Below are 288358 nucleotides of genomic sequence, written 5' to 3'. Positions count from 1 at the left end.
TATGGTATTCCGATGAACATTTTCATCGCCTAACACCGCTTGAAAGCGCAGCCGCTAGCGGGCCCGCTTATGGCCGACGCCATTGATTGAACACTCAAGTGGAAAAAAAAAAATCCCAGCTCGGAATGGAGGACTCGGAGTGGCGGCTATTGACAAATAAGAGGTGACGAGGGATGGAAACAATGCGAGGCGTCGATTGCTTTTGTGCAAAGAAGCCGTTTGATAGCGCGTGGTTAAAAAGGAAGCATCAGGCATGTGTCAATCCAAGACGAGGAGCGAATGACATCGATTCACATTTGGAATGGATGGAACTTAGATGGATACAAAATGATGTCGCTTAGTGGAGAGGCAGCGGGTCCGAGAGGGCTTCCCTCACTGTCCGCTGGATGCGAGATACTGCCGCTTGGAGAAAAACAAGGAAGCTCACTTCAATTTAAGAGGCATGAATAAACAATAGGATTTGCATGCGCTGCGGTGGAAATTTCCCTTGGCGACGATGCCTCACGCACCGATACCGACACTTGCTTGATGTGCTTTAGTGCACCCACATATACCAGCTGCCCTGGAAATCCCATTTGTGGTGCCCCCCCCGATGCCTTGGAAGAAGCGCAAGCATACGGCACATGTAGTGCAGATATCAAACTTTCAGAATCATTCAAGAGATGCTTACAGACAATTAATCCCTGTGTCCCGACCGTGTATGTATGTTGTAGTGCAGGGGTCAGCAACCCACTGCTCCAGAGCCTCTTTGTTGTGGCTCCCTTTGCAATGCTTGAATATTTTTGTTTAAAATGCACGTCTTTGGTGATTGGATGAGCACGAGGATGAGCAGACACATACATTTACCGTATATTCTGGACTATAAGTCGCTCTGGAGTATAAGTCGTACAAAGCCAAAAATGCATAATTAGGTAGAAAAAAAACATACGTAAGTCGCACTGGAGTATAAGTCGCACAAGGCCAAAAAAGCATAAGTAGGTAAAAAAAAAAAACCATACATAAGTCGCACTGGAGTATAAGTCGTACAAGGCCAAAAATGCATAATTAGGTAGAAAAAAAACATACATAAGTCGCACAGGAGTCATAAAAACCATCCATTGAGGTAGAAAAAAACATATGTAAGTCGCACTGGAGTATAAGTCGCACAAGGCCAAAAATGCATAATTAGGTAGAAAAAAAAACATACATAAGTCACACTGGAGTATAAGTCGCACAAGGCCAAAAATGCATGATTAGGTAGAAAAACACATACGTAAGTCGCACTGGAGTATAAGTCCCACAAGGCCAAAAATGCATAATTAGGTCGAAAAACACATACGTAAGTCACAGTGGAGTATAAGTCGTACAAAGCCAAAAATGCATAATTAGGTAGAAAAAAAAACATACGTAAGTCGCACTGGAGTATAAGTCGCACAAGGCCAAAAATGCATAATAAGGTAGAAAAAAACATACATAAGTCGCACTGGAGTATAAGTCACACAATGCCAAAAAAGCATGATTAGGTAGAAAAACACATACGTAAGTCGCACTGGAGTATAAGTCCCACAAGGCCAAAAATGCATAATTAGGTCGAAAAACATACGTAAGTCACAGTGGAGTATAAGTCGTACAAAGCCAAAAATGCATAATTAGGTAGAAAAAAAAACATACGTAAGTCGCACTGGAGTATAAGTCGCACAAGGCCAAAAATGCATAAGTAGGTAAAAAAAAAACCATACATAAGTCGCACTGGAGTATAAGTCGTACAAGGCCAAAAATGCATAATTAGGTAGAAAAAAAACATACATAAGTCGCACTGGAGTCATAAAAACCATCCATTGAGGTAGAAAAAAAACATATGTAAGTCGCACTGGAGTATAAGTCACACAAGGCCAAAAATGCATAATTAGGTAGAAAAAAAACATACATAAGTCACACTGGAGTATAAGTCGCACAAGGCCAAAAATGCAAAATTAGGTAGAAAAAAACATATGTAAGTCGCACTGGAGTATAAGTCGCACAAGGCCAAAAATGCATAATAAGGTAGAAAAAAACATACATAAGTTGCACAAGGCCAAAAATGCATAATAAGGTAGAAAAACACATACGTAAGTCACACTGGAGTATAAGTCACACAAGGCCAAAAATGCATAATTAGGCAGAAAAAAACATATGTCAGTCGCACTGGAGTATAAGTCGCACAAGGCCAAAAATGCATAATAAGGTAGAAAAAAAACATACATAAGTCGCACTGGAGTATAAGTCACACAATGCCAAAAAAGCATGATTAGGTAGAAAAACACATACGTAAGTCGCACTGGAGTATAAGTCCCACAAGGCCAAAAATGCATAATTAGGTCGAAAAACACATACGTAAGTCACAGTGGAGTATAAGTCGCACAAGGCCAAAAATGCATAATTAGGTAGGAATAAAAACATACGTAAGTAGCACTGGAGTATAAGTCACACAAGGCCAAAAATGCATAATTAGGTAGGAAAAAAACATACATAAGTCGCATTTGACCAAAAATGCATGATTAGGTAGAAAAACACATACGTAAGTTGCACTGGAGAGTAAGTCACACAAGGCCAAAAATGCATACTTAGGTAGAAAAAAACATACATAAGTTGCACAAGGCCAAAAATGCATCATAAGGTAGAAAAACACATACGTAATTCACACTGGAGTATAAGTCACACAAGGCCAAAAATGCATAATTAGGCAGAAAAAAACAAACATACATAAGTCGCACTGGAGTCATAAAAACCATCCATTGAAATAGCTGGAATCCTGCCTAATTAAAAAAAAACGGATAATTCCATCTGGTGCCAGTAGCCACCCCTGTGTAGTCAATATTCCCAAGTCCATCAGGCAGTGTCATATTCCGACATCCCAGGTTGTGGTACTCCCTCCCACCATCCATGTTTCCAGAGACTCCTATTAATTAAGGCACATTTCCAAACAATATTACCAGTCAATGAAAGACAACTGGGCTTATTGCCTCGTGGGAATTTATATATTCAATGTCAGGGCTGCTGTCCATCACCAATGTAATTGCACCCAATGCAAGTGGACTGTAACTGCAGAGCAGCACAAGTGAGACAAAATGACGGTTCTGAAAAATCTTAATCCTGCAAAACGTTGGTGGAGGTAAGAAAGACACAAGGAGATCTATCCGACGCCCACTCGCCTTAAGAGCCAGCAGAGATGGTGTCTGTTCCCACGGTAACACCACTCGCCATGCAGAAACACGACAAGTTTGGACTTCTTCATCAGACCCTCTGGCTCAACGTGCATCACCTTTTTTTTTTTTTAGCGATAGCTAAATCAAACTCTTTGTGACAAAACTGCTGCACGTATAGACACATATATACTGTACATGTATATATACACAGTATTTTTGTCAACGGAGGCAAGGAAAAACTCCCTCTAAGCAAGAAACCTCAAGCATATGTGGCTAAGTCGTAATTGACAAGCATCATGTTTTTATCCGTGACCCAGAAAAAGGAGATGCGGCTACAGTAAACATGCGCCGCATCCAAATGTGGCGACGGAGATGAGGAGTGTGTGTGTGTGTGTGTGGGGGGGGGGGGGGGGGGTGTTAGAGATACTGCGGCTAAAAATAAGCATCTTGCAAAAGATGTAAATGATGGCACAGTGCGATTTAGGGCGCTTTACCTTCTAAATTGCACCACAAACGCTGAGATGACATTTAAAACACAGTTGCTTTGCCGCCCGCCATGGCGGGGCTTCTCTACTGGAGTGCCCCGGTTGAGTTGAAAACTAAAGAACAGCACAAAGCTCCTGTTATATAGACAATCTTTGATAAGTATTTTTACTATTGGGTAGCATTTTGCAGCAGCGTTGCATCCAAATGCAGCTCATCTTGGGGAAGGTTACTTTGTTACTTACTTATTGTTACGGCTCTGTGCAATGAAGTATTCTGTGCACACACAGTACTTCTGCTAATACACAAACTACTGCACTAACACTCTCTCCCTACAAACATACAAACATGGTTCTCTGTCACAAACCCATTCACACACTATATCGAGTGAAAAAAGGTTCTCCTCTCATTCCGTGTGGAAGTGGTTTTCGTGGTATTGAACAGATATTGAAAAACAAGTGATACTGTATGTCGTGTTGTGGTCACAAGGAAACAGTAATGTTATGAGACATCTTGTTCGATTACCTTCCACACTGCATGGAGACTGGCTAGAATAGAATAGAACAGAATGGAATAGAATAGAATATTTTACTGTTGGTTCTTTGTCACAAACACATTCACGCACTACATCAAGTGAAAAAAGCGTCTCAACTCATTCCGTGTGGAAGTGGTTTTCGTGGTATTGAACAGATATTGAAAGACAAGTGATACTGTATGTCGTGTTGTCGTGGTCACAAGGCAACAGTAATGTTATGAGACGTCACGTTCGATTACCTTCCACACTGCATGGAGACTGGCTAGCATAGCATAGCATAGCATAGCATAGCATAGCATAGCATAGCATAGAATTTTTTACTGTTGGTTCTTTGTCACAAACACATTGACACACTACATCGAGTGAAAAAAGGTTCTCTCATTCCGTGTGGAAGTGGTTTTTGTGGTATTGAACAGATATTGAAAGACAAGTGATACTGTATGTCGTGTTGTGATCACAAGGCAACAGTAATGTTATGAGACATCACGTTCGATTATCTTCTACCATAGCATAGCATAGCATAGCATAGCATAGCATAGCATAGCATAGCATAGCAGAGCATAGCAGAGCATAGTTTACTGTTGGTTCTTTGTCACAAACACATTCACACACTACATCGAGTGAAAAAAGGTTCTCCTCTCATTCCGTGTGGAAGTGGTTTTTGTGGTGTAAGTCCTTGCACAAGAGAGTGCATTCTTCCCCACTCCGTTTGAAACCACAAACGAGACACCATTTCTAAATTCATTTTAGAAAAATGCCAAGAATTGCCATTATCCCAAAAGCACTTGAGGTCAAGTCCTCACTCAAAAAAACAAAACAAGCAAGAAAATGAGTTTAATGAGGTGGGGATAACTCCAGTTGTTTCTGTTTGCTTCTCACTTTGTTTCCTCCTCTTGGAATCCATTGTTAACAAGAATGCAACTCAGATTCATTACCGCCGCCGTCGCCGCCGCCTCGCATAAGAATTCCTTCGTGCTCATTACTGAACTTCTCTGCAGCTCAAGATACCAGAGATGCAATTTAGAAATGATAAAAAGCATGCCAAACGAGGTCGAGGGGGGGGGGGGATCCATAAGAACAATGACCAAGAGGAAGGAATAAGCATCTAAACATACATTAGGACTGAAGATAAAGTAGAGAGGACCTTCAAAGGAGGGCAGTGGGTCCTGCTAAAGAGGATTTATTCATGTATTTGTTTATGACATACATATACACTAAATCCATAATAGCGCTGCTAGCATGAGGTGCCACCATTAATAGCTAAGCCCCTTTGTATTCCACTTAGTATTACTCTTTACAATACACATCTCAGACCCGGCCTCACATTCGTGCACCAATGTCACCCCCCCCTCCCCCAAGCAAAGTGTGTCCCAGTTGCAAACTCCCTTCACAAAAATGTGAATATCGCAGCAACAACAACAATTAAGCTCAATAATAAAAAAAAGTATATCCAAAATGATTTTTTTATGACGGCACTGCAGGCCATGTGTTGAAGCAATCTCTGCTTGCTCGTTAATTGTGTTACAAGCCATAATTACGAAGACAATAGAGAGCTAAATATAGTGCAGAATGAGCTGCGCTATAATAATAATAATAATAATAATAACAAAAAGGAGCTGTCTTTCCTTCAATAACAACTAGCTAGAAAGTTGTTTTGGGGGGGCTATACTATGTACTAGCAGCTGACATCATAAATCAACCAAGGAATTCTAGCTGGGGCGGACAACTGGGGCCTAAGGAGAGACGAGGTTTAGTTTGGAGCTATGGGATTACATTCTTGGGTGGTAGAGAAAATGGATGGAAGGATGGATGGGTGGATGGTGGATGGATGGCTGGATGGATGGCTGGATGGATAGATGGCTGGATGGATGGATGGATGGCTGGGATAGATGGATGGATGGATGGATGGATGGATGGGTGGGGGATGGATGGATGGGTTTTCGATGGGTGGGTGGATGGATAATAGATGGGTGGATGGATAATAGATGGGTGGATGGATAATGGATGGTGGGATTGATGGATGGGTGGATGGATGGGTGGATAGATGGCTGGATGATGGGTGGATAGATGGCTGGATGGATGGATGAATGAGATAGATGGATGGGTGGGTGGATGGATGGATGGATGGATGGGTGGGTGGGTGGGTGGGTGGGTGGGTGGATGGATGGATGGATGGATGGAGGGATTGATGGATGGGTGGATGGATGGCTGGAGGGATTGATGGATGGGTGGATGGATGGCTGGATAGATGGATGGATGGGATAGGTGGATGGGTGGATGGATAGATGGGTGGGTGGATGGATGGGTGGGTGGGTGGAGGGATTGATGGATGGGGGATTGATGGATGGGTGGATGGATGGCTGGATAGATGGCTGGATGGATGGGTGGCTGGGATAGATGGATGGGTGGATGGATGGATAGATGGATGGATGGGTGGATAGATGGATGGATGGATGGATGGCTGGGTGGATGGATGGGTCGATGGATGGGAATAGATGGATGATGCATGGGTGGATGGATGGATGGGTGGAGGGATTGCTGGATGGGGGGATTGATGATGGGTGGATGGATGGATGGCTGGACGGATGGATGGATGGACGGATGGCTGGATGGATGGATGGGTCGATGGATGGGGATAGATGGATGGATGGATGGATGGATGGGTGGGTGGATGGGGATGGATGGATGGATGGATGGATGGATGAATTGTTAAACATTGAAGCTCTGAGTGACGTTAATTCGGACCAAGCAGTTTTCTGCCTAGACGGGCTGCAGTGTACTTTAGCGCTAAAGAAATCTAATTCTTTCAAGAAAAACAGATTTTTCTCTTAGTGTTTTCTGACAGCCGTGTTTGGAAAGAGAAACCACGCCGATGCTGGAGCTCCAAGACTTCCAAATGGTGCCCTGCATCCATTTATCTTCCGCAAATATGCCGGCCAATCGCGATAGGGTGTGAATGAAATGCACAAAAGATGGAAATGGAGCGCTCTGAGAAAAAAATCAGGTCGGCTTGTGGCGGCAGGTGAGCGGAACATCCTGTCGACGAGTCAAAGGCTCAGCGAGAGAGAAGCACGACTTCAGAGGTGATACACTCCAACGCATCTCCAGCTGCTAATTCTCCTTTCATCTCCCGGTTTCTTCTCCTCCCATCATGACTCCATCTCAACTGTGATTATCTGCGTCCTTTTCAATTCCACTCTCACGCCTCAGCGACCGGCAGCACACTCTCCGCCGCTGTTCTTTCTCCATCTTCCGGAGTGGCCGTCCTCATTGATCAACTGCTCCTTGCCTCTCCTCGGCACAAAGACAACACCACAAATGGCTTTGGAAGCACTTTAAAGCAGAATAAGGAATAACCGACTGGATAAACTGTACTGTAGCTTAGCAAGTCTAAGTACTGTGGCCTGGTACCAGTACCAGAACGGGGGCAGGGGCCACAGACGCCATCCAGTTCGGTGTGACAGGCATTAGACTCCACACTAAGGTTCCCTGAGGAACACTTTTACCGTGACACCGCTCCAGTAGGACAGGGGTGTTATTGTTATTAGTATCTAATAATGTTCATTCATTCATTCATTTTCTACCGCTTATCCTCACGAGGGTTACAGAGGGGGCTGGAGCCTATCCCAGCTGTCTTCAGGCGAGAGGCGGGGTACACCCTAGACTGGTGGCCAGCCAGCCAATCACAGGGCACATATAGACAAACAACCATTCACACTCACATTCATACCTATGGACAATTTGGAGTTTCTAATTAACCTAGCATGTTTTTGGAATGTGGGAGGAAACCGGAGTACCCGGAGAAAACCCACGCATGCACGGGGAGAACATGCAAACTCCACACAGATATGACCGAGGGTGGAATTGAACTCGGATCTCATAACTGTGAGGTCTGCGTGCTGTCTAATTATGTTAAAAAACGTGGATGGATGGATGGATAGATAGATGGATGGGTGGGTGGATGGATGGAGGGACGGTTGGATGGATGGATAGATGGATGGATGGTTGGATGGATGGATGGTTGGATGGACGGTTGGACGGATGGATGGACGGACGGTTGGACGGACGGTTGGATGGGTGGATAGATGGATGGATGGATGGATGGACGGTTGGATGGATGGATAGATGGATGGATGGATGGTTGGCTGCATGCATGGATGGATGGATGGACGGACGGTTGGATGGATGGATGGATGGACGGTTGGACGGGACGGTTGGATGGGTGGATAGATGGATGGGTGGATGGATGGTTGGCTGCATGCATGGATGGATGGATGGATGGATGGTTGGATGGATGGTTGGACGGATGGATGGATGGATGGATGGACGGTTGGATGGACAGACGGTTGGATGGGTGGATGGATGCATGGATGGACGGTTGGATGGATGGACGGATGGATGGATGGTTGGATGGATGGATGGATGGATGGATAGATGGATGGGTGGATAGATGGTTGGCTGCATGCATGGATGAATGGATGGATGAATGGTTGGATGGACGGTTGGACGGTTGGATGGATGGATTGACGGTTGGATGGACAGACAGTTGGATGGGTGGATGCATGGATGGATGGATGGATGGATGGATGGATAGATGGATGGGTGGATAGATGGTTGGCTGCATGCATGGATGAATGGATGGATGAATGGTTGGATGGACGGTTGGACGGTTGGATGGATGGATTGACGGTTGGATGGACAGACAGTTGGATGGGTGGATGCATGGATGGATGGATGGCTGGATGGATGGACGGCTGGATGGACGGTTGGATGGATGGATGGATGGAAGGACGGTTGGATGGAAGGACGGATGGATGGATGGATGGATGGAAGGATGGTTGGATGGATGGATGGACGTTTCCCATCGTGTTTTCTGAGTCTCTGGAACCAATTAACCGTGATAAACGAGACACGACGGTAAAGTACAGCACTATTTTAGATACGATTTTGGATCAACATTTCCAATAAAAGTGACTGGAAAATCCTGTGTGTGCTGCAATACTTTGGTTGTTCCGTCTTTGGATTCCCGTGAAATAACTAGCCAAAACTTTCCACAGTGGCTTTAAAGGTATTGTTGCCATTCCCAGCCAATCCAGTGTGGAAGCGTGGGGGCTGAACATTCCCAAAACATGACAGTAGAAAAATGGAGAACATAGAGACGCACTCATACTTCTTCAAGGCGCTTTGTGGCCTCAGAAAGGTTGGGACTACGTTTTGAATAAAGTTGACCCCCGCTACTGTCTGGAAGGGAATATGTCCAATTCTGAAGCACTTCACCCCCTTTTTCTTAACATTTCTGTGCGTAAAAAAAAAAAAACACGGGTGTGACTTCTACCGCCCCGCCATGAATATACAGTCGTCTCGCCCCGCTGCCTTCCCGCTCCTACCCTAAGCGTGTCTTCTTGGCGTGGGCCAGATTAGGGAGGGAATGAATAAAGCTTCTTGACTGCGAGCGGCCGGCCACCTACCTATAAATCACCTGCTAACTCCCCCACCATCGCCGCCGCCCCCTCCCGTGCCTCTGAACCGACCAGCACCAGAATTCCTCGCCCTTCTTTTTGATTGCCTCCTCCATACGCTTCGCCTTTGTTCCTCGCGGCTCGGCATCAATCTCCCCGCCTTATCTTTGCCTCGCTCCGCTCACTGTATATGTTTCTATCATTCTGCCTTTGTGGACGTCTCGCATCGCTTTCAGCTCGTCTTTATCCGCCCGCTATCTCCATCTCTCCGCCGCCCTGGATTCTAACTCACCTTCCTCCCATTTCTGCCTCCTTTCGCCGAGTGCTAGAATGACTTTTAATTCTGAGATGGCGGCGGAGGGTGCGGCCGGGTTCACAATTTAACGCAGACAACAGACACAAAAGCGCGTTCGCCATCCTCCATTGGCGAAACAGTTATGGCGTGTACACGCGTTGCCTATTACAATTGGAAAACATTTGATGAGTCCGCAGGCGTTTAAAGACTAAATACCTCGTTTCTAAACGGCTGTATTTGATGAGATTAGATTAAACGCTAATGATCCCTGTGGGGGGACATCGGGTCCTTATCGCGCTACAGAATAGATACGCTAGGAAGAAAAGAGCTCAGCAAACAGGGGGCATGAAATATGCAGTCGCAAAATGCGAGTCGGTGACACCATTGTTTGTGTAAAAGCCTGGAAAAAGGCACACACACAAAAAAAAGAGAATACATTGAAAAGATAGCGCTGCACCTCCAGCTTAACTAAAAGGGATTCTATCAAAAATACCCCCCCAACTTAACAGTTCATACGCTAACACAAACAGACAAACATTTTCCCAACCTGATTTCTATTCCAAGACATTGTCACAAACGATACGCTTGTGATCAGAGTTTTCACACCAGTTGCATTGTTGCACCTTAAAGAGTTTCGAACTAGCGCTTCAAAATGCAAAAAGAAGAAATGGAGTGAGAAAAAAACATTTTCGAGTAGGGCCGAGCGAGGTATCGACATTTTTTAAACATCCATATTTTTTTAAGCACCGTATCAAAAACCGGCACATCGTTCATATCAAAAAAGACTGCGAAAAAGACGGTATAAAGGTTGCTGTACAAAGACGGCATGATGACGCATGTCATCATGGGCAACGCGGCGGCAGAGAGACTAGCATGATGATTGTATTGAAGATTGAATATCATATTTCACTTTTTATTCATTTTATGTCAGTGGCTATTTTTTAATGACTTGGATGCAGAGGTGATGGCTAGCTCAAGATGGCTAGCTGCAGCTTGTTACTGCTTTAGTCGAACCTTCTTGTTGGTTTTTGTCCCATACCAACCACCGACCCCTCCAGCAAGTGTGCAGCTATGGAGATCCCCGTGGAGTGGAGACACGGAAGGGAAGAGGCTACATAGCGCGAATGAACAGCAAAAAAGACGGTATAAAGGTTGCTGTATAAAGACGGCATGATGACGTCTGTCATCATGGGCAACGCGGTGGCAGAGAGACTAGCGTGATGATTGTATTGAAGATTGAATATTATGTTTCACTTTTTCTTTATTTCTTTAGAAAAGAGAATGTACCATTTTATGTCAGTGGCTATTTTTTATTGACTTTGATGCAGAGGTGATGGCTAGCTCAAGATGGCTAGCTGTAGCTAGTTACTGCTTTAGTCGAACCTTCTTGTTGGTTTTTGTCCCATACCGACCACCGACCCCTCCAGCAAGTGTGCAGCTATGGAGAGGCTGCATAGAGGCTACATAGCGCGAGTGAACAGCGAAAAAGACAGTATAAAGGTTGCTGTATAAAGATGGCATCAACCGTCTGTCATCATGGGGAACGCGGCGGCAGAGAGACTAGCGTGATGATTGTATAGAAGATTGAATATCATATTTCACTTTTTTTTTCTTTAGAAAAGAGAATGTACCATTTTATGTCAGTGGCTATTTTTTAATAACTTTGATGCAGAGGTGATGGCTAGCTCAAGATGGCTAGCTGCAGCTAGTTACTGCTTTAGTCGAACTTTCTTGTTGGTTTTTGTGCCATACTGACCACCGACCCCTCCATCAAGTGTGCAGCAATGGAGATCGCCATGGAGACACGAAGGGAGAGAGGCTACATAGTGAAAAACAACTGCGAAAAAGACGGTATAAAGGTTGCTGTATAAAGACGGCATGATGACGTCTGTCCCCGTCCGGCAAGTGTACAGCTATAGAGAGGCTGCATAGAGGCTGCATAGCGCGAGTGAACAGCGAAAAAGACAGTATAAAGGTTGCTGGTATAAAGATGGCATCAACCAAAAGCGAAAAAAAATCAACCTAACTATATAGGGATATAAGTTTGGTCCATATTGCCCAGCACAGGAGAAAATTTTTCATATTTATTTTTCACATTTTATAAGCAAAGTTGATGAATCATATCAGGGGCCCCTCTTAAGGCCCCCGAACCCAACTAAACGTTTACAAATGATGCTCCACACAGTCATTTGCACTTTTCTTTTCCACCCATGTCCGGACTTAGCGGTGCGCTGGCCGAAAAAAGGAAAGTGACAGAGTAGAGGACGGAGAGGAGGAAGGTCGGAGATGGATTGATGAGGTGGTCTTGGAGGGAGATAAAAATGGAAAAGGCAGGCAGGCAGGCAGGCAGGCCGGCGGCCGGGAGGAAGAAAGACCCATCATCCATGTGGCCCACAGAGTGACAGCAAAGCCTACGTGTTATATCACTAGACGAGTGTGTTTGTGGACGGGAATCAATTGTTTGCGCGAGCGGGCGGGCGGGCGGACGGACTGCATCCTCCATCTGCGCGTGGCGGTGGATGCGGCTAATTGCAATATGTCAGAGATAATGAATGGTCAGGTAACGACACACATCGAGGAGACTCCTGACAGGGAACGGACACTGGCGTTTGTGTCTGCGGGCGGGGGGATGGGGGGGGAATGATGTGTAGTTATTAGAGTGTGTCACCCGCTTCCAGATGAGGTCTCATTCACCTTCCTGCTCACTGACCTCAATTATACCCGTCGCCCTCTGCTGGCTGGAATAATGAAGGCCAAGGTCATGGACATCCATTTCTAATTCTGACTCTATTTCAGACTAAATCTGCTAAGTCCACTTGATCCTTCTTCTCCAGGGGGAACTGTGGACCGCTACAATCAGGTTTGCTCTGAAAGTGAGCAGATTGCTAATGGTGCCATGGCAACCCTACCTGCTGAGAGGAAAAAAAAATGTAAGGGAACCAAAAAGCAGATGTCCGAAGAGGCACGGCTTGCCAAGAGGATGCTTTCCCAAACATCCATGGGGTCAGCCACCAAATTGGACTTTGGGTAGCGTCCACCCCAAACGAGTTGTCATCATACAAGGATAACAGGGACTAATTATGGCTAACCACCACCATACAATAGCCACGTATACATGGACCCAAATATTCCAATTGAATTCGGTTTATTTGCTCGAACGGAAAGAATGTAACCTTTGTATACACCTCATTCCGAATGAATATATAATCGGATTCACGGGGGTGGAATATTCCTTTCCAAAATCCGATTGAGGTATCTTGTACCCGCTCCATCGGAATGTTGTCAGACTGCGTTCTTCTTCTGTTGTTTATTGGCGGTTGGGCAAGCAGCTTTCGTGCGCATTAGCGCCATCTGTGGAACAGAATCCAAACCACTGGTCTCAAACACACGACACTAGTTTGAGGCCCCTGCCTTGATAGTTTGATATGGATGCTGTATGGTATCATGTACCCAGAAAAAAAATGATTACTTTTGATTAATGTTCATGTTAAAGGTTAAATAACTGTTAATAGTTATCCTCCCTATCAGTGTGGAAGTGGTAAGTTTTTGGCTATTCAAGTTTAAAGGAAATAACTTGAAGGCTACCGTTTAGGTCGCTAGCTCTCTAGTTGGCGAGTTAGCATGTGTCTCAAGACCCTGCAGTTGCGCAATATGTTGTAAATAAAAAAAAGTATAAATGTGACTATAGTCGTTTTTGTCATGTCTACAGGGCTCTAATAATGCTTTGTTCATTTTAATCTGAAAAAAAATAATTTGTCTACCACCATTTGTCCCACCAACTATATGTGGTTTCTTAAGTTTTTATTATTTGCCATATTATTATTCTTATAATATTTATTTATTACTGATTGATTTTCTTTATTCTTGATTTGTTTATTTATTTTTCATCTTATTTTGTGCAGAAAAATAAAAAATTAAGATATTTGAGAACAGTGGAATGTTTTATCAGAGCTTTTATTATAGCGACGCATGTAGACACGCGATTGGAATATTCCTTTCCATGTATACCATTGCTTTCGGAAAGGTCATTCGGAAAGATTCCATTCGGAAAGAGAAAAACTCCTCATGTAAACGTGGCTAATGTCAGCAGAAAATCAACTGGAGATCAACTACTTGAGAACCAATGAGTTATTCCTTTCACGGAGGTCTGCTGATCCCACCTAAATGAAACCCAGCTAAGCTGCCCCCCCCCCCAATCAGGTTAGCGTGGACTTAATAAGCGGCTTTATATATGTCTGCCAATCACGCCGCCTTGAGACCCTTTATCCTAGCCACCAGCTTCTTCTCATACCTGAGGTTGACTACATCAGAAGTTAATGGTTGGCCGTGTGGGGGCCAGGCCTCATGGGGGGGGGGGCGCCGCCGCATTAGGCGCCGGCGAGTTCATTAAGCGGCATGAGAGGGGAAGGACCAAGTGCAGTGGCAGATAACGCTGCAAGATCAATGTCGATGAAGGTTCCGCGCCGCCGCATCGGAGGCTATTGTGAGCGTTTACATGGAAAGACGAGCAGGAAAGGGCATGGAAAGACATGGAAGCTAGGAAGTCCTAGAAATGTACACTTCAAGGGGGGGGGGGCACAATCTCTCGGAGCAATGTCCTCCTCGCCAAAAGTTATCCTCCCGTTGCGTGTGGAAGTGGTACATTTTTAGCATATAAACTGGTTACCTCGCCCTCACAGCTAGGAGACCAGGGTTCAATTCCACCCTTGGCCATCTCTGTGTGGAGCAGCATACCAGTAGAAGAAACACAGAACATCAAAATCAACTTCCACTTTTTAACAAAATAAAAGCTTAACAATAAAAAATTGTTCGAATCGTATTCGACACACACGTGTTTCAAGTGCCTCTGAAGCGTATTGTGTTTTTGTTGATACTTTTAAACGTAAATTCAGCAGCATACCAGTAGAAGAAACACCAAACATCAAAATCAACTTCCCCTTTTTAACAAAATAAAAGCTTAACAATTAAAAATTGTTCGAATTGTATTCGACACACACGTGTTTCAAGTGCCTCTGATGCACGTTGCGTTTTTGTTGATGCTTTTACACGTAAATTCATCAGCATATACCGAACATCAAAATCAACTTCCACTTTTTAACAAAGTAAAAGCTTAATTAAAAAATTTTGAATCGTATTCGACACACATGTGGTTCAAGTGCCTCTGATGTGTAAAAAAGTAAAAGATCAACAATTACTATAATATTTTCTATTTGTTTGTCTGTTTGACCCCGCCCAGTTGCCAACTAGCAGCGTTTCACCCGCAAGATTGATGATTTTGTTGGTTAGCGAGTACCCCTCCCCCCGGGCTCGGATGTGCTCAAGGCATCAGAGTAGCATCGCCGTACCGCTTTTCAAAACGTGCACTCAGCTGTCTTTTGTGGGAGAAATTGCACAGAGGAGGGGGGGGGACAAAAAAAGACACTGCGACGGTGTTTCAAACATCAGAGAGGAAAACAGATTAAAATATGCATGAGTCAGGCGTAGCCACACACTAATTACTTTGTAGTCTCCAAAGGGAAAATGATGTTTTCAATGAGACCAAATTGCAGTTGAAAGCAGACATAACAGAGAAATGACTGCAACAACCGCAATTATCTCCAAAGCAAGGAACTACGCCGACTTCGCCGGGTCATCTTTAATCTTTGTCTGAGCACCGCTGGCGGGTAATGTTTCAAGATGTCGGTCGGGGTTTGCTGGTTAATTTTGTTAAATTGGCCGTATTAAAATTGCCAAAAAACTGGACTGGACTCTTTTAAACATTTAGCCGAAATAAGGCAAGCAGTATCAAATATTCAACATCTTGCAGAGGGATCGCAGCTTTTCCAAAAAAAAAAAACCTTCCAAAGCTCATCTGTGCTTGTTCCTGCTACAGTTGGCGTGTCCTGGATCATATTTTTGCCATGATGACACACACACACACACACACACACACACGCACGCATGCACAGATGGCGACTGTACCAGCCACATGCTGCAACACAAAACGTGAATTACATGGATTTGTTATGGCTGCCGTGTTTAAATCTTAGCGGCGGTAATAACCGTTCATCTTCTTGCGTTGTATGGCAAACGCATGTTGCCTCCTTCATCGGCTCAACTTCTTTATTGGAGGCATCAATCTTCATGATAAACGCCATCTCATTAACGGAGGATGAGCCCGTGCAATAAACTAGCCCTAAATTCAATACCAGCGCCATCGCAGTTGACTTGGTTCTCGACGCATCGTAATAGTTGTGTTACTGTTACTGTCCATATTTGTGCTTGGCTTCGACTCGTCCTGTTCCATCACACGGGAACAGCCGATTAGCGTCTCTCAGCTTTGACACCCAACTCGTCAGGACCAGCGTGCTCACACATGTTAGCTGCGTGTTAATGACCACACTTCGCTAAACCCAACACGCTCATGTGGCAAGCGAGCTGAATCGCCCACTCCTTTGTCACTTCTTCAGATGCTACACGGATACATTAAAAAAAAACAAAAAAAAAACCTACAAGGACTTCAGAGTCGCAAGACCTGAAAAATGGGGGGCTAAAGTCACAGCGAGTCAAGAAAGCAAATTCAACCTACTTAAAATAAGATTCCGGTTTTCCAGGCATGATAATGCATCAAATCCCTTGCGTGTTGGAGAAGTTCGATGTTCTGCCATTAAAAAAAAAAAAAAATCAGAAAACAATCCAAATTTTTCACAATGGCATCTGGCATTGTTTGTACAGTTTATTTGATATTTTCTATGTTTAATTAATATAACAGGATATGACAGGAGCAGTCGATTACTATGGGTCGTTTCCTGTAATCCAGATTTTAAGCCTGGTTTGGCCAAACATGAGCCTGAAGAAAAGGAACAAAACTTTGGGATCACTTGCAAATTTCTTACTTTTCCAAAGAAAAACAAAATTTCCGTGAATGTCACAGAAATGTTTTCCATTTCATAAACAATTATTAATAAATAAATAACTACTCCCTTCAGAGAGCAGCACAAAACTGGGTCTAACAAGGACATAAAAACGATGCAAAATCTATTGATAAATCATGCTGTTTTGTGGTATGTTATTAAGTCATTCAATTCCAGCCTATTGATCAGATGATTTTCAAAGAAGGATGTACATTTTTGCATAGAGGCCGACTATCAACAACTGTCAGTCCTCGGCATCGATCTCCTGGTATGTTTGCTAATCCAAGTTCATCATTTTATAAGGCTAATACATTAGTAGAAAACACATCTAAAAGAACTCTTACCATGCTGTTAACTACTCCCTTCAGAGAACAGCAAAAACAAGGTCAAGGTCTAACAAGGACACAAAAACGATGCATAATCTATTAATAAATCATGCTGTTTTGTGGTATGTTGTTAAGTCATTCAATTCCAGCCTCCCGTCCAGTATTGGCACATAGAATATTGTGTTTTAGAGCTACACTACCGCTCAAAAGTTTGGGATCACTTGCAAATTTCTTGGTTTACCAAAGAAAAACTAATTTTCATGGATTTAACAAACAATTTTCTTCCATTTCACAAACATTTTTATCCATTTCACAAACAATGAAAATGAATCAAATGATTTTCGAAGAAGGATCTACATTTTTGCATAGAGGCCTACTATCAACAACTGTCAGTCCTCGGCATCAATCTCCTGGTATGGCTGCTAATCCAATTTAATCATTTGATAAGGCTAATAGATTAGTAGAAAATCCATCTAAAAATCTAAACTAAAACAAAACTAACATCTCTTACCATGCTGTTAACTACTCCCTTCAGAGAGCAGCACAAACAAGGTCAAGGTCTAACAAGGACACAAAAACGATGCAACATTATTAATGAATCTCCCCTCCAGTATTGGCCATTTTAGATGGCTCTTTTAAGGCACAGAGAATATTGTGTTTTAGGGCTACACTACCGCTCAAAAATTTGGGATCACTTGCAAATGTCTTTGTTTTCCAAAGAAAAACAAATTTTCATGCATTTCACAAACATTTTCATCCATTTCACAAACAATGAAAATGAATGAGATGATTTTCAAAGAAGGATGTACATTTTTGCATAGAAGCCGACTATCAACAACTGTCAGTCCTCAGCATCGATCTCCTGGTATGGCTGCTAATCCAAGTTCATCATTTTATAAGGCTAATACATTAGTAGAAAACACATCTAACAATGTAAACTAAAACTAAAATTTCTTACCATGCTGTTAACTACTCCCTTCAGAGAGCAGCAAAAACTGGGTCTAACAAGGACATAAAAACGATGCACAACTGTGCAAGAAGACAAATATCTGAGAGTGTGTAGCTTAAGACAGAGACGCCTCACAGGTCGTCACCTGGCAGCTGCACTAAATAGTAGCCACCAGTGTCAGTATCAAGGATGCTGGACTTCATGGCAGGATTGCCAAGAAAAAGCCCTATCTCAGACTGGCCAAAAACATTCCCAAGTGATCCCAAACTTTTGAGTAGTAGGGTATGTTGTGGGAAAAGCAAATGGGTGGTTTTCAGGTGGACGAAAGGCCAGGCCATTTTTGATGCGGGTATGGTCTTTCCTGTCTTCCTTCTCCCCCTCTCAGAGTTAGAGAGCCGAGCCCCACCGGAATGACCTTCCAGTGAGAGCTGATCCATCTTAATGAGGGAAGAGAACAGGCGATCTTTTATCCTAAAACTGCGCGTTCCAGGCAGGTGGAGATAACCGCAGGAGTATCTGGACCATTCAAAGTGGTTTATTAAATTCCTCCGAGCTCCGAGTTAAAGTTTGTCCCGTCTTGGCAGGGAAAACGGTGGGATGAGCGTGATCAAGCTGTGCGGAGAGTGATGCCCTACAGTCTTGGCAGGACTCGCCGCATGCAGCATCAGCACAACGCAGCGTTAAGTCTCGCTGAAGGGGAAGTGGGAACCAGCGAGAATCTTATTGGGAAGCAGCAATAACGGGCATTAGGAAATGAAAGTAGGGAACAAGTCGGGAGACAAGAGACTGAAACTCTAGGGAAGTTGGCGACAAAGAAAAAGGAACGGCGTTCCAATTTTGAGATGACATCCCGTTCTTTTGCAGCAAATCTACTGCTGTAATTCCGATAATCACAAACAAATTGTGCAGAACAAAACGAACTTTGGGCTGCACGGCGGTCGAGTGGTTAGCGCGCAGACCTCACAGCTAGGAGACCCGAGTTCCAGCACACAGAGGATTTTCCAGTCACTTTTATTGGAAATATTGATCCAAAATCGAAGAATGACAACGGAATGGAACTCCCGCGAATAGTACTGTATCGTCGTGTCTCGTTTATCACGGTTAATTGGTTCCAGGCCCAACGACTATTAGTGAATTTTCATGAAGTAGGATTCAATAGGAATGAATTCAATATTTGAATATTTATAAATAAGTACAAGTACAGCTTGACAGTAATACCTTGTTTATCACAGTTAATTGGTACCAGAGGTCCACTGCATTGGAACTCCCAAACATGGAGAGACGATGGGGAACATCCATCCATCCATCCACCCATCCATCCATCATCCACCCGTCCGTCCATCATCCATCCATCCGACCATCCATCCATCCATCCACCCATCCATCCATCCAAGCGTCCATCTATGCATGAACCCATCCATCCACCCATCCGTCCATCCGTCCGTCCATCCATCCTTCTATCCATCCACCCATCCATCCATCATCCATCATCCATCCGTCCATCCATCCATCCAACCGTCCATCTATCCATCCATCCATCCGTCCACCCATCCAACCGTCCATCCATGCATGCACCCATCCATCCACCCATCCGTCCGTCCATCCATCCATCCAACCGTCCCATCCATCCACCCACCCGTCCATCCATCCGTCCATCCATCTGTCCACCCATCCGTACATCCATTTAACCATCCATCTATGCATGCACCCATCCATCCACCCATCCGTCCGTCCGTCCATCCATCCATCCATCCATCCGTCCATCCATCCATCCATCCATCCGTCCACCCACCTGTCCATCCATCCATCCATCCACCCACCCACCCGTCCATCCATCCATCCGTCCACACATCCATCCGTCCACCCATCTGTCCATCCATTCAACTGTCCATCCATGCATGCATCCATCATCCATCCACCCATCCACCCATCCGTCCGTCCGTCCATTCATCCATCCATCCGTCCGTCCGCCCATGTTTTTTAACATTATTAGGCAACGCGCAGACCTTACAGTTATGAGACCCGAGTTCAATCCCACCCTCTCTGTGGCCATCTCTGTGTGGAGTTTGCATGTTCTCCCCATGCATGCGTGGGTTTTCTCCGGGTACTCCGGTTTCCTCCCACATTCCAAAAACATGCTAGGTTAATTGGCCACTCCAAATTGTCCATAGGTATGAATGTGAGTGTGAATGGTTGTTTGTCTAAATGTGCCCTGTGATTATATATATGTGACCCACCTTTCGCCCGAAGACAGCTGGGATAGACTCCAGCACCCCTCGCAACCCTCATGACGATAAGTGGTAGAAAATGAATGAATGAATGAAAACAGACTTTCTTCCTTCTGATAAAACGCCATCAAATTCTATGCTCACATTGTAAATGGCACTCAACTCCCAGTCCTTAAAGCTGAAAGGTGTCGAACTCGGGAGGTGGCCCAGGGGCTGACGACCCAGTGTGGATACTTTACGATGAATTAATGGCCGATTCATTGTCATCGTGGCTTTAAAGAATAACAGATGGTCATCCAGAGAAGTTATGATCTTTTACTGTGGTAAAAGAGAGCAGAAAGCAGGCCGAGAAGACGAGGACAAAGAGCGCTAAGGGGAAGGTCAAAGAAAATGCAACCAGATGTTGGAAGACATCCCACAAGTATTTACTAAAAGACGGCACTAGCAGCTAAAACGTAGGGAATACTCAAATTCATCATTTGCATCGAGACTCCGTCATTTCCCGAGCGTTCCCAGTCTTTCACTGTGATTCAGACAACCTGCAGGGACGACACCCCCCCAAGGGCACCCCAGCGTGTCAGCTCTGATTAAGCCTGCACTCCGCTTGCACAGTAGACGTCTTCCACTTGGGGCGGCGGGAGGGGGGGGGGGGGCAAGAGGTGTGGCGAGAAAAGAAACGACTCCCGTCCGGCAATAAATTGCCGCAGGCAGCCGGGCCCCCCCTCAGAGTCGCGGCCCAACCCGACCCCAAACAGATGCCGGCTGGTGGTGCCTGCCAGTTTGCGTGCCAGCACCATGATCAGCGATGGCGCCGTTCCAGAACGGGAGTCTGCCACCCACACAGGCGCACAGGTGGAGGCATCGTTAAGGTCCAATGCGAAGAGAGCGGCGCCCCCCTCAACCCCCCTCCTGAGGGCGGGTAAAAGTGATATTGATGGAGGCGCTTCTGCAGTCTACTGGTTCATTGAGCAAATATGAGAATGAATACGGCCTTTCGTGCATTTTCGCTCGCGCACGACGGCGTCTCTTAATGGCGGTCACTACGGGCTGACAGTCGCCATCTGTTTGTAATTTTATTCCTGGTTAATGTCGACTGTTTTACTACGATCCGCGCCGTCTTCTAAACGATCCAACTTGTTTGCCTGCTGCCAAGTCGGCAAAGTCAATTAATGTTTGTTGTCGGTTTGGAACTTGGAAAATTGGCTGACCCTTGCCAACTTAGACATGATCAGTTGGAATGTAATCCAGCGAGGGATGATATTATATTGGCGCGCACATTTAAAAAAAAAATAAAAATCCCAGTCCAATGCCAGGAAAATGAAGTGGCGGTGCAGAAAACAAGAGTCTTTGAGGCAAAAACAAGGCTGGGAATCGACTAAATGGTTTGTCAAGCCGCCAGGTAGCTATCTGCAAATTAGCTTTTTTTTCCTGGCATCTGCTATTGTCAAGTAAATCAATTGGGCAGAAGCCGCGTCTTTCTTGTGTTACAATAACAAATCCGCATATTGCATGTTGGAGCCGTCAGTGACTTGGCCTTAATCTGCTAGCGGAAGATAGCATTGTTGACTTTGGTGCCGCGCATGAGTGCTTCTATTGAGGCTTGTTCTCAGATAGGAGCGTTGAAATTAGCCTGTGGTCAGTCTTTATAATCCTTCGTCTTGGTCAGTTCATTAAGCTAATGGTGGTAAACAAACATTTTGGTTTCTTCGGTTTATGAAGAATGAAAACTAAGTCATACATGCAGTGGTGGCTTAATAGAAAAAGTCGACTTTTTTGGAACTTTGCCCATCCGCTTTTTGCCTTGTTTTAGCTCTGAATGAATGTTTGGATATTGTATTTTAAAGCATCTTTTACTCAACTCTATTTTTATTTCATTTTCTCTACTTACTCTTTAAGGCCTGGGAACGCCTTAGTGTCCAGACAATGGAAGTGGAAGAGGTGGCCGGAGACCGGGAAATCTGCTGCCCCCGCGACGCCAACCCAGATAAGCAGAAGAAAATGGATTGGGATTGGGAAGAAAATGGGTTGGGATTGGGATGGATGGATGGATGGATGGATGGATGGATGGAAGGATAGATGGACGGACGGACGGGTGGATGGATTGATGGAAGGATAGATGGACGGACGGACGGACGGGTGGATGGATGGGTGGGTGGATGTGTGCTAGATGGATGGATGGATGTATGGACGGCTAGATGGATGGAGGGATGGATGGACGGACGGATGGACAGATGGGTGGGTGGGTGGATGTGTGCTAGATGGATGGATGGATGGATGGGTGGGTCGCTGGCTAGATGGATGGACGGGTGGATGGACAGACGGATGGATGGATGGATGGATGGATGGATGGATGGGTGGGCGAGTGGATGGGTGGATGGACGGACGGACGAGTGGGTGGATGGGTGGCAAGATGGATGGATGGATGGTTGGATGGATGGATGGACGGATGGATGGGTGGATGGATGTGTGCTAGATGGATGGATGGATGATGGATGGACGGACGGATGGACAGATGGGTGGGTGGGTGGATGGATGCTAGATGGATGGATGGATGGATGGATGGATGGATGGATGGATGGATGGGTGGGTGGGTGGCTGGCTAGATGGATGGACAGGTGGATGGACAGACGGCTGGATAGATGGGTGGAGGTGGGTGGATGGTTGCCTAGAAGGATGGATGGATGGATGGATGGATTGACAGATGGATATTCAGACCCTCATCACTCATCAACTGCTGAACACCTTCACCCTCTCTGCTTTGGATCCTTGCACCCACATTGCAACTTTGCTACAATGTCCATTGCGTGGACCTCATCAGCTTCACGGAAGAATCCTGTAGGACATGCCTCCCATGTGCACGCCGAGGCTGCATCCTGGCGTTCCGAGCACGGTCATAACTCATGACAAGGTAGCGCTGTGCGAGGAGCGACTCCGGTGTTGTTTACATCAGGCAAAGCAATGTATGATTATGTCATTGACACTTCCTAATCTATTTGTCTCATTAGAGTTAAACAAGAGCAGCGCTGTGGTTTTTTGTGTTAACCCGGGAGCCTGATAAATAACAGGCATCTGCATGTGTTGTGCCAGACAGTTTTGCAGGCGTGCTGAGAGACGGATGAGTAATGACGGCAAATGGAGAAGCCAAAAAGGAAGCAACACGCTGGGCTGTTGTTTCAATTGGACATTTTGCCCCCCGGGGGCTGTCAGCCCAGCGTCCTTCCTGGAAGAGAATACATCATGGTGTGTGCATCTGAGTTCTGCAGAGGCCAAAAGGGGCACACAGAGACTGGCCGTTGCATTTTTAAACGCTACTTCCTTTTCCTCTTTGTGCTGACTCAGATTCTACTTTGTATTTACGTAGCGTTACAAACAGAAACCATCACGTCAGATATTTGGACCAATGACCTCCACTAGGTGTCTTCATTGTCTTGCCTTGCCCCCCCCCCAAACCTAGACTTTAAAAAAGCCAGATGTCTACATCCCTTTTATGGTGCTACTGCGCCTCATAGAACAAACTCCGGCCTGCCAAATGCCCCCCCCCCCAATCAGCATTTTTTTCTCCTCTGATTTAAAGGTTATCTCCATCCATCCTGTCCGTCTGGAGCCCTTTGGCCAGCGCAGGCAGACCACCGTAAGTGTGAGAGCTGCCGATAAGAGAACGAGAGCGAGTAGATGAGGCGAGGGCAGAAAGGGAGAGGTGGGGGTGCAGAGATACGGAGGTCCAAGAGCGACCTTGGACGCTAATATTGTTCATGGATGGAGTGCTCTTGGGAGGAGGAAACAAAAAGGGCTGCTCTGCATGGTCAAACCCCGTCATATGGAGTGAGAGGAAGGTGGGTGTGTTCTTACAGAAAGGACTTAGGTTGGTTGGCATATGGAAGACCCCTCATGCTGCTTAGGAACATCTACCACCTCAACCACAGGACTGAAATCTACATGGCTCATTTGCACCAATGGCCACAATGCATCCATTCATACATACATCCATCTACCATACATCTACCATCCTTACATACATCTACCATACATGCATACATCTACCATCCATTCGGACATCCACCATGCATACAGCAATCTACCATTCATACATCCATCTACCATACATCTACCATCATTACATCTACCTTACATGCATCCATCTACCATCCATTCATACAGCTACCATACATCTACCATCCATAGATCCATCTATGGTACATCTACCATCCTTACATACATCTACCATACATGCATCCATCTACCATCCATACATCTATCTACCATACATCTACCATCCTTACATACATCTACCATACATGCATCCATCTACCATCCATACATCTATCTACCATACATCTACCATCCTTACATACATCTACCATACATGCATCCATCTACCATCCATTCATACAGCTACCATACATCTACCATCCATAGATCCATCTATGGTACATCTACCATCCTTACATGCATCTACCATACATGCATCCATCTACCATCCATACATCTATCTACCATACATCTACCATCCTTACATACATCTACCATACATGCATCCATCTACCATCCATTCATACAGCTACCATACATCTACCATCCATAGATCCATCTATGGTACATCTACCATCCTTACATACATCTACCATACATGCATCCATCTACCATCCATACATCTATCTACCATACATCTACCATCCTTACATACATCTACCATACATGCATCCATCTACCATCCATTCATACAAATGTAAATCTACCTTACATACATATATCTACCATCCATACATCCATCTACCATACATGCATCCATCTACCATCCATTCATACAAACGTAAATATACCTTACATACATATATCTACCATCCATACATCCATCGACCATACAGCCATCTACCATCCATACATCCATCTACCATACATCAATCTACCATCCATCTCCCACCCATACATCCATCTACCACCCATACATCAATCTACCATCCATACATACATCCATCTCCCATCCATACATTCATCTACCATCCATTCATACAAACGTAAATCTACCTTACATACATATATCTACCATCCATTCATACAAACGTAAATCTACCTTACATACATATAAATACCATACATACATCCATCTACCATACATCCATCTACCATCCATCTCCCATCCATACATCCAACTACCATCCATACATACATACATCCATCTCCCATCCACACATCAATCTACCATCCATACATCCATCTCCCATACATCCATCTACCATCCATACATACATCCATCTCCCATCCACACATCCATCTACCATCCATCTAACATTATCCCGCTTTCGGTGCCTGGAATCTCCAGCTCCCTTTCCCCATGCATCAGGCCCGCGTTAAGAACCCATAGATGGGACGTTAAGGTGGGGAAACAGTGCCAATGTCTTCCAGGTCATTCCCGAGTTATCCGCTTATCTGAGTGTAGGACCAGAGATGGCATGTGTTGTCCTTTCTGTGACTTCATTCCATTAGCGTTGCTTTGGGAGGATCACGCGTGTGCTGGCATCGCCGTTTGCAGCTTGCAGGACATATGCACACATGCTGCAGCAATGAGTGTTTACAATGGGATGGCATCAGGGCCTGCTTATGTTTTCCAACAACATACGTAAGACGATGTATAAGTGGATACATGTTAAGACAAACACGTGAATAATGAATCCTCTTCGCGTGCAGTAATGCCGAGGCCTATCTTCATGCACGCCAACTAGTAAGAAGCTTTCCTCGCCTATTGTGACTCCATTCCGCTATATTTAGTGCCTTGTTTGCGATTTGAGTCTTTTGTGCATTGTGTCGGAGCCCCGGCGTACATGCAAGTTATCTTACCGCTCGTAATCCATGTCGTGAATTGCATTAGCCTCATTTCCACTGAAGAATCAAACTAAATGTCTTTTCTGGATGATACATGTTTTTGTCATTATTATCCAGAGTCTCGCTCCGAACTAATTTTAAAGAGGTAGTCTGGATTTTTTTGACATGAAGCTGTAGGACATTCCCATCAGCAGTGTAGCGCATCAGCGGGGACTTTACCACACTTTGTCCCGTGAGCCGAGTTCTGGTCGGTTTTCCGTGTTGAGTAAAGCAGTTCCAGCTAGTTGGTGGGGTCTTTCAAGGGTGTTTAGCGTTTCGTAAGAATACTTGTTATAAAGAGTAATACAATTGCATCGCAAAACTAAAAATATATACCGTATATTCTGGACTATAAGTTGCTCCAGAGTATAAGTCGCACAAGGCCAAAAATGCATAATTAGGTAGGAAAAAGCATACATAAGTCACACTGGAGTATCAGTCACACAAGGCCAGAAATGCATATTTAGGTAGAAAAAAAACATACATAAGTTGCACTGGAGTATAAGTCGCACAAGGCCAGAAATGCCTAATTAGGTAGAAAAAAACATACATAAGTCGCACTGGAGTATAAGTCACACAAGGCCAAAAATGCATAATTTGGTAGAAAAATCATAAATAAGTCGCACAAGACCAAAAATGCATAATTTGGTAGAAAAAACATACATAAGTCGCACTGGAGTATAAGTTGCATTTTTTGCGGGTAATTTATTTTATGACCAAAACGGACATTATGTATTACGTATTATTCAACTACAAAAAACAAAACAAAACAGAAATGTGTCCAGTGTTTATGTAAGAAACAGTTTTTTCATTTATAAGTTGCTCTGGAGTATAAGTCGCAGGAACAGCCAACCTATGAAAAAAGGGTTGGTCATAGGTTGGCTGTTCCTGCGACTTATACTCCAGAGCAACTTATAAATGAAAAAACTGTTTCTTACATAAACACTGGACACATTTCTGTTTAACTGACACAGCTGACACTCATGTCAACGACTTTGTTTTAAGACAAATTGAAGGCAAACGATGATGCAATTAGTTGAGCAGACTGGAGTTGTTTAATAATGTAGCACCCACTTACGCTAGCTCAATGGGCGAACCTTTGGCATGACGGCAAACGGAATCCGTAACACTTCTGACACCTCCAGCAAGATTGGCGTGTGCAGCTGCGGGAGCGCTACAATGTGCAATATGAATCATTATCATAACTAATGATGATTCATGGCCTGTTTTTCCAGAGATCAGCGATGCAAACAGATTGTGCCGCGATTGGGGCGGGTACGCTCGTCCCTGGGTACCCGACTGGAGGGCACTCAGTTCTCATACGCCTGAAGTGAACTCCACACGCACACGCACCAACAGCACTTGGAATTCTCTGGCTAATTTCAGTCCGGCAGCTACACAAACAACATTAATCAAGCTGACTGAGATTAGTCACTAGCAAGCTCCCCTACCTGTTTATTATAATTAAATCAATGTTGGAGCCGTCACATGAATGCCAGAGAAGCATGGAAGTGGGTTACAAAAAGATGATGAAAATAAGGAAAATAAAAACCGCACGGAAAAGAAACTGCAAAAAAAAAGGTCAGTAAGGATAATTCATAATGCCGCCTACAGAGAACATACTAACTCCTTATTTCTAAAATCAAAAACACTTCAACTTGCTGATATAGTTCATCTTCAAACAGCTAAAATAATGCATAAGGCTAAAATGAGCAATTAGCTAAAAATGTCATCCAATACTTCTCTACAAGAGAGGAGAAATATGATCTCAGGGAAGAAGTACATTTGAAACACTTGCTAGGACTACTATAAAATAAAATAAAATAAAATAAAATAAAATAAAATAAAATAAAATAAAATAAAATAAAATAAAATAAAATAAAATAAAATAAAATAAAATAAAATAAAAAATTATAAAAATAAAAATTTTGAATTATATGATGAAAGCAGGAAGTGAACAAATGTAACAGTTACTGATTGTAAAAGTACCAGATGGAGGGGTACGATTTAATAAGCTTTGCTTCTTCCTACTCCTTTTGGACATGTGGAATTGTGAACGGATTATGGGATGCATTCAATTGTAATCTGATGCATGTTTAAATGAAATAAAACCATTGCCATTACTTCGGCACGTGACAAAATAAATAAATAAATAAATAAAATTAATAAAATATATTTAAAAAATGAAAAAATTATATTAGGAAAGCAGGAAGTGAACAAATGTAACAGTTACTCATTGTAAAAGTACCAGATAGGATTTAGATAGGAGGGGTAGGATTTAATAAGCTTTGCTTCTTCCTACTCCTTTTGGACATGTGGAACTGTGAACTGATTATGGGATGCACAAAATTGTAATCTGATGCATGTTTAAATGAAATAAAACCATTACCATTGCCAAAGAAAAGGAGGTCAAAAGTCAAAAAATGGCTGCTTGGCACGTTACTTTGTGTGTCTGAAGCAGGCACTACCGCAATACAAAGCGAGGCATCTTTACTTTCCCTACACGGGGTCCAACGAGAAGATAAGGAAGGCTGGGCAAGTCAGATATTTGATTTACGTCAAGATAGTGGAGGAGCACACCGGCAAGCGAAATAAGCAAAGCAGCAAAAACCTTCCTTTTTCCCCTCTAAGCCAACGTGACACGGTAATGGCTCATAAAGGGAAAGTAAATTGGGAGAGAGAGGTTTATGACCATGGTGCATTGGGAGAGAGAGAGAACTGTAGCGTTGCTATAAAGTCTTTTTTTGTGTGGAGAAATGAGTCTGTCTGTGGGACTAAAAAAATAAAAAAATAAAAAGAATTATCATGCTGCTCCAATGAATAAAAATTACAGGCGCCGCACAGATTTGATTATCGGAATTGAATTTGGCCCCGTCTTTTACAGTTTACCCGCCCCCGGGGAGTGGGGCCCAGCAGAAAGGATCCATGTCAATTTTAAAATGATCTGTCCCGTAACAATGACTGTTTCAGCGGCTGCAGACATTCCGGCGATATTGATTGCCATCTGAATAGAGCAGCGCCGCGGCAGAAGAGGACGGCATCAGTGAATAAAACATGAGGGGGAATATTGAGATGCGGTTGTACGCCGTCCACCTTTGACCCGCACCCGACTGCAGCATGGCAGTGAAGTGCAGGGCGGCAGCCATTTTTGCATCTGTTGTCAGTAAATACAAACATTTGTCATGTTTAACGTGCTAATGAGTGGTTGGTGTGATAATGCAAATGAGAGATGCTGGAGCCAGCTGTCTTCGGGTGAGAGGCGGGGTACACCCTGGACTGGTGGCCAGCCAATCACAGGGCACATATAGACAAACAACCATTCACACTCACATTCATACCTATGGACAATTTGGAGTCGCTAATTAACCTAGCATGTTTTTGGAATGTGGGAGGAAACTGGAGTACCCGGAGAAAACCCACGCATGCACAGGGAGAACATGCAAACTCCACACAGAGATGGCCGAGGGTGGGATTGAACTTGGGTCTCTGAGGTCTTATATGTTAAAAAATGTGGATGGATGGATAGATGGATGGATGGATGGACGGATGGATGGTTGGATGGACGATTGGATGGATGGATGGACAGCTGGACGAATGGATGGACGGTCGGATGGACGGTTGGATGCATGAATGGATGGACGGTTGGATGGATGGAAGTTTGGATGAATGGAAGTTTGGATGGATGGATGGTTGGATGCATGAATGGATGGACGGTTGGATGGATGGAAGTTTAGATGGATGGATGGTTGGATGGATGGTTGGATGAATGGATGGATGGTTGGATGAATGGATGGACGGTTGGATAGATGGATGGACGGTTGGATGGATGGATGGACGGTTTGATGCATGAATGGATGGACGGTTGGATGGATGGACGGTTGGATGGATGGATGGACGGTTGGATGAATGGATGGACGGTTGGATGGATGGACGGTTGGATGGATGAATGGATGGACGGTTGGACGGATGAATGGATGGACGGTTGGATGGATGGATGGACGGTTGGATGGATGAATGGATGGACGGTTGGACGGACGGTTGGACGAATGGATGGACGGTTGGACGAATGGATGGACGGTTGGATGAATGGATGGATGGATGGACGTTTGGATGGATGAATGGATGGACGTTTGGATGGATGAATGGATGGACGGTTGGATGGATGGACGGTTGGATGGATGGACGTTTGGATGGATGAATGGATGCACGGTTGGATGAATGGATGGACGGTTGGATGAATGGATGGATGGACGTTTCTCATCGTGTTTTCTGAGTCGCCAATTAACCTAGCATGTTTTTGGAATGTGGGAGGAAACCGGAGTACACGGAGAAAACCCACGCATGCACGGGGAGAACATGCAAACTCAGAGGGTGGAATTGAACCCTGGTCTCCCTTGCTGTGAGGTCTGCGCGCTAACCATTCGACCGCTGTGCAGCCTTGTACAAATTCAATGAATTGATATTTCTGACATATTCCAAACCATTGCAACGCGTGTACCACTATCAGCACTGGAACGTTTGTTTTCCCACTGGTCCATGGTAGGTTTACCAGAAATAAGGTGGTTGGTGGGCTAAAAAAGGGCTGGTGACCACCAGCCTGTGTAGCTTACATGCTGACGGATCGTTGATGTCTACTCATTAGCAGCCTTTGCAAAGTCGTCGGCCATGTAAGCAATGTTAGAATCCATACATACACAACATGTATTGGTTGTAGTAGAACGGTTGGTCTCAGACCAGTTAAGATGTTCAGAGATGCTAGACGTACAGCGCCACAGATCAGATCCCGATCCAAAAGCTGGTTTTCCTTTCAAAGCCAATGAGATGTATTTCATGTTTCTCATTAAAACACAAATGAATCCAGCAAATACCAACATGGCCACCTGCCAAAAAAAAACCCCTCGAAGGGTTTCCCTTTGTTTTCCATAAGTGGATTCTAAGCTAAAAAAAAAAAAACTGAAGTGACCCTCTACCCCCGTACCGCTGCACAAGATCCACAGCGGAGTATTGATGTCAAGGAGAGGAAAATCACGACACTTCCTTCAAGAGCACCGCAGCGAGGAACAGGGTGCAGAAGCGGCAGCTCTCAGAGGCTGTAATGGAGCGTGGTGGTGGTGGTGGTGGCCGTACTGGTTGCCTGGGGCGCCATGGCAACGGGGAGAGGGAAAGATGGAGAGAGGCGTAGGTTCAAGGACTCGGCAAACGATCCCTGGAGATTCAGTTGCTTTTGCGAGTGATTTTTTTTCTTCGGAAAAATTGCTTGTGAAATGAAAAAACAAGAAGTGGGTGGGACCCTGACTAAAAAAAAATGTCGGTGTCGATATAAGCTGTTTAGAAAAGAGAATGGAGATATTAGGCGAGAGTCGGTCGGTTCCTCAAATGAGGTCCATTGAAGATCCAAATCTTGTGTGTTAATTTCAGACTTCTAGTCAATGTATTTCTGTATTCTGAATGAATGAACGCAGTATGTATGTTATAGCCGATTTAATACACGGGTCAAAACCGTTAACATAAGAGTTGATACCAGAAAGCAAACACAAGAGGAAGATTAACCTAAAAAGGTTTGACTCCGAGAACGTGTCGGCCTGATAATACGCATGAACAAGCTAACCCTTACCACGTAGACGCCACGTCATTGCAATCTGCTGGCGTGTGACAAGCAATTCTGAGGTACGCCACTATCTTTGTCTGTCTCTTTGTTAGAGGGTGGGAGTGTGGGGGGTGGGGGGGTGCACATCGGGATGAGAGTCGCACTTCCGCTATCCCTTTGTTGGCGTAATGGATTATTTCATCGTTACATGCATTGGGCTACATTGCTGATGGATAGCAAGCCATTGTTATGGTAAAGTCACTCCAATGCCTACTCTATAGCTTATTAATCTCAGTCATTGTGTTAAAAAAAAAAAAAAAAAATCATTCCAATTAAAAACCGTAGCGCCTTGACAACAATGAAAATGTCAGGGCGGCACCTTTCTTATTCTAGAGGGAATTAAATGTTTTCCTAACGTGTTACACGCATTAACGCTTGTTTTTCCACAGACGCTTCCATGAATGGCTTCTGTTTGGTTGTCTGCAGGTGCAGGTTAAAAGGCGGCTAACCTTATTTCCTGGCCGACAGCGAACAGAGCTGAGCTGCTGTGTTGTCAAGATTGTTGCAACGGACGGGAAAAAAAAAAAAAAAAAAAGACTGACAAGGAGAAGAGGCTTCTGGTGCTCTCGTTTGCTGTCTGGTAGTTCAGCGAGAAAGCGACATTGTTACTGTCAAACTTCACACCGTGGCGTGGATGCAGAAGTCGCACGCCGTATGACACATACAAGCACATGCGCTTGTACTCGCCGCCCACTCTTGTTGATTGGCAGCAACAGGAGACAAGCACCACAAACCTTATGAACTACAAAAAATGACGACCGGAGGAAACATTTCAGATCATGTAACTACAGGATACAACTAGAAAATTCCCGCGGAAATTTTGATGGGCTTGCCACCTGTGCTGTGAACCTCGGGCCCGGTGCACCAACGGCTACCGTGCTAGCACCTAGCAAGACAGCCTCAAGTACCGAAAAGGTTGATGCAGTCCCATAGTGTCCCCACATCATGCCATGTGTCTATTTGCCTTTAGAAATGAGTAAATTAGCTAAAATGCTAACATGCTAACAGCCATCATGCTAGCACCTAGCAAGAGGGCCTCAAGTTTAGAAAGTGCCACGGTTGTCCTATAACCTTCCTACATCATGCCATGTGTGTATTTGCCTTTAGAAATGAGTAAATTAGCTAAAATGCTAACAGTCATCATGCTAGCACCTAGCAAGAGGGCCTCAAGTTTAGAAAGTGCCACGGTTGTCCTACAACCTTCCTACATCATGCCATGTGTCTATTTGCTTTTAGAAATGAGTAAATTAGCTAACATGCTAACAGTCATCATGCTAGCACCTAGCAAGAGGGCCTCAAGTTTAGAAAGTGCCACGGTTGTCCTATAACCTTCCTACATCATGCCATGTGTGTATTTGCCTTTAGAAATGAGTCAATTAGCTAAAATGCTAACAGTCATCATGCTAGCACCTAGCAAGAGGCCCTCAAGTTTAGAAAATGCCACGGTTGTCCTACAATCTTCCTACATCATGCCATGTGTGTATTTGCCTTTAGACATGAGTAAATTAGCTTAAATGCTAACATACTAGCAATTAGCATTTAGCCACAGGGAGAGTTGAGAAGTTTATCTCAAAAATGAGCCGTTAATCACGTTTTGGCCGCATTACGCGCGCAAAAATGGGAAGATTAAGGTATAATAATAGCTAAACATCACAAGGAATAACAATATGGGCTTGCTCAGTAATGCAAGCCCATAATAAGAAACACCCCAAAAGGATCTCGGGGGTCAACAGGGGTTGATGAAACCCTGTCATCCAATGTGACACGTCCTTTTGCAGCCACAGGGAGCAGCAGCTGCAATGCTGATTAGCATCAACGACACCCCCACCCCATCAATCTGATCTCCTGTAAGAGCCTGTTAAAGCCAAATGGGTCGGCGTGTTCAAACTGACATCTTGTCAGTAACAGATTCTCTTATCTGTACCGACTTTGAGGATAAACAACAGCGAGCTTGTCAAATCTAAAAAGGTGAACATGCTAATCAGTCACTGGCTTCGACTACGGGGGCCCGCCTGTTGCGACACGGGCGAGAACATCCGCACACTGCAAGCACCTTTGGGGATAGAGATCGTATCGTAATGTCTACCTGTGGCGAAAGGAGGCCGTCCAACGTCCAATAAAAACAGGAGCCGCAAAAATCAACATCAAACTCAACTGTCCGGTCCAGTCCAGACCATTTTCCATCAAAGAAAAGCTAGTGAGCTAACCAGTTCGCTTCAAAAGTATTTCTCAAAAATGTACCACTTCCACACAGACTGGGAGGAGGACTTGTTTTCACTCATTCATTCATAGCATCATGCAGTGTTAATGTAATGTAATGTAAGGTAATGTCTCAATGTTTTGTATCATTACTGCCGCCTAGTGACCAGAATACTACACATCACTTGTATTTCAATATGCTTTGACTACTGAGAGACCTAAGTCAGATTATTAATGAATTTCATTAAAAGATGCAATATATATATTTATTACTAGTATTACTGTCTGGTTTAATTCTTACATGAGCCTAATAATAAAATAACAGTGTAAGTTAACTTATTATTTATTTTTAGTTTTGTTTTATTCCTTTTAGGTTTTTTTAAATATATAATAATAATATAATAATATATTATTATAATATATAATATAATATATAGTTTTTTTAAATAATATTTTATTACTTTATTTATGACTAGTATTACTGTCTGGTTTAATTGTTAATTGTTGAGCCTAATTGAAAATAACAGTGTAAGTTAACTTATTATTCCTTTTAGTTTAGTTTTATTCCTTTTTAGTTAAAAAAAACTACATAATAATTTAATGTTATAATATATAATAAATATATAATATAATATATATAGTTTTTTAAATAATATTTTATTACTTTATTTATTACTAGTATTATTGTTTGGTTTAATTCTTACATGAGCCAAATTGAAAATAACAGTGTAAGTTAACTTATCATTCCTTTTTAGTTTAGTTTTATTCCTTTTTATTTATTTTTAAATATATAATAATATATTTTTATAGTATATAATTAATATATAGTTTTTTAAATAATATTTTATTACTTTATTTATTACTAGTATTACTGTTTGGTTTCATTCTTACATGAGCCAAATTGAAAATAACAGTGTAAGTTAACTTATTATTCCTTTTTAGTTTAGTTTTATTCCTTTTTAGTTTTTTTTAAATATATAAAAATAATATAATAATATATTATTATAATAATTAATATATAATAGAATATATCGTTTTTTTAAATAATATTTTATCGCTTTATTTATGACTAGTATTACTATTTGGTTTAATTCTTCCATGAGCCAAGGACCACGTGCGCGTGCATGCCGTGGGTGTCAGGATTTAACAAAAACATTCATGCTGTGGGAATAACCGTTTACACTGGAGGGACAACACTTTCATGGATGACATTAAGGCTCGCAGGCTTTGTGTTTGCACCCGGGAGTCTTCATTGAAACTCTCCCTATTAATGCGGCATGCATCGTCAGAAAGCTGCCCACTGCAGAGGATTACGACGTCCATAGAAACCTGCTGCAGAAACGTGCAGCCCCCCACGAGATGGGAAGCATCCCGATGCCGGCCTGTATTGTTGCCCAACAGCCACACATGTAAAGGGATGACTTCCACGGGGGGCCCCGATGCAATGTAGCGACGGCGGTTATTAAGCCCGTAGAGATGGCGGTTGGAGGAATAAGGAGGGGGCGGTTGAGTAGGAAAAAGCTCATTAAAACTACTGTCATTGAGCAAATGAACAATAAAAAAAAGAGCATAAGAATGAACACCAGACACCGTGAAAGGAAGGGAAAAATAGATGAGAGCCGAGACTGGAGGAGAAAAGCTGATAAGCGATGGGGAGGGAGGGAGGGACATGTAGGGAGGGGGAGGGGGGGGGGGTTTGAAATGTGTGCAGCAAGAGTTACAGTACGGCCTTTGCAATCCGTCCCTTTCACATAAAACTGTCTCTAACGGCGGAATACAATCAGTGAAAAATTTCGATTCCTCCGCACTCATTCAGATGAGGCATTCGGAGGTTGCTTCTTTTTATTCTGTCAAACTCCATTCTCCGTTTCCAGATGGAGTCGTTTCTCTTCCACTTCTTTTCACCCGCTGCTGGCTTCCATGAAACACAACAGGGCGGCCGACATCCGACATCCGCCTGGACTACAGTAAAAGTGTTCGCATCCGGTAATGGTCCTCTGGAGGACGTGTGCAAACTTCAGTCAAAAAAACCTAACCCTAACCCCAAAAGTCTGAATCCCAGACATCACCTGTTTACACGTACAAATGACATTTTTAAAAATACACACAAGCATACGTCTTATTTTTATTGCATATTTTCTCAGATTATTTCTACTATATTGTGTAATATGAGTGTAAAGGTGACTATAGGGGTGTTATTCTATGTCTGAGGGCTCTGACAATATTAATGATGCTGCATTACAGTACTACCCTCACCTTTTATTGCCTAGTAGTCAAGTACTAGTAGTCATGTTGTGGTATTCCTGGTACTAGTCATGTACTAGTAGTCATGTCATGGTATTCCTGGTAGTAGTCATGTCATGGTATCTCTGGTACTAGTCATATACTAGTAGTCATGTCATGGTATTCCTGGTAGTAGTCATGTACTAGTAGTCATGTCGTGGTATTCCTGGTAGTAGTCGTGTACCAGTAGTCATGTCATGGCATTCCTGGTAGTAGTCATGTCATGGTATTCCTGGTAGTAGTCATATATTAGCAGTCATGTCATGGTATTCCTGGTAGTAGTTGTGTACTAGTAGTCATGTTGTGGTATTCCCGGTAGTAATCATGTACTAGTAGTCATATCGTGGTATTCCTAGTAGTAGTCATGTACTAGTAGTCATGTTGTGGTATTCCTGGTAGTAGTCACATAATGGTATTCCTGGTAGTAGTCATGTCATGGTATTCCTGGTAGTAGTCATGTCATGGTATTCCTGGTAGTAGTCATGTCATGGTATTCCTGTAGTAGTCATGTACTAGTAGTCATGTAATGGTATTCCTGGTAGTAGTCATGTCATGGTATTCTTGGTAGTAGTCATGTACTAGTAGTCATATCATGGTATTCCTAGTAGTAGTCATGTACTAGTAGTCATGTCATGGTATTCCTGGTAGTAGTCATCTCATGGCATTCCTGGTAGTAGTCATGTCATGGTATTCTCCTAGTAGTAGTCATGTCATGGTATTCCTGGTAGTAGTCATGTACTAGTAGTCATGTCATGGTATTCCTGGTAGTACTCATGTACTACTACCAGGAATACTACTCCTAAGTATAATACAAATCCAGTTACTGTTGTGACCGTCCTCCAGGTAGAACTCAAGTCTGAATCCCAGACATCACTTCCTGTTTACACGTACAAATGACATTTTTTAAAATACACATAAGCATAAGTCTTATTTTTATCGCATATTTTCTCTGATTATTTCTACAATATTGGGTAATATGAGTGTAAAGGTGACTATAGGGGTGTTATTCTATGCCTGAAGGGCTCTGACAATATTAAAAAAGGAGATGATAAACAGCTTTCCTATGGTGAAACTATAAAAATATTCCATTCCGAAATAAGGAATCGGGTCTGGAACTAATGAACCTTGATAAATGGACAGGATGTCATAACTAAAGATGTTAGAAAACACATCCCTGCAAATGTTGCTATTAAGAGTCCTTTTCTTTTTTTAAGGATCTGTGGGTGATGCTGCATTACAGTACCACCCTCACCTTTTATTGCCGCCCTAAGACCCGTCGCCCGTCTTATCACTTATCACGATAACTTCTTTAAAAAAGTAAGATGAAGGAGCACGTCCGTCCTCCGCACTGCCGAGCACCTGCCTGAGCTTATTTGGTCAAGAGTCTCAAAAGGGAAAGTGGATTGAGGCGAAGTGTCAACATTCCATTTAACCAAATCCACAGCGCCTTTCTTCTTCGCCTCGTCGTTATGTAAACTCAGACTTTGATCTCCGTCAGCTTTATCGCAGCAGCCAGAGACACATGATCACAGGCTTTCAGCACCTCAGACGAGGATGGAAGGAAAGATATGGATGGGAGTCGTGCGTTTAGGAGAAATGGGTCTTCACCAGGAAGGGGCGAAGGAAGCGGCACGACCGGGATATATTATCCCTCAGGACGCAGACCAAAACTCTGGTTATGGCACTGACTATGCTGACGTAAACAGACCGAAAAAATGATGCCTGATTTTGGCAGCCAACAAGTGCTTGAAGGGGATGTTGTATACGGAACGTCTTGTATTTAATCGGCATACCATAGTACACGGTAAGACCATGTACAGTTAGGGGTGCCCTGGTAGTAGTCATGTACTAGTAGTCATGTCGTGGTATTCCTGCTAGTAGTAGTCATGTACTCGTAGTCATGTCGTGGCATTCCTGGTAGTTGTCATGTACTAGTAGTATTGTCATGGTATTCCTGGTAGTAGTCATGTACTAGTAGTCATGTCATGGTATTCCTGGAAGTAGTCATGTACTAGTAGTCATGTACTAGTAGTCATGTCATGGTATTCCTGGTAGTAGTCATGTACTAGTAGCCATGTCGTGGTATTCCTGGTAGTAGTCATGTACTAGTAGTCATGTCATGGTATTCCTGGTAGTAGTCATGTACTAGTAGTCATGTCATGGTATTCCTGGAAGTAGTCATGTACTAGTAGTCATGTACTAGTAGTCATGTCATGGTATTCCTGGTAGTAGTCATGTACTAGTAGCCATGTCATGGTATTCCTGGTAGTAGTCATGTACTAGTAGTCATGTCATGGTATTCCTGGTGGTAGTCATGTACTAGTAGTCATGTAATGGTATTCCTGGTAGTAGTCATGTACTAGTAGTCATGTCATGGTATTCCTGGTAGTAATCACATAATGGTATTCCTGGTAGTAGTCATGTACTAGTAGTCATGTCATGGTATTCCTGGTAGTAGTCATGTCATGGTATTCCTGGTAGTAGTCATGTAATGGTATTCCTGGTAGTAGTGATGTACTTGTAGTCATGTGATGGTATTCCTGGTAGTAGTCATGTCATGGTATTCCTGTTAGTAGTCACATAATGGTATTCCTGGTAGTAGTCATGCACTCGTTGTCATGTCATGGTATTCCTGGTAGTAGTCATGTCATGGTATTCCTGGTAGTAGTCATGTACTAGTAGTCATGTCCTGGTATTCCTGGTAGTAGTCATGTCATGGTATTCCTGTCTCATAGTATTACTGGTGCAGAGTGACCACAATACTTCATATGACCTGTCTTTCAATTTTTGGACTAATCATAGGAAAACCGTGTTACAGCGAGGGAGCGATATTCAAACCGCAAAATAGTGAGGGACGACTCCATTTAGTGACAATAAACAATAAAAAGTCATTTTGAATGCGGCTGTTGAAAGAAGTCATTGGACACCCGTGTTGTATAAACACTATAAACGCTAAACGCCAACCCCAATTATCCCGTCCAAGTGCTGCCCATAATGACGCAACATCATCCTGAATATGAATAGCATATTGCATGCGTGCGTACGGCAGCCATGCTGCAACACTTTGACGTTATTAAGGGTTCATCGTCCGGTTGCCTCAGCGCCAAAAGGCTGCCATCCATCCACCCAATTAAGACCTAATTGATTTACTGCTGCAGAATGGAAGTGACAGAGAAATACCGACAGAGACCGGGAGAAGAAAATTCAGACGGCCAGATTGCCCTTGCAGTCAGACCGTCTTATCAATTTGATTAGAGTGTGAAAGGACACTTAAGATCTAAATTGCCGCCACATTAGCAGTCCACTCAGCCGACCCCTCCCCCCGCCCCCCCAATGATTTGCAATCCCGGTTTGAGGTATTGCGGGAGACTGGAAAGATTATTTGATTTCACTTAGATATGCTCACACAAATCAAGTGGCGATTAGATAATGTCAGCGCTAAATATAAGGGGACCCGCTTCATTTGAAATATTGATTACGGTTTTCAAAATGTTTCTTTGCCTGTAATAATTTTTTTTTTAAAAAAACACAGACGGCATAGGATAACGATTTCTGCAGCACTGACAATGATTATATTTTTATGAGTTCTCAGGAAGGCAAGTTAGCATGTACATGCTAACATATGAGGAGTCTAAGGACTACAAGGTTGTTTTTTTCCGGCCCATCACGTGACGGGACTACACCTGATTTAGATGCGCATAAAGTTTGTTAGCAAAAATAAAACAAAAATAGTTGTCGCTCACCATTTTGCAGTTCAAAAATTGCGCCCTCGCTTTAATGCGTTTTTTTCACAGAATTAATGGACGCCGTTTTGTGGTTGACGATAGCCTATTATTTTTATTATTACAAAATATATGTATATTAAGCTAATCTTACATATTCATGCCCTAAATTAAGCATTTTCAATCATAAAAATGGCTAAGTGAACTAAAATACAAATCCAGTTCCTGTTGTGACCATCCTCCAGGTAGACCTCAAGTCTGAATCCCAGACATCACTTCCTGTTTACACGTACAAATGACACTTTTTAAAATACACACAAGCATATGTCTTATTTTTATCGCATATTTTCACAGATTATTTCTACAATATTGGGTAATATGAGTGTAAAGGTGACTATAGGGGTGTTAGTCTATGTCTGAGGGCTCTGACAATATTAATGATGCTGCATTACAGTACTACCCTCACCTTTTATTGCCTAGTAGTCATGTACTAGTAGTCATGTAGTGGTATTCCTGGTAGTAGTCCTGTACTAGTAGTCATGTCATGGTATTCCTGGTAGTAGTCATGTACTAGTAGTCATGTCATGGTATTCCTGGTAGTAGTCATGTCATGGTATTCCTGGTAGTAGTCATGTCATGGTATTCCTGGTAGAAGTCATATACTAGTAGTCATGTCATGGTATTCCTGGTAGTAGTCATGTACTAGTAGTCATATCATGGTATTCCTAGTAGTCATGTACTAGTAGTCATGCCGTGGTATTCCTGGTAGTAGTCATGTCATGGTATTCCTGGTAGTAGTCATGTCATGGTAGTAGTCATGTCATGGTATTCCCGGTAGTAGTCATGTCGTGTTTTTTTTTTTTTTAAATATACACACAAGCATACGTCTTATATTTAATCGCATATTTTCTCTGATTATTTCTACTATATTGGGTAATATGAGTGTAAATGTGACTATAGGGGTGTTAGTCTATGTCTGAGGGCTCTGACAATATTAAAAAAACGTTCGTTGGAGATCGCATATTTTCTCTGATTATTTGTACAATATTGGGTAATATAAGTGTAAAGGTGACTATAGGGGTGTTATTCTATGTCTGAGGGCTCTGACAATATTAAAAACCATCCGTAGGAGATCATAAACAGCTTTTCTATGGTCAAACTATACAAATATTCCATTCAGAAATAAGGAATCGGGTCTGGAACTAATAAACCTTGATAAATGAGGGACAGGATGTGATAACTGAAGATGTCAGAAAACACATCACTGCAAATATTAAGAGTTCTTTTCTTTTTTAAGGCTCTGTGGGTGATGCTGCATTACAGTACCAACCTCACCTTTTATTGCCGCCCTTTTCCCCCCCGTCTTATCACTTATCACGATAACTTATTACAGTAAGAACGGGCAGACAAATCTGGATGTTTAAATGAAGGATGAAGTCATAAATATACAAGAGGAATGTCGAGTCACTGGCCGCTGCCATATAACACATACAGTATATTTTTATGTCAGACGCGATAAAAAAAAGCAATGCAACCCATACTTTCAAGGTGCGGGGGTCTATTAGGGATTTTAACCGATGTGTCCCTGAAAAGCCCCCCCACTGGATGTTTTGATCAGCTCGTGGGTGCCAGTTTGGGCACTGCCACAAATGGTGTAATATATTACAACAGCTCTGCAATAAATCCCCTCTCGGTGATGATGATGACGATGATGGCGCTTTGATTGAAGCGTCGCTGATGATTAATCCGTCGGTCGTTTCTGGAGCTTGTAAAGTGCAAACCCGTTGACCCATGGTGCATCGGAATATAAACACGATATAAACAATATGTGATATAAAGGATATTTGGCCGATAATAGACATTTTCATTCTGTCGCAATAATGCTGGTTGATGATGCAATCCAGTCGTGTCCAAATAAAAACACAGCGACAACCAATGAGAAACAGGCTGCTTGTCAGCTGATGAAAATGTGGACTGAATGGGATTTGGTGTCAGGTATTCACAGCGTCATCATCTCTTGATGGCAAAGGCCAAAAAGCTTTCTCTCTTTGAACACGGTGGGGTTGTTTAATAATAATAATTAATAATAATAATAAATTATTTTATGATTAATAATATTATTATTAATAATATTAATGATATTAATTTTTTAAATACATTTAAATTGACAATTTATTATTATTTACTACTATTATTAATAATAAATAATAAATAATAAATAATAAATAATAAATAATAAATAATAAATAATAAATAATAAATAATAAATAATAAATAATAAATAATAAATAATAAATAATAAATAATAAATAATAAATAATAAATAATAAATAATAAATAATAAATAATAAATTTTATTTGTATAGCACTTTTTAAAATACTCTTACACTTTACAGTAAAAGATGCATTAAAAAACAACATACATACATCCATACATTCATTCATTCATTCATTCACAGAGATGGCCGAGGGTGGGGAAAGACAAAATAAGAAGCCAAAAAGTTACCACTTCCACACAAAATAGGAGGAGAACTCATTCATTCATTTTCTACCGCTTTTCCTCACGAGGGTCGCGGGGGGTGCTGGAGCCAATCCCAGCTGTCTCCGGGCGAGAGGCGGGGTACACCCTAGACTGGTCGCCAGCCAATCACAGGGCACATATAGACAAACAACCATTCACACTCACATTCATACCTATGGACAATTTGGAGTGGCTAATTAACCTAGCATGTTTTTGGAATGTGGGAGGAAACCGGAGTACCCGGAGAAAACCCACGCATGCACGGGGAGAACATGCAAACTCCACACATACATGGCCGAGGGTAGGGAAAGACAAAATAAGAAGCCAAAAAGTTACCACTTCCACACAAAATAGAAGGAGAACTCATTCATTCATTCATTTTCTACCAGTTTTTCCTCACAAGGGTGCTGGAGCCTATCCCAGCTGTATTCAGGCTGAGAGGCGGGGTACACCCTGGACTGGTGGCCAGTCAATCACAGGGCACATATAGACATTCCGAGCTAAAAACAAGGCTAAAATCGGGGCTGTTGAGCTGCAATTAAATGTTTTGCATTTTGAAGCTCCTCTAAGAACTTCCTGAAGATCCGCCTCTGTGAAATGTAAATACTTGCAGTTTTTCAACTGGTCTTTAAATTTGGATGAGTGTATTTCAGCGTCTTTAATTGCAACCCCCCCGGTCTGGCTTTGTCTTCACAGGGATGCGTTTAGCTACATCAATCTGTATTCCATAGTACAGACAAAATTTGATACTGAAGTACTTTTACAGTACATTAAATGCATACACTTGACGGCGGGCGCTGAGGATTTATATCATCATGCATCCAGATGTGAAAATATGAAGGACGATCTCGTAAAAAGACTCCAAATCTCATTCACGTGATGCTAAAATGTCCGTTTTTGCCCCTACTGGAGTCAAAACAAAAGGTCATTTCATTCAATGCCAATCAATCACCAGAAATCTAAAGATTATGAACCCTTTAGAACGGGGGGTGGATTTAAATATGTATGGCAAATATGAAAGAGCATAAAGAATCACATAAAGCAGTCAGAAAGAAACGTCCTCCCCCCCCCGCCCCTTCAGTGATTCTTCAGCTCACATCTTCCTCAAAGATGACAGAGTTGAAAGATGATGATGTGCAAGGTGAGTTTTACTTTTCCATTTGTGAAATCTGCTCACATTCCGCCTGCCCTGCGCTAATCTCATTCCCTTATTTGCAAAGACTTCCAGGTTGACCGAATGGACCCGCTATTGCAAGCCGAAAAAGCTGTCGACTGTCTGGGCTTTTTAATGGCTTCCCTTGCACGGCAGTTGAAGAAAAATAAAGAAAAAAAAAAGATGACAAACATGTGTCTCAAAGCCCAAAGCAACGTCCTCTCGTCAACCGAAGACAAGGTCTGCTCAGACTTTGCTGAACTTTGGCTGGGGTGGCTGACCGCTCACTCCAGCGCTGGCATTGCAGTTGTTTGTACTCACTCCAAATACAATAAATCCTTAAACTTAGCTTTTGGCTCAAGATTTGATCAAATGAAAGAACCCGGGTGGCTCCCGCCCTGGTGAAAGGGTAAGACCCCCACACGCCAAGGCTCAGAAATGGGACTACAGAGCTTTTATGTTCATTTTCGGCCCATTGTATCAAGTTGTGGACTCATGTAGAGCAGCTACACACAATAACTGGCACAGAAAGCTTTCTAGATCTTCCAGAATCTGCTCCTATTAATGAGCCAAAAGACCCGGGCTGTGCAGCAACTCATTTTTGGCTCAATATTTGATCAAATGAAAGAACCCGGGTGGCTTCCGCCCTGGTAAAAGGGCAAGACCCCCACACGCTAAGGCTCAGAAATGGGACCACATACTTAAAAGGGACCCGTTATGCTCATTTTCGTCCCTTTGTGTCAAATTGTGGACTCATGTAGAGCAGCTACACACAATAACTGTCACAGAAAGCTTTCTAGATCTTCCAGAATCTGCACCTATTAATGAGCCAAGGCATCTTGAGGCATCGGGGAGCGAGGTTTTTCCACAAGGTACCATGGCGCAGTTGATTCTGAGCTCAAGAACAACAATTTGAAAAGCCGTGTGCTAAACTACTCAACCCCAACATTCCGCCCCTGCACAGTCGAGTGTCGAAATCGCAGCAGGGTCCTGATTGGACCAATAACGCGTACAGCGGTAGGGGCCCCAAGGAGAGGCTATTAGGTGATTGGTGCTTCATTTAAAGAATCACTTATGGTGGAGGATCCCTGACACCGGAGGGGCTCTTGGTGCAAATTAAAGCCACATTAAGGGAGTGAAGGACGAGCGAGTGGACTTCTCAGCTTCTCTTCCCTGCAGATATTTGTGTCTTTTGTGTAGCTTGGGGGCGGGAGGGGGGGGGTCTGGGGGATCAGATGCATTTCTATGTTGAACTCACAAATGGTGTTATTACTTTTTGTCAGCGCCGTTCGCTTCATTGGAAAAGGTGAGACAGCGTTCCCTCAAAGTCAATCCCCTCGCCAGCCCCACAGACGCCCTTTTTCTATAAGCACACAATTACAATATTTATGAGACGTCCTGCTGATGGAAACGTTATTTCTCCTCCCCATCTCCCCTTTTTTTTTTATTTCCTGTGAGTTCATTCGTACAGAATGAATATTAACAGACGGTCTTGCATCCGTGGACATACGTGGTACATACGGTACCTCCAAAGGCTACGATGATCATTATGAAAAATACAAAAAAGAATAAAATGATCATGCCAATGACTTGGGACAGCATAAAGAAATGCTTCCATCAGTGTGAATACCGTCCATCCACCTCGGGCGGACGGGGGGGTGGATTATAGCTAGTAAGCATATGATTGCGATTGCCGCACCTCCCGTCCTTCATTCCATTAAACCTGGGCGCCATAATGCACATCACAATCGCCTCTAGTGTTACAGTCGGGCGAGTGAAACCTCAATCATTTCAACTGTATGACGCGGCCGGGCCTGATTTATATGGCCGGCATCTCGAAGATTATCTCGCCACGGGGCAGGCCCTCCTCCAGATATACTATGAGAGCTTTTTCCCTTCCATTTGTTGGGACAAATATCCGGGGCTGTTAAGAGTTAGGATGGCCGCCCTTCAACCGGGGTGGACTTTCAGCTTTTATGACATCGTCATAGCTGCTAGCATGTGGACGGTACAAAAGAACTGCACGCACTCAGAATTAGCGGTGGGCAAAAACCGTTACAAGATCATTCCGATTCATTCAGTAATAAAAACAGCGGTTCATTTCCGTCAATTGGTAGTTAGCCTGTGATCTCCCCCCCGTCGTTCAGTCGTGTCGAGTCAGTCCGTTCACTCATGTTCACGTTTGTCCCGACTCAACAGCTCACCAACTAGTGCTGTGTCAGTCATGAACAAAACGGTCGGCGGACTGAACGGGTATTTTATCAGCGATTTATTCGTTCGCAAAAAAAAACTAGTTCTTTTGACCCGTTCGTTCACGAACACCACACCACGACTCAGAATCAAAACATGAGTCCGGCGACACGACAAAAGGTAATGATGCGGTGGTGATGATGATGGCATATCACAAATGCACGACGGCGACGCATCAGCACCGGGGAGCTGCTTGTGAGAAGAAGACGCCGTAAGTTTTCAACTTTTTTTATTTCCTTGTTTGCAATGATTAATCCCGTCATTTATCCAAACAATTAAGAGATTAATCGAAAAACTATTTTCTAGATTAATCGATGACAGAAATAATCGTTTAACCCAGCCCTACTGGCAAGATATTTTTTGTGGCAACATTTAAATCACTCCCACAAACAACAAGGAAGTCCCACCCGGCAGACCTGATTGTTTAGGTTTGGCATGTCCGTATTCCGTATGTCCCTATATTGGTATTCCCAAGTAGTACATATGGTATTTTGGAGTACCTGGTGCAATAATCTCACAACTGCTTTTCCATAAAATTAGAAAAGAATTGTAGCCATAAGGGCGCCAACATTTACCTCGTTTGTTGTCGGCTAACGTTTAGTTAACGAATGTATTGCCCAGGGGTGTCCCAAAAACACACGTCTCAACGTTAGCAAACATATGCTAACCGGTGTTGGTGGGGTTGTATTTTTGGGGGGTTGATCGGAGGGGCATGCAGCCCCCTTTTAAGGGAGGCAGAAGAGAATGCGGTATAACAAACGCAAAGGACACAGGTCGCAGTGAATAATTGATGATGTGATTTAAATGTCATAAATGCAATATGGCCGCCGAAATATGAAAGCATCAATCTCCAGCGGACGGATGAGGAGCCTGCAGTGAATCGATAAAAGAAACAAATGCCACGCGGTAGACAAATCACAATCCAAGAAAAAAACTCCCGGTTGTTCGAGACCACAACTTTTTAAGGCGACGTGGTTGCAACTCCTGGTCAATTCCCTTTCTTTGCTGGTGTGTTTTGATGTCGGCGTGAACGGTACTATTCCAGTGTTTTCAAATACGAAACCGGCCAGAAGTATACAGGCTTTTTTTCTTCGAGCTCCAACCCTGTGGAACTCCCTTTCTGCTGATATTAGAGCTGCTGTCTCAGTAGAAATGTCCAGACTGAAGACTCTGGGGGCAGCTAATGATGACCGAAGTAGAGACTGGGACAAGATCTGAGACGGTCCACCTCTTGGAGGTGCTGCCCGCTTTGACTCACCATCGTCCGAAGACCTGGACTATGTTATTGGGGGATCAGATTAGGGGATGTCGTCCATTGTTGCCAGCTTGTAAAGCCCTTTGAGACTTAATGTGATTAAGGGCTAAATAATTAAACTTGTCTAGACCTGACTTGGCTATGGCTACTGCAGTGTGAACGCTGGGGAGGGGGGGGGGGGGACGTATATCCGACACATACGTCATGGAGAGGTGTGGTTTATCATCCAAGACTTGGATTTTTTCGTCAGAAAATAATGGTAATGGTTTAATTTCATTTGAACATGCATCAGATTACAATTGAATGCATCCCATAATCAGTTCACAGTTCCACATGTCCAAAAAGGAGTAGGAAAAAGCAAAGCTTATTAAATCCTACCCCTCCATCTGGTACTTTTACAATCAGTAACTGTTACATTTGTTCACTTCCTGCTTTCCTAATATAGTTTAGTTTTTTATTTATTTATTTATTTTTTTTTAATAATGTACCTCGTACTGATATGACCATACAATGACATAATGGGTACCATAGTAACCGTCAATATAGTGATATATATATATAGCACATCCGCCCATACGATCCTAGGAACAGATGTCAGCAAGAAAATATTGACACAAAATCCTGCATATTGGCACAAATGTGGTTTTTCTCATGTTGTTTATTAGCTTGGCTATACTGAGACCTCAATATACATATGAATTTTTATATAAATCAGCTATGATTTCAAATACTGTACACTACCTTTTACAATTTTAGGGGTATTTGCACAAAGTATCAGATCGGTATCAGCAAGAAAGCAGAGACCGGAAGTGAAATCAGTGATATTATGCGTTACGTCGGTAAACACACGAGTGTCAATGCGTGTGACGTCGTGCTCAGATTGTTTGAGTAATGCGAACAGCCACATAAACGAGTGGATTCACGCCGTGACCGTAGCCTAATACTGCAGAGAAGCTGAAAGCTGGAATCTGGAACTCCACTAGCGAGCTGCCAGCAAACAGTGACTCATGATAGCCTGGACATTATTCGCTTCTTTCCTTCTTTCCACATCAAATGTTTGGCTGGGGAACCTCCTAGTGTCATCTACACTTCATCCACCTCATTTCACTGCAAGGTTATTAGTTGCTAGCCTGATGACTAAACCTGTGTGCTCGTGTTCATAACAGCAGGCTCATTCACTCTATATACAAAGGGGGGGTGGGGGGGTTCTAAGCTGGCTTTGGCTTCGGCAAACAACTCAGACGGAGAAATAAGATCTGTTTGCACAAAATGTGAGACATTGTTTCGGGTCCACGAGCCAGGAATACTGAAATGACTTGTGCAATTCTTTTTGGGGAAATGGGGAGACGGTCTATCCTTCAGTGCCTCTGCACACATGTCACTTTGCTTTATCTCAAGCCTACACACACACACACACACACACGTTTGTATACACAGTAGTGTCCTCTGGAGCAATAGTATTCTCTGGTTTAGGGAGTAGCCAGTCAGTGGTGTAATTACAACCTCCATCCTTGCTCTCTGCATCCCTGCTGGAGCAGGAACACCACGAATGAGCATTTCCCAGCCTAGCCTCATTTTGTAGGATTTTGCACAAAATGTACCGGAATTAGTAATCAAAGGCCACTTTTCATTCATACAGGACAGAAACTCTGATCAAAATAATAATGAAAATGACATATACATCATATACTGTATATATATATATATAGGATACATACACAAATATACATCCATACATACAGTATATATACACTCTACACTGGCGTCATTAGGGGCTTCAGCCCACCTAAAATAATATATTTTTTATTGATTTTTTAAATATTTTTTATTGATTTTTTTTTTTTTACAAAACAAATCTGACAAATTTCATATAATAGGGCAAAAGCAGGCTAATAAGTAAGCCATAAGCAGGTCAATACTAATTTTTTATTGATTTTTTTTTTTACAAAAAAATCTGACAAAATTCATAGAATAGGAGTAGTAGTAGTAATAATCAGAAGAAGAATTCAGCCCCCTAAGTAATTTGATATTTTTTATTTATGTATTTATTTTTAAATTTTTTTACCCAAAAAAATCTGACAAATTTCATATAATAAAAACAGGCTAATAAGCAAGCCAATAAGAAGGCCAATACTCGCCTACTACTACTACTACTACCACTACTACTACTACTACTACTACTAGTAGTAGTAGTAGTAATAATCAGAAGAAGAATAAATCAGCCCCCCTAAGTAATTTGATATTTATTTATTTATGTATTTATTTATTTATTTATCTATCTATCTATTTATTTGTTTATTTATTTGTTTGTTTATTTCTTATTTATTTTTTATCAAAAATAATCTCTGACAAAATTCATATAATACGGCAAAGGCAGGCTAATAAGCAAGGCAATAAGCAGGCTAATACTAGCCTACTAGTAGTACTAGTAATAAGAGTACCAGTACCATGCATACATAATATACATACAGTATATACATATACTGTATATACATACATAGTAGGGGTGAATGGGGGGGGATTGCTTCATGCAAATCAGCTTTTTATACTTTGTACACCACGCCACCACGCCGCATGTTCAATGCCGCCAAGCCTCTTCCAAAAGTCTTCAATGTTACTGAAACACAGATCAGACCCAAACATTGCTAGTAAAAAACCACCAGAGGTGAATACCATTTTAGTGCTTCATTTTTATATATCTCCCCTCTTTAATTCTTTAAAAAAAAAAAAAAGCATCTCACGATCAAGCAAAAGGTACTCGGCTCCAGCAGCAGTGATGAGTTTAATGAAAAGGAAAAGAAGTACGGACCAACGCTTTAACCAAATACAAAGAAAGTGGCAGAAAAAAAGGGTTTTTTTATGAACCTTCCTTAAAAGTTGTATTCATCACCCCCGAATGTGGATGTTGAAGATGATAAAAAATATGATAAAAAAAAAAAGCTGAATCAGCGGGAGAGAACCTTGAAAAGGCCGCTCGCTCGCCACTCGGTGGACGGTGACCAAAGCCTGCAAAATCAACACTAAAAGTTCAGGCTGCAAAGCGCACAGATGGATGAAAAAGCACATAAGAATCACAGCTATTAAAATAATCTGCCTTATAGTCGTACGGTCGCACAACTTCATAAGAAAAGAACTTTGTTCCCGCCACCTGCTGCCACCCCCGTCTTGTTCCGATTCTGGCTAATTCAGGGAGGTTTTGGCCGCAAAGCAGGCATTTTGGGTCCAGCAGATTTCACAAAAGTCTTTTATCATTTGCACAAAAGGAGTGTGTGTGTGTGTATGCAGATGTTGATGTGTGTGTGTTTATGTGTGTGCGCTTACATAAAGTGATGCAATTGGATTACGGTGGTGTGGCGCTGCACTTCTCCGGGTAAAGCTTTGCAAATCCTACCTGCCTTATTGAATTAGCTTTTGTTTCAAAGTTGTCGGACAAGGATGCGCGGCGCAGCAAAGCGGCTAATTCCTCTCACCTGGGAACGTACACGCAAAAAACATCATGGATACGCTGTACCGCCAAAAAACATTTTTAACAACTAGAAAAAGCAATCTTCATTCGCTAAATGTACTGCAAAAAAAAAAGGTCAGTAAGGATAATTCATAATGCCGCCTACAGAGAACATACTAACTTCCCCTGCGACCCTAGCGAGGATGAGCGGCATAGAAAAAGGATGGAAATATTCAAGGATAGCACCGAAGCACAGATTGTTAAATGGAGCAATTTACCGTATTTTCCCCAACTATAAGTCGCACTTTTTTTTCATAGGTTGGCTGTTTCTGTGACTTATACTCCAGTGCGACTTATGTATGTTTTTTTCTACCTAATTATGCATTTTTGGCCTTGTGCGACTTATACTCCAGTGCTACTTATGTATGTTTTTTTTCTACCTAATTATGCATTTTTGGTCTTCTGCGACTTATACTCCAGTGCGACTTATGTATGTTTTTTTTCTACTTAATTATGCATTTCTGGTCTTGTGCGACTTATACTCCAGTGCTACTTATGTATGTTTTTTTTTCTACTTAATTATGCATTTTTGGCCTTGTGCTCCTTATACTCCAGTGCTACTTACATATGTTTTTTTGTACCTAATAATGCATTTTTGGCCTTGTGCGACTTATACTCCAGTGCTACTTATGTATGTTTTTTTTCTACCTAATTATGCATTTTTGGTCTTCTGCGACTTATACTCCAGTGCAACTTATGTATGTTTTTTTTCTACTTAATTATGCATTTCTGGTCTTGTGCGACTTATACTCCAGTGCTACTTATGTATGTTTTTTTTCTACTTAATTATGCATTTTTGGCCTTGTGCGCCTTATACTCCAGTGCTACTTATGTATGTTTTTTTTTCTACTTAATTATGCATTTTTGGCCTTGTGCAACTTATACTCCAGTGCTACTTACGTATGTTTTTTTCTACCTAATTATGCATTTTTGGCATTGTGCGACTTATACTTCAGTGCTACTAACGTATGTTTTTTTTCTACCTAATTATGCATTTTTAGCATTGTGCGACTTATACTCCAGTGCTACTTACGTATGCTTTTTTCTACCTAATTATGCATTTTTGGCTTTGTACAACTTATACTCCAGTGCTACTTACGTATATTTTCTTCTACCTACTTATGCATTTTTGGCCTTGTGCGACTTATACTCCAGTGCTACTTAAGTATGCTTTTTTTCTACCTAATTATGCATTTTTGGCCTTGTGCGACTTATACTCCAGTGCTACTTACGTATGTTTTTTTTTCTACCCAATTCTACATTTTTGGCCTTGTGCGACTTATACTCCGAAGTGACTTATAGTCCAGAAAATACGGTATACAACAATAGCACTTATAGCCATAATTACAGATGCTTTTATTAGACAGCATTGGAGATGAATTTGGGTCCTCCTGGCTATTGATGTCTTGTTCCATCGGCTCCCCTCGAGGGGGCCGTGCTCCTGGCCTTTGCTGGCTTTTTTTTTTTTTAAAGATGACTGCTTATTGGATGGAATAGGCCCTAAAACACAGCATTTACCTGCGGAATCATTGCAGCTGTTGGGCTGAATGGCTAAAAACTCCTCCGTGCCGCCCGTTAAAGTGAGTTATTCCCCTCGCATGGCGGGATTGCTGTAAGTACAAGGCGGCGTCGGAGCACTATCCCCCTCATGGCTATTGATTTTTGTGTTTTTAATCAATAAATACTCCCCCCCCCTCCCTCTTTAAGTGATTGGAAATGGATTGAAAAGTATGATGGTTGCAGGATAAGTCAGAAAGCGTACATTGAGTGCGTAGTCACTCAAAAATACAAACGAAAAGTGAGAATTAAGCGCCGTTGTTGTCGGAAAAATCAGTTGGACTTGTAGAAAACTCGGAGCCAAATGGGAAGTAGCTCGTTCGAATCTCAATAAAAACATTTTTTGGAGGCTCATGATGATATTGCCAAGTCTTCCATCTATACGTGCATTTATTGAATTTATTCCATCTCCCTAATCTCAGCAGCAACGGAATAAGAAAATGTAACAAATCCAGATTTGTGATGGAATAAGGCATTTTTTGGTTTTATTAGTTTTGTTTAACTTTCTTTTTAAATAATCTTTGTCAAATCTATTGACTTTATCATGTAACTTTTTGATCAACCTAATTAAAAAAAAGACAACTTTGTCCGTTTCTCATAACGTTGCAGTGTGCAAAAATATTTTTTGAAATAAAATGACTTGAAATAAAAATGAAATAAAAATCCTTCAAATATTATTATTTATATTAATATTATTTATATTATTAATATTATATTAATTTATTATTAGTTATTTATTCTCCCAAAATTGCTACTTTTTTCTCGTTAAAATAGGACTTTTTTCTGTTAATATTTTGACTTTATTCTTGTAAAATTACCATGTAAAATTGCCATTTTGTCCTTATTTTCGCAGTTTTTTTCTAATTGTTTAAACTCACTAATTCCTTGAACTCCTTGTAATTTATGACTTTACTCCTAGAATATTTTGACTTGATTTTTGTCTACTTTTTTCTAGTTAGAATAGGACTTTTTCTGTTAATATTTTGACTTTATTCTTGTAAAATTACAGCCATTTTTTCCTTATTTTCGCAGTTTTTTTTCTAATTGTTTGAACTCACTAATTGCTTGAACTCCTTCTTGTAATTTATGACTTTACTCCTAGAATATTTTGACTTGATTTTTGTAACATTCAAACTTTTTCCGCAACCAAATTCTCCAAAAATTGAATATAAAAGGACATTATTTTCCCTCATATTATGTTATTTTCATAAAATGACATATTACGGCAGATTTTTCCATTTTTGCCGTTGCAGGGGGCCAACAAAAAAACAGAAGCAGGTACAAATGGCCCCCGGGCTGCACTTTGGAGAGCTCTGGTTTAGAAAAATGGGGCCCTGGGATTGCTCGCCACACACCCGTAACGAGGCCAACTGGTCATCGTGGCGTCCGTCAGTGCTGCCGACTGAAGGGATAAATTCACGACTCCCTGAAGGATTGGCTCTGGATGCGTGTTCGTGTATCAGCAGTAGGGGGGGGGGTGTCCCATTTGGTGAAGGTCAAGCATCTACAGGGGGGGTTGGGGAGTTGGTCTGCTGACTGTGATACCACAGAAACTGCCGGTAAATATTGATCAGCGGCCTTTACAGCAGATGCTTATCACAAAGGAAATTGATCGGATGGGGTGACATTACTCCGCGTGGGTCCAACAGTGACCTTACACGCTGAAAAAAAAAAAAAAGTGTCGCATATAATAGCAATGACCACATGATGCTTAAGATCAGCCACAAGGAAATATTCCACAAAAGAAACACGATGGAAGTTTAAAGCCTTTCTCTCCTGCCCAAGTGAGGACGGGCGAAATGGGCCGACAAAGGCCAAAGGCTCTTTGTCGGGGGGGTCGGCATGTGGCGTCAGCTCTGTGAGGAAACCACAACTCTATTTGGCTTGATGGCTTCCCGTCACGGGTGAGCAGGGGTGTCGTTGCAGCTGGAGCTGGTCGATGCGTTCAAGGAAAAGTGCACGTTTTTTTTTCCCCGATGTTGCCCATCATCCACAATCCTTATATGAGACATGATCATCTTTTCTTTGCATTGTAAAGATATACAGTAAAAACAGCTACAAACATACTTACATATAATGTCACCTGCATATTAACCAAGCTATAGCCACATTATTATTATTATTATTAACATAGCTATGTGTTTGGGAAACTTCTGGTGACCAACATGAGGCGTGCAAAACGTCCATGTTTAAAACCACGCAAGCGTTGATGTGGTTTGTGTACGTGTGTGATGGATATGCAAGAGAAGATAAGGTGTGTGAATTTAAAAAAATGTAAAAATAAGGGAAAAATGGCTGTAATTTTACAAGAATAAAGTCAAAATATTAACAGAAAAAAGTCCTATTCTAACGAGAAAAAAGTAGCAATCCATTTTTCTGAACCAGAGGTCTCCAAAGTGCAGCCCGGGGGCCATTTGTACCTGCTTCTGTTTTTTTGTTGGCCCCCTGCAATGGCAATAATGGAAAAATCTGCAGTAATATGTCATTTTATGACAATAACATAATATGAGGGAAAATAATGTCCTTTTAGATTCAAAGTTGTAATTTTTTAATTTGGAAAATTTGGTTAAGGAAAAAGTTTGATTGTTACAAAAATCAAGTCAAAATATTCTAGGAGTAAAGTCATAAATTAGAAGAAGGAGTTCAAGCAATTAGTGAGTTCAAACAATTAGAAAAAAAATGCAAAAATAAGGGAAAAAATGGCTGTAATTTTACAAGAATAAAGTCAAAATATTAACAGATTCTAACGAGAAAAAGTAGCAATTTTGGGAGAATAAACTTGTAATATTTGAAAGAGAAGCAGTCATTTTATTTTTTAAAATATTTGTGAACATTTTAACGTTATGAGTAACAGACAAAACAAGATAAAGTTGTCATTTTTGTTTTAGGTTGGGCAAAAAGTTACATGAAAAAAGTCAATATGTCACTTGAATAGATTTGACAAAAATTATTAAAAAAAAAGTTATAAACAAAACTAATAAAACCAAAAAATGGCTTTAATTTTACAAGAATAAAGTCTAAATATTAACAGAAAAAAGTCCTATTCGAACGAGAAAAATGTAGCAATTTTGGGAGAATAAACTTGTAATATTTGAAAGAGAAGCAGTCATTTTATTTTTAAAAATATTTTTGAACATTGTAACGTTATGAGTAACAGACAAAACAAGATAAAGTTGTCATTTTTTTATTAGGTTGGGCAAAAAGTTACATGACAAAGTCAATATGTCACTCGAATAGATTTGACAAAGATTATTAAAAAAAAAAAGTTAAACAAAAATAAAACCAAAAAATTGGCTTTAATTTTACAAGAATAAAGTCAAAATATTAACAGAAAAAAGTCCTATTCTAACGAGAAAAAAAATTAGCAATTTTGGGAGAATAAACTTGTAATATTTGAAAGAGAAGCAGTCATTTTATTTAAATGGATATGCAAGAGAAGATAAGGTGTATTTTATCATGGGGGAAGAGGGGAAAAAGACGTTGAATGCATTTGTCACGCGAATGCAACGTCGGTAGTTGATGACGGACGTGCTCCATCACACCTACACATCCTGTACTCAAGTCTATCAGTCACAATCTTTTCCGGCTCAAACACAAAGAAGCGCTTTTTTCAGCTAACAACTGGCAAAAAAAAGCCCAAACCACCTTTGCATCATATTGAAGTTTTGTGTTTACTAGTTCGAGAGAGGCCGACAACATCTGTAACGCAAGTGAAATCATTTTCTAAGTGATTCAATCCCCACAGCCAACATCTTTGCCCTTTTGGCCTTCATCGGAATTGAAGATGAGACCCATCAAGTTGGGCCCTGATTATTAAAGCTGCACACAAAAAGAAATCACAGGATCCAATTAAAGCGACCAGCTAGCGACCCCTGTTCCGGTTTTCCAATTCAACTCCACACAGACACCAAAAAATGTGAAGAAAGAACTGTCCCTTCCAGATACAACAAGGTCAAAGTGCAGAAACAGATCAACAACTGTGGTATATTACCAAAATGTCAGCATCTTTCAAGTCTGAAGGAGCAAAAGGGCCTCGGATACCTCGGCGAAGCATCAAAAGGAAAGTACTCAGACGAGGAAATTGGATGGTGAGCTTGAAAGTTAAAAAAGATTGGGGAGAAATTGCAAAAGCAAAGGATGCGGAAATACACGAGTATGCAAACTGGAACACAGTGACCTTACGCGACACCAGACTCCATTGCTTTTGCCGTCCAATCCAAGAAAAGTCTCCCAGTTTTACACTTAATTGCCTATCTGGATATTTAATTTATTTTTTCCGAAATCAATGTAGCCTTTGAATATTCTTATTCATCCAGGTCGGTGAATTGATCGCAAGTGGATTGTTTGGGTTGTCTTAGAGAATGGATGTACCAGGTCCATTGGAGAATCGCAGAACGACGATTAAACACAACAACATTCAAACCTGGTAACAAAGTGAGACACAGGCTGGGACACCCCAAAGACCAGGTACCCAAAACCCACAAAACCAATCTGGTATTGAGTACTGTGAGTAATGCACTGATTTAAACACTGCGGGAAACCGAGCAACCGCTGAGCTTCGGCCTGCCACGATAATCAATAAATCAATTGACCGCATGATAAATATATTTGTCTCAACACCTGAACGCCACAGGACAGTCAAATGACTGCTTCTGATTTTTTGTAATTGTTTGAATTTACTAATTGCTTGAACTCCTTCGTGTAATTTATGACTTTACTCCTAGAATATTTTGACTTGATTTTTGTCTACTTTTTTCTAGTTAGAATAGGACTTTTTTCTGTTAATATTTTGACTTTATTCTTGTAAAATTACAGCCATTTTTTCCTTATTTTCGCCGTTTTTTTTGTAATTGTTTGAATTCACTAATTGCTTGAACTCCTTCTTGTAATTTATGACTTTACTCCTAGAATATTTTGACTTGATTTTTGTAACATTCAAACTTTTTTCCACAACCAAATTTTCCAAAAATTGCAACTTTGAATCTAAAAGGACATTATTTTTCCTCATTATGTTATTGTCATAAAATGGCCCCATGTTGTCATATTAACAAATTCTGTTTGTGACATGACATGAAAAGATTATAACTGTATCAGCAAGTTTAAGTATTTGTGATTTTTTTTAGTGTCACTGGGATATTGTGAACATCCAGCAGCAACACAACATGTTGGTATAATCTCGATAACTATTAATAATAATAAAAACAAAACATACAAAACACAAAAATAAATACAAAACAGTGGAACTTAAAAACTATGGATATTTTTTATAATGGTGCAATAAATATTTTACAATAAAAATCATTTAAAAAATAATATTTGCAAAAATGTATCATATTTTTAATGACCTCTTATGGTCCATCTGCAGTACCACCGCGACCCACACTTTGGGAATCAGTGTCTTAGAGAATAAACCTGTGTCACTGGGATATTGTGAACATCCAGCAGCAACACAACATGTTGGTATAATCTCTATAACTATTAATAATTTAAAAAAAAATACAAAACAGTGGAACTTAAAACCTATAAATATTTTTTTTTAATTGTGAAATAAATATTTTACAATAAAAATAATTTAAAAAATAATATTTGCAAAAAATAATCATATTTTTAATGACCTCTTATGGTCCACCTGCAGTACCAGGAATCAGTGTCTTAGAGAATAAACACTCGGGTCCGATGCCATCCCCTCAAACTAGGACTGTCCTATCTCGTCTCTGAGCATGAACTCGGATGAGAGAAGAAACGTCTTCTAAGTCAACTCAAACAGTCCAATTTCAAATCAATTCAGTGCCCCGAGACAGAAACGCACCACTTAGCCACGAGGATGACAGCACGTTCATTCTGCTACCTTTGTAGTAAAAACTTGATAGCAAGTTTTATCTGCGCCGCAGACAGAAGCTACGATAGAACTTCACCCGTCACCTTGTGACTGTTCACATGCCATCTGTTTTTAGCAATGTGAGAATAATAGCTTGCCGTCTGCCAGAGACGGCGTATCGCTAATTTCCCACCTGTGGATGTTCACCTGAGCGTGGCAAACACGCCTGATGAAAAGCATTGGAATTTTTTTTTTTATTTTTTTTTTTAAACGGGGTGGGTGGCATGACAGAAATTCTCTCAGAGGAATATGGAAAAGCGGCAACGGGGGAGGGTTCTCCCCCTCCCCCAAGCGGAAACAAAGTTCAACGGGCGTTCAGGGACGAGGGCCGTGGCGGTCGGGCCTGGCCTGGCTAGCAAGGCTAACAAGCAGGAGATCCTCTGGGATGCTGGCGCCGGGGCTGGTCAGATGATATGCTCGGCCGGGCGTGGTTCCCGCATATGTTAACGCAAACTGGGCTGGGGGGGGGGGCTAACTCAGTCCCCTGTAAGTTAAATGGGATTAGAAGGATAAAGAAGCACATTCAAGTCGTCACCTGGATGAATAAATCAGATTTTATGAAGTGCATTGTCATTTTTAATCCCCCATCCATCCACGTTGATAAATATAGCCGCTAATCTAGTCTCCACGCTTTTTAAGTCACCCTTCCATTGTGGAGTGTATTTTACAGACGGCAACATGGCTGACAAGCGACGGGAAAACGGGAGAGTTTGTGCGTGTGACGTTTGAGCGCCGCGCTAAACTTACGCACTCATTTTCTAGCTTCATGGTCTCAAATGTTATCGGACCACAAAGAGTGGTTTTAGGACTGTGAGTGATTTGGATTGGTCTTAGTCCTGGAAATCGGGCGAGTGGCGGGGTACACCCTGATTGACTGGTGGCCAGCCAATCACAGAGCACATATAGACAAACAACCATTCACACTCACATTCATACCTATGGACAATTTGGAGTCGCTAATTAACCTAGCATGTTTTTGGAATGTGGGAGGAAACCGGAGAACCCACGCATGCACGGGGAGAACATGCAAACTCCACACAGAGATGGCAGAGGGTGGGGAAAGACAAAATAAGAAGCCAAAAAGTTACCACTTCCACACAAAATAGGAGGAGAACTCATTCATTCATTCATTTTCTACCACTTTTTCCTCATGAGGGTCGTGGGGGGTGCTGGAGCCTATCCCAGCTGTCTTCAGGCTGAGAGGCGGGGTACACTCTGGACTGGTGGCCAGCCAATCACAGAGCACATATAGACAAACAACCATTCACACTCACATTCATACCTATGGACAATTTGGAGTGGCTAATTAACCTAGCATGTTTTTGGAATGTGGGAGGAAACCGGAGTACCCGGAGAAAACCCACGCATGCACGGGGAGAACATGCAAACTCCACACAGAGATGGTCGAGGGTGGAGAAAGACAAAATAAGAAGCAAAAAAGTTACCACTTCCACACAAAATAGGAGAACTCATTAATTCATTCATTTTCTACCAGTTTTTCCTCACAAGGGTCATGTGGGGTGCTGGAGTCTATCCCAGCTGTCTTCAGGCTGAGAGGCGGGGTACACCCTGGACTGGTGGCCAGCCAATCACAGGGCACATATAGACAAGCAACCATTCACACTCACATTCATACCTATGGACAATTTGGAGTGGCTAATTAACCTAGCATGTTTTTGGAATGTGGGAGGAAACCGGAGAACCCGAAGAAAACCCACGCATGCACGGGGAGAACATAAAAACTCCACACAGAGATGACTGAGGGTGGAATTGAACCCTGGTCTCGTAGCTGTGACAGCTGCTAACAGCTAATAGATTAGTCTGTTGGTCCGTCTAGTGTGGGCGTCTTCCTGTATAAATAAATAAATCACAGTCTCGCTGTGTTGTTTCTACCTGTCAGCCGTTTGACTCCGAGTGTCATCAAGTGTTTCATGCCTCTCACGATCCCCCCCCCCCCTCCTCACACGGCCCCGAAGGTCAAAGGAGGCCACTTTGCACCACTTGGGAAAAACGGACAGAGATGAATTAAGACCTCTTGGCTCCTCTTTGAATGTTATGGAAGGCGGCGGCGCCGCAGACAGGAGCGGCGTTCAAGGAAAATAAAGCAAAAGAAAAAGCGTCTTGATGAGCGGCGTTGCTTGGAACGGCGTGATTGACAGATCTAATATCCACGTCAAACAGCACTCTGCAGTCGCTGGTGGTCACAATAACAGTGAAATGCACTCCAGCGAGGGACGGATGGATGGATGGAGGAAATCAAAACAAGCGAGGGAAGCAGTGGGGAGTTAGAGCAAATGCCAAATGTGACATTACGGCATGTTCACGGCGCTGGCGATGGCGATGGCGCCGTACGTTATATATACTTCGCCTGGAGGTGCTCGGCGGAGGCTGTTCTAAGGTCAACTCCAAAGGCACAGAGGATGCCGGCCAAATCCCTGCGGTGCCACATCAGATGGAATTAAAAATGCACAAGCAGGAGCTATACATCCATGCCCAAGGCTTAGCTTTAACATATATACTCTCACAGCTTGAGGCGTGAATGAGGCAAAGCGACAAAGAGAAAATAGCAAAGGGAATTGCTAATTTGGAGTCACATCCTAATCGCCTTTCATGCAAAGTAGGAAAACACTGACATTGGCGTTCCACATACACACCGTATATGCCGTCTTTAGTGTCTTATGCTGGTCTCCATCCAGGATGCGCATAATACATTGATCAATTTATTCAGATTTCATAGGATTGTTCTGATAACTTCTAATTGGAGATAAAAGCAACGGAGTCAGGATTTGGCAGTATGATGCCATAATTCCCTCATATCGGCCAGATAATTATCGGTATGCTAGTCAGAGAAAAAAACAACAAGGAATATTAATTCATTCATTTTCTACCGCTTATCCTCACAAGGGTCAAGGGGGTGCTGGAGCCTATCCCAGCTGTCTTCGGTAAATGTGGGAGGAAACCAGAGTACCCGGGGAAAAACCCACGCATGCACGGAGAGAACATGCAAACTCCACACAGAGATGGTCGAGGGTGGGATTGAACCCTGGTCTCCTAGCTGTGAGGTCTGAGCGCTAACCACTCCAACACCGTGCAACAAGGAACAGTCTTATGTTATTTGTGTCTGTATATTTATGTACTGTTTTTAAAGAGGCCATAAGCAGGATATAACTATGAAAATATTCCATTTATTAATATTGGCTACTACTACTACTACTACTATGACCGGGTGTGGAACCAATTCACCAAAATAAAAGGAGGGATATTCGGAAAAAGTGCATCATGATTGACATATATTAAAATATAAAATGATGTGGCGGACCACATCTGGCCCCCGGGGCCTTGAGTTGGACACCTGTGCCATAGAAAGTGAACCGAGTGATGTTTTTCTGATAGAACAGGACAACAAAAACAGATGGCGTATACATAATAATATTACACATCGAGTAGACGTCAATTAAATCAGAACGTGAACGCTCCATCAGGGGATGCTGTTCCACTAATTAGGCAGACATCCCCTCTGACATTGTAGAATATTTATAGCGTTATAGTCGCGGCTCTTTATGACTGCTGATGGCGACTAGCACAAGCAAGCCCGAACCTGGTATTGAACTTGATTTTCAAGTTAAAGTCCCCTTGTTGGAACCGTAAGCCAGGCTGTAGAGAAGGGGAAAAACAACCACAGACTTTCAGCCAAACGGCAAAAAGACACAAAATATCGATAGGCGACAAGGTGGGAATAATTCATCGGCTCGGATTGTAGGCTTGGAAAAGCGCCGGCGATGCTGTCTGCATTATGTTAGCAGGCCGGGGGACACATAAATCACAGCGGCGCACACACACAGCTGAAGGCAAGTCGCCCGGGCTGCTACTCACAAAGTACCTGTTTATAAGGAATGACAGTAAAACTCGGCATCCGGCACACTGTAAGCCCACCGCGAGACGAGCGCTAAGCCGCTTAATGTCAGCGCACAACAGAAGAGAACAGAGCGAGAGCTTGATAAGAAAGCGGGCGGATGGACGGATGCATGCATGCATGGATGGATGGATGCATGGAGGGAAATTAGACAAGAGAAGGATGGACGGGGCTTGGTGGAAAGGCTAAAGTCACCTTCCCGCCTTTCTTAAATCCACTGCCGCTTAATCCCAGTACAAAAATATAGATTACATAACAACATGCTACATCCTAGACAAGATAGCATGGAGTACTAGACTAAGGGACTGCTTACAAAGTGCGAGAACGTAAAAAGAATCGAATCATTAGACAAGTGGACAGTGGGTAATTATCGGAATTGATCTGCTTGATGTATTCCAACCAATCCGCCTCAAATCTTGAACACGTGCTTGTCAATCTCCTCAGTTGGCGTCCGCACGCTAAGCAGGTTTTACAGTTTATGTGCATTTTCTGGTTAGCATACAATATGGCGAGCGTCATATTATGTTATTTATACACTGCCTGAGTCCAGATGTAATCGTAATATACTATGACGACCTATGACCCCACTGTGCTAAAAAAAAGCGCTGAGCATTCTTAAAGACTCTTCCCATCCTGGTTACTGCATATTTGAACTTTTGCCGTCATGTAGACGTTACAGGTTAATGAAATTAAGAACAAACAGACTTAAAATTAAAATTAAAATTAAAATATTAAAAAAATATATTTTATTTTTATTTATATGTATTTATTCTTAATGTAGTTGATATATGAATATATGACTGTTGGGCACTTTTTTTAATTTCACTGTACTTGTTATAATGACAATAAATGACTATTCTATCCTTTAATCAGAAAAATATAATTTTTTTGTTTTGTGGAAGATATTAACTGGATTTACATGATTTATAAAGAGAAAATTTGACTGAGTTAGCATCCTGACCTTTCGGCATGAAATGATGTGCGCCAAGCGCATAGACAACACAGCAGAGGTGCATTTTTTGGCGAACGTTTACCTTTTTGTGTGGAGCGGTTCATCTTACAGATGCAAAAAAGCCACGGTATTTAGCTTAGCTTAGCTTCTATCTTGCAAACAAAGCAGCGGTGACTTACTATGAAGTGCGTACACAATATGTGCGAGCACAACAAACAAAGTATATCCTGTATTGAAACTTTTTCCTACTTACAGAAAGCGATGGCGTAAAGCTCCTCCCGGGCCCTCGTTAGCGGAAGCCTAGAAACCTTGTAATTAAAAGTGGCACTGCGCACCGACGGTGGTGCCGCAGTAGGAGGGTTCAATGACGACTTGGAGGAGGTGAGAAACAAGAGGGCAGGGTGGAGTGGCCCTTTGACGTTTTGACACGCATTCCCGCAAGACTTCTGGAACATTCTTACCTTAGGCCCCGGAGCACGGAGCTTAATGAAGACGAATGCGGGGAATCAATTTGCGCTCTCTTCCCTTCCATCTGGCCGGGGCTAGTCTCTGAGCCGCAATTAGCACCACAGCTGGGAGAGAAGTCCTCCATCGTCCAGAAGGGCAGGTAGGGTGTCCCAAGGACGGAAGAATGCACTACAATGGCGGGAATGGAGGAATAACGTATGTTTTTATATACCTATATAGCGCATAATAGTGCTGGTATTAAGGTTTTAGTATGGTTCTAATTGATCCTGTATGGTACTAGAGCAATAATAGACAACAGCCACTGCAAAACAACACAAGTGCTAACGTGTGTTTGTTATCTTATTTATGGCTAGCATGTCCCATTGTCTCTGATTATATCTACTATATTGGGAATTACAAATGTAAGGTCGACTATAGGGGTGTTATTCCATGTCTAGTGAGCTCTAATGTTAAAGACAATTAGAATCATGTTTTCTATGCCATAACCATAAATTATTTACCGTATTTTCCAGACTATAAGACGCACTTTTTTTCATAGGTTGGCTGTTCCTGCGACTTATACTCCAGAGCGACTTATGAATTAAAAAACTGTTTAATTATGCATTTTTGGCCTTGTGCCACTTATACTCCAGTACGACTTATGTATGTTTTTTTCTACCTAATTACGCATTTTTGGCCTTGTGCGACTTATACTCCAGTGCGACTTATGTATGCTTTTTGCCACATAATTATGCATTTTTGGCCTAGTGCGATTTATAGTCCAGAAAACGGTAATCTATTAACATTGCATCCTATTCCCAACAACAAAATTCACTTATCGCAGTCAGGTCTGCAACAAATTAACTGCAATAAATGAGGGACTACGAATTCTTTATTAAAAAGACATAAATTCCTGTACAAGTGTTATCCAGTAATTGAAAAGAATAAGGCAAAAATCCCCGAGTTGACAGGATACACACATGCTAACCATGCTAGTTTTGCAGCCTGGGGGAACCTCACTCCATTGACTTTATGCCAGCCTGGGTTGAAGGTAAAGACATTACAGCACGATAGATAACATAAGTTAATAACCCTTTTCCTTTCTTAATGCTCCTGGCACCAAAATCTGCCCCGCTCTTGGGGAATAGAATAGCCTCCTGAAGTTGACTGGTTGCATCATCGCTAAATATTATATTGTATATTTTATTGACATGCTTTTCTTCCCCACTTCAATTCCGTTCAGGTGCCGTGAACATCTCGTATTTTGTTGACTCCCACAAATAAATCCATATACACTCTAATGGTTCTTTCGCCTGACCGCAGCCCGGCCGCTTATCGACTACACCGTCCGCATTAGCCTGATGCTAACCATAAAGGGCACAGTGCACACTTTTAGGGCAATTGTAATGACGAGCTTGGCAGTGGATGGTCAGGTCTGCGTTTTAAACATCCAACAATCTGGCAAGCGAAGGGGAGTGGGGGCGTTCCGCAGAGACCGCCTGGTCTCAAAAGCCTGTGTGGCCGTGGCGAAGGATTTGATCAAGAGCCTTGCGGAGGCTGCGTGTCAGAAAAAAAGCTTAATTAAGTAGGAAAGAAAGCGAGATGTTCATTATATGCTAATTGCTTGGCGGGAAGCTTGCTACGGGCTACATTAATTATCCTTAAGCTCGGGGAAATGGAGACCCAGAGGAAGGTTGAACTCCTGAATGGATTAAGGGCAGATACTTTGGCCAAACTTGGACATTACTGTGGGTAGAATTGAGCAGAGAGTAAATATCATCAAGTAAAAATACAATTTAAAGGGGGGGGGGGTGTCTGTTCTGGTGCACTGTCCCTGAGCCAACAGCTACAGAGTCGGCCCTCGTTTATCATGGTTAATTGGTTACGGACTGACCGGGATAAGTGATTTTCCATAAAATAGGATTCACCAATAAACATAATAACCGATTTTTTACTTTCTAAATATGTTTTTAACATTATTAGAACCCTGTAGACATGCTTTTACACTTCTATTATTCTTTGTTTACATCTCATTACGCAGGTTAAAAGGACCTCCTACATAACAGATAGCCAGTTAGCCTCTCCAGTTTCCTTCTTTAAGATTGTTTTTCAAGCAGAGTGGGAAAGAATTTAAAAACAAATTACCACTTCCACACATAATGAGAGGAGAAGCTTATTTTCTCCATTCAGTCTCAGCCACGGTTTCGCTCCATGCAGTGTGAGAGGTAATGTAATCTGACGTCCCATTACTGATGCCCACAATACTACATATAACATATATTTAAATATTTTAATATTTTTAACAGCCATTATGAATTTCTCTTGGAAAAAACGTGACATTTGAGGTAATGACGTTTTTTAGCACCATTAGCCACTGCAAACCACAAAAATAACAATGACCATATGACGACAACGTATCCCAGAATGGAAAGCAGGAAGTGAACAAATGTAACAGTTACTGATTGTAAAAGTACCAGATGGAGGGGTAGGATTTAATAATAAGCTTTGCTTCTTCCTACTCCTTTTGGACATGTGGAACTGTGAACTGATTATGTGATGCATTCAATTGTAATCTGAATTTCAAATGAAATTAAACCATTACCATTACCATTACCAGAAGTTATGGGGATGTTGCTTTGTCAGGGCAGACTTAACATAAATATACTTTGCAAGTTCGACCCCCCCATACCCCTTGCCCCCTGCAGTTGATGACTCATATGAGCCGCTCCCCGCAGCAAAGGACACACCTGAATGAGCTGTACTTTAGCGCCACGGGGGATTCAATAAGGGTAAGACCCCCCCGCTGTGGTGTCTACGGTCACGCACGCGGCGATGCGTCAGACCGACCATGGCCTCCGGGCAGGGATTGGTGACGAGCCTCTCTGGCTGTGTCAGCATGAGAGACGTTTCAGCCAAATGTCAAGCACTGAAGCATCTCCACGCTCACAGCACATTAGCATGCTTGCATAATGCGGCGGCTAACTATCGATCAAGTATTTATGAGGGACATCAACAAAGTTCTGCCAGAACCAGACAGGTTCGCTCTACAGGCAGCCCACACCAATTAGCCCCGGGTACAAGCTGGGCTTGTCGGTGCACATCACCCGGATCCCTCAACGCCACCTATTAAGCACTGTGTGCAAGGACATGGGCACTCGGGCTCGTCGCCGCCAGTTTCACAGGGGTGGGGGTGGGGTGCGCCCCCGACAGCGCCACAGCCTTGTTGGCAAATTTCAGGTAAGAGTGTGTGCAAACATCTGCATCTCTGCTGCCCCTCTCAGGCGGTGAGTGGGAACTACACTACTACCGCACGCACGCACGCCCCCCCATTATTCTTAGCCCCACAGTGTTGTGATTATGACTTCCTTCCTGCACTATTTCCATGTCGTCTCCCCCTCACAGCCGCAGCTTAGTCTCCCCCCCCCCCCCTCCCTCCCTCATGCTGCTGCAGTACGCACGCCCATGGGTGCCGTGTTATGTTGCAGCATGCAGTGAAGCTCATAAGCTGTCAGAGATACACAAGTGGGCAACCTAAATGAGACTCTCTCGCTCTCTCTCTCTCTGCAAAACCAAATAAGCACACTTTGGCACACGCCTCAACGGGCTGCAAAGCCTCCAATAAGCACAAGAGGTCAAAGTGCATGTGCAATTAAATTCTCTCTGCTGGGCTGGGCGGGGCGGGAGTCTTTGAGCTCTGAGGTGACAGCGCCGCATCTGACAAAGACGTACTTGAGAGGCGTATATCCGAGACAGCAAAGTAGCTGACTGCACCACGGGGGTGCCGGTGGGAGACATGACAGCAGAGCAAGACCAAGGAGGAGGTTGGGGGGTGGGGGGGTGGGATGACAAAGCAGAGGGAACATTATGAAGAATTCATTTTATCCTGGGCACTACACACTCTCCTGACTATTTACTGTTCATAATAATCACACTACTGTATAGCCATTTCTGACATCAGGGTTTATCAACTGGCGGCCCACGGGCCCAATCTGTGCCGGCTAATTTGTGTGGTTTTCTTAAAAGCGGTTGATGGTCCTGTCAGAGTACAATACATAAATACAATACATAAATAGTATGCGGGCTGCACGGCGGTAGACGTCACAGCTAGCAGACCAGGGTTCAATTCCACCCTCGGCCATCTCTGTGTGGTCATAGTAGTAGTAGTAGTAGTAGTAGTAGTAGTAGCCAATATTAATAAATGGAATATTTTCATAGTTATAGTCAAGAAGACCTGCTTATGGCCTCTTTAAAAACGGTCCATAAATATACCGACATAAATAACATAAGACTGTTCCTTGTTGCACGGCGGTCGAGTGGTTAGCGCTCAGACCTCACAGCTAGGAGACCAGGGTTCAGTTCCACCCTCGACCATCTCTGTGTGGAGTTTGCATGTTCTCCCCGTGCATGCGTGGGTTTTCTCCAGGTACTCCGGTTTCCTCCCACATTCCAAAAACATGCTAGGTTAATTAGCGACTCCAAATTGTCCAAAGGTATGAATGTGAGTGTGAATGGTTGTTTGTCTATATGTGCCCTGTGATTGGCTGGCAACCAGTCCAGGGTGTACCCCGCCTCTCAGCCTGAAGACAGCTGGGATAGGCTCCAACACCCCCGCAACCCTCGTGAGGAAAAAGTGGTAGAAAATGAATGAATGAGTTATCCTATTTTGTGTGGAAGTGGTAACTTTTTGGCTTCTTATTTTGTCTTTCCCCACTCTCGGCCATCTCTGTGTGGAGTGTGCATGTTCTCCCTGTGCATGCGTGGGTTTTCTCCGGCTCCAGCCCCCCCGTGACCCTCGTGAGGATAAGCAGTAGAAAATGAATGAATGAATAAATAGTATGCATATTCTGTTCCTATAGGAAATGTGTCACCGTACTTGATATAGGGTTGAACCTAATGTTTTTACATGCAGTGCAACATAAGCTAGTGCAAAAATCCTCGATAGCCGCATACAGTCATTGCCTGGCCGGACACGTTTGCGTTATAAAAGCGTCTCCGCGGTAATCGTCCGGTTCCGATGTGCAGCACTAATAACGTTTTAAGTCGGACAACTTTGTTTTACAAGGCCAGCGAGCCGTTCGGGAGAGCTCATATGCTCGTATTATTTCCCGTGCAGCTACGGTCTCTCCTCATGGCGTCCCATGTGACCTTCCCTCGCGCAGCTGAGGAAGAGAATTAGATGAGGGTGGGGCGGGGGGGGGGGGGGGGGGGGGATTTAGATTGGTTTAGAAAAAAAAATCTAGTTTTAGACAAGTATTTAAAGAGCCGGGATGGAGCGCCTGTGGGTAGAAACGGGAGAAAGGGGAGGTCTTTCCTCACTCCAACATGTTCATTAATCCGCTAATTGGGCTTCATTAGCTGACGGCTCATTAGGGGTCCTCGAGAGTGTGAGGGCCAGCCCACCTGGTAGCGCTAAGTCATGAAAACAGCCCTGGTCGACTCTCTTAGTAAGCAAAATATTCTTATGAAGATGAGGGTCATCAAGAATGTGAAATGATTCAGGAGCGAGGGGCGAATATTTGATATACTTCAGGACCCCAACAGTCGGCAGGGCCGAAGCATCCTGCCCCCGCAGCCCCCGACCACCCAAAACTCATGACCACGATTAAGGGTAGGAACGTCAATCAACCGGTAAATTGAGAGCTAGCTCCCTTTTCACCACAAAAGACCGATGCAGAATCCGCATCACTGCAGACGCCGCACCAACTCGCCTGTCGATGGCCGTAGGCGGGGCCAAACCAGGCTCAAAAAAAAAAAAAAAAAGCATTCCGTTGCAATGGACATGTTCAAATTGTATGACTCCTAGGGAGTCCAAAGTGAATGAAGGATCCAAGAGAAACCGCATCGATGCTCTTCAATAAATAATAATAAAAGCACAGAATGAAGCAAGCATGAATACAAACAACGTTAATACAAGGCAGGACAACCAGCGCCGTGTGCAAGAGGAAGTCCTAAGGGTGAACATATGCTGACTTGATTCCAGAACCCCTCCTCATCCCGTCCTCTAATAATGATGAGGGGCTGACAAGGCGGCAGGGTCTGCTCTGTTAACGGGCTTATGTAAGCGTGCCCCCGGCGGGCTCAGAGGATGTGCTGACAGCATGCTTCCTCGCCGTCATTAGCGCGGCATCACAGCTGGCCACCCCCAAAAAACTGGGGGAGGGGTAAAGCGGGGCGGAGAGACCAGACGGATCTCAACTTTCCCCACATGACTTCCACTCAATTCAACTCGCTCGCTTTCAGCCGCAAACCGCACGGGCGTCTGATCCGACCGCAGTTCCCGGCCTCAAAGGACCAAAAAAAAAAAAAAGGCAGCAATTGCTTTCTCCTACTCCTACATCAGAGGCGGCACAAAAAAAAACCCCTCAATTGACATGCAAATAGCAATCTCCCTGTTTACTGACTGAGCACAGATTAGAAAAGCAGCAACCTTGCATCAGGGAGTCCAAACCAAAGTCGGGAAGACATGCCTGACAAAGATGTAACGCCGCACAAATGAGACGCTGCATCAGAGGAAACCGCAGCTTTAAAATATTGAATTAGGGAACTAAAGTTTCGGGATGAGTTCATCAAGATTGGGGCGCTTCTTGACCGTGTCTCAAACTCAACATACCAGGAACCACTGGAGATAGAGTCTGGGTAAGGCTGGGTCGCATCAAGGATTGTTGCAAGAGATGTTCAAGTACGGTTCGGTTAGCGTGTTTTTCGCTTAACATTGAAAATTTACACCACAATTTTGCTTACATCTCGTTATGTTGTTGATACACTGCGTCAGTCCAACTGGTATTTTTATCATTCATTCATTTTCTACCGCTTTTTCCTCTCGAGGGTCGCGGGGCCTATCCCAGCTGTCTTTGGGCCACAAGCGGGGTACACCCTGGACTGTTTACCAGCCAATCACAGGGCACATATAGACAAACAACCATTCACACTCATTCACACTCAGATTCATACCTATGGACAATTTGGAGTCACCAATTAACCTAGCATGTTTTTGGAATGTGGGAGGAAACCGGAACCCTGGTCTCCTAGCTGTGAGGTTTGCGCGCTAACCACTCGACCGCCATGCCGCCGCGGTATTTTTTTCCACTAACCACATATACATGGACCCAAATATTCCAATTGAATTCGGTTTATTTGCTCAAACAGAAAGAATGTAACCTTTGTATACACCTCATTCCCAAAGAAAAGTGCCAATCCGAATGAATATATAATCAGATTCCCAGGGGTGGAATATTCCTTTCCCCAATCCGATTGAGGTATCTTGTACCCGCTCAAACGTAAAAGTTGTCAGGGTGCGTTCTTCTTCTGTTGTTTATTGGCGGTTGGCAAGCAGCTTTGGTGTGCATTAGCGCCATCTGTGGAACAGAATCTAAACCCTTCTATACGCCATTCACAAGTCCACTTTTATTAAAAAAGAAAATACATATCTATATAAAACATGTCCAGAGTTTAATTATAAAATATTAGCAAGATTGAATTTGATCTTTTAATGTTTAAATTTATCCCGGGTGCGTTCTTTCAGCACATACTGAGATATGACGTAACACGCAGCTCCAGACGTTCTTCAGTTTTAAAAATGGAGGCAAGCAATCAGCACTGGACTGCTAAGGAAAGTTTGTTTTTGATCCAAACTAAATTTCAAGACTGGACGAACAAAAAACTGGCAATACGGAGTTATTCCAACAAGTGGAAGAAAAACTCTGGGAAGTCGGTATCACGTGATGTTGATGTTTACGTTTTACTGCGAATGCCCCATTGACTATTCTGGTTGATTATAGCGCCGCATGTAGACACGCGATTGGAATATTCCTTTCCATGTATACCATTGCTTTCAGAAAGGTCATTCGGAAAGAGAAAAACTTGGCTAGTGTTTTTACCCCCCAACTATAAGAGCAAGCCAATTCGGGCACACGGACGTGTCCACCATGTTGGACTGGACTAACGTTTTCACATTCAAGTTGTCAGCCTTTCGTGTGCAGCACTTCAGGAGAAGATTTCCCCCATGGGGGGGGGGGGGGGGGGGGTCCCCGATAATTTCCCATGACTCGGTGCCGGTCTGTGTCCTTCCCCTGCTTGTGGTTTAGCACAAGCAGCTTGGCAGCATCTGCATGTTTGCTTGCTACAATTCCTGTGGTGGAAGTGCTCAGTCGACCGAGCGCTCCAAGCTCCAGGTAAACATCCGCCAGGCAAAAACCTGGAGGCAGAGGATGCACACAATCCCCTTTTACTTCAAACATGCTAAAGAAAGTGGCAGCCGTACACGGAGAGGTGATGAAGGCAAACGGAGGCTCGGGGGTTCATCTGCAACTTCTTTAGAACTTCCTTCCACAAGGACTTGCTGTGGAAAGTCACAATTCTTTTTCATATTCCATTTTCCTTCCATCTCTCTCCAGAGGGGGCGTTGTCATTAATGACTTGTGGTTATGTAACCTATTAACTTTGATAAGCCCCGCCCATTTCTGGCAGCTGTAATCGGTCCAACAAAAAAATTCATCAAAAGAGAGCAAACGAATGAATGGATAGAGGCTTCTGTTCCATGTGATCTCCTACATGTTTGCTGAAGTTGCCGTGGCAACAAGGGTCACAGCCAATCTTCCTAATCATCAACACAGAGGGGCATGATTTCAAGTGGCGCTCTCAAAGTCAGTTGATGAGAGGACAATGGAGCGAGGCACGGCGGGATGACGAGACAGCCAACTTGGCAGCGCCTCCTCGGACGCGCCCGGAACTCGCTGTGCTTCTGCCCGCCCAAAGAACATCGCAGACGGCGTGGAAAGGATGATGGAGGATTGACAGTGACGCCATGTGCACTAAATTCTTTGAAAAGGCGAGCAGGAGCTTCAAGGTGGCAGAGAGAAGTGGTTGGCTGAGTGGTGTGCTTAAAATGCTGTCGCACCGCCAGGCAACAATACACAATCCTTTTATTGTGCACCATTCTTCCAACTTGTATGCTATTTAAATGGCTGTCATCAAACGGCTCATTAAAAAAAGAGAAGTTATGAAAGAATTCATAATACTATTTCCCCAGATCCACCACTGTTATTGCATGTGGTCCTCAAGTTGGGAACATTTTCCATTCCTATGACTCTGACGTCAGTTGAGTTTTAGTTAAGTCGAAAGGCCCAAATTTTGAAGGTGAACTATTATGCTTTTTACACTTTTCTCGCATCCCGGTTCCCCGGCGCTCCACGACGCCAACGCTGCTTCTGACAAAGTGTGTCCGACAATGAGAGCTCCTCCTCGGGCAGGCAAGGTGGAGGCAGCACATCACTATATTGACAGTTACTACAGTACCCATTATGTTATTAGATGGTCATATCACCTCGTACTTTGGTACTTGACAAAAAAAAATTAATAGAATTTTTTCAATTTTTTCCCCAAAAAATGAAAAAAAAAATTTAATGACATTTTTCCTATTTATTAATTTTTTTGAAAAAAAATCTATAAAAATTCTTTAAAAAATTTAAACAAAAAAATTGTATTATAAATTAATAGAATGTATTAATATATATATATATATATATATTAACATAATATATATATATTAAATTAAATTATATTAGGAAAGCAGGAAGTGAACAAATGTAACAGTTTCTGATTATAAAAGTACCAGATGGAGGGGTAGGATTTAATAAGCTTTGCTTCTTCCTACTCCTTTTGGACATGTGGAACTGTAAACTGATTATGGGATGCATTCAATTGTAATCTGATGCATGTTCAAATGAAATAAAACCATTACCATTTCTCATTATTGCGGGAAAACATTGACAAATATATATTACTACATTCAACTTTTCAAACTGTTACAATACCTGATCACTTCCTGTGAAACGGCAAATTGTACGATGTAATTGCACCATGTTGTAACGCCACCGGCTGCAAACGCACCAAGACAGGAAGGCCGGACCGATTAAGGAGGATGCTTTAAGTGCTTGTTTGTACGTTTGTTCATTGCCAAGCCACACTTTTTACCCTGTCACTCTTCAGCACACACTTTTCTAAATCACTTTGGATAAAAGCAAGTCTGTTAAAACATAAATTTAGCATAGCATGCCGAGACAGAATGGCGTTTGCAATTTAATTGTTTTGGGAGGGCAAAACAAAAAATGCTGACAACAGCAAGCAGGTGGTCTAAGATCAGTGTCTGATGAGGATTAAGATCATCTCTTGGCTGGATGAAAGCATCTCAACTTAACACTTCGCAGTACTACACAAACAATGGGGATAGTAGTCACAATTTGCGAGTGGATCTTCTTTGGTAATCAGACATGAAGCTAGAATGGGGCTGCTCTTCTGATCCATACCAATGAAAAGGCAAGTTAGACAGCAATAGCATTGATCCCGTATCGTGAAATATCGGCGGCGTACCACAGATGTCCGTGCCCGGACCATCTACATTTGGCACAACAGGAAAAACATCCTTAAGTGAGTTTGTGTTAGTGACAAAAATGCCTTTAATTGTTTTTGGATGATCATGACAAATCAGTCGTCAGGGTCAAGGTTAAAGTCGACAAATATGGTGAAATAAACGAGTCTTCTGTAGCCCGGATGAGGTCCGTGACCGGGTGCACGGCTGGCGTGGACAGAAGACATTGCAGACAACACAGGAGCAGAAAAGAGGCGAGGCTGAGGGAAGACAACACGGTCAAGGTCGGGAGGGATTGAGGCTGACACGCCATTGTGTCAACTCCATTAAAACCAAGTGCTGAAGACAAAGGACAGCGGCCGACACAAAGGAGTCAATGATGGAGAAACTGATTCCATTCCGCATGTGTTCACACGTGGAAATAAAAATGATGATCACTTCACTGACAGAGCTGTTTGGACTGGACAGTCAAACCTCTGTTTTCAAATGCCCCAGTTTTCGTATGTTTGACAACATTTTGCCTCGGTTATTGTACACTGTTTCAGTTATCGTACAATACTGCGGTACGTTAAATTTTGTAATACTAATAAGTATTTGGATGATACAGCATTACTTGTTTATTCAGCCATCTTGGATCACACACTAATCACCAAATGTCATAATACAGCTATGCCTTGGTTAGCGTCAATCTGTTCCACAAGGTCAAACTCGAGCCAAAATGGACTCTAACCAAGGCAAGTTTTACAATAGAAAATGAATCCAATTAAATTTGTTCCAGACACAATTTTAACACAAAACAGGAGATTAGGCATGCTTTTATTTTCTTTAACTGTTTCTGCACTCGTGCCACAAATAACCTCAAATGCCCCAGTTTTCGTATGTTTGACTCAGTTATTGTACACTGTCTCAGTTATCGTACAATACTACGTGTAACACTCTGCGGTACGTTCAATTTTGTAATACTAATAAAGATTTGAATGATACAGCATTACTTGTTTATTCAGCCATCTTGGATCACACACTAATCACCAAATGTCACAATACAGCTCTGCCTTGGTTAGCGTCAATCTGTTCCAGAAGGTCCAACTCCAGCCAAAATGGACTCTAAGGCAAGTTTTCCAATAGAAAATCAAGTAAATCCAATTAATTTGTTCCAGACACAATTTTAACACAAAACAGGAGATTAGGCGTTTCTGCACTCGTGCCACAAATAGCCTCAAATGCCCCAGTTTTCGTATGTTTGACAACATTTTGCCTCAGTTATTGTACACTGTCTCACTTATCATACAATACTACGCATAACACTCAGTGGTACGTTAAATTTTGTAATGTGAAATGGAGATTACATGGAATACATGAGGGCAGTGTAAACAAACCGTATTGCACGCTAACCAAGCTAGCAAACGCTAAATTTTAGCCAAGATTTTTGATGTTAACCAAAAAACTTGCTAAGCAAGGTGGACATTAACCGAGGTACCACTGACACAATACTAGGGAGGAGTGCCAATAACATAGATTTTAGATGTAGGCTAACAAAAAAATTATGTTGTTGTTATGTTATGTGTCATCCTTTGTTTATAGTTATTTATCATTGTTTTCTGAGTGCCAAAAATATAACTTCTCTCTTTACGATTATTTTTGTGTGTCTGGAACAGATTAATTGGATTTCCTTATTTCCCTGAGACATCTTGCTTCCGTTTTTCAACTGACCTTTTGGAAGGAATTAATAACAAAAACTGAGGTACCACTGCACTACTTTTGGCTGTGTCGAGATCTTAGGTATTGTTTCGGAACAATCGTAGCATCTATGAGGGAGCAGCAGCTCAATTTTGGGTCAGCAATGCTTTGACGGATGCACAAAGATGACAAGAAAGTTCTTCAAGGAGGCTCTGGAGTCTTCCTGCAAATGTGTTTGCTTTTTCCCTTTGCACACTGAACGCATGCTGGTACGGTCCTTGGAGTAACGCTCGGCGCATACACTTGTGTGTACACTTTTGTGTCACTCTTGACAATGACAACGTACATCAGCACAAGCCTGCAGCCAAATGGCCCGCGTCCCGCGTACACTCACTGTTTCCTACCGTAGACAGATCGCTCAGAGCGCACACACACACAAACACACACACAGTACAAACGCTGTCACAGGAAGTTGTGCTTAAAAGTGCAGTGGACACATGCCGACTCAGCGGCCTTGAGAGCTTTAAGGGCAGACCAGAGATGAGCAAGGGGACGGCAGGAAAGATCCAAACTAGGAGAGCTAATGGTAAACAAAGCAAACAACCTTGAGCCGGACTTTAAAGTCAACAAAAGAAAAAAAATGCGATGCCATGCCGACGACTCCGCTTACAAATTCGAGCACCTGAAGCCGCATACACCAAAACGATGATCACACATCATTGATTTGTGTCAGACACGTAACGTGCGCACACAAACGAACGGGATCGATTCCGGGCTCTGACAAGGTGGGAGATATCGAGTGCCAGCGGCCTCCGATGAGGGAGGAAAAAGGGAGAGACGAGGCGGGATGCTAGGAGAGCTCCGGCCTGGCAAAAGGTATCAGGAAGGAGAGCCGTGATGGGAAAAGGAGGAGACAGGGGAGGGAAAAGGTCTCGGAGGCGAAAGTGTTGGCGGCGGAAGAGGGAGCAGCGTTCTGTTTGTGTGTGTGTGTGTGTGTTACTCCCACTCGTCCAATCTAGCTTCAGGAAAATGCGGCATTCCCGACCATAAAAATATCTTCTTAACCAAATCATACAAATAAATTTTTTAAAAACTAACTCCTCAAATGGGTTCAATTCCACCCTCAAACATCTCTGTGTGGCATGTTCTCTCCGTGCATGCGTGGATTTTTCTCCGGGTATTCCGGTATGGAAAAGCGGCAGAAAAAACCCCTCAAATGAATATTTTCCTATCATTGGTGGGGAAGTGGTCTCGCGAAGCAAAAAAAACATCACGATCCGCCATTAAAACTGGCTCAAAAAACATTGGCTGTGGCGGGAGGCAACCTCGTGCGTGTGTTGCTCCTTACCGCTACTACTTTAGCATTTGTATACGCCACGATTGAGCCATCATACAGTAGTAGAAGTACTCCCCCACATGAACAATAACATTCATTCAAATGTCAATTTTTTTTTAATTCAGTTTTTTTTTGGCCAATTCCGTGATTCCCAGAAGTCATTTAAATAGTTTGTCAGTTTAGCACAAATCGGATTTTATGCTAACTTCAATTCAATTCCTATTGTGTCTGCAACAGAATGTCCACTAAACAACTTTCATCATCCTACATATATTATACAGTATTGTATATGACATATGATTCTACCAAAAGAAGAAGACGTAGTACTCTTTTCTACCAAAAGAAGATGTAGTACTCCTTTAGTGGATGCTTCTAGTGTTCATTTAAGTGCGTTGTTGCTGAACGTGCACTGCATCTTCACTGGCAATGCACACCATCTATACGAGGTTGCTTACCCGCTAAGATGCTGCAATGCAGACGATCCCCCCCCCCCTCGTCCTCCTCCTCCTCTTCCTCCTCCCTGCAGGAAGGCAGGCATTAAAGATGGACGTGTTGATGTAGCAGCCCCACCTCCACTCTTGTGACCTGTGCAAAGCAACAATGACAGCTAAAGCTTTGACCACAACTTGTAGCGACTTATGTACACATGCGGCAAGGTCACACCTTTTGTATTGTGTTGTGTTTGATTCCAACTCCTGCTGTGGGCACACCGTGTGCAATGCATGCATTCAATATTTGCCCTTGTAAATATATGTGTGTGTGTGTGTGTTGGATTAAGATCCGAGCGGCGAGTGAGTGCAAGAGGGATGAAAACAAACATCTCCAACCCTGTGAAGATGACGGGTGCGCGTCTGTCAGAGTGAATTTATTTATCGGGGCAAAATTAGCATGGAAATGATTCCTGTGACGGTATCTCCGACAGCGTGAATCCAAAATGTTTGCCTTTACACAAGTCAAAGATTGGGGGGTGCGGGGGGTTAGAGAGAGTACAGAAAATAATACAAAAGTATGTTTGAAATAAAACACACATTAATGCAACAAAGCTATTGGTGTCCATTAAGATGCCTGCCTTTTTTTTTTTTTTTGCATATGACAGCGACTATTAGCTGTCCACCCATTCCACACATGTGGATATTTGACATCATTACTAAAATGAACAATCCATTACACGCCTTGTGACAAGCTTGCATCCCACGGAAAGGATCAATGCGATCCTCTGGACCTCCTCCAAGGACGACTGCATTGATGACAATGTTTCGCCATCACTTTAGCATGCGGTGCGATCATAAATGGCAACCTCATTAAACGCTGCTGCGCGGAAAGAGACGTACACCGAGGGGGATGCATCATCCTCCCCATTATCCTGCTGACTGCTATTGACGGAAGCACGCCGGACGCCAACTTGGACGAGCGTGGAGGTATTTGATTAAGATGATCATCTGCTGGCCTATGTTTTGAAGCGATGTGATTTATTACTAGCATGGCGCACAAAAAGGGCTGACGCTAATCGATGTAGCCAACATTGCTTTGTTACAAGTTCATTGGAAACAACCGTAAGTGTACCACAAGTGACTTTCATAGCAACATTTTAAAGCGCATACAGAGGTGGACAAAGTTGCCGGATGTTCATCTTTCATGACAGCAGTAAGTGAATTTGCAAAACGTTAACATTATTACAGCCCTTTAGACGTTAAAATAACACCCCCATAGCCACATTTACACTCCTAGTAGTACTACTACCCAATGCAGTATAGCAACATACTCAGCATAAATAAGACAATAAGTATATAAGACAATAAATAATAAATAAGACACTTTTGGGGAGGGGGTGTCAGGGGATCAGAGTCAAGTTTTAATGTGGTATAGGTGAAGGCCGCAACAGTAGCCCATATTAGAAATGAGTGGGCCTAAGGTCATTCAAACCTGCAATAAAAGCCTGTTGTTCTGGTGATCAGCAGGTCTGGTGCAATACTGACACCTAATGACCAGTGTCGGATACTACACTATATAGTATAATCACAATGTCTTTGAATGTGTCTTCTGAATGCTTGATATTTTTCTTCATTTAGTGGCAAGGGTGGGGCAAACTATGGCCCGGGGGCCACATGCGGTCCACCAAGCGTTTGAATCGCCACCGTCGTGTGCGAGTGCGGAGTGAATGATGAATGGGTTCCCTGGGAAGCGCTTTGGGTGATCTAAAAAGGTGCTGCATAAATCTCATCTATTGTTATTATTATTATAGTATTATTATATAGTAGTATTGTGCTCCAAACTGTGGCGTTAATAAAGTAATCAGGTGGTTGCCTACAGCCACAGCTGTTTGACTTTGAGGCCATCGGTTAGTTGCTCTTGGTGGTTGACTGATTAGCAACAAAATAACATGAAGAAAACATGAAGAATCCCTGTTTGGTGTAAATTCTGGGGGGGGCAGTATCAGACATTCCCAAGAACCAACAGATGTCGGAGGTTGCCATGGCGCCAAGACAAATATATCCATGCCATCAGGCTGCATGCGGGAATGACAGGAATCAGGAGCATCGGGAACATCCCCCGCCATTTTGTAATGGAATTGGGACGCCACAGACCAATACATGTTTTATCAGGACAGGAAGACACGACATAAGAGTTGGCACGCCACAGACCAATACGGCAATACGGGACAGGACGACATGACACAGCCTTGTTGGGGAGTCAAGTACTAAAGGTTGCGGAATCCACTCATTTTCTCAAGCTTGAGCGATTACATGTTCCTCTTTTTAAAAAAGGAGTCGGAGGGGTAAAAAACAGAGGTTCTAGGAATCGTCTCTAATTTATTCCCAGCAGCCGTGATGCGGCAAGCAAAGAAAGCTATTACAGCAGAGCCGAGAGAGACGTGCTGTCACGGGCGGACAGAAAGATGTCAGCCGCCGCAATGAGCCTGTAATAACTGCACGTTATTCCATTTTTAGAACCTGAGTAACTTTTCCCTTCCGTTTGGCTCCCGGCGTGCACAATGCCCTATTATGATAATTTCATGAATATAATGTCGGAGATAACGCATTGAGCCAGAGGAAATCAAAAAGACGAGAAATCCCAGATATCGGTAGCTAAAGATTAATTTGAGATGAGGATCATTTTGACTTCTTTCATCAACTCGGTGATGAGATAAAGCCCGTCTGCTGCTTTGTGTAAGATTCCGAAATGCACTCCTTTTCCGTTTCGGAATTTAATTTAATGGGATACTTAGCTCCTAGCTTCTTTAGCGACGTAATGCATGTGGTCTATATGTTCTTAACATGAATGCCATGACAACTATGTCTCAAGACTCAGTAGCAGTCGAACGGATCAAAAAAGTGATATGATTGAAGTGGACTAAGTACTTTCTGGAGGGACTAAATGGGAATTTAATTTAATGGAATTCTTAGCTCCTAGCTTCTTTAGCGACGTAACATATGTGGTCTAAATGTTCTTAACCTGAACGCCACGCCAACTATGTCTCGAGATTTAGTAGCAGTCGAACGGATCAAAAAAGTGATATGATTGAAGTGGACTAAGTACTTTCTGGAGGGACTAAATGAGAACATTGCTGTGAACTTTGACCTACCGCCCTGAGACTAATAGGCCACAAGGCCGTGATTCACAAGCCACGCTCAAATGAAACAACGCAACAAGGCTTTTATTTATTAGCATCCGTGTTTCGGCGCCCTGAAACCAGTCCTCGTAAACAAAACACACGCTCACGTCTTGACCTAAAAAACGAGAATTTATCCAGAGCGTTCTTTTTTGCTTTGAACGGCTCCTTTTTGGATTGACTTTCAAAGACAGCATTGGACCTAAAACCACTACAAGAATCATCCAGACCATAAAACTAAGCAGGACACACTAAAGTGTCAACTTCATCGACCCTGCAGATGCTAGATGCTAGATGCTATATTCATGTCTTGACATGTTTTTAATAAACACGGCTCAGTTGTCCTTGGAAAACTTGGAAGACTCTCCTGATAGCGACGCGGTAAATTGAGTCCGAGACAGGAATCATGCACTTCAAAAAGCAAAAGTGGACACCAGTTTAGTCGTACAACCCAATCACCTTTAGCACCAAGTATTGCACAAGGGCATCACTCGGCTATGACTGCTTTTTTATTTATTTTTTTTTTCCCTCCCTTCAAAATATAATGGAAATAGTCGTACGGTCCAACGAGCACAATCAAGCGACGACAGCCTTGCAGAGCGAAAGCGCTCCATTTGTGCTTCCGCTAATATACACGCAGGGCCAGGACTGATCAGGTAAAACACACACTCATCGGTTCGAGTCCCCGGAGACCACCACGCATCACCACGTCCTTTTTCTAATCCAGTCAATTAGTCGGAAATAATTACCAATTTGGAAAAAAAATTAGAAAAGTTGAGGCCTTGAAGATAAAGTCGTGCACCGTAAGCATTCCATTCATCAGCTCAAGGTCCTCAAGGTCCGTTGCGCTGATCTTGGAGTACGAGTACGGGTTGGACGACGGCTTGTTTATGCATACATCATCAATAAAAAGCCATTAAACAGTTAAACAGGAAGTGGCCGTTAAGAAGAAACAGTGATGTACCGTAGACTCAGAAGGAATCTTTCACATGTGCTGCCATGCCCTGCATGTCTCCGAGCGGACAGGGGGGGAGCACTCCTGAGCACTCCTGCCCCCTGGTGGCTACGCCGTGCAGCACTAGAGCAAGCTGCAGTATGAATAGTCAGGCGGAGAAGTAAGAAAGGGGGGGGGGTCTTTCTGCTTATTGCACCACCTTTGCCTTCTCAGATCTTTGCCCTCATTTCAATTCCAAAGGAGAACAAGCAAAGAAGAGGAGGGGAAAAGTGGGGGTTGTTTATTCATAAATGCACACACACCGCATTTCGATCTGGAATAACAGACTGAGAGGCGGAATTATAGCGGCTAGGATTTAGTCAAATGTTCAAAGCGTGGACTAGACTCTTTGCTTTACTGAGCTTCTTATGTTCTTTGGTTTTCTTGCAAGGGCAAACGTGTACATCTCCGCCTCGGCCAGCAGATGGGGTGAGTAGTTAGTGCATTGGAGCTATATGCGGCTTATTTATCACTAGGGTCAAAGGTTATAACTAGAGCCTATCCCAGGTAGAGGACTCTGGATTTGGTCACCAGCCAATCACAAGGCACGTATGAACCATTATAAACCATTCAAACCCACATTTACACCAATTTAGTCTACAATTAACCTTGCTTTATATATCACTATATTGACAGTTACTATGGTACAAATAATATCATTGTATGGTCATATCACCTCGTACTTCGGTACAAGGAACATTATTAAAAAAAACACAAAAAAACAAAAAAAACTGTATTATGGAAAGCAGGAAGTGAACAAATGTAACAGTTACTGATTGTAAAAGTACCAGATGGAGGGGTAGGATTTAATAAGCTTTGCTTCTTCCTACTCCTTTTGGACATGTGGAAAATAAAATAACGTAAAAATAAAATAAAGTTTTTTAAAAAACCTTAAATTATATGAGGAAAGCAGGAAGTGAACAAATGTAACAGTTACTAATTGTAAAAGTACCAGATAGAGGGGTAGGATTTAATAAGCTTTGCTTCTTCCTACTCCTTTTGGACATGTGGAACTGTGAACTGATTATGGGATGCATTCAATTGTAATCTGATGCATGTTCACATTAAATTAAACCATTACCACATGTATATTTTTGGAGCTTGAGAAGAAACCAGAGTACCCACACACGAGGAGAACATGCAAACTCCACACAGAGATGCCCAGATGGGGATTCGAACTGCCACCGTTAAAAAGAATAGTTTTGAAAAGGCAAATAAAGTTGCACATTTAGTCAAGATCTGCCTCATTAATAAAGAAACTAATGAGCGTGCAGAACTTCTTGGTCGAGGGATCGATGGCAACATCGGGAGAACCAAGGAGCAGATAAGGTATCGACGGAGGTAATGGACTAAGATAGCATTTTGCTAACTGCCGCTTTGGTCCCCTGAAAGTTTGTAGTTCACAAGATTTACAGACAAATGTAAACACCTATGACGGCTGTATGTAAATATAAGACAAATATAAGACAATTCTGTATTCATACAGAATTAAACATGTAAAAGAAAAGCTACACATTGGTGAGAAAACACGTCTACTTTGACGCTAACACAACCAACAGGAGGTCATCAAACTGAACCCCTCACTCACTCACGGTGCGACAAAAATAACAAGCCATACCTATGGAACACAATGTAACAAACTCATACAAACTATGAGGGTATCAAAGTTGACAATTACACATGCTAAATGATACTATTTTATACCAATTTATAACTATAAAATTGCTATAAATTGTATTATTTTGCATATTATCAACCCTCGTTAGATTGGTTAATTGGTTCCACACCCGACTGCCATAAATTAATTTCAGACTCAATGTTAGTTAGAGCATTTAGAACATTTTAAATACAGTTATTACCATTCAGAGAGCCTGAAGACATTAAATAACACCCCTATAGTCACCTTTACGCTCCTATTATTTTATTTTTTAATCACACCTGATTGCACAAACTAACCAGATAGCCTCAATCTTAAGAAAGAGTTTAAAATGGAGTCCCGAAGAAGGACAAAACAAGAAATCAAACTAACCACTTCCACACAGAATGGGAGGAGAACCTTTCTTTTCACTGGCTGCATGGATTGCAAGATAGGGTAATGTAAAGAGGATGTAACATTACTGCTGCCTAGTGGCCGGAATGCTACATAGCACTTGCATATCTAAATGTATTTGACCAATAATAGACCATAAACTCCCACAAAACAGAGTGTAAGCCAATGACTACTTTCTGTACAACTTAAGCTTTGCCAATGCAGAGCAATACACGGCCTAATTATGGAGATTATAGTACAAAATGTCCCATAAATAAATAAAAAATTGATTCAAATCCTGCCAATGCTGAATCATGAATAATACTATATTGCCTTCCTGCCGTATCTTTTAACCTTTGACACCTATATCCAGTAGGAAAATATTATTTTTGTCACTCATTAAATACAACAGCCACTATAATGCACTGAACCATACTACCTTGATGAGACATGTCATAGTATATATATTTTAACAATCTCATTAATTAAACAGGTAAAACGCATCATTATGCTCGACTACCATGAATGGGATTCAATCATTATGCTTAATGCATTTTGGCACCCTTACCTTCAATAATGGCAGGAAGAGTTGGAAGTGCCAGTTGAAATATGTCAACAAGTAATAACTATATTAGTCTGCGATGTTTCACACATATTCATTGGCTAGAAAACACTTTTAAAAGGCCGTAAACGTTCAGAAATGTTTGTGCATCACTCACCGTGGAACATCCGGGTCACGATGAATTAGGAATGCATGTGGCATGGTAAATGACACGCCCTTTTCCGGGAAAATTGATGACGTAAATTTGCGGCGACAAATCCGCGACAAGATAACAAAACGAGATTTGAAATTGGCAGTACACTTTTGTACCACACGAGAGCTTTATTATTATTATAATATTGTTCAACTAACATTTGATAAGGATATTTCTATAAATAACATTAACTATAATTCACTAAACTAAACAGAAAAACAAGTAAATATCCCCCACTATACAGGCATATCTTTGTTATGGTAATTCATTTTGGCACGAATCAAGTGCCTGTTTAAATACTGAATATGACAATAAGGACAATTAAATTTATATGCCAAGTATGTTTAGTTACTCGCTAAACGAACTCAAAATATTCACAAACGTTTGTAATTCACGTCCGGACGAACATTTGGGTCCATTGGGAAGGTTTTACGTCAAACTCAATTTCCGGGGAAAAGTGGGCGTGGCTGAAACTGCAACCAATCAGCGGCAACTTTACTAAGGTGTCATTTGAAAGTGGCTACTTTGACGACACATGAGTTTTCTGGGGGATTTTCTACTAACGTTTAGGGAATTAAGAACATTTCGCCAACTAAGCGCATAAAGCTAGCAGTTTTGGCAGTCGCTATGTGGCGTGTAACCGTTAAAAACCGTTAATTTTCGTTTGATAAAGGCAGTATCCATTTTGTACACCGCTTGTCCTCATCAGAGTGGCAGGTGTGCTGGAGCCTATCCCAGCTGTCTTTGGGCGAGAGACGGGGAAAGCAGTGTAATACATTAAAATACAATTTCAAAAATCACACATAACTCACATTATCGTTAGCCATAGCACTAATAGAATAAAAGTGACACTTTACGTATTTATCAATCAGAAAAGAGTGGGTTTGATAATTAAAAAAAACAATACAGTCGTAGCAATAATAATAATATTATTAATAATAATAATAAATAGCCTTTAAAAAGAGCCCTCCCTCCCTTAACTCCCCCCCTCAGCCCGGGGTTTGAATTAATGTGTTGCTATTTTTAGCTCTCCCGTGTTTCCAGGGGAAACCTAATGACGCAATGACGTCAATGCAGGTCACCAGCAAGAAGAAGAAGAAGAAGAAGAAGAAGCAGACTGGAGGAATTGAGTGGCTTTTTCCAATCGGGAGCTTTCTTGTCTTTGATTTTGGTGTATTTCACCGATGATGATGATGATGATGATGATAGTGGAGGAGGAGGATTAAGGTTGGAGATGGTTATGGCGTCAAGCGAGCTGACGTGTTTGGGAGGAGGGAAGTGTTTAGGGATGGATGGTTGGATGGAAGGATGGATGCACCCCCCTACCACCCCCCCTCGCTGCATGTCAACGCTCAAATGTTGCTTTTTTTTAGGGGGGGGGGGTGAGGAAAGACAAATGACGCCGCATCGCTGCATGCACGCTGGCTGGCTGCAAGGTGAGCATGTTTTTTTTTTATTCCTAATTTCTCGACATGGCGTCGGCATGCGTTGAAGAGGTATGTGTTTGAGCATCGTGGAGAAAGAAAAGAAGTTTGCGCGTGGATGCGGGCGAATGTTTCAGCGCAAACATTCGAAGAGCAGGGGCGTGCATAAAGGCAACAAGTGCCGATTCATGTGGCGTGGCGGGGCGTTCACCGTGTACGGAGCTGGATGGATGGCTGGCTGTGGCGTTCAGCACCTTGGACAGCTCAAGTTTATGCCTAGAGAAAGAATACCATTCATTTTTATTAACACTTGTTATACTTAATATTATTAAGAAACAAAATAGAATGTGCCCCCCCCCCCGTGTATGATATGACGCAGGTGGTGAGGTAAGTGTGGCGTGGACAGATGGTCCACTCCGCTGCCTCTGTGTGACGTCACAGCCCCCCACCACCCTCGTTTATATACGCTCAAAGCTGTTCCTAATATTTTGACCATCAAGTGTATAACAACAAGATAATAAATATGTTTTGATAACTAACGAAAATATATGATTCATGCACATGTCGCATCAATTTAGAAATTTTTTTTAATGTGCAATCTGTAAAATAAAATATGGAATATTTTAAATAGTCTTATTATATGACGGCAAAAGGGTATTAGTTGTTTTTTTAATGTGTGGTGGCAAATTTATAATTTTTTATAATTTTTATAATTTTTATAATTTTATTTATTTATTATTTATATTTATTTTATTATTATTATTATATAATTCAATAATACAACAAAATACATTGAAATGATGCTAACACAATATAGTTGTCACACTTCTTTCCACTTTTATTTCCTGTTTCGTGCTCTTATTTTGTACATCTGTTTCCTGTTTAGTGCTTGTGTTGTCTTTAGTCCCGTCTAAGGAAGTTGCCGGTCAGCTGGTCCTCATTAGTAACGTGGACCAATAATGGCGAGTATGTGGACTTGGTCTTATGCCGGTTCATTGTTTGGGACTTTGATGTGTTTCCTGTGCGAGACGGTCTCTCACCTCGATTTTTGCGTTTCACTGGATCGCCTTATGCTAGCCTCACGTATCGCGCATCACGTAGCGCCTCTGTCCGAGGTCCTTCTTCTAGTTCTTGTGTCCCTTTTTGGTAGATTTTGTAGCTAATGAAAGACTTTCACCTGAATTTTGGGTCTCTGGTTCCGCATCCTGGAGTCACGACCCTGCGACATCGTCAGTCAAAACGCGGTGACCCCACCGCACTAGATGCCATGTGTGGGTCTCACACACAAAAAGAATTGGACATGTTGATGGTGGGCCCTGACATGGTGTTCCCCAGTACTACCGCCCGTGCTGGGGACACTCTTCCCCCCCAAGTGAAAGCCCTGGACAACTCTCCGCCAGCTCGAGTTCCATGTCAGGTCAGAAGTCACCCTCCTCTTCCTGCCACTCTGGCAACTCTTCTAACTCACCTACTGATGCTTCCCGTGCCCTCCCCACGTCGGATTCAGACGGCTACGATCCCTGCTCCTGACCAGTCCGAGGTCAAGCTTCCTCCTACCTTGGCTCTGCCTTCTCAAGCCACCAAGGCTTCTAGCTGCGGTCCATACAAGACTCAAGTCACCTCCAGTTCTCACACCCCCAGCCCCTCTACACAGCACACAATTGTTGCTGTTTCTGACCAGGAGGGCCTTACCTGGATCTGCTCCACATGGGTAATCCTGGTCCACATCAGACCTTCCTGTCTGCGTCTATTGTCAAAAGAGACAAGGACGCAAAGCTCACTCGCTCCACGCCAATCCACAGTCGAGTCGTCTCCTGCGCCATGCCAGCTCCAGTGCTGGCTCCACAGCCCAAAGTGATCTCCTGTAGCGGTGACACACGACTTGTAGCTGCCCAACTCCAACCCGCCAAGCAACCAGAGGGTTTCTCTTGTTGGTTTCACTGGCCTCGCCATCCTGGCTGTCCCCCAGATGGGGTCATGACTTGCCATCTCGGCTGTGACTCACATGGCTCAGCTGGGTCTGGAGTTTGGCCTGCACCACATAATGGTGTATGAACATCTGGCAACCCCCCTCTTGTGAAATTGGGAACGTCTGGCAGATGTGATTTTTTTGTCCAGATTATTTTTTCACTAAATGTTTTCCTCTTCCATTAAAATGCGTGTGGCCAGCCAGCCAATCACAGGGCACATATAGACAAACAACCATTCACACTCACATTCATACCTATGGACAATTTGGAGTGGCTACTTAACCTAGCATGTTTTTGGAATGTGGGAGGAAACCGGAGTACCCGGAGAAAACCCACGCATGCACGGGGAGAACATGCAAACTCCACACAGAGATGGCCGAGGGTGGAATTGAACTCGGGTCTCCTAGCTGTGAGGTCTGCGCGCTAACCACTCGACCGCCCCGCAGCCTTGTTTGGTTCCTCTGTCCAAATTACAGGGGTTACTAAAAATGGTCACACTTGTCAAACCCGTTTTCACCGGGATTCTACCATAAGTTGCTTTTCTTTTCCGGATTTTAACTTTCCGGCAGACCGGAATTTTCTTGACTTTTGACAAATGCTAACATTCACAGGTGGTTACTCCCCCAAATACTGTAAATATAAAAAATGTTTACCAAATTTGGATGTGACAGGGTTGAGTGGTTATTGCGTAGACCCCACAGCTAGGAGACCCAAGTTCAATTCCACTCTCGGCCATCTCTGTGTGGAGTTTGCATGTTTTCCTGCATGCATGGGTTTTCTCCGGGTACTCCGGTTTCCTCCCACATTCCAAAAACATGCTAGGTTAATTAGCCACTCCAAATTGTCCATAGGTATGAATGTGAGTGTGAATGGTTGTTTGTCTATATGTGCCCTGTGATTGGCTGGCTGGCCACCAGTCCAGGGTGTACCCCGCCTCTCACCCGAAGTCAGCTGGGATAGGCTCCAGCACCCCTGTGACCCTCGTGAGGATAAGCGGTAGAAAATGAATGGATGTGACTAAAGGTAAATAGATGTCAACATGCAATCTGTACGCTTTTACACACCTGATATTTGCTGAAGGATTTCTTTTTAACACCGCAGGTGTTGGTAAAGAAGATGACGGACGTCCGCCAAGTTTGTTCTCCGTGGGTCTTTTTGCGGTCTGGGCTTGCTGTTCCTCAGACAGTAGCCAGGAAGCCCTTACCCCAAAAAGTATCTGCGTTGGACGCTGGCATCTGTGGACACACCTTTAATGAGACAGCATCGTCACGTTCTGTCCACACTTGTGAAGATAAAATCATATTAAAATCATACACTGTGTGAGTATCCATACCACAACTCAATAAATATACCAAATAATTCAGCTCTCTGCTGTGAAATTCATGTTTAAAACATCTGTGGGGCAGCACTGCCCTCTTGTGGACACTTTGAGGACTGCAGCTATGATTACATGGGAGCACACTTAAAAATGAATGAAAATAAAGCATTTTAATGCCAATTTTGGATTTAATTGAACGTTTCTGTAAAATAAATAACTGGCCACTTTATTAGGTACAGTGTGAAATGCTGGTTTTGTGCTACCAGGGTTATTTTACTAGTAAGCTTTTATTTTGAAGGTCTGACTTTACTGGTTCCGGGATTAAAAGATATAAAAAAGTGACATGTTGATTGAGGTGTGATTATGGTTGGGGTTGGGGGCGGGGTTATGGGTGTACCTAATGTTGTGGCCATGATGATAAGCAGTTAGACTTTTGCTTTGAAAGTTAATGATGTGACCGCGGTTAACATTTGGAGTCTTCCATGTTCGCGTGGACGGGCATCAAAGGCAGCGAGTTCAGGAAGCGGTCCAGCGTGGATCGGTACTCCTCAGGGTGGCACCGCATGTGCGCGGCGTGCGTGGATTTCTTCCACTTCCTGCTCTGCACGACCACGCCCCTGCGCCGCCACTTCTCCATGGTCTTCTCCAGCACGGCCGTGTCGCACAGGGCGTCGTTCTCGCTGAAAAAGAAGAGAGCGGGCGCCGTGACGGGGCTGCTGTCAAACACCTGGATGGCGCGCCGGTACACGTCCGCCGTGCTGCCTTTGAAGAGCCAGAAGTAGAACATGGCGGCGATCTTCACTAAGCCCTCCAGACGCGGCGCCAATGTCTTGCCGAGGCCTGGGAAAACACCACAAAACGCTTTATTGCGTCATCAAAGAAGTCGCCCAAAGTGGGAACTCGAAACCAAGATGGCGAATAATTCAAAGTAACCCGAGCACCGATGAGGGCCCTCGCTCACCTGTGGCCATGTGCTCCAGGCTGCCCGCCACCAGGCTGTCGTAGATGTGACCTACAACCCTGTGAGCCAGCTCGTCGTGCTCGCCCCGCCCGTGGGCTACATGGGCGAGCACCTGTGTGAAAGTGTAGCCCCCAATGGAGGACGCGTAGACCAACACGGGCCGCCCGCTGAACTCGGGGCTCTCCAGCACCTGTAGAACTTCCCGGCTGTACTCCAGGCCCCAGTTGGGCCACAGGAAGTGGAGGACGCTGCTCTGAACCAGGAGCACGTCCATGTCACGCTCCACGTACGTGTGGAAGTATTTGGATGCCGCCGTCGGGTGGGCGCCCAGCCATGACAGGAAGAGGAGTAGAGGGCGGGAGGAGGCCTGTGATTGGTTGAGGCTTGGGGTGGATGGGTGAAGTAGGTCAGAGGTCTGAGATGAAGGGGGTGCTTGTGGTCCTTGGTAGTAGGTGATCCCTTTGCTGATGGTCCTGGTGGTGAACATGGGGTCTGTTTGGGGGGTGTCGGCTTTGAAGAAGCTGGGATTCAAACCAAACAATGTAGCATTATTTAGCATCAACATAGCCCCCATATATGCTAATCCCCCTCCCCCATAATAAAAGACAAACAACAATGTTCTTGTACCTGGTGGACGGCAGCTTGTTTCCCATCTTCGCCGCTCAGAGGCGCATACAGCCGGCGTGCCGGCGTCGTGTGCTGCCCGGTGGATGGTGCAGTGGAGCCGGTCACAAGCTGCGCTACCGACGATGGAAATTTTTACCGGCTCACCCACGTCAGCATCCCGTGTGACACCCCCCTACCGGCTCCCCGCTTCCGCATTGCAACGCTCGCTCTAGTCCAAGTCGTACAAAGGCACCACAAAGGCGCATAACAATGACGACAATGACGCACAGTCATTGAAAACGGCGCTATTTTGGGACTCAAACCACTCTTTTTTGTAAAAGTTCTGGGGTATATTTGCGTATTTATATCTCCATGAAGGCAATGGAACTACTTGGAACCTAGAAAGACTTTACACTTGGTTTAAATATGGAAACATTTAAAGGTCAGACAGGTTTAAACTTGCTGCGAGTGCAACGGCGTCCGACTGCACTACATACAATGGCCACAAGGTGAAGCCAAAAAGCTCTTCTACGTAATAACACCGTAGCTGCAACATAAGGAAAATCAAAATAAACAACATATAGACGTAAAAACATGAAAATGTGAAAAAAATAATTATAAATTGAAACTGTTAAGGCTACTATACACCACAATATATTTAAATATATATATATATATATATATATATATATATATATATATATATATATACGTATATATCACATTCAATGCATTACAGAAACGTCTACCTGCAGGTCGAACTGTTACAATAGTAACTATAATGATAATATAATTAGAAATGTATTTTAAAGTACTTTTAAAAGGTTTTAAAACTGCTAATTTAGTTTTGTTATAAAAGCGGTTATCTTAAAAAATAACAAACTACTAACTGTATTTAATATAATTTAATGTGAAGCTGATTGTTGATATATTATTTGTATATATTATATCATTTATAATTTTAATTTTTTAAAGTTAAAGCTTTAAAAATGATCTGGAACTGCAATGGCGTCCAATAACTGCACTACATCACATGGCCACATGATGTCGCCAGAAAGCAACGGTGCTCTACATACACATACTGTTCATACAGCAGAATGCTTGCTGCCAAATACTACCTTTAATATTTCCCATTTGTATTGTTTTTTTATGGAAATATGACAACTATGAGGCACCATTATCTATTCATATTAGACATCAGCAATTGAAAAATAATTAAATGTAGTTTAGACTTTTATGTCAAAAAAGCTGACTCTAAAAACTGCATAAAACACAAGAAGGCCCCCATCCATTACTGGTTTTGGACCCTCCCCCACTATGACCCCCATTCCAACTCCGCCATTTCCTTGGGCTATTGTTTGTCCCCAAGCCTAACTGTCCCAGTGAAGAGGGGAAAGAGTTATCGGTAAGATTTGGAGAGGGGGGGGGGCAATAAAGAACTGCACCAAATGAGTGGAAACATCTCCCATAAGGTTGCAGTGCAAAAACCAAATGAATCAACCTGTTGTGAAAGCGACTGGAAGGAGACAACAATGTGTTCTATAAAAAGACTTCACTTTCTATGGTGACGAACAAAAACTATTGTTGAAAGCCTTTCCCAATGTGCTATTGCCCCCCCCCCCCTCCCACACACACAGTCTGTGCATCCTCCAGGGACTCTGACCCGCTTTGCCGTGTCTTAAGGACGCCAGGCGGGCTTGGGAGAGGACACTAAGTCCCCAAAACAGTGATAAGACAGGAATATGTGTGAAGGTGCACACGGAATGTACGTCCGCCTACTTTTAGTCACGCCAAAGTTCATGACAGTTGACTGCAGATAGTAAAAAGTAAAGTAAATAATACTTATACATTTATATACTTCAATAATTGGGACATTTTGTTGCAAGTAAACCTAGCCAAGGCTGTAATGACACTTTACTCCTCTAGAGGCAACAGTGAGTTGGGTCACCTGTAATGAGGTGCTAAAGTGTGCTTCCTAAGTGTGTTAAGTGTGCTAAGTCCACCCTCGATTCAAGAATACATGACATCATGTCTGGATTTTGTGAAAAAAATTCATGTAAAATGTCACAAATAACGACAAAACATATTACGCTACATTTGCATTTTTGTAGGATATGGTTATATGATTTATTACATATGAATTTATATTTATTATACACATTTTTTAAATACTTATATTTAATATAAATTGAATCATTTTAGATTTATTAAGTCAAAATTTTATTTCATGATATCTTATATTATTACATATACATTTTATTTCATGATGTATTATTTTATTATTTACTGTAAATTAATTAGTACATTTTTTAATAGTATTACATATACATTTATTTAATAATGTAATTTAGATGCATTAAATGTACATTTGAAACAAGTTATAGTATTTATTACATATACATTTTGATTTGCTACATTTATTATATTTATTACATATGCATTTCATCTCAATTTATTTCATTAAAAATAAAAAAATATCAAAAATCCTTAGCTGGGCTAAAAAAAAAAAAAAAGAGGAAAAATCTACCTAAAAAATTCCCGTAGCCAGACTTTTATCTGGATTTGCACCAAAAGCAAAATGTATAGATTTTTATGTAATATAATTAAAGATATTATTTAACTGAGCAACGTATTTAAAATGATCAAGTCTGTTATTGAAATGTTGCTAATAAAAAGGTAGACATGGAACGTTACCGCCAAGAAGAATCACCATGGCAACCGGGGATGTCTCTATCCAGGCTAAAAGCACCGAGTGGCTGGAATAGCAAGGAGAGTCAAGGTCAAAGATGTTATTAAGACAATAGCGGCTGTGTTGAGCTGATGGGGGGGTTGGGGGGGGGGGTGGTACCATCTCAGGAAATGATACTTCCAAGGTCTGCGATTGTTCCTATTTATGGGACATTCCTGAGCATCACAAAGTGGAGGAGGCGCGAGCGTGACCCCCGAGGTTACTTCAGTTCGCGTGGAGTAGAAGGAGACAACACAGGACGATTCTTTGAAGCAACAGAAAAATAAAATACCAGGTCATTAATGGACTAAAGATATAAGTGTAAGCGTCCAATATTCGAAACGCAAAAATATGCTTCTTTAAAAATTAACTAATTTCACATGGTGTAACCCGCCTCTCACCCGAAATCAGCTGGGATAGGCTCCAGCACCCCCGCAACCCTTGTGAGGATAAGCGGTAGAAAATGAATGAATGAATAATTTCACAGGGTGTACCTCGCCTCTCGCCCAAAGTCAGCTGGGATAGGCTCCAGCACCCCTGCGACCCTTGTGAGGTAAGCAGTAGAAAATGAATGAATGAATGAATAATTTCACAGGGTGTACCCTGCCTCTTGCCTGAAGTCAGCTGGGATAGGCTCCAGCACCCCCGCAACACTCATGAGGATAAGCGGTATAAAAAATGAATGGACGGGTAATTCAATATTTGAAACGTAAAGACAGATGTTTCTTTAAAAATTAACTAATTTCACAGGGTGTACCCCGCCTCTCGTCTGAAGTGAGCTGGGATAGGCTCCAGCACCCCTGCTACCCTTGTGAGGTAAGCAGTAGAAAATGAATGAATGAATAATTTCACAGGGTGTACCCCGCCTCTCGCCTGAAGTCAGCTGGGATAGGCTCCAGCACCCCCATGACCCTCATGAGGATAAGCGGTATAAAAAATGGATGGATGGATTATTCAATATTCGAAACGCAAAGATAGATGTTTCTTTAAAAAACAACAAATTTCACAGGGTGTACCCCGCCTCTCGTCTGAAGTCAGCTGGGATAGGCTCCAGCACCCCTGCAACCCTTGTGAGGTAAGCGATAGAAAATGAATGAATGAATGAATAATTTCACAGGGTGTACCCCACCTATCGCCTGAAGTCAGCTGGGATAGGCTCCAGCACGCCCGCCACTCTAGTGAGGATAAGCGGTCCAGTAAATGAATGGACTTTGTTTTTACATATTTTACTGACAATAATGCCTGATGGTGGAGGTGGGCGTGGAGGAGGAAGAGAGAGAGGAGAGAGAGCGACAGAAGAGCGAGAGGGGAGAGAGAGAGAGAGAATAAGAGGGGAGGGAGGTAGGCTACAAGTCCATGCAGTGGATTCACGCTGACACACAACCCAAGTCTCTCTGCAGAGCACACACATACACATATACACACATATACACACATTCACGGATACACACACACACACACGTCTAAGTGTCTGCTGGGATTCTGCATTGGCCGCCATCTGCACAGGTAAGCCTGACACCCCCTCATGCTAAGATGTTTTTAAAGAGGAAGCAAATAGGAGGATGAAGGTTGCTGCGTGTTGCCGTGTGCCAGACATGACAGGAGGAAAACGCCGCCGGCAAGGTGCTCTAATCCCGGGATTAGCGTCGCCCCTCCAGCTGTCACCAAAGCGGAAGGCGTGCGAGTGGAGTGTCTTCACCGCATTCAGGAGCTCGGTAGTGATGGATAGGCCTCATGTTTGGAGGGGTATCAACAGGTCTGCGTGCACGTGTGGTATTTTTTTTGGGGGGGGGGGGGGGGTAATGGATGAAAATGAGTGGAGGTGCGGAGGAACCGGCACAGATTAGAACACTTAAGGAATTAATCTGGTTTAAATCCTCTGAATGACAAGGCGACATAGGATTGGCTGCTTGTGGACACGGCTAGCTGATAGCATAACATAACCATAACTACTAGCTAGCACCATAACATAACCATACTACTCAACACTGCATGGACACAATCATAGTCTAGCATTACGCTGTTTTTGAAAGGACCTACCATCAAAAACAACAGTCAAAGATCCTCTATATGACATGAGCATCTGCTGTTTTTGACGATCCACTACAACAACAACAACAACAAAACACTAGCTCCTATATATCAGTGAAACATCCTGCAGTTTTTAAGGATTTACTACAAAAAAAGCTAGTCAAAGATCCTGTATAAGACAGGAGTTGTCCGCTGTTTTTGAGGGGGTATCATGAAAAAAGACTAGTCAAAGATCCTCTAAATGACAGGAGTGTTTTAGTGTTTGTGAAGATCTACTGCAAAAGACCCCGTATACGATATGAGCATCTGCTGTTTTTGAGGATCTACTACAAAAAAAGGCTATCAACAAATCTCTATGGATCTCTAAGGATTTACTACAAAAAAGCTAGTCAAAGATCCTGTATAAGACAGGAGTTCTCAGCTGTTTTTGAGGGGGTATAGTGAAAAAAGACTAGTCAAAGATCCTCGAAATGACAGGAGTGTCTTAGTGTTTGTGAAGATCTACCGCAAAAGATCCCGTATACGATATGAGCATCTGCTGTTTTTGAGGATCTATTGCAAAAAAAATCTCAACATGCCGGCAGTTTTTATGGACCTACAAAAATGCTAATCAAAGATCCTTATATGAAAGGACCGTTTAGAATTGACTCTAAAAATACAAGTCAAAGATCCTGTATATGACATGAGCATCTGCTGTTTTTGATGACCCACTACAACAACAACAAAACACTAGATTCTGTATATCAAAGAAACATCCTGCAGTTTTAAGGATTTACTACAAAAAAGCTAGTCAAAGATCCTGTACAAGACAGGCATTCTCAGCTGTTTTTGAGGAGGTATAGTGAAAAAAGACCAGTCAAAGATCCTCTAAATGACAGAGTATCTTAGCATTTGTGAAGATCTACTGCAAAAAAATCTATGCTAATCAAAATGCTAATCAAAGATCCTTAAATGAAAAGACCGTTTAGAATTGACGCTAAAAATACAAGTCAAAGATCCTGTATATGACAGATTTAAGAAGCTACTTCAAAAATGCTAATTAAAGAGCCCACCCCTTTATATGGACAGGAGCATTGGGACGTTTTTGAGGATCTATTCCATCCATCCCAGGATATTTATTATTATTATTATTATTATTATTGTTATTATTATTAGCATTAGCATTGACACGCTCCCTGTGGATGCTAAGAAGCTGATTGGGGGTCAGTCTGGCAGCAAACTGTAAACGACAACAAAGCCCTCTGACTGCTGCACTGTTGACTCTTCTCCTGGAGTGCAGAATGCGACGGCTGCATGTTAATGTGGTGTTTCTGGCTTTGCTTTTTCTTTGTTTTTTTTTTTTTTACCTCCGCTTGGTTGGCCTGCAAAGTAACGGCCGGGAGGGGGGGGGGGGGAATTGGAGATTCTTCTGCTGCCCGTCACGGCGGACAATGAGCTTTATTTATAGGCTGGTACTTGATGATGTGGAAAGTCTAAAAAGCCCCAGTAATGGTGTAGGGTGGTGTTGTTTGGGGTGGGGTTTTTTTTTGGGGGGGGGGGGGGGGGCAACCATTTAGCCAAATGAGATGTTTTGTTGGAATGGTAAAACAGCAGAACTTTAGCACTACATTGGAAAGCTTCTTATTGGAACCAAGTTGTGTCATCATCAGAATAGCTATTTTTCTTTGGGGGGGGCATCATTTCGGGGGGGTTATAAACAAAACTGAATTTCAGAAGTGCATATCTTTTGTTTCAAACCAATAACTTTATGCTACTCAAGATTGGTATGATACCGATAACAAATTTAGATTTACAGGAAGTGTAGTTTATCCTTACTGAAGAACTGGAACTAATTAGGATTTGACCAAGTGTACCTGTTGATTTGTCCTAATTAAATATCACGACATCAATTAAAAAAAATTAATTAAAAACAAAAAAATAAAAAAACTCTATTAGGAAAGCAGGAAGTGCACAAATGTAACAGTTATTGATTGTAAAAGTACCAGATGGAGGGGTAGGACTTAAAAAGCTTTGCTTCTTCTTCCGGCAAAATTATTCAGTAATTAATAAATTATTTTTTAATGCTAGGTACCCCGCTAATAATAAAAAATTTTTTTTCATATATCAATAAATTAATAAATTTATAATAAATAAAAAATATAATAAATATATAATATAGATATATAATATATATATATATATAATATATATGGTCATATCACCCTGTATTAAATAAATACAATTATGAAAGCAGGAAGTGAACAAATGTAACAGTTAGTGATTGTAAAAGTACCAGATGGAGGGGTAGGATATAATGAGCTTTGCTTCTTCCTACTCCTTTTGGACATGTGGAACTGTGAACTGATTATGGGATGCATTCAATTGTAATCTAATGCATGTTCAAAGGAAATTAAACCATTACCATGAAAACACAGCTTCGGGCCGCACTTTGGACACCCCTGCGTTAAAGTAAAGCAAACCCAGCTAAATATTCCCGTACTAATAATGCAACTGGATAGACAAGCCGATGCAAAACGAAAGTGATCCTGACGCATGAAAGGTGATGAAAATGAATAATAGATGGGCCTTAAAGCGACTAAATAATTGATTGGAAATGAGAGAAGATAATTAAAAACACCTCCTTAATTCCTAGGATCCGAGAAAAGGTGTTAATGGGAACGTGTGGGAGTGCAAGTTGGTCCCTGACGCTCATCTGTACGATCTTTACACACAGCGTGTAGGTGGGCCGCTTTCTAGCTGGAACTAAAAACATTCCCGACCCTGCCGGCTTTCCTGCGGCACGCATGGAAGTTGAAATCGGCAAATGGCGTGGGCCTGCCTCACAGACTTGGAGATGAAGTAACAGGGAGTAAATGTCGGAGGTCGTCTCTGAATAGATGCCTCCCACACTTTGGAGACGGAGAAGAAGCAGGGAAAGGGTTGACAGGGGTTTGTTAGGGGGGTGGTGGGTACAGGTTGTTGTTCTCCCAGGGGGAAATTCCTTTGGTCCCCCCGTCTTTTCACTGAGGCAACAGTCTAGTGACTTTGAAGCACAGAAAAGGGGGGAAAAAAACCGAGGTCCCGCCCCCACTATATTTATTTCCTGACCACGGAGAGAGGGAAGCCGTCTCTAATTGGTCAAGTCTGAAACGTAAATAGTGACCAGAAAAGGAAACCACTAACTAAGGGTGTCCCGTTTGTGTTTCAGTCATCATGTGACCGATTCGGCAAAAACCGACGACAGCATGCCTCGCCTCCGCCGGACCTTGGCTCTGAGCTTCTGGTGTTGGTGTCTCCTGGTGCACCAGCAGGCCTTAGCGGATGAGGAGGCCCCTGCGGGATCGACGAGACAGAAGCAACCCCAGAAGAAATCTTACTGGTGGACCCCGACGTTGCCTAAGCTACCGTCACTTCCTTCGCTACCGTTCAGTCTACCTTTTTACCCCTCGGAGGGTAAAACCCACACCTCGGAGTTGACCTCAAGTGCTAAAGGTCTGTTGGAATCAATCGAACACTCGGGATCGGGAGACGGGCCTGAGTCTCCCAGTACTTCCACTCAAAGGTTCCTGACCACAAAGATAAGAACTGAAACGCTTCCGACAAGAACATCACATTTTCCAAACAATAACACTTTGGTTGTAGATTCCGATTCTCCCATAGACATCAGGAATGCTACCTTTGCCAGCACACAAAATGGGACACAAGCAACGGAATTCATCCAAAAGACCTTTCCGACATTAACACCACGAACCAGAATTCCTACAGTCGGTCCATTCGAAGTTGTCCAAACAACAACAACAATAAACCCAGACACAGGAAGCACTCAACCTTTAGGACCTCCTGAGACAACACCTCACCCCATACCGAGCGGAATGGCTGCTACACCATTGTGGATCACCACCACCGATCCTGCTACCACTACAGGGTCCCAAGTGGAACATGGAAAGGTTAACACCCAAACAACAACAGGTGAGCAAAAGTCAAAGCAATCAATAACGACTGATTAGAGCTAATTGGAGATAATGACTGATTAGGTCAAGTTCTATGATGGGAGTTTTATCCACCTTCAGCCTTTACCGGAGTGTGAAGCTTCTGGGAGGAGACTCAGCACCTCCATCATTTAGTAGGGAGGAGCTCAGAGTAGAGCCATTTCTCCTTCACATCGAAAGGGAACCAGTTGAGGTGGTGTGGGTATCTCATCCGGATGCCTCCCGGTTGAGGTATTCCAGGCTTTCCCAGCCAGGAGAAGGCCTTGGGAACAGATGGCCTGGGAACCCCTTGGCATGTCCTGGTGATACCAAAAACAAATTTAGATTTACAGGAAGTGTAGTTTATCCTTACTGAAAAACTGGAACTAATTAGGATTTGAGGAAGTGTATCTGTTGATTTGTCCTAATTAAATATCATGACATTGCTACTATTTTATTTATAAATTCATAAAATTACAGCTTTTTTTCTTGGCAACTTTTCTTATATGATGACTTCAGTGTACTAATTTTATACTTTTTTTGTTTAATTGTGTTTTTAGAATGTACCGCGAGTCATTACTGTATGGTCATATCACCTCGTACTTCAGTACGTGGCAAAAATAAAATTAAAAAAAACCCAAAAATATATAATTGTAAATTTAAAATTAAATCAATAATTTTAATATTAATATATTATATATAATAATATATATTAATATTGATATGAATTGAAATTTAAATTGAAATGAATAAAAAAACTTAAACTATGTTAGGAAAGCAGGAAGTGAACAAATATAACAGTTACTGATTGTAAAAGTATCAGATGGAGGGGTAGGATTTAATAAAATTATTCAGTAATTAATAAATTATTTTTTTAATGCTAGGTACCCCCCAGTAATATTTTTTTTTCATATATCAATAAATTAATAAATTTATAATAAATAATATATAGTAAATATATAATGGAACTGGAAGGGGCTTGCCTACTGACTTAAGTGGAAGAAATTGGATGACATTGAAGGGAACATCCTCTCCTTGCGTGGTACCATCCCCCACTACGGTGCATGTATGCATGATATGCCCCCCACAGAGGACCCACCCCCAAGGTACAGACACATCCATCATGTTGGGTCAGAGGTCGTTCCCCAAGATGGAGGGTGTTACTAACCATCTGATAGAAGCATTTGCTGGCGGTACAACCTGCCATGTTTGTCTGGACTATCCCGGCATGTTTTCTGCTTGCGTTCCAGTTGTGACACACGCGGTGGAAAGAGAGGGTGGAGTAAGTGGGGGGGGGGGGGCACCGTTGGATCAGTATTCCGAGCGCACACTCAGCAAAACCAGCCACTACTCCGGTGGGACCGTGCACTAGCCAGCCGCTGTTCACGGATGCTGAACATGCTCCATTCCTTCCCTCGCTTGCTCTTTGCCTTTTTGTCAGCTTTGTGCAAAACACAAATCCCGACCGACGCTTGGCTTTGGAAGCTGAAGTGTTTTGACAAGGAGGAGTTTTTTTCCGAGGAAGCTCTTGGCAGGGAAAAGGTCATTTTTCAAGTTGTTAGAATGACACACGTTGCTTCAACATTGGCGGTCTTTTATCAATGTGCATGTCCTTGTCCTTGAAGGCTGAGTGAGGGACACTGACAACATCATTTGGGGGACGGGGGGTTAGCATCAGCCTCCCTCATTGATGTTTCTTTACATAGAAGTACTAGAGAACCAGGATGTCCAAACATTTTCCAACGTGGGTCACATAGTGAAAAATTCCACTTTGATATTTTGTATGCTAACCTTGTAAATTTCCTTTTCTTAATTAGAAATTTAGGCGGCACGGCTGTCTAGTGGTTAGCGCGCAGACCTCACAGCTAGGAGACCAGGGTTCAATTCCACCCTCGGCCATCTCTGTGTGGAGTTTGCATGTTCTCCCTGTGCATGCGTGGGTTTTCTCCGGGTTCTCCGGTTTCCTCCCACATTCCAAAAACATGCTAGGTTAATTAGCGACTCCAAATTGTCCATAGGTATGAATGTGAGTATGAATGGTTGTTTGTCTATGTGTGCCCTGTGATTGGCTGGCCACCAGTCCAGGGTGTACCCTGCCTCTCGCCCGAAGACAGCTGGGATAGGCTCCAGCATCCCCCACGACCATCGTGAGGAAAAAGCGGTAGAAAATGAATGAATGAATGAATGACCTGAATCCAGTCATCATTCCCAAGCGGTCCAGTGTGGTTTTGCTTCTAGGTCTAGGAGATGTAAGTCCTGTTAAGTGGGCTACATGAGTCTACAGTCCGTGTCAATGCGAATAGACGACAGACCCAGACGACAACACCATGGATGACTGGCTTCAGCTAAGAGAAGACCGAGGCGAGGCCAGCCCATTTGACAGAAGTGGGTTACGTCGGATAAAGCGGTCTCTTAAAGTTCTTCTCTGTTCACAGTTAAGGCGGACGAGGAAGGCGCTGCACACTATGGCGGCCGTACGACGCATGATTCGGCGCCGGAGATGCTAACAACGTCTTTGCCGGAGAAATCAGGTGAGCTGAGTTTTTTCAAAGTCTGGTTCTTGTCTAAGGATAGCTTACTAGCGTATCAAACTGCTTCCAAAGGGACGTCAAATCCATCGACTACTGTAGAACAAAGTCATTCCATTTAAGAGCCTACTGCAAAAATACCAATCAAAGGTCCTCTTATGACAGGCGTGCCTTCGTGTTTTTGCTCAAGGGCATTAAAACAGAGGATGCTTTACCCAAAAAATGATATTTGACAAGCCTTTTTGCAGAAGATCCCTAAAAACAGAGGATGATTTTGCCATATATAAACGCTAGAGCAGCTGCACGGCGGTCGAGTGGTTAGCACACAGCTAGGAGACCCAGGTTCAATCCCACCCTCGGCCATCTCTGTGTGGAGTTTGCATGTTCTCGCCGTGCATGCGTGGGTTTTTACTCCGGTTTCCTCCCACATTCCAAAAACATGCTAGGTTAATTAGCGACTTCAAATAGTCCATAGGTATGAACGTGAGTGTGAATGGTTGTTTGTCTATATGTGCTATATGCTATATATGCTATCACTATATTGACACTTACTATGGTACACATTATGTCATTGGATGGTCATATCACCTCGTACTTTGGTATGTAATAAAAAATTAATAATTCAAATAATTATTTAATAATTATAAATTAAATCAATAATTTTATTAATATACTATATATAGTAATAGTAATATATATATTATTGATATTCAATTGGAGTTTAAATTAAAATGAATGAAAAACTATTGAAAAACGGAATGAAAAACTATTTTAGGAAAGCAGGAAGTGAACAAATGTAATAGTTACTGATTGTAAAAGTACCAGATGGAGGGGTAGGATTTAATAAGCTTTGCTTCTTCCTACTCCTTTTGGACATGTGGAACTGTGAACTGATTATGGGATGCATTCAATTGTAATCTGATGCATGTTCAAATGAAATTAAACCATTACCATATTTAAGATTACAGATTAAGATTGCAAAAACACCAGTGAAAGATCCTCTATATGACAAAAGCATCCTGTTTGAAATGGGAAGGGTCAAAGATCCTCTACTTAACAGGATAGTATTTTTGCATTAGTCCCTAAAAACTAAGATGATTTTGTCACGTAAAGGATCTTTGACTACACTGCTTGTAGTTCCTGAGGCGGCGCTAGGTGTGACTGTGTCCTATAAAGGATCTTTGACAGCTCCAGCAAGTAGCGGTGGATGGCTGGTGAAATATGTGTCCCAGTTCACAGGAGCAGCTGTAACCCACATCTCCTCGCCCCGGAATAGAATAAAGTGATTTCTCCAAAATAGACTTGTTAAATGTGTCACTTGCCCGGAGTGGAACTAAAGTCCAGAGTGTGAAGGTGTCCTCATAAAGACTATGGATGACCTCATTGCTTTAAGGGACCTCGGCAGGTGCTTTGGCACACGTAGCCTAAACATAAAATAAGTCAAATAAGAACTTTTGTTTTTTTTTTAAAGTCCGAGCACAGCAGATGTGATGAAGCGAGGGAGCTGATCCCACAGGAATGTGTCCTTTAGGATGGAACGGGACCTTCATTCCCAGATGGCGCTGTGGTCCGCCCCCAAAACCCGGTCCAGAATGGCTGCTGTGCTAGGGCGAGGCAGGTTTTTTCCATCCTTACCCTCCCAGGGTGGCATCTGTTTCCTCTGTTTTGCTTTTACACCCGGGCGCCGCACTTCCCGTGCTGTTAGTGTGTCTTGTTTGGCAGGATGACATCATCATGATGTTTTTTTATACCAAGCCGCAACAACAACAACAACCTCATTAAAACCACGGAGATGCTCCCGGCTTACGACGTCGTATTTCCTCGAGTTTGACATTTTCATTGCAACCAGCGGCAATAATCCAGCGGCTTAAAAGGTGGAGAGGGGGAAAAAAAAAAATGCTCCAAGCTAACTACTTGTGAAAATGCTCTCACTGCGGTAACAGTCAGCAAACGCAGAGCTTTTTTCCTGCCTGGGGCTGAACACGCCGGGTAGGGTACTTAAGAAACTAAAAAGGGACTCAGGGACAGGATGGGAAAAACAATCTAATACAAGCCCTAAAAAGGTGTGAAAACCACATGCTTAAAAACATGGGACAGCTCGAACCAATCAATTTGCTGGTCAGTCTGGGGCGTTGTAATCTATTCTCCATGTTTCCTGGCTTCCTGACACTTTTTTTTAAGCGGCATTTTACACAGAAAACACGAAAGCAGCTCACTGAGAGGGTTATTACTCCGCGCTTGTGGGATTCATTTTTTAACGCAGTCTGCGATAAGCCAGCAGAATGACTGATGAGCTTGCACGTGAGCGACGCAATTAGACCGGGCATCCCTTGATACCTCGTTTCCAGACAGGTATCGGTATATTTGCTTGGGAAGGCAAGATCACAGGAATACTGCCAACTATTTCATATTATCCAGGGAATCGTAAACCAGAAGGCAAAAACCAAACCAGCATTTAAGGGGATTTCATGTTCTGCTCTTGTGACATCTCGATGAGCATCCTCATCATGGAGAGGTCCGTGCAGTGGAATGTAACAGCAAACATGGCCAGTAGATGTAGTTATATCCTCGGGAATCTTGAGAAAATGTCTGAAAACGAGACACTTCCTGCTCGAAGAGTGCGTCCGACTACAGTTCACCTTATTACTTCCGCTACAACATCATTCAACAAGACGTCTCTCGGCCTTTGAGAGAAGGATCAAGACGGCAACGTCGTTTGTTTAAAAAATATTCCAGTCAGTTGAGGTGGCATTAAGTCCGGATGCCTCCCGGGTGAGGTGTTCCGGGCATGCCCAGCCGGGAAAGGCAGACCGGGGTAGACTTAAGACACGCTGGAGGGATTATGGGAACACTTTGGTGTCCTCCCGATGGAGCTGGAAGAGGTGGCCGGGGACCGGGAAGTCTGGGGTCCCCTACTGAGACTGCTGCCCCCGCAACCCGGACCCGGACAAGCGGATGGATGGATGTCACAGCATGGAAACATGCAACTTGTAGACCAGTGCGGCTTATTAATGTACAGTCCGTAAATGACGGGAATTGTGCTTTCTGTTTTTCAGAAACTACAACAGGAAGTCCGCAAAATCTTCAAACAAAAACAACCTTGATGCCAACCCTGCAGGGCACCTCAGTCAGATTACTTCCAGACTCCAACAAAGAAAAGACGATGACGTGCAACGTCTCCGACGACTTAGCATCTATGACATCATCATCATCATCATCGGACATGAAACCCGGAGACAACGGCACAGCCACAAACCAGTCCGAGAGCCCGGCAATGTTCCCGCCTCCTCTCATGTTGGTTCCGCTGTACACAGACTGGAACAGCGCCATGGCCGCCTGGGGCCTAGCCTGGGAGGCGCATGTTTACGGCGCCGGCTGCGTCTTCGCTATGCTGACGCTGGCGTCGGCGCTTAACCTGCTCTGCTTGCCTTTACGTTGTCCGTCCGGCTGCGGCTACTTTGCTCTGGTCAGCCTGTTTCTACTCGCCGCCGGTTGTACGAGATCTTTCACGCTCCTGTACGACGCTTACGGACACCAGGACCGCTTGCCTTCCGGCGAGGCCTCGCTGATGCTCTACGAGGCGCCTTTTCCCTGCCTCACGGCAGCTTTCGGCTTGGTTTTCCTTCTGCTCTCCATGCGCTCCAGAATGCAGCTCTCCTACTCGGCGTTCCAGAGACCATGTTTCCTCGCCTGCTTGGTCGCCCTGCACTTCGCCGCCGCGTTCGGTCCAGTGACTTTACTCAAGTTCTACCAGCAGAAACCCGTACTTGGCCTCTTCCTTTCACTCATCTCCCGCGGAGCCTTTGTTGCCCTCGCCACATTCCTATCTGCTGCTTATTTCGTGTTCTACATCTACGTGCGTGCAGACTCCAAGCACATCTACCACCTGAACAACACATCTCCGACCCCGGCCGAGCGATACAACCGCTGTCCCTTCGCGGAGAGCAGAGACTGGGACCGTGCAGCCGTAACGGTTTGTCTTTCAGCACTGTTTTGTTTAGCCTGCGCAGGCCTGCAGCTGTACGCAGTGCTCAATGCCGTAGGTGTCACCGGCGGAGAGGAGGTCTTCCACCCTTGGTGCTGGTGGGCTTTCCAGTTCAGCTGCAGGCTCTGTGAACTGGGAGTTTGCCTCACCTTGGCTTTGGTGGTGGCACAACCAGTGTACTGCTCTGACCAGCTCCCGTCTCCTGGAAGCTGTTGGACAGAACTTCTGGCATCTAAAGCTCCCATCCTGCCCGGAAGCTACCAGTGGAGCTTGAGCCAGCAGGAGAAGCTCGCAATTGTTGACACTGTTGGACTCGGAGAGACGGAGAATCTTCCTCTGTACACGCTCATGGATGATAGGCTCAGCAGTAGTTTGAACGGGTTGGACTTCCTGTACCACAGCAATCGGGCATTGGCCTACAGAGATCTCGATGTAGATCTGGACTTGAAAGGCTCACAGAAACTTGCAAACAGAGGAGGTGAGAAACCTTCACGTGCATCGTCCTTCACAAGCGACTCCACCACAGACCTGAGGCCTCCGTCGCCCATCAATCTCCGTCGCAGCATCGACGAAGCCCTTTTTGGGGAGGCTCTTTTTCCCATGAGCCTCTTCAGCACTGCCAGGCCCAATCAGGGCAGCGACGTCTCCATACAGAATCTCCGTGCCCTTCCCAGCCTCTGTGATCCTGGTCTTTATCGGACTTCCTCCTGTGCAGACATAACCTCCAAAGTGCACACTAAATCCGGCGCTCCACCATCTCCGTCCCTGTCATCTTCCAGCTGCTCATCTCCGGAGCGCTGGAGGGGAAGCTCTTCCTCCAGCTCCCCGTACCGAGCATCCATTGGGGACTCATCGCTGGTGCTCTGCCCGAGCCCGGAGACACACGCCCGGCAGCTCCTCCAGCAGGGGGACCCACTGAGGAACTACCAAACGTTGGGTGCCGCCTCACAGGAGAGCTTGGACCTCGACATGTCATCCGAAGCGGACCGATCGGTGCAGGAGGAGTTCATCAGCGTCTGCAGACAGATGGACGCGCTGAGTGTTTGCAGCGAGACCATCGATTTGTGAGAAAGACTTAACAGAGCGAGACACCATGACGGCTTTTAAAAAAAAAAAAAAAAAAAAAAGGTGCCTAGTGGCTAAAGCTGCCCAACAAAATGTTTGCTAGCTTTTTAGTCTTAAGCGCATGTCTTGTGTGTTTAAGTGCCAAGAAATTTGTAGATTTGACACACTTTAAAATTTACCCCGTGGACATCGAATTTCTTCATTATTTGAATTGCACTTAAACACTTCAGACATACAGTCGTCCCTCGCAATGTCACGGTTCTTCATAAAAATGGCTACCTTGTGGGAGACTATAGTCTACAAGGAGTAAACGCATATTAAAATACATTAGTGGTCACTAGGTGGCAGTATTGTCACAAAACATTGAAACAGAACCTTGTGTTACCTTCTCTTAAAACGGCATGGTTGATGTGAGATATTTGGAAAATTGAAAAGAAATAATTTTGAGCCTCAGCTGTTAAGCTTGCACACTAGCGGCCATCTTGAGTGGCTGCACAATATTATAAACAATGAACATGGGTGTAAAGATGACTATAGGGGTGTTATTTCCAGTCTACAGGGCTCTAATTATGTTAAAAAAACATAGTCAAACAGGTTTTCTACTGTCTAAATATGAAAATATTCCATTTATTGATGTTGGATATATCCAATTAACGAGGGACGACTGTATTACTTCAGCATTTATACAGTACTCTGAAGCTCCTTTTCATAGCAGTACTTCTGGATTGAAGACTTGTGCACCAGCGCCCTCTGCTGTCCACATCCCGCAAGTGTGAACTGACTATGGACTGCTGCTTACTATCAATACACGCTGATACAATACTTTTGCTTTACATGAGCCGTTTATTAATAAAGGCGATTTGACAATAAGTGCCTATTATTCTAAAATTATTTCCACTACCGGTCAAAACTTTGCTGAATAATAGGACAGCAGCAAAGTGTACACTTTTAAGTTCTTTATTTGTTTCACCAAACTAAACAGGAAAAAAAATGTCTCTGCAGAGTAAACATGTTTTGTCAAGGTATATCCACTCCCTCCCAACCAAAAAAATGAAAAATACTGAATCGTAAAGAGTCTCAATCCACGACTCAACACATAAAGCTTAAAAGGTCTGTGGAAGTGGGAGAGCGTTTCCCATGTGATATACGGGTTCCTCCGTGTTAGCCGAGCAGAACCATCACAGAGAGAAAAGTACTACGTTTGGTAGAGAAGTCCGCCTTACAAAAAGGCCTCATCAAGTACAAAATCCCAAACAGCGGCTCGCGGTTTTTTGTAACCCAGACAAAAAGCATCTTGTGCCAAAAAAAAATAACAAAAAAAAAAACTTCAAGGCATTTGTCAGGTAAAACTAACATTTAAAAAGAAACAGGCGGTAGGTAACAGGCGCTAAATTTGGTTTGGAGGTTACAAAAAGACGACGTATAAATACACTTGGCAGTATATGCAGGTACAACAAAGCGCAATAAAAATCCAGCCGCGTTTGGACCCGTGGGGGGGGGGGGGAGAAAACGTGCATATCAAAACCCTTCAAGATCTCCGCAAAGCATCCCCTTGCTTGAGACTGTACACTTTTCTTGGAGTTTTTTTTATAGAAACTAGTCATGACTGCTGGAAACATACCTGATTTTCACTTTTTGGTCCCGTTGCGTTTAAAGTGAGATGGGACGCTGGAGGTGGTTCTGCTGATTGTAGGCGGCGCCGAGGGTTGGGAGGTGGGTCCAACGTAAACAAGATGTCGTACAATATGACACTCTAATGTGCGCTTGTGTGTGTATGTGTGTGTGTGTGCGATTGGGGTAAAACCCTGATGCGCCGCTTGGTGAGTGCAAAGCACCCCAACGTCGGGTGCGGTCTGAGGCCCGGAGGGTGCGTCCGTTTGGACGTGGTGGTCGCAGATGTGGCGGTTAAACGTTTGGTCTCTTAAATAAGGTCACGTGGAGCGCTGATCCTCAGTAAAGACGCTTCTCGTAGCTGTCGAGGTGAGATCCAAGGGAAGATAAATTAGGTTATGGTTGTTTCCTTTCACGGTTAGCGAGGACATGCAGAAACTTTCCTCGGGGATACCATCAACACTACCTGGGTAAAAATATATGATATCTATAATTTTATATATTTCATATTTCATTCTATGCTTCTTTCATGACATTATTTCACCTCATATTATGACCTCATGCTCGAAAAATTGCTACTTGTTAGATTATAACTAACTTATTTTTTTCCTACTACATTTTCCTCTCATAATTACTACAATGTTCCCATATTTTCACCTTTCCATGAGTTGAAGCTCTATTTTGTTTATTATAATATGACAACTTTATGGAAAATATTATGACTTTTAATATTTCAACTTTATTATAAAAGTTACATTATTTTTCCTGATATTACATTATTTTATTTTTTTCCTTGTTTGAAAACTTTCTTCTTAATATTTTCACTGTTTTTGTCTTATTTCAAATTTTTTAAATTTGTTTTTAATTTCAAACTTTTTGTATATTTTGTTCTCATAATATAATAAGGAATTCCTAAAATATTTTGATTTTATTCTAGTAACATTTTCCTCCACCCTAATTTTCCAAAAATTGCAACTATAGTCGTTGTTTTGTTTCTCATATTTATAAAATGTATTCTTTTTCTGCTCTTAAAATGACAATATATTTCCTCATAATATTTACAACTTTTTCTCTTAATATTTTGACTTTAGTCTTGCAAAATTACTGATGAATTTTGTCTTTTTTTAATATACTTATTTAATTATATTTTTAGAATGTGCTGCCAATAAAAAAAACAGCAGAGGGCCCCGGGACACCCCTGGTTTATGCATGTATTCATCTACACATTTTTAAACTTATTTTCCCCACTATCTTCCTTCACGTGCCCCCTCTTTTAGAGGACATATTTCCATACGGTATCTATTTATGACTTGTTATTACGATATTTAGTGCTTCTAGTGATGATGAATAGCCGGCATAAAATGTGAACTTACGAGTGGAGCCCGTGAACGCCTCCCTCCACTTGTGCAGACATGGTTCGCTTCTCAAACTTGAGCTCTCCAGAGTACATCATGGACCTGCCAACGAATTGTTTCTTTGGAAGCGGTGCTATGTTTTATGGCATCAAGTAAAAACATGCGTTCTCCTTACCGCAGCACGGAGAGACTCTTGGCTCCGATGTCCTGGCAGCCGTGCTGAATGCCGGCTATGAGGTACGGTACAAACTTGTGGATGGAGCCCTTGTCCTGCACGGAGCCCGACACCCCCTGAGCCACCTTCACCTTGTCGCCCTCGCTGGTGAGGAAAAACAAACCAGTCACGACTACTACGAGCACAAAGCGAAGAGTACGTACCTGAAGTAGCGTTTCTGGCTGCTGGTGCTCTTCTCCATAGCGTCCAGCGATCCCATGCCGCGGTACTTTTTCAGCCGCACGCCGTCAGAGAAGAAGTACTCGCCGGGAGCCTCGGTGGTCGCCGCCAGCAGAGAGCCCATCATCACTACATCAGATGAGGAAATCAGAATAAAAAATTTAGGAAAAAGAAGTGAAGTTGATAGTATGAGATGCAGTTTTATTTTGAAATAATTTTATTTTGAAACTTCTTAGCATACGAGGGCAAAAACCCACGTGCCCTCTTCAAGGAGGAACACGCCACCCCCACACTACTGGATAACCTTACCGGTGGACGCGCCCAGCGACAGTGCCTTCACAACATGGCCCACCGTTTGAATGCCGCCGTCGGCGATGACGGGCACGCCGAAGCGCCGGGCGTACTCGGCCACCTTGTACACGGACGTCCCCTGGGGCCGCCCGCACGCCATGACTGCAAAACATCCAGAAGGGCAGACGCTCACACAGATCATCTGTGGATTCATCTCGGTCGGTTCTCGCCGAGTCTCCATAGCGACCCAGAACATAGAGTATCACCATGGCAACCAGGAGGGGTTTCAGTCACCAACGGCAACCATCAGTGTAATAAAACACAGGTCACTAAAGATTTTTTTTTAATGTTTGTCAGCTTTGAAGACCCTTCCTTGTGTTGCCATGGTAACGTGAGCTCAATTGAAGGTGCCGAGTACCTTCCTGTGTGATGCAGATGGAGCCACAGCCCATGCCGACCCGCAGCGCATCCACGCCGGCATCAATTAGATTCTTCGCTTGAGCCGCCGTCACCACTGCACAAAAGAGGCACGATGAGAAGCTTGTCGATTCGGGATTTCATCCGTCGTGAACTTCTCGCTCACCGTTTCCTCCCACGACTTGCAATTCAGGATATTTTTGCTTGATGTAGTTGATCATGTTGATTTGGAACACAGAGTTGCCTTGTGACGAGTCCTGGGTGGGGAACAACAGAGTGGGACACTTGATTTACGGCAGATTTTGACACTCAACTCAATTGCTTTGATTTTGTATATTAATATCAATACAATGATTTGCCTCACCATTATGAATATATTAGCTATATTCATGAATTAAGTCGATATCCTCTCGACTGGTGGAAAAAGGTGTAATTTATTAATATTCCCATAGGTGGCGACAACACGCTGTATTTGAAAAATCCATGCAATTTGGAGTCGACAATTAACCTAGCATGTTTTTGGAATGTGGGAGCAAATTCTTGTAATTTAATTCATGATTAATTGAAATAAACTGACAAGTTAAATTAATTCAAAATTGAAATAAAAGCGAATGTGTGTGCGTCATCCCGGGTGACCGAAACAGGAAGAGGGCGGGATACAATACTTGCAACACCTTCAAAAGTTGACACCATCCCTTTAAATTCCACAATTTGGGTGATGGTGGGTCTCGCAGATAAAACCAGTCGCTGTTGTTCGAGCTCTACTGCAACAAATTTGAAAATCCCCAACTTGAGTGTCGTCGGCAGCTAGGAGACCAGGGTTCAATTCCACCCTCGGCCATCTCTGTGTGGAGTTTGCATGTTCTCCCCGTGCATGCGTGGGTTTTCTCCGGGTACTCCAGTTTCCTCCCACATTCCAAAACCATGCTAGGTTAATTGGCGACTCCAAATTGTCCATAGGTATGAATGTGAGTGTGAATGGTTGTTTGTCTATATGTGCCCTGTGATTGGCTGGCTGGCCACCAGTCCAGGGTGGACCCAGTCTCTCGCCCGTAGACAGCTGGGATAGGCTCCAGCACCCCCGCGACCCTCATGAGGAAAAGCGGTAGAAAATGAATGAATGAGTGTCGTGGGCACCCACCAGCACCACCACGTCCACGCCCGCCTGCACCAGGAGGTCCAGCCTGAATTTGTCGTCGTCCCGGGTGCCGATGGCGGCGCCGCACAGCAGCTGTTTGCGGGAGTCTTTGGAGGCCAGCGGGTAGTCCCTGTTCTTCTTCAGGTCGGTCCTGGCGATGATGGCTACCAGCTCGTCATCGTCGTTGACGATGGGAAGCTTGCCTGAATAGAGGGGGAACATCTGAGACCGTACTACCAAGAACGAATGAAACAGAGTACGACTGCTTTTTTTTGTCGCAAGGTGTAAGAGACTGCCTCAACCAATCACGTTGTTATCCCGCTTGATGGTACCGTTTACGGTTAAGCCGTAAAACAAAAAGATCCTGGATCATTTCAACTTGCTTCAGGTCATGGAACTCAAACAAATATTTACCTTTTTTGCTGCGCTGTAGAATGTCATTAGCTTCTTTCAGGGTGACCCCAGCTGGAGCGACAACCAGCTCTTCCCTCTTCGTCATTGCCTGAAAACTCACAATGTCAGCGTCACAATACCACTTCCTCCTAGGCTGGTATAAAGTCTTAATGTCTAATCATCCATCTCGTTAACAATCAAGTCATTCTAATTCTCGCTTCTGGTTAAAAATGGCCCCTAAGCCACACTTTGGACACCCTCTGCTGAAACACACACACCTCCGCCAAAGGTTTGTTGTTGTCCTTCTCAGACAGGAAGTCGATGTCTCTAGAGGTGACGATGCCCACCAGCTTTCCGCCCATCTTGCCCGTCTCGGTGACCGGGATGCCCGAGAAGCCGTGTCGCACTTTGGCCGCCAGTACATCGCCGACCGTTTGGCGCGGACTCATCACCACCGGGTCTGTGATGAAACCTTGCTCGAACCTCTGAAAGATGGACAAAAAATCAAAACATTGACACGCTTAATATAAAATAAATATAAAGCAGAGGGTGGGCGTGGCTTACCTTGACCTTGCGGACCTCATTGGCTTGGAATTCAGGCGTGCAGTTGTGGTGGATGAAGCCGATGCCGCCCATGAGCTATAACATGTCAACGATTCCTCAGAAGGATGCAGTAAAAATAAGAATCATCACTTTGACTAATTAGCGCCTTACCGCCATTGCGATGGCCATGGCCGACTCTGTGACGGTGTCCATTGGCGAGGAGATGAGGGGGGTCTTTAACGTGATCTTCCTGGTCAGTGCTGACGTTAGGTCCTGATAGGCAAAAACAACAGATTACCTGTGTTGGTCAATGTTTGTTAGTATGTTCTCTGTAGGCGGCATTATGAATTATCCTTACTGACCTTTTTTGCCATACATTTAGCGAGTGAAGATTGCTTTTATAGTTATTAGCCCATATTTCCACTCAATAAGTAAGATATGGTAGAACCAGAGAGAAATAAAGAGTGTGGAGTGATTTCTGATTGAGAACAAATTTTGCTTTGTTCAATATTGAAATATTTCTGTCCACCTTATGTTGTATATTTGTAATATGAGGTTTCCAGCTCATATTTTCATCTATAGTGATCCCCAGAAATGTATTTTCCTTCACTCTTTTGATGTCTACACCGTCTATTTGTATTTGCTGGTGCGTGTCCTTTCTGCTGTTAGCAAACAGCATGATTTTAGTTTTATTTAGGTTCAAGGACAATCTATTATCATCAAACCATCTTTTTCTGATATATTCCGAAATCATGATGTTTCTTGGTGAATACGGCCTATTTAAGGAAACATTACTAAATGTATTATTTATTATAATAACTTTACTAAATTTATCTACTTATTATTGAAATAGTTTCTTTTTCACATTAAAATATCTCAAATAAGAGATCATTTACCTTATTCCCGCACTATAAGGAACATTTTAAAGCCTTTCATTTTCTCAAAAATCGACAATGTGCCTTGTAATCTGGTCCGAGAGACCTCCATGGCATCACTCCAGCTGCTCGGAGGATGTGCCCGAATACAGTGCACCTTGCTGGGCCACAGCACGGGGCTTCTTCTGCTCTATACTGGTTGCCCTGATTATAGTGATGTGGTAGTCAAGACACAAACAGGTAGAGTTGGTTCTTCTTACCTCCAGGTGTGTACAAACTACATTTAAATGTAAAGTTTTAAAAGTTATCATGCACTTCATACATGATGAGTGTACTGGAGGCGGCATTGTCCCGCTTCCGAAGAGTGACGGGGCCCGTGTGAAAATAACATTCCCGGCATGTGATAAAAGTGGAATTCTTTGCTTTTGATTTCTTATCATCAGGAACAGACGTAACTTGCTGGTTTTCTCACACAGGTCCACCGCTGGGTGTGTGGGGGTGGGGTGAGTGAGATAAATCACCTGACAGCACCTCCGAGTCCTGTGAGACGGCATGGAACTGCGAGATGCCAACTAGAAGAGAGGAATGTGCGAACCCCACGCACACATACGGACTATGTGACACCTAACCACGTGCACAGCAGGCCCAGACCATGAATTCGACCATTGAAAGCCAAATGTGGAATTGTTTTGATTCCCAATGCTTGAATGGAGGCACTATGCGGTCAGACTCAGACTGCGTCTAGCTCCGCCCCCCAGTGGCGGGTGTAGTGGTGCTCTTTCCGACTTATAACAATGGAAACTATTTGAACTGTGACAGGGTAAGAGAACAAGCTTCCGGACGTCAATTAAGTCGATGAATAAAGTAGAAGAAGAGGGATTTGCTCCATGGGATTATCAGCGTGAGGGAGCAGCAGCTCAGACTATTTCTGGTGTGCGGTCATGGTTGCAGGGGGGGAACAAAAAACAAACACACGCTCTCAGAGGCATACGGAAGACTCACCACTTCGTCGGAGGTGAAGTCAATGAAGCCGGGTAAAATCAGGAAGTCACTGAAAGACACAAGAGGGATAAAACATCAGACATTTGAAGAACAACACCTACCGACCCGTTCCTTTTGATTAAAAACAAAACGTAAACTCAACAAGATTCTATTTATTTTACTATGACTGTTTATTTTGTGGCGCAGACCGTCTAGCCCGAACTGGACGGCGTGCACCACGGGTGGAGTTTTGTTTTCCTCCAAACACCCACAAGCATCCGCGTGGGGATGAGCGTCAATTCCAGCAAAACATCTGCTAGTGTTTAGCCACCGCCGCAGCAAAAACAAGAGCAGCGTTTGTGAACGAGGTGCCCTGACGCCTGACAACTAGGTCAAGGCATTCGCCCTCCGGCTGCGCCGCGTGGCCGCGAGAGCCACCCGCAGTTTGCCGTGGATGATGCAAAGGCGGGAAGATGAGTCGTCGGGGAAAAAGATGGCGAACATCTGATCATTGGCGGTTGAGAAGAAACTGCCACCACAATAAAAGAAATGAAAGAGAGAAGAAGAAGACGTAGCAGGAAGGAGCTGTGGGGCACGCCCCCAAAAGGAGCTGCAAGTTTGATCATTTGTTCTTCACAAATAAGCTAACCTAGCATGATGCTGGCGTGCGTTACAGCGCACAGCAATCACTCCTTTGTGGCGATTAATTGGTTCCAAACACGACGGTGATCAATTAATTTCCGTGGAAGCAGGATACCTCATTTATGAATCAAATATCATCATAGTATGAGCATAGAACACCTCCTTATGACCAAAATATTTTTTATTATTGGAGCCCTCCAGACATGAAATAACACCCCTATAGTCGTCTTTGCACTCCATTACCCAATACAGCAGACATAAAAAAGGTGCTTGTGTGTCTTACCCAGCAGTACAGTCACATTGACACCTAGTGGCCAGTGTAGAATATTTAAATTTTTTTTTTAATTCATTTAGTCATCTTTGAAAATGCTCAATCTAGGCAAAAAATAAGTAAGTTTTACCAATAGGCCATATTCAATCACTAAACAGTTTTTTGTTTATTTCAAATGTGTATCACAATTCACTCTTCAACATGAAGATGTTGTAGTTAGCGCATAGAAAACCTGTTTAACCTTCCGAATGTGTTAGAGCCCTCTAGACATGAAATAGCACCCCCATATCCATCGTTACAATTCTATTCCCCGAGTAGACAGAATCAAAAGAAAGTAAGACTTGTGACCAGTCCAGGGTGTACTCTGCCTTTCGGACAAAGTCAGTTGGGATAGGCTCCAACATTTCCCGAAAAATGGATGGATAAGACTTGTGTTTGTGATTCAGTACTAAGGGAGCTGACGTCAAGGGCCCAGAGTTGAGTTTTAGCTTGGCAACAGTAGCCCATGCTAGGGATTATTGCGCCTGTTGATGGTTCAAAGCTTGCAGTGACCCGTGTAGAATACTGCATACCACGTCTTTCAAAGTATCCCCAGAATTTCTTACATTTGTGTCTTACTGCATTTAGCCATTTGTAAGCGGAAAATATGTTAAATATGGAAATGGTAATGGTTTAATTTCATTTGAACATGCATCAGATTACAATTGAATGCATCCCATAATCAGTTCACAGTTCCACATGTCCAAAAGGAGTAGGAAGAAGCAAAGCTTATTAAATCCTACCCCTCCATCTGGTACTTTTACAATCAGTAACTGTTACATTTGTTCACTTCCTGCTTTCCTAATATAATGTAAGTTTTTATGTATTTTAACTTAAATATTTATGATTAATATTAATATTGTATATCATATTATAAAATAAAAATGAATATTAATTAAATTATTAGTTTATATTTAATTATTAATGTATTTAGTATTTTTTTATTTTTTACTTTCACATTTTTTTACAATCAGTAACTGTTACATTTGTTCACTTCCTGCTTTCCTCATATAATTAAAATTTTAGTTTTTTTCATTTTATTAATTTTCATTTTTTTATGTTTTATTTATTTTATTTTTATTTTGTCACGTACCGAAGTACGACGATAAAGTACATGGATAATGGAAGCATGGATAAAGTACAAAACAGTGCGTCTCAGAGACACACACTATCAGGTGTGACAGGTATGGCATGAAAGCTACACAAGCACAAACAAGCCACTTATTTCAAATCGGTGACTAGCGGCTCTGTATTGTGGGCTCATGCATGATTGTTGTAGTAGAACGAGTGCCCCCCCACCCCCTTATGGCTGAGCGTATCTTCCCCAGCACACAAGAAGCAGAAGATGAGGTAACCCTGCATTTACTCATACTAGGTCACATGTTTTGAGTTTTATTATGACCCGGGGGGGTCGTGGGGGGGGCGTATGCATTCACTTTGAGGGCACTTTAGGACAAACATCACACCAGCTACTTTGTTATTTCTTGCTGCTTAAGTGTGGACAGAAACGTGGAGAATGTGACACCCGGTCGCTACGTGCTTTTTGGCGTTCCTTCCACCTCCTGCTCTTCACATGACGTCCATTGGAGCGGTCATGTGAGGGACCTCGAAGGAAAGCGTGATGGCCGTCATTAAGCACTAATTAGAAAAGTAGAAATGTGTGGTGTCTACAAGACTGCAGAGTTTAACGATCAATTAGTCATGCATTCCTCATTGGGACACCAGGACTCTAACCGGGGTAGGATCAGGACGTCGACAGGTCATGCACATGCACGCTGACGATTAGTCAAAGTTAATCAAGCACCCGTGTCCTATCTCGTGGCGTGGGGGGGGGGGGGCGCTTTCGGGTGGGCTTTGATGGACCACAGGTAACGTTGGCGAGGACAATCATCACAGTTATCTCAAAGATGACTTGTTCTACTCACTTGTACGTCAACCCATCTCCTTTAGAGCAAAGCTCTTCAGCCGTTTGACCGTCGGAGACAACGCACGCTTGTTGGTCACATCTGCTGGTTCAGAACGTGTTGGCCGTTACAAAGCACTACTTTACACCTAATGCCACCTCAGGAGGAAACCACCTTCCGAGGCGCTCCGTGGCTCCAACAAAGTGTGCGGGAGGACGTCTTACTTGTATGTCAGGCCGTCGCCGATGGAGAAGAGCTGCTGGGCCGAGAGGCCGTCTTCGGGGACGTATCCTGTGCCGCCGCTGATTAGGTAATCTGCCATGCTGGGACAAAAAACACAAGGAGAGAGATGTCGTAGGGCTGAAACCGACAATGGACTCATCTGAAGATTGGTGTTGGGATTCATCCAAGAATCGGTCAGGAATCGGAAGCAACCAAACAGTTAGTGGGACATCTGGTTTTGTTTTATCGGTCCTTGGCACATTCTAAAAAAATATATAATAAATGAATAAATAATGATTTTTAAATATTGGAATACAAAATATTATTATTAAAAATAACTTTAAAAACAGCAGAAACAAACAGCAGTGATCTTACCATTTTAAAATATTTAATAAAGCCAAAATATTGAGAGAATAAAAAATGGTAGTTCTATGAGAATAAATATAAATGTATAGATTCTTCAAGAAAGCTGAATTATTGGGAAAATTACAAAAAAAAAATTTTAGACAAAAATTGGAAAAAAACAAAAAGTAAAAATTTATTGAGGAAAGACATAATATTTTAAATTTTAACAATTTTAGTTGCACAAAGTATTAAAATATTAAATATTTTTTGTTTGTTTTTATAAAGGTTGCAATACGATTAGCAAACAAAACAATGAGTAAAGTTAGAATTTGGGGAAAATAAGGTTGTGAAAAATTAATGATGATACAAGAATAAAGTCTAAATATTATGGGAATAAAGTCAACATTACAAAAAGACAAAATATTAAGTAATAAAATAATCATTTTAGTAGCATAGAGTTGAAAGATTATAGAAAAAACGCTTTACGTCGGAATATTAAAGCTGTCACTTATAAAATGCTACGGCAATAACGTCATAATATTAGGAAAAGAAAATGCATAAAGATAACAAGGAAGTTGAAATATTTGGAAAAATTTACAAAAAAAAACAAAAGCAAAGACCAGGGTATAATGGAGATTTTTCTCAAAATATATACCACTTCTTAGCAGATTTTTTAAAAAAAACCTCAGAGTTTGTGGTTTGGTCCGCAATATACCAAAGAACATACCAAAAGAAGAGGCAGAAATGTCAATCATATCCAATACGTCTATGCAATATCTTATTTTGCATAAAACACAAAGATCTTCCTTTCATGGATGACTCGGGATACTCACATTTGAGAGGCTGAAATCAGAGAACATTTCCATTTTTAAATAAAAAAACAGATTAGTCACAAACCAAGATAATTGTCGATTAATGGGATAACCGATTAATCACAGATGAACTGTTTCAGCTGTGGAGTTCAGCCCAGTTTTAAGTATGTAAATAAAATAATCATAACAACACGGGCTACTGCAGCAACCGATACCCACACAAAACGTGAAACTCAACTCTGAACCCGCGATGTCACTTCCTGTCTGCCCGGTACTCAGCTGCCCTGGGGAACACATTTATTGTGACACACAAGCGCAAGTTTTACTGACCTTAAATGGCTTATACCGGTTCAATACGAATGTAAACATGACTATAGGGGTGTTGTTTCATGTCTAGAGGGCTCTAATAATGTTAAAAAGTGGATATAGAAGCGGTTTTTGAAGACAAACACAGCTTCTAAGTGCTCTTAAAATCACTTTTAAAAGTGTCTGAATACCTGATGGCTTAAAATGACATTTTAAATACCTTTGCCCTTCGCCCATCATATGTGAAAGATGATGTTTAGCCATGTTCTCCAGAGGATGGTCACCGTAGCAACGTTAGCCGGCCAATCAGGTGTCAGGATGCTGCCCTTCTCACTCAAATATCCAAAATATAGCCAACACCGCTGTTCCCCTTTGAGACTTTTACAGGCAGCCGTAGAAACATCTCACTAACAACAAAAACACGGCGTGGGAATGAAGCCTCCACGATACGTCATTGCATTTAAAGACGCAGACGTTTTTCAGAGGCTCAAAGAGAGAGAAAACAGCAACCAATCAAGATGGGAGTGAGCAAAACATCACTGCCAACACGACATATCTGGGCTCGCCGTGTATTTGCAGGGGAAAAGCAGACGTATTAAACAGCGCGACGACCATTAATTGCAACGCTTGTGTTTTACTGTGCTGGTGACCTACATCAGCTAAACTAACCACATCCTTTTTACAGCCTTATTTATGACACTTTAAACATCGCTGACATTTCCACGCCGATTGACAAGTTAGGTTGTTTTTAAGTGAATACAACAGCATTTATGCGTAGTTGTTGTTAAATGGCTTAATTTAGGAGGAGGAAACGCTATTTTAGCACATTTCCCAATGGAGTTCGGGTTTTGTACTTATAATGCTGCAGCGTGAGGAGAAAAAGAGGTGACGATGTCATATTTTTGGTAATGCTTTTCAAGCACAATACGCAGTTTTGTATTGTTATTTAGGATTCTACTGGCATAAATGTCATTATTTTTAAAAAAAGCACCTGGCCGGATAGTAAAAGCGACGCAACTCCGTAAGAAAGTCAACAAACTTCAGGCTAATAATTTACAGCGTTTAGCCTAAATAGCGGTATTAAGTAGCCATAACAACACTGAAATCACAGATTAATACTCAATTTAATTATATTACACATGCACTGACTCACATTGGACATTATGCATAACAATATTAATCGGCTGCTGGTGACCAAAGTGCACACACAGCAGGGCAACTTCTGGCTCGTGCACTAAGCATGTGGAGCCTCGGCTAGCATTAGCATTAGCATCAAACCACAATGACATGCTGAGGCGTGTTGTCTTTTTTTTTAGCGTTTTTGTGTTTCTTTCATATGTAAAGAAAAATTAATTATCTCCACAACAAGCTCCAGAGTGGACCCAGGAGACAGAGCAAGCACCCGGCTGGCATCAGGGGAGGAAAAGCGGTGATGTGGAGGTGTAGCGAGGACGCTAAAGCTAATGTCGGCAAGAGTTGTATTTACCTGGAAACAAGACCCGACAAGTCGCCAATGGCTCCAAAGTGACTAAAAAAAAAGAAGGTAATCGTGGAGTGCAGTGTGTCTGCCACGGTGCGTGTTGGTGTTATGTACCACGGCCGCGGCGTCACATCCCCTTACCGCTGGGGAGGCGTGTTCAATTCCCCGCGTCAAGCTAGCTAGCTCTGTGTGTTGCTGCCGCCGCCGTGACGCCACAAGCACACGCATGCGCAGACGGGATTTGGTGTTTTTAAGATGTTGCTATGTGGACAGACTGGTTGGTCATGTGACTTGATAAAAATGATTTATTGAGCATCTTATTGGATTGAGATGACGTTTGTTTTTGTGCGACGTCATTACAGAAAGGTACATTTTGGCTTGAAGTAAAAAGTGTAACGATAACCATAGACTTGTACACGGCCAACAAACTAAGCAGCCAACTTTGTCACGGTGATTTGTGGTCACATGAGGAAGCCCCACGACAAAACCACATTCAATATGATGACATTTCCACTTGGTTTCCGCATAAAAAGGTGTAATTCTTTGCCCCCACGCGGTGGTGACCGCACCGTGGATGTCATACATCCCAAAGCAGTGTCAGGATTCACGTGGCTTGAAGCAGGAAGCTCATCCTTGGAAAGTGCATCTTAAATGTAGCATGAATAATTTCCACAACATCTTGCCTTGTAATCTTATAAAATGGTGGCACTCACAAAATATGGGTCACTGGTCATACGGATCGGTGATTCCCTTTTGTGCCAATGCTATTCCGAGCTGTGTTCATGCTCCCAGCTGCTCGGGATAGCCTCGTGGGGATGGTGACCAGAAGAGGCTTATTTTTAGCTCAGAAGATACAAGCTAAGGAAAAGTGTGACGATAACCATTGAACTTAGAAATTGACCTTACTGCAAGGCAATAAACTAAACGCGTTATACACTTATTGATTCTACCAGTACCCATAAAACGCCACTAGGGGACAGCATTGCTCTCTATTATGTGTCCAGCAGGCGTCTTTAAATGTTTTATTTTAGTTTTATTGTGCACAGTATGAACATGGTATGGACGTCATCCCACTGAGGCTCCATTCATGTTTTCTTCATTTAGATTTTAAATGCAATTTAATTCAAATTTGCTAATTCTTTTGCAAATTTTTCTTTTTTTTAAGAATTTTTTTTAATTTTTTTTAATTTAAAAACATTTTTTTCTTTTGCTAAATTTTCTAGATAAAAATAAATGTGATGATAACCATAGAGCCCAAAACAGCTCTTACTGTGATGCCATGTCATCCCACTGAGGCTCCATTCATGTTTTCTTCATTTAGATTTTAAATGCAATTTGCTAATTTTTCTTTTTTTAAGATTTTTTTTTATTTTCTTAATTTTTTTTAATAATTTTTTTTCTTTTGCTAAATTTGCATTTTAAATACAATTTAATTCAAATTTGCTAATTCTTTTGATAATTTTTCTTTTTTTGTAAGAATTTTCTTTTTATTTTAATTTTTTTGCTATATTGCTAAATTTGCTAGATAAGAATAAATGTGATGATAACCATAGAACCCAAAACAGCTCTTGCTGTGACGCAGAAAAGCATCTGGCTAGGTGACTTTGTTGGATTTATTGTTTATAAATGGAATATTTCCTTTTCGTTTGACATCTCCAGTCTTGGGACTCACCTCTCGGGGCTTAGACCAGCCTGGATGCGAGTGGCGCTGTACCGCTGTGCCGCCGTTTCGTGCCCGTGCTGGATCTGCCACACCAAGTGTTCGCCCTCCCTGGGTGAGACGCTTCGCAGCGGCTGTGTGTACCCGACGATCCTCCTGTAGTCCACTTCTAGGTTCTCCATCGTTTCAGCTCCAAAGTGCTCCATGGTCGGTTCAAGGTCTGCTGTACTCGACTTCCTCAGGTGAAACTGAAAGCTGCATTCAGGGTCCTCCTTGTGCAACAACCTTGAATTTCACAAACAGAAGCTATCTCAGATGTCCTTATCGGTCGGCGTAAGATGTTCCCATGCAGAGACGGAGCAGGCCACCCCGTGTCAACAGGATGCACCTGCCTTCAAAAAAAACAACGGCCACCCCCAGGCGTGTCAACGCGGGGCGTCGCCAAGGAGATCCTACCGCTGAGAGGGTGTCACCGTGGAAATGAGCGCCACCGCCGTTTGTAGTCTATGCTCGGTAGAAAGGAGCGTTGCTCCGTGGAAAAGTGGGACAAAGTGGCCTGTGGGGGGGGGGTTCAATGGACGACGTCTCGCTAATCCCGCTAAAGAGGATTTCAGAGTGAAGATGAGCAACGCGGACATATCATATTATTATGTTTTTATCACAGGGACCGTGACTCTATTGACCCCACGGTGAACCCACTTTAGCGTTCTCACTCAAATGGAATAAGATGAGCAAAAGTGCTTGAATGTAACTTTGTGAGGCATCTAGCAACAAAACAAAAAACGCACAACGACGCCCCTCGCAAAAGATCAACTCCAGGTGACTTGACTGTTTGTGACAGTTAAGATGGAAAATCCTCTTAAACGCTCCCGTCCCGGCGTTCCCACTGACAACTTCCAACACATGCCAACGGACCCACCTCCCCCCGACCCCCACCGTGGGTGTCACATGCAGGGTGAATAAGGGACGAGTGGGCTTCGATGATAAGCAGCGCACGGCTCTCCCTGATCAGCCCATAATGGCCGTCATGTGCGAGTGTAGACGCAAAAGTCACAAGGCCGCAAACACCAGCATGAATTAAAAGGGCAAACCGCAGCAGCACAAAAAGTGTTAAGACCTGCTGAAAAATGTCAAGAATGTACATTTTGCAATGTTGGATTTTAAGATTTTAAGAGCTTTAAAATGTAAAAAGTAGAAATGCAAACGGAACAAAAAATGTTTTTGAGGAAGCAATTTATTGAACTATGCTGTTTATGAGCACATGCAGCCTTTAAAAGGCAAAATGCATTTTTAAAAATTAATATTACCAGTATTATATTGTTTAAAAATTAAAAATAAATATAATAAATTATTACTAATTAAGTTATTTTACTAGTAGTTAGTCCCAGGCATCGTTTGCCCCTCCCCTTGGACCTTGCTGCACTGCCCTGTAGTGGCGAGCACGCGTCATTGCGCCAAATATGGCATAATGATGATCATTTTTAAAATGATCATTTTTTAAATTAATCTTACCAGTATTATATTGTTTAAAAATTAAAAATAAATATAATAAATTATTAGTAATTAAGTTATTTTACTAGAAGTTAGACCCAGGCATCGTGTGTCCCTCCCCTCGGACCTTGCTGCACTGCCCTGTAGCGGCGAGCATGTGTCATTGCGCCAAACATGGCATAATGATGATCTTTTTTTCTTTTAAATTAATCTTACCAGTATTATATTGTTTGAAAATAAAAAAATTAATATAACAATTTTTTAGTAATTAAGTTACTTTACTAGAAGTTAGTCCCAGGCATCGTTTGCCCCTCCCCTCGGACCTTGCTGCACTGAACCTCAGCTTTGTTCAAATAGGTGAAAAAGCCTATTAATCCAATTCACTTTATATTGTTTTGTTTTTCTAGTGCAGTTTATCAGTAATAAAATGCATCAAAGTGAGATTGGCAGTCCTTTAGCTGCAGCTGCATGCAAGACATAAATAATCTTTTGGTGCTTTATGAAAAAAAAAAAAAAGGTTCACAAAAGCTGCTTGCGCAACTTCTCTTTTCTCTCTACTTGATTGAGAAAGGCAGGAAATGCACACGGAGAGGAGAAGTATTCCCAACTCGTTTGCACTTCCATCCTGCAAATGAATGATCATCCTGCCGCTTGTGGACTCGTAAGTACACATTTTCAACTCTTCTTCTAACTTAAGCCCACTTTTAAGTAAGATGAAATATGCTGCATGTGAGTACAGTAGTCTGGGTTTACTGTAACATTTCAATAAAGGTACTTGTGAAAGTACTCTGAAAGATCCAGCGTGACCATCCTCATGTGGGATGTGACATCACGTTACTGCCCACTCTGGAAATTTTCCAGGGATTTCCAAAAATGGATCAGTCAAAGATCCTCTATGTGGCACTCTGCAGGGTTCAATCTGATACCCAAAAAAATATTGATACCATTTACCAGCGGACATTTTGATCAGCATGCCACCTACTGTAAACCTATCATTGTTATCATTAGCATTATTAGCGTGTAGCTACATCGTGGCGTGTATGAATAAGAATTTTGACATGAGTAAAATAGCGCACACGACACCATGCTAACAGTTAGCATGCTAAGTAGTGAAAGTGACAACGTCCCTATATCATGAGATGTATATATTTCCATTTGGACATGAGTAAAATAACGTACACGACACCATGCTAACAGGTAGCATGCTAAGTAGTGAAAGTGATCGGGCGGCATGAGATGTATATATTTACATTTGGACATGAGTAAAATAGCGCACACGACTCCATGCTAACAGTTAGCATGCTAAGTAGTAAAGTGGGCAGTTTGACATTGTCCCTATATCATGATATATATATATATTTCCATTTGGACATGAGTATAATAGCTAACATGCTAACAGTTAGCATGCTAGCACCTAGCAAGGTAGCCATTAGTACAGAAAGTGCCAAGGCAGGTGTATAGCTATGTAAGTGGGAACCTGCATTATATTATATAAGTATTTACCAACACACAAATACAAATGCAAAAACTACAAAATAAGACAACACACACACTTGTGAAAGTATACAGAATAGAAAGGAACCGCCGTATTTGGTATCGATACTATTGATATTTGCATGGACACGCCCACTCCATTGAAACTGGATCATCACGCTACAAATGAGGACCACAGGAATCGCTTTCATTTATTAACCTGGAACAGTAGCACACAAACGCGTCTCGTCTTGTTGGAAACCTGTGCGTAGCATTCTTAAAGAAACAGTGAGTCCAGCTTTTGTTTTATTCATCCATTTGTTTCAATGTGGGGAGAACAAAGCGGTGTTTAATTCGTGACGTTCACATCGTTGTCGTCGCCTCTTTAGCTCGTTGGGAGATGTCTCACTGATGCGTTTAAGGTCGCTGGTTAAATAGCGAATGAACTCATGGATTTAACTCATTTTCACTGATTCGTGATATAAAATAGCATCACATTAATAGCAGATCGTCGTTACTAGTAGTATATTTGACTAGAAGGTGATAATTGAGACACTGTACCGTTGATGGAGTAAAACAGCATTAGACGGTTGACTTTTATGACTCAAATCAATACACATAGTTAAATCCGTGTGGGATTTCCCACTCATAATGTAAGATTTGCGCTTAGTAACGTCATTTACTGGAATCGTGAATGCATCATTAATACGCTGCTTCCGGATCATGTGACATCAACAATGAGTAGACGGTCATAATATAATAATACTACCACTATTAATAAGTAAAATAATGGTGTATTTAAACAATTATACATTTAAAATATATATATATGTACGCAATAATATTGTAAAAATATACATATATACTAAAATAATTTTAAAAGGCACATATTATTGTAAAGACATATTTCAAAGGATAGTTTAAAATATATGTAATGAAAAATAAATGATTTGATTTAAATGGTCTAAATACATTTTTAAAATATGCAATAATAGTATATAGTATATATGAAATAAGTTTTAAATCTATGCACAAAGAATGTATTTTAAAATTAGAGAAAATAATGAATAGCTATATGTATATACATTATGCAATTATATTATTCTAAAACATGTAAAACAATTATGTGTTATGAATAATATTTAAAAATGCAATCAAAATAATTATTGCAAAAATATATGTAAAATAACAGTTTTAAATACACATAAGATAATTATTTCTATAAAAGAATGAAATAACTATATAATAAATAACATGCAATAATAATCCAAAACAGGTAAATACAATGAAAAGTGACTTACTGGACATTTTTCACCAGAGATTGGTTGGTGCCCATCTGTTGCCATGATGGTGCCGGCTATCCTCAGGCTGTATTTCTTCGGCACCGCCGTGGCCATCTTCACCTTCATTTTCGGACTAGCCGACTCCGTTGGCGGCCTGATGTACGTGCAGGACCATCGCTGGATCCTGGAGATGGAAAGGGGTCCCCTTGCACAAAGGCAGCTTTCGTCTTGTCATCGGGGAGGATCTTCTTCTGCAGACAAAGGCGGAAAGACATCATGATGGAGGGACATCTTTCACCTAGTAAAGCACTTTGAAATGTGTGGCAGCTTTTAAATGTGACAGAACTGCAGTACTGAAAATATTTGACATTGCGTAAGAAATACTGCGGCTGAGCCAAAGTACCAAAGAAAGACATTAAGAGTGGTGCGCCTGCTTTGTTGTTTGACTTCCTGTTCCAGGTAGTGTTTACTTTCATTGGATCACCTTTTTTTTCTGCCGGGAAAATAAACATGGCAAACTTTGACACAATGTTGTGTTATCATGACACAAAGAAAGCGCAATTCCCAGCTCATTCCCAGCTGGAATGATAGAAGATGTTTGAAAAGGTACATTGATACAGTTGAGGAACTTTGTGTACTGCAGGATATGTCACTCAAAAGGTACATTCAATTCAGAAAAGTGTGACACACCCTTCATAAAGCGGGATTTACTCAGCAGCAAAAACTATAGTAGTTGTTTATTGAGTCTTTTAGAAGTACCGGTAACAGTGATATCACTGCAATGAACAATCATAAATGAAACATACTTATTTTAGTACTACAATAATGCTTCAAATATGCAAAACTGGACTTATGTGCAATAAGAGTAATTCATCGAAGTGCAATACTACATTTTGTGTACTGAAATTCCATATTTGGTGACTGCAATTCTACATTTTGTTACTGTATAGGCTATTGTTTTTGATGTATACTTATTTTGAACAACACCTGCCACTTTTATATTTATATTCTTATTCTTTGTTTTATTTTATCCTTTACCTTATTATTATTTTTACTATCCCCAAAATGCACCGTGGAGTTGCACTCAAATGTCGTTGTATGCAATACAATGACAATAAAGGCGATTCTGATTATGATTACTAAAGGGCGCCCTCCTGTGGACATTGATGCCTACTACAAACTAACAAAAGGAAAGTGGTCTAAAACTGTAAACTAAATTTGTATTTGAGGATATTTTTTTGTACTAAATGTAGTAAACTATTTTTTGTGTAGTAAAATTGTAATCAAGTAACTGCACTTTTACTCGAGTGGAGTATTTTAGTAGACCTGTTGTAATTTTCGCCTTTGGATGTACTTGTTTAGCGTTACTCAATGGCGCCCTCTGTGGACAAGTGTTTCTATTACACTATAATTGGCGGAATTGGAAATCGGGGTCCCGTTCGTTATGATTTATTGTCTTTTAAAGGTCTGCAATGGTTCAAGTGGAGCCCACATGTCGTCCAGGTAGGTCACATGGGGACACTCTCCAGCAGGTGGAGGGGGATGCGGGTTTAAGCACCTGCTGGAGAGCACCCAAGCCTCCACGCAGCACTTTCCATGTTAATGACCCGTCCTCCCAGCTCTTCCCTCCCCACTCCCACGCCTGCCGGCGACGCTCACTGCACTTACTTACTTGGGACTCGTTGCTGCCCACGGACACCTCCAGTAGGGCTCCTGAGTGGAACTGGCACCGGTCATGGTCTGGAGGGTGGTGGTGGTGGTGCTCGAAGGCCTGCTGCTGCTTCATTGCGGGGAAGGGCGCGTCATGAGGCCGAGTTTTGGCCGAACTGGGTTGGATGCAGCGCGGAGTCAAGTCAGGAGAGACGCTGGGACTTCCAGGGCTTCCAGAGGGGCTTCCTTTGAGTCTTGCCGGGTCAGCCTGACACCTGAGGAGCACGAAGTTCTGGATGACAACACACATGAGGTGAGGGTGTGTTTGAATTGTGTGGAATGTCCACTTTGGTGAATGGGCAAGGGGGGCAAAGTCCATGTACTTGATTCAGCATAATGTGGTGTCTTTTTGCTCTTAGACAGGTTTTAACGGTGATGATGGCTCTTATGTGATCCTCACATGGGTGGGTGATGGCACAGGGGTGAGTATCATAAAAATTATATTATATATGTAGCCATTATTTTACACTAGTATGTGTTCTGTGAGGCGTGAGGCCCAAAAACAGTCAGTCTCTTCATTAGCCATGTATACATGGACCCAATAATCCAATTCCATTCGGTTTATTTGCGCAAACGGAAAGAATGTAACCTTTGTATACACATCATCCCGAAAAAAAGAAAAGTGCCAATCCAAATGAATATATAATCGGATTCCCAGGGGTGGAATATTCCTTTCCCCAATCCGATTGAGGTATCTTGTACCCGCTCAAACGGAAAGTTGTCTGGGTGCGTTCTTCTTCTTCTGTTGTTTATTGGCGGTTGGCAAGCAGCTTTCGTGTGCATTAGCACCATCTGTGGAACAGAATCTAAACCCTTCTATACGCCATTCACAAGTCCAGTTTTATTAAAAAAGAAAATACATATCTATATAAAACATGTCCCGAGTTTAATTATAAAATATTAGCAAGATTGAACTTTATCTTTTCCTGTTCCCGGGTGCGTTCTTTCAGCGAATGCTGAGATATGACGTAACACGCAGCTCCAGATGTTCTTCGATTTAAAAAAAAATGGAGGCAAGCAATCGGCACTGGACTGCTAAGGAAAGTTTGTTTTTGATTCAAACTAAATTTCAAGACCGGACGACGGAAAAACTGGCAATACGGAGTTATTCCAACAAGTGAAAGAAAAACTCGAGGAAGTCGGTATCACGTGATGTTGGTATTTACGTTTTACTGCGAATGCCCCATTGACTATTCTGGTTGATTATAGCGCCGCATGTAGACAAGAGATTGGAATATTCCTTTCCATGTATACCATTGCTTTCGGAAAGGTCATTCGGAAAGATTCCATTCGGAAAGAGAAAAACACCTCATGTAAACGTGGCTAATGAGTCACACAAAGCCAACAAAGGAGGGAGCAATGGGCACCATGCCAGGCACAACTGGGCTTATACTACTAGAACTATTAAAGGTCCAAACAGGACAAGAAGTCCAAGCGAGTCCTCCTATAGCATAGGAGACAGAACCGGTGTCTCCCAACTACAAAGTCAGTTCCAAGTACAATCAACCATTCACACTCACATTCATACCTATGGACAATTTGGAGTCGCTAATTAACCTAGCATGTTTTTGGAATGTGGGAGGAAACCGGAGTACCCGGAGAAAACCCACGCATGCACGGAGAGAACATACAAACTCCAAACAGCTTTGGATTGAACTCAGGTCGCCTAGCTGTGAGGTCTGCCCGCTAACCACTAGACCACCGTGCTGCAAAGCATGTATCCCAAATTTTTCTTAATCAGAAATAGTAATAAAACTATTTGGGGCATCCACAAATCCATGCTAGCCTGTTTAGCTTTTGATGCTAAAAAGGTAGCAGGTCAAAAATAATGAGCTTGAATAAAAGTTACCAAATTAAGTTCACGTCCAGCAGAAGGCATTTGTGTAAAAAGATAATGGTTCCCAATGAGCATAGTCTGGAGTAGGACCACCCGAAGTCCATGTTAGCTTGATCTTTCTCACATGTAGGTCATCCTGGTCTTGTCAACCATCAGCGCCCCCATAGACACCTTCCTGGAAGGCGGTTCCTCTCGACTGTACAGAAGGTGGGTAGATGGTACATAAAGCAGTTAAGCATGACACATACGACATACAACAGTCATCACGTGACCGCGCCTTTCTCATCAGTACGGATTACGGCAAGTCCTTCCACGACATCTCTCACAGCATCAACCACACCTTCATCAAAGAGGAGTTTGGCGTCAGCGTGGGACCAGGAAGTTCTGTGAGTTTTTTCTTGTTTGGCTTCTCGGGGCATTGAACGGGGGGGGGGGCAATTAGACTAGATAGAACAGCCCTAGACTAGGTGATTTTCAAAGGCTAGGTGGGACACACCAGTCAGACCAGATAGGACAGCCCCAGACTAGGTGATTTTCAAAGGTTAGGTGGGACACACCAGTCAGACTAGATAGGACAGCCCTCGACAAGGTGATCCTCAAAGGCTAGGTGGGACACACACCAGTCAGACTAGATAGGACAGCCCTAAGCAAGGTGATCCTAAAAGGCTAGGTGGGACACACACCAGTTAGACCAGATACTAGATAGGACAGCCCGAGACTAGGTGATCCTCAAAGGCTAGGTGAGACACACCAGTCAGACTAGATAGGACAACCCTAGACGAGGTGATCCTCAAAGGCTTGGTGAGAAACACACCAGTCAGACTACATAGGACAGCCCCAGACAAGGTGATCTTCAAAGACTAGGTGGGACATACACCAGTCAGACCAGATACTAGATAGGACAGCCTGAGACTAGGTGATCCTCAAAGGCTAGGTGGGACACACTAGTCAGACTAGATAGGACAGCCCTAGACAAGGCGATCCTCATAGGCAAGGTGGGACACACCAGTCAGACTAGATAGGACAGCCCTAGACAAAGTGATCTCAAAGGCTAGGTGGGACACACACCAGTCAGACCAGATACTAGATAGGACAGCCCTAGACTAGGTGATTCTCAAAGGCTAGGTGGGACACACCAGTCAGACTAGATAGGACAGCCCTAAGCAAGGTGATCCTAAAAGGCTAGGTGGGACACACCAGTCAGACTAGATAGGACAGCACTAGACAAGGTGACCATCAAAGGTTAGGTGGGACACACCAGTCAGACTAGATAGGACAGCCCCAGACTAGGTGATCCTCAAAGGTTAGGTGGGACACACACCAGTTAGACTAGATAGGACAGCCCTAGACAAGGTGATCCTCAAAGGCTAGGTGGGACACACACCAGTCTTGGACAGCTCCAGACAAGATTGGGCAGCTCTAGACTGAAAGCTCGGTGCAAGAGCCAATCTATTTATTCTCTAACCTGAGGCTCACACTGGATCCGGCGCGGCTCCGTTGCAGCTCCGATTGGAATTCCTCTTGCAGTTCCGGAGCAGAGATCGCCGCTGCGTCTGGTGGCAACACTAAAACAAGAAGTGACAAACCCGATGCTATGTTTGACTGACAGGTGATACTGGCAGCAGACACCCCAGTGGTGGACCATCCAGGAGGCATCATCTTCACCTCCACTGACGCTGGCGCCACCTTCCGCGTCATTCAGCTCCCCTTCCACTTGGCACAACCCATCACTTACCACTTCCTCAACCCAGACTACCTTGTAGCGCTCAGCATCGATGTGAGTGTGTGTGTGTGAGTGTGTGTGTCAAGGCCTCGGAGAAGAAGCTAATCATACCATGTTGCTGTTCCTGACTTGCAGGGCGGTCTGTGGCTGTCTCCGGACTTTGGTGCCAAGTGGACAAAAGTTCATGATGGAGTGCATTCCTTCTCATGGTGGGAATAAACAGGAAGTCAACCAAAACACAGACCACTCCCCCATTTTTCTAAGGGGTTACCTATTCAATCGCAAGAGGATGGTGAAAAAAACACCAGTGATTCATATCTGATATTCTGATTTCTGCAGAAAAATTGAAAATTTTTGCTCAAAAAGCATATTTTTTAAGCAAAAAATTAATAAATATGCAATGTCATGAATGCTAATTCTGGGATCAACGTCAATGGCCGTCTGTCCTTTAGGGGCGCCGGTATCAACTTGTTCTTCAGCTGCAGCAAAGCAGACACAAGTAAGTCAAAAAGTTCCAGTATCACAATTTTTGGGCGGCACGGCAGTCGACTGGTTAGGGCGCAGACCTCACAGCTAGGGTTCAATTCCACCCTCGGGCTATCTCTGTGTGGAGTTTGCATGTTCTCCCCATGCATGCGTGGGTTTTTCTTCGGGTACTCCGGTTTCCTCCCACATTCCAAAAACATGCTAGGTTAATTAGCGACTCCAAATTGTCCATAGGTATGAATGTGAGTGTGAATGGTTGTTTGTCTATATGTGCCCTGTGATTGGCTGGCTGGCCACCAGTCCAGGGTCTACCCCGCCTCCAGCCCCAAGACAGCTGGGATAGGCTCCAGCACCCCCCACAACCCTCGTGAGGAAAAGCGGTAGAAAATGAATGAATGAATGAGTTCTCCTCCTATTTTGTGTGGAAGTGGTAACTTTTTGGCTTCTTATTTTGTCTTTCCCCACCCTCGGACATCTCTGTGTGGAGTTTGCATGTTCTCCCCGTGCATGCGTGGGTTTTCTCCGAGTACTCCGCTTTCCTCCCACATTCCAAAAACATGCTAGGCTAATTAGCCTAGTGATAGAAAATGAATGAATGAATATGGTCATGAATAAAAACAATAATAGTAGCCTAGTAGTTAGCATGGTGGTCACACAGTCAAGAGATCTGAAAGATCACATTCCAAAAATATGCTGCACTGTATTAAGTATTTATAGTACATTGTGTAGTAGTTGTAGTAGTATTAAATATTTGTCAATATAGGCACATAAACTGGATTTTGTACTTGCGGTTGTAGTGGATGCAGAAGAGCGAGGAGATTTACAGCTGAAGAGGACAAAGGACCTCGGGAAGACCTTCACCATCATCCATGAGGACGTCTTCAGCTTCGGGTACATCGGAGCCTTTCTGTTCTTCTCGGTCATGGAAGACACGGTACCGCATCTTATTTTTCACACGTCAACAAAAAAGTTAGCATTTACACAACGTATGTTATCTCCCTGCCAGCGGTCCCCCAGGGTCATGTATTTTTCCTCCGACCAAGGAGACACTTTCAGTCGGGCGCTACTTCCTTCTGCTTCCACTGAGCAGGTGAGCGTTTTTAAATTTGAAGCGTGAAGAAGAAAAAAATGGCGGCAATACACTTGAAAAAAGTGTTAAGACCAATTAAAAAATGTCAGGAATGGAAATTCAGTACATGGAACAAAAAAAAGAGACCCTAAAAACATCACCAGAGGATGGCATTGGCTGTCCGTCAAGACCACCCCCAGCCGAGGGCGGTCCAACAACCATCTGATTCCATCTTTGGAGAAGAACAAAGCATTTGCAGGCACCAAACACTGAACGGTGGAAGAAAGTTGATCCCACCTGTTTGCTGTGACAATGGAACTTCAGGTTGTGCAGGGGTATCAAACGGCATCACTGAAGGCCCTGGTCTGTGTGCTCATGACTGGCTTCATCAACAGGACTACTACTAAGCCGACTCTTTTGGACCATCCTGCGTGTTCCCATCATCTAAACCCGATGGAGGGGACATTTGGGGATGGATTTCCCAATACGGACATCAGTTCCAGACAGTGGATGTTCTCCATGAAGCTATCTTCAGCACTTGGAGCAACATTCCCACTCGCCTCCTGGAATTACTGGCATCAAGAAATCAGATAGTTAATACGAATGGGGCTGCATGGTGATCGAGTGGTTAGTGCACAGACCTCACAGCTAGGAGACTAGGGTTCAATTCCACCCGGAGTTTGCATGTTCTCCCCGTGCACACATTCAAAAAAAAAAACATGCTAGGTTAATTGGCAACTCCAAATTGTCCATAGGTATGAATGTGAGTGTGAATGGTTGTTTGTCTATATGTGCCCTGTGATTGGCTGGCCACCAGTCCAGGGTGTGCCCTGCCTCTTGCCTGAAGACAGCTGGGATAGGCTCCAGCACCCCCGCGACACTTGTGAGGAAAAGCGGTGGAAAATGAATGAATGCTTTGCAGCACGGTGGTCTAGTGGTTAGCAGGAAGACCTCACAGCTAGAAGACCTGAGTTCAATCCATCTCTGTGTGGAGTTTGCATGTTGCGTGGGTTTTCTCCGGGTACTCTGGTTTCCTCCCACATTCCAAAAACATGCTAGGTTAATTAGCGACTCCAAATTGTCCATAGGTATGAATGTGAGTGTGAATGGTTGTTTGTCTATATGTGCCCTGTGATTGGCTGGCCACCAGTCCAGAGTGTACCCCGCCTCTCGCCCGAAGACAGCTGGGATAGGCTCCAGCATCCCCCGCGACCCTAGAAAATGAATGAATGCATGAATAATACAAATGGCAACCCTTTTGTCAATATGGTTCTATTTTAGGGGGGGGTTCCAAAGAAATGAATGATGAGCAACTGCTAGTACAATTCCCACATGGAATTAGCATGTGTGATGTGGTTGGAAGCACGTTAAGTCATCACGTTCTCTCCTGCTCATGTTTGCTTGCAGTTTTACTCCATCTTGGACGGCGATGAGGACATGCTGTTCATGCATGTGGACAATCCTGGAGGTAACAACAAACAAATCCACCGTATCGACTCTCAGCCCATGTTTTTTTTCTGTTGTTGTAATGGAAAAGCTCAACGGCAAAAGCGTGAACCGGTTTCACCGGTTGTGGCTGCCGCTGACACATCATTCCTTTCGTCCACGGCACAGCTGGACGGTGTTTGCTTTCTCAGGCCGTCCTGCTGGCAGCCTTTCTGGCATCAATAGGGAAGAAAAAAGAGATAAAAAGTCATAATTGTCATTTGATGAGATAAAAAGTCGAAAATAATATTATGAGAGAAAATGTCAAAATTATGAGATAAAAAGGACAAATAATTACATGAAATGTCAAAATTATGAGATACAAAGTCAAAATTACGAGATAAAATGGACAAATAATTGCATAAAATGTCAAAATTATGAGATTAAAAAATCTAAATTATGAGATAAAAAGTCAATTATGAGATACGAAAATAATATGAGATAAAAAGTCAAAATTATGAGGTAAAAAGTACAAATAATGACATAAAATGTTACAAATATGAGATAAAAAGGACAAATAATGACATTAAATGTCAAAATTATTAGATAAAAAAACTAAATTATGAGATAAAAAGTCAATTATGAGATACAAAAATAATATTAAATAAAAAGTCTAAATTATGAGATAAAAAGTCCATTATGAGATACAAAAAAATATTAAATAAAAAGTCAAAATTATGAAGTAAAAAGTACAAATAATTACATAAAATGTCAAAAATGATGAGATAAAAAGGACAAATAATGACATAAAATGTCAAAATTATGAGATTAAAAAAATCTCAATGATGAGATAAAAAGTCAATTGTGAGATATGAAAATAATATCAGATAAAAAGTCAAAATGATGAGGTAAAAAGTACAAATAATGACTTAAAATGTCACAATTATGAGATAAAAAGTACAAATAATTACATAGAATGTCAAAATTATGACATAAAAATGACAAATAATGACATAAAATGTCAAAATTACGAGATAAAAAATCAATTATGAGATAAGAAAGTAATATTACGAGAGAAAAAGTCAAAGTTATGACATAAAATGTCGAACTTTTGCGATAAAAAGTCAAAATTATAAGAAGTCAATTATGATATAAGAATATTACGACATAAAAAGTAAAAATTATGAGATCAAAAGTCATGTTTATTTATGTATATACTTTAGCCCTTAATCACAAAAGAGCCTCCAAGGGCTGGTAGATAGCCGGCAACAATCTGACATCTGATCCCGGCAAGGAAAAACTCACTTCAAACTTCTCCCATTCGCCTTTGGAGTTTAGATGAATGGGAGAGATAGCGAGTAGGATTTAGGTTACAATGTAAACGGGCTGACAAATGTATCTGGAGATCACACACACACACACACACACACTCCCATTTGACCTTGACACATTTCTGAGTATCATTTACAGAAGGTCATGTGATGCGATGTGATATTTACCAAACGTCAGACACCTACTTCGGAACCATGTACACGTCGGACGACCGCGGCATCCTTTTCTCCAAATCCCTGGAGCGCCACCTTTTTGACGGGCAGAGGAAGAGCGACTTCCGGAACGTCACGTCGCTGCGAGGCGTTTACCTCACCAACAAACTGGACCAAGGTAAAGGAGCAGACACAAGAGAGGACAGCCATCATATTTCATATCACATAGAAATTAAAATAATAAGAGTAGTCAGTGTACAGCAGAGCCTTTGTTTTTGTCATAATTCCAACCCTAATGTCCAAAACCCATTTTTCCATGACATTACCTTAACGCCGCATCAAGTCTCACACGATCGAGTGAAAAGAAGTTCTCCTCCCATTCCGTGTGGAAGTGGTACTTTTCTGACTTTGAAATATAAGGGCTGTACTGTTTTCTTATTTTTTTTCAGATGGACGAATACGATCGGTCATTTCCTTCAATCGCGGAGGAAGATGGCAGCAGCTTTCCAAACCCGGGAATGTAGAATGTGGACAGGAAGTAAAGAATGTGTGTCCCGTGTGCTTCGGACATAGCAGATATGTATTTTGACGCTAATGACGCTCTTTTGACCAGTGCAATCTTCACATTCACGGAGAACACAGTCGCATCAATCGCATCGTGCCCATGCTCCTCATGTCCGAACCCACCGCCGTCGGTCTCGTCATCGCCCACGGTAGCCACGACTTCGACTCCGTCCTGGATCAGTGTTTTAGTATTTTGACTCTCACGTCTTCATTAGGCACCGTGGGGGATTGCCTGTCGTCATCGCAGCACCCGGATGTCTTTGTGTCATCAGACGGGGGCTACAACTGGAGAGGGACTTTAAGGGGTCCCCATCACTACAGCATACTGGACTCTGGCGGTCTTGTGGTGGCTGTGGAGGCTCAGCGAGAAGGACAAGTCAAGACCATCAAGTACTAACACGCACTTTGTGTCAAGACCAGTCAGTCTGTTTACATACTAGTAGTATTCATATAAGCATTCATAGGAAAATGTTGTCATATCATGAGAATAACATCACATTATTTTAGGATCATAGGAATGAAATTCATTCATTCATTTTCTACCACTTATCATCATGAGGGTTGCGGGGGTGCTGGAGCCTATCCCAGCTGTCTTCGGGCGAGAGGCTAAAGATTAAATATGAAAGAAAAAAGATTTTCGGAGACCCGAGTTCAATTCCACCCTCGGCCATCTCTGTGTGGAGTTTGCATGTTCTTCCCGTGCATGCGTGGGTTTTCTCCAGGTACTCCGGTTTCCTCCCACATTCTCATCACACAGCAACTTAATATTCAAAGGGTAATAATGAAGGGGCTGCAGAGTGGTCGAGTGGTTAGCACGCAGACCTCACAGCTAGGAGACTAGGGTTCAATTCCACCCTCTGCCATCTCTGTGTGGAGTTTGCATGTTCTCCCCGTGCATGCGTGGGTTTTCTCCGGTACTCCGGTTTCCTCCCACATTCCAAAAACATGCTAGGTTAATTAGCGACTCCAAATTGTCCATAGGTATGAATGTGAGTGTGAATGGTTGTTTGTCTAGATGTGCCCTGTGATTGGCTGGCCACCAGTCCAGGGTGTACCCCGCCTCTCGCCCGAAGACAGCTGGGATAGGCTCCAGCACCCCCGCGACCCTCTTGAGGATAAGCGGTACAAAATGAATGAATGAATATTGTTGGAAGCTAAATAAAACAGTAATTATAATTATAATAATAATATACTTTTACAATTAACTATTACAAAAATTTTAATATATTCTCACAATAATAAATTTGGAATATTAATAATGATTAAAAATTAAATTAAAATTATTTTTTAAATTATTAAAAATAATGTGATTTTAGTAGCAGACAGTTGAAATCTGAGAATCAATTTTTGGAAAATTATGTTGGGGGGGAAAAAGTGCTAAAATTGATAAAACAATGTGACCTATGCTGGAAAAAGTTAGGACACCCCTGACTTACAGTCTCCCGTTAGCCAAACATGCAACGTCCACACAGAGAATATAGGAAGGTGATTTGAACCTCGGACAAAACGTACACATGCAAACCAGACTTCGGGGGGGGGTCATCTTATATTTGGACAATACCTTAACACTCCCCCCATCCTCAGGTTCTCCACAGATGAGGGGCGGTGCTGGAAGTCGTACAATTTCACAGAGCAGCCCTTCTTCTTCGCCGGCTTGTCTTCCGAGCCGGGCACCAAGGCCCTGAGCGTCAGCGTTTGGGGCTTTCGTCCCGAAGACGACGGCCAGCCCATGTGGGTTGCCGTCACCATCGACTTCCAGAGCCTCGTCACTAGAGAGTGTGAGTTTCGGAAATGCCGGGAAAACCCTCCGGAAAACCTCCAGATCCTACAATGTGATGTTCCTTCAGGTGATGAGCAGGATTATGAAGAGTGGTTGGCTCATTCGCCGCAGGGAGGAGCTTCAGAGATGGACGGCTGCGTCTTAGGCATCAAGGAGACGTACAGGAGGCGGAGGAAAGAATCCGTGTGCAGGAACGGTCGCGGTTTCATCCCGAGGAAGAAAGAAATTCCCTGCTTGTGCACCAGAGAGGACTACTTGTGGTGAGAACGGAAGCAGTGTGATGTCATCATGAGCGTCCATTTTGAACTATTCTTCTTCACAGCGACTACGGCTACTACCGCCATGTTAACACGTCCAAGTGTGTGCCACAGCCCGATGCCCACAACAAAACTTTGGAGACGTGTCTGAACGGACAAGAGGATGAGCTCTTCACGGCGGGGTAACGGATGCTCCTCATGAAAATACCAGCAAGTCCAAGATCTTGTAACCTTCTCTTGTTGCCAGGTATCGGAAGGTCCCAAGCGACAGATGTGAAGGGGGATTTTCTCCTCAACTGGCGGTGCAAACCATCATAAGACCCTGCGGTGTCAAGCCCACCTCCAATTCACCGCCCACACGCTCCGAGTTGCCAGTTAGCCATTTTGACACACCGGTACGTCGGATATCGGCTCTTCAGGAACTGATTTTAAGGCTTTAGCAGATGTGTCCCGTTTAAATGTTCCCAGCGGGAGAGGATGGTGCTGATGCTGGTGTGCGCCGGAGCAGGCGTCATCGTGGTGGCAGCGGTCGTCTCCGCTTTCATAGCCATCAAAAGAGGCGTTTACCGCAACAGGTGAGCCACTTCTAGAACACACCTGACGGGTTTTAGGAACCGGACCACTTTCAGCTCAGAGTTTGAACTTGCAGGGCACCAGACTATCGCTTCTCCAATCTCCAGAGTCAAGATGACCGCAACGGCATCGCAGGGGACCTAGAAAGCGCCACCAGCAGCAACGGAACAAGCAGTCCACAGGACTCGGATAATGTAGATACAACTGGCATCCTTTACATTGATTTATATGAAAAGAACTGATTGCTGCATGCTGTCTTTTTCAGCTAAATCTTCTGCAGTGAAGTTCACCCGTCGGACCATAAGACTCCAGGAGGGTTCCTCGGCTCTACAGGACAACCACAAAAGAATTTAATATATTTATTTATTGACATTCATGCAGTTTATCGCTTTATTGTCTTTTTAAGAGTTTTAATATTGAAAATAATTGATATTCATCTCGTTTTATTGATTTTTTATATTAATTACTTATAAATGATTAAATTTAGTGTGGAGTAAAAGAAACGCTAAAGTGTGCACTGATAAAATAATAAAACCAGTAAGTGTGAAAACAGCTGGTAATCAAATCAGTTAGCGGTCCTCCGAGAACACAGAGGGCGCTGAAACGTCTTTTTCACCTTTAAAAATAAGCGAAGAAGCGATTTTGCGGAAGTATGAAAGATCCTGTTTGGAGCAGACGTCTCGTTGACAAACAAATGTTTTTATTTGTATTTTTTTTTTATTATTCCAACCCATGCACGCCAATTGCACCTCATTCTGTATCTTTATTTTAGAGTTGTTTTCTAGTTTGTGTTGAAACGACACAAAACCACTGCCAGTGATATTCTCTTCCGCCTTCCTTCAATGACGAGAGTGGACGCTCTTGTTGGAGTAAACCAGCTCAGTTGTCATTTCAGGAGTCCACTGCGGAACAGCTGGCTGTTGCTGCTCTTCAACTTGTAAGTAAATAAAATACTTATTTGTTTTTATGTATTTCTTCACTAAACCGCAAATATTTTATTACTTAAACTGAGCTCGTCGGTCGTGGGTTTGTAAACGCCGGTTGAGAAACCGAGGTTACACACACACAACCGTAACGTCAGTTGTGACTTCAAATAAATTAGTTTTTTATCTCAAATCATGATAATTATGTCAATATCGACGTCTTTGTTTTAAAGTTTGTAATGGTACGACTGTTTAAGTGTGTTTAGTGACTTTCAAGTGACACCCAAAAGGATGCTTAACTTTGTGTGGCAGCTAGCCAAACGGCCAATAGCGGCTACCTCCGTCTTGTTTACAGGCGGAAGAAATCATCTTTAGTGTGTTTGGGTTCCTCTTTAAGGTGGTCAGAAGTGGCTGGAGGTGACTACGATGTTACGGACAGCAGGTAAACGCACCAATTGCATCAATTTTATGAACCTTTAAATGCATGACGAGTGTGTGTTTGGTTTCCTCTGCAAGGTATTCTGAAACTAGCAGCAGTGGTCTTTGCGTTCCTCCTCGCCATCTATTTGGCTTTTCAGCTGCTGGAGGTCAAGATGGATTTCAGGCTGGGCAGCGGGATGGGTGAGTGACGGGGAAGAGGAAGTCTGGATCTTGAAATCTCCTTGAGTGCATGGTAAAGAAAAGAAGCAGTTAAAATGCATATAATGGGACGCACCTATTCCACCTATGAAAAAAACACTGCTCAATTTACATAATGTGACCCACATATTAACCAAGCTACAGTGTCATTATTATTATTATTGGGGATCACAATAGATGAAAATATGAGCTGGAAACCTCATATTACAAATATATAACATAAGGTAGCCAGAAATATTTCAGGATTGAACAAAGCAAAATTTCACTCCACATTCTTTATTGTTCTCTGGTTCTACCATATCTTACTTATTGTGTGGAAATATGGGCTAATAACTATAAAAGCAATCTTCACTCGCTAAATGTGCTGCAAGAAAGGCCAGTAAGGATAATTCATAATGCCGCCTACAGAGAACATACTAACTCCTTATTTCTAAAATCACAAATACTTCAACTTGCTCATATAGTTCATCTTCAAACAGCTAAAATAATGCATAAGGCTATAAATAAGCAATTAGCTAAAAATGTCATCCAATACTTCTCTACAAGAGAGGAGAAATATGATCTCAGGGAAGAAGTACATTTGAAACACCCATTATGTCATTGTATGGTCATATCACCTCATAAAAAAAAAAAAACTATATTAGGAAAGCAGGAAGTGAACAAATGTAACAGTTACTGATTGTAAAAGTACCAGATGGCGGGGTAGGATTTAATAAGCTTTGCTTCTTCCTACTCCTTTTGGACATGTGGAACTGTGAACTGATTATGGGATGCGCTCAATTGTAATCTGATGCATGTTTAAATGAAATAAAACTATTATCATTACTATTATTATTATTAACATTGTTAAACCCAAGAACTATGTTACTGATGAGATATGCTTGTATTAATGCTAACAATGAGAAATTCCAGGGTGTAGTAACCCCCTTTCCACACCATAAGACACAGCAATATGTCTCTTAAGGATTTTGAATTATGGGTAAAATTCTTTAAAAAAGTGCACTTTTCCTTTAAATGTGTCTTCTTGTCTTGTCCTTTAGTTAAATCAGTACCAGAGCAGGAAGGCTGTAAGTATGTCTTACTATGTTGCTTCATACAATTCCTCTCATTTGATTACTGTAATGGAAATCTGTCTCCCCCCCACAGTTGTCAAACCAGTCCGGTACAAATGTGGGCTTTCTAAGGCGTGTCCCATGGGACACTTTGCGTTCAAGATGGCGAGCGGCGCTGCCAGCGTGGTGGGGCCTAAAATGTGCCTGGAGGACAAACTGTAAGCGATGGTCGTAAATGGAACACTGTCATCATCATCATCGGCGTGTTTGATGAAGGTGTTGGAAGTGTCAAGTCACGTGTCTCAGCCGTCTGTCATGTTGTTCCTTTCCAGGCTGATGAGCGGCCTGAAGAATAACGTGGGAAGAGGAATCAACATCGCCCTCGTCAATGGTATCAAAAGTCACATTTGAAGAGTCTTGTGTTGTTTATACACAACAAAAATGTCTCCCACAGGACGAACAGGGGAGCTGAACAAGACTGAGTACTTTGACATGTGGGCAGGAAGTAAGAAGTGCTTTCATGGGTTTTTATGGCGCTGCGAAGAAGCGGCATGTAGCGTTTCACTGTGTGTTCCCCTCCCTAGATGTGGCCCCCCTCATTCAGTTTCTGAAGGGAATCCAGGATGGGACGGTCGTCATGATGGCATCCTTCGATGATCCCTCCACCAAGTAAGAAATAGTTTCCTGTCATCATCCATCCATATTGTACCGCATATCAGTGGTCAGGTACCAGGGGGAGGTAGTCTAAGTCGCTGCCCCGGCAGATGCCGCAGCGTTCCCAGGCCAGTGGAGAGTCTCTCGAGTCTCTCCAAAGTGCCCTGGGTCTTCCCCGAGGCCTTCTACCAGCCGGAAGAGGCAGCTTTATACATCCTAGGATCGGACCTCCAAGGTCCCTGCTTTTGTCTGCCACCCCTCACCAACGTGGGCAATGGGGGGGGGGGTCCCATGGGTCCCATGGGTCCCATGGGTCCCATAGGTCCAGGCCCGGCCACTAGACAAAGGGTGCACGATAATGCCAGGGACCTCCGTGGCGCCACACCAGCTGCTCTGAGTGTGTGCCCGAATACGGTGCACCTTGCTGGGCCACGCCAGGTGGCTCCTCCCCATATGTACTCTGGTTCTCCTGACAGTAGTAGTAATGTCAAGAATAGGACAAATCAACAGGTACACTTGGTCAGATACACATTTGTTCAAGTACTTCTTACCTCGAAATGTGTACAAACTACAGTTAAATTGATTTTTTTAATTTTAAAAGATCAGGTATTGGTTATAAAAAGTTATGGGTACGGGGTTTTTTTTGGTAAAAAAAGAAGATATCAGATATCATCTATACAAAAATGTTTGTATTCTTGGTTTGTAGGCTCAACGAAGAAGCCCGGAAACTGATTGCCGATCTGGGAAGCACAGCCATCACTAACTTGGGCTTCCGGGATAACTGGATCTTTGTAGGCGGGAAAGGAATCAAGACCAAGAGCCCGTTTGAGCAGGTAATGCAACGCCATGTTTGGTTTTAGTAATTCACTGGGAAGACACGCTTCACAGAGGCTAAGAATATTATTATTAGTAGTAGTTGACGACAAAAATGATGTAAGTGCATGCCGAACAGGTGACATGCCTGTGAATGTTGTCCTTCATCAAGGTCATTGTATTCTCAGGCCATTGAATCCATCCTGACTGTTCAGGACAGTCCTATTAGTGACGTGTAGCACAAACCCCTAGCTTTAGGGCCCTTTTAGCCAATCAGAAGTCAGAAGAAAGTTGTTTCTGGAAAAGGCACCATAACAATAAGCACCTAAACGCAGCAAATTCAAGTTAATGATGATAAATGGTAAATATTTGTTAGAAACTATGACCAAGACCAATCAGAAGCTAAGAGAAAGTTCTTTTCCAGCACATCAAGAACAGCGCTGACACAAACAAGTTTGAGGGATGGCCCGAGGTCCTGGAGATGGAAGGCTGCGTCCCTCAGAGGCAAGACTGACCTGTAACCCTCCCATTCCTCATCCGAAGGCGTCCGTCCGCCTTTTCATCCATTAATCCGCCATCCTCAGTGCAGTGAGCCTCTTTTACACTGACAATCTTCCGAATGGCTGCAGGTAGCGCACACTGATGAAAGAAGGGACTTGATCTTTTGTCTGCTGGAATACAAAAAAAAAGTCCAGCTGTAGTATTATTGCACTGTTGTTGACTGCCTGCCAATCTGCCTTCCATCTTGGTGTCAATTACTCTTTTTTTTTTTCCTTTTTCCTGACTGTGAACTTTGTACGTATATTTGCTGAAGGAGGGGTTTAATGAACAATGTACAAAATAATAATTTTTTAAAAATAAACAATAGCCAGTAGGATGGTGTGGGTACTTCATATAAAACTACATGAATGGCTTCTTTGTACACACAATACAAATGAAGTCAATGATTAACACACTGATCCTGGTACTTACATTTTATGTTCTTTTACAGTTTAACACACAATTGAATACCCATATAACTATATACTTGTGTAAATAAAGATCTAGTATAGAAATGACACGAAAATTAAAGATTTTTGGAATGGAGACAAAAGTAATGTAATACTACAGTGACGCCGCTGGATGGCAGCAACGATTAATGGTTAAAGCGCCACACAACAGATTTTCTGTATACGTTTGGCCACCAGAGGGCGACAAATTCTTATTTATAATTGATCTTACAATCACTGAACTAAACGCAAATGACACAAAAATCAATACATTTAGCATATATAAAGATGAAATAAAAGCTTGACACATGGAGGCATTGACGATCTGCACTATTTAATCTAATTTAATCTACATTACACACTGAAGCTCACACCAGGAATCAGGAGCTGTGTTCGTGCAAATTACACGTCAATATAAATTGGAATTATGCACAGCATGACCTATTTTCAAGCTAATTTATTTAATCTAGCCTTGTTTGCATAATGCATGTGTGTGCAGGGGACCCCCACTGTACTGCGGCGCGCTCATACAATATTCCCGCTAAATGAAAAAGCAACATCACCGTCATCCAACCTGGGTTGCACGCACAACATCATCCAGGCGTGTGCCTTGCTGTGCTATGTCCGCATATCAATAAGTCAGTGTGGGCATCTTTAGGCAGCTTTTGAGTAAGACGGCATGTATGTGCACACTAAGAGATGTGGGAAGAGGAATTATATAAGACACGCGAGGAGATGCATTATGTATGAACATCTCCGGTTGCGTAAACCTCTAATGATGAGCCATGTGGTGGGAGCAGAGAGGGCGAAGCTAGCTTACAAAGATTTAAGACAGAGAATGTTCCACGACAAAGTTTTTTTTATGTACTTCTCGCCCCCCTCTACCCCCCGTCCCCTTCTCTCGGTCCCCGAAACAAAAGTGGCTCTCACAGAAGACTTCAGCCGTCTCTTCCCCTTTTGGCTGAAGCCGACCTCTGAACCCTGAACCCTGACTGTTGGGCCAACGTTAATCCTGCAGCTCGACCAAAACAACCTCCACACCTGCCACCAACCCGCCACATCACACTCACACTCATAATACTGTTATTTTTATGAGTAAAAACTACTTATTCTTGGCCGACATCAAGCGTTTACAAGCATAAACATGGCTGAATGAACAAAGTAAATATACTAATACATGAATCCAGTACTGTATTCTACAGTGAGACGGGTACGAAGGTGGGGTTCTTGTGGAAGTTGACTACCACTTCTGTTATCTTATTTCTCTCTAATATGTCTTATTTTCTCTGATTATATCTACTATATTGGGTAATACAACTGTAAAGGTGACTATAGGGGTGTTACTTCATGTCTTGAGGGCTCTAATTAATTAATTAATTCATTATTTTTCTGGCGCTTATCCTCACGAGGGTCGCAGGGGGTGCTGGAGCCTATCCCAGCTGTCTTCAGGCGAGAGGCAGGGGTACACCCTGGACTGGTGGCCAGCCAATCACAGGGCACATATAGACAAACAACCATTCACACTCACATTCATACCTATGGACAATTTGGAGTCGCCAATTAATTAACCTGGCATGTTTTTGGAATGTGGGAGGAAACCGGAGTACCCGGAGAAAACCAACGCATGCACGGGGGAGAACATGCAAACTCTACACAGCGATGGATTGAACACAGGTCTCCTAGCTGTGGGGTCTTCCTGCTAACCACTAGAACACCGTGCTGCAAAGCATTCATTCATTTTCGAACGCTTTTCCTCACAAGGGTCGCGGGGGGTGCTGGAGCCTATCCCAGCTGTCTTCAGGCGAGAGGCAGGGGTACACCCTGGACTGGTGGCCAGCCAATCACAGGGCACATATAGACAAACAACCATTCACACTCACATTCATACCTATGGACAATTTGGAGTCGCTAATTAACCTAGCATGTTTTTGGAATGTGGGAGGGAGAACATGCAAACTCCACACAGAGATGGCTGTGGGTGGAGTTGAACTCAGGTTTCCTAGCTGTGAGGCCTGCTCGCTAACCACTTGTCCACCGTGCAGCCCCATTTTTTCCCTGATATAATTATATAAAGTTTTAAACAAGGAAGCTTATAAATGTTCATTCTGCTGGCATATACAAGCATTCTACTCTTGTTAAGGACCTGCTCCAAAAGTCCTCGACATGACAAGTGGAATCTGCTACAAAAGCCTTGTGATGTCCTTCATGGGCTACTCTACATAATATTACTTGTATTTTATCTTTTTATTAAATATTCATTTTACACCATTACCTGTAGGATTTCTCTGTGGTGTATTAAAACTAATGTTAATGTTGGTCTATTCTGATTTGAAAAAACTCACAATAGAGGCGTGTCAATAGACTGAGCTCGTGTTATTATTGTTGCAGTACACCTTCTGGCCAGCGGTGTCACCACTGAGCTGCTTCATGCTCTTACTGAGCTACGTGCGAATAGACTGTTGTCCCTTGTGTCCCTGAAGTATCTTTGCCAATGATCTCATCAGTGATTAGGCGTGGGGAGGCCACGTTTATAACACAAAGTTCCCAAAACAGGTACACCAAGTTCTTAAAACACGCAGAAAAATACACACTAGCTGTGGATTTTTGTCTGGTTCCCGTCCACACCTGCCATCTATTTTACTCCCTTTGCTTTGCTTTTCTTAAGATAAACAATCTGCGGGTTTCTACACCCACGTCTGTGTAGGCGCCCCCCCCCTCCTACTCTGGTCCCTCACTTGATACCATACCCCCAAAAATGGAGCCCCACCCTGGTGTTAACATGCCGCTTTTTGTAAAAATAAGCTTCTAGAATTTTTTTTTGAGGGGGGGGGGGTTCTTTTACTACTTTGTGACCTCACTGCCCTTGGCTTCCACACCAACCTCCAATCCTATAACCGCCTCCCCCCAACACACACACACACACACACACACACACACAGACAGCTGTGTTTACACAGAGTAGGATCTGTTGGACGTGTCTGCTGACCTCAGCACAGCCAGACATACTACGTCCCATCAATATCTCATCATGGTTTCATATGCATGCATGCATTCATAAATGTGTGCACACACACACAGCCGAGACACAATGCGACATGCAGAACACAACTAACTGGACACACACAGGAAGAGAAAATGGAAGAAAAGTTCATGACAACAGTCAGTGCTGAGTGCAGGGCAGCCACATATTTGCTTCCCAATCCCAAGTTGCTGTGAAAGTGTCATTTTGGACTTTATGAAGCACGTGGGCGGACCACCAAGGTGGTCTCCATTCATTCTGCAAGACTGGCCGCAGTCTAGACTGGCAGCACGGCAGCGTACTGTACGTGTCACGTGCCCCCCTTCCCTCCTTCAGCGTCTAGGAGGAGAATGTTCACATGCTGGCATGGATGAATTCCTTTATTTTGCAGTGAAGCATCACACAACACGGATAATAGGAGTGTGAAGGTGACTATAGGCGTGTTGTTTTATGTCTACAGGGCTCTATTAATATTTAAAAACATATTTTGAAAGTTATTAACTGATTTTTGATGCTACAAACTAGAAAAATAGTCCATTTATTAACTCATTCGATCCCAGCCAAAGCCGTCTCCTCTCGGTACCGACCATTTTTTATGATTTTGACTGATTGTTCAAGGCACACAGAATATTGTGTTCTTGGGCTATATATACAGAGTATATACCAAAAGAAAGATTAGACTATCATCTTTCATCAGAAAAAAAAATTTTAAGAAAAAAAAATAATACAAAGTCTGGGAAGTCTGGGGAGACCGGGAAGTCTGGGCTTCCCACCTGAGACTGCTGCCCCCGCGACACGGACCCGGATAAGCGGAGGAAAATGGATGGACGGATGGAAAAAAATAATTATTATTTTTTTAAATAAAAAAATATTCTTTAATAAAAACATTTTTAAAATTATTATTTTTCAGGAAAAAATATTTTTTATATTTCTATGGAGCCCCGCCCAGAAAAAAATATTTTTTAATATTAAAAAAAATATTTTTTAAATATTTTTTTCTACCTTTTTCCGTTTTTTAATTATCATTTTCAATTTCCCTGCAGGAGACCAGGAGATGACCTGACATGAGCTTGAGGGAGAATCGCCTGATATTGATGCGGACAAGGAAAATTGTTCTTCCTCCTGTGTGGTGTATGCGTGACCTGAGGTCAGTAAACTCTGGGAGGGCGTCGCCGTCCCGCTGGCCATCTGACCAATGAGAACGCGGCGGCACCAGGTGAGCCGACAGGGGGCGGGGCTTGCTTGTGCTGTAGCAAAACAACATCTCAAGTGTGTGACAAAATGTGTGTCAATGGGTGCGGCGGTGCGATCGGGTTGATGTTTTGGCGAGGCAGGGGGTGGGAGAGGGGGGAGGGGGGGGGGGAGGGGCGGGCGTGAAACCTGTTCCTGTATGCCTGAACTGCACTTTTGTGTGTTTTGGATTCTTGTGCACACACCTTTGTTTGTTTGTGCTCCTTTGTGTGCATGGATTGAGAGCAAGAAACACCCCTGCTCTCTCTCTCTGCCACCCGTCCCCCCCCCCCGTCCAAAACACACAACAAATGGTCCCCGCCGTTACGTGAGCTAAGCCGAAACCCGACACTACGCGGCCCTTCCTTCCTATTCGGCAGGACAAATCCTTCCATAATTTCCCAAATAAATTAAATCAAGAGGAAATCTAATTCCCGCAGCAAACATAAACCGCTAGTGGGTGTTTTTCAGGGGCCGGCGCAAGGACGATGCGCCCACACGCAGCCCGTCTAGGCACGAAGTGTTTGCCTTTAATATTCCACCTCATATTCAAGGTTGTCAGTTCCTCAGTTATCTGTTCTGTGAATCAGAGTGCTGATCACTAGACCGTCGTCCCTCCTTATTGCTGGTTTACTGGTTCCAGACCCGACCGCGATAAGTACAGGTACATTTCCATGAAGTAAGATTCAATATTAATAAATTGAATATTCATAGCTAACCAGTTAGACTCAATTTATTTTAAACCGCTTCCACCCTGAATGGGAGAAATGCCACAACTGAATTAAAGCAGAGTTAAGGTAATGTCACGTAAGCTAATGTCTCATCATTCATTCATTCATTTTCTACCGCTTTTTTATTTACTTATTTTGTGTCTAGAAAAATAAAAATTAAGATATTTGAGAACAGTGGAATGTTTTATCAGATATTTTGGTGTGGAAAACCGGAACCAAAGTACTGAAAGATTGATTGATTTATTGTCTTTATTCTTAATTTGTTTATTTATTTTATTTTTATTTATTTATGTACTTATTTTTCCTCACGAGGGTCGCGGGGGGTGCTGGAGCCTATCCCAGCTGTCTTCGGGCGAGAGGCGGGGTACACCATTCACACTCACATTCATACCTATGGACAATTTGGAGTCGCCAATTAACCTAGCATGTTTTTGGAATGTGGAAGGAAACCGGAGTAACCGGAGTACCCGGAGAAAACCCACAAGGAGAACATGCAAACCGAGGAGTGGAATTGAACCCTGGTCTCCTAGCTGTGCGGTCTGTGCGCTAACCACTAGACCGCCGTGCCGGCCCTAATGTCTCATGAATTTATTGTTATTTAAGTGACCAGAATACGACATATCACTTGTATTTCAATATGTTTTGACTAATAATACAACTGAATTAAAGCAGAGTTAAGGTAATGTCACGTAAGCTAATGTCTCATCAATTTATTGTTATTTAAGTGACCAGAATACGACATATCACTTGTATTTCAATATGTTTTGACTATTAATAAAGCATAGTCCAGCACAAAACAGGGATCATTTATGAATTAATTACTGAGACGCGGCGATATAGCGAGACAGGACTGTGTTTATATGTATTTTGCACATACAGTATGTTAATGTGTTGTCTATCTCTGATCCAGTTACACTAATGGCTGCTGCCTCTAATGCACCAGAGGCGGATGGATGACACGCACGTGATTTAGATGTTTACGCACAGGAACGGTACGGAGCAACAAGGGAATGAATCTCCATTACAGATCCCAGGCCGCTTACTTTGAGGGTCATTTAATCACAAGGACTTTCATCTAAAAAGAACGGGCACTTTAAAGCTACCATAAAACCCTTCAACGTCTCCTGTTTTGTCACTTCCATTTGTCTCCTTGAGTAGAAAGACCAAAAGACGGACCTCAATTCATCAATCAGGGGATCCACTAACAGGAATGCGAGTTTCTCCGCATTTTTCAGTGTAAGATCACGTGATCAGCAGCACAGAAGCGTAAACAAAGCATGCCCATGGGGAGCGTCCGGACGCACCATCACGCCCAGGCTTGCTTCCCCTCATGCATGGAGAGTTCATCAGGTGTCGGAGCTGGAAGAAGTCGTGTATAAGAGGGTGAATTCAGAATTTGGGTTCGACTGGGTCCCCAGTTTGAGTGTTTATCACAGGGGTCTAGGAGCTAGGTTCTGGGTGAAGCCGGGCCGCATCAGGTTTAAAAAAAAAAAAAACCAAAACGCATTTATTAAAAACTGGAAAAAAAATCAATAAAAAAAATAAACTTTGCTTCTGCTATACCCTACACTTTTTCAGTACTTTGGTTCCGGTTTTCCACACCAAAATATCTGATAAAACATTCCACTGTTCTCAAATATCTTATTTTTTATTTTTCTAAACACAAAATAAGTAAATAAATAAATAAAAATTAAATTAAATTAAAAAAAAAAACTAATTAAGAATAAAGACAATAAATCAATCAATCTTTCAGTACTTTGGTTCCGGTTTTCCACACCAAAATATCTGATAAAACATTCCACTGTTCTCAAATATCTTAATTTTTATTTTTCTAGGCACAAAATAAGCAAATAAATAAAAATAAAATAAATACATAAAAAAAACAAATTAAGAATAAAGACAATAAATCAATCAATCAGTAATAAATAAGTAAAATAATAATAAAACAGCAAATAAGAAAAACATAAGAAACCACAAACAGATATTTAACCTGTAACATGAACATTAATGAAACTTAATAATTTTACCCAATTAGCAAGTTAGCATCGTACTCAGTTCCATCTGGGAGCAGCGTCGTAACTTTAACAACATGTTTGATGAGATGCTTTATCTTGACGTGTATTTTTCCGTTTGATTCCAAATCATTTCCTGCATTTATTTGTAACCCAGCGTCATAAGCCTTTAGCTTTATTGCTAATCCAAAGCAAAACTGGATAACTGGGTAACAGGGGTAGGGTAACAGTATGGGCGGGGCAAAATCATGTTAATTGTGTCCGGTGTGCACACAGCTTTTTAAGCTGTCATTTCAACATTAAATTTTGGTATCAAGGTGGGGGCCGCGAGTTTGAGACCCCTGGTTTATCAGCTCTTCCTGCTGCCTTCTATTTTGAGCTAGCCTAGCGTTATCTCCAGTCACTCTGTCCGTCACTGACACGTCAAATCTGTGATAAGTGTCTGAGCCAGTTTACGACGCCTCCTTCTGCAAATCCAGTAGCCATGTCCTCTCTCTTTATGCCTGGGAATAGAAGCGGCTTTTGGAAATAAAGCTGTGTCCACACTGGATATTATTATTATTATTATTTTTGACTGGGAAATAGTCGCATCCAGTATGTAAATAAAGAACAATAGGAGTGTAAAAGTGACTATTGGAGTGTTATTTCATGTCATCATCCAATAGCATGACTCTTGGTAAAACTGGGTAATTTCCAGCCCTCCCAGCATGCTTTGCGGGTTAAAAAACGAGTTTAAAATAGCATTGCTTTGCATTTGTATGTGGACTATGTGATCCACGTGAGTGAGGTAGGTATTTCGGTGGATGACATCTTGTTAGATTAAAAATCAAGCTGATTCACAGCATCGTAAGAACTAAGAACGCCTGCTCGAGCCATTTGAAATTTGACTACTTTCTGTTCAGCTCAAGGTTTACCAGACTGGGCAAAATAAGGTGTCAACAAATGTCCTAATTATGGGTAATATAAAATTTGCAAGGTTGTGACCGCTGAAGGGCAAATATGCAGGCATCCACTGTATATTGAAAATCTGCATATTATGCATATTAAAAAGCCCTAATCCAAAAAAAAAAACACATCAAGCCTCAGACAATACACTTTCCCGACACAGCCGTCCAAACCCCCCCCCCCCAGGGATGATGCTTTCGCTGCATTCATCAGCAAAGGCGCATTGAGCGATGAGGCGCCTCTTTGTACTCGTAATGTATGTAAAACCTCAGGGGCGTCCTTGGGGTGAGGTGTAAATTGCATTGTGTCGCGTCTAAAAAAATCAGGTTGTTATTGTGGTTAGGAGCAGGAGAAGAGGAGCGCTTCACTCATATTTCTCGCAAAGTAGTGAAGTACTAGGGAAAGCATCAAAATCAGTTGTTTACATGCTGGTGTCTGGTGACATTTGAGGAAGCGCCAGTAACTTCCCCTTTCAATCAAGTGTTGTTTTTCCTCAGCTACCATTTGTGGTGTGCAGTTTCACACAAGCTTAAAGAAGCATGAAAAAAAATGTTAACTCGGGTTTGTGCATATGTTTCCGTGCAGTCCAAAGGTCAGCGGGTGAGCAAGAGATGTTGAAAAGGTCAAATCACGAGACCATGCAAGGGTCCGGTGGTGAATGGGCTCTGTGTTCCTCGTCAATGTCCCACTTGGCCACTAGGTGAGCTCACATGTTGACTAACGCTAAAAGAACACAGTGGAGATACGGTCGTAACATCCATTTTCTTCCGCTTTTTTACGCCTGGGTCGCAGTCTAAGTCGGGAAATCTATACTTCCTGGTCTCCGGCTACTTCTTCCAGTTCCGCCAAGGGGGACACCAAGGCGTTCTCAGGTCAGCTGTCAGACATAATCCCTCCAGCAAGTCAAGTCAAGTCAAGTCATTCATTCATTTTCTACCGCTTATCCTCACAATGGTCGCGGGGGTGCTGGAGCCTATCCCAGCTGTCTTCGGGCGAGAGGCGAGGTCCAGACCCTGGACTGGTGGCCAACCAATCACAGTGCACACATAGACAAACAACTATTCACACTCACATTCATACCTATGGACAATTTGGAGTCGCTAATTAACCTAGCATGTTTTTGGAATGTGGGAGGAATCCGGAGTACCCGGAGAAAACCCACGCATGGCCGAGGGTGGAATTGAACCCTAGTCTCCTAGCTGTGAGGTCTGCACGCTAACTACTTAACCGCCGTGCCGCCTTCCTCCGAACTTTTCTCCCTCTTTTGCAAGGCGCAGGGTTAAAAGGTCTGGCAGGCGTGGGCCCGGCGTTGAACTCCATTGACCTACATTGTAGACATCATCCACAATGGCCATTTGATGAGCGTCCGCACACACAAGGCCTCTGTCACTGTCCAGCAACACGCATCTGTCTCGCCATCATAATAGTCAGCCTGTTATTAGTCGGCTACCCCGCGAAGCCGCCTCAAAGGGCCCCTTTTATACACACGCATAGAAGACTCAGTGCCAAACAAGGCTGGCACAGAGAGGGAACGGCGTGGGCGCGTGGGAAAAGCGTGGCTCATCTCGTGATTTGACACAACGCGCTTTTAAAAAACAAAAACAAAACAAGGCAGGAGAAGCAAAATAAAGAGTGGAAAGTCGCTGCTGTTGTTGGTGATCAGATGACCGTATTGCTGTACTGGACCATTGTGGTGAAGAAGAAGGCTGGAAGGCAAAGCTCTCAATTTACCACACGACCTGACTCGGGTACCTAGTCTGGGTGTCTCCCTGATGAGGTGTTTTGGGCAGCTGGGAGGAGGCCCTGGGACAGATCTAGAACAGCCCTTTGAGTACCTTTTGTGATTAAGGGCTATATAAATAAACTTGAATTGACTTGACTTGGGCTGCACGGTGTTCGAGTGGTTAGCGTGCAGACCTCACAGCTAGGAGACCAGGGTTCAATTCCACCCTCGGCCATCTCTGTGTGGAGTTTGCATGCGTGGGTTTTCTCCGGGTAATTGGCGACTCCAAATTGTCCATAGGTATGAATGTGAGTGTGAGTGGTTGTTTGTCTATATGTGCCCTGTGATTGGCTGGCCACCAGTCCAGGGTGTACCCCGCCTCTCGCCCGAAGACAGCTGGGATAGGCTCCAGCACCCACCCCCCGCGACCCTTGTGAGGATAAGCTGTAGAAAATAAATGAATGAATGAATGACTTGACTTGGGCTGCACGGCTTTCGAGTGGTTAGCGTGCAGACCTCACAGCTAGGAGACCACGGTTCAGTTCCACCCTCGGCCATCTCTGTGTGGAGTTTGCATGTTCTCCCTGTGCACGCTATATATATATATATATATATATATGTCTCCCATATAAGAAAGATGGCCTCCATCATGTCTTGGTGGAGGTAAACAAATCCAGAGTGTGTTTTGCATCAAAGCCCAGCTGCATGCTTCATGTTGGGGTTCTCACGATGTTAAAAAGATGAGTCTCAAAAATCTACTGCAGAAAATGCATTTAGAAATATATAAATGTGTAATATCAACTTTGCCGCGGGGGGGGGGGCAACAGCAAATCAGGAGGGGAGCTTCATGTCAGCTGACTACAAAGTGGCGATAGACCCACACTAACATCGCGATCAACCAGCAGCTCGCCATCCACGCATTGGGCACCCCTGCTTTATGTTGTGGAACGTACATAATGTGTTCCTCGGCATGAAGGTCACCTTGAAACTGCAAGCTGAAATGTAAATAATAAGTGTGACACGCTCTGCATTATAACGCATAAAGGTCATCTGTGCAGCAAATGTGATGACCTCCGAGGAGCAACACACACACACACATAGTGTGGACAGGTCATGGCTGTTCCCTCTCCCTATTAGTGTAAATCCACATTCCCCGAATCAGACCCCCCCCGCCCCCCCACGGTGATCCCTTTAGCCATGACACTCTGGGTGACTTTAGGATGCGGATAGATCCTGGATTCCGCTAATCTCTACGGGGCTCTCTTTCACTTTTCACCAGCCGTAGTTTCATCACCCTAAAGCCCACACCACGTTACGTAAAGTAAGTGTGCGGCATGCACCCACGCATGAGTTCACATGCACGCAAAATCCTGATAAGACGCTGAAGCTGGCGTGTTTTTGGAGCAATGTGAGCGCACCTGGATTGAATCCGCCCACTCGTCCCTGGTGGGCTGCAGCCGGCGCACCTCTGATGGCTTTATTACTTATTTAGAAGACTTTTGAGGTCAGTGTGATGCAGACGCTTAGAGGCGCACCGCACTTTTTGGGGAATTTTGGAACATCATCACAATCCTTATCTGAAACACAATCATTTATTTCCCTTTTCTGTGCATTCTTGAGCAAGAAAACGAGTTTATATGAGCTTGCTAGTAACGAGCGTCATGGGAAATGCCTATTTTGACGCTAAAACCCTCACAAAAAAAAAACATCAACAGTGTTCCATTTACATACCTCATGTATATTAACCAAGCTACACCAGCTAACGTCATTCACAGACAGAAGAGTGGATACCTAGCTCTCAATTTTTATACAAAGCCTCAACAAGATGCTGTCAGCTTGTTTGCCGTCAGCCTCTTTTACCCGACGACTGTAGCACACAGCCATCCCAATGAGAGCGGACATCGTAAGTGCTGTAGATCGTGTTTTAAATCATCAAAATACGGCAAGATACTGCGACTATTACATGTTATCATCAGGATATCAAACCATGCAACCTTGTAGAGGTTTTTTTTCATTTTGCTTCATAGTCGATGCAACTTTGCCACTTTGAGATTTTTGTAAACCAATGTAGATATGCCAAGAAGTTACATTAAATGTACAGTACCTCAAGAAAAAAATATATATTTTGTAATTTTTTAAATATTTAAACCTTTTAAAATTCATGAATTAGTTCATCCTCACAAGGGTCGCTGGGATGCTGGAGCCTATCCCAGCTGTCTTCGGGCGAGAGGCGGGGTCCACCCTGGACTGGTGGCCAGCCAATCACAGGGCACATATAGACAAACAACTATTCACACTCACATTCATACCTATGGACAATTTGGAGTCGCCAATTAACCTAGCATGTTTTTGGAATGGGGGAGAAAACCCACGCATGCACAGGGAGAACATGCAAACATTTTTTAAATAATCTTCGGAAATTTTCTTTTTATAATTATATTATAAAATTTATATTTTGTATAATAAAATAAAAAATAAAATAAAATGTATAATAATATAATTATATTTTTTATAATTATATTATATAATTATATTTATTAATTATCCCCAACCTAATTTTCCAAAAAGGATAACATCTACACTTCCTGTAGATATAACATAGAAAAGAATAAATGCACTTTACTATTTTGCATGCTTGCGATCGTGTTCTTCAGGGAGCTTCAGCAATAACTGACGGGGGCCTGTGTCCAATTATCTAAAGCCAGGAGCCTGGGATCGCTATATTGACACGGAGCCCGAGCTCGGTGTCTTCTATTAGAGCATATGTGTGTGTGTGTGTGTGTGTGTGTGTTCACCCCCCAACTCAACCACCACCAGCTTCTAAGCGGGCACTCGCTTTCACCCGAGAGGCTCCCGTGGAGTATGACACTAATAAATTTAGCAGAAAGCATATCAAGTCGGCCCGTGGCGCCATCGATCGCTGGGGTGACATCATCATACTGGCTATTTCCCAGATGAAAGCAAAGTGAGGGAGGGGGGCACAAGGATCCTCTTTCAGGATCCTTATCTGCAATGAGGGGCCTTGCATGAGACAACGGCATGAGAAATGCATGTGTCTCACACATGAGCCAATTACGCGGAGCTGCTTCAAGGGAAACTGAACTTTTTTTTGGAATGCAGCCCATCGCGTCCACAATCCTTAAGTGAGACATGAACACACGTTTTTCTCGTTCCTGTGTGTTCTAAAGATATAAAAACAGATAGAAAGAGAACAGCACGGAATGGGACCTTTACAAGGTTTAATGGTTTTATGTCCACGCTGTGAGCATTTAGTAATAGTAGTAGTAATAGTAATAGTAACAGTAATAGTAATATACATTCATGATAACATCCAATACTAACAGTATTTTGCCATACTTTGGTCGTTTTAAGCATTAGCGGAACTGCCGTCCTGGGTGCATTTATTTCACATAGCAACATAGAAAGTCTCGAAAATATAAACACAGCAGCAGTGGCGGCAGCGCTAATATGTAGCGTTATGTTTTATTGTAGTAGTTTGGTAGCACTGTGAGCGCAAGTGTGTGGTTAAGCTAGTCACTAGTCGGCTTGTAGCTAGCGGGTGTGCTATGGATGATCGTAGCGATGCTAATAACAATAATAACAATACTGTACATGTTCATGAATGTAGCTGAAATGAAACTCTTTATTGTTTATCTATGAACACGAGGATTTGTCCTTGACGAAGGTCAAGTTCTACTGTTTTTTTTATTGGATTCTAGTTGTTTACATATGAGTTATTATCAGTTGACTGCATCTGTTTTCTCGCTATACTTTGTGTTTACGATCCTGCAAGGGCGAGCACTCCCCCTCCCCCTGCTGTTCTATTCCCGTAAATCCCAGAGTCGTTTTTGTATCTGAGAAATACGAGACAGCCCAAACAATCCTTGTTTTGGGAGAGGAGTGGCGGTGCGATGCTAAGCTAATGATCTCCACGTTGTATGCAACATCTATTCTAGCATCAGCACTGCTGCTGCTGCTCCACTCAAAACAACACGTCTATTGATGTACTAAATGTGCGTATTTCTGTACATGGGAGAGTAGTAGTATGTCTGACGTGCATACATATTTGTTGCACCCTCTGGACTCCCCGAGATTAATAACCCATTCTAGTGCTCCCATCTCTTTGTCAGATTCATCAAACAGAACAAAGATCCTTCTGGCTTCTCTCCATACACATTCACCCGGTCAATATTTGTTCCTTTTTCTCCGCTATTAATCTCCCCGTCCTATAAAATATGTGACATTTAATTACATATGGATTGAAGTATTCAGGTTGTCGTGATGGCTTGCAGGGGGGGAGGGAGGCATGTAAACAAGACCAAAGGACTAAGCAGTGGTGGCTTGAATGAATGAATGAATGAATGAATGAATGAATGAATGAATGAATGAATGAATGCTTAACAGGTTAGCAAGAAAAATGGATTGACGGCGGTTTGAATACCTCCCATCCAGTCAGATGATTACTTTGGAGTGAAGAAGTGTTTGCCCCCTTCCCGAGTTATGATTTGTTTTGCATGCTTGTCAGACTTTACCGTTTCAGATCACCAAACAACTTTAAATATGAGTCAATGACAACACAACTGAACACAAAATTAACAGTTTTTAAATGAAACTTACTGACACTAATAAATGTAGTATTTTTTAGTTGAGAGATATGGCATGATATAACACCCCTACAGTCACCTTAACTCAACTATTACTTTGGTCTGAGGTGCATTATTAAAAAAACAACAAAAAAAACCTTAAACTGTATTATGGAAAGCAGGAAGTGAACAAATGTAACAGTTACTGATTGTAAAAGTACCAGATGGAGGGGTAGGATTTAATAAGCTTTGCTTCTTCCTACTCCTTTTGGACATGTGGAACTGTGAACTGATTATGGGATGCACTCAATTGTAATGTTCAAATGAAATAAAACCATTACCATGACCATTATTCACAGTAAAAAATACCGCAACTCTTATACTGCAGGGAATGGAAACAACAAACAAAGGACAAGCAAACCAGTTAACCTCCAGTTCATTTCTTCTAAAGTTAAAAAGCCAAAAAAAAAAGTGCCACTTCCACACAGCATGAGAGGAGATCACTCCATCATGTGGACATGCCATGGCTGAAATATGCAGTGTTAAGGTAATGTCATGTAAGGTAAGGTCTCAAAGTTTTGTGTCTCAAAATACTACATATTACTAGTATTTGAGGGACTCGGCAAAATGCTGTATTGCATCAATATATGTAAGGACTTTTGCATTTAATGAACAAACATTTTATTTACGCTCAAAAAAGTACACATTCTATGCTGGTAAAATAAGTGCAAAATTTGGGATTGTAAAAGATTAAAACGGGGAAAAATAATTTTCATAGGCCTTATGTGTCCTTCACACAAACACATCGTCGCCTTTATCATTGTTTTGGTTTAGGCTCTGTCTGCCTGGAAGAATCCGAGGGTGGATCTTATCAGCTTCCAGTTGTGTGGCATCAGTATCTACCTTACCACAATGGCTTATTGTTTTCAATTTACCATCTTTGATTCCTGTTCGAAGTAGGTCAAACCCCCTTCTTGCTCTTTCGTCGTTTCCTGGCAGTGCTCCCTTTGCTGTATAATCCGTCTCCACAAGCGTCCCCGCTATTTAAATGAGCCTCAGATGCTTTGACTCCACTTCAAGCTACTGTAATTTCCTCGCTCCCTTTGTGGCTTCCTCCCCCCTTCCCCTCTCTGTCTTCCTTCGGATATTCATCAACAATGTCACTGCTCTCCTTTGCGTAGCCATCCAAAAATTACCCATTGAATTTGACCCCAGTCCATACGTCTTTCTGATGGAGTCGGCGGATCATGCAGTTTGGCTAATGCTCCTCTTAATGGGGTTCGCTGTAATTCCGAAGGAGACTTTTGACAAGACGGATGGCTTACGAGTGCGATCAGGCAGTGATGGGATGTTATCAAGTGTATTTCTGTAGGTCGTATTGTAACAACCTCAGAGCCGGTGTTTGCATCTCAGCATTAAATTATTTTTATTGCTGCAGTCAAAGGCCTCTATCAACCCTTCATGGGAAAAATTCCTAGATGTGTCATTGGGACAATGATTATGCAAATTAATAGCAATAACAGGAGCAAATCGTTTAAAAGGCGGTGATGCGGGGACGTCCTTCAAGGTGGATTGTTGCCATGGAAATAGCCTGATTAGCTTCTTTACCGGTTCTGCAGATAGCATGTTCATAACATGGCAAAATTCCTCACATTCAATCCATGCATCTTGTCCTCACTAGGGTGGCAGGTCTGCTGGAGCCTATCCCAGCTGTCTTTTCGGGCAACACAACCTGGACTGGTCACCAGCCAATCCTTCAATTCCTCATTTTTAAATACTCTGAGAAACAAATAACAATAAATAATCTACAAAATCAGGAAAAGCAAACATGCCAGGCCAGCGGGGGTCCAGGAGGAGTAGGGGGAATCGTGCCCAAGTCAAGCACGATACTAATAGCCGAGTGCGAGTACGCCCTTACACTTCATTTCTCACCTTCAAAGATGTTCTGATGTGGATGCGCTTGGATGCCTTGAATGCCTCGACCAATTACAGTCGGCTGCCTCCCCCTTGAGCTTCTTTGATCACGCATTGACTTACTTTCATCAACGTGAAGTATTTCGACTTATTATTAATGTTACGGCTGAAACACGTCTGAGAAAGAAACAAGTCAAGGTAGCGAAATCGAATCTTCAAAGCACACCAAGGAAAGGGGACGTTGTTTTACATTTTACTATCCTGTCCCTGTCGTGACTTATAAATACCCCACACGGCAGAAAAGACCCTCACAAATACGCAAAGGGGGGGGGGGGGGGGACTGAACATGGAGCTCTGTTCTTGTGCAGTGATGACAGATTAGTCGAGTCTAAGTGTGCGCCCGGCTGCTCTGACAGGTGTTTTTAAAGGCTTTTGCTGCAACTGTGAGTTATGCATGTGTGCACAGGTATAAATGAAGCAGTTCAGGAAACTAACTAAGGACAAGTTCACAAGGTGTTTTAATAACAGTTCCATCCTTATAAATCAGACGTATGACTTTTACGGCTGTGCAATTTTTGGACTACCCCAAATCGCTGCTTCTTTTTTGGCGGAGAAAATATTTGTGGTAACCGTGAAGGAGTAAAATGTCAGCAATCATGGAGGACGTACATATCTGGGGTAGTGAGTACTAAAAGGCAAATTGCAAAGGCTAACTAGTTATCTTGGATTGAGTAAGGACCTCAAACAATGCACAACGATGAGCCAATTCAAGAAACAATACAAGCAGTTGATGTTTGCTGAATACAAGGATGAAGAGTCTTCAACCAGTCATGGTGTGCTATATATATATATATATATATCACTATATTGACACTTACTATGGTACCCATTATGTCATTGTATGTTCATATGACCTCGTACTTCGGTACGAGGTACATTATTTAAAAACAAACAAACAAAAAAAACCTGAAACCGTATTATGGAAAGCAGGAAGTGAACAAATGTAACAGTTACTGATTGTAAAAGTACCAGATGGAGGGGTAGGATTTAATAAGCTTTGCTTCTTCCTACTCCTTTTGGACATGTGGAACTGTGAACTGATTATGGGATGCATTCAATTGCAATCTGATGCATGTTCAAATGAAATTAAACCATTACCATTACCATATCTTGCTATGCTAGCGGCTAGCATCTATCCTGTCTGTCCCTGCAGTGGGTGATCCGGTAGAAAAGAAGGGTGTTAGTTACTGTTAGTTAATGAGGGATGACTGCACTGGGCAAAAATGTCCAATCATGTATTACATTCATTCATTGATTCATTCATTTTCTACCGCTTTTCCTCACGAGAGTCGCGGGGGTGCTGGAGCCTATCCCAGCTGTCTTCGGGCGAGAGGCGGGGTCCACCATGGACTGGTGGCCAGCCAATCACAGGGCACATATAGACAAACAACCATTCACACTCACATATAATGTGTCGCTAATTAACCTAGCATGTTTTTGGAATGTGGGAGGAAACCGGAGCACCCGGAGAAAACCCACGCATGCACGGGGAGAACATGCAAACTCCACACAGAGATGGCCGAGGGTGGAATTGAACCCTGGTTTCAGGTTATATGCTGTGTTTTTTTTGGGTGTGTTGTTTGGACAGAAGCAAATCTAACCTGACAGAGCTCACGCCGACATGATGTCTCTCGTCATTATCTTGCTATCCATCCCTTTCTGCCTTTTTTTTTCCTGTTTCATATATTCCATTCAAACACTGCCATCCTATCCTATGCCTGAATGGCATCTGGCGTGGGTGAGGACTGCTGGATTTGATCCCCCAGCTGTTTTGAGGGCTGCTTGGAGCATGAGTCACATACTGGAGGTAGCGCCATCAATGACACACACGCATGATGACACACACACACATTCCAGAACTCTCTAGATCGTTCTCTCCTAGAGGCTAAAAGACCGAGTGTGGCTAAAGCCGATGTCTTATCTGCGTAGAGGGGTAAGATCGGCGTAGACTTTTTATTCTTATATGGTCTTTTATGGCAGCCAGACGAGATTCCAGAGAACACAAGACAATGAAAAGCCTATCAGAGAACATAGTGTAATAAGATCCTACAAACGTACAAGAAATGACCTGATCTTGATATGAATTGAAATTTTAAATGAGATTATATATGACAATATATTATGACATATGTTATATATGAGCAATCTTTACTCACTAAATGTACTGCAAAAAAGGTCAGTAAGGATAATTCATAATGTCGCCTACAAAGAACATACTAACTCCTTATTTCTAAAATGACAAATACTTCAACTTGCTGACATAGTTCATCTTCAGATAGCTAAAATAATGCACAAGGCTAAAAATAAGCAATTAGCGAAGAATGTCATCCAATACTTCTCTACAAGAGAGGAGAAATATGATCTCAGGGAAGAAGTACATTTGAAACACTTCTATGCTAGGACTACGTTAAAAAGCCATAGGATTTCAGTATGTGGAATCAAACTATGGAATGGATTGAGTAAGGAAATCAAACAATGCACAACGATGAGCCGATTCAAGAAACAATACAAGCAGTTGATGTTTGCTAAATACAAGGATGAAGAGTCTTCAACCAGTCATAATGTGCTATATATATATATATCACTATATTGACACTTACTATGGTACCCATTATGTCATTGGATGCTCATATCACCTTGTACTTCGGTATGTGACCCAAAAAAATTAAACTATATTAGGAAAGCAGGAAGTGAACGAAAAAAATTTAAGTAAAAAATAAAGATAAATTAAACTATATTAGGAAGGCAGGAAGTGAACAAAAAAAATTTTAAGTAAAAATAAAAATTTTAACTATATTAGGAAAGCAGGAAGTGAACAAATGTTCCTGATTGTAAAAGTACCAGATGGAGGGGTAGGATTTAATAAGCTTTGCTTCTTCCTACTCCTTTTGGACATGTGGAACTGTGAACTGATTATGTGATGCATTCAATTGTAATCTGACGCATGTTCAAATGAAATTAAACCATTACCATTACCATATCTTGCTATGCTAGCGGCTAGCATCTATCCTGTCTGTCCCTGCAGTGGGTGATCCGGTAGAAAAGAAGGGTGTTAGTTATTGTTAGTTAATGACTGATGCATGTTCAAATGAAATTAAACCATTACCATTACATTACATGTGCAATAGAGGATCTTTGACTAGTGTTTATGTAGTAGGACCTTCTGATATAGATGTATTACTTTTTCACAAATCTCCTTCAACTTTGTTTTAAATATGAAAGAAGACATTTACCAAGACAACAAAAGGTGAAAGTCGACTTGATTAATTGAATTCCGGACACTCAAGACTTTCCCTGTTCGCACTCCGGCGTGTCCATTTCAGCTGGACTAAAAATAACCCCTCAGCCACATTGCGTTAAACATTCACTCAAGGCGGCGTATCATGTCGCCTTAATCTCGAGCCCAGGCTTTAGGACGCAACAGTCCACTTTCTGGTGTCATGTGGCAAGCTGCTGTCCCAGATAAAAGTGTGTGTGTGAGGCGGCAATGCAATGTAATATTCATCCAATCTTACATATTTATATGCAGCAGCGTGCTGCAAACGCTGCGCAATGTGTGTGAGTGTGTGACTAATGACTCAGCCGCAGGGCAGCGCAACTTTGCCTTTCCACTGGGGGAAAGTCCGTGCATGCGTGTGAATGTACAATGTGTTGATGCACACACACGAATGACAAATGTACAGTTGTTACAAAATCGTTAAAATGCGGTTCGGAGGAATTTGGGGAGGATTGGAGTCACGGAGGGGAAGCGAAAGCGTTGCTTCGCGGCACATGAAAAACTTTATACAGTATGAATAAAACCAAGACGGGCTTGATAAGACATGCTCGAGAAGTAGCATCAGCAATTCTTCAAAACAAAATCCAAAAAAACAACAGAATAATAATAGTATCGCTCGACCGATTATCGTATTATTATCGTATATTTTTATATATTTTGTACTATTTGTTTTCATCAAGAGGGCAAAGCAGGACGCTATGCTTCACAAATTTAAGTACCTTTGAGTCTACCCATGTGTGTTTCTAGAACACCACATCACATTAGTTCTGCTTTAGTTCAGCACACAGCATGATGCACATCTGGTCATTATTATTATTATTATTATTATTATTATTATTATTATTTATACAATGGCTGAGTCAAATTGTATTCTTAATGTATTTTTAGGGGCGGCATGGTGGTCGAGTGGTTAACAACATGACAACGGGCTGCACGGTGCTCGAGTGGTTAGTGCGCGGGCCTCACAACTTGGAGACCCGAGATCAATCCCACCCTCGGCCAACTCCGGTTTCCTCCCCATCCCAAAAACATGCTAGGTTAACTGGCGACTCCAAATTGTCCATAGGTATGAATGTGAGTGTGGATGGTTGTTTGTCTATATGTGCCCTGTGATTGGCTGGCCACCAATCCAGGGTGTACCCCGCCTCTCGCCCGAAAACAGCTGGGATAGGCTCCAGCACCCCCGCGAGAAAATGAATGAATGAATGAAAATTGTTGGAAGTTAAATAAAACAGTAATTATAATTATAATAATAATATACGTTTACAATTAACTATTACAAATTTTTTTACATATTATCACAAGAATAAACTTGGAATATTAATCATGATTAAAAATAAAAAAATAAATTAAAATAAATTTTAAAATTATTAAAAATAATGTAATTATGTAATTTTAGTAGCAGTGCTAAAAGTGCTAAAACTGGCCACCAGTCCAGGGTGTACCGCGCCGAAGACAACTGGGATAGGCTCCAGCACCCCTGCAACCCTCGTGAGGAAAAAAAGCGGTAGAAAATGAATGAATGAATGTATTTTTAGCACAAAAGGTCCGTGTTAGCATAGTGCTAGTGTGGGAACCGGACACCCTTTGTCTCCCAGCTCAAGAGTCTATGCGTCATTAGTGGTTGGACTCTGTAGTTCTTTGCTAAGTCTCTGCTGTTGGGAACGTTTTGAGGTCGGCAGTCCAAAAAGTGGACAGGATGAGTCTTGTCGTGGCTTCTTGCCATCTCCAATGTCGCCGCTATAAATACTCCGCCAAACAGCACAGAGTTTGCGTACGCAGAGACTGTACAGTATATGAGCTCCAAATAGAACACTTATGTATGAAGTTATACAGCTATAAAGTGACCTTGTTTGCATGCGAGAGAAAATAGGAAGCGAGTTATTTCGCAGTACTGCAACTTTTGAGCTCAGGCTTAAGGTAAAAAAGAAGGGAAAGAAAAGGGGCGTGACGGCATGGAAGTTATTTTCCTGTTTGAGTCCCGCCCGTGAACTGGCCCGGCGCGGTGAGGTCACTCGTGTTGTGAGGCCGGACAATGTTCTTAGCTGCTTTCCTCAAATTGTGCGGGTGTTTAACAACATGTTGTGACGCCTCCTCTATGCTGGCTTGGCAGTAAAAGGCAAGAATAGTGTCCTGTTATTCAAATATTATATCCTGTTATTCAATTATTATAAATATCTATTATCTATAAGCTCAGATGAAAGAACTGAATCTCTGAGGAACAAACATCAACCTGTTTTTGGTGATCTTAACAAACTGTGACCTGGTTATAATGAGTAAAAACACATCCATACAGTTCCACGCTATCGGTTTACCGGACCGCTTCTCGAAGTTAGTCCTGAACGTTTGTGCGGCTGGTTAACGACATGTGGTGGGGCCTCCCCAGTGCACTGCTAAAAATAAAAGACAATAGTAGCTGCATGTTTTTCCAATCCGTCCTTTAATTTGGCCATAATGGATGCAGTGGTTGCTATGTTAGCATTCAAAGAGATGCCAAAAGATAACCACGGAGGGGGGGGGGGGTTTGCATCATGTTAAAATGTGACCGGGATTTGTTTAGTCTACAATCTGCAGGTTAGTCTTTGTATGTCTCTTCTATGCCTGAGCTTGCACATGTAAACCTTGGCAGATCTGCACCCCCAATGTTTGGGAAAACTGCACCCACGCTAGCTGGTAGTGAAACCTCACCTCCCTTCATTAAGCAGGCAACATTCTTTCCATCTGTTCTGCAGTTCACGTGCGGAGTTAAAAAGCCTTCATTCATTAGTTCAGCTCAGCTACGGCAGGATACCCCACCCTTGTGTGGTTCCCCGCCTCTCATTGGAGCCCTCCACCGCCCACAGATCAAAAACAAAATGAAGGTTGGGGGGTTTTTCCAGGTTTAATTACTCTCACTGTTGTTAGGGTCGTCGCTCAACCTTATCTTCCCTGTGGAGTCGCCAAAACACAACCACACTCTTTTCCAGTTCCAGTGTGCCTGGTACCTTCAAATCCATGTGAATGTTACAGTTGGGATGGAGAGTTAGCGTGAAAAGTGACAGCTACATTAAATGATGTATGAGCTAGATGTAAAAATTGTCATCTGGAAGTCAGTGAGTTAATGTTTGTATTCGCAAAAAGTTTTCCAGGTGTGCTTCGACTCTAAGCCAAAAAGTTGGACCATGTGGATATTTTGACTGTGGAAACACACACATAGTGTGGGTGTACTCACACTAAAGCCGAGGTCACCGCCGGGCATACGGGCTTACATGTGGGTTTTCTCCGGGTACTCCGGTTCCCTCCCACTTTGTCCATAGGTATGAATGTAAGTCTGAATGATTGTTTGTCCAAATGTGCCCTGCCATTGGTTGGCGACCAGTCTGAGGTGTACCCCGCCTTTTGCCCGATGTCCGCTGGGATAGACTCCAGCATGCCCACGACCCTAGTGAGGATGCACAATAATCCTGAAATCAAAACTCACAGCATAATTGCTCATTCAACCACGACAATATGTCATTGATGTGCTATACATATCACTATATTGACAGTTACTATGGTATGGTATGTCATTGGATGATAATTATACCTTGTACTTCGGTACGTGACCAAAAAATAAAAATAAATAAAACATAAAAAATGAAAATTTATCAAATAAAAATAAATATTAATTATAATCATAATATTATTAAATATTAATATACAATAAAATAAAATGAAAAAAACTAAAATTTTAATTACATGAGGGAAGCAGGAAGTGAACAAATACCATTATGTCATTGGATGGTCATATCACCTCGTACTTCGGTACATGACAAAAAAAACTTTAACTATATTAGGAAAGCAGGAAGTGAACAAATGTAACAGTTACTGATTGTAAAAGTACCAGATGGAGGGGTAGGATTTAATAAGCTTTGCTTCTTCCTACTCCTTTTGGACATTTAGAACTGTGAACTGATTATGGGATGCATTCTATTGTAATCTGATGCATTTTCAAATGAAATAAAACCATTACCATTCACAATAAAAAAAAATCATGACAATCTAAAGGAAATGCTAGTGCACAAACAAACATGCACAAACAAACATTCCAAAGCACAAACACTCAGTGTGAGGACAGGTTAGCAAAGCCCAGGAAAAGAAGGGGCAACCCTGCCCAATTCCAGCAGGGTACAAATGGCCCGGTGTGAGTACACCCTCACATAGTTTTCCAGGTGTGCCGGCGTTCCATAAAAAGTGATGTGGGCGAAACTGCGACTGTGGACATGTACAAGTGTGGGAGTGTGCACATGTGTGGACTTGAAGGGAAGCGTGAGTGTCATCACCAGGAACAAGTCTGAATAATTTGCTATTTGGTGTATTTATCAGTACCTGTATAAAGTACTGTGTATAAATGAAACACAACAGCCGCAGATAACAATGTGTGTTTTGTTGACTTTTAAGGGGGCAGGAGAGGCTCTTAGTGCTTCAATTGACTGCACGATGATTGCAGAGAGCTCTCGGAGAGGTCATCGTGACTGTGACTGACAGCAAACAAGGCGGAGCTTCTGCCTGTCTGTACTTTTCCACTGATTTCACCCAGTACGTTAGTTTCTCAGAGTCTCCCGCCGCCAACACCACCTTTGACCCCCCCCCCCCCCGAAAGATGACCTCTTGTCATTCAAGTGCGGAAAAGACGCCCACGTTTCAACACTAACACATACACAGGAAAAGTGATGTCACTCAGTAAGGTAAATACTGTTACTTTCGCTTCCTGTTTTTGTCTCGCATGCACTCAGTTGACCTGAAACAAGACAAAAAATGGTAATAAAGTTGAAAAGTTGAATGATAAAGCCGTCCACAAACTCATTGAAGGTCCCTTAAAAATGATTTACAAGGCAATTATACTCCAAATGTTATATTATATGCTATGATGTCAGACTATTTACGTACGTAGCTGCTGAAGCGATCAGCATCCCTAACCTGGTGTGTGTTTTGGTAGCCTTTAATCATTTAGAAAATGGAAACAAACTGCACTGCTTGGTTAAAAAGAAGACGCTTAAACTGGGACATAATTTCTGTATGTAATTAAATAAAATTAAGCAAGCGATAGGAAATATTTTTACACAGTCCATCAAAATGCTCAAATGTTCCCTAAACAAAATGTACAGTTAGTTAAAAAATGTTGCATGATGACAACACGCATATGCAATTAGTGCGGCCATCGTTTATAGTTATAGCAATAAATTAATTTAAATTTAATTAAATTAATTTAAAATTAATTTAGCAATAAATTAATTCCTACCATATAACATTCAAAGTTAATGAATGGAATATTTTCATACTTGGGGCATAGACAATTTGTTTATGACTTTCTAAATACAGGTTTTAACATTATTAGAGCACCCTAGACATGAAATAACACCCCTACAGTCACCATTACAATACTATTCTTCATTTTTTTTATACTGGATTGCAGAGCTATGATGCTACAGGGACTATAGACGGTAATGGTAATGGTTTTATTTCATTTGAAAAATTACAATTTCAGATTACAATTGAATGCATCACATAATCAGTTCCCAGTTCCACATGTCCAAAAGGAGTAGGAAGAAGCAAAGCTTATTAAATCCTACCCCTCTATGTGGTACTTTTACAATCAGTAACTGTTACATTTGTTCACTTCCTGCTTTCCTAGTATAGTTTAAGTTTTTTTGTTTGTTTTTTTTATTTTTGTCATATACCGAAGTACAAGGTGATATGACCATACAAGGACATAATGGGTACCATAGTAAGTGTCAATATAGTGATATATATATATATATATACGTGTATATATATATATATATATATATATACCACATACAAGACTCTTCATCCTTGTATTTAGCAAACACCATTCACTCATCGTTGTGCATTGTTTTGAGATCCTTACTCAATCCATTCCAAGACGACCACTAGCTAGCTAACAAGCTAACTGGTTAAACACTTAGCGTGGAATTTTTTTCTTCTATACTTCCAAAAGGGTTTCAAACGTAGTGGGAGAAAAGGACCAAGTCAGAAACTGTGCACAAACTTACCACTTCCATACGGAATGGGAGGAGAACCTTTTGGGAAGGCTGGCAATATTGAGTGCAAGGTAGGCTAATCTAATATGGATGGATGTGTCTGGTGCAGTAACCAAACTATGAGATTACGAAAGATTACTGTATGTATATTTATTATGAAATATGTCACCTATTACTAAGTCACCGTGCCCTGGCCCGCCTCTTCCAAGTGGGTAGTAAACCTACATTGAGCTTAGCATGAGTTCACCATTTGAACAAATGCAGCCTGCTTCTGTTTTTCCCCTTCTCTTCCTACAGTCTTTGAACGCAGCACAGCTTCACGCTGCTGTGCTGCTGGTGTTTATTTCCAGAGCAGTGACGTGCACACCGTACTCCTCCTATATGTGGCTCGTCAGATTGTGGCCGGGGCGGCCATTGGTGAACTGTTGTTGCTGTAGCAGCTTGTGTCATCGCCTTGGGAAGGGAGGAGGGAGAGAAGAAGGGGGAGGCGGTATAAAAACTCTCTCCCCCAGTCGAAGAGTTTCACTCTGGAGGAGGACAGTGGAGAGGGAGGACTGGAAAGCAGCACAGAAGGACCCCCCCCACCACCTGCCTGAAAACCCAACCCCCTGCGTGGTATTTACCAACAACCAGGTTTCTGTTTCTGCCAAGTGTTTTTTTTCCAGCGGATCTCGTCTACCTCACCTGACATTGAGCACTAAATGCGCAGAGGAGCCGTCAAGCTTGGACCTGGGATCGAACGTGGAGAAAAAAAAAGGCAATAACGAACGCGCAGTGACCAAAAAAAGCGCACAGGCTGTGGCCGTTGCCTTCCTCATGCATACCCTTTGTGCCCGGGGAACCATGAAACCAGAGATCAACGCCGCCGTCGGATTTCTGTCGAGATTTCTGCGGGTAAAAGGACACGTAAACGATCGGCAGGTCCAAACGTTCAGCCAGAGCCTACACGACATTTTGTCAGGTGAGCGAAAACCCTCTCGTTGTTTTTATTCCAACAAAAATAATTTGGCACTTCTTAAATCATCATTTCCATTGGTTTCTAGTTTTCATTCGGCGGCAAAATTGGGTCCAAATTCGGGTTGTAATCCGACCAGGGGAGGAGGGGGTCAAAAGAAGCGTTCTTTGTTCTCCCTGCGTCTCACTTACCAGAGCCACCAGAACGCACAGCTTTGCGCACAAAAACACCCAAAATAGGCCAGAAATTGTTCTCAAAAGCAACCATTCGACGATTTAATCGACGGAATAGCATATTTGGACCAGTGGGACTAAAATTGGGGGGTTTTAGAGAAGCTACTTTGTTGGTGAAGAAGTGAGGGGGGGTGGTAGAAAGACTGGAACAAGGAAGTGCGCCTCGACAACAACAGTGACGAGACGCTGCACAATTACGTAATGCTCTCAGCCAAGTCGTTTACAATTCAATAATTAAGACACATTTTAATTGCAAGGAGTGTTTTTTTTATTGTGTCGGATTCCCCAAGAGGTATTGGTGTGGAACTTAACTTTCAAAAACGAAACATAAAATCAATATCCGGCTGGCTTGATTGTGACTAAAGTAGATTATTTTTGTTATTTGATTGCTTACCACAACTAAAAACGTAATTCACACTGTATGACTCTTTAATGTTTCTTTAAATAAAAATGAGTGTTATATGTCCCATTTTAGGCGTTTTTTCCTATGCCCACATTCCATGCTAATATCCATAATAATTACATGAATTGTTTTATTGTGTTGGATACTAAAAGTCATACATTACCATTGTTTCTGCATGTTTCAACAGTATTTAGGCATTACATTCATAGCCGATATTAAAAATGTTGATACTTTTTGTTGTTTTCTTTTTTTAACTAAAAACAGCTGAAATTATTTACACTTTGTGACATCAAGTAAACGGAATTGAGACTACTTCAGGTGATGTGGGTTCTTTTTCTTTCGCTTGCGGTAAACACGCTCCAGCGTGGGTGCTAAATCTTCCATACATCTGCTTCGTTCCATGTATGGAACAGCAGATGATGACCCACATTCCCACCATAAGGGCCCTGCTTATCCGGCAGTAAATTTGAGATGGGATACGGGTTAACTCTTTCCGACCTGGAGTCAAAGCAACTGTTTGTCGTGCTTCACACAGCCATATTCCATGCCTAATATATTTTTCATGATCGTGTTTAATTGGTGATCAATGACCAGCTCATGAGCTTTGTTTGACGGAAAACGTCGAAGCACAGCATTGGGGGGTTTCTTGTAAACAGACAAAAGTTTCTGCAAAATGGCGCCTACTGTGAGACGTGTATGGGGAGGGGGTGGTGTTTTGGTTGGGCCTATAGTAGGACATTAAAGAGGGGGCGGTCGCAGCGTCATCGGGTTAGAACCGGGGGTGTTCTGCATGTTGAATCCAACATGTTGAAGCTCTCAGTTCTTCCTTTGGTTGTCCAGTGAAGGCAGGGGGCTTTGTTGTTTATCAGCCGTCACCGCGCCAGACGGGTCCTAACAAGCTCACCTAAAGTATGGCTTGACGTCAATAAACAGCACTCTTTGGGCTAAGTGCGTCCACTTTCCGCTTACCAGCCCCACTCCCCTTCTCGTGTCCCGGTTTTTAAGAATAGGTGGAGCTGATCCTGATCCCATCTGCTTCACGGTTTGTTTGTAGGTGATTGTCTTTTGTGGCTCGGCCCAGATGATCTGCCAGACAGCCCCCTTTTTTCTTTCATCCGTGAGTCCCCGTGGTTAAATGCAGGTGGCCTGCAGGCCCCCCGACCTAAATGCTGGTCTACTTCACTTACACCACAATGGCGTCAATGGGAATTCAATATGGATGAGCCCATTCCTTTGCTTTGTTCATTGGTATATGAGGAGTAGAATGTTGTTTCAAACACACTGTGATTGTAATCTCTCCTGAAAACCCCCGAAGGCAACTTAAAGTGACGTCACTCCCTTGTATGAATTTAACAACCACTTGGAATACTTCCACAAAAACAGGATCCCGTCCCTTTAAGAGGTGGGGCCAAGCATCCCAGATGGCTGGCTCAGACTTCAACTTTTGGTGTTTTTGTTCAGTCCGTCATGGGAGACCTTGACACTGATGGCAGTCATGTGGGGGGAGGGAATTCAATAGGCTTCTTTTTTGTCACGTACACCCAGGGCGCCGCCGGCCGCCTGTTTATGGCTGCTTATCAGGAACAGAACAGGTGGTGTTGTTTTTCTTACTGCTGCACCCCGAGAATAACTGCACTTAGCCAGCCCTCGACTGGATTTCCACAACAAAGGACTACCTGAGAAGTCATGTAGTACCAGGAATGTGTACACACACACTAGACCTATTATACCAGGCTTGGGTCCACTTCACACCTAAAGTCTGGCAAGTTTGGCTAGTGTGAGCGGTCTGTTCTGTACACTTCCCCTCCTTTGGCACAATTGGAATCACTCTCAACCAAGCTTGCTCACCCCTGACTAGTCGTAATAAATACGTTTAATTTATGCGATTGCTTCCCTCACAAGTAATTCATGACAGTTGTTTGGTCAGTTGTTCAAAAAAGTAGCACTACATAACCCAAAACTAATTGCAAGTAAAACTCAGTCCACATTCCCCGCTTCTTTGTCCTCACAGAACAATACAAGCACCACTGGTTCCCAGACCGTCCCTGCAAAGGCTCAGGTTACCGCTGCATCCGCATCAACCACAAGATGGACCCGTTGGTGGGGCAGGCGGGCCAGCGCATCGGCCTGACCATCCAGCAACTCTACCTTCTGCTGCCCAGTGAGCTCACACTGTGGGTGGACCCCTTCGAGGTGTCCTATCGCATCGGCGAGGACGGATCCATCTGCGTCCTGTACGAGTCGCAGCCCATTCCGGCGGCCATGCCGGGAACGGTCGCGGCCAGCTCGCCCTCAGGAAGCGGCAATTCGGTGAGCAATATGGTGGACAGTCACATCAGCTGCAAGGAGGAACTGATGGTGCTCGGCAGAACCAGTCCCTCCAAAGCCTACAACATGATGACTGTGTCCAGTTAAAGGGGGCGTGCAGTCGGCCGGGCCTACTTCTCATTCAGGGTCATACCTTGGCCGGTTGGATGAATTTGACCGGATCAGGGCGAGCCTTTTTAAAAGCTAAGAATATGAAATGAAATAGTAAAGAGGAAAAAAAGCAAAAGAAAAAGCAGAGGATCCCTATCATCCAGGTGATGGAAACCTTGTAGGATCGATAACCCCACCCTCACCCCCATTATCATCTATTTTGTTATGTCATTGGATCAGCTGGGTACTCCATTTTTAGGAGAAGCTTTGTGGAGATGGAACTGTTGGGGCAGCTACACCACCCGATCAGGACTTCCCCCCCTAACCCCTCGACTTTAAACGTGATGATCAGCTTCAACCCTGAAGGGGCTGTCAGCATTGACTTTGCACTTTTTTAACTTGTGGTTACTATGGGTACATGCTAAATACACCACAGCAACAAAACAAAAAAAACGCCAAAATGTACGGAATCCCCCCTTGATATTCAAAGTTTTGAGGATGTTTAGTTGAGGAGGAAGTTGAGGGTTTAGCCAGTCGTGGTAAAGATGGTGTCTATTTTTTTTGTCAAATTTGCTTTTGGACCACATGAAATCTTTACCACTTAGCGACTGGATCTAGCACCCTCCATGTCCCCGTCAGTTCAACTCTAGGCCTGTTTGTTAGTGCAAACGTTAGCGACACCTGTTACCTATGGATACCAGCGTGTCTGCCGTACCCCCCACATCGACCATGTAGCTTTCAGGGCGAGGGTAGAGACCCCCTTCCCTCAATATAATGAATGTTGTTGAAATCCACAATCAAGTTGCCCCCCTTTTCCTTCACCACCCATCTCCTGTTTTTCGCCAATATTCAAAGTGTAGCAAAGAGGGAGGAGCCAATTCAATCCAAATTTGTTCGAATTGACATTGAATGCACTTTGACGTTAGATTGTGTGGGATGTGTACTTTTTATTTTGGAGCAAATTGCCTGCATTCCATCCATTCGAATGTCATAATTTTTCATCATTTTTGCCCTCCTCATCTGTTTTTGTTCATACTGTAGCTCCCGTGTTGCGATAGACGGCTGTTTATCAAATCAGGAGCGTGCGACTCTGGATTCAAGCATTTTTTTTTTAAACACTGTATTTGTGAACATTTCAGAGCTTTTGATTTGAGGCTACGTTCACACTTGTGGTTTAGTACTCTGGTCCGGACCGGATGATCGGTGCACACTTTGGGGTAGTTACATTAGCTTAGCATTGACACTGGTATTTTTGTCATGGGACCAAAGGTGCGGTTAATAACACGCATAGTATGGACTTGATTGGGCAGTCTTCGTGACATATTACATGACTTAACTCAAATATTCCAAACCAAAATAGGTTGTTCTTTATGTTGAGCAACTCATTTAGATTTCCCCAAAAGCTTCTAAAATACACCACCATTTTCACATTAGGATGGAGATAGAGCACTTCCGACATATTTTCACTTACAAATTAGTCATTTCTACGTGTGTTAGGCTCGTCAGTGTCACGTTCAGCTCAAGTGAACCGAACCACACCAGAGTTCACTTGCAATCAGACCAAGAACCATCTCTTCAGTGTACACCAAGGTTTTGAATGATGTGTTCACATCTGACTGGACGAACCGCACTAGCAGAGCAAAGGCACCAGAGTTAGTTTCTAACCGAACCAAAGTGTGAACGCACCCTCAGACGGCTTGCTGGTGGTATGCGAGAAGTAGTCACATTCATACGTCACTGCTCATGAAGTTGACAGAGGTTTATCCCCCAAAGGGTCTGGACTAAGTGAATGGCTGTGTGAGGCACAGAGCACTGACTGTTTCGACATTCAATGTAACTTGAATTTGTAAAGCAACACACCAGGCCTCGTCAGCCTTTTATGTCACGTCCATCTCCAAGGTCTTCTGAAAGGAAAACACATTTTCCAAGCCTTGGAGGTGCAATGCCTTACCTCTCGTCATGAATTATGAGCCATTTGTGATTTCAAAAGTGACACCGCACCGCATGGTGGTCTCTCTACTGCCCGCACAGCCCAGCCTGGCAGCTTCGCCCAAGCCCTCGTCCGAGTTTGGAGTGCCTCAAGTGCCACATATCACCCCCCTCAGCTCAGACCCTCAAAGCCAGCACACTGCTAGCCAGACCTGCCACCCTCTCGTGGATGCAGGAAGACTTAATGTGACACATATCATCATCCATCACCCGTGGGGGAAGGGAGGCCGGATGGTGGGGTGTTGTTTTGTGATAGAGGAGGGGGGTCAGGGCCAGGGCCGGACTCTTGTCCAGGGCAGCTAAAATTCCTCCGGCCCTCCCCGCTCCAGACTTATTCAGCATCCCGATAAGGAAGCCTTCCGCCGTCCCTCAGCGGTGATGGACAAATAAACCAGCACGCACGCACACGTAACGGGGAGCTCGCGCTGCACTCAAAGTGGGAGCAGGGGGTGGGGGCCGGGGGAGTGTTCTAGAAACTCAAAAAAAGGAAGGACGATGAATAATTGAGGGTACCATACTGTTGTCTAGTTTTCATCTCACTGGATTGCGCTGCATTTAATTACTGAGTAGCATCTTTGTTTACATGCCTATGAAAGGATGTGATGGCTGACCACCCCGACCCCGGGGCCAGGCTCTGGGGGCAGATGCTGTGGGCGGCTACAGGCTGTAGCTGCCAGCCAGGTCTGTCGGTTGCTGGTCCGGGTGTTGAAAGCTCTCCTAAGTTCTCCTATGGGTAATGGAGCTATAGCATTTGACGCACTGCACCCCCCGCCCCCCCTCACTAGCTGCGAATACACCCTGAATAATAGCACGATTCTAAGTGCGGTTGGGATGGGCGTTTTAGTGTCCACTTGTTTTTCCATCACATTGCCTTTCCACTTTGCCACAACGTTATGAGACGTCTCAGTCTGGTTGTATTTTATGGTCACACTGGTAGTTCTTTCCCTCCCTGCCGCATCTTCTCCTCTTCCGAATTGGTAATCTGCAACTCTATGACTTTAAACAGACCCCAGAATTGACAAAAAAAAAAAAAAACACCAAATCCCCTTTGACGCCTTCTCAACGCCTATACCATCACCAACTGAAAAAATGGCTTACGTCCTCAGTACGTTTTAAATGGCATCCATTCACGCTTGTGCGCACATAGCTAAAGGAGTGATTTGAGTCTGAAAAAAAAGTCAGAGGTAAAATAGCACATAAAATGCACTAAAATGTCAAGTTTTTCTTCTGGAGACATGAGGAGTCTCTCCTGGAATGTATTGCCAAACTCAGGCCTGGGACATTCAATAATAAAGACTTACTGAAAGCTTGTTAAGTGTGTTAAGACGTGACACAGGAAGGGAACAGCGGTTTTGTTGTTGTTGTCGTCAATATTGTCATCGACTAGTTGAATTATTGCCACTTTCACATACGATGGTGTTTTACATATTGTAGAATGTATTGTAACTGTACAAGCAATGGTAGAGTGCATAACAGTACACATGGGAAGTGCCAATAATTGCTATCCTAGAGGTGTTTTTTCCTTTTTTGTACGTCATCTTTTAACATGGGTAACACTTTTTTTGTAAGTGAAGCCATTTTTTGAAGGGAGTGTTGGCAAGGACCAAAGTTGTTTTGGTTACAAAAAATTAGCTTCCATGATCTGTAATCATAGATGTATCCTTTTTTTTTAATTTTTTTTTATTTTTTTCCTCCTTTTTTCTATTTACTTACAAAAGCAGAAAATAGACAAAAAAATCTGAGCTTACCCAAGAAGAAAAGCTTGTGATCTCATGTTATCGTGTTGAGTTCCTTTTTTTTCTCCCCTTGGCTATGTTGTGATGAACTGCTGTAAATTTGTACAGTTCATGTAAATTGATTGTGCGGAAGTTGTACAGATTTCTATATTTTGGAAGAAAAAGGTTTTTTTCTCTGTAATAAAAGATTTCCTATCTTGGCATCATAGCTCATGTGTGATGTCTTTATTATATGAGTGTTACTTTGCGGTTTCATTCGTATAGCGGATTTTTAGACTAAATTCACCGTCTTTTCGTTAACCAAACTGAAATCCACATTTTTCACTATCCCAGTGGCAAAAAGTAAATGCATAAAATGTCACATTAAACCACAATGAAGAGCAGTCTTGGTGACCCATTACCAGCGTTGTGCATTTCAATTTATAGGATTCTGCTTCCGATTACTCGTTTTCATTCCACTTCCTAACGATTCTCCATTTTGATTTAAAAGTTTAATTTAAGTAATGGATGACAGGCTGCACGGCGATCTAGTGGTTAGCACGCAGGCCACACAGTTCAATTCCATACATGCATGGGTTTCCTCCCACATTCCAAAAACATGCTAGGTTAATTGGCGACTCCAAATTGTCCATAGGTATGAATGTGAGTGTGAATGGTTGTTTGTCTATATGTGCCCTGTGATTGGCTGGCCACCAGTCCAGGGTGTACCCCACCTCTCGCCCGAAGACAGCTGGGATAGGCTCCAGCACCCCCCGCGAACCTTGTGAGGATTAGCGGTAGAAAATGAATGAATGAAAGTTAAAAAAATATGTTTTATGTGTATTTAAAGACAAATTTTGAGTTTGTTTGACTTTGTGCTTAGGTGACAAAGTGTATTATTATTAATCCCTACACACCACGGACCAATAGAAAACAAGCTGGGGCCACAAATGGCTGCCCATTTTGGATACCCCCACATAATATAACTTAAATTGTTGGTTAAATATGAAAGAATTTTTATATTCTGCTATTTTTACCAGCCTAGATTTCACAAAAAGATTATACAATGTCATTTTAAAGAGTGCCATTGTTACACACACTGAGTGAGACAGCACTCCAATGCATTTTATCGTACTTATTTGTAACTTCTACGTGCTTTTGCTGTCATTTTTAGATGCAGTAAGAAATCTGATATATCTGTATGATTTACATCTTTTTAACCGTCCTTTTTCTTTGGCGGTATCACACGTTAAAAGTTAAGCAGACTGCAGTCCAGGTTGCGCTTTGACCTCTATGTGTTTATAACCGACTGGGCCGTCTGTGCCAAAAAGGACCGGAAAGGAGTTCCCATCAGCATTCCTTCTAATGTATTTTCCTTTCTTTGGACTTTGTGCTCTAATAGTTACACCTTATGCTCGCTTGTACACCTTTTCCAATTGAAAAATGCTGTCCAAATGATCATTAATTGGACAAACAATGTTTTGGCTGCAGTTCTGGAACATTTCATGAGCTATTTCCTCCTCTCTCTTGAAAATAAACAGTGTCCCGTCCTCCGCCGGGATGGAACAACGTGTTCTTCCAGCACTTCAATCAAGTTGTTCGAAAGTGATGGTTGAATCTGCTGATTTTGAGAAAAAAGAAACAACAAAATTTGGTGGCTTATTGGTTACTGAGAAAGAGTGTCAATATAATACACATAAAACTGTGTATTCCATTATATGATAACAATGCATGAATCCTTTTAACAACACGAGATGAATGTTGCCATGCTACTTTTGTACTGGGCCTTATCTTCCGCTGATAAGAGTCAATCAAATAAAGTGCGTAGCTAAAGGAGGCAGCTTTAACAGGAACATCTTGCAACCCTCCCGTTCTAACACTCACTCATCTCCTTAATATAAATATTTGATAGCGGTCAGAACATGTTAGATGACCTCGGCCCCGCTCTTGTGCTTTCTTTGTTATGAAAACTGCTTCACTTTCATACACAGATGATGTTATGAGTGTGGAAAGATCAGGTAAGAAGGTAAACAAATGAATCATCGCACCCTGGGTTCCACCCACTAGAAAACAGAGGTGGAGTCACATGATTGAATCCAAGATATGCCAAAACGGTCGTAAGAGACAGTGGAGATGTGACAGTTAAAAAAGGGGAAGACTTTGTCCTCATTCAATCCTGCAGGTGTGCACATACAGTATGTTCTTTAACACGTGCCCGTGAACACGTCCTCTACCCCTGCGGTTGGTGTAGACTATGCTCTATCAAACATGCTTGAAGCTATCAAGAGTACAATAAGTTTGCTAATGTCGAGCTACAGTGCTTGCATCGACAACAACTGGGAAAGAGCTCTTCAGACAATATAATAACAAAGAGGAGGGGGCGGGGGGGTTGCGCAATATGTCTTAAAACTTGTGGCAGCACAGAAACTAGGTCAGTTGGAGCGCCTCCAGGGAACGTTTGTGGATGTGGAAACACAAAATAAAGTGGGGTGAATGTTTTGCAAAAACAAAAACCTTGAAAAAAAAAAAAAGTGCACTTTTGAAGGGGAATTTAGCCCATTATCCACAATCCTTATGTGAGACATGAAGACAACAAAAAGTCAGATTTTTTGCAAAAAAGGGTGTTAAAAAATACTTGAGCATTATGAAGGGAGCCACAACAAAGAAGCTTAAGAGCTACATGCGGCTCTGGAACCGTGGGTTGCTGACCCCTGCCCTAGACAATAGGACATAATTGTAAACAGTGAACAGTTTTAGGTGGTGATAGATGCCATAGTTTTATTTTAAAAACAAGCTGCGTCTTTCATTCTCACTTTTCACCTAAAAAAAACTGAATTGAGCTGAACTTTGAACTAGTTCAAAATTGAAATGGTGAACTATGAACATGAACTATTGGTATTTACGTATACTGTGTGATTGCACAACAATTGCACAACACTGGGGGTAATGTAGCTCAGGTAAACAAACGAGACAGAGGATGTTTATAATGATTACAGCCAAGATTTGAACGATGTTTCAACAGTTTGAGGAGGGATAAACATTTGGAGATGAAATGGGGAACTTGTACAACATGGTCTTAAGACCTGGAGATGAAGATTGGTCATCTTCAAAACGCATAACGGTAAGTGTAAATTAATGTGGAGTTGTTTATCATTCAGTCATTGCTTGCGGCTTCTTAATGAACCTAAAGGAGTTTTTATAGGTAGGAATGGTAGGAATGGTAGGAATGGCCAAGCGGGTTCCACCATTTAGGTAGTGTGCCGCGCAAATAGTCAAAATGAGTTTATATGAACCGAAGCATAATAGCGTTACTCTTACTAGCATGTCTGCCACCTCATTCAGAGATGGCTCTACAAGAGTCCATTGTTTTACTGCTGCTGGAGCAAAAGCATGTGTTTCCCATTAAAGCCTCACTGAGACTTACATTACGGCTTGTTTACAACACGTTTGTTTACCATGGCTGCTCCAGGTCCGATCTCATCATCGCTGCAAAAATGACGATCAAGCCGCAGTGTTTCCCACACCTCCACCTAATTCACCCCACAAATTTGTCTGTGCCGCATTCACTCTCAGATGCCAAAATGCAATGAAAAGTAATGAAAAGCCATCGTGCTTAACCTCCACCACCGTCTTCATGTGATCTCCCACATATGGATATCTGGAAAGTCGGCGGTCAGACAGGCCGGCAACATATTCCTGTGGCCAGCCTCTCCCAATCAGAAGGCTCGTAACCACTCGGAGGGCAAGAAAGGGAGAGAAAAAGACAGACACCTAAATTTAGCCTGGCCTTGGGGCTCAGTGAGAAGGCCTATTGCATGTTGCCGGGCCACACACACACACACACACACGGATGTATTTAGGGCCTACTCACACTAGGCCATTTGTACGGTGCTAGACTTGGGCATGAGCCCCCCCTTCTCTCCCCTGCCCATTACTGCCATTTCCTTGACTTTGTGGATTATTTCCAGTCCTTTTTTGAGCCATTGTGATTGTTATTGTGCAAGTGGCAGCTGTCATGATTACTTGCAAGAGGTTTAACCTCATTAATTAAATCACACAACTTTACCACATACACAAATGTCGTCTTCATTTTAACTTTTGAATTATTTAAAGTCCGGACGCACAATATCTCTTTTTTTGCTAAACCGATATGGAAAAGATTTTTTTAGGTTAGTGCATACCTGGAGGGAAGAAAGACTCAAACAAATTTGGGTTTAACCAACTGTAACTGTTGTCCTAATCAGATATCATGACATTACTACTACACCATCACTACGATCAGGAGAACCAGCGTACCGAGCAGACAGAGCCATCTATTGTGACCCAGCAAGGTGCACTGTATTCGGTCACATGCTCAGAGCAGCCGGTCTGCCGCCACTGAGGTCTCTGGTAAACCTTTTGCACTTTTCCGGAGACTAAGAAGGTGGACAATTTGGAACAACTGTTTGTTTCTTTCGCCTTTTTCCTGGTTATGACAAGTATGCAAAATGGCTTCCTCAGAAACTGAAGTGTTTACATACAAGTGAGCTGAGGGGAAATCACGACAGGCCGTTAAGTACTTCTCATCCGCACGGTACGGGTAATCTCACCTCATTGGTGTTTTCTAAACGTTATCAGTAATTGGAGCCATTTTTTAATGTTGTCTCATTTATCTGTATGACGTCCCTCATAACCGCTTGATAATTACACTCGTAATTTACAGCATTCCTATTTATTTCTGTTATGAGTAAGAACTTGCAAGGATCGCATTAATATTTGTATGACTAGGCTGTGTTGCATGCATGCATGTGCCACTTCTAATGTACTATTAGAAGCAAAAGCAGTAACTTGCACAGTTGGAAGGCCTGTTTTTCGTCATCTTTCTGCTGATGAGCCAGTGGGCGGGCGGGCGGAACATAAGAATTTCATATCCTCTAAATTCTGTTTTGTTGCCGAATGTCCCGGAATGTGACACAAAGCATTTCAACAGCAGTCTTGCTGTAATGAGTTTCACTTCTGCGTGAGTGCACGTGTTCATTTAAAGCCCTCGCTTGCTTGTAAACAGCCCGTAACGAGGCGATGATCACGACTTGCTTCGAAGCGGTTTTGTTCGCTGTGCTCTTTTTTTTTGAGACAGGAAGAAAGCGAGAGAACACAGCACCTCAGCTGTTTCCTGTTTGTGTCGCGTGTGAAGACGTAAAGCGAGGCGGCTGCTGCTGCAGCGGCAAGAAACGGAGTGGCACAACGGGAGCCAATAGGGAGATTTGGAGGATGCGTTTAGGGGGATGGAGTTAGTGAGCAGATAAAAAGGAACGTTTAAAGAAAATAAAGAATATAGCTGTCAGGAAGAGCAAAGCCTCATCCTCCCCGCAATGAGTACACACACACACACTGTCAAACGCTATCAAAACACCCACAGTGGAGACGTAACAGAGTACAGCAGATACACGTTAGCGACAACATAGGTGTAAAGAGGACGGGAACGCACTGTGCTGCAGTTAATACTAAAGCATGCAAACACTCACGTACACACTTGGCCTTGCAGCTTCCACAAAAGTCACAACACTCATGAGCTTTCCCTCTGCAGTAACGTTTGAATCTAAACTTTAATCCCACATCCCGTCATTTGTTGATTCCCAACTTTCCTGGCCCCTTGAATCCCTGTTTTGTCCCTGCAGGGTGATATTTCCGGTGAGATACCACCGTATATAATAACAACAAACATTTAACACAGAGCGAGAAGAAAAATGCAGTGACCTACATACAAGTGGCGGCTTAATGACTAACCATGGCAAACTAATTTCCCTATGGCACTAATATGTTACTCATTAAACATCAAACTGCTTCCCAGGGAAAAATAAACAAGTAAATAATTCAAGGCGTGCTTTGGACAAAGCAATGTTTTGGGTATTTTTCACGTTTCCTTTGCCAAAAGTTGTGAAAGATGCCAAAATAATTGAAGAGTATCTCACCATCTTCAGTTGACATACGCTTCTGTGATGTAATTTAACACCATGCACGGAAACATCTGACACTCTGAAAAGCACCACACCACTTAGGTATTTTTGATGTTTCTGAACCAAAACCAGGAACTAAGCAATTGGTTTCGGAACAAAACCAGGAAATAACATTTGGTTTTGAATCAGAAACATGGCGGTTTGCCAGATGTTAGGGGCAACGTGGGTCCAAGCCTGGTAAAATTGTACTAAAACCATGAACTAATCGATTGGTTTTGGTGCAAAGTGGGTCCAAGCATAGTAAAAGCCATGATTCGTAGCGTACGTGGACTCACTTCGGATTTGGCTGGTGTGAGTGCTCGAGTTTTGTACTCAGTACTTCCTACTTTGGCAGGATTGGAAGAGGTAGGCCAGGGTACGACATGATCGCATACAACATAGCCAGTACAGTTACAGTTTATCTCGGTGAAATGTGTGAAGTGAATTTCCACAAAGTAGGATTTAATATTAATAAATGGAAGATTTTGGTCATTATAGCATAAAAAAAAACCTGTTTATGACCTTCTGAATAAACTTTTGACCAAATTTGTATTACCCATTTTAGTACACATAACAGAAATTAGCCATCCAAAGCAAATATATAGTATGACAGATTCACTTGTTAGCAATGGCGGCGTACTTCCTGGTGGCTATTGTCTCGTCAATTTAACATGACTGACACCTGGAGACCAGTGTAGAATACTACTCTACTGCCGCCGTTTGTGGTTAAGAAGACGCTCACAATGCACTTCAGTGGCTTTATTAACAAGAAGAGAACACATGTCACACAGGGGCTGCTGTCGGCCACTCTCTACACTGCAAACCATCAACATACGGTCAACCCTTGCTAACTTAGTCATTTTTATGCTTGAAAATGCTTTAAATTCAGGCCATGCATATGTAAATTAGCTTAAACATGTATATTTATTTAATAATAAAGGAACATATTCAACCACAAAACGTAGCGAGAGACTGTAATGCAATCACATCTGGCAAGTTGTCAATTTCAATTTCATAAGAGAAGTGAAACACAAAGATTCAAAATAGGTAATTGCCCCTCAGCCACAATTGCCAACATTTGGAAAAAATCAGAACTGAAAATAAGACTGGAAATATTCCACCAAGTCAGAAAATTTGCAGCAGTGTGGCTGTGTGGAAGTGATGGCACAAGAAAGCGTGCATAAGCATGAAAGCTAAGCATGAGCGTGGGCGAACGGGGCCAAAAAGAGGGGTGGGAAACAACACCCAAGTCCAGCACGGTACGAACGGCCCAGTACAGTTAGTACGCCCTTAGCGACCAAGCTATGACAATGATCCAGGCTTTACCATACGGACTAAGCCAGAGGCCACATGCATGAGCATGAATAATGAAATGATCGGCCGACAACTTCTACCGCCCCCAACTGTCTGTCCTATTCGCCAAAAGCAAAGCAAAGCCTGAAAGAAAGGATTTTTATTTCATAATGTCCAGTGTATTGCACTCAGTACCCCTTGTTTTTATAATATGCCACTTCTTTCCTCAAACCTGATAGAGTGATGCGTATCCCCAAAGGGAACACAGCCTTTTAAAATTTGTCCCGCTAGACCAGGGGTCCCCAAACTTTTCCCTGCTCTGATGGGGGGCCGGGGTCAGTTTGTAGCAGAAAATGTAACGATTGCATGGGTGTCTAAACATAAACATTTATTGTTTTCCAGAAAGCCACAGAAAAACAAATATTAATAAGCCTTTCCGGGATCTTCACGGAAAAAATAAGTCGGAAATAAATAATAACACTATTAATAAAATAAATAATACTAGGTTTTACCGCTTTTTCTTTGCATTGAACAAAAAAATAATCGTTTGTCCACTGCAGGTTAAATACCCTGCATTCTGAATCAATTTTTCTCTTACCTAATCTTTTCGCCATTGTTCCGCTCTATTTGACGGGGTGAGTAAAGGATTTTTTTTCTGGGAGGGGGGAGGGGTATTTATCTGGTGTTGCTCAGGGGGCCGGACCAAAGGTGGAGGCGGGCCGGATCCGGCCCCCGGGCCGTAGTTTGGGGGCCCCTGCGCTAGACGCTGAGCGCGATTCAGCACGTAGTCCATAAACTGTGCGCTGATGCAATGTGCAGAAATCACACTCGAGGTGACGACAATGTAATATGTCATCCAGAAAGATATTATTGGAATTATAGCTGGCAGGATAATGCAAAAACGGCCCATTACATTTTGGGGGATTTGGACTGATATGTGGTGTAGTGGGTGTTATTCTAGTCCCTATTCGGACTTGTGCAGGAGACAGTAATGAAACCAATTAACACAACTGGGGCTTGTGTTTAGCTAAAATGGCTGCGCGCACAACGAGAAAACTCGACAAGATGGTTGCATCTCAACACCGTGGAGGCGCAATATAATTGAAAATGACCTTCGATCATTCGAAAACTTCCAGCCTTGAACGACGCTATTGCATGCCTGCTTTGTTGTTTACAGAGGGAAATTACATCATGACAGATGCGTTCACTGAATAGACTTACGTAAACTGCTCTCCTGACGATGCTCGAGTGACTCATCACTGCACAAACCTGCTAGCACTTTGTGGGTGGTTTGCACTTCTCCGGTGCTTTCTCTTGTGATGATTTACGAGGCTAGTGTCAACACAGTGCCGCCAAACAGCAATGCAATAAATAAATTACATTTAGAACAGACTCTTGGCCTTTGACACTGAATTTTACAGTGGAACCTCGATTAGCATCTGCGCTGGTAAAGTGTGTTTTTTTGGCTAACATCGAAAATGTACAAAGTGAAAACATAATACATACGGTGCCTGTCTGTAGAAGAAGAAAGACCGCATGCACGTCAAGTCAGCCATTTTCTGCTTGTCCGGCTTGTCTAGACTTACGACAGAGTGTAATTACTTAATTACTTACTTACATAATATCAGGTGAATGTCGACAGGGGTGAAATATTCAAATACAGTGGAACCTCGGTTAGCGTCTGCCCCGGTTTGCACATTTTTTGGTCAAAAATATAAATACGCATATAAATTCCGAATAAACGTTTAAGGTTAATTTAGTAGATCAGTAAAAACTACTCATAAACATACAAGTTATCACTTTCCCATATGATTTTGTGTCAATAGTCAAATGGTAGGGGCATCCATCCTTGAACCAAAGACTTACATATGTAGTCCTCCAGGTGAGGTGACCATGTTGTAACGTACGAGAGGAGAAGGTGGAGGTCATGGAGGTCTTACGTCAAGAGCTAGATGACAGCCTCGGGCTACCAGCCAAACAAAAAGAAGAGCAGTTGCTCTTTTCATGTGTAAAATGTCAGCATGAACGCCTCCGGAGAGGATTCAGGTGCCACATCTATTCACAGGCTAAAAGCCACGTGACTCCTCACTGGGGACTAGATCATTCCTTTGTGCTTCCAACCTCTTGGCTATTCTCTTTCTGGCTTTTTTGCCTTCTCCTCCTTCCGATAAGTTAGTACATGCGTGAAGTCCCGCTGTTTAGTCTGCTTCTCGCCACATAAAATTTATGAGCGAGAGCGCCGCAGCCTCGCAGAGTAGATATAATGGGGAAGAGAGTAATTAAAGGGCGCACGTCATCATGCAGGTCATTAGGATCAAATGGTGCTTGGCCAAGATTTAGCATGTACTGACACTCAGCCAATCGTACAGTGCTTGAGCCCACATCACACCTAAATTCTGTGTGGCTTGCATGCACACTCACATGCACGTTTCTGCAACGTAGCAGTGTCACAGAATGACTAATGTGATCGCTCCTCGCAAGTTCTTATAATAAACAACCAGGGCCGGGCATCTCGAGCATGGTAATGGTAATGGTTTAATTTCACTTGAACATGCATCAGATTACAATTGAGTGCATCCCATAATTTCACAGTTCCACATGTCCAAAAGGAGTAGGAAGAAGCAAAGCTTATTAAATCCTACCTCTCCATCTGGTATTTTTACAATCAGTAACTGTTACATTTGTTCACTTCCTGCTTTCCTAATATAGTTTACATTTTTTTTAATGTTTTTTTTTATTTATTTTTGTCTCATACCGAAGTACTAGGTGATATGACCACACAATGACATAATGGGTACCATAGTAAGTGTCAATATAGTGATATATATAGCACATCATGACTGGTTGAAGACTCTTCATCCTTGTATTTAGCAAACATCAACTGCTTCAATTATTTCTTGAATTGGCTCATCGTTGTGCATTGTTTGAGGTCCTTACTCAATCCATTCCATAGTTTGGTTCCACATACTGAAATGCTATGGCTTTTTAACGTAGTCCTAGCATATAAGTGTTTCAAATTTTGTTCTTTGAGATCATATTTCTCCTCTCTTGTAGAGAAGTATTGGATGACATTTTTAGGATTTAGCATTGATGGGGGACCAGGACCATTGCGGTTCTCTCGTGATGGTTCAAATGTTTTTATTTTGATTTTGAGTTTTGATGCCCATTTCTCTGTCACTGCAGGGGTTTCATTGATGTTGACACGGCTCGGTGATGCACAGACACAACAGGCACATGATGACCTCACGAATGTGCTTTTGTTAATGGCGAGCATGTGAGCTCTTAGAGTGCCTACTTTGGGAGAAATGGTAAAAAAATAATAACGTGAAAACTCTCTTTTTGTTTTAGTAGTCTCTTCCTGTCTGGATTTTTTTTCCTGTTTTCTTAACAAAGCCTGAATATTGCCAATAGTCCCAATCACCACCCACACTTGGAAACAATTTAGACAAAGGTCACAAGGATTGGTACGTCTGCGTCCTTAGCTTTGCCATCCTCGCCAGCAAACAACATAAACCATCATGCTTTGAGAAAGCCTCGGAAGTGGGTCATCTCTCTACGGGGGCAGCACAATAACAAAAAATACATAAATACAACTCACAATGGTCCCACTGTGTGTCTGCACAAATGTAATTACACAGCCTGATGTTGCTACACTTTTTTTCCCTGGCGGGGGGAAATGAACATCCTTTGATCACGTTGTTTGTTTTTTTTTCCATCAAATTGAGGGATTATGTGAGAAATGGCTTACGAACGTTATTACCGAGGTGGGAGGTTGGGATGAAAATTCAAGCTGTTGTCTCGTCTCATCCTTGAGGTTATGACTGACTTGCATGGTCCATGTGGCCTTATGCCCTCAAATGCAAAATACAGTAAGCCTTCCTAACGTTCTCTTCATTGGTTCTTTGAAACCAGCTTGCAGGCACTCCCACTCGCCCCCCCGCGGCCTGCCGTGCTCTGTCCCGTCCACGCTGGTGTCCCTTTGTGACGCAGCCTCGCCTTTTTATTCTTTCTATTGAGTAGACACGCCTGCTGGGCATCCTCCAAGGCCTTCAGAAGGACTACAGAGGTGTCCAGCTAGGTGCCCGCCCACCCTTTTACACCTTCACAGGGCCAAACATGGCTTGAAAGGCTCCCTGGCGGCAGTCAGGATTAAACTGTGTGGCGTGCTGAGTTGATGGACAGGGATTTTGGGACATTTATGTTTCCTTTTAGAGAGCCCAGGAAGCATGCGGCACACTTGGAAACAACTTAAGCAGCGGACTCAGTGTACCGCACACAAAACAACCTTTTACGCATTCCAAGGGATCCCACACTACATCCAAGCTATAACCACTACTCTTTTGAAGCCAATCAAAAACCAGAAGAACGTAGGGAGGTGACCGATGAACCCATGTGACCAGGTATCCGGCTCAACAGGAACAACATCAAAATTCATTCATTCGTTTTCTACCGCTTATCCTCACGAGGGTGCTGGAGCCTATCCCAGCTGTATTCGGGCGAGAGGCGGGGTACACCCTGGACTGGTGGCCAGCCAATCACAGGGCACATATAGTAACAACATCAAAATGAAAGTACTAAATGAATACAGACAACCTCCGGACTTAGGTTTTTAGGTATCAGCATTTTGGACCAAATGTGGCAAGGTGGCAAAAATTCACATTTTATAAGAGCTCGGCATGCATCCCTCCCACATATTTCAGTTGCAAATGTGAAAATTATAATAGTTCATGGTGTTATATTTGTAAACAAATGGTTCACAACAATTTTGTTGTGTTGTTTATTATGTGGCATCATTATCCTTGGACATTTTGGCTAAGTTTGTGTCAGAATGAAAGTTATGCTTGAAAAGTTTCTTTTCAGAAAACTATTTTTCTCCCTTCACTTTGTTGAAAACTAATATTTTGCCTGTGTTTACCTGCTGATCACTAAATGCAGAAAGATGCATTGGAAAGATGAGCGTCTTTCTTTCTTTTGGTAAATACCATGTACAGGTATATACATGTATCTACAGGGCCTAAGAACACTATATTCTGTTTGTCTTGAAAAATCCGTAAAAAATGTCCAGTACCGTGATGGACGGCTTTTGAAAAATGTCTGGGATTGAATGAGTTAACAAAAACACTGGCATCATACAAAGTTCACTGACATGAAAAAAACCTGGAAAATCTTCATCCTGGTCAAAATTTATGAATTCAATACAGTGTACACAGGCAACATTATGTTCCTACTTTCATAACTGCTAGTATGAATCATGAGGTTGGTGAAAAATAAATATGTTAATTAGCTAACAAAGGAGCTGAAAACTGACCTAACAATCATGAAGTCCAAGCCAGAACTCTGCGAGACGATCAGACTCACATTTGGGTCCTATCAAGTGAATGTTTTTTCCCGTTTCCGTACAGTACGTTGATGTTTTTGGAAGAAGAGGTGAAAGCTGTCCAAAAGACAAGCGGTGCCAAAACCGCTCCAGATCACCAACCGACACAAACACAGTTGAGTGCCAGAATCACCCCAGGGTGCAGGGTACATTAACTAATTGCTCCGGCCAGCTGAGGGAGCACAACAGAGCGGATTTGGCTATTATGGAGCGAAAGGAGTGATGTGAATAGATGCCAAACAGAAAGATGGACAGGGTGCTTGTCTATCCTGTGCAGCATGAGGCCAGTCGTGGCAGCACAATGGAGGCTGTGATTTAGCATCTCGGACAATGGGCCAGAGGGTCTGTGGAAGATGGAGGGTGGGGGTGCGGATTATATTATAGGTCAAGACAAACTGAGGAAAACACAGGATTGGATGTTTAGTAGAACAAAGAAAAAATGAAGGAGTAAGCAGAGAGATTATTTTGGGCACACATGTTGCTTTAGGGCTTCTTTCTGGCCGAGCATCAGATATGCCCCCCAACTCCCAAGCTCCCCACAAAAACCACCACCCTCTTCTCCCCAAATACACAAAGGGGGCAGTCCAAAATACTAGTGTGTGTGTTGTTGCCGGCGGTTACGCAAAAAGGACAAGGATTTTGGGCTATTTGGTGGGCTGCGAGGCGCCCTTTGGAGAACCTCTAGTGGGTCTCTATGGTGATGAACAACATTTCTTCACGGTGGGAGGGGGGTTGGGGGAAAGTGAACATGCGGCACCTAAGGGGCAAAATGCGAGGCAGGTGTTCCTTTCAGGTTTTTGTTCTTTTCAGACCTTAAGTCCTTTGCAGCAAAAGCATACATTCTAGCAGTAGTGCAGCTGTAATTGCAAACCTGATTTAAAGGGACAAGAGAGGGACAGAGTTGGACATGTTTTGATCAGGTCTGACAAATGATACTAAATGCACCAAACCCAGTACTAATCTAGCTCATCTATCTCCCATATTCATAGGGGACGATAAATAGAGTAAATAATTAAATAAATCATATTACATTATATTTGTAAATAATACTTACAATAATATAATACATTAATATAATAAGGTCATGACCACTTTAAGTGTGAAACAAAGTAAAACACGAAAAGACGTACAATATGCCACTGAAACATTAAAAAGAAATTTAATTTTAAAAAATCAATACAGGAAAAAGGAATTTAGGAAAAAAATAAACTTGACCTGCTTGATTAAGTAACGGATTAAAATGTTTCTCTTTACTTTTCTTTGAAGAAATGATCAGTAAAGCCATAATAGGTCACTGAATAATCGCAGCGAGTTTATTTGTGTCGCAGTGTCAATAATGGAACAAAATGAGATGAAGTCCAAGGCAAGCACACAAGGATATGATTGCAGACCAACACCTGTTACTTTGGAGGTTTGGGGGGGGGGGGGGGGCATAAACTTACATAAGGTGATACGGGATACAAATGTTGCATCACATTTTCCCTGTCAGACTCCCCGCCGCTGTGTACACACTCCCGTCGTCAGTGAGCTTGTCAGGCTATTTTTGGCTTGAGGCTACACATTTTCCAAGATAACATATGGAAAGGAACAACATTCAGCTTCACATGTGGCCAGCATCAGGGAAGTGGAGTAGAGCTCTTACACTATGTAAAAGATGTTCCTCGTAATATTCTTGGCTGGGTTATCTCTGCTTCAGTAGTACATGACTCAGTAGTCACAGGTGAGTCAAGTCATTGAAGCAGGTAAAATCAGCTCACGACATATTCTAAACAGTCTCTCGTTCGAGCATTCCGCTCCTTTTGCATGTAGGAGGTCACATTTATGGCCTCATCAGTACTGTAGCTATTCATGTGGAAGGGAGGTGGTGTCAACAACACCCCCCTGGCAGGCTTCCTGTCTCCTTGCTGGCTTTTTTGATGAGGCAATTTCCTCAAATGCAGAGCAGACACCTTTGCATTGACACGTGCATGGAGTTTTAGGGGCTAGCCACACGGAAACGTTCAGGAAATTGTGTTCTGGGAGTCCAGAAACTGTATTTTTCAGAGTGGAAAAATATGAAAACGTCAATTTGACCAGACTTGAGCTTCGATAACAAGCCAACGTAATAAGTATAATTCATAATGCGGTCTACAGAGAACATACTAACTCCTTATTTCTAAAATCACAAATACTTCAACTTGCTGATATAGTTAATCTTCAAACAGCTAAAATAACCAATTAGCTAAAAATGTCATCCAATACTTCTCTACAAGAGAGGAGAAATATGATCTCAGGGAAGAACTAAATTTGAAACACTTCTATGCTAGGACTACGTTAAAAAGCCATAGCATTTCAGTATGTGGAAGCAAACTATGGAATGGATTGAGTAAGGACCTCAAACAATGCACTACGATGAGCCAATTCATGGAACAATACAAGCAGTTGATGTTTGCTAAATACAAGCATGAAGAGTCTTGAACCAGTCATGATGTGCTATACATACACATATATATATATATATATATCACTATACTGACACTTACTATGGTACCCATTATGTCATTGGCTGGTCATATCACCTCATACTTTGGTACGAGGTACATTATTTAAAAAAATAAAAATAAAACTGTATTATGGAAAGCAGGAAGTGAACAAATGTAACAGTTACTGATTGTAAAAGTACCAGATGGAGGGGTAGGATTTAATAAGCTTTGCTTCTTCCTACTCCTTTTGGACATGTGGAACTGTGAACTGATTATGTGATGCATTCAATTGCAATCTGATGCATGTTCAAATGAAATTAAACCATTACCATTACCATAATATCTGACTATTTGGAATGACATGGCTCAACCCAGCCAACGTTCTCCTGGTATTTTGTTGTTATACTCCATAATAACTCGCATTAGTATTTCTACTTCTCATAATTCAAGAGGAGCCTCAAAATCTGAGATAGGCTTATCCCATATAAGCCTCCCCAAAACAAGAAGGTTCAGCACAGCCAGAACTGATATATTTTCACTCTCCTCACAGTAAATAATCATTTTTATTGTTCTTGTTTAGGAGCAGTAAATGTGACTTCTGCCAAAAAAACTTTTTCATCCCAGGAGTGAGAATTTAGAGAAAGTTTGAAAGGGGCTGAGTGTTGTTGACATGCAGGTTGGGTGGCTATACCTCATTGTCTGCTCCATCTGTCTGGCTTTATCTCATCTTACCACCCCCACCCTAGGTCCGACGCCCTCAGTGAGCTCACACCCTCCATTGTAGGCCACTCCCCCACTGCAAGCTGGCAGACGACCAGGCAGATTGCAGATTCCACCCACAGCAACTGGTGTATCTGTCCACACACACATGTGCTCTGAGGTCAAAACACATCCAGAATGTCAGCATCTGCTAGCATTGGATACACAACACTAGCACGGAATGGTATCCCATAGGGTTCATTTGTCCTTAGCAGTCAATCGCCTGTTGGGATAAGCGATGTGACACGGGAAATGATTGGTCAATTGCTCCGTCAGTTTTTCTAAACTGGTCCGTCCACAGTCCCATTGAGTTCCAAAGATTAAGTGGAGATACTGAAGCTTCGAGTACACTGCACATCAACAAACATGTCGTGGGTTAGGATACCTACTGGTTGTCTTTGAACAGGTTTGGTTGCTGGCACAAACCATGTTGACCTTTTTTTTTATTTGGCACCCATTCTCAAATTTCATCCGAGAGAGAAACTTGATAAACACCCTCTTGAATGAAATTAAGCGGTTTCGTGCACACATCAAACATAATACTCTGAAAAACAAACAATTCAATATTTGCACGCAATCATGTTCTAAGCCGGCTTGCTGTGTTTGCTGCTTTCACGTCCTCATAACATATTATTCATTGTGTTCAGCTAAAAAAGTAAAACTGCATTTTAGCTGGTTTTGAGCTATTCCATTGATCTACACACAAACATGTACTGACAAAGACCGCAAACAAGGGATGTAAAATTTGAAACGTTCAATTAAAATTTCCAAAAAAATGAGTAGAATACATTTATAGAGAATGATGCTGCATTCTAGAGAACTAAAACAGAATCAGACCAGGGTTAGCAGGTATTTGTATCAACTTATATACAGTATTAGCCAAGTGGAAACTGTCAAATAAAGTAGGACATACAGGAAACGTAGTCTCCCCATTTTGGCACTTTAAATGTAGCCATCTAGTTCAGAAAAAAACATAGCCTTTATCCCCTGATAAAGTCCTCTCACCCAGCTAATAATTTAATGGTATTCCAAAGTAGGCCATGCATACGCAGCCTCAAAGAGGACTTTCATGTTCCAGTGTGCTTCTGCAGTGGGCATAGTGCATCCATACCGTGAAATATTGACATTTTCATCGTTCTACATGAAAGCGGAACAGAAGCAGTAAAGATTGGAGGTTCCTGTTTAGCTGAAACTAAAACTGGTTCTAATATAGGACAAATGCGTACATGCTATATTTTTATCTTGTTTAATTGTTCCACTGTGCAAAACAATCCAAGAAAAAAATTTACCGTATTTTCTGGACTGTAAGTCGCTGCGGAGTATAAGTCGCACAAGGCCAAAAATGCATAATTAGGTAGAAAAAACATACATAAGTCGCACTGGAGTATAAGTCGCATTTTTTGCGGCTAATTTATTTGAACTAATTGACCAAAACAGACATTACATCCTCTTGGAAGGCAAGTTCTAACAATAAAAGAATAGAGAACAGGCTGAATAGGTGTAAGATATGCTAACACAATGGTTATTCAGCTACACAAAAAATAAACATGAACCGAAAAGGTCCAGTGTTTATGTAACATAAACACTTTTTTCATTTATAAGTCGCTCTGGAGTAGAAGTCACAGGAACAGCCGACCTATGAAAAAAAGTGTGAATTATAGTCCGGAAAATACGGTAGGTACATTTTCTCACTGTAAACCTTCGCCTTGGTATGCCCTCTCGGAAGGTCAGTGTCTTGTGTTTGACATTTCCAACAATGAAACCCAACGTGTGCATTCCGGGGTCATTTTGGCAACGTTGATTATAGATGATCCTCTGCGGTACCCCGCAGCATTTTACATCTCGATGCGTCAGAACCGACACCCATGGATCAAAAACCAGAAATATGCCAACAGAGGACAGAACGAGTAAACAGCATGGACGCACAAGATTTCACAGAAGAGCGAAGAGAAGTCACAGCACTGCGACAGAAGCTACCTTATAAAAAGGTCAGCAGTTCTTCTTCACATGGCGCGGAATACTGTTTTTTGTTCCAAAACATTCCCCGCTGTGTCGGAGAGCCATTAGGAAGCCAAAGGTGTGTCAGAAACTCTGGAAGGTAGACCGCGTGGGAGATTTTAAAAATATATATATATTGAAGAACTGCAGATGTTTCCCTTGTGAAAGCTATTATGAAGTTGAATCCGCCAACCCACGTACTTAATCATGTTCACAGCACACTGGGAAATTTCTGTTTACTCGCCGTTCTGTTCAGTCCATGATAGCAAGCATGGAGAGAAAACATTTCTCTCCACAGCGATTAATTTCATGTGTACTTTCACCCCCCCACAACACAAGTAGGCCAACGGAGAACACGTACCATAGCGCAGGAATGCACGGCATGGGAGCAAATATACCCCCAGCCCCCCACAACCACGTACACCGGCTGCTAACAGCTGCGAGTAAGCCGCCCTGGCCTTGACTGACTGACGCAGGAGACCCACTTCTTCCAATCATGCCAAAGGAGAAACAGACTTTTGGGGTGTTGTGGGCTCAAGCATGGTAGGATTGGGAAGTACAAGCTAAGACCAGGATGCTACAAATCAGTATAATTCAGTTACTAGAAAGCAGGGATTGTGGAGGCACAGACCACTTGGACAAAGCGGCTGTTGCTTGTTTTGTAATTGTGACGCCAAATCCCCAAACCAGGAACTAAACGAGAGCCTAGACAGCGGCTAAGCAATGGCTAGACTGACATCTGTGTCGGTACTGTGGCGTTGTTAATATATTTAATATTATGTCTAAAAAAAGACAAATTACATGAATCACCAATGGGTCATCCTTTGGAGGATGCACTTCCACCTTAGTTTTTACAGGTCAACAAGCCCTAAGTTTAAATGTATGTGTGTATCTGCGCGTTAGCTAATCCAGTATCCGTATCGACTTATGTGTCTGTCTGATCCCAGACTCCCCGCACATCTAATCCCAGCATCCTTCTGTCCAACCAAAACACTGTGCCACTGTCTGTCGACCGTCGCGTGTGTTTTGGGGATTAATAGCTCTAAACATTGTTGGCTTCAATCAGTTTCATACAGTAAATGAATGGGTGTCCCGCCTTAATCCAGTTCCCCCGGGCCCAGCAGCCCACTTAGAGGGGTTAAAACCTCCATCCCTTCAGAGACAAATCGATGCACCGGCGGAGTTCAGTGGACCTTTTTCCATTAGGACACCTCTTCATCACCATATGTCCATTTTTTAGAAAAGTGTTCTGTGGCCACTGAAAAACATTCAGTTGATTATTTTCATTGCAAGCCACATTTTCTATGAAATCCGGCCTAGGATGTTCTGATAAGAGCTGCAGGGCTCATCTGGATCCAGATTGCACAGTTATTGGCGATTCCACACTGAAAATTCTATTTAAAATCATATCAGATCATTTTGTAAATTTGTTGCGCTTGCAGTACGTAGCATCTTAGGAGATTTTGCTCTCTTCCAAAGAAGAAATGCTGGACAAATGTCCAAACCTTTGCTCTCTGAGTGCTCTTCTTCTCATACATTTCAACTGCTAATTCTCACTTCATGTCATCTTGCCTCTAATTGGAAGGGCCAATGCTTCAAATAAATGGAGTTCATGCCGCCTCGATGGGGTGCGCGTCGCTAATGCTCGCCAAATCTAAATGCTATGCGATGGTCCCACTGGCTGCTATGGAAACTAAAGGACATATGAAGGTCGCCTCACTTCAAGGAGGCACTAATACATGCATGCAGCAGGCTGTGGGGAGGCCCACCTGGAGATGAAATGAGGCAAGCAGAGGAGGAGAAGGAGATGAGGCTGCGGTGGGTGGGTTGGTAGTGGGTGCGAGGGGGGGCTGATGAGGCAGATGGATGCAATACGCTCACTCGCACAATGTCCCAAGAGGCACAAAGCCTACTAGACTGTTTCCCTGGATTCAGTGAGCGTGTACTAAGAGACAATCCCATCTTTAGCTTCACTGCGTCCACACCTCCCATCAGCCGCTGTCTGGACTTCTTCTGAATTTTCTCAACTCGGCATGCTGGGATTTTCTGTCTAATCCCTCAATGCGATATGCAAAGAACCGCCAGATCTGTGCCTGCAGCGCGAAAACAGACCAGCAGAAATGACAGCCCTTTCAGTCGCGATGACCATGAATATTAAAGTAACAGAGAGACACTCTGCAGACATTTACATTGGCATGTGCTCTGTATGAAGATGTATGACTCCGTGCATGCGCCTTATAGGTGTTGCACCTCCTGTAATATGCATCAGAGTGCCAAATCAATCTATCCGCATTGCCTATGAAATGTGATGTCAAATGAAAATGGATCTGACCCTGAGGTCTATTGTAACATCGCTGCTTTTACGCGTCCTTGAGTCCAAGTGGTTCACTAAATCACAAAATGCAAAAGCGGATCGTTGAAGCAGACCAATCGAGAATGGTGAGGAAATTAATTTGACAGAACAGAGTAATTTGAAAAAGGGCGAAAAAGTCCTTGGTAAATATCTCAATCAAAATTTGAGGAAGGTGTGCGATGGATAAGTTGGTATGAAAACCCTGTAAATCAGCAGCTATCCATCCATCTATCCATTCATTTTCTATGCACCAGGGTCGCCGATATGCTGGAGCCTATCCCGGCTGTCTTTGGGCGAGATGCACCCTGGACTGGTTGCCAGCCAATCACAGGGCACATATAGACAAACAACCATTCACACTCACATTCATACCATGAATTTAGAGTCGGTAATTAACCTAACCGGAGTACCCAGAGAAAGCCCACACACGCACAGAGATGAGGATCGAGTGGAGAATCGAACCCAGGTCTTTCCGATCTCCTGACTGTGTGGCCTACATACTGTAAACCTGCAGCTAATGCTCTGTTATGAAGTCTAAACGTGTCATATTTACAGACTAGCATGCTTGGAATTGTACCGGGCCCTAGACCACCGATTCATGCGCTCCCACTAGACAAACGTGCTATGCTATCGGTGTTAACGGTGTCCACGATGCAAATGGTCTAGTAGAGACTGAAGTCTGCGTTTGTGGTCGGAAACAGTGACTAAATGAATCCTAAGAAACCTGGAAAAATGCGGAGACAAACACGGCATGTCATAAATACCTTCACCTTTGCTAATGAGTATTTAAGATGTCATTCTATGGAGGCCTTATGACGCTTTTCCATAGATAAGGACATGGAGCAAGTGATGGGATCGTGACGATTCGACGTTCCGTGGAGGGATTTCTTTACGGCTTCCTTCCAAATAAGGACGAAAGGAGGGCGAATGTCCGCAACATGGTGAAACTTTTCACGCTACATTTTCCCGACAAGTGTTTTCGACCATAGGGGAGCGCAGACTCAGCTGTACCACTAATGCATGTCTGTCTTCAGCCTCCCCCTCCGTGCCACACAAACACACAGAAACGAGGTCAGAGTGTCATAAATGTCTCTGTTGCGTGTCCTCTGGCACTTAAGTGAAGTGTGTATATGCGTGGGTGTCGGTCATTGTGTGTGTGTGTTTTGTCGAGGTTACTGTCAGGGCATGGGTGGTCATTTCTACGCATTATTCGATTGGCTGTGTGAGGCGAGTTGTTGACGAAGGGGAATAGACCCCCTGCAGACTGTAGCTACTGCACCAGACAGTCGCACAAACATACACACACCATTAGTCCTCGAGCTTCACCCCCCCCCCCCCACCCCCCAGCCCGACTTGGCCAGCTTTGTTACTATGCAGACACACTCCTGGCCTCCCGCTTTGGCAAGCTCACTTATGGTGCTCCTAACAATTTGACAGATGTAGGGCACTACGGGGCGACTGCTGAACAAAACCACTATTTCTCCTTTTTTTTCCCCCAAACACCATCAGCAGTGACCTGTGATAATTCACAGAACAAACATGTTTTGATAACTTAGTGCCAATTATTTGATGCATGAGTGCTAGATGATTGAAAGACTGCAAAAATCATATTCGGGGACACATGGAGTCTGCATCATTATGCAGAAAAATTGGGCTAAGTCTGTATCTGTGTGCTTGTATCTGTGCATACAAATAAGAATAAGACACAGTCACGTGTTTGCGCTAATTGTATTATCACGCATGAGTATATTTCTGGATGTGACGCGAGGACGGCTTGATATTTTCTGTATGTGATGGTAATGGTTTACGCGAAGGAAAGGATGTGCTTGTCACTTTGTGTTTACAAGATGATTACGGCAAGAGTGCATGCAAGTACCAATCAGGATTGCGAGACGGAGAAAAACTATTCGCATAAATAAACGTATAATTTGCTTTTCTTCTCAGGAACCGGTTCAGGATTTTTACGACAGCACCAACACGAGCAAGGTCAAGGTCTCCTTCTAGTGATTGAAATCCACCTTGATTGCCGTTGTAAATTATTCATTGACGCTCCCATTTTTGCAGCGAGCATCCCTGAGCTGAACACAGAATGCTGATGGACAATGCAAAATTAATTATCACATCAGATAAAGGGATTCTAAAAACCGCAGAGCTGAGACGTGTAGATTTGTTCAAAAGGAGGCATCAAATATACATACTAAAAGGTTAAATAACAGATTTTTTCTTGTTCAAATAGGAAATCCTGATTTGACTAAGGCAGACTCTGATGCATCAAGGCCAGCCAAGCGTTTCTATGGTGACCCTCACCTTGAGGCAATGTTCCGCCAATTTCAAATGTGATATAACACAGCTTCAATTGTTCAGTGACGTGACCTTGTGTTGATCAAGCTCACCATTATTGTCGCTTTTACTCAGCGATTTTCCAGGAAGAGGAGGCATAGGGAACATTTTTTACTGCCGCACAGGCTGGACTTTTCTTGGACTTTACAGCTGCACACATGAACACATTAATTTGACGTGTGAGCAACTAAGGTTCATTAGTCAATTAATATATTAGATACTCTGACATCTGCAAAATTAGCATAAACCGGGATCCATACTGTGCTAGTATGTTTTATTGCTAAGTATACCAATACTAAGGGTAAAGTTATGTGCCAACTAGTCAGCGAGCTACATGTTATTGGATTTGGTAAGGCTAGATTTTGACCTGTAACTCTCTCATCTTGTCTCAAACTAACAAGGACTGTAAAGGATTGATGTACTGGGCATAGATAGAAGCCTTTTGTTTACAAGCAAACACCAAAATCTTGGTTGCTATGATGAATTAACACTCAACATTCCATACAGACGTCCATCTCCGAACACGGAATGCCCTACAAACATGTCCTCCCCTTGAAGATAGCAATCGGACATGACCAATTCAAATATTAAGTATTTATCCATCTTGGCCATGTTGCCTGAGTCAAGGTTAAAGCTGTGACCTTACCAAAGAATCAGTGGGGGCTGCTGTGGAGGTGCAAATGAACTTTTGGGACATGACAGCGTTTGTGAATGAAATCAGGCACACAAAAAGGCGAGTGACAATGAAGAGAACAGGAACTGGGATTTAGACCGAGCGGGGGATAGAGGAAGGCGATAATAAATGTCGAGGCAAGGGAGGAAAGTCAAGAGGAAGGAAGGATGCTGCTAAGTTGGCAATGGATGCAGATGGGGAACGGGAGACGATAACCGGATTACCGAAAAGGTCAGATAGCTGCGTGCAAACATCCAAACTAGATGATGCGCAGACGAAGCATGGGGATGAAGCAGAGAGAAGGAGGCGGCGCAATCAAACATGAGGATTAGTTCCACAAAATGTTGCCACCCATGGCGGCACCTGGGGCAGGATGGAATTTGGGTTAAAGAGGATTGTTTGGCTACTGTACTGTACTATCACATAGCTGTATGAAAAGGGAAGTACACATACTAGGTAGGTCAGTACATGCAGTAACTGTGATTTATTAATCCTGCTGGGGAAGTAAGGAATGAAGGCATGAGACAAGTTTTGATAATTGGAATAAAATTACCTGCCCCCCCAAGTGCTGCATTTCTTGTCAAAATTCCCAGTGTCTCATGCCTGACATAATGAATTTTTTGGAGTTGATGCCTAGTTAGCTTTTTTATGCGCTTGCACCATTCCAACGCTAATCCCTCAAATTAAACCCTCTGGTGGGACAAACAAGTCCAAAGTTTCAGCTGTAGACACAACAAACAAACCAACTAATGCCCTATGATATTTTTCATCACACGTGGAGTCTCATATTTTTTTTCGTGCCATCATATTTGCTTCGCCAATGCCCAAAAAATGTAAAGACATGAAGCGTTTTAACTGTGGTGGCACAAACGTCACGTGCTAGCATATTTTCAAGTGCTCAGAAATGTCTGTCAATATTCACAATCAAGCAACGCCGGGCGTCTTGAGGAACCCAGAAGCTGATTACAGAGGCAGCAGGCAAACAATGGACCAGCAGTATACTGGCAAACTATTTACTTCCCAGTAGGAACTTCAAGGCAGCACACACAATGCCTGCTCTGCAGATAGTCTGCACTTACTAAGGGCAGCTTGACAACTAAACACTCATTGTTAACAGAGGGCCCACAGAAAGGCTTATTATGATAAACACCGGAGGTTTTGTTTGGCGTGGACGGACAAAGAGAAAACGGAAGAACATGGAGGTCTCTTTGCTAAATTTGTGCAACATTAAGTAAAGTCATGTAGCTTAGACCGTCAAAGTAAATTCTATGATCTGACAAAATTGGTACGTTGCGATGATGCCAACAAATAGTGTTACTAATTTAATAATCACTCCATTTGATAACCAAAAATTCTGCATCTGCCTTCTTTCTGTTTGCGTTTGGTTTTCGACTTTCACAGCAGCCCGTGTAGGCGGCAAACCTCAAACAAAATCCATTATGCCTCCAGTTCTTCAAGATCAACAGTATACTAAATCATTCCGACTGGAGATGTAGTCACCAGAGGACACACAGCAGCGGATGCTCGGTATGTTGACATGAAATCTCAAATAAAGTATGTATCTATGTTGCCTTCTGATGACGTACTTTTGCATCTTTAATGCAGAAGCTGTCAACCGGCATCTCGCACCAAAAAGCAGACAAGAACTCCTAGCAAATTCCAGATGTCATGGCAACAGTGCGACAGAATAGCCGCAAGCCCACTCAGTCATCGCTGAAGGTTGTCAGCGTGCATCACGCAGTCTCGTCGCCGACTAGCAGTAATCACTTTGTCCTGTCTTGACGACGAATCTTTTGCTCCGCTTCCTCATGTCTGTGTTTTCTTTTTCTTTCTGGTGGCAGTGAGCGGCACCCGGAGAGAGAGGAGGCATAAATCTTACAATTTTCTTCCGAGTATTAAAGCGCTCATTTGTGGCACCACATCACAGGAGTGTAAGGATAGAAGCTTTTGAACAAGTTTCGAACACTGGAAAGGATGATGTGAATATTGCATTTATAGTGACTCATTTTGCGGAAAACTTTGTACGATTCCCGAGTTAATTCTTGCAAGATCACAATGCTGACATTAAGCAGCAAAGCCCTGGGCTCAGGCGGCTGACAGATCAGACGAGACAGCTGGTGAGATTCGCGAGGTGTGCTCAAGCGGAGCTCTCTGCCTCGGAGGCCATGTCTCAGGATGATTTGATTTTTTTTTTTTTTTTTTATGCTGACTCCCTGCAGACAGTCATATTTGTGTCTGCACGTTGGGGGACCCCTGATTGTAAAGGTCGGACCATTGTAAAGCAAATGTCAGCAAATAAAAACTTTTTTGCATGGATGTAAACAACACACACAGTCAAACAGCTGGTGATGAACATGCTAACCCTACAGCAGGGCTGCTTGTGTAATCACAATCTGGCCATGTTCCAAGCGAGGATGGTGGCCGTGTTTGTGCGTGTGAGCATTCGCATAATAAACGTATTAAAAAGGTCATCAGGCCAGTTAACATTCGGTCATTACGGAATGATTACAATATCGAGGAACAGTAGCTCCTGACTAGTGTTCCGTATGCTTTTAAAGAACTAGGCCTACTTTTTGACATTGAAAAACTCTAATCCATAATTTTCTTCTTTTTTTTAAAGTAACGAGTTAAGGGTCACAAGACCTGAGGATAAAATGATGTACTTTTAACGATGTGTGTGTGTGTGTGTGCAAGAATATCAGTATGTTACTTAGCTCCAGCCGTTGAGTGGGAAGTTGGAAACAAATGTGGTTATGAAATTGTGGGTTATGCAAACACACAAGCACATGCAGACAAACAGTAAAGTGTGTTTTGAGGCCCTGCAAGTGAGGCATGTTTGTCAAAAGATCATCTTGCAGTCCGGCCTGTTATGGCAGGGGTGGGCAAACTGCGGCCCGGGGGCCACATGCGGCCCACCAAGTGTTTGAATCCGGCCCGCCAGTTGCTTTCTAAGTATTTCAACTTTTAACATAAAAACTGGCCACATGACTTGCAAGTGGAATGTCTTATTTAGTTAAAAAAAACAACAAAAAAACTAAACAAAACTGTCAAATGAAATGACATAGTTTGATGTGGTCTGATGTTTAAAGTGCTCCTGAAAAAAGGGATATGAGAACATACAGCTGATAGTATAACACTTTTACACATAAAATTAGACAAATAATTCAAGGAAAATTATAAGCATAAAATAGTGTGTGTGTGTGTGTTAAATATATGTTCTGGCCCCCCGGGCAATTTTGTTAACTCAATGTGGCCCACGAGTCAAAATATTTGCCCACCCCTGTGTTATGGTAATGGTTTAATTTCATTTGAACATGTATCAGATTACAATTGAATGCATCCCATAATCAGTTCACAGTTCCACATGTCCAAAAGGAGTAGGAAGAAGCAAAGCTTATTAAATCCTACCCATCCATCTGGTACTTTTACAATCAGTAACTGTTACATTTGTTCACTTCCTGCTTTCCATAATACAGTATAAGGTTTTTTTGTTTTTTTTTTTTAAATAATGTACCTCGTACGAAGTGATATGACCATATATATATTATATATATTGACATAACGGGTACCATAGTAACTGTCAATATAGTGATATATATATATAGCACATCATGACTGGTTCAAGACTGGTTATTCCTGACAATAGAAACAAAATAATTGAAGGATAATAAAAGTAAAGGCTGGTAGAATGATGCTTTAATGTAATGTAACTGCTAACAGCCCCATTGCTAATATGCATTAGTGCTAATATGTGACAAGGACCGGTACCCATGATTCTGAAGGCCCTGGGCAAATTACATTGATATGGCAACACAGAAAAGCTTAACCCTGATTGGACAAAAAAATATATTTTTTACATAAACTAGCCAAGAAAGCCGGTGTTGACGGGCCTACTATTAGTAAAAAATAGTGCATATTTCGAAGAATGCAAACAGGTTTTCTATGCCATAACTAGGAAAGTATTCAATTTATTAATATTAAATGCTACTCTACAGGAATTCACTCATCACTGTCGGGTCTGGAACCAACTAACTGCAATGAGAGAGGAATTACTGCATGTTAAAAGTGTGTGTTAATGCATTTAAACTTTTAAATACGGCAGTGGCCTCCAACGTTCCTGACTATTAAAGCTATTTACATGACTGACAATATTTACTTGTACTTTTACTTGTATTTGCAAAGCAGATCTGCACCCAAATGCTGTACATTTTGTGCTGATGTGTGTTCATGTTATTCTTCTCTGACTTTCTCTGTTATTCACCACAAAAGGCAAATAACATCTCTTCTGGGGCCCGACTGTGTGATTAAAGAGCGCGTTTGATAATGGAGGGGCTTTGCGCTGCAATACTTGCTGTTGTCTAGAGTGCAGTTACATTTGCAGGGAGCTAAAAGCAACATCGAAGCGGCCGAGCTCCTACTTTTCGCCTGCATCGTTTTAGCTCTTTGCTAACGGGAGACCGACTGAGGTGATGCGACAAGCACACGCATGCATTCCGCTGTTTTTGTTTTGTGCTGCAATTACAGCCCACCAAGGAGGAGGAGACGGTTCTGTCTCAGCCCGCATTTCATCCAAATCATAATGAAGCACGTGGAAAAAACACAACCAGAACAGACTTGTTGGTTTTTTTCTTTGACTTTCTGCAGAAATTGACCAAAATATTAGCAACGGCTTTTGATTTGATTTACAATAACACATAACACACAGATTTTTAGGTGCAGGTGCACCTAATGTTGTGGCCATTGTTGCGTGAGTCAAGTCACAGTTTTTTTTGTGTGTGGATTGTTTATTGACCTGTGGCTCTTTTTCTGCATATGCAAATATATTCCCTGCAGGAGTTTGGTGAAGGAGTCACTAAGCAACGGCAGATATCAGCTGCAATCAGCCAGATAACATCGAAATGTCGCTGTTAGATTGCCGACCATTGTGATCCACTTTCAAGAGCATTTTTAACAGGACCATGTTTCACATTGTACACTTTCATAAGCATTTGGAACATTTTACTTCCTGTGTTTTAAATCATCCACTTTCATAAACATTTTACTCACCTGATTTTACATTATACACATTCATAAGCATTTCATACATTTACCTACCGTGTTACACAGCATAGAGTTTCATTTCACAAAGTCAGGGTTACCTACCATGATTTAAAGCTACGACGGTCTCAGCTGTCTCAGGCAAAGCCTATTATGAATGTTCGAATAAAGTTGTAAATGTATGGCCTCTTTATTCTTGGAAAATGTACAACTTTATTCTTGTAATATTACTTCTTTTTCACATACATTTATGACTTTATTCTTAAAATCTCAGATTTCTTTTTTTTATGTGGCCCTACTACGCCATTTTATAAATCATCCACATTCATGAGGTTTTAAAACATTTCACTTACCGTGTTGAACATCCTCCAAACTCACAAACATTTGTAACATTTTACTTACTGTGTTCATGGTCCGCTTTCACAGTGAAATTAAATATTTTACTCTCCAAATGTGATCCAGCTATGTAATTGCACCTCATGTTGGACTAAAATGCTGATCAGAGGTTCAATTTATGTACAAAAGTATAAGGCTACAACAGCTACAGGAAGTTAAATGTGCAGAAAATACCCCACCCCAAAAAATATGTGTCCAACTCCCAAGACATTTCTACATCAACAATGAACATTGATAATTGAAAATGTAATAGACACTGCGGCTGAAAAACTACCTCACTCTTTTGAGGCCTAAGGTAAGCATTTCCAAGCATAAAAATGGCAAAATTAACTAAAATACAAATACAAGGCAGAAGAAGCATCTTAATTGTGAATGTAGTAATCTACATTGACCACTAGGTGCCAGTAATTGACTGGTGAGACAGGCCTTGCCATTAAGATACCCTAGGAAACACATTTACTGCTCAATCAAGCTGATTTATTCATGTTTTAAAGGAGGACTTATTTACCGTTATTTACTCTTATTTGGTCGATTGGGTAATACAAGTTTAAAGCCATTTCAAGCCTCCATTACAATACATTGATATACTGTAATGTTAGAAGTACGCTGGCCAGAATAAAACAAGGAAAGTGTGAGTAACTTATGTCTAATATGTCTTATTTAGTCTGATTATATGTACTATATTGGGTAATACAGTAAAGGTGACTATAGGGGTGTTAGTTATTTTGTGTCTTGAGGGCTCTAATCATGTTAAAACCTATATTCAGAAGATTATAAACAAATGTTCTATGCTCTAACTACAGAAATATCCCATTTATCAATAGAGTGCTATTTTGTGTAAAAGAACCAATTCACTGCAATAAACAAGGGGTGACTTTCGCACCAAACAACACAGACAATGCTAGTAACGTTTCTTATCTTTTAGGTGTCAGCGTGTGCTTGAGTCAGTCACCTGCTATTGTGCTTCTTCCAGGAGTTGCAAAAACCATGAACGCCTGTGGGAAGAGAGCACATTTTGCATTTCAGCACTTTTTTAGTGGTGGGATCAAGGGGCTAATGAGAGTTCTGCTGGGGGTGCCTCACAAACACTCACGGAACCATCTGCTCGGAGCGCATTAGTTAGCGAGCTCCTTCAGAACCATCGCGGGAGCTACTTCATACATTACGAATGGAATACTAATGAATGACAGGTCATTGTAACTTATGGAAAATGTAAAACATACTGGGAATGGTCCAACAATGTGCTAATATGTTTGCCACAGTTTCTGGTAGAATTACATTTCATACTTGATATATTAGTTCTGTGCATGTGTCAAAAACGTTGTTGCAAAAAACCTCACCTTTAGGGTCCGGCCGCCATCTTTTGCGGTCATCTTGTTTTCAAAAGAACATGGAATTGCACTTCCCAGGAACGCTGTGGGGAGATAACAGGACAAATACGAACCAACATTATCAACATGATGATAAAGGAGATGAAATGTAAACAAACACGCCACATCTTGTTCCTTAACCAAACTTTTTGATCCGTATTTCTGCCTCGCAACCTGCAGGCGAGCACGTGCGTCACGGCCCGCAGTAACAACAAACCCTCTATTATCCCCCGGGAGATGAAACTCAAATCCCACAAAAGCCCACTCAAAAAACCCTGGCAACGCTGGTCTGCAGCGGCACGTCTCAGCCCGCCTGCTGTAAAAACACACAAAGAGAGTCATCACCTATTTGTTGTCAACTTAGAACGGGGCCTGTCTGCAAAAACCCCAAAACAGGATTGTCCAAACTTTTTCTAGCAAGGGCCGCATGTAGAGAAAGGCTTTATGGTGGTGGGGGGGCAACATTTACTACACTAAATACGGCAAAACCAATGTGCTAAGCTATCTGGACAAAACATCCACAAAGAAATTAGTGTTATCGTCATTACTAATCAATACATTTCATTTTTACAGCTTACCAAGGGCCACTGGAAAAATGGCTGCAGTTTGAAAATGGCCTCTGCCCTGCACTTTGGACACCCCTCCCTTAAAATGAACAAATGGTTTGTCTGTGTGTTGCTGTCGATTAGTTTAGTATTAATCGATAAAACCAGTATTATATATCAGATTCATTTGACAAACAATGAACCTAAATGTGGAAAAAAGTGAGTGTTAGTTCCGTGTGTGTTAGTTCTCTTTCAAAATTGTACATTTGTTTGAAAAGGGTGACATAAGACGTTTAATTGTATAACAGGAAATCTGTTAGAAATCCTTATTCACTGTTAAATCTCACCATTTTCACACTTTAAACGTCGTCTTCTCGCCCCCCGTCCAAAACTTTCCCACACGAGCCGCCTCTCCTCCCCGCCTTTCTCTTTGTTATGGTTTTTGCCTGCCGTTGACTTCCGCATCGCAGCTCGCACGCCATTGGTCGGGGGCGGGTGGAATGTTGGCCAATGGGAACGCAGTTGCCAGGCAGCCTGCGCCATCTTGGGAAGGAAGGCTCACACGCACAGCTGTTCCATTGAAAAAGCAGCGGGACGTCACAACAAAGTCCCGCACACTCATATTTGTCAGAAATGCTTTTAAAATCGGTGTTCGGTCATCAGTTCTACCGTTTTTTTAACTTGGAATTACATATTTTTCTCTTTTTATTTACTTTTTCTATAGTATTTTATTATCACTACAACATGTGAATGTAAACATGTAGCATAGCACTACATTAACTGTATTGAATGAGCACCTATTAACAGTATACAATAGTATGTGATGATTTGTATTTTTATGAAGGTGTATTGGCGATTAGGGGCACAGATCTGCTTTGATAGCATAATTAAGTGACCCACATCACCAGACTGAGCATTGTTTGTCCATCTGTTCCCGAGTGGATGCAGCAACAATACAAGTCCTGTGTACAACCTGTACATTTCTCCACTGCCTTTCACACTTGTTGCCCCTTTAGATGGCAAATAGCTCGTTAAATGTTGCCGTGCAGGCATACAGACTCTTAAAATGTCATAAAAAAGCATACAAAGTGAATGGGTCGGGTCTGTTGATTGACATTCAGGGAGCTTTGTGTTCTTTTATGGCTAATGGCATCAATGATCGGCTATGCTCTCAATAGATTTCCAAGCATGAGTCACTCTTTTGGAACAATGGCGCTCCCACGATAGCATGAGTTTGAAAAGACTGGCAGGAATCGATCGTAAAAAAAAAAAGCATATTATTCTGGCCTGTAGCCTACCATTCTAGCAGTTTCCTGGAAATGGTGACTGTGTGGTCAATTTTCTCCTGTGGCCTGACCTTGTTTGGATCAACCTGTTTGCAGGGCAGCGTGACCAGCCGGTTTGTTTCGCTTCATTAACAGCAAATAAAACCCAGTTGGAATAATCTTTATGCACATAAAAACACATTTGTATGACCGTGGAGGAGTGTAAACAACCGATCCTGCTTCAAAACTCCCATTTCCAGCGCTCTTCCCTGTTTTTTCTCACAGTTGAATTTGTTGAAGGTCCTTTGGGCAGGGTTACAACAACACGGGCGCCTTAATGACGACGGCTCGCAGCCTTGCAGGACGAGGTGAGGAATAATATTTGGATTTGAAAGCGCAGTAAAGAGGCTTTTCCTGCCTGCGTCGCTCATTCTTGGACAAAAACACAATCTTCACTGCAAGACGGACAAAAACAAGATCAAAGACAACCACAAGGTGCCCCACTGGGCATCCTCCAATTGTTTATGTTGATGATATATATATGTAGAGTGTGTATATAAGAAGCAGGAAAACACAAAGCTAAGCCCCGCATTGTGTGCAAGCCTAATATGCTTTTAGCCGACAAATTGATCGCAGTCTGTGACCTTTGGCCTTTGCCCCTGTTAACCCCCCCCCCCTCTCTCTGCTGACGCTACAGCCAGCAGACAAGCTCCAAGCAGATGGGCTAGTTCAGTCAGTGGGGGGGGTGTTTAGGCGCAGCCTCGCTGTCAGTCAAGCTCAGTCTTGCTTCCCTGCCTTTTGTGATTTCTTTTATTTTTGCTTGGATTTTTGTTTTCATTCTATTTACAGCTTAAACTCTACATTCAAGTGTGATGTTGAGGATGGAACTCCACTTCATATGGATGATTCTATGCATACTTTAAAAGCTGGAGGGCCTTTCTGATTAAGCGTTACAGCGCCCTCTGTTGCTTTGATATGTGCATGACAGCCTGGACATGTCTTCATTAGAAGACCGTAATCTTCTTTTACTGCATTTTACTGCATTTTTCTCCGATCAAAACACAATATTGATACTAAGTGTTACTGTGAATTAAGAATTTTGACTTAAACTTTATTGATACACAAGGGAAATGCTATTGCTGGAGGTCAACTCCAGAAGAAAAATAAAGCAACCCTTATATAACTAAAATGCAATTTTATTTAAAAAAAATGCATATTTACAAATTCCTAAAAAGACCCCCCCACCACCACCACCAAATCCTCGGTGTCTATTCCTCCATTGTCGCTCTTCACACTTCTCCTATACATGACATCACCTCCAACAGGAAATGAGATGCAATGTGTAAATAACCTCCTCCACTTCCTCCTCGAGTCTCCGTTTCCTGACTCTAGAGCTAGTCACGTGGTATGTTGTTTTTAATCTCTCCCTCATGATGATAACGATTTACATATGTCATTAAAACTATTTCATCTACGGTGTTTTGCCGGTTGATGTTATGCAATATAATGGTTCTTATTTGCTGGTTTCTGCTGACCCCTAGTGGCTATGAGTAGAACTGCACTTCTAGGCTTTGGTGGGGGTTTTTCTATTTTCAATTTTATTGTTTGCCGCTAGAGGCCTGTATTGAGTAATTCAATAATAATTCTGATTCAATAATACAAAATAAATTGTAACCAACACAAGAAACAACAATATTTTTCGAAAATGTGGTTCTGATCCTAAGTTTGAGAAGGGATGATTTGGGGAATACTTCTGATGTTGTGCTTATTAATTTACTTCATTTTTACCACAATAAGAAAGTGTAAAATATAATTAGTGTTGGTCCAGACTTCTTGAAGTAAAGAAGAGGTCAAAGGTTATGCGTCTTTCGAGATGAGCATGTCAAGCCCACATGAGCACCAGGATGCTAATGTCTCATTCAAAGCACAGCAAACAGTTGCCACTGTAAAAACCAATTGTCACCTCTGACTGCCTGGACCAAGAGTGCCCCCTTTTCCCACCATTCATCCCTTACACCCCCCCACCTTTAGGGTAAGTGTGACAATCCTCTTCCACAAAAAGTCATTTTGAGGGTGAAAAAGTCAGCATTAAGGGCCTGAATGCTGAAAATGCATCATTTTGTGCAGCGTGCAGTTCAAAGGTTGCCTCCATTTTGGTGCATGGCAGCTTTTGGCCTCTTTGGATCGCAGCTTTAGGGTCAAACGGATGACAACCCGCTCCGCTTCTACACAGAAAGAGTTAAACATCAGGTATGTGTGACCTTTAACTTGTTCTTGCTCCAAAAGAACTTCTTTTTGTACTCAAGTAAAATATACTGTATCTATCTGCGTATGCCTCAGATAACTTCCATTGAAGTTCCAAATGGGTCCTATGGTCCGATGTCCTATCAATTTACAGTATGAGGTGCTCCAATCATGTGATTTCTCTCAGTCAATCAGCAAATAAACGTTCAAAATCACTAGATATAGCTAAATATAGTTCTTTATAATGATACAGAGCAATGAAAAAAGTAAACAAAACAAAGTATTTCAATATTTAATAAATTAACAATGGTTGTAAGAGGTAAAAAAAAATCCAAAGGTATTTAAATTTATGTAATTTACCATATATTATATATATATGACACAATTGAAAATGTGTTTTCATTTCATGTTTGCTAAATACTTTAAAATATAATAATAAATAATAAAAATAGGATGAAGAGTCTTGAACCAGTCATGATGTGCTATATATATATATATCACTATATTGACACTTACTATGGTACCCATTATGTCATTGGATGGTCATATCACCTTGTACTATTGGTACGTGACAACAAAATAAAAATACTACAATAATAATAATAAAAATAATTAAAATATCAACATTAATAAAATAAAGTTAAAAAAAACTTAAATTATATAACAAAAGCAGGAAGTGAACAAATGTAACAGTTACTGATTGTAAAAGTACCAGATGGAGGGGTAGGATTTAATAAGCTTTGCTTCTTCCTACTCCTTTTGGACATGTGGAACTGTGAACTGATTATGGGATGCATTCAATTGTAATCTGATGCATGTTCAAATGAAATTAAACCATTACATTTATAATTTTTTACAAATGTTTTCCATTGAGGACCGCATACTGAAAATATCAAACGATGCCATGGGCCGTGATATATATTTTTTTTAATTTAGCAAAAAGACTTAAATAAATGAGCCACAGTCCACAAAACATCCCTGGATTATGTTAATTAATTTCATTGATTCATTGACACTACTAAGAATTATTTCATTTCATTTCCAGCAGATGCAATGGAAGTCATGTTGATGATGATGATGATGATTCTACTTCCTGTGCGTTCCTCCATCTTACAAACCAGTAAGTTAATGAAATGATCTAATTTGGAATGGTTTCACTCAAAATATGACCACATTTTCTCATATTTTAGGACCCGAAAAGCTCCCTGCCACCGTTGTTGGCAACATGGACCAGATGGACATGCGTGAAGATGCATTGGCAGATGAAACAAAGACAGCAAACACAGAGGAGGAAGTTGATGCCGACCTTAGAGAAGACCTCATGAAGGAAAAACGAGAGAGCAGGCTGGTCGCAGGGATTCTTCCTCTTGAGACCCAACCTCCAATGTCACATGCGTTCCAACAACAACAACAACAAAAGGAAGAGCTTAGCAACCCCGTAGCGTCACTGAACACAATTTCTGCTCAGCTAGGTGAAGAACCTGAGATCAACATCCATCGCCATAGTTCTCCTGATCATCTTCAAGCATCTCTTGGCAATCCAGCGACTGATACCAAAGCCACTCTTGACTTGTTCCCTCCTCCTCTTCCCGTCAATCAAAAGTCAATTTCGCTGATAGAAGATGTCCTCACTGAGGTCCTGCAAAGTCCTGGACATTACTCCGAGCACACCCTTGCTGAAGAAGAAGAAGAAGAAGACGGAATGGTGCAAAATCTACTGAGAACACCAGGAAGAAAGTACCACCAAAATGTGGAGACAGAAAAAAGTAAAGCAGTTAAAGTAGAAGAAGCAACAAAGCCCAAAGAAGCTCAACTGACAAAGTTGAAGACTTTCCAAATACGGTCGATCAAGACTAAAAAAAACGGGAAGAAAAAGAATATTAAAAAACACAAAAAAACAAAGAAGACTCCAAAAAACCAACATTTTCCTTACTTCCTGGACAACTACTGTCCTCCAGATTGTTCCTGCTATGGAGGGTAAGACACTGATGAGGGATTCAACACATTTTAGCTAGCTAGCTAGCTTTCTTGGTTGCTTCTATTGCATGTTGCCAGGCAGAGTTTGTAGGGCTCGGCAGAACTACCATCCATCCGTCCATCCATCCATCCATCCATCCATCCATCCATCCATCCGTCCATCCAATACACCCACGGCATCCATCCATCCATCCATCCATCCGTCTGTCCATCCAATATACCCACTCCATCCATCCATCCATCCATCCATCCAAGACACTCACTCCATCCGTCCATCCATCCATCCATCCATCCATCCATCCGTCCGTCCAGCCAATACACCCACTCCATCCATCCACCCATCCATTCTTCCATCCATCCATCCAATACACCCACTCCATCCATCCATCCTTCCATCCAATACACCCACTCCATCCGTCCATCCATCCATCCGCCCAGCCAATACACCCACTCCATCCATCCATCCATCCATCCAATACACCCACTCTCTATCCATCCATCCGTCCATCCAATACACCCACTCCATCCATCCATCCATCCATCCATCCATCCAATACACCCACTCCATCCATCCATCCATCCATCAATCTATCCATCCATCCATCCAATACACCCACTCCATCCATCCATCCATCCATCCATCCAAGACACTCACTCCATCCGTCCATCCATCCATCCATCCATCCATCCGTCCGTCCAGCCAATACACCCACTCCATCCATCCACCCATCCATTCTTCCATCCATCCATCCAATACACCCACTCCATCCATCCATCCTTCCATCCAATACACCCACTCCATCCGTCCATCCATCCATCCGCCCAGCCAATACACCCACTCCATCCATCCATCCATCCATCCAATACACCCACTCTCTATCCATCCATCCGTCCATCCAATACACCCACTCCATCCATCCATCCATCCATCCATCCATCCAATACACCCACTCCATCCATCCATCCATCCATCAATCTATCCATCCATCCATCCAATACACCCACTCCATCCATCCATCCATCCATCCATCCAAGACACTCACTCCATCCGTCCATCCATCCATCCATCCATCCATCCGTCCGTCCAGCCAATACACCCACTCCATCCATCCACCCATCCATTCTTCCATCCATCCATCCAATACACCCACTCCATCCATCCATCCTTCCATCCAATACACCCACTCCATCCGTCCATCCATCCATCCGCCCAGCCAATACACCCACTCCATCCATCCATCCATCCATCCAATACACCCACTCTCTATCCATCCATCCGTCCATCCAATACACCCACTCCATCCATCCATCCATCCATCCATCCATCCATCCAATACACCCACTCCATCCATCCATCCATCCATCAATCTATCCATCCATCCATCCAATACACCCACTCCATCCATCCATCCATCCATCCATCCATCCAATACACCCACTACATCCATCCAATACACCCACACTCCATCTATCCATCCATCCATCCAATACACCCACTCTATCCATCCATCCATCCAGTACACCCACTCCATCCGTCCATCCATCCAATACACCCACTCCATCCGTCCATCCATCCATCCATCCATCCAATACACCCACTCTCTATCCATCCATCCAACCATCCATCCGTCCAGCCATCCATCCATCCATCCATCCATCCATCCATCCATCCATCTTCTTCCACTTATTCGAGGTCGGCTCCAGAGGGGGGCTCGGAAAGGGGTACAACCCGGACTAGTGGCCAGCCAATCACAGGGCACATAAAGACAAACAACCATTCACACTCACATTCATCCCAAATAGGTGGGGCAACATGTAATAAAGTAATAATCATTGTTTTCCAGGGTGGTCCAGTGTTCCGACAAAGCAGTGGACAAAATTCCGTACGGAATCCCCTACAGTGTCCGCTACGTCCTCCTGATGAACAACCACATTGACAGTATCCAACTGGACCTACTCAGGGACTACGTCTCCATGGAGTTCCTGGTTCTCAGCAACAACCGACTCACAGACGGCACCATAGAAGGTGCATTCGAGGGCATCCTGGCCTTGAAGCGTCTCTACCTGGATTGGAACTTTTTGGTAAGTGTACCGACAGACCTTCCGAGGTCTCTTGAGGAGCTCCGCTTGGACAATAATGGTCTCAGTGTGATGTCAGAGGTGGCCTGGGCTCAGTGTCCTGGTCTCTTGGTGTTAAGTCTGAGAAACAACACTCTGGGTCACGGATCAGGATGTATTCCGGATGCGGTGTTTTCTCCTCTGCACTGCCTGAAAACTTTGAACCTGGACCTCAACCAGTTGACCTCGGTTCCCGTGGGGTTGCCTCTGTCCGTCAAGGAGTTGTACCTCAGGGGGAACCTCATTGAGTATTTCAGCGGGAGAGCCTTTGACGGGAAATCCCAGCTGGTGGTCCTGGATCTGAGTTCTAACCGACTGAGCAATAAGGGTCTTCCCAAAGACGCTCTCCTCAATGCGACCAACCTGGAGAGTCTCAACCTGGAAGGGAACCGACTCAAGCAAGTACCGCGGCACCTTCCCTTATCCTTGAAGACCTTAAACCTTGAGCGCAATCTCATCTCCTCGGTTCGACAAAAAGCGTTCAGCGGCTTGAAAAACCTGGAACACCTCGGCCTGGCTCGGAACAAAATCTCCAAAGTGGTTCCAGGCAGCTTCCGGAGTTTACCTGCCTTGCACCAGTTAGACCTCAGCCACAACGCCCTGAACTACGTACCCCGGCAGCTACCGCAGGGTCTCCACTCGGTAGCGCTCACTCATAATAAGATCCACTCTGTGCCACGGGACGCCTTCTGCTGGGGCCCGAATGGTTCTGGACTCAGCGGGCTGGTCCGAGTCCAGCTGGAGAGCAACTTGATTGACATGGCAAAGCTGGATTCAAAGGCTTTCAGGTGCTTGAGAGGTTTCCAGGTTGTACATTTTCACTGAACCAGAGGACATTTAAACGTACAAATTATTGTATTTATTGTGGTATTTTGGTGGATGAAACGGGATCCATTTTTGATCCTTTTCTAACACCAATAGATCACCGGTAGACCACTAGTTATCCATTTTGATTTCTTGGAATCCCTAGAGAGGATGGTAGGGACATGAACTAAAAATCAATAAAAATGTCTTGTTTTATAAGAGTTGTGCTTATGTTTATGGTATATACAGTGTATTTATATATATATTATATATCATGTTTATGTTTAGGTTTTTCAATTGTATTTATTTTTATCACACATTTTCTTTCTTAAGAGAACAAAAAAAACAACATTTTTATTTATTATTATTATATTATTTATTATAATATATTATTTATTATTTTTATTTATTTATTATTAAAACAACTTTTTATTGAATTCTTTTATTATTATTTTAATTATTGTATTATTATTATTATTTTATTTATTTTTATTAAATTAAATTATAGCAACAGCATTTTTATGCTGTATTTGTCTTTTACAATAAAAAAATATTATTAATGCAACAAAAAAATGCAAATGTGATTATTTTTAGGAATATGTATATTTATTATTAAGGCATAATGAAGCAATATTATTCATTAAATTTATTTGCTTATATTTATAAATAAGAAACTCATTCGAGCAACAAAAACAACACTTTTGATTTAACCTCTTTTTAAAATAAGAAAAAAAATATTTAATGTAATTTACATTATTAAAAATTTAAATTTTTGTACATAAGAAAAAATTATTAAATCAAAACAGGCACATAGTTTTTATGATGTATGCGTCTTTTTTATGTCTGTTTTTAAAAATAAGAAACTATTATTGGAGCAACAAAAAGCAACACTTTTTATATTGTATTATGAATATATTCATATTCATAACAACAATGTGTATTGAATATGTTGTGTGTGGAACTAAGACATAATTTTCTTTTTTTTTTTAAAGAATGTATTTACATTTATTGACTTCTTATTTCTGTCAGCAAACAGACTTGGGTATTTAAAGACATAAGCCACCAGAGGGCAGTAGAGCATACGTTAAAAACCCACACGCCTGCCTAATTGACTTGCCACTAAAAAGTTGTGCATTTAAACTAAAAAAAAGTTTTCTTGGCTCATTTCCACAAGTCAAACATAAAACCCCAACCTTTTGGACTCATGAGCACCAGGACGTTTATCTTGCGGCTTCAAATGATATATTTGAAGGCTCCCTCCCCAGGCAGACGGCGTGCATTCACTGCAAAGCTGAAGATGCTCTTTGACCTCCAAGCGGAGAGAATACTCTTTATTATAAAAATTCTCTCAGCGACGTGGCAACGCACTGAGGAGGGGGAGAGAAGAAGAGAGGGTGCAGGAGGGGAGGAGGGAGGACGGAGGATCCAGGCACTGTTGGCTCGCCGTCCGGGAAGGGAAGAGCTTTGGCTGGGCAAGGCAGCTCACCAGCACCTCCCTACAGTCCAGAAGGACCCTGACCCGAATCGCACGTTACCTGGATTCGCAACAAAAAAAAACCTTGCTGTGTTCTACATCATTATTGTTTATTTGGCTGCTCTGGTGCTGACCGCAATCACGTTGTTCTTACTGGAAGTCTAACCCACATAAAAACAACAACAAAAGGAGCCTCTTTCGGTGCCTTGGGGGTCGACTACCTGCAAAAAGTGATCTGAATCCCAGCCTTTTAAAGCTGGAATTGGCACCTGGATGATAAGTCGTGAAAAAAAGGGTGCGTGCAAAGGGTTAACTGACACCTCACAGCCACAAAAGTGTTATTGCAAGCCAGGGAGGGGAGGTGGCGCTTGCAGCAGAGGAAGGAGAAGAAGAGGGGAGGACCATGGGAGCCAGAGGGACCTCCGCACTGCACATGCAAGCGTGCATGCATCTCTGCACGTCACCGCGTTGTGCATGCTTAAATATACCGCTCACACCACTTATCCACTGTCCTGCACGTGCTTTTCAGCCAAAACAAGACACTGACAGAAATATGTTTACGCCCAAAAATAAAAAATAAAAGTCCATCTATGATGTTATTAACACAAGAGACAGACTTTCACTGCAACATCATGCTAGCTTAAGAAGTAGTGTAGTGAAGCCTGTTTTATTTACAGATACAAAAGGTGCGTGGATACTTGGTGTAACCCGCCATCAAGAAGGTTGAACTGTCAGTACACTTGTGGTTTCAATAGTTAGGTTTAGCATTTCTAAAAGTTACGGTGCTAACAGTGACAGTAGCAACTTCATGCTAGGTTAGCTATGGCGGTAAATGACTAAATATTATTAATTTGATGACACAATTAAGGCGGGCTGGGAATTAAGCCCTGTGGAACACCTGTGAAGAAAAAAAATGCAATTTTATAAAGTCATAAAGTTTAAAATGTTGTTTTTTAAAAGTCAAAATATTAGGACAAACAAAACAAAAATAAAGTTGTCAATTTTTGGAAATTAGGTTGGGAGAAAAGTTGGAATGTTATGAGAATAAAGAATGAAAATAAAAAATTACAACAATCATTTACAGAACAAAGTTATGTTTGTATATTTATTTATTATTATAAATAAATAATAATAATATTATAGCAATATTGTTCATTTAATTTATTTACTTATATTTATAAATAAGCAACAAAAACAACACTTTTAATTTAACCTCTTTTTAAAATAAAAAATATATTTTTTAAATATATTTATTTATTATTATAAATAATAAATAATAATATTATTATAGCAATATTGTTCATTTAATTTATTTACTTATATTTATAAATAAGAAACCTATTAGAGCAACAAAACAACACTTTTAACTAAACCTCTTTTTAAAATAAAAAATATTTATTTAAATATATTTATTTATTATTATAAATACTAAATAATAATAATATTATTATAGCAATATTGTTCATTTAATTTATTTACTTATTATTTATAAATAATAATACTAATATTATTTATTATTATTTAAAAAACGGGGGAAATACAGTATATAAAGGTATTTGTATATTTATTTATGATAATAAATAATAATATTATTATAGCAATATTGTTAATTTGATTTATTTACTTATATTTATAAATAATAATACTAATATTATTTATTATTATTTAAAAAACAGGGGAAATACAGTATATAAAAGGTATTTGTATATTTATTTATTATTATAAATTATAAATAATAATAATATTATTATAGCAATATTGTTCATTTAATTTATTTACTTATATTTATAAATAATAATACTCTTATTATTATTTATTATTATTTAAAAAATGGGGGAAATACAGTATATAAAAGGTGTTAGCAATTCCTTGTGCCAGATTGTCACATAAACTAGAACGGCATTCCGACGCATCCATGGAAGTTTTTCGGCTTGGCTTTGCATGATTTGCACCTTCTTCACTCATCACCTCCTCATCCAACCGAATGAGATGGCGCTCCCGAGGGCGACACAGGTGGTCTACAAAAGCTCGCCCCTCTGCCGTCTGCAGGCCTCGGGCGCAGCAAACTATAAAAGCAGGTCAAATGGCGGGGAGCGCTTCTGCTTCCTGTCTGGGCTGTTGCCGTGGCAGCGATGTCTAGACGGGGACTAAGCTAAAAACGGAGGGGAATAATCATAACAAAACAAAGTCAAAGAATTGCCGCTGAAATGACGAGAAGGTCGTGTGTGCAGCTTTTCCAGCGCTAAAAGCAGACATGAGCTAAGTCCTCCAAGGAGGACCAATGGGAAGAAATAGCGCAGCAAAACCTCCTGATGATGCATTCACATTCATGTGCTCACTTCACACACAACCTGTTACTTCTCCTGCCAGGGCCTCTACTTTAGCCGCTGTAAAAGCCCATATACGTAGTTATATTCATAAATATATATATATATATGTGTGTGTATAAAATTTTATATATTTATTTTTATAACCCAAGTATTTTTGTATTTAATAATATAATAACTGATCATTTTCATTAAAATAATTGATTTATTAAAATAATTATTTGATCCTTTACACTTTAAATATTTTGTACAATATATATATATATATATATATATATATATATATATGCGTGTATAAAATGTTATATATTTATTTTTATAACCCAAGTATTTTTGTATTTAATAATACAATAACTGATCATTTTCATTAAAATAATTGATTTATTAAAATAATTATTTGATCCTTTACACTTTAAATATTTTGTATAATATATATATATATATATATATATATATGTGTGTGTATAAAATGTTATATATTTATTTTTATAACCCAAGTATTTTTGTATTTAATAATATAATAACTTATCATTTTCATTAAAATAATTGATTTATTAAAATAATTATTTGATCCTTTATGCTTTAAATATTTTGTACAATATATATAAAAATACAAACTATATATGTATGCATAATTATTTTAATTATTTTGTGTATTTTTTGTATTATTATTTTATAAATCAAAGAAAATGATTACATTAATTATATAACAATATTTAATTAATATATATTATTATAATGCATATATAATATTTATACAATCAGTAACTGTTACATTTGTTCATTTCCTGCTTTCCGTAATACAGTTTCAGGATTTTTTTTTTTTTGAATTTTTTTTTGAATATTTTAAATTTTGTAATTTTTTGTCCCGTACCGAAGTACGAGGTGATATGACCATACAAGTTTTGGATCCTTCATACAAGTTTTGATGAGTAAAAAAAACTCATCACAGGTGTCTGCTTGTCTGACCAGGGGCGCAAAACCCCCCCAAAAAACGTAACTCCTCTGATTATTAGGATACGAAAACTCCTCCAACACGATAAAGCAATTTCTCGGAAAAAAAAGGTCTTTAAGTACCTCAGTGTTTTATGATGGAGTGATGGAGCCAGATTGTTGCGATGTCACACAGCATCCTAAAATTTGGAAGATTTTGTTGCCTTAGCAACAAACATTTGAAATACTTCCAAGCACAATTGACACAATTGAGAGAGGCTGTGAGGTGAGCCCTGTGGAACACCTGTGAAGGAACATGATTTGCCCAAGTGATGGTATCGCAACATCGGTTGGGTGGCTGGATATTTCAGTGTCGTGTTAGCGTTTAGCTACAGTTGATAAAGCTTTGGTTTATGATTTTAAGACGTGTAGCAAAACCTGTTCTTTACGACGCTGATGTTTGGGATGCGTGTTACTTTTACATAGCATGAACCGGAACGGATGCGGATCCGGAACTGGAACGCGCCACCACCTTCAACTGTAGGTTGCGTTCCGATCCTTGAGTGATGACATTTAAGATGAATCACGACGCGGACGTCAACCCGTTTTGTTTCGAAAGCGCCAACATGGACATCCTGTTCCTGATTCTGAAGAAATAAACTTTTAAAAGCTAAAAAAAAAAAGGGGAAGTAGGACTCATCTGGGGTCACCAACAATGCCGTCTGTCTTGCGCTCTGATTCCCGTGATGGACACGTCAGGACGGGAGCTTCCAGTAAAAACAGCGTTTACATTTTCATGGCAGCTTGCTGATGTCAACTGATCTGACACACACACACACACACACACACACACACACCCCTTCCTCACTGTTGTTGAATGCTTCAAGATGTTTGCTAGGAACTTTCCATTGGATCTGCGGCCATTTTTTGCCAAACATGGCCAAAGACTTTGCCAAGTCATTGGGGCGGCTAGGTTGGTGGTTTTATTGCTGCTTGCAATAACCAGGCAGGAATACAAGTACACACACACACACACACACACACACGTCTATTTTATAGTCCAGATCAAATAAACTGAAGTGCCGGCAGCATTCCTGACGACCTGGAAATGGCGGCGGCGGCAGTTTCTACACTTGATGGAGAAAAAGGATCATCCAAAATGAAAACAATGGAAATGGATCCTTCAGACTAGCTCTCATAAAAAGGACTCTTTTTTTTCATTGTTTGCTATTTTGGTAATTATTGGTAATAATTGGTAATAATTTTTATTATTTTTTTAATTATTATTTTTTATTTATTTATGTGCTATTTTATTAATATGTATTTATTTATTTAATTTGTGCATTTATTTATTTATTTATGTCACATAACGAGGTAATGGTAATGGTTTAATTTCATTTAAACATGCATCAGATTACAATTGAATGCATCCCATAATCAGTTCACAGTTCCACATGTCCAAAAGGAGTAGGAAGAAGCAAAGCTTATTAAATCCTACCCCTCCATCTGGTACCATCAGTAACTGTTACATTTGTTCACTTCCTGCTTTCCTAATATAATTTTTTATTTTTTTTAATGTATTTTATTAATTTTATTTGTTTATTTTTGTATTTATTTATTTTTGTCACATACCAAAGTACTTTTACAATCAATAATTGTTACAATTGTTCTCTTCCTGCTTTTTGAATATATTTTTATTATTTTTTATGTATTTTATTATGTTTTATTATTTATATATTTATTTATTTTATTTTTGTATTTATTTATTTATTTTTGTCTCGTACCGAAGTACTTTTACAATCAGTAATTGTTACATTTGTTCACTTTCTGCTTTTCTAATATATATTTTTTTATTTTGTATTAATTTTTATTTATTTATGTATTTATTTATTTTGTTTTATTTATTTATTTTTGTCACTGTTTGTAACTGTTACATTTGTTCACTTCCTGCTTTCCTAATATAGTTCAAGTTTTCTGAAATCAATTCTAACTGCTGAAAAGAAATGGCATGGCATGCCCCCCCCCACCGCACCCCACCGCACCCCCATCCCTGCAGGCCTTTAGAAATATGCTGACTGTCTGCTGTTCCCTCTCAATGTGTTGTATTGCGGTGGATTACTGCAATTTAGTCCGACGTCTGAACATGCACTAAAACGATTATCAGACGTGCATAACCTTTTCATGTAATGAGTGATGAGATGTGAAGGCGGGGTTGGGTACGACAAACTTAAAATAACGCCCGACGTATGATCAAAGGAGTTTGCGCACGGCAAAATGGCGCTGTGATGCTAGCTTAATGCATCACAGCCTATCATGTCAATTCCATTGTTTGCAATCGGTGCCGTTTTGTGACCACACACACACACACACACACACACACAGATGATTGACAGTCATGTTAATAAACAGTTGGCTAGGTGCAGAATGCATTCCAGCCCAGCCTTGCTAGTCGCCTGCCGCCGTAGAAAAATGAGGAAGAATCAGCTCGGGAGCTTCCTTCTACACGCTTGCGGGGGATCTGAGAAAAACGCTAAGCTCAGCACAAAAATGGCGCAGCTTTTCATCATCATCTCCATGCCACTTCCTGTTCCTAAAGCCACTCATCATATTAATAATAAAGCCTAACGCCTGAAGGACCGTATGACCGTCCTCCATCACTTCTACTCCTCAACAAAGATGTTCTCCTGACGGTTACCAAGGAAACAGCCACCTTCCTGTTCCCAAAGACCACATTTGGCACTAAACAGGAAGCAGGAAGTGATGTTGTTTTGCACTAATGACACTCATCTCACCTCCAAAAGTGGTGTGAGTGTGGGGGCAAGCATGATTACCACATGAATGCGCCTTGTTTTCCACTGCTCCACAAAGGTCCTTTCCCACAGGGCCCACTTGGCTCAGAAGCCCCAACGCTCGACTGTCATGGTCGCTGTGTTAGTGTTGAGTCTCTGTTTATTCCATTAGCGCTCAGAAAAATAGGACATCTTTGTTCCTCCGCCTCACCTGCTGCTGCTAAACCACTTAAGAGTCGACCCCGTCTGGGATTTACGCTCTCATTCTTGAAATATTTCCGATGGTACGAGTAACAACGTCACCGACGGGAGCGGTGGAGGAATAATGGTGGAAACAGTTACACGCCACAACAGAGTACAGAATGGAGCCGAACAACACCTTGCTGGAAAAAACATCACACAACGCATTAATGGCGGCACAAACTATAAATTAATTTTTAATATTGTGGATTTTTCTCACGTTTGGTGTTCATAATCACGCTCTAAGGGAAAGGGAGTCCTTTTGCAGCTAGCGTACATGACAAGTTCAAGTCTACAGATGAGCTCAACTACCACAAATAGACTTGACTTGTGTAGGACTACAAACATGCTCAGTTACGTTAAGGACTACAAATAGACTTGAATCGTGTAGGACTACAAACATGCTCAACTACATTAAGGACTACAACTACACTTGACTTGTGTAGGACTACAAACATGCTCAGTTACGTTAAGGACTACAAATATACTTGACTTGTGTAAGACTACAAACATGCTCAGTTACATTAAGGACTACAAATACGTGTAGGACTATAAACATGCTCAGTTACGTTAAGGACTACAAATAGACTTGACTGGTGTAGGACTACAAACATGGTCAGTTACGTTAAGGACTACAAATACGTGTAGGACTACAAACATGCTCAGTTAAGTTAAGGACTACAAATAGACTTGACTGGTGTAGGACTACAAACATGCTGAGTTATGTTAAGGACTACAAATAGACCTGACTTGTGTAGGACTACAAATATGCTCAACTACGTTAAGGATGACAAATGGACTTGACTTGTGTAGGACTACGAACATGCTCAGTTATGTTAAGGACTACAAATATACTTGACTTGCACAGCACTACAAATATGGTCAACTATGTTACAAACTACAAATATACTTGACTTGTGTAGGACTACAAACATGTTACGTTAAGGACTACAAATAGATTTGACTGGTGTAGGACTACAAACATGCTCAGTTACGTTAAGAACTACAAATATGTGTAGGACTACAAACATGCTCAGTTACGTTAAGGACTACAAATAGACTTGACTGGTGTAGGACTACAAACATGCTCAGTTATGTTAAGGACTACAAATAGACTTGACTTGTGTAGGACTACAAATATGCTCAATTACGTTAAGGATGACAAATGGACTTGACTTGTGTAGGACTACGAACATGCTCAGTTATGTTAAGGACTACAAATATACTTGACTTGCACGGCACTACAAACATGGTCAACTATGTTACAAACTACAAATATATTTGACTTGTGTAGGACTACAAACATGTTACGTTAAAGACTACAAATAGATTTGACTGGTGTAGGACTACAAACATGCTCAGTTTTGTTAAGGAAAACAAATACGTGTAGGACTACAAACATGCTCAGTTACGTTAAGGACTACAAATAGACTTGACTGGTGTAGGACTACAAACATGCTCAGTTATGTTAAGGACTACAAATAGACTTGACTTGTGTAGGACTACAAACATGCTCAGTTACGTTAAGGACTACAAATATGTGTAGGACTACAAACATGTTCAGTTACGTTAAGGACTACAAATAGACTTGACTGGTGTAGGACTACAAACATGCTCAGTTATGTTAAGGACTACAAATAGACTTGACTTGTGTAGGCCTACAAACATGCTCAGTTACGTTAAGAACTACAAATATCTTGACTTTGAGTAGGACAACCAGTACGCTTGATGAGGTTAAGAACTACAAATATGCTTGACTTTGTGTAGCACCACATATATAACAAGAATATACATGTGGACGTTTGGAGCGTGTTGCATACTACATTCTCTTGAACGTAACAAAGTAGGACTTCAAGGAAACGGGACTGAAGGACAGTCTTTGTCTCTAGTGCTAACGTGTTCTTCTCATGTTTTTACTTCCCCTTGATTGTTCATTCCAACTGGGCTGTCTTCCATTATCTGCCACAGATTGAAAGATCCAAACACCCCCCCACCACCACCCTCACCCCCCCACCACCCCAGCCTGTTATTGACAAAATGACCACAAAATTCCTCCTTTCTTCTTCTTCTTCCTCCCTTCTGTGGACTCCATTTGAACTTAAAGGCTTTAGCTTTGGTCATTGTCCATGCTGTCGGGTTGGAGATGGACCCTTTTCACACATTTGGGGGCTTCCGTGTGTGTGTGTGTGTGTGTGTGTGTGGTCTGCACTTTAACCTGGTGTGTGTGCGTGTGTGTGTGTATGCTCCGAAGCTGTTTAGTTTTCACTAAGAGAAACGGAGAAAAGACGCGTGCAAAGGATGAAGAACTGGACTGGACCAAAGATGGAAGTCCATGGAGGCAACTTAAGCAAACCTGATCAGGATCCGGAATAAGTCAGCCAAACTTTTTTTAAGTTTGGGTGAATGCGATGTGCTTTCTGTGGGGGGGGGGGGGGGGGGGGGGGGGGGAATGGCGTATATTTAGAAAAATTATTATTCAAACTTTTATTATTTAATTTAATTATTATCAAATTAGATTTTTTGGCCTACTTTAGAGGGAAAAAAACATTTTTTTAAGTTTTTTTGGATGAATGAATTGTATTTTCTGGGGAAAGCGGACTATTTTTGAAGGGAAAAGTCATTTATAAGTGTTTTATGTTTTATGACTGGTTATGGATGTTTTTTTCTGTGGGAAAATTTGACTATTCTTGGACAACAAAATCTATAAAAAATTTTATTTTAGGTTGGTTGTAAAAAAATAGCTTGTCTGGGTGAGTGAGACTGATTTTTACTACTAATTTGGATAAATGAGAGAAGCTTCTGTGGATTTTTTTTGTTGAAATATTTAATAAATAAATAATAATAATAATAATAATAATATATAATTAATAATACTATATATCATATATAAATATATATAATATTTAAACAATAATATATAATATTATTATAAATAATAATAAATATTTTATAAAGAAAAACACGTTTTCCGTGGGAAAAACAGCCTATTTTTGGAGACCAAATAATACATTTTCACCCAAAATGTGCAGCACTTTAGTATATTCCAAACCCAAATCCCATCTGCTGGGCTGAATACATTTGAGATTTTGATTTTACCAGCTAAAATTTCCCCAAAAGCTTGTAAAACATACTTTTAAAGAGCGCCACAATGTATGCACTTGCAAGCGGACCCATCTCTAAAGCGCTTGTTTGATTGACACGTTGAGCAAAGCAACCATCGAAGGCATCAGAGGTCATTTAAAGGGAAGCGAAGGTGACAAAGTGTGAAGGCATCCCGGAGTTGAACGTGGACAGAAGATGCTAGCTAGCATTTACCAGATGTCCAGCGCCTCCATGCCAGCTCACTCACTTCTCCACTCTCCCTTTCTTCCTTTCCTTTTGCAGCTGTTTTCCCCGCGAGGCTCCACCGATTGTTCCTCCTCCTTCCCTCACTCCCTCCCTCCTCCCTTTCCTCTCTCTCCTCCGTTCTCTCTCTCCCCTCCCCTTGTTGTGACAGAGCACACCTGCTTGATCTCCACGCCGATCGGCGCTCCCGAGTCCAATTATCCCAAAAGGCCCGAGGAGCCGCTCACTCGCCGCCTCGACTGGATTTTTGGGAGTCCCCCCCCACCCCCGCGTTACTCAAAACTCCTTCGCCTTGCTTCTCCTGGGAACAGGTAGGTTGCATCCTTTAACTTCGTCTTAAAAATGATGATGTAATTGTCTTGAATTCCGTGTAAGTTGTGTCGTCCACTTGGAATTCCCATCAGGGACCCAAATGCATGCAAGCGAGTGAAACGTGAAAAGAGCCCTGGGAAAAAGGGGGGTGTGGTGGGGCCAAAAAAACTCCAATTGGCCTTTCTTAATGTGTTGCCTTTCATGGCAGCGTACCAATGGGCTGTTTTGACACGGCGGGGATGGATTGTTTGGATGGACCCCATATGGAACCTCCTGCGTTCCTGCTCCAAAAGGCTCAAAAAATCGTATTTTCTGTTTACATGAACAAGAAAGGGAAACATTCTTGCTCAAATGTTCTTGTTTTGCCTCTGAAGCAACACGCAGGAAGTCTTTGTGTTGATTCATCCCATTAATATTCATCATGGCGCCACTTGGAAGCCTCGTCCGAGTTAGTCAAGTCAAGTTTATTTATATATATAGCTCTTCAAGTTGAAGATGAAAATAAAACAAAAAAAAGGCCCCCACCTGCTGTTAATGTAGGGGTGTCCAAAGTCAGGCCTGGGGGCCATTATGACAGATAAGAATCAAGATCCAACCAAGAACATGGAAAAAACAGACCAAAAGGCCACAATAACTAATAATTACACTAATGATGTGTTGTTTTTAGCTTTAATACGCAGACCTGCGTTAATCCCTTAATGGCACCCCCCCCCCCCCTATCTCTAACTCATCACATCCTCTTTGCCAGCAGGCCAAAGAAGAAAAGTCATAATCGGACTCAGCTGGGATGGAAATTGGGGACAATCAGTGTTTAATGCATGAAAAGATGCAGTGGTGCCAAGCAGATGTTTAACATTTGAAGTATGAGTGAATGGAAGGTTTGGAGAAGAAGAAGGAGGAGGTGGAGAAGGAGGAGAAGGAGGAGGCCCCGAGATATGCTATGCGCCACATGTCTTTCTGGGTAGAGAAGATGGCTTACAGGGATGGAGAACATTAATTGAGTCATGTTTCGTACATGCCAAAGAAATGTGCTATTGGCTGAGATCTTCTGTCCAAATATCCCAACAGACCCCCCCCCCCCACCCCACCCATCCCCCACCCCCCACACCCAGCACATTTTTTAATGTGCAGGTCATGGATGCAACCACGTGGGAGAACGGAGCTGTGTGCTTTGTTTGTTTACCCAGGAGGTGAAAGGCGACGCAGGTTGAAAAACCCTTGTAAATACCTTACCCCCCAAAAAAGGACGGACATGGCCGTCACGCAACTTCCTCAAAGAAATCATCAAGAACGCTCGTCAAAGTCCAGACTTGTAAGCTGAGAAAGCGACAAAGTCGAGGGAGGGAATATGGCGCTACGCGCTCCCCTCTTGCGAGATCTGCTTCCTGTCTGGGAATCATTAGGAGTGCTGGGGCCATTCTTTAAGAAGGAGGTGGGGGGGGGGCATCAACAGGGGAATGGGTTTTGGGGGGGTGGGGGTGGATGAAACAAAGCAGGAAGACAAGAAAAAGACCCCACAAGAAACCTACAATTTGGACATGTTTGTTGGAGAAGATGTTTTGTCTTCTATTCAGGGGTCTAGAGCTTTGTACAGTACAGTGAGCTTTTCTTCCCGTCACTCGCACACCAGTGAACTGGAGCAATGCTTATCAATGAAGCAGAGTCAACTGTCAAGCAATATTTCCTTTTTGGCTATGCACCATTTTTGCATTTTTTGTCTTACAGAATATAACATATAAAAACAGATCTCGTTTGATAGACTGGTACCTTGTTTTTTTTTGTATTAAATCGTGCCAAAAACTGAAATTTATGAAAACCGAGGCCATTATTCCCATAGGATATCATGGAAATCCAATTCATCCGTTCTAGGGATGCACAATAATTATCAGACCGCTAACTATTGTGCCGATATGAGGGAATTATGCCCAATCATGGCCAAAAATCTGTATTGCACATAATTATTAATTATTATCATGTTTGTTGGAGAAGATGTTTTGTCTTCTATTCAGGGGTCTAAGAGCTTTGTACAGTACACTAGTGTGAGCTTTTCTTCTCGTCACTCATACACCAGTGAACTGGAGACACAGAAACATTCGGGAATGTAGCTTCATATTTGTAGGGTCATTTTCCGATGCTAATCAATGAAGCAAAGTCAACTGTCAAGCAATATATCTTTTTGGCTATGCACCATTTGTGCATTTTTTGTCTTACAGAATATAACATCTGAAAACAGATCTTGTTTGATAGGTTGGTACCTTGGTTTTTTTGTATTAAATCGTGCCAAAAACGGAAATTTATGAAAACCGAGGCCATTATTCCCATAGAATATCATGGAAATCCAGTTCATCCGTTCTATGGATGCACAATAATTATCATGTTTGTTGGAGAAGATGTTTTGTCTTCTATTCAGGGGTCTAGAGCTTTCTAGCTTTTCTTCCCGTCACTCACACACCAGTGAACTGGAGACACAGAAACATTCGGGAATGTGGCTTCATATTTGTTACCAAACAAAGATGGTCATTTTCCGATGCTAATCAATGAAGCAGAGTCAACTGTCAAGCAATATATCTTTTTGGCTATGCACCATTTTGGCATTTTTTTGTCTTACAGAAAATAACATCTGAAAACAGATCTTGTTTGATAGGTTGGTACCTTGTTTTTTTTGTATTAAATCGTGTCAAAAACTGAAATTTATGAAAACCGAGGCCATCTTTCCCATAGGATATCATGGAAATCCAATTAATCTGTTTAAGGATGCACAATAATTATCAGACCGCTAACTGTTGTGCCGATATGAGGGAATTATGCCCAATCATGCCCAAAAATCTGTCAAAAATAGTTCTGATAACCAATATTTTTCTCCTGACTGTGATGTTAACGGCCTGTTGTAACTTCCCAGTCCTTACTGGTAAACAAACATTCACTTTCAATCAATCTTCCTTAAAATTCCCACACAAGTTTGTCATCCCTGAAAGGTTCATACCAAATTTGGTGTAGCTTTAATTAAACACCGTTGAGTTACAGTGGCTGTTATGTGAGAAATTTCAAGTCAATCCCGCTGACAGGGTTGCATAACAGCGCCACCGTGTGCTGTATTTGTAATACAGAAGGCGTTCATGTTTTGAAACATCGGTTTGGGAGTAAGCAAAGCAAAGTTTCAGCAACATATTGGATAACTTAAGACGTTGGCGGGTAAAAAAAAAAACAAAACAAACAATGGTAAGTCCCTGCGAGTACCTGCGTCACGCAGTCGGCACAGCTGGGAAATATTACAAGCCATTAAAATCAGGAATGCTATGAAAATTGATCACCAAAATATCCCAAAGTCTCTGAAAAGACAAAACATAAACAAGGTACTTTTTTTTTTTTGTCCGAGGAGGAAGTGGAGGTTAGCTACAATTCCCTTTGAGGGCGATACAGATAAGAGACAGTCGAGGCGTGTCGCGGCTCGCATTTTTTGACGTCTGTGCTCGTTCTTAACGAGGCCTGAGGAGTAAGGCCGCGGGTTCTGAAGGTCACGTGTTCTAAACAATCAAAGATTAACTGTTCTTGTCTGGCTGCTGAAAGCTTAACGGGTAAAAGTTTGACGGCGGGACTCAGGTCAACGAGACCCGGCAGCATGGAGGATGCGCTTCACTAACGAGCAGTGAAAGCATCCCTTTGACTTTGTCGGAAATGCTTCAGACGTGTGCCAGATGTGTCTCGGAACGCAACAATCCGGCTGTAAGATGGTCAAAACAAACATTCTAGACATCGCTAAACCCCGGGGAGGGAGCTGGCCCACCAAGTGTCTTGTTGATTTTGCTGAATTTGGGCTTTAGCTGAGATAAGAGAGCCTGACACAGCCAAGATGACTCAGACCAAGAGCGGAACATCATGTCCTCTGGATCTAACCATGGAGACAAGAAGTCTTTGTTGCGACTTATATGCGTTAAAAGTCAGACGGACTGGAAAAAAAAAAGACTCCGGAGTTGGAGTCCGGAGATTACCAATCCCGTGCAGGCCGTTCCGTCCTGAATGGAAGTGGTTTGAGACTTGGTCATGGGTTGTTTGTGAAAAGTTGCGGCCCTTTTGTGGACGAGCACTGCAATTATCCGCGCAACCTCACGTTAACCCTTGCTTGTATTAACGGTTAAAATCCAAAACAAACTTGATTTATCACATTTAATAAACTTAGCAACACTTGACCTACACCTTTTTTTTTTTACCTAAGACTCAAGGTCAGTAGAATTCTACCGATAGTTGCATTATACTGGTTCGGGATTTCCAGGTTGAGGTCATTTGTTAGCCGCTATGGTCTGCACCCTTTCATTATGGCGTTAGCAAGAAGTTACAAGCGCAGCAAGAAGATTGCCGGGTCTATACACGACTTCCCAGGTCAGAGAGTGTATGTGTCAACTGGCACTGACAGTAGAATGGAGGAAGACGTCTTATACTAATGCTAATACTCAAACCAATACATGTGATAGTGGGCTATGTATTATTATTTGATTGTGTATGCTTCTGCTCCTGAACCGTTGCACAAAAAAAGATGAAAATTGGTCAAAACGTGAATCCCTACTGTATTACCCGTGCTATTACTTTTCTGACGAATACACCACTTGGGTGGCATTGTTATTAAACCCCATAATGGTAATGGTAATGGTTTTATTTTATTTGAACATGCATCAGATGACAATTGAATGCATCACATAATCAGTTCACAGTTCCACATGTCCAAAAGGAGTAGGAAGAAGCAAAGCTTATTAAATCCTACCCCTCCATCTGGTACTTTTACAATCAGTAACTGTTACATTTGTTCACTTCCTGCTTTCATAATGCAATTTATTTATTTTATAAATGTTATTTATTTTTAATTTTTTTTATTTTTTGTCACGTACCGAAGTACAAGGTGATATGACCATATATATATTATTAGATATTTAGTATTTATTTATAAATTTATTAATTTATTGATATATGAAAAAAAATATTTTATCATTATGGGGGTACCTAGCATTAAAAAATGTATTAATTAATTACTGAATAATTTTGCCGGAAGAAGAAGCAAAGCTTATTAAATCCTACCCCTCCATCTGGTACTTTTACAATCAGTAACTGTTACATTTGTTCACTTCCTGCTTTCTTAATATAGTTTTTTTTTTATTTTTTTACCATACAATGACATAATGGGTACCATACTAACTGTCAATATAGTGATATATATATAGCACATCATGACTGGTTGAAGTAGGCAGCATTATGAATTATCCTTACTGACCTTTTTTGCAGTACATTTAGCAATTGAAGATTGCTCATATATATATTATTGTCATAATATATGACAATCTATTGTCATATCAATAATCTCATTTAACATTTCAATTCATATAAGATCAGAGTGTATTGACTTGAGAATTCTCACACCACACTCCAAACAAACACCCACAGTAACGTTAAGGTGTTTAGCCAAATCACAGTCAAATTCAAAACACACTTTCAGAGGAGTGACAAGCACACACGGGTGAAATTTCGGCAAGATTGCTAAAAAAAACATGGCCGCCATGAAACAAAACGTCTTTGCGTCTTTGTCATTTTCATTCTTGGTTGCACAACAAGCTAGTTTCGTGTTTCCCAACCTCTGGAAATGGAACACCCCAGCATTTAGCCTTCCACCTACGACCTTTGCCCCTTTGAGAACTCCATCAACATCCATCTTCACTCGTCTAATCTCGCAGTCGACAGCATTTTCAGTGAAGTTCTTCATCTCGTTCTTGCAGGCTCCCCTGCTAGCAGCACCATGAGGTCGGCCTGTCTCTCTCTGCTCCTGGTCACCGCCTGCTGGGCACTGCCGTTCCGCCAGTCCGGCTTCCTGGACTTCATGATGGAGGACGAACCAGGCTCGGCCCTGCCCGACGAGAAGAACACCTTTGAGGTGCCCGTCATGCCTGAAGGACCCAAGTGTCCCTTCCGGTGCCAGTGCCACCTGCGTGTGGTCCAGTGTTCTGACCTCGGTAAGCAGCAGAATTTATGATGAAATGTGAACATCCAGGCTCGGTTATGGTCACCACACCCCAAACCCACAAGAGTATGATGTGTCTTCTTGGGAAAACATCCAAACAGCAACACAGCAACGCCAATAAATGCTGACTTTGCACAATTTTTATCCATCTGGAGGAAATTACTTGGCTCAGAAATGTCCGTCCTACATTAATGGAGCTCAAATGTTCTCATCTTCTCGACTGTTTGTCGCATACGAGATCCTAGAAAAGTCCCACTCTGGGTTTGTTTAAAAAAAAAAAAAAAACGGGCGCTTGATCTTCACTGGGATGTGGCTTTAATGGATGGGAAAGAACGAGCAAACATGTGGCGTTCCATCTGTGCTCCGTGGAGATGGAAGTCCACCCCCCCGACCCCAAAAAACGATTAAGCACCGTCTTCCTGCAGGTCCATTCCCGTGACGATGCAGTACATTCGATACATAAACATTCCGTCCTCCGTCCATGAAGTAGTGGCACTTAGCGAGGGTTAGGAAAACAGTGTGGCTGCGTTGTCATGGTGACAGTAATAACAGGAAGTGCCGGTAGGCTCCACGGTGATTGGAAACATGTGAGCAGCGCTGTTAAAGGTGCTAAACGACCCGCGGGGGTCAAAGGTGCCGTTCAGTTTGGGATTGACTAGCGGGATGACGCAACCGCCAATCAGAATCGGACGCTCCAGCCATGGCCCGCAGACCTGGTGTTGAACATGCGTTGGAAATGACTCGCTTTCCGATCATGATGACTCACAATGTGGAAGCCAGTCACATTTCTACTATCCACTTCCTGACGATTCATTATAAGCTAGCTCAATAGTTGCATACTCATTCCTCATATTTGACAAGTTTCTTGCGTCATCCGCAGCCAAACTACGACAAGCCGGGCGTGCCGCACCTTTTATGATAGATGAACGTTTGAATCATGTTGTAACGATAAAGCCTCAAGCCTCTTTATGAGCACCATTTCACTGGGAAACTTTCCCGGCGCTTTCCCGCTTTAATAGCTTCTAGCATTTAACTTTTATCAACACTCCGATACTCCGCTTGGGTAACACTTAGTAACATCATCATAACACACCCTTTGAAAAAAACACTCTCGATTTTCATATGCAAATTTTGACAGGTATATCTCTGAAAAAGTGGAAAAAATGGATATAACAGTCCCAAAAGTAACTCATCCAACTGCAACAAATATGACTCTCTTGTGACGAATATGCAAAAAAACCTCAAAAACAGCCTCTGCCTCTGGAAGGTAAACTCCCCATTGCGTGTTGCCGCAGGTGCCAAAACGTTGCAACCTTTCCCCCTCGGTTGTATCGTGCAACGCTAAAACCCGATCTCAGCGTCGAGGTATGTCGCTCAGGAAATTAGTTTTCAGTTCCATTTCCTTTTCCGAGCACGTTGGATATATTTTACGACTTGCTCATCAACATATTGCCAACACATTGTGCCCGCAAAATGCTGATCTTTCCATATTTCCTAGGTCTGAAGGAGGTTCCCAAGGATATCCCCGATGACACCACACTCCTAGATCTGCAGAACAACAAGATCAGCGAGATCAAGGAGGATGACTTCAAGAACCTCAAGGGACTGCATGTAAGATAACCTTTGAATCCTCCGTCAGTGCCATTCCTTCGGTCCCCAGGTGCACGGAAACTATTCCCCCCCTTCCGTGCAATAAATACCGTCTGTCTGACGGACGAGATGCGGTGTGCATACCTTGTCTGTTTACACAAGCGGGATTCTTCTGCAGATGTGGACTTGAACTATTGACGACTGATAAGCTGCCGAGGTGTCATACGCATGGAAAAGTTTTAGCGTGCCCTTGACGATGGAGTGGAAATTCCTGCTCAGTCTTTCAATGAAAACTCCTCTTGTAAATGTCTGGAGTACCGGAATGGCTCACTAGTCGGTTCTGCAGGTAACGACCTTGGAAAATAATGATTTCTTTTAATGATGTGTGAATACTTGATTTGAAGGTTCTGGTCCCGGCTTGATTTATTGCGGGTTACGCAACAGCTCCCAATTACAATAACGATGGGAAAACAGAGGAGTTCTTTCACTCCCCTGCATCACTTTCAGTAGATGATTCCATTCTTTCCAATGTTTCCAGGCTCTGATCCTGGTCAACAACAAGATCAGCAACATCCATGCCAAGGCCCTGAGCCCTCTGACCAAACTACAGCGCCTGTACCTGTCCAAGAACCTGCTGAAGGAGATGCCAGCTAACATGCCCAAGAGCCTTCAAGAGCTGCGCATCCACGAGAACGAGATCACGAAGATCAAGAAATCCTCCTTCCAGGGAATGGCCCACGTCATCGTCATGGGTAGGACCACTTCGATACACTTCTAGATATTATTTTCTTATCTTTATCTCATATTCTCTTGTCAGAGCTCGGCTCAAACCCCCTGAAGAGCGCAGGAATCGATGCCGGAGCTTTCGCCGACCTGAAAAGAGTCTCCTACATTCGTATTGCAGATACTAGGATCACGGAGATCCCACAAGGTATCATGGCATGATCCGTCATGGGATAGATTTTATTAACGAGGAATCGCATCTGGACTGTTCCGGTTGTCTTAGAAGACGTGGGTTCCTCTCACCTGAACAGGTTCAACAACGACATAGGACAGATCTAGTCCGAGGCAAAACGTCTTCTAGGACAATCTGAACCATCTAGTTGACATCGACTCGATATGCCGAGGTCCATGTGATACATTTGATGGATTTACGACTTGGTATTTTTTTGGTTCAGGTCTCCCCAGCTCACTTTCTGAGCTCCACTTGGACGGGAACAAGATCTCCAAGGTCACCGCTGAGAACCTGAAGGGCCTGAAGCACCTGGCTAAGTATTTGAAATGATGATTTTCTATTGAATACACAAATACAAGCAGGATAAAGCGACATTAAAGGGTGATTAGGCGTTGAACTGTCAAGCTGATTTAGATTTGCCATTAGTCTCCTGGTGATAAGTTGGTGTTTTATCAGAAAAATACCAAAATTATATTGAATAAAGCACCAAAATTTGAGTGACTGATGATATCATGAGCTTTAAAAGGGATTAACTAACTGTGGACTAAAAATACCTTTTTTGTTAAGTCGTATTAGTACATCTTTGTACATTTGACATGTTCTCTATGCTTATTTTAAGTAATTTCACCTCTATTTTCTCGATAAATATGACAAAAAGTGGAAATGCTTGGCAAGAAAAATGAATTTTTAGTGTAAAAAGAAGAACTTTTGTGCTTGATTTCGGATATTCCATCAATTTTTTTTTGTCGTGTGACCACCTCTAATTATAAAATGTTGGTCAAATGGCAATGGATACTTATTTCCAAACACGACTGCTGCTTTTGTTGCACTGGATTTCTTCCTTTCCACATATCTTTATCTCCTTGGAAGAACGCAGGCGTTGTGGGATTATGGAAACGAGTGGTTTGGATAGAAAATAGAACAGCAATGAACAAAGAGCACCATTGTCTTCTTCCTTCTCTGTCCATTTTGTCATACTTCTCTACTTCTCCAAGAGCGACAGGTGTGTGTGAGGTTGGGTTGAGGGGTGGGGGGGGGGGGATCATGTTGTTTCCATGTCGTAATTTTTCCTAATTACTGAAACTTACTAGATGAATTATAATGACAAACGGTGACGCCCACGGCTGATCCCTGCAGGCTGGGTTTGAGCCACAATGAGATCAGCTCGGTGGAAAACGGCACCCTGGTCAACGTCCCCCACCTGCGAGAACTTCACCTGGACAACAACGCTCTGACAAGCGTTCCCGCCGGCATGCCTGACCACAAGTACATCCAGGTAGGACTTTTATAGAGCGACTTATGTATGTTTTTTTTCTACCTAATTATGCATTTTTGGCCTTGTGCGACTTATACTCCAGTGTGACTTATGTATGTTTTTTCCATTAATTCTGCAATTTTGGCCTTGTACGACTTATACTCTAGTGCGACTTATGTATGTTTTTTTCTACCTAATTATGCATTTTTGGCCTTGTGCGATTTATACTCCAGTGCGACTTATGTATTTTTTTTTTCTACCTAATTAGGCATTTTTGGCCTTGTGCGACTTATACTCCAGTGCAACTTATGTATGTTTTTTTCTACCTAATTATGCATTTTTGGCCTTGTGCGACTTATACTCCAGTGTGACTTATGCATGTTTTTTTCCATTAATTATGCATTTTTGGCCTTGTGCGACTTATACTCCAGTGTGACTTACGTATGTTTTTTTCTACCTAATTATGCATTTTTGGCCTTGTGCGACTTATACTCCAGTGCGACTTATGTATGTTTTTTTCCATGAATTATGCATTTTTGGCCTTGTGCGACTTATACTCCAGTGCGACTTATGTATGTTTTTTCCCATTAATTATGCAATTTTGGCCTTGTGCAACTTATACTCCAGTGCGACTTACGTATGGTTTTTTTTACCTAATTATGCATTTTTGGCCTTGTGCGACTTATACTCCAGTGTGACTTATGTATGTTTTTTCTACCTAATTATGCATTTTTGGCCTTGTGCAACTTACACTCCAGTGCGACTTATGTATGTTTTTCTCATTAATTATGCAATTTTGGCCTTGTGCGACTTATACTCCAGTACAACTTTTTTTTTTTTTTCTACTTAATTATGCATTTTTGGCCTTGTGCGACTTATACTCCGGAGCGACTTATAGTCCAGAAAATACAGTATTTGGCAAAAAATAAAAAAACTCATTTAAACTTTTCATCTCATAATGATAACTTTTTAGTTCATAATTATGATTGTCTTATCCTGTAATTTTGAGTATTTATCTCATAATTAAGACCTGTTAGCTCATAATTTCGGTGCCCTGTGATTGGCTGGCCACCAGTCCAGGATGTACCCCGCCTCTCGCCTGAAGACAGCTGGGATAGGCTCCAGCACCCTCCACGACCCTTGTGTAGAAAATAAATGAATGAATGTATGAGCTCATAATTATGATCTTTTATCTCGGAATTTCTACTTTTTAAATGTCATAAAAATATGACTTTGGCTTGTCATTTTGACTTTTTTCTCGATTGTGACGATTTTAACTTTTTTTCTGATAATTATGACTTTTTATCTCATAATTTGGACTTGTTTTATCTCAAACTTTATTAATGACTTAGCATTGGGATAGCTGTATCCACATACTGTACTATGTAATATACATGTTTGTTTATTTAGGCTAAATCCTGTTGGTATTAAGTCCAAGCACTGTTCTCAACAACGGATTTGAATCCCGTCCTCCCCAGGTGGTCTACCTCCACGCCAACAAGATCAGTGCGGTGGGAACAGAAGACTTCTGCCCCCCGGGCTTCAACACCAAGAAGGCCATGTACTCGGGCATCAGCCTGTTCAGCAACCCGGTGCCTTACTGGGAAGTCCAGCCCATCACCTTCCGCTGCGTCTTCGATCGCTCTGCCATCCAGCTGGGCAACTACAGGAAGAAGTAGAGCGAGCGCTTCCTCTCCTGTGACGCCCCCCTCACACCTCCCGCCTCCCATCACCCCCAATCATTGAGGAAGTGTGCCTTTTGTAAATGAGCGCGTGAAAGTGTGCGTGTTTGACCGCCATCACCCCCCCCTCTCTCTCTCTCATAGTGGACATGGACCTCAAGCACATTTTTTTTTTTTTTTTTTTTTTTTTTACAAGAACACCGTTATTTAGCTTGGCTTGGTTGCTAGCAAACACAGCTTACAGGTACCGCACCACATGGGTAACGCCGTAATATAATATATCCTCACATTCATACTGTAGCGTAGTTAAGCACGGAAACATTCCACTGTCTTTTTTTTTTTTTTTGGACCAATTGCAGACGAGGCCTGTGGAGCAGGCAGCCAACCTGTACCGAGCATCCAGAATGTGGACCAAATAGTCTGATTGTGACCGATTATGAAAGCGACCGTGACTCCAAAATTTAGAATAAACCATATATGATTCAAACACAAGTCACTCCTAAAGAGTTCTATGCATGTTTGCTGCTTTATTGTAACGTCTCATTGTTTTCCTTGCTACGCTTTTGTGTTTTAACGAGAAAGGGTGCCTGCAGCGCCCTATACGTCGGTGTGAATGTTGTATGTATAGACACTGTATATAAATGCTGTATAAAAAACATCATTGCTTAAAAAAAAAAAGGCACAAGCACTTATCGTAGTTCAAACTTTTATGAATATATCAACGACAAAAGGCAGGGATTGCTGCTCCTGAAAGAATAAAAACACTAATGGAATTCCATGCTTGTAATGACAGAGCAGAGCAACGCATTTCCAATATGCTAGCTAGCATAGCATAGCATAGCACCTCCAAATGACAGGGCAGAGCAACGCATTTCCAATATGCTAGCTAGCATAGCATAGCATAGCACCTCCAAATGACAGGGCAGAGCAACGCATTTCCAATATGCTAGCTAGCATAGCATAGCATAGCACCTCCAAATGACAGAGCAGAGCAACGCACTTCCAATATGCTAGCTAGCATAGCATAGCATAGCACCTCCAAATGACAGCAGAGCCACGCATTTCCAATATGCTAGCTAGCATAGCATAGCACCTCCAAATGACAGAGCAGAGCAACGCATTTCCAATATGCTAGCTAGCATAGCATAGCATAGCACCTCCAAATGACAGGGCAGAGCAACGCATTTCCAATATGCTAGCTAGCATAGCATAGCATAGCACCTCCAAATGACAGGGCAGAGCAACGCATTTCCAATATGCTAGCTAGCATAGCATAGCATACATAGCACCTCCAAATGACAGAGCAGAGCAACGCATTTCTAATATGCTAGCTAGCATAGCATAGCATAGCACCTCCAAATGACAGGGCAGAGCAATGCATTTCCAATATGCTAGCTAGCATAGCATAGCATAGCATAGAACCTCCAAATGACAGAGCAGAGCAACGCATTTCTAATATGCTAGCTAGCATAGCATAGCATAGCACCTCCAAATGACAGAGCAGAGCAACGCACTTCCAATATGCTAGCTAGCATAGCATAGCATAGCACCTCCAAATGACAGCAGAGCAACGCATTTCCAATATGCTAGCTAGCATAGCATAGCACCTCCAAATGACAGAGCAGAGCAACGCATTTCCAATATGCTAGCTAGCATAGCATAGCATAGCACCTCCAAATGACAGAGCAGAGCAACGCATTTCCAATATGCTAGCTAGCATAGCATAGCACCTCCAAATGACAGAGCAGAGCAACGCACTTCCAATATGCTAGCTAGCATAGCATAGCATAGCACCTCCAAATGACAGCAGAGCCACGCATTTCCAATATGCTAGCTAGCATAGCATAGCACCTCCAAATGACAGAGCAGAGCAACGCATTTCCAATATGCTAGCTAGCATAGCATAGCATAGCACCTCCAAATGACAGGGCAGAGCAACGCATTTCCAATATGCTAGCTAGCATAGCATAGCATAGCACCTCCAAATGACAGGGCAGAGCAACGCATTTCCAATATGCTAGCTAGCATAGCACCTCCAAACATGAGCAAACGTTAGACGCTCGCGGACCCGGAACAGTGGCGCCATCTTGGTATGCATTTCTTACCCAAGTGCTTACATCCATCCATTTTCTATATCTCTTATCCTGAATAGGGTCGCGGATATGCTGGAGCCTACCCCAGCTGACTTCCAGGCGAGGTCGCCAGCCAATCAGAGAGCACATATGGACAAAGAATCATTCAATCCTACGCACAATTTTCCGTCACCTGACATGCAAACTTCTCACAGAGATGCCAATCTCCTGACTGACTGTGTGGCCAACATGCTAACCACTCAACCACCATGCACCCGAGCGCTTACATCCAACCGGATTAGGGTGACTAATTAGTCGCATTTTATCCCAGTTAACAGCTCGGATTGTGGATTTGGAGTTTTACGGCTGCAGTACGCTATGTTTTGAAGTAGAAACACATGTGAAGTCAACACTGGGAAACCACGGACAGATTTTTCCAGAAGTTATACCGACTCCAGCCAACAGATGGCATCTGACACCCTGACGTCAAGATGACTGTTTTATTTGGCTGCATCACTTAAAGGGAAACTTCACTTAAAAAAAAAATGTCCATCATCCACATTCACTTTTTTTGCATTTTAAAGATATAAAAACAGCTAAAAAGAGCTACTGCTAGCTAATAAAACACCTTCAATAAGCACCGACACAGTTTTATATACATGCTGTGACTATGTAGTAACAGACACATTCATGATAACTTGTAATACTGACAATTAGCATTAGAACAAAAACAAAGCAGTAGCGGCTAGTTCGCTAGTTCGCTAGTGGCCGGAGTCATTGAGAGAGAATGTGTGCTAAAGGTAGTGGCCAGTTGGCTGGTAGCTAGCCGGTGTGTTGTGGCGAGGTGTCACTACGCCAAGAATATAGTTCTTCGGTGTAATAATGTTTACAGTATAATAATAAAAAACTTGGTTAATACGCAGATCACATGATGTAAATGGAGAATTGTTGGCCATTTTCGGAGGTTCTTATATATCTTTTTAGAACGCACAGGGAAATAAAAAACGATGCGAGGATTGTGAATGATGGGCAAAAATTCCAAACTAAGTGCATTTCCTGTTTTCGGATTGCTTCGCCCAATAAACAGATAGACTTCTAGCCTTGATTTAACATGTAGAAATATTATATTTTGAATTCCATAAGAAAGAAATAAAGCTTGGTGGATGATTGTGATGCTGGTGTGGAGTCTGTGCCAGTTCAATGCAGCAGCAGCATCAATCTGTTGCCCCCATGTGGTGGTGAGGCACATTGCCTCTATTACACACACATTTATCTATTATAAGACCATAAGCCTAATTGCATGAGTGTTAATTACCCACAATCCAGCGGTGGGTTGCTGTGGGATTTAGGGTGATTCGTCAAAAAAAAAACAAGAGTAATTTTTCCATCTGCTCTGCTTGCAAAAGGTTTTCACATCACTACAGAGCACCGTTTTGTGGCACTTATGCAACCAAACTTCCCGCCAGATAATACCTAAAAGCAGATGTTATGGATCCACAACGAGGCTTGTTCTTTCTACTTATGCAACTAATCCCGACCGTTTCTCACAGTAATCTGACATTCTCATTTAAGGAGAGACTCTTGCAGCACATGTGCCCCCCCCCACTCCCACGAGGGCTCGCCTTCCACCACATGGCCACACGGCAGGGACAGAAGGTGGCGTCTGGCTGCAGTCTGAGAGTTTATTAGAAGACTCAGTGTGTCGGTGCCAAGGATAGGTCCCAGAATATCCCTGTTTGCTAATGCTACAACCTGAGGAGAGTCCCTGCTGTTTAAGAGTGTTTCTTTGCATGCATACACACACTAGTGTGTGTGTGTGTGTGTGTGTGTGTGTGTGTGTGTGAGAGGTTATTTTATGACATTTGCTGCAAACTTTGCCTCATACGCTTATGATAAAACTTTTACAGTTTGCTGAAGATTCATCGGTCATCATCTGCAAATGTGACATGGACCTGCAATGATTAAAAATAAATGCATATTACTGCAATGTAATATAAATGGACATTGAACCCTACACGGAACTAGCCCTCATCCCTAAACCCTAACCCCATAATGGAAATGTAGCCTTTGCGTACAAAGCTACACATTGATAGTACATAATACATGTAAACTATATTAGGAAAGCAGGAAGTGAATGACAAATATATATATATATTTTAAAAAGTAAAAAAAATTAAGCTATTAGGAAAGCAGGAAGTGAAAGAAAAATATTTTTTTAAAACAAAAGTAAAAAAAATAAATTAAACTATATTAGGAAAGCAGGAAGTGAACAAAAAAAATTTTCAAGTAAAAAAAACAAATTAAACTATATTAGGAAAGCAGGAAGTGAACAAATGTAACAGTTACTGATTGTAAAAGTACCAGATGGAGGGGTAGGATTTAATAAGCTTTGCTTCTTCCTACTCCTTTTGGACATGTGGAACTGTGAACTGATTATGGGATGCATTCAATTGTAATCTGATGCATGTTCAAATGAAATTAAACCATTACCATTACTTCGGTACGTGACAAAAATAAATAAATACAAAAATGAAAATTAATAAATAAATAAAAATTAATAAAATACATTAAAAAATAAATACAATTAAAAACATATATTAGGAAAGCAGGAAGTGAACAAATGTAATGGATACTGATTATAAAAGTACCAGATGGAGGGGAAGGATTTAATAAGCTTTGCTTCTTCCTACTCCTTTTGGACATGTGGAACTGTGAACTGATTATGTGATGCATTCAATTGTAATCTGAAGTATGTTCAAATTAAATTAAACCATTACCATTAGAAAGTTAGCAATAGCGCTATGACCAAGAACACAGTCTTCTAAGAAGGTATATGTATTTATACTCTCCATGTATAAAAAATGTTAATGTAAGATACTTCTAGCATCGATAGTTTCAGGACTATGGCTTCCATTCTATCGACTCTCCAGTTTAAGTTGAACAGATTTGTGGAGGTAATGATTTGAAGATGTGTGAAATCACGTACACACACACACACACACCGATCAAAGCGACTACAACAGGTCTGGTATGCGAGTTGGAAGAAAGTGCGACCAATCCAAAGCATCCGCGGCGTCCCGGCGTGCTTTGACAAGCGTGATGAACGTCCAACTCGGCAAATGGTGAAGCATCGGATTGTAAAAACAACCCCCCCTCTCCATGGTCAGTTGGGTTTTATGAGTGGATGTTGTGGTGTAAAAACATTCCAAGCAAAGCCACCTGAGATCACCATTGCTATGGAGGACTTTTCTGGATGGGTTTTGGTCTTTTTTCCACACACTTTTTCCACTTTGCCAATATACCGAGGTGATATTCACCATGGCTAAGATTGCCACCTGTTGTTGTTTTTGCACACTTCCCATCCATGCAGTCTTTTCCATTCCTTACTTGTCCGCCATCCTCTCCTCCTCCTCCCTCTTCTGTTTCTCCATCTCCCCCCCCAGTCTGTCTCTCTCTCCTCCCCCTCTCTGTCTTTTTCCCCTCTTCTTGTGTTTCTCTCCTGAGAGGTCCACTTTTTTTGAACAGTACGACCGACTGGCCCTCCACCCCACGCAGACAGTACGCCGTGAGAGGAGCTCAGGTAAGCCAGGATGGATGGATAGATGGATGGATGGATGGAAAGATGGATGAATGAAGAGTCGGTTTGCTGTTTGGATTGGTTGGTCTTTTGCTGGTGTGAGCTTCTAAGACAAATATGGGCCGGTGTTGCGACAAAGAGAGGGAATGCATGGAAGATTAGGGAATAGTTGGGATGGTGGTCTTTGCATCTTTAGACTTCTTTGGTTCTGCGTCAACCTGGTCAGGGTTGTTGGGATTCGTAATTCCATGATCTGATCTCTGAACGTTTAAGCATTCGAGGATTCTTTGCACATCTGTGTTGCATTATTGCAGCAGGAGTTGAGGGTCCGACTTCGACTCTTGACTGATTATATAATCCTTGGAGGAGTTTTTCTCCGGTTCTGACCTCTGACTTTCCGACTGTCCCTCCGCAGAAGCCATGATCCCTCTCCGTGTACACCTGTTGGCAGTGCTTGTCAGCCTGGCACTCTGCCAGTACGAAGACTACGACTACATACCCCCGTCCATGCTGGGACCGTCCAGCTCCAACTGCAACCGCGAGTGCGAGTGCCCCATCAACTTCCCCAGCGCCATGTACTGTGACAACCGCAAGCTGAAGTTTGTCCCCGACGTCCCGTCAGGTATCAAGTATCTTTACCTCCAGAACAACCAGATTGATGAGATCAAGAAAGGCGTGTTTGACAACGTCACCGCCGAGCTGCGCTGGCTGGTGCTGGACAACAACCAAATCGCCAACGGAAAGATAGCAGCAGGTACAATCGACAAACTGACCGCCCTGGAGAAACTCTTCTTCAGCAATAACCTGCTCACCGAGCCGGTCGTCCCTCCTTCTAAGGCCCTGGATGAGTTGAAGATGACAAACAACAAGATGAGCAAGTTCCCCTCTGGGCTGCTGAGCGACAAGGAGAACCTGACCTCCATCAACTTGCAGCACAACCAGCTGACCTCTGACGCCATTGCCGGGGCGTTCAAAGGCGCCAAGAAGCTGCTGTCTCTCGACGTGAGCCACAACAAGCTGAAGAAGCTGCCGGCCGGTGTTCCGAGTTCTCTGGAAATCCTCTACGCCGACTACAACGATATTGACGGCATCGGATCCGGATACCTGAACAAGCTGCCAGCTCTGCAGTACCTAAGGATCTCCCACAACAGGCTGGTGGACTCTGGGATCCCTGCAGGAGTTTTTAACGTGACATCTCTGCTGGAGTTGGACCTGTCCTTCAATAAGCTGCAGTCCATCCCCGAGATCAACGAGCAGCTAGAGCAACTTTACCTGCAGGCCAACGAGATCAACAGTAAGTGGGAATCCCTCCAGATTTATTTGGTTGTTTGAGTTCAGCTTTTCAAGGCCAAACTGAATGTTCTCTTCACTTGTCTCCTCAGAGTTTGACCTGGCAAGCTTCTGCAAATACGTCAGCCCCGTCAACTTTTCCCATCTGAAGCACCTGCGTCTGGACGCCAACAACATCACGCACAGCAGCATGCCTTCCGAAACTTCCAACTGTCTCCGCGTGGCCTCCGAAATCATGTTTGAATAAGGACCTCGGCTTTCTCCAACAGTCCTCTCCACTGTTTATGGATCTACGCCGGGAATAGTTCTCTCGGCAAATTACCAGTTCCATACTGCAGTATCAAATTCAATGAAACACCAAGATCTCTATGAAACGTTAGCCTCCATCAGGAGAGACTTTAGGGAATTTAGATGAGAGAATTTAGATTAATTAGGTTAATTAAGCAGGTTAATTTGTCAGCCAAATATTTGTAGACAGTCAAAAATATATCCCCAAAAAATTTCTGTAAAATTTGACGATGACAAAAAGTTTAGAGGCGCTGTAGTTTTACCAAGTTTGCTAACTGGCTAACAACAAATTCTAACATTTCAATGAGTAGCGTTAGCCGGTTAGCGACTTCATCGACAACAGCATTAACTTGTTGAAGCTTCGATTAATGGAAACACACACTACAAACATTCCAATTTGACACACTAGTGTGTCAAACAGAGACACACAACGGAGTAAACAACAAAGTTAGCATCTCCGTCGTCTCGGCCGTAGTTTTCAATTGTCGCCTGTCTTGTGTGTTCTTGTGTTTAGCATGTATAGTTGTCATGTTTAAATAAGCCAATTGCTGTGCAAAGGGCCAGCAAAGTGTATAATTCTTGAATACATTGTAAATGACTTTTTCCGTATACTGACTTCATTCAAAGAAAGTTAGCTTATCCCTCATGCTAAAAAAAAAGAGTCACACATGTTTGTTGTGTATTGCCATTTGTATTCTTCCCATGACTTTTGCATGAATTCAATGATAATAAACTACAGCTTTTGCAGTTCTGGCGCTTCCATTGTTGTTCAACACGTTTTAACACAATAGGTGAACTTGTTGTGGAAAAAAAACACATTGTTTGGATCATTTCTTGACTCTGAATCTCATGAATTTACTGTGAGAAAACCGCACTCCGTTGAATAAACATTGTTTCCAATACATTTTGTATGCCGCCTTTTGATATCATACGTGTCTGTCACATAAAAACATTGATAAAGCCTGAAATGAAATATTTGGGACTGGAATTAATAGTTAAATTAAGAAAATAAACTATGAAGACGAAATATTCCATAGTTAGCTTAAATGTCGCTAATTGATAACTTGCTAAGACTGCTGTACTCAACACAATGTACGAAATAAATAAAATTTTGGGTGGGTACAGTCAAGATATTGTTTTTTGGTTGGGTACAGTCAAGATATTGTTTCCTAATTTAAAAAGATTTAAAAAGAAAACAGGCTGATGTGAGCTTGCTAACAATTCTTACCACTAACATTAGCATTTGGCTGTGGAATTTCATAAGCTTTCAATGACGTCACATTGTTTTCAGTATTGGTAAACTCATTTTTTTGATGGTTCAAGTTGAAGATGAAAGTATATCCAACTTAATCTGTATGATAGGGTACTCTATGGAACTGCAAAATGTATTACTGTTGCTCTTGGCTTGTCACACAACACCATTCAGGCAGTTTCACATCCCGGTATACAATACATTGTCTTTGTCTTCCAAATGTGGTATTTCAAAAAAAAATTTTCTTATCGTGGTTGGAGGACAATGTTGAGAACGTTAAATGGTGTACTTTCGGGGAAAAAAAACTTTTTTCTGTGGTTCTGGCTTCATTTATTCAGCAAAAAAAGCATACAAGAGTAACACCACATAGAAATTATATAATGGGACACAGCTGGGGTGGACAAAAGAGAAGGAAAGAAGCTTATTGGGTAACAAAACCAAAAGTTAAAGTACATTTATTTCCATATATGGCACCATGAATGTATCTTACATACTTTGTCTATGAGATATATCAGATACTCAGCTTTTTTTTTTTTTACCGCAAGATCCATATTCCTGCTACTGCCAAATGTTGCAGATTTATGTTCTGATATGTACCACATGTGCAGGGCCTGACAGCTATACTGTATATGTATGCTTATGTATGCTTATGTAGTAACCATTCCCAATGCTCAATTTGATTAAGGTAGGTATTTGTAATGAGAAAAAAAATTGAATTCACTATACGATCACTGCACAATTTATTATTAGTTTTCTTTGATTTCTTTCATTGACTTGAGACAATAGCCACGTTTACATGAGAAGTTTTTCTCTTTCCGAATGACCTTTCCGTAAGAAATGGTATACATGGAAAGGAATATTCCAATCGCGTGTCTACATGCGCCGCTATAATTAACCAGAATAGTCAATGGGGCATGCCCAGTAAAACGTAAACATCAACATCACGTGATACCGACTTCCTCGAGTTTTTCTTCCACTTGTTGGAATAACTCCGTATTGCCAGTTTTTCATTCGTCCAGTCTTGAAATTTAGTTTGAATCAAAAACAAACTTTCCTTAGCAGTCCAGTGCCGATTGATTAAAAAAAAAAAATGGAGGCGAGCAAAGAACATCTGGAGTGTCATATCTCAGCATTCGCTGAAAGAACGCACCCGGGAACAGGAAAAGATAAAGTTCAATCTTGCTAATATTTTATAATTAAACTCAGGACATGTTTTATATAGATATGTATTTTCTTTTTTTAATAAAACTGGACTTGTGTATATAGAAGGGTTTAGATTCTGTTCCACAGATGGCACTAATGCACACGAAAGCTGCTTGCCAACCACCAATAAACAACAGAAGAAGAAGAACGCAGTCTGACAACTTTCCGATTGAGCGGGTACAAGATACCTCAATCGGATTGGGGAAAGGAATATTCCACCCCTGTGATTCCGATTCTATATTTACTCGGATTGGCACTTTTCTTTGGGAATGAGGTGTATACAAAGGTTACATTATTTCCGTTTGAGCAAATAACCCGAATGGAATTGGAATATTTGGGTCCATGTAAACGTGGCTATTGTAGTTGGGCACCGAGTGACTATATGCTAATAAGGTCTGAGAGGTGAAATGCACTTTGATGCATTTTAACCCTCAAGCAAGTCGAGATGAATGGACACAAACCAGCTGGACCGGCCCCCGTTTCCGCACAATCGTCCACCCTACTGCACGACACATGGTGAAATCCAAACAATAGTGGGACCATCCGTGTCAGCGCGGATCATCAGTAGAAAACCCAACGAACGACGGATCGCAGGTAATGATCTTTTTTTGCTCCATAGAAATACTGTAGACCTCGACTCGAGTCAATCTTGTTAATCCTAGGAACGGTTCAAGGCCCGGTGTCCTATTATGTGTCCTATTTACAGTCATTTGACGCACTTCACCCGGAATGTACTCACAAGATGGAAAACGTGTAAAGAATCTCTTTAAGGACTTGTTGCTGCTGTCACACACAAGTCAAGTTACCGGGGATTATCTTGTTGCATCGCATTTCTGGATGGAGGTGCTCTTTAAGTCTGACGTCTAAAGGTCTGAGGTCTAATGAGACTTCATTAAAATCCCCTTAGGTTAAATCTACCGAGGGGATAATTAGGGTCAATATTAGGAAAATACGATTAAAACAAAATTGTGACAAAAGACGGGACCGTCTGAGGAGTCTGCATGAAAGACTCTGAGGTTAATTCATTGATGGAATTAGCGCAAAGGTTGGCAGTGACCTTCTGGGGATTTGTTGGTTCACAAGAGATCAAGTGCAAAAGGAGGAAGGAAGCAAGTCCTGTGGACATGTGGATGCAAGCAGACTACACACGGGTATAAACGGTGCATTAGCCTCGTTCTAAGTGGGACACCAGTCTCGCAAAAGGCTTAGCGTGTGGTTCTACACCTTGGGACATCTGATTGGCTTGAAAAAAACGATGGTACAAATAGGAAGGAGGTGAGAGGAGCAGTCTTTGACGACTTGCAGGAGGGAGGACACTTCATTTGACAAAGTCTAAGGTAGGCGAATTTACATTAAGTAACGATCCGTTTTGGGGACAAAGCTCCATCCGTCTTAAAACAGGTGTTTTGTCTTTGAAAAATGTCCATCCAATCATCGGTGGAACGGTGAAATTTGGTCCGGTTTGCTGCGAGAAACAAAAGCCAGATGTCTTCTGCATGGAATCAGCTCAAAAGAAATATGGACCGAGAGGATGGCAAAGCTGACCTCATCATTTTTCCTAGCTTCTGTTGTGTTGGACTACATTTATGTCCTATTATTCCTTACAGATGTTTATCTTTGGGAGTGTAGACAGTGTGGAAAGGAAAACCACAACCTAGTGCCTAACAAATTAAAGTTACAGCCTGTCTGGGAAAAAGTAATGGTTTAATTTCATTTGAACCGTGCATCAGATTACAATTGAATGCATCACATAATCAGTTCACAGTTCCACATGTACAAAAGGAGTAGGAAGAAGCAAAGTTTATTAAATCCTACCCCTCCATCTGGTACTTTTACAATCAGTAACTGTTACATTTGTTCACTTCCTGCTTTCCTAATATAGTTTAATTTTTTTTTTTTAGTTTTTACTTTACATTTTTTTGTTCACTTCCTGCTTTCCTAATATAGTTTAATTTATCTTTTTTATTTTTTTACGTAATTTTTTTGTTCACTTCCTGCTTTCCTAATATAGTTTAATTTTTTATTACTTAAAAAAAAATTGTTCACTTCCTGCTTTCCTAATATAGTTTTTTTCTTTTTTGGTCACATACCGAAGTACAAGGTGATATGAGCATCCAATGACATACAGTGAAGAAAATAAGTATTTGAACACCCTGCTATTTTGCTATTTCTCCCACTTAGAAATCATGGAGGGGTCTGAAATTTTCATCGTAGGTGCATGTCCACTGTGAGAGAGATAAACTAAAAAGAAAAATCCAGAAATCACAATGCATGATTTTTTAACAATTTATTTGTGTGATACAGCTGCAAATAAGTATTTGAACACCTGTGTATCATCTAGAATTCTGACCCTGAAAGACCTGTTAGTCTGCCCATTAGAAGTCCACCTGCACTCCATGTATCATCCTGAATCAGATGCACCTGTTTGAGGTCGTTAGCTGCATAAAGACACCTGTCCACCCCATACAATCAGTAAGACTTTAACTTGTAACATGGCGAAGACCAAAGAGCTGTCCAAAGACACCAGAGACAAAATTGTACACCTCCACAAGGCTGGAAAGGGCTACGGAGCAATTACCAAGCAGCTTGGTGAAAAAAGGTCCACTGTTGGAGCTATCATTAGAAAATGGAAGAAGCTAAACATGACGGTCAATCTCAATCGGAGTGGAGCCCCATGCAAGATATCACCTCGTGGGGTCTCAATGATTCTAAGAAAGGTGAGGAATCAGCCCAGAACTACACGACAGGACTTGGTCAATGACCTGAAAAGAGCTGGGACCACCGTTTCCAAGGTTACTGTAGGTAATACACTAAGACGTCATGATGTGAAATCATGCATGGCACGAAAGGTTCCCCTGCTTAAACCAGCACATGTCAAGGCCCGTCTTAAGTTTGCATATGACCATTTGGATGATACAGAGGAGTCATGGGAGAAAGTTTTATGGTCAGATGAGACCAAAATAGAACTTTTTGGTCATAATTCCAATAAGCGTGTTTGGAGGAAGAAGAATGAAGAGTACAATCCGAAGAACACCATCCCTACTGTGAAGCATGGGGGTGGTAGCATCATGCTTTGGGGGTGTTTTTCTGCACATGGGACAGGACGAGTGCACTGCATTAAAGAGAGGATGACTGGGGCCGTGTATTGTGAGATTTTGGGGAACAACCTCCTTCCCTCTGTCAGAGCATTGAAGATGGGTCGTGGCTGGGTCTTCCAACACGACAACGACCCGAAGCACACAGCCAGGAAAACCAAGGAGTGGCTCCGTAAGAAGCATATCAAGGTTCTAGCATGGCCCAGCCAGTCTCCAGACCTGAACCCAATCGAAAATCTTTGGAGGGAGCTCAAACTCCGTGTTTCTCAGCGACAGCCCAGAAACCTGACTGATCTAGAGAAGATCTGTGTGGAGGAGTGGGCCAAGATCCCTCCTGCAGTGTGTGCAAACCTGGTGGAAAAACTACAGGAAACGTTTGACCTCTGTAATAGCAAACAAAGGCTACTGTACCAAATATTAACATTCATTTTCTCAGGTGTTCAAATACTTATTTGCAGCTGTATCACACAAATAAATTGTTAAAAAATCATGCATTGTGATTTCTGGATTTTTCTTTTTAGTTTATCTCTCTCACAGTGGACATGCACCTACGATGAAAATTTCAGACCCCTCCATGATTTCTAAGTGGGAGAAATAGCAAAATAGCAGGGTGTTCAAATACTTATTTTCTTCACTGTAATGGGTACCATAGTAAGTGTCAATATAGTGATATATATATATATATATATATAGACATTTTTAGCTAATTGCTTATTTTTAGCCTTATGCATTATTTTAGGTATTTGTGATTTTAGAAATAAGGAATTAGTATGTTCTCTGCTGGTACTTGGTTTCTTTTCATTGCTAATGTATTTTATGTCACAGTATTGACCTAAGTACTTACAGGGGTTTGTAATAACATAATTTACTCCTTTCTACCATAGGATGTCCAGCAACATGGTAATGCTCCTCTGCATTGCGTCCCTGTTGGGCACGGTCCTCAGCCAGGACATGCCCTACAACGAATTAATGGCCCAAATCCAAGCTTGCCCTCGGGAATGCCACTGCCCTCCCAACTTCCCTCGCGCCGTCTACTGCGACAACAAAGGCTTGAAGAGCATCCCCCAAATTCCTCCCTTCACTTGGTACCTCTACCTGCAGAACAATCAAATCCAGGTCGTCTCCGCAGACGCCGTTCGCAACGCCACCCAGCTGCGTTGGGTCAACTTGAGTCGTAACAAAATCACAAGCGAGGGATTGGAAAAGGGTACCGTTGATGCAATGCGACACCTGGAACACCTCTACATGGATGACAACCTCTTGTCCTGGGTGCCGTTTCCACTTCCGGCCAGTCTGGAGCATCTCAGCCTCTGCCGCAATCGGATCTCCAAGATCCCCGACGGAGTCTTTTTGGGTTTGGATAAGCTGACCCTTTTAGATCTTCAGGGGAATAAGCTGATGGATGATGCCGTGACTGAGGTGAGCTTGAAGGGTCTTAGCAACCTAGTCCAGATTAACCTCGCCAAGAACCAGCTCAGCAGCATGCCTCTGGGCCTGCCGCCCACCACCACTCAGCTTTTTCTGGACGGCAACAACATTGACAAGATCCCAGCAAATTACTTCAAAGGTTTGCCCAAAGTGGCGTTCCTCAGGCTCAACCACAACAAGCTTGGCAGCGGCGGTGTTCCTCGGAATGCCTTCAACATTTCCAGCATTCTGGACCTGCAGTTGTCCCACAACCTACTAACGGAGGTGCCCCTAATCCCACCTGGTCTTGAGCAACTTTACCTGGACCACAACAACATCAAGAGTAAGTTTCCCAAAGTACTCTATTAAATAATTTAAAGAACTAAGGTCTAATTGTTTTCATTTTAGGTGTTAGCACCTCCAACATCTGCCCTGTTGACTTGGACACGATGGACGCTAATGACAGCTACCCACGACTGCGCTACCTGCGACTGGATGGCAACGATATCGAACCTCCCATTCCCAGGAACGTCATTCTGTGCTTCCGTCTCCTGAGATCCATAGTCATCTAAATTAACGTTATGTATTCAAATGCTATTTTGTACCGCTAATTCCGTTGAATGGACCACTAGTTGTGCCTTATATATCGTGGTATCTCACAAGAGTGAGTACACCCCTCACACTTCAAAAAGTATTTCATTGTATCTTATCAACTGAATTTACTATCATCCAGATTGCCAGATTGTCCCACAGGTTCTGAATTGGGTTCAGGTACAAGGCCGAGGCCCTCAGCAAGGCACTTTATCATCTTGGAGATGTGTTTACGCTCTTTATTATGTTGGAAAACTGCTTTTAAATGACACAGTGGCACATTGGAATTAATGTTTCCCATCATGCAGCACTTATGCAGCCCCAGACCCGATGCTGACTGCAGGCAATACGCAATTTTCTTGCTAGTCATCTGTGTTACCAAAGATTTAGACATTACTGGCTGGTGTGTTGAGATTTAATGTTTTTCTCAAAGAAACCTAGCTCTCACAGTGCCTGCAGCACTCGTGCAGCCCCAGACCATTTTTCTACCCCGAGCACGGGGTTATTTACTTTTATGAAATGATCTTCCTATGTCATTTGTTTTGCCAGATATTTGGACAATAGTGTGACTGAGAATCCATGATTTCAATAATCCCAATAATTCGTAGTTCTCCCAATGACGGCAGCACTCATGCAGCCCCAGACCATGTTTTTACCCCCAGCACCATATTTACTTTTATAAAATGATCTTCCTATGTCAGTTGTTTTGCCAGATATTTGGACAATAGTGTGACTGAGAATCCATGATTTCAATAATCCCAATAATTCGTAGTTCTCCCAATGACGGCAGCACTCATGCAGCCCCAGACCATGTTTCTACCCCTAGCACGATATTTACTTTTAAGAAATGATCGTCCTATGTCATTTGTTTTGCCAGATATTTGGACAATAGTGTGACTGAGAATCCATGATTTCAATAATCCCAATAATCCGTAGTTCCCCCAATGACGGCAGCACTCATGCAGCCCCAGACCATGTTTCTACACCCAGCACCATATTTACTTTTATGAAATGATCGTCCTCTGTCATTTGTTTTGCCAGATATTTGGACAATAGTGTGACTGAGAATGCATGATTTCAATCATCCCAATAATTCGTAGTTCTCCCAATGACGGCAGCACTCATGCAGCCTCAGACCATGTTGCCACCCACAGCACCATGCTTGCTTTCGGAAATGATGTGGCTACTCAATTGTGCTGACTCAATAGCAGTAGATAGTAAGTTTATATTGCTATACAAGCTGTACACTGACTAATCTAAAGTATATTTGTTTGTATATTTTCCTCTGAAAAGATATTCTGTCTTTCTGAAGAGTGAGAGGTGTACTCAATTCTGTGAGATATTATAAACAAAAAATTAGATGACAAAGACCAGTAAGGTTTGTTTTCTATTGTTATAAAAAGGAGTCCAGTACTTTTGTTCCATTATATGCGCCTGTTTGCTGCTAGTAATTTATTTTATATTCACCGAGTCTGGCCAAAATTGTACGATGCTGTCTTCAGTTTTAATAAAAAATACTGAAATTACCGATATGCTGTTTGTCCAAGATCTCCGACATTCCCAACAGGTGTCACAAGGTCAAGAGTTCCTCCTTGATTGTGATTGGCTGACACCTGCTCTCAGATCTGCGGTTCTGAAGCAAGCTCGTACCCAACAAGGAGGGCCTTCCTCGCAAAACGGGGACTTCCTCTCTCAGCTTCATGCTAATGGGGGCTCCTCACAGAGGTCCCATTGTGTACACGGGCCTCCTCATCACACACACACACACACACACACACACACACGTACCAACTTCAGGAAGTGAAATATTTTAAGTCAGATTCAAACACACTCTTAAGCAAAATAGAGATACTCTTGTAAAAGGATAAGACTCTGCGGGGTGGCGGGACGGGGGGGGGGGGGGGGGGGGGGGGGGGGCTCTTGTTCTTTGTGTCTGATGTCTGAGAGATGTGCCGGGGACTGGTTGGGTGGGTGCCCCCCCTTCCTCCCCCTTTGCCAGAGTGACCAAAAGCAACCTGCCCCGGTCCAATCAGCCTCAGTGCCTACCTTCACACGTAAGCGGCACTCGGGTCCGTCTGTCTGCTCGAACCTACACATACGAGCTCTCATACACGCTCGTCGCTATAGGCCCCCCCTTATAGCCCCCGCCCTCAAGTAGAGGCCACCTCTGCGCGACCCCTTCGCCATTGGCCAAGACGACGAGCCCTCAGCATCTCCATCGCGGCTGAAGGGAGCATTGGGGAAGGTCGGATATACAGGTAAGCTGCTATTAAGGTCAGGGGGGGGGGCAGGGACAGGTGATGCTCGGCTTGGGTTTTTCGAGGTTCTGCAGAAGGGGTTGCTTGTCTTGATGATATGATGGGACCTATATGATGGGAATTTGCAGTTGATGATGATGACGTTGTACAAATGGCTACATTCTCTATAAGGTTCGTTATAGTCTTTTTTAAAGTGATATAGTTCATGGCTTACATTGATGACTGGGATAGACTGGATCTTGCGTTTGTGACCTACATGATAGACGCTTGCTGTATTCATCGTGGTTGACCTTTCTTTCTATTTTGGCATTTTGCCCTGCGTTTACGGCAACTATAAGCCAAATACGATGGGGATGTCTCTAAAACGGTTATATTCTCAATGAGGTTCTTTATAGTGTCTTTTTTATAGGGATGTAGTTCATGGCTTACATTGACAACTGGGATAGACCGGATCTTGCGTTTGTGATCTACATGATAGACGCTTGCTGTATTCATCATGGTTGACCTTTCTTTGTATTTTGGCATTTTGCCCTGCGTTTAAGGCAAATATAAGCCAAATACGATGGGGCTGTCTCTAAAATCGGTTCAATTCTCAATGAGGTTCTTTATAGAGGCTTTTTAATGACTGCAGCTCAGATTTGTGTCGATTAAGGGTGAAAATGGTGCACGTCAGGAATATCCTGCATGAATAAAACACGTAAAACACGGACGCTGTCATGGTGGCTCGAAAATCCCAGCTTCTACACTTTAGTAATCATGATCAAATGGAGAGAGAATTACGTATATTCGAGGGGGTGATATTCTCGAGACAGTGCACATCTGTGAGAAGAAGCGCCATTCCAAGTGTGTGTGTGTGTGTGTTTTTTATGTGTGTGTGGTTGTGTGTGTGTGTATACTGAATGAAGCGTTTCCTTGCAGCCCCCAAGCTGACTGCCATCCTGTCCACAAACCTCGATGGAATTTGGAGTTTGAGTGCTGAGACAGGCAGTGACCAGGCCCTCCTCATAAAGGCCCTCTGTAAAGGGCCAAGGGGTCGAGGAGCGAGCCTTGAACCAAAAAAAAAAAAATTCAAACACCCTCCCTCTGCTCCTGCAGAAGTTCTCCATCTAACCCTGAGGGCCAACATCTTGTCTCTCTCTCTTCCCTGTCTCACCCTTTTCTTCTTTCTTCTTCTTCTTCTTCTTCCCCCTCGTCCCTCGCCCTCCATTTCAGCCTGGAGGACTCTGCTAGTGTTTTTGAACGCATGCTGAGACTTGGCCACACCTGTCAAGTATGCTATATAAACCCACATGCTAGCGTCTTCCTTGCTGATTTTAACCCTGTGCTAAACATGCTAACATGCTAATTTAATCAATTTTCAGCATTCTGAACCTGAATTGAACAACTGAAGACCCCAGAAATGAATATGAGATGCAGAAAAGGTGGGGAACAGGGGGAGGGGGGGGGGGGGTACGGGGCAAGGAATCCAAAGCAAATAGCGCACTTGCCAAACCTAGCATTGAACACGTACGGTATTTTCCTAATGTAAATCCTATTTGCCGTCTTAGTTGTTATTGCCTCGCCAACTCCGACTCTGCCGCCGGAAAAGAATAAACAGAAGCTCCCTGCTTAAAAGGTATCTAACTCACGCCCCTGACCTTTGACACGGCAGAGGTGGTTGAGCCAAAATGGCTGCCGCAAGCTATAGCCGGTAATTATGACGCAATACTTGATTATCGTCATTAAAAGGTCAGACAAAAAACTGAAAGATACAAAAAAATGAGTTTTGGATGGAACTGATGGGCTCCACACACGAGAGGCGACAACGCACTGCGATTGGCTAACCGTAAGGTTAACCGTAAAGTTGGCTAAGCGACGTATTTACATCCACAGCCAATGGATGTAAACCTCGCACGGTTTTGAATGAGTGTCAGCAAATTTGTGGGTATCAAAGTAGTTCAAAGGACACAAAGCGACCCGTGTTGATCGGGTACTCTTGCTAGTACCGGAGACAAACTTACAAAAATGTCTGTGTAAACTTAACGTAAAGTTACCTGATATGTTTACTCTGGCGCGAACAAGTTCCCTTGCCGCTGCTTTTTTTTCTTCATATCTCGACATTCTTTTTTTAGAACTGTCAAACAGAAAGTTTATTTTTTTCCGCCATGTTTACCAGCAAGCGAGAGAGCGAGAGAGAGAGAGAGCACTGAATAGCATCCTGTCTGCTCATTGGTCAGTCAATGAAACTTTGGCTGATTGGTTCTCACAGAATTTTTTTTTTCTACTTGACGGAATGGCATAGCAAGCCAGTGTGACATGCACGAGCGCAAAACTTGACATGCATGAATTTTGTGTGTCGCTTGGCAGGACGGGAACTTGCGATAATGGTTCTATCCGGTTCTATTCATCAGGTTCTATTGACAATAAGTGGACAAGAGTGTTTCTTGTCAAATATTAATATTAAATGCAATATTGTACAAAAACCAAGACCGTATGAAGAACTTTTCAACGAAAAACCATCCATCCATCCATCCATTTTCTACTGCTCATATGAGGTTGGGCTGCGGAGCTAGCATGCTAAGCTGGGAAGCCCAGACTTTTCCCTACTTCGACTGATCCAAAGGGGGTACTACTACTACTAGTACTACGATTTTGTCTGTTTCCACAAAAAAACTAATCATACATAGTTTTAACTACACATACAATAAGTCTTCATTTCCTGTCAGGTGATTGTCTTTTTGTCCCGCCCCCCCTCCTTTGTGTCAAGGTGAACAATGAAGACGTTCGTGCGACTCGTGCTGGGACTCGTCGTCCTCAAAGCGGTGCTTGCCGGACCCCGGTTTTCCCGACAAACGGACTTGGACACGTACGACAACGGCAACTACGACGTGGATGATCTGAATTCGGAAAACCAGGAATACGACTATGAAGACGGGCTCACCATCGACGATCCTGAGGTGAGAGCTGGAGTGGTCAAATGGGGGGCCCATGAAAGACTTCAGACAGGATCCTCGGGTTTAGTTCAGAATTTGAGACGTGTCTTGTGTGTACTGGTTGAGATGGTGAATACAACTCTTTGGCTTTTACTTGCTATACAGTTATACACACAGGGACTTCCTGTTCAGTGCAAACTAAGCTTCAAAACAAAAGTATAACAGTATCATCAGTTCAAGCTCAAAGACTTTTGAGACCACTAAAGAGCCCAACTATTCCTGTCTGGGCCTGCATCCTCCTTGAATGGTTGAATAGATTTGGATTTTGCACCAACCTCTCAGACTACAGAGACCTACCGGTCCTATCTGGTCTGACAGGTACGTGTCCCACCTAGTCTTTGGGCAAGAACTCATGGAGCCTACTCGGATGAGATACGAAAACGTCTTCTGAGACAACCTTGTGATCGATTCAATTCCCTCCGAACACAAAGACCTGGATGAGTGAGGAAATTCATAGGCATATGAATAGCACGAAAAAATAATAATAAAAAATAACTATATTAGGAAAGCAGGAAGTGAACAAATGTAACAGTTACTGATTGTAAAAGTACCAGATGGAAGGGTAGGACTTAATAAGCTTTGCTTCTTCTTTCGGCCAAATTATTCAGTAATTAATAAATTCATTTTTTAATGCTAGGTACTCCCCTAGTAATTATAATTTTTTCATATATGAATAAATTAATAAATTTATAATAAATAATAAATAAATAGTAAATATATAATAATATATATGTCATCACCTCGTAGTTTGGTAAGTGACAAAAATTTTTAAAAAGAAATTAATAATAAAAAATAATATAAATAATAAAAATACTAATTAAAAATAAATAATATAATAATAAAAAATAAATAATATATAAATAAAAAAATTAATTATATTAGGAAAGCAGGAAGTGAACAAATGTAACAGTTACTGATTGTAAAAGTACCAGATTGAGGGGTAGGATTTAATAAGCTTTGCTTCTTCCTACTCCTTTTGGACATGTGGAACTGTGAACTGATTATGGGATGCACTCAATTGTAATCTGATGCATGTTCAAATGAAATAAAACCATTACTATTACCATAGCGTTTTTGCAGTCGAACATCTTTACGTTTCTGACTGCATAGCTAAGTTATGCATTTGGTGCGATTGACAAAGTTGAACAGCCTTGGTGTGTCTTCTTGTGCTGTCCGTGTGCCAAAGCAGTTTGATCCTAGTCTGAAGCATTTGGAAAGTCACCGAGTTGACTCAAGTCGGACTAATTACATCAACAGGATTTAGCGCTCCCATTTCAGGCAGCTGCAAAAGACACCAAAGTTCCTCCGATGTCGACAAATCACATTAACAGCGTGGATGACGGGAAGGTGGAAGGTGGACAAGCATCCTTTCCAACCGTGGAAGCTTCCTTTTGAATATGTTGGCTCTTCAAGGTCGAGGTGTCAGCAATACATAAGATTGGGTCTAAAAAAAAAATTGTGGAATATTTTTTTTTTATCTTTCAATACATATCTACTTTATTTTTTTATTTAAATAAATTTAAATAAATCTAAATAAATTTAAATACATTAATAAATTTAAATACATTTACATTCTATACAACATTACAGTCGTCCATATGACAGCATCTTAGGGCCACACTGGTAAAGCCATAAATTTGGGAGAATGCAGTCGTAGATTTACAAGAATAAGGTCATTAATTTGTAACAAAAATTCATGACTTAATTCTCATAAATATAAAACATTTTTTCCTGTAAATTTACGCTTTTTCCTCATAAATGCAGGACTTTATTCTAAAAAAAATTACAACTTCTCTTAATATTGTGACTTTCTTCTTCTAAATTGACAACTTTATTCTCGTAAATTTGAAAACTTTTTCTGGTACATTTCTGGACTTTTTTCTTGTAAATGTACTTATTGTTTTCTCATCCATTTATGACTTTATTCTTGAAATCGTTTTTTTCCCCATTGTGGCCCTAATAGTCAGTCATAATTCTGCACTCCGTGTGTATGCTAGCAGTCCCGCCTCCACCCACCGAGACATACACTCACTCCATTCATGCCGTTGTTCTATGGAGCAAACAAGCCAAGGTGATGAAGCCGATGCTTCCTGCCTGTTTGGAGGTGAGACACGCATGTACATGGCGTGATTCATGGATTTGTTTATTATCATCCTCCCAGACATTGTTTTTTCCTGAACAAGAAATCCGGTCACCTTTTAATTACGCGACAAAAGATTTTTGGAACAACGCTACTTCAAAGCGACAGTGTCTGATGGTTGTCATTAGCAACAAACAATGGGGGCCCGTTTTCTTCCTCCTCAAATTCGTTTTTTTGGGGGGAGAAAAAGGGATTCCACAACTGGTTTAAATCATCTCCAGTCGTCTGATGTGGCGTTCCTGCGAGCCCATGCTGCGAGGGCTGCATTTCACGCTTTCATTTATCATGTGAATGTGGGCCACGGCTCTACACGCTTCAAGGCTCAAGTGGTCACGTGGGGAGTCCCGAGACAGAACGACTTCACCCCTTGGGTTGAAAAATACACATTGGATTGGATTTGTCAAATCCTGTCAAAAGAAAAAACTAACTACCACAAAAAAAAAACATTTTGGAGATACCACTCAACAGAAATCAAACCACATATATGTTTAATATAATGAAATCATTACTTTGATTGTAATTTAAGTAATAAAAACACAAAATACTCATTTTATATGTACGCTTTTTTATTTACTCCTAATTCACTTGATGTCTCACTATTTTTTGTTTTTTTTATTTTGAAAAACAAAACTATTATTTAATTCATTTATTTATTTATTAGTATTTCATGCAGTATTTTTTGATTGATATTTTATTATAATTATAATTAGAAATAAACAGTAAGAAAAAATATTGATTTTATTTATACTATTATAAATATTTTTGAAAATAATTTAATTCACTCTTTAAATTAAATAAATATATTTTATTATATTGATTATATAATGATGTTCATGTTTTGTTATTTTTATTATGTTATTTTTGGTTTTTTCATATTTTGAAAAATATGAACAAAACTATTGTTCAATTCATTTATTTATTATTATTTCATGCAGTAATATTTGAGTGATGTTTTATTATAATTAGCAGAAATAAACAGTAAGAAAAAGATTGATTTTATTTATCCTATATACGTATTTTTGAAAATAATTTTATTCACTCTTTAAATTAAATAAATATATTTTATTATGTTGATTGTCATGATTTTTATTGTTTGACGCTATTTTTGTTTTGTTGTTATTTTTGTTTTTTTCATATTTTGAAAAATATGAACAAAGCTATTATTTAATTTGTTTATTTATTATTATTTCATGCAGTAATTTTTGATTAATATTTTATTATATTATCAAATAAACAGTAAGAAAAATATTGTTTTTATTTATACTATTATAAATATTTTTGAAAATAATTTTATTCACTCTTTAAATTAAATAAATCTATTTTATTATATTGATTATATCATAATTTTATGTTATGTCATTTCTATATATAGAGTACATATTATTCTTTAAATTCATTATTGTATTTTTAAGTCACTATATTATATTAAATATAAAAATGGTATCCAAAACACTAAGAAAAAAAGACAACCCAATGCACACAATTATGTTTTAATTGATTTTGTGTTATGATTATGACATGAATTGACAGTGTATATATAGTGAGGTTGAATCCTGTGTGCTGGCTGTTAATTAGACTGATCCAAAGGCTGGATGTTCCCACAGACGTGTGTTTTTAGTCCATGTGCATCAGATGTCAAGGGAGAAATGAACTCCATGCTTGTGGAATGCTGAGTCTTGACTTTCCATTTCCAAAGCTTTTTTTGTGTGTGTGATTTATCTCTTCTCTGCGATGTAACTCGAGCAAATCCTCAGTCTAGTCTGCTTGCAGGTTTTGATAACCTACTTTCTACTTCATGATGTGGATTTTTAGACCTTCTGTCTGCTTGGCATGGTGGAATTGAATTCATGCAGCTTTAATCGTAACGTTGTTGTCCATGTTTTTGTCATGTGTGATGCCGCCCGTATGCGCTTTGTCTGCCTTAGGGGTGCAAGCCACAAAAATGTTTTTTGTTTTTCTGTAAATATGATACAGAACATGACACTGCGATAGAATCATGGGATTCTATCTCTAATTATTTCCAACTAGTGGAGCTTCCCTGCCTCATATGAATGCATCCAGTGACTAATTCTACCAAGCAGCAGCGCTACATAATATTTGGCTTTGACTCGCATGCTTACATTGACTGTGCTCTATCGTGCTGTTTTTTCTGCACTTCTGCTTGCCAGCTTTTGGCCTCTTCTTTCCCCCTCAGGGGTATGTGTTTGTTTTGGGTTTGAGAGGAGTAGGGGGGGGTGCAGAGTGGGTGCACTTTCAAAGGCCTGCCTTGTTGCATCCTGCTTTATGAGAACATCATTTAATTGCTGCCGTTAATTACTACGCACGGTTTATTATTTAAACTGCAGCTTCCCTTCTGTTGTATTCTTGCGCATTTGCTACCATTTAGCATGAAAACTGTTGTGGATTCTTGCAGCTACCATGTGTGTCTTGGTTCCACAAGGACCATTTGAGTGGATGTTGAAGTGTCAGGTATTACCTGCCTGTGGGCGGTGTGTGGGGGTTCATCGCCACCGTCTGGAGGAGGTCTGAACTGCAGGTTGGAAGGGAAGAAAACGTCAATTACACAAGAAAAGACCATAAATACAACGAACAATGAGGGCCACATTGAAAACTAAATCTGATATTCGTGAATAAAGTTGTAATATGACGTTTCATACGTGTCAGGAAGGAAGGAAACTTTCTTCTTGCTTCAGGAAAACTTTTATGTAGAACGTCGCAGCACCAAAACAGAGCATTTGAGCATAAACAAATTAGCATGGCTTGCCCTTCTCACTTCCGTCTTCCGCCTTCCTTTCCCCGCCCACTCCGTATGACCAAGACCAACGGTCACATAAATCCTCTTGTATTGCTGTCTCAAGCAATGGCTGTAAATAAAGTTACGAGTTTTCCCACCTAGATTTGCGACTTTATTCTTCTAATGTTACATTTTTCCTCGTAGACTTAAGGCTTTATTCTTGTATATTTACGACTTTATTGTCGAATTTTAATCTTATTTTAGTGCTACGTTGTAACAGGCATTCCCTAAGACAGCTATCAAATTATCAAATCAAAAACAGCTATTAAATTTACGACTTTATTCTCGAATTTTCATCTTATTTTAGTGCTACGTTGTAACAGGCATTCCCTAAGACAGCTATCAAATTATAAAATGAAAGACAGCTACTAAATTTACGACTTTATTCTCGAATTTTCATCTTATTTTAGTGCTACGTTGTAACAGGCATTCCCTAAGACAGCTCGTTTGTGTGACTATTGTCCTTGAGCAAGTGTAGTTTTTTTTTCTTTTAAATTTACGGATTTATTCTCAAAATCTCGGATATTTTCCAATGTGGCCACTATTACTTTGTCGTTTATAAAGAATCCTCGGGTTTGTAGACTGGCAAGACCAAGCAAAAGCAACAGGGGGCGCCATTTCCTCTGATGGTAAAACCATGGCGGCCAATAATAAACGTTAAGAAAGTAATTTCCGGAAAATTAAACAAAGGCGAATGAGGAAAAACAAACAAACAAACAAAACGCAAAAATAATGTACAATTGAAAAATCTGCCTTAATTGTATAAAACAACATCACAACATGAAGATAGAAATTAGAAATATTAAAAACAATACAGTAGTTTTATCATGTCATATTATGCCACCGGGGTCTCAGGTCTGTTGTCTTTTCCTCAGATAGAGATTGGCACACTGGCCCCGCCCGATTACAACTACCCAGTACCAGAGGCCTCCTTGGAGCAGGAGGGCCAAGAGGAGGAGGAGGAAGAGGAGCTCCCCCTGATGCCTCAGCTCATTCCTCAGGGCTCAGGAGGGTCCGGAGTTCTGATGGGCCCGGACACACAGAAAGGTCTGAAAAAGCTCAGAAATGTGAAGTGGTTTTGTCGTGAAAGGGTCTTGGACTTGTGTAAGCAGCGTTGTTATTAATCAATAACTAATTAATTGTCATGTTTTGTCTGTGAGAGCATGCATTCCATTTAACTAGCTGTCCGTGGTTAAATGTCTGTCCATTAATACCTCATCTTGTCTCTAACAAGAGGTGGAGCTGCGTCTGACGCCCATTGACATCCTTCCTGTCTCCGGGGATTTTGGGGGCTCAGTGGGTTCTGGTGTCTCGGGAGCCTCCGGGGTTTCCGGGTCAGGAGGCTCGGGGGACCCGCTGGTCTCAGGCGCCTCCGGGGGTTCTGGAGATATAGTTTTCATCTCTGGGGCTTCTGAGGAGATCCTGAGCAGCTCTGGAGAATCAGGGCAGTTCTTGGTATCCGGGGATGTGGACTACTTGATGTCAGGGGAGTTCTCTGCATCCGCGGAGGTCTCCGGATCAGGGGATCTCCTGATTTCTGGGGATGTCTCTGGCTCAGGGGATATCCTAATATCTGGGGATTTTTCCAGTTCTGGGGATCTCTTGATATCAGGAGATCTCTCCGGATCGGGAGATCTCTTCATATCTGGGATGGGGTCTGCAACTTCTGGAGCCTCCGGAGATTTCACCTCTGGGGGATCTGGAATTGTAATGGAACTGGGATCTGGGGTGTCCGGTTTTGCCCCTGGAGGGTCTGGTGACCAGTCTGGTTCTGGGTTCTCGGGAGATCTCCTGACCTCAGGTGCCTCGGGAGGCTCTGGGGTTTCTGGGGACACTGATGAGTCTGGGGTCTCAGGGATAACATTATTACCTGGAGGTTAGTACTTGAGGGACTTGGGGAACTCCATTTTGTTTGGTCTTCATTGTGAGTGAACGAATGACTGAATGTCTGTCCACCTCTCATCCTCCTAATGTGTCTCCTAACTCCTCCATCTTGGCTTTAACAAGAGGAGGAGCTGCCGCTCCTTCCTACAACTATCCCACAAGAGGCATCAGGTGCTTCTGGGGAATTCTCAGGAGTTTCAGGAACCTCAGGGGATCTGGGAGTCTCTGGAGACGTAGAGGTCTCTGGAGCCTCTGGAACTTCCGGTGTCTCTGGCTCTGGAGACACCGAGGAGCCTGGTATAACTCTGATCCCTGACACTGAGAAAGGTCAGTATTTAATCTAGATCCGTAAAGACAGGAGTACATTGTTAAAAGTCTGTGTTTTTGCTTATTAACTGAAGTCGTTTTCATTTAACGCCTGTTAAATGCAACAAAAACATCCCATAATAACACTGCTAACTACCGCGGCAAACAGTTCTCCCCCTGCTGGTTGCCAGACTTGTGATCCATGCTCGTCTAACCTGTTTCCTCAACGCATAATCTTGTCTCTAACAAGAGGAGGGGCTGCTTCCCACACAAGAGACCCCTCAGGAGGGTACTGGTAGTGTCGAGGAGACACCGGGTTCTGGTACTCCAGAGCCGGATGAACCTGAAGAACCTGAAATTGACCGTACAGGTGAGCGAGAGACCTAGGAAACCGCAACGAGCAGCGGAAATAATTTATTTAAAAATATTTTATGGACCACACATTCAGTATTCAGTAGGAGTATTCGCAGTATCTAGCATGGGTTCCACGTCATTTTATTGTCCTTGTTGTTACTGTGTTCTCCAGGTATGCCCACATGCTTGCTGTGCACATGCCTCGGCGGGTCGGTCTACTGCGACGACTTAAAACTGGACAGCGTTCCACCTCTGCCCAAGGACACCACCCACTTCTACGCCCGCTACAACCGAATCACCAAAATCAACAAGTCTGACTTTGCATCCATGAGTACGTCTCTCGTGACCTTGGAATGATCTTCCATAGCAAAAAGAACTGACAGTGTGGTCTGACGTCTTTCTAGACAAGCTCAAGAGGATCGACCTGACAGCCAACGAGATCACGTCTGTTGACAACAAGGCGTTTATGGGTCTGCCCGAACTGGAGGAGCTGGTGATTCGGGAAAATCACATCTCGCAGCTGCCCGCCCTGCCGGAGACCATGACACTGATTGACGCCAGTCACAACAACATCGAGTCCAAGGGGATTGTCAAAGAGGCCTTTAAGGTAAATACAATATATCGATTTTTACACTCAAACCCGAAATTAAATCTTCCTTGTGTATCCAGGACATGACCGGACTGCTGTACCTGTACATGACGGACAACAATATTGATTACATCCCTGTTCCTCTGCCGGACAGTCTGAGATCTCTACATCTACAGGTATATGGAAAAATCTTTTGAAAATATATATTTTTTTACACTGTTCAAACTGTTGCACTGTTGCATTTTTTTTAACTTTTCTTTAAAAAGTCCTTGCATTGTATTACTTCATATTTATTTATTTCCTTGTTTTGGAGAGGAGACGTTTGCAGTTTTTTATGTTTCACTTAAAAAAAGGAATTTAAGCTGCTTATAAGATAAGTAGTTTGTTTCCTGACTCTCGATTTAATTTAATTTAATTTAATCTGAATAAAGCACAGGACAAAGAATTGTCACTTGAAAAAAATAATTCAAGCTGCTTATAAGATAAGTAGTTCGTTTCCTGACTCTTAATTTAATTTAATTTAATTTAATTTAATTTAATTTAATTTAATTTAATTTAATTTAATTTAATTTAATTTAATTTAATTTAATTTAATTTAATTTAATTTAATTTAATTTTCTGATCAGAATAAACCACAGGACAAAGAATTTAAGCAATAAATATGGAATCAATACACTTATTTGTGAGTAACAATATATAAACAACAATGTTTTTTTCAAGAATCAGTCCATATTTTTTGTGGGTTCGAGGACTTATTCTGTGTGTTTGTGTACAACAACGGTACCGTAACAAATGTATACAAATACATATCTATAAATATACAAATACATACAGTGAAGAAAATAAGTATTTGAACACCCTGCTATTTTGCTATTTCTCCCACTTAGAAATCATGGAGGGGTCTGAAATTTTCATCGTAGGTGCATGTCCACTGTGAGAGAGATAAACTAAAAAGAAAAATCCAGAAATCACAATGCATGATTTTTTAACAATTTATTTGTGTGATACAGCTGCAAATAAGTATTTGAACACCTGTGTATCATCTAGAATTCTGACCCTGAAAGACCTGTTAGTCTGCCCATTAGAAGTCCACCTGCACTCCATGTATCATCCTGAATCAGATGCACCTGTTTGAGGTCGTTAGCTGCATAAAGACACCTGTCCACCCCATACAATCAGTAAGACTTTAACTTGTAACATGGCGAAGACCAAAGAGCTGTCCAAAGACACCAGAGACAAAATTGTACACCTCCACAAGGCTGGAAAGGGCTACGGAGCAATTACCAAGCAGCTTGGTGAAAAAAGGTCCACTGTTGGAGCTATCATTAGAAAATGGAAGAAGCTAAACATGACGGTCAATCTCAATCGGAGTGGAGCCCCATGCAAGATATCACCTCGTGGGGTCTCAATGATTCTAAGAAAGGTGAGGAATCAGCCCAGAACTACACGACAGGACTTGGTCAATGACCTGAAAAGAGCTGGGACCACCGTTTCCAAGGTTACTGTAGGTAATACACTAAGACGTCATGATGTGAAATCATGCATGGCACGAAAGGTTCCCCTGCTTAAACCAGCACATGTCAAGGCCCGTCTTAAGTTTGCATATGACCATTTGGATGATACAGAGGAGTCATGGGAGAAAGTTTTATGGTCAGATGAGACCAAAATAGAACTTTTTGGTCATAATTCCAATAAGCGTGTTTGGAGGAAGAAGAATGAAGAGTACAATCCGAAGAACACCATCCCTACTGTGAAGCATGGGGGTGGTAGCATCATGCTTTGGGGGTGTTTTTCTGCACATGGGACAGGACGAGTGCACTGCATTAAAGAGAGGATGACTGGGGCCGTGTATTGTGAGATTTTGGGGAACAACCTCCTTCCCTCTGTCAGAGCATTGAAGATGGGTCGTGGCTGGGTCTTCCAACACGACAACGACCCGAAGCACACAGCCAGGAAAACCAAGGAGTGGCTCCGTAAGAAGCATATCAAGGTTCTAGCATGGCCCAGCCAGTCTCCAGACCTGAACCCAATCGAAAATCTTTGGAGGGAGCTCAAACTCCGTGTTTCTCAGCGACAGCCCAGAAACCTGACTGATCTAGAGAAGATCTGTGTGGAGGAGTGGGCCAAGATCCCTCCTGCAGTGTGTGCAAACCTGGTGAAAAACTACAGGAAACGTTTGACCTCTGTAATAGCAAACAAAGGCTACTGTACCAAATATTAACATTCATTTTCTCAGGTGTTCAAATACTTATTAGCAGCTGTATCACACAAATAAATTGTTAAAAAATCATGCATTGTGATTTCTGGATTTTTCTTTTTAGTTTATCTCTCTCACAGTGGACATGCACCTACGATGAAAATTTCAGACCCCTCCATGATTTCTAAGTGGGAGAAATAGCAAAATAGCAGGGTGTTCAAATACTTATTTTCTTCACTGTATGTTGCAGGGGCGATTCTAAAACTGGAAATAAATGTTTCAAAAACAGCGACAGCTCTTTTAGCGTTATCATCTATGGAGGACCAAAACTGCCAAAATAATAAATAAATAAAAGTGGAAATAAAAACAAAAACGAAAAAAAATTAAATACAAAAAATAAATTTTAAATTAAATTTTAATCTTTTTTTTGTTTTTGAATCTTGTTTTTTATTTTTTTATTTATTTTGTTTTTATTTATTTATTTATTTATTTATGTATATATTTTTTATTTTTGTTTTTATTTTTCCATTTATATTTATTTTTTTGTATTTAACTTTTTGATTTTTTTTAATTTTTGTTTTTATTTTTATTTTTATTTATTTATTATTTTGGCAGTTTTGGTCCTCAGAAATGCAGAAGGAAAAACTATTCAAATGAGGGGGCGGTTCTAAGTGTGTCTTGGGTTGAACTGTTTGCCTATTGGTTGATCGACATGTGAGTGCGAAAATCGACTAGGTATGCCTGCAAACAGCCACAGCAAGAGGAAGTCACCACACCACTCTCGTCCGATTCGTCCGAAGTTGAAGCTTGTGAAAGCAGAAAGTAAAGAAAGAGTCAACACACCTGAACTGGAATTAAGTAAAAGCGTAACACATCAGCTGTTTCATACTTACCACGTTCCAAATCAAAACAAAAATAAAAAATATATATACATAAATAAATAAATAAAAGCAAAAATAAATACAAAAATAAAAAACAAGATTCAAAAATTTAAAAAAATATATTTTTGTTTTTATTTCCATTTATGTTTATTTTTTGTATTTAATTTTTTTTTCATTTTTGTTTTTATTTCTACTTTTATTTATTTATTTATTATTTTGGCAGTTTTGGTCCTCCATAATCATCGTCCCTGCTTGGTTCAATGTTGAAAACGCAAATAAAACCGGAAGCAGCCGGTCGCTCTCTCATTGGTTGAATGTTGGAATAAGACAAGCTGATTCGTCCACTGCACCCGGAAGTTGGTATACTTTGAAGTTGGTATACTTTTTTGTCGTTTAAGGCAGGGTAATAGTTGTTCGATTCCCCGTCAGGGAAGGTTCTTCGGCATTAGAACGAAGCCAAAATACAATATAAACAATGTAGTATGACATAAAGTACAACGAAGAACGCATATATGGGTGAAACTGAAAAACATCGATCTATGCTATCAATGCTAGCTGCTATCAATGGTATCAATACTCCATTATATGCCAATTTTCCCCGTGGAACGATATTTGTACGAGTTGGGGTACCTTTGTATTGAATGTTTGCGGACCATGTTCGTAACCCTTCGATAGCTCAGTTGGTAGAGCGGAGGACTGTAGTGGCCAATGCCGAAATCCTTAGGTCGCTGGTTCAAATCCGGCTCGAAGGAATTTTTTTCCCCCCAATCTTAATGTTTTCCTTTCACTTCACAGCGTAACAACATCCAATCGATGCATGACGACACGTTTTGCAACCTGCACGACTTTAACTACATCCGGAACGCACTGGAGGACATCCGTCTGGACGGCAACCCCATCAACCTGAGCCGAACCCCGCAGGCTTACATTTGCCTGCCCCGCATCCCCGTCGGGGACCTCATTTAATGACCACGACGAGCATGACTTACACGCACGCGTCCTTGTACATACACATGCATATATGTTGACCCACCACGTACACGAGCATGCGGACACGCGCACATCACCCATTACCACTCTGCGTGGATATTTCGTGTACCAGAGAAGGTCTTCACGGTCCATAAACGCGTGTCGTGAGTGATCATGCACACACACACACACACATACACAAAAAACTGTTCCACAACTTGAATTAGGAGTAAAAAAAAGCAAACCCTCAAATGAATGTTTCTGTCTGGTGTCTGCTCACAACCGCTCATTTTTTTTTGTTTAAATATTGTTTGTTTTTGTAAAGATTAAAATATAAATATTATTAAATAAATTACGAATTGAAGGCCGGAGCTTTATGGAAGGTCCCGTTTGAGTATCTTAATGCAATAAAAGACGCATTTTAAACACAAATCATTGTTGTAAAGTTTGTACTGTACTGTACTGTAACTTCATTTCTAGATCAGGGGTGTCCACAGTGCAGCCTGGGGGCCATTCGCAGGCCGCGGCTCTTGTTTCATTCATCTGCGGAATAGTAGAAATTAAATTGAACCAAAAAAACAGCAAAAGTACATCAACATAGCACAACATAAAGAGAAAATGCTGAAATGTTGATACTAATAACTAGAAAAAATTGATCATAACACAATTAATTAGTGATTCACACGACAAATTAACTCGCTAATTTTGTCGACCCCCGTACGTTGCCATGAGTATGCATGTCTGTTTTCCTCATCTCTTGACTTCTACTAATTAAGCAGAAAGAGAGTTCACTCTGGGCATTGGTTTCACGCCTAAATGCTTCATAGTGCAACAGAGTGAGACCTCTTGTCTGTCAAACAGTTGCTTTGTCTTTGTGGGGAGAGACGGGGCCGCTAGCACACACACACACACACAAACAAACAGCAAGGCAGCCTCATGAGGAGTGATGCAAGGTAATGTACTAAAAATCGGCATAATACATAATAATTATGCCAAATTTGTTCCAATTTACATAAAAATCTCACATGGACCCAATCTTGTGCATCGTCTTTTATCATGAGTCATGAGACTAATAACTAATAATGAATATGATTTATTTTTTTTTTAAATCCTTTTGCAGCCACAGTGGAAAGTGTTTGGACACCCCCGGTCTAGAGAATTGTTGAATTATTTGGGAGGAGAGATGTGAATAACAATGCTAACAGCTTGCTATTGTGTGCTCTGTATGGAATAACCACAAGTCAATAAAGTTGTTTTGACCTCTCCGGGAACATTTTTATTATTATTATTATAATTATTATTATTATTGAGAACGTGTACGAAAATGCAAGCGTGTCTGATTGATTTCGCAACCGAATGAAAAAAGAAAACGGGTGCGGATTGAGTTCAACAAACACGCCGTCCCGTCACATGCTGTCAATAAGTTTTTCTAACAACCGCAGGAAGCGTTCCCTCCTGTCCTGAGAGCCGTCGTCCTCCGCCGTCCCCTGCGAGGAAGCCTCAGGGTTACCCCTCGCCGCGACTTTCCGTCGGTCCAAGGCTAGCCGCTCCTTTTCTCTCTCCACAATTTCCTTCTCCTGCTTCAGCGCCGCCGTTTCCCTCTCGATAAGCAGCCTCTCGCGCTCCAGCAGGGCTCGATCCCGCTCCAGGATGGCGATCTCCCGGTCCAACAGGGCTCGGTCTCGCTGCAGGGCCAGGTGCTCCTGCTCCATGGAGCGCCTTTCTACATCCTGGTCTTGGTGGATGCTGTGGAAGTCTGTGCTGCCCTCCATCCCGTCATCCTCCTCCTCCTCTTCAGCCCCGTCCCCATTCAGCTTAACCTCAATTTCCGCATCTCCATTCTGAAATTTAACAGGAGAAGTCGTCCTTGTGCTTGTCCTGATTTTCTTGACCTTAGAGACAGGGGAGAAATGGCCTTTATCCTCAGGGGATATTCCCAAAATGGGGGCACTGCCTCCCAGCCTGCCCTCCATGGCATCATTCATCAGGTTGAAGTGAGGCCATTTGTCCTTATGGTCTTGGTCCTTGAGTACTTTGTATTTTTTACGCAGGTTTTCCCATTTTTTAGAGGCTTGTCGGTGGGTAATCTTATCTTGCAAGCCCATATGTCTGATGATGGCCCTTAGAATGACAACAATCGATTTACTCATCAAGTTGAAGGACCAGGAAGTAAACTCCGTACATACCTCCATGCACACAAAGCTGTGTTTTTCTTTCCAGAGAAGAGAAAATTATTTGAAACCCTCAGCTTCACAAATTCTTCGGTTTCCTTTGCGTTAACTAGAGGAGTAAGCAAACGAAATGTACAAAATGACAAGTCACATCCAGAAACCGGTTGTTAGATTTACAAGGCGTCTTGAACGGAGCACAAACACGGAAGTCCGACAGGTGGCCGAAGTTAGACACAGAAACATTAATCATTAATAATTTTAAATAAATAAAATCACCAGCTTCGTTGTAAAGTATTTTATAATATTAACTCAAAATGCCAAATTCGTAAAGACTTAAGTCCTACACCCATGTCCTGAACATTGATTACGTACTTGTTAGGTCGCCATTTTAACTGTTGAAAAAAGCGTGTCGACATTTTATTTTATTAAAAAAAAAGAACGACTTACATTTGTGAACAAACTCCGCACGGTTTGCTCTGTCGTGTGTTGTATTCGTATAAGCATGGTCCTGGAACTCCATTTAGACGAGGGGTTCATAGATACCATGAAGTGCACTTCGTAGTCGAAGGACGCCCTTCTGATTAAGGGACCCTACGTTCTTCTTCTATTGTTTTTGAAGCGGCCATTTGCTAAACAGTGCCACCTATCACCGTGGAGCGGTTAAACAAGATATAAACGTGTCGATGTTGCAATCGTCACAGTGTTATCATTAAGATTCGAATCTGTCTAAAGTAATATTACAGTTTGGGGATATTATTACCCAAAACTACTAGTATCGCAACTTCTAATAGCCAATATTGTCATTTAAACGTTTCGCAGTACCTCATATGACCTGCTCGTGGCAGCAGCGTTTATCAATGTAGACCAGTAATCCACGACGAAGAAGATAATGACGTCACAGGTGTGTGTAAAATGGCGGTTGATTTGACTCCTCGGTTTCGAAGACTCAATAGCCAAACGCGAAGTTTTCGCCAAAACTTGCAATTTAATGGTAAGTTCGTATTTTCTAAAATAAACACTAGCATAGCTTATGTAATTAGAGAAAACGGCAACCCTATAATGCGTTTAAGAGCGACGAAGACAAGTGTCAAGCTATAATATTAGCACACAAAATAAACAGTATGTACATGTACGGACAATTAGGTCATTAGCACGATGACTATGTGAAAAAAGTTCTACTTTGACTACATCAGCAACAGAAGGAAACCAAAACTGACTTCTGTGTCTTCTAGTAGGTTTCTCGGGCCCCTTTGGGGCCACCCAGCTGTGGCACAACATCATCCACACCCTGCACAGTCAGGTGGAGGTGCGGCGCCAACGGAGGCACCTGCGCGTCTACACCGAGAGCTTCACCGGTTCGGACGCCGTGGACGCCGTCCTCAGCTACCTGATGCAGAACGTTGCCTTTTGCACGAGTGACGTCTCCCGTCTCAAAGCCGCTCGCCTTTGCCAGGCACTAATGGAGGCTAAGGTGTTTGAGCCGGTGGGCGCTAAACTCTTTCGCCGTGACAAGGATGTGGCGTTCGAGGACAGCGGGGGAAGCCTTTACCGTTTCCTGGAGTCTAAATCTGATGTGATGGATGGCGGCGGCAGCGATGCAGAAAACCAAACAATAGAGCCGAAGATGAAGAACAGCAAGCGCGCCAGGTCGGCTTGCGTGTTTGTGTTTTGTTATTCATCAGTCAGCGTTCTAACTCGGTGTTTTGTTTTGCAGGTTGAATGACATGCACATGATCGCCAATCCTCTCGCCGTGGGATCTTCTGACAAGAAGGTGGAGACGCTGCTCAGGTCCATCAATTTGCCGCCTTCAACCACGACTTCCACCGCCTTTCTACCCAAAACCGGTGCGCTGTTGATTCCGATTGAGCTTATCGAGTGAATATCTGACATGTTTTTTTCCTCACAGTGGTGGAGGAGGTGTGGAAGCAGCAGACGTTGCTGCAGTTGCTGCAGATAGTGGAGCTGCCCGTGCTGGACTGCATCCTCGCTTCACCATCCAGGAGTGGGAGGTCTCCACTGGGCAATCAGGACCTGGTTATTCCCAATAAGTACCCGGAAAGAGAGCTGCCAGACACCCTCGATCTGCCCTCGTAAGTCCTCAAATGCTTCTTCTGTGATGAAACAAATTCACTGATATCATGGTGTGTCGTCAGTTGGGATGGGTGGCTCTCAGCAGCCGTAGACTGCCTGGAGCTGTTCCCAGACCAGCTGATCATGGTTGCAGGGGAGCAGCTTCAGCGTCAAGACGGCGTGGAGACATCGGAGCACGCGGCGAGCCAAAAGAGAGTCCTCTTTGACGTTATCGCCAAGTACTACAGCGGAAGGGAAAAGGCTCCCATTCTGTCAGGACGCTACCTGGATGTCCATGTTGGAATTCTCAAGCTATTGGGTAAACACCAACACTGATAATACTCGCTGTTTTTGGATGTTGACCTACATGGTAACCACTTGTACACCGTGCAGCCCCTGAAAAATACTACATAAATTAGAATTATGTGTTTTAGGGGTGTAAGAAAATATAGTTTCAGCGATATCGCAATACTTCGTTCCACGATACTGTATCGATATTAAAGTATGATATGGATATTTTTAGGCATTTATCATAGACTGTATATCAGGGGTCTCAAACAGCATATGGATGCTGTATGGCATCATGTACCATACAGAAAAAAATTATTACGTTTGATTAATGTTCATGTTAAAGGTTAAATAACTGTTAATAGTTATGCTCCCTATCTGTGTGGAAGTGGTAAGTTTTTGGCTATTTAAGTTTAAAGGAAATAACTCGAAGGCTACCGTTTAGGTCGCTAGCGCTCTAGTTTGCGAGTTAACATGTGTCTCAAGACCCTGCAGTTGCGCAATATGTTGTAAATAAAACGAGTATAAATTTTTACACAAAGTAGGGTGTGCGGAAATTGACAAAACCCATGCCGTTTGTAAAATGTGTCGTGTTTCCCGAATAAAGTATTCGGGAAACGCGACAAATCTGCGAGTCCACTTAGCGAGACACCATGAGCATCCTAAAAGGACTTTTTACTGATGTTAGTTACTTTGTTACCACAAAAATACTCTTCTGATGGTGGATAAGTCAGGGACTGTATACTGTATGAATGTGAATATTTGAGCAGGATCTTGAGACATAATTTAATTTGTTTTTTATGGGTTTTTTAATAACAGGATGTTAAAGCTTTATTTATCCAAATGCTACACTTTAAGTTTGTGATACAGCATAACATACTGTTCTAATGGAATAAAAATGTGTTTAGTTAGTGCATATTGCTGGTGTAATTCAGTTTTTCCAGGAAATAATATTTAACTACAAGAAAAACAAAAAAAATATCACCTTGTTAACAGTATCATATCGCCAGATTCTTGCCAATACGCACCCCTAATGTGTTCATTCATTTTCCTTAGCAGCCTCAAAATGTGTTTATGTCTCCTTGCAGAAGAATCCAAGGTGCAGGACGCCATCAGAGCGTCTCAGCTATGTCTGCGTCTCCTACAGACGAACCAGCGAGACGAGCTCAGGCGTCTTCTAGCCTATATGGCGGCGGCGGCGCGCCCGCATGCCTGCCGCCTACAAAAACAGGTAGCCGCCTACATTACAGCGTCACCTCCCACACACGGCCAAGGCTAGTAGAATGATTGTGGTTTCTTTTCAGAGCGATAACCGTACTGTGGTCGGCCGCACTTTCCAGAAAGCCATCATCGTCCATAATGCTGAATTTACTAAATCCCAGAGCGAGACCTTGGTGCTGTTTCTCATGGACAACCATAAAGACCTCTTTAAGGTTTTTTTTTTCTTTCTTTCATTGTATATTTTATGCAATTCACATATTTTTTCATGGTTTTGATTACAGACCCCTACATCCCTCATTCAAGCTGTCCACAGGACGTTGAGAAGCATGCGGGAGGGCAAAGATGCCCACTCCATCGCCAGTAAGACTCATTTAAATCATTCAAATTTCTGCTTCATTATACAAATATAACTCAGGTGCTTATTTTTTTTTTACGTCATCGCAGCGTTCACCTTCTGCAAACAGGCGACGCTGCAGCAGTACCGGGAACAGTGCGAAGCCGCCACGCTGAATGGTCTCAAGCGTCTCCTGCGGGACATCTCCATGAGCAGCATGCCTGCTAAGAAAAAGAGGAGGCTCCTCAAGGAGTTTGAGAGGCATCACCCCGTGATCTTCCTCCAGCATCTCTCCAGCACCTTCTAATCACAGCACTATTGACCTTGGTACTCCGCCAGTGGCAACTTTAAGGCTCTTAAAATAACACTTTTGGTCATTACATTGAGATTTCTTATTAGAAGCTACAATGAGATGCTTCAATTCGGCCTTAAAATGACAATAATAATACAAAAGCAACATGTATCGGGGTCAGGTGCAGCGTGACTTGGTCGATGGTTTGAAAACGGTGAACTACTGCTGTGCACATGGCAACACTACTTTGGGTTTAATTTAGCATTTTCTAGAGGACTAATTTAATCTATGGTTGGTTGTAATTATGTTTTATGAATATTTGTTCTTCCCACACACTGAAAACAAGTTTGTATGCACTTTGATTTTTTTTTCAAAACTTGAAATAATGTACACGTTTTGTCAAGTGTCCAGCCAAGATAGATAGATAGATAGATACCATATAATAATAATAATGTGGAGAATAAATAGATGACATCAAATATGAACAACAATGTACAGCGTAAACAGTTAATTGCACAAATAATTTAAATAATTTTGAATATAGTATATATAACACCCTGAATATGATCATGATGATGATCATTCTGATTTATTTAATAAAGATAAAAATCATTATATTGCATTAATATGTTGATTTTCTTTATACTATAGCATTTGCCAGCAAAGCAGTAGCATGAATCAAATCAATTGAGTGGAAGCGATTACAATAGTTATCCAGCAGGGGGTGCTATATCTCAGTCGGTTTACACAGTCACGGGCTGTTTTGGTGGCGCCATTGGAGACACTATGAAAAATGTATTCGTCATCATTTGAGGGCTTAATTTGTATTTGTTCCAGCTTCTCCAGCTATTCCAGTTTTTGTTTTTATTACAAGTTCCAAATGTTTTTGTATGACTCCCCCTTCCTGTGTTTACATATTGTAGCTCTACTTAAAACGTCATTAGGGTCTAAATTTACAATATGTATATTTAGCAATTTTTCAACCGGTCTTAATATTTTTGATCAGGCATCTTAATCCATGAATGTGAATGCTTGTTTGTCTATATGTGTTTTGTGATTGGCCAGCGATAGGCTCCAGCATACCCCCACAACCCTGGGGAGTATAAGTGGCATAGAGAATGGATGAATGGATGGATGGGATATTGATGAACTAATTACATTTTGGGGGTGATTCAAAATTCAAAATCTTCCCAAAATTCCCTTTTTTTTCTAAAACCAACTCCGTGTTACTACTGCCACAATTCTCAACGGATTCAAGCCACTCCAACATCAAAGCAGATTAACATTTTTCCATACATTCATAATTTTCCATACTACTAATTGCCTATTACTTCCACATTTCTCAATGGATTCACCTCATTCCGATATTGACTCATTGAACAAAGCCGGTACATTCATGATGAGCCACTGAACAAACATTTCCACATTTTTGGACGATTTTGGCTCGCCAATGAACCAAACATGCATGTTTTTGGAATGTGGGAGGACAACGGAGTCCTCCTTAAAGTCTAACCGTAAATTATGAATTCTTCTTTTCCCGTTTTTCCAACGTGTGTAGCCCCGCCTCCGCAGCATCGACACATGAGGCACCCCACATTTTGATCAGGTGCGGCTTTAACGGGTAATAAAGGACGACTCGTTCCTTTCGTCGTCACGTCAAAGAGCTGAATTGTTCGCGAACGACCCATCACCACAGTGCCTAGTTCCCCTATAACTGCAGGGTCTCGGAGGAGAGGCCCCCAGAAAGGAAGGGGCTCCACGCCGAGAAGAAAGGCTTCTACGCGGTAGCGTTGCCGCATCGAGCGCCCTCCTACTCCCTCCGAGCCATCAGTCACACTTCAACCCGTGTCCGACATGAGACGGCGGCTTTCTGCGAGCGGCGGCTCCGCGGAGACGACCTCCAGGCGGCGGCAGCTCTGAAAGGCCACCGACACACCGAGACGCCAGAGAGAGAGAGAGGAAGGAAGGCGGCGTGGAGGGGAAGATGTTGATGCGGTGCTACCGGGTGAAGCTGTCGGCGTGGGCCGCCGTGTTCGTGCTGGTGCTGTGCTGGTTCTATGTGTTCCCGGTGTACAGGCTACCCCGTGAAAAGGACATCGTGGAAGAGGTGCTGAGGCAGGGGAACGCCTGGAAGAGGAACCAGACGGGCATAGACTTGTACAGGTACCCCCCCTATTGTCTTGTACCCATCGGCCTATGCATCAGCAGTACTTTCACTTTTCATTTGTTTCAATAAATCCCATCAATTTAAAGAGGATAAGCTGAAGCTTTAGAGATAAGATTAAGATAACAGCAAGAGACCATCACAACCGGCTCAACGTGTCTCAAGAAAAGGGACAAATATGACCGTAAAACATCATTTCCTCTACTACTTGTCATTATACTTAAGGTGATTAATTACAGTTGTGTAGAAAATAGGCGATTAATCAACAATTCCTCTGATAATCGTGTTTGGTAGGGTATGATTTGGTTCCAAATCCTTTGTGACATGATTTATGACATATGGGCTTGCCGCCCATCAATTGTTTTGATGAAGTCATGCAAAGTCGTTTATTATTTCCTTCATGATGCGCGTTGCTAAGTACTCCGTCATCATGATGTTTCTTTCACTTCTCATTGTGTTTCTGGTAGCTGGGAACTTTTGAACCAGTGCGGCTCCATTGTTGCGTTTGTTTTCGACACCCCTGGTCTGGGTTCATTCATTCATTCATTTTCTACCGCTTTTCCTCACGAGGGTCGCAGGGGGTGCTGGAGCCTATCCCAGCTGTCTTCGGGCGAGAGGCGGGGTACACCCTGGACTGGTGGCCAGCCAATCACAGGGCACATATAGACAAACAACCATTCACACTATTTTATTTTATCTTTTTTATTTGTTTTTATTTTATTTTTTTATTTTTATTTTTTTATTTTATTTTATCTTATATATATATATAAGCGCATATAGACAAACAACCATTCACACTATTTTATTTTATCTTTTTTATTTGTTTTTATTTTTTTATTTTTATTTTTTTATTTTATTTTATCTTATATATATATATAAGCGCATATAGACAAACAACCATTCACACTCACATTCATACCTATGGACAATTTGGAGTCGCGAGCTCTGAGGTCTGCGCGCTAACCACTCGACCGCCGTGCAGCCCTGGTCTGGGTTCTAACCAATTAATTGAAACATAGTTCAGATTAATGAATAATAATAAATGAAGTTACTTGCGGCCCTACGTTATGCGGATATATTGTTTTTTAATTATTTTTGTTCATATAATAGACACAGTGAATAATTGTTTTTCATTTTTTATTAGAATCGGCGTACCCCAATTTGGGAACTTCAAAAAAAATAAGATGCATGTCATAATTCCTGATTTTTAATACAATTTCCCACTGCACTCTTACCAAAGGAAGCTGATGCGGGACTGCTGCGACCCCCAGAAACAGTTTGCGCTAACAAAGGAGAACACGCCGTTGGGCAAGGTGCTGTGGTACGACGGCGAGTTCTACTACTCGCACACGGTCAACAACGACACACACTCGCTGTTTGTGCAGGTGAGTTGCTGTGCCATGGAACATAGAGCGTGTATGACGGAGGTCGTTTTGCACCCACTCAGCACAATACGAGCCTGCTGGTGGGCGTCAAAGGGATGTGAGACGCGCAGAAAAGAAGTCCGGCATAGCTTCTTTTGTCTTTCATTTACAACCCAAATGTGGTATGGTTCTTTTTTTTTTTTTTGAGTGGGGTTTGTTGGAAATCCTACACAATAGAACCAAAAATGGATGTCCCTGCATAATGCACACCACAGTGGAAAAAAAAAATCCCAGTGGGTGTTTTTCTTTCTAGGCAGATAAAGCTCCACATTTTCATGCTTCCACAAAAGCATGTGAATATGTGGCCAGATTTTTTTTTTTTTGGCAGTACTAAACCAGAGGCCCTTGGTGCGGTGAGCTAATATCCTGCTTGTGGGGGAGAAATGCAATGAATATGTGACCCTAATTTGCCGGCGCGAGCTGTGCATGCTCATTCATGAAAGGATATGGGGGAAGGTGAGGTGAAAAGAAATGGAGATAACGGCAGGAGCGGTGTTGAGATTTCGCCTGGTGTTTTGTAGGTAATTGTACTAATGATGATGAGCGCTATTTATGACTAAAGCTCCACAAACATGGCAGTATTTCACATGAAAAACACTAAAGTGGGACTACAAACACTGTACTCCATTTCCATAGCAAGTCATAAATAACACATTTCCTAACATGATAAATTATGTTGAAGACAAAATCCGACTGAAATGTGAAGTGTTTAGCATGCTGCTAGGTGCTAGCATGCTAACCAAAACAACACTCAAAGCCAGGCTAATAATAATAATGTGTACTATTTATCTTCAAACTTCACTTATTTTGTCACTATTATTACATGAAAAAGTGTGCTACTAAAAGACTACATTTTGCTAGCTATTGTAAACTAAAAAAAATCTGAAATACAAAAAAAGGGGAGTGTTTAGCATGCTGCTAGGTGTTAGCATGCTAGCCTAAACAATACTCAAAGTCAAGCTAATAATAATAATAATAATGTGTACTATTTATCTTCAAACTTCACTAATCTTGTCATTATTTTTTACATGAAAAAGTCTGCTGTTAAAAGACTACATTTTGCTAGCTAATGTAAACTGAAAAAAAGACATAGAAAAAAAGGGGGAGTGTTTAGCATCCTGCTAGGTGTTAGCATGCTAGCCTAAACAATACTCAAAGCTAAGCTAATAATAATAATGAGCACTATTTATCTTCAAACTTCACTAATTTTGTCACTTTTTTACATGAAAAGGTCTGCTACTAAAAGACTACATTTTGCTAGCTATTGTAAATTGAAAAAAAATCTGACATAGAAAAAAAGGGGGAGTGTTTAGCATGCTGCTGGGTGTTAACATGCTAACTGTGAAAAAAAAATTCTGACATAAAAAAGGGGAGTGTTTAGCATCCTGCTAGGTGTTAGCATGCTAACCGTGAAAAAAAAATTCTGACATTAAAAAAAGGGTGAGTGTTTAGCATCCTGCTAGGTGTTAGCCTAAACAATACTCAAAGCCAAGCTCAGCAGATGGGGGCAAATGTATATTTTAAAAAGCAGGCTCCAAAATGCTACTAAAACACTACATTTTGCTAGCTATTGTAAACTGATTTCTTAACAAATGTAAAAGAAAAAAATCTGACATAAGAAAAAAAAGTGTTTAGAATGCTGCTAGGTGTTAGCATTCTAACCGAAACAATACTCAAAGCCAAGCTCAGCAGATTAAGGGTAGTTTCTACATATTCTGTTTGGTGTACTAATTTACCCAAGGACAATATATTTTAGTAGTTTGATTTTAGTTCGATTTCTTTTTCTTCTCTAATGTGCTGCCCTCTGTTGCATGGAAGATTGAACTACAAGGGTCATTGATTCATATTCTTTCAAAATCAGTCAATGAATGCGAGTTCCACCAACGCCGTGTTCTTTGCAAGTATTTATCACCTGAGGTCTATGTGGGTGAACTGGACAAACCACTTTGCGGTAGGCAGTGAATGCATCATTTGCATGTTTGCCAAAATCCAGACACACCTTGCATGTTGTGGTTTCCTCCCTTAACGTGTGTTCTATTTTTAGCGGCGGCTTCATTAGGAATGCGTGCACACACAGTAGATTTTTTTTTTTTTTTTTCAAGGGATGTGATTCGTTGGTAGAGCACCCATAGGCTGATGGTCAAGAGTCAGTCGACATCTAGTTCTGATGAAGGACTACCATGTCGGCATAAGATAAAATGATCTTGGGATATCTTGGTATCTGAGGAGACAACTATAAAAGGTGGATAAGCCCGTTGCTATGGAGGACGACATTAGAATACACTTTTAGCTTTAGCTTTTAGCTAACTTTTTTTTTAAGGTGAAATCTAGTTACAAGAGTGGTCAACCAATCAGAGGAGAGGACAGAAACATGCTGACATCACTGTGGGCCGGCTTACTGCCCCTCAGATTGGCTAAAAACAAAAAGCCAACCCCTTTGTTTATAGTGCGTATGTGACGTGGGCCAGCACTCCTGATTCTGAAGGCCTTGAATAAATTCCATTGATATGGTAACACATACAAACTGATTGCTTCACCAAAAAAAAAAAATGAACACAAAAACACAATACTGGAATAACAGCAGCCAATAGACATGCTACTAGGCAGAGGAGCCTGAACTGAATGAAAGCGATAAAAAAATACATCCGACCCCCGTCCCCCTTCCCAAAGTGCCCCTAAGGACATAAGTGTGTGTTTGTACATCTCGTCCGAAATCTAGTGCTGCCATAGCACGGCAAGTCAATCAAATGTACAGAAGAGGACGAAAAGCAGGCAACAACAATAAAGATGGTGGCCTAAGTGAAAACATTTCATAACAGGAACCATCTTCTTCCTGATCAAATCACTTGAGGCTGCAGCAGAGTCTTAAAGCAAAGCTGTGCAATATTTTGAAAGCAGCCAGATGTTGAGAGTCACGTTTCAACTAGAATTGATGTGCCGTTTGATATGATTTCGTTCCAGGCCAACCCTCTGCAGTTACCCCTGAAGAAATGTGCGGTGGTGGGAAACGGAGGCATCCTGCGACACAGCCAATGCGGGCACGAGATCGACCAGTTCGACTTCGTCATGAGGTTGTTTGCCTGGCGTCAGGCCCTCCCCGAGCTTGTCAACAAGGAGCTGCCATTGACAAATAGCTGAAGGGCGCTTTAAAGGAAATGATTTGAATGGCCTCGCTTTGCATGGCCGCCGTATAACTTAGCTCAAGTTTGAATCTCTTCTCTAACCCAAGCAATGAATGACAGACGCCATGAAACACGTTGACTTGCATGCATTTTCATTGCTGGGATTTAGTTGTTTTTATTCCCCCCCACAACATTCAGGTGTAACCTTCCGCCTGTTTGCAAGGAATTCGTGGAGGATGTGGGAAGCAAAACCCACCTGGTGACGGCCAACCCCAGCATCATTGACAAAAGGTGACGCAAAAATGGCATGATGTTTCATCATAAGTCATAATTATGAGATGAAAAAGTCATAATTACTATAAGATAGGAAGGCCGTAATTATTCATTCATTTTCTGCCGCTTAGCCTCAGGGGGTGCTGGAGCCAATCCCAGCTGTCTTCAAGCGAGAGGCGGGGTACACCCTGGACTGGTGGCCAGCCAATCACAGGGCACATATAGACAAACAACCATTCACACTCAACATTCATACCAATTTGGAGTCGCCTAGCATGTTTTTGGAATGTGGGAGGAAACCGGAGTACTCAGAGAACATGCAAACTCCACACAGAGATGGCCGAGGGTGGAATTGAACTCATGTCTCCGAGCTGTGAGGTCTGTGTGCTAAACACTCGACCGCCGTGCAGCCCTGTAATAATTATTATATGTTCTACCGCTTATCCTCACGAGGGTCGCAGAGGGTGCTGGAGCCTATCCCAGCTGTCTTCAGGCGAGAGGCGGGGTACACCCTGGACTGGTGGCCAGCCAATCACAGGGCACATATAGACAAACAACCATTCACACTCAACATTCATACCAATTTGGAGTAAGCTAGCATGTTTTTGGAATGTGGGAGGAAACCGGAGTACCTGGAGAAAACCCACGGGGAGAACATGCAAACTCCACACAGAGATGGCCGAGGGTGGGATTGAACTCAGGTCTACAAGCTGTGAGGTCTCTGTGCTAACCACTCCGTCACCGTGCAGCTCTGTAATCATTCATTTTCTACCGCTTTTCCTCAAGAGGGTTGCGGGGGTGCTGGAGCCTATCCCAGCTGTCTTCGGGCAAGAGTCGGGGTACACCCTGGACTGGTGGCCAGCCAATCACAGGGCACATATATGTAGACAAACAACCATTCACACTCACATTCATACCTATGGACAATTTGGAGTCGCCAATTAGCCTAGCATGTTTTTGGAATGTGGGAGGAAACCGGAGAGAACACGCAAACTCCACACAGAGATGACCGAGGGTGGGGATTGAACTCCGGTCTCTTAGCTGTGAGGCCTGCGTGCTAACCATTCGTCACCGTGCAGCCCTGTAATTATTAAATGAAAAATAAAATTAAAATGACGATTCTTAGTTGCGTTATCTTTCTAAGTTGTATTTATGTTGCTATCAAACAATCAAATCACTAATCAATGATGTGATTAGGTGTCCCTAATGAAGTGTCCTGTTATCTATGTTAGATTCCAGGGTCTCCTATGGTCCAGAAAGTTCTTTGTGGACAGCATGAAGGCCTACGGCTCCAGCTACATATACATGCCGGCCTTCTCCATGAGGCCCGGCACCGACCCGTCACTGCGGGCCTCCTACGCCCTTTCTGACTCCTCGTCCAACCTCACCATGCTCTTCGCCAACCCGGCCTTCCTGCGCAGCGTGGGCCAATTCTGGAAGGCCCGCAACGTGCACGCCAGGCGCCTCTCCACGGGGCTCTTCATGGTGAGCCTGGCGCTGGGCCTGTGCGAGGAGGTGACGGTGTACGGCTTCTGGCCCTTCTCGGTGGACCTGGCCGAGCGGCCCATCAGCCACCATTACTACGACAACGTGCAGCAGAACCACTGGTTCCACGCCATGTCGGAGGAGTTTGTGCAGCTGTGGGAGCTGCACAAGAGCGGAACGCTGCGCATGAGGCTGGGACGCTGCCCCCAACAGGAGCCGTGGAGCTAGTGGAGCTAACGGAGCTAGCTAGTTATCCTCACTGATACAAACTCCTTAATCCCACGCTAAAATATTCATCCTGGCTCCATCTGAGCCTCCCGGGACTAATTCAAGCGGGGGTTGCTGCTCCGTCTTTTTGACATATGGCGCAACTGGACCACACCCCCCAACATCGCCATATCCTCCCTAAACGACGAGCAGGATGCATGTCAGGATTTCCCTGCCTGTGTTTTTTTCTCCCCCGTCCGGATGCCAAATAAGGCTTTAAGGTGAGCACAAGCGCCACGGGGTGGCCAATCAAGTCAAGCCAAGTTGAACCCCCACCCGCCCCATCCCCCCATCCCCCAGGGACAAGAAGGGGGAAAAGATGTCAGTGTTGAAATGTCATCCTTGGACCTCATTTTGCTTATTGCTAACATTATTCTCATTATTATTATTTGCTATTTTCCTTTCCCCTCCTGCATTTTTCATCAACATTTTGTGTTTTGCTGCGTCGGCCAAAAAACGACCACGCCCAAGAGCGGCTGAATGCTAGCTTTTGGTGTGCAAGGGTGATAAAACAGAATGTGCCATACTGTCAGCTGAGATATCAGCTCGGGTTAATTTTTGCCCAACATGTGAAGGTTCACGACAGTGTTCCATCAACCGGGTGTTTGTTTTTTGTTTTTTTTTTTTTATGAGAATTTTTTTTTGTTGACGTTGGCTTGCACTAAAATACATTAATTTATTTTCACCCTCGCTCATTAACCCACAAGGCACTTGGTCTGCCAGAGAAGTAGACTTAGCAAGAGGGATCCATTAGCCATCAGGCGGCAATAAAATGTTCATTGTAGTTCCAATTGTATTTATTTGGCTTCTGATGTTTTTCTTTTTTTTTTTTTTTTTTTTACTATTGTGAAGGCAGCGGTGATGCAATGCAACGAAAATTTGTTGGATTTAGATTAAAGGTTCAATTTGTAGATGATTGAAGCGGGCCAGTGCTTACTTTTTGTTGCAAAATGTGCATTCAAGACTCATATTTTAGGATATAAAGTCTCTGATCTCACTTTGGAATATTTTAAACGACTCAGAATGTTCATATCAGCCAATCAGAAGCCTGAAGAAAGTCCTACTCGGGGAAAAGGCGCAAAAACAACACTGGCATATTATAGTGCTTGTCCTGAAGTGACCAATTCAATGATAACAAAATGATATCCAATATATTACAAATTGCCTTTCAAAGCACATAACCGGCTGGACTGGGCTCTGCCGGCTCCGTAGTCAGTCTCCGTGCAGAGTGAAAGGTAATGTAATCTAACGTCATGTCTCAGAAGATTACTGATGCCAAGTAAGCACAATACTACATAACT

General features: G+C 42.2%; 14 protein-coding genes, 2 long non-coding RNA genes and 1 other non-coding gene across 24 annotated transcripts; 13 read left to right on the top strand and 4 right to left on the bottom strand.

The window, feature by feature from the left end:
* Window positions 1-89120: 89120 nt before the first annotated feature.
* Window positions 89121-90829, bottom strand: LOC131132338 (transmembrane protein 53-like). The gene is made up of 3 exons (XM_058077876.2): window positions 90541-90829; window positions 89914-90434; window positions 89121-89792 (listed from the first exon to the last, which is right to left on the bottom strand). The coding sequence occupies exons 1-3, from the start codon at window positions 90564-90566 to the stop codon at window positions 89416-89418; spliced, it is 924 nt and encodes a 307-aa protein (XP_057933859.2). The 5' UTR covers window positions 90567-90829; the 3' UTR covers window positions 89121-89415.
* Window positions 90830-94621: 3792 nt separating this feature from the next.
* prrt4b (proline rich transmembrane protein 4b) lies at window positions 94622-108052 on the top strand. Its single transcript, XM_058077160.2, has 4 exons — window positions 94622-94753; window positions 98466-99226; window positions 101661-101756; window positions 104810-108052. Exons 2-4 carry the CDS (start codon window positions 98503-98505, stop codon window positions 106804-106806), a joined length of 2817 nt encoding a protein of 938 aa, XP_057933143.2. The 5' UTR covers window positions 94622-94753; window positions 98466-98502; the 3' UTR covers window positions 106807-108052.
* Window positions 108053-108061: 9 nt separating this feature from the next.
* Window positions 108062-127016, bottom strand: impdh1b (IMP (inosine 5'-monophosphate) dehydrogenase 1b). 6 transcript variants are annotated; one of them, XM_058077166.2, is made up of 17 exons: window positions 126748-127016; window positions 122495-122767; window positions 117882-117980; window positions 117679-117762; window positions 114823-114871; window positions 113117-113218; window positions 112967-113041; window positions 112681-112887; window positions 112424-112511; window positions 112013-112212; window positions 111038-111128; window positions 110873-110968; window positions 110473-110616; window positions 110148-110292; window positions 109945-110088; window positions 109788-109871; window positions 108062-108775 (listed from the first exon to the last, which is right to left on the bottom strand). In XM_058077166.2, exons 1-17 carry the CDS (start codon window positions 126780-126782, stop codon window positions 108754-108756), a joined length of 1938 nt encoding a protein of 645 aa, XP_057933149.2. In that variant the 5' UTR covers window positions 126783-127016; the 3' UTR covers window positions 108062-108753. The 6 variants fall into 6 exon arrangements, with proteins under 6 accessions (XP_057933149.2, XP_078643492.1, XP_078643503.1 ...); XM_078787366.1 differs by having other exon boundaries at window positions 117679-117759; XM_078787377.1 differs by lacking the exon at window positions 117679-117762 and having other exon boundaries at window positions 126748-127013.
* A 1360-nt stretch (window positions 127017-128376) lies between these two features.
* On the top strand, window positions 128377-140009 carry LOC131132019 (sortilin). The gene is made up of 21 exons (XM_058077161.2): window positions 128377-128692; window positions 128799-128861; window positions 130407-130483; window positions 130566-130662; window positions 131886-132053; window positions 132135-132208; window positions 132452-132498; window positions 133283-133419; window positions 133492-133575; window positions 134962-135022; window positions 136489-136641; window positions 136913-137010; window positions 137077-137176; window positions 137243-137417; window positions 138612-138805; window positions 138875-139067; window positions 139130-139246; window positions 139312-139459; window positions 139533-139639; window positions 139714-139831; window positions 139903-140009. The coding sequence occupies exons 1-21, from the start codon at window positions 128465-128467 to the stop codon at window positions 139918-139920; spliced, it is 2457 nt and encodes an 818-aa protein (XP_057933144.2). The 5' UTR covers window positions 128377-128464; the 3' UTR covers window positions 139921-140009.
* A 176-nt stretch (window positions 140010-140185) lies between these two features.
* Window positions 140186-144621, top strand: fam3c (FAM3 metabolism regulating signaling molecule C). Of its 2 annotated transcripts, XM_078787340.1 has the most exons (10): window positions 140186-140574; window positions 140958-141002; window positions 141077-141181; window positions 142240-142266; window positions 142346-142469; window positions 142584-142642; window positions 142706-142756; window positions 142836-142920; window positions 143612-143738; window positions 144143-144620. In XM_078787340.1, the coding sequence occupies exons 2-10, from the start codon at window positions 140987-140989 to the stop codon at window positions 144230-144232; spliced, it is 684 nt and encodes a 227-aa protein (XP_078643466.1). In that variant the 5' UTR covers window positions 140186-140574; window positions 140958-140986; the 3' UTR covers window positions 144233-144620. The 2 variants fall into 2 exon arrangements, with proteins under 2 accessions (XP_078643466.1, XP_078643469.1); XM_078787343.1 differs by lacking the exon at window positions 140186-140574 and having other exon boundaries at window positions 140966-141002; window positions 144143-144621.
* LOC131132029 (uncharacterized) lies at window positions 143213-209078 on the bottom strand. Its single transcript, XR_009130294.2, has 4 exons — window positions 208863-209078; window positions 207941-208014; window positions 207553-207595; window positions 143213-144386 (listed from the first exon to the last, which is right to left on the bottom strand). It is a non-coding gene; the product is annotated as an uncharacterized LOC131132029 (long non-coding RNA).
* Window positions 170746-178166, top strand: btg1 (B-cell translocation gene 1, anti-proliferative). Its single transcript, XM_058077186.2, has 2 exons — window positions 170746-171185; window positions 173827-178166. Exons 1-2 carry the CDS (start codon window positions 171041-171043, stop codon window positions 174228-174230), a joined length of 549 nt encoding a protein of 182 aa, XP_057933169.1. The 5' UTR covers window positions 170746-171040; the 3' UTR covers window positions 174231-178166.
* Window positions 199836-204233, top strand: LOC144894486 (uncharacterized). Its single transcript, XR_013625109.1, has 3 exons — window positions 199836-202694; window positions 202773-202886; window positions 203009-204233. It is a non-coding gene; the product is annotated as an uncharacterized LOC144894486 (long non-coding RNA).
* A 4568-nt stretch (window positions 209079-213646) lies between the features above and the next one.
* LOC144898130 (podocan-like protein 1) lies at window positions 213647-217141 on the top strand. Its single transcript, XM_078789117.1, has 2 exons — window positions 213647-213729; window positions 215846-217141. Exons 1-2 carry the CDS (start codon window positions 213647-213649, stop codon window positions 216942-216944), a joined length of 1182 nt encoding a protein of 393 aa, XP_078645243.1. The 3' UTR covers window positions 216945-217141.
* A 10977-nt stretch (window positions 217142-228118) lies between these two features.
* On the top strand, window positions 228119-240599 carry dcn (decorin). The gene is made up of 8 exons (XM_078787326.1): window positions 228119-228342; window positions 234103-234336; window positions 235843-235955; window positions 236473-236686; window positions 236752-236865; window positions 237113-237206; window positions 238027-238165; window positions 239623-240599. The coding sequence occupies exons 2-8, from the start codon at window positions 234123-234125 to the stop codon at window positions 239821-239823; spliced, it is 1089 nt and encodes a 362-aa protein (XP_078643452.1). The 5' UTR covers window positions 228119-228342; window positions 234103-234122; the 3' UTR covers window positions 239824-240599.
* A 4409-nt stretch (window positions 240600-245008) lies between these two features.
* lum (lumican) lies at window positions 245009-247947 on the top strand. 2 transcript variants are annotated; one of them, XM_078789132.1, is made up of 4 exons: window positions 245009-245060; window positions 245424-245478; window positions 245891-246769; window positions 246858-247947. In XM_078789132.1, the coding sequence occupies exons 1-4, from the start codon at window positions 245058-245060 to the stop codon at window positions 247010-247012; spliced, it is 1092 nt and encodes a 363-aa protein (XP_078645258.1). In that variant the 5' UTR covers window positions 245009-245057; the 3' UTR covers window positions 247013-247947. The 2 variants fall into 2 exon arrangements, with proteins under 2 accessions (XP_078645258.1, XP_057933167.2); XM_058077184.2 differs by lacking the exon at window positions 245009-245060 and having other exon boundaries at window positions 245160-245478.
* A 2738-nt stretch (window positions 247948-250685) lies between these two features.
* On the top strand, window positions 250686-256133 carry kera (keratocan). Its single transcript, XM_058077183.2, has 3 exons — window positions 250686-250845; window positions 253488-254353; window positions 254419-256133. The coding sequence occupies exons 2-3, from the start codon at window positions 253489-253491 to the stop codon at window positions 254580-254582; spliced, it is 1029 nt and encodes a 342-aa protein (XP_057933166.2). The 5' UTR covers window positions 250686-250845; window position 253488; the 3' UTR covers window positions 254583-256133.
* A 598-nt stretch (window positions 256134-256731) lies between these two features.
* Window positions 256732-272183, top strand: epyc (epiphycan). Its single transcript, XM_058077176.2, has 10 exons — window positions 256732-256859; window positions 259606-259795; window positions 265641-265812; window positions 266000-266641; window positions 266773-266976; window positions 267206-267325; window positions 267482-267640; window positions 267714-267916; window positions 267979-268074; window positions 271772-272183. Exons 2-10 carry the CDS (start codon window positions 259613-259615, stop codon window positions 271940-271942), a joined length of 1950 nt encoding a protein of 649 aa, XP_057933159.2. The 5' UTR covers window positions 256732-256859; window positions 259606-259612; the 3' UTR covers window positions 271943-272183.
* trnay-gua (transfer RNA tyrosine (anticodon GUA)) lies at window positions 271642-271728 on the top strand. The gene is given in 2 exon segments: window positions 271642-271678; window positions 271693-271728. It is a non-coding gene; the product is annotated as a tRNA-Tyr (tRNA).
* Window positions 272184-273114: 931 nt separating the features above from the next.
* LOC131132027 (uncharacterized) lies at window positions 273115-274744 on the bottom strand. The gene is made up of 3 exons (XM_058077185.2): window positions 274564-274744; window positions 274132-274225; window positions 273115-274066 (listed from the first exon to the last, which is right to left on the bottom strand). The coding sequence occupies exons 1-3, from the start codon at window positions 274634-274636 to the stop codon at window positions 273352-273354; spliced, it is 882 nt and encodes a 293-aa protein (XP_057933168.2). The 5' UTR covers window positions 274637-274744; the 3' UTR covers window positions 273115-273351.
* Window positions 274745-275001: 257 nt separating this feature from the next.
* On the top strand, window positions 275002-278937 carry depdc4 (DEP domain containing 4). The gene is made up of 9 exons (XM_058077181.2): window positions 275002-275107; window positions 275352-275763; window positions 275831-275961; window positions 276024-276207; window positions 276271-276506; window positions 277564-277706; window positions 277780-277908; window positions 277978-278056; window positions 278141-278937. The coding sequence occupies exons 1-9, from the start codon at window positions 275029-275031 to the stop codon at window positions 278335-278337; spliced, it is 1590 nt and encodes a 529-aa protein (XP_057933164.2). The 5' UTR covers window positions 275002-275028; the 3' UTR covers window positions 278338-278937.
* A 952-nt stretch (window positions 278938-279889) lies between these two features.
* st8sia1 (ST8 alpha-N-acetyl-neuraminide alpha-2,8-sialyltransferase 1) lies at window positions 279890-288030 on the top strand. The gene is made up of 5 exons (XM_058078428.2): window positions 279890-280485; window positions 281727-281871; window positions 284872-284981; window positions 285231-285323; window positions 286538-288030. Exons 1-5 carry the CDS (start codon window positions 280307-280309, stop codon window positions 287016-287018), a joined length of 1008 nt encoding a protein of 335 aa, XP_057934411.2. The 5' UTR covers window positions 279890-280306; the 3' UTR covers window positions 287019-288030.
* The last annotated feature ends 328 nt before the right edge of the window (window positions 288031-288358 follow it).

Source organism: Doryrhamphus excisus, linkage group LG2 (genome assembly GCF_037039965.1).
Source record: "Doryrhamphus excisus strain RoL-2023G ecotype Guam linkage group LG2, RoL_Dexc_Guam_v1.1, whole genome shotgun sequence".
Lineage (NCBI taxonomy): Eukaryota > Metazoa > Chordata > Actinopteri > Syngnathiformes > Syngnathidae > Doryrhamphus > Doryrhamphus excisus.
The sequence above is the reverse complement of the archived record's forward strand: the minus strand, read 5'-3'. Positions and strand labels throughout refer to the sequence as shown.

Excerpts from the sequence above, each read along its gene's own strand:
- LOC131132019 (XM_058077161.2), top strand. The coding sequence starts at position 128,465 with ATGGTCTGGAGGGTGGTGGTGGTGGTGCTCGAAGGCCTGCTGCTGCTT. Across the intron at positions 137,177-137,242 it reads CGGTCTCGTCATCGCCCACG|GCACCGTGGGGGATTGCCTG; the intron begins GTAGCCACGACT and ends CGTCTTCATTAG. Across the intron at positions 139,068-139,129 it reads ACCAGAGAGGACTACTTGTG|CGACTACGGCTACTACCGCC; the intron begins GTGAGAACGGAA and ends TCTTCTTCACAG.
- btg1 (XM_058077186.2), top strand. The coding sequence starts at position 171,041 with ATGCATACCCTTTGTGCCCGGGGAACCATGAAACCAGAGATCAACGCC. Across the intron at positions 171,186-173,826 it reads CCTACACGACATTTTGTCAG|AACAATACAAGCACCACTGG; the intron begins GTGAGCGAAAAC and ends TTGTCCTCACAG.
- impdh1b (XM_058077166.2), bottom strand. The coding sequence starts at position 126,782 with ATGGGCACCAACCAATCTCTGGTGAAAAATGTCCA. Across the intron at positions 122,768-126,747 it reads TCTCTGGTGAAAAATGTCCA|GTTGTTGCACAAGGAGGACC; the intron begins GTAAGTCACTTT and ends GTGAAATTCAAG. Across the intron at positions 111,129-112,012 it reads GCGTGGACGTGGTGGTGCTG|GACTCGTCACAAGGCAACTC; the intron begins GTGGGTGCCCAC and ends TTCCCCACCCAG.
- depdc4 (XM_058077181.2), top strand. The coding sequence starts at position 275,029 with ATGGCGGTTGATTTGACTCCTCGGTTTCGAAGACTCAATAGCCAAACG. Across the intron at positions 277,909-277,977 it reads ACCATAAAGACCTCTTTAAG|ACCCCTACATCCCTCATTCA; the intron begins GTTTTTTTTTTC and ends TTTTGATTACAG. Across the intron at positions 278,057-278,140 it reads AGATGCCCACTCCATCGCCA|CGTTCACCTTCTGCAAACAG; the intron begins GTAAGACTCATT and ends ACGTCATCGCAG.
- lum (XM_058077184.2), top strand. The coding sequence starts at position 245,217 with ATGGCTAAGATTGCCACCTGTTGTTGTTTTTGCACACTTCCCATCCAT. Across the intron at positions 245,479-245,890 it reads ACGCCGTGAGAGGAGCTCAG|AAGCCATGATCCCTCTCCGT; the intron begins GTAAGCCAGGAT and ends GTCCCTCCGCAG. Across the intron at positions 246,770-246,857 it reads GCAGGCCAACGAGATCAACA|AGTTTGACCTGGCAAGCTTC; the intron begins GTAAGTGGGAAT and ends TTGTCTCCTCAG.
- kera (XM_058077183.2), top strand. The coding sequence starts at position 253,489 with ATGTCCAGCAACATGGTAATGCTCCTCTGCATTGCGTCCCTGTTGGGC. Across the intron at positions 254,354-254,418 it reads GGACCACAACAACATCAAGA|GTGTTAGCACCTCCAACATC; the intron begins GTAAGTTTCCCA and ends TTTTCATTTTAG.
- LOC144898130 (XM_078789117.1), top strand. The coding sequence starts at position 213,647 with ATGTCCTCACTGAGGTCCTGCAAAGTCCTGGACATTACTCCGAGCACA. Across the intron at positions 213,730-215,845 it reads AAGAAGAAGAAGACGGAATG|GGTGGTCCAGTGTTCCGACA; the intron begins GTGCAAAATCTA and ends ATTGTTTTCCAG.
- fam3c (XM_078787343.1), top strand. Across the intron at positions 142,267-142,345 it reads AGTACCAGAGCAGGAAGGCT|TTGTCAAACCAGTCCGGTAC; the intron begins GTAAGTATGTCT and ends TCCCCCCCACAG. Across the intron at positions 142,757-142,835 it reads CTTTGACATGTGGGCAGGAA|ATGTGGCCCCCCTCATTCAG; the intron begins GTAAGAAGTGCT and ends TCCCCTCCCTAG.
- LOC131132027 (XM_058077185.2), bottom strand. The coding sequence starts at position 274,636 with ATGGAGTTCCAGGACCATGCTTATACGAATACAACACACGACAGAGCA. Across the intron at positions 274,226-274,563 it reads TGCGGAGTTTGTTCACAAAT|TTAACGCAAAGGAAACCGAA; the intron begins GTAAGTCGTTCT and ends TTACTCCTCTAG. Across the intron at positions 274,067-274,131 it reads ACAGCTTTGTGTGCATGGAG|GGCCATCATCAGACATATGG; the intron begins GTATGTACGGAG and ends TGTCATTCTAAG.
- dcn (XM_078787326.1), top strand. The coding sequence starts at position 234,123 with ATGAGGTCGGCCTGTCTCTCTCTGCTCCTGGTCACCGCCTGCTGGGCA. Across the intron at positions 237,207-238,026 it reads GGCCTGAAGCACCTGGCTAA|GCTGGGTTTGAGCCACAATG; the intron begins GTATTTGAAATG and ends TGATCCCTGCAG. Across the intron at positions 238,166-239,622 it reads CTGACCACAAGTACATCCAG|GTGGTCTACCTCCACGCCAA; the intron begins GTAGGACTTTTA and ends CGTCCTCCCCAG.
- st8sia1 (XM_058078428.2), top strand. The coding sequence starts at position 280,307 with ATGTTGATGCGGTGCTACCGGGTGAAGCTGTCGGCGTGGGCCGCCGTG. Across the intron at positions 281,872-284,871 it reads CACACTCGCTGTTTGTGCAG|GCCAACCCTCTGCAGTTACC; the intron begins GTGAGTTGCTGT and ends ATTTCGTTCCAG. Across the intron at positions 284,982-285,230 it reads CAGTTCGACTTCGTCATGAG|GTGTAACCTTCCGCCTGTTT; the intron begins GTTGTTTGCCTG and ends CACAACATTCAG.
- LOC131132338 (XM_058077876.2), bottom strand. The coding sequence starts at position 90,566 with ATGGGAAACAAGCTGCCGTCCACCAG. Across the intron at positions 90,435-90,540 it reads AACAAGCTGCCGTCCACCAG|CTTCTTCAAAGCCGACACCC; the intron begins GTACAAGAACAT and ends TTTGAATCCCAG. Across the intron at positions 89,793-89,913 it reads CCTGGAGCACATGGCCACAG|GCCTCGGCAAGACATTGGCG; the intron begins GTGAGCGAGGGC and ends GTGTTTTCCCAG.
- prrt4b (XM_058077160.2), top strand. The coding sequence starts at position 98,503 with ATGCCTCGCCTCCGCCGGACCTTGGCTCTGAGCTTCTGGTGTTGGTGT. Across the intron at positions 99,227-101,660 it reads TAACACCCAAACAACAACAG|TTAAGGCGGACGAGGAAGGC; the intron begins GTGAGCAAAAGT and ends CTCTGTTCACAG. Across the intron at positions 101,757-104,809 it reads GTCTTTGCCGGAGAAATCAG|AAACTACAACAGGAAGTCCG; the intron begins GTGAGCTGAGTT and ends TCTGTTTTTCAG.
- epyc (XM_058077176.2), top strand. The coding sequence starts at position 259,613 with ATGAAGACGTTCGTGCGACTCGTGCTGGGACTCGTCGTCCTCAAAGCG. Across the intron at positions 265,813-265,999 it reads GGGCCCGGACACACAGAAAG|AGGTGGAGCTGCGTCTGACG; the intron begins GTCTGAAAAAGC and ends GTCTCTAACAAG. Across the intron at positions 268,075-271,771 it reads TGAGATCTCTACATCTACAG|CGTAACAACATCCAATCGAT; the intron begins GTATATGGAAAA and ends TTCACTTCACAG.